Source organism: Xiphophorus hellerii, chromosome 18, assembly GCF_003331165.1.
Source record: "Xiphophorus hellerii strain 12219 chromosome 18, Xiphophorus_hellerii-4.1, whole genome shotgun sequence".
NCBI lineage: Eukaryota > Metazoa > Chordata > Actinopteri > Cyprinodontiformes > Poeciliidae > Xiphophorus > Xiphophorus hellerii.
This window is the reverse complement of record NC_045689.1, coordinates 20,792,685-21,081,042: the sequence shown is the minus strand read 5'-3', so window position 1 is coordinate 21,081,042 and position 288,358 is coordinate 20,792,685. Positions and strand designations below refer to the sequence as shown.

At 38.0% G+C, this 288,358-nt stretch overlaps 7 protein-coding genes and 2 long non-coding RNA genes across 10 annotated transcripts; 2 read left to right on the top strand and 7 right to left on the bottom strand.

Annotated features, from left to right (window-relative positions):
• Positions 1 to 38,663: 38,663 nt before the first annotated feature.
• On the bottom strand, positions 38,664 to 56,885 carry abhd15a (abhydrolase domain containing 15a). Its single transcript, XM_032545757.1, has 3 exons — positions 55,973 to 56,885; positions 43,884 to 44,236; positions 38,664 to 40,191 (listed from the first exon to the last, which is right to left on the bottom strand). The coding sequence occupies exons 1-3, from the start codon at positions 56,480 to 56,482 to the stop codon at positions 39,555 to 39,557; spliced, it is 1,500 nt and encodes a 499-aa protein (XP_032401648.1). The 5' UTR covers positions 56,483 to 56,885; the 3' UTR covers positions 38,664 to 39,554.
• Positions 56,886 to 101,692: 44,807 nt separating this feature from the next.
• LOC116707949 (cGMP-inhibited 3',5'-cyclic phosphodiesterase A-like) lies at positions 101,693 to 169,635 on the top strand. Its single transcript, XM_032545657.1, has 15 exons — positions 101,693 to 105,643; positions 143,694 to 143,939; positions 149,797 to 149,942; positions 150,016 to 150,134; positions 150,217 to 150,460; positions 150,538 to 150,614; positions 150,713 to 150,909; positions 151,010 to 151,147; positions 152,362 to 152,473; positions 154,710 to 154,817; positions 155,254 to 155,453; positions 156,297 to 156,500; positions 156,604 to 156,765; positions 159,759 to 160,020; positions 160,974 to 169,635. The coding sequence occupies exons 1-15, from the start codon at positions 104,738 to 104,740 to the stop codon at positions 161,294 to 161,296; spliced, it is 3,444 nt and encodes a 1,147-aa protein (XP_032401548.1). The 5' UTR covers positions 101,693 to 104,737; the 3' UTR covers positions 161,297 to 169,635.
• LOC116707956 (uncharacterized) lies at positions 160,118 to 175,889 on the bottom strand. Its single transcript, XR_004336584.1, has 3 exons — positions 175,722 to 175,889; positions 161,124 to 161,265; positions 160,118 to 161,035 (listed from the first exon to the last, which is right to left on the bottom strand). It is a non-coding gene; the product is annotated as an uncharacterized LOC116707956 (long non-coding RNA).
• On the top strand, positions 175,588 to 209,495 carry slco1c1 (solute carrier organic anion transporter family, member 1C1). Its single transcript, XM_032545660.1, has 15 exons — positions 175,588 to 175,999; positions 180,549 to 180,721; positions 187,817 to 187,958; positions 193,414 to 193,546; positions 194,845 to 194,960; positions 195,031 to 195,177; positions 195,648 to 195,746; positions 199,099 to 199,347; positions 199,486 to 199,650; positions 201,803 to 201,998; positions 203,099 to 203,264; positions 203,480 to 203,652; positions 207,381 to 207,445; positions 207,648 to 207,765; positions 208,043 to 209,495. The coding sequence occupies exons 2-15, from the start codon at positions 180,626 to 180,628 to the stop codon at positions 208,281 to 208,283; spliced, it is 2,106 nt and encodes a 701-aa protein (XP_032401551.1). The 5' UTR covers positions 175,588 to 175,999; positions 180,549 to 180,625; the 3' UTR covers positions 208,284 to 209,495.
• Positions 209,496 to 211,274: 1,779 nt separating this feature from the next.
• On the bottom strand, positions 211,275 to 215,470 carry bcap29 (B cell receptor associated protein 29). Its single transcript, XM_032545663.1, has 8 exons — positions 215,341 to 215,470; positions 214,806 to 214,906; positions 214,286 to 214,386; positions 213,769 to 213,916; positions 213,380 to 213,515; positions 213,096 to 213,198; positions 212,575 to 212,675; positions 211,275 to 212,264 (listed from the first exon to the last, which is right to left on the bottom strand). The coding sequence occupies exons 2-8, from the start codon at positions 214,895 to 214,897 to the stop codon at positions 212,229 to 212,231; spliced, it is 717 nt and encodes a 238-aa protein (XP_032401554.1). The 5' UTR covers positions 214,898 to 214,906; positions 215,341 to 215,470; the 3' UTR covers positions 211,275 to 212,228.
• A 900-nt stretch (positions 215,471 to 216,370) lies between these two features.
• dus4l (dihydrouridine synthase 4-like (S. cerevisiae)) lies at positions 216,371 to 219,736 on the bottom strand. Its single transcript, XM_032545661.1, has 6 exons — positions 219,404 to 219,736; positions 219,181 to 219,302; positions 218,935 to 219,052; positions 218,594 to 218,716; positions 216,795 to 217,021; positions 216,371 to 216,703 (listed from the first exon to the last, which is right to left on the bottom strand). The coding sequence occupies exons 1-6, from the start codon at positions 219,493 to 219,495 to the stop codon at positions 216,438 to 216,440; spliced, it is 948 nt and encodes a 315-aa protein (XP_032401552.1). The 5' UTR covers positions 219,496 to 219,736; the 3' UTR covers positions 216,371 to 216,437.
• Positions 219,737 to 220,829: 1,093 nt separating this feature from the next.
• Positions 220,830 to 225,194, bottom strand: rflnb (refilin B). The gene is made up of 3 exons (XM_032545664.1): positions 223,620 to 225,194; positions 222,791 to 222,885; positions 220,830 to 222,406 (listed from the first exon to the last, which is right to left on the bottom strand). Exons 1-3 carry the CDS (start codon positions 223,818 to 223,820, stop codon positions 222,088 to 222,090), a joined length of 615 nt encoding a protein of 204 aa, XP_032401555.1. The 5' UTR covers positions 223,821 to 225,194; the 3' UTR covers positions 220,830 to 222,087.
• Positions 225,195 to 225,310: 116 nt separating this feature from the next.
• vps53 (VPS53 subunit of GARP complex) lies at positions 225,311 to 258,126 on the bottom strand. Of its 2 annotated transcripts, none has more exons than XM_032545658.1 (22): positions 257,996 to 258,126; positions 257,659 to 257,739; positions 256,105 to 256,154; positions 255,002 to 255,068; positions 248,309 to 248,395; positions 247,607 to 247,722; positions 247,074 to 247,193; positions 244,651 to 244,729; positions 244,405 to 244,548; positions 244,175 to 244,317; positions 242,300 to 242,441; positions 240,799 to 240,900; positions 240,630 to 240,724; positions 239,381 to 239,623; positions 234,687 to 234,834; positions 234,449 to 234,531; positions 234,286 to 234,364; positions 233,823 to 233,971; positions 233,663 to 233,732; positions 233,426 to 233,563; positions 226,824 to 226,928; positions 225,311 to 225,859 (listed from the first exon to the last, which is right to left on the bottom strand). In XM_032545658.1, the coding sequence occupies exons 1-22, from the start codon at positions 258,080 to 258,082 to the stop codon at positions 225,689 to 225,691; spliced, it is 2,499 nt and encodes an 832-aa protein (XP_032401549.1). In that variant the 5' UTR covers positions 258,083 to 258,126; the 3' UTR covers positions 225,311 to 225,688. The 2 variants fall into 2 exon arrangements, with proteins under 2 accessions (XP_032401549.1, XP_032401550.1); XM_032545659.1 differs by having other exon boundaries at positions 240,799 to 240,897.
• LOC116707957 (uncharacterized) lies at positions 227,261 to 233,419 on the bottom strand. Its single transcript, XR_004336585.1, has 2 exons — positions 232,341 to 233,419; positions 227,261 to 232,296 (listed from the first exon to the last, which is right to left on the bottom strand). It is a non-coding gene; the product is annotated as an uncharacterized LOC116707957 (long non-coding RNA).
• Positions 258,127 to 288,358: the final 30,232 nt, after the last annotated feature.

The window sequence follows — 288,358 nt, the reverse complement described above, 5'->3', positions numbered from 1 at the left end:
TTACTGTTACTGAGCAAACTGGAACAGACTTGCACCTCTTGGATCAATATTTTACTAAAAAGAATTAAATTCCTCTCCTCACCCAAGCAAAAAGTGGATAAAATGATGAAAAAATACTTTTAAATAAAAGTTTGAGTATTTGATGAAGGCGCAAATGCTTAGAGTTAGTCATAGTTTAATAGTCGTTTACTGCTTTGTTAATCTAATATGAAATGCAGTTTGCATTTGAATAAAAAAATATTTAGAATTTCAGTTTAGCCAAATTGTATGAATAAAACCTTAAAGAAACCACATTATAGATTGGAATAAGCTTTTAAAACATTTTAGGTTGATTTGCAAGTGGACTCAGATTAGAGTACCCTAAGCAGCTAAAGTGTGTAAAGTCCAGAGGATTTGTTGGAACCAAAAAAGTTGTTACATGTTTCAACACACATGAACAAAAAAAAAAAAGTTAAACAAGGTGAAACAGAAAGCAGAGTAGAATACTGTAAAGGGAAAAAAAGGAGCAAAAAGCGTCACAGTGAAAAGAGAGCAGCAAATTCTCCAGGTTCAGAGGTCAGTGCTGCTAAAAGCAAACACACTGGTGACCACAGAGTGACCCTAATATGACACAGAACGAGACAAGTCTCCCTCTGGCAACAAGCTAAAACCTAACAGCTTGTCAGATCAGATTAAAACAGAAATAAGGCGAAAGAAAGCGACTCTCGTTCTGAGTTCTAGCATTAACTTGCAATGCGAGTCTGGAGAGGAAGAAAGAGCCATCTCATATTTACAAACAAGCAAAAGTTGAAGAAAGAGGATCAATGTCACCAGTTCTATGCATGAGTAATTTCCTTTTCTTTACATCTTCAAAGAAAGTGCTTTGCTTCTGGCAAATGAAAAGCTTGATGTCACAGAGAGCTGTCGTTTCCTTCCCTCCAAACATAATTTCCAACCCCTATTATTTCTTAGCTATGTTCCCTCTCAGCTCACATTATGTTAAGCATGCACACAACACGTACACTGAGGCCATCCCACAGTGGAGAACAGAGTGTACCAGAGGGCTGATTTACTACACAGTGCTGAAGATTCCCAGGACAATTACAGCCAGCCTGAGCAACAGGCTGAAAATGGCTTCTTGCAACGTCTACAGACAAACACTCAAACAGCATGCTTGTATTTGCAAGTGATTCAGGCACAGCAAATTTAAATCCAGCAGGATGTGGCCTACCGTCTTTAAATCAAGCCATTACGGTCAGGTTTTCTGTCAGATGATCTCAAAGGAACTCATTCTTAACACTCAACTTGTTCCAAGAAAGATGAGGACTTGGTTTGGGCCTTAATCTTCTTTTCTGGCAGCTCTGACACATCCGAGTGTTTCACATGTTTAAGCCCGACTCAAGCAGCACACAGAAGACTGAGGAGACAGGAACTACATTTACAAAAGCTTTCCAGTAACAGCATAGCACAGAGGCTTGTGCAGGGAATGACTTGCCACATCAGCAGCATGGGAAGCCCCATGAGTCACTGCAAGAAAGCAGTTATCAAGAAATGGTGCTTAGAAAAAAAGGTAAACACAATAAGTGAGTTATTGTAGAGTTTAAAACAAATTGAGTTCTTAGTTAAGCTTTGATTTAGATTCAGTGTAGTAGGTTGGATGCCCTTTTGTTGTATGGCATGCCTTAATTTCTAAAAAAAAAGATTCAACAAGGTGTAACAAACAATTGCCAAAGAGTTGTTGGCGCACATCCATAATGCAAATCTTCCAGTCCATAACATCCCAAGGGTTCTTCTGTTGGATTGAGATCTGGTAACTATGGATGCCATCAAAGTGAGATGAACTTACTACCATGTTAAAGAAAAAGCTGCTTCTTATTAAGTAGCCATCAAAAGGCTGATAATTGATAGTTCAACTTGCAAATCCTGAGTTGCTTAAACAATGGTCCATTGTTATCGGGTGCCAGCAGTGTGCACTGTTGTTCCCTCAAAAACAGGGAGGGAACAACAGAGTGAAGTGTGTGGGATGTATAAAAAATATCCCACACACTATTACACCTCCACCAGCAGCCTGAACCAGCTGCCACCGCGTACTTGCTTTGTGTTTTGAGGTGTTGTGTTTCGAGATGCCAATTCCTCATAACTTGGTTTTAACAAGTGGTTATTTGAGCTCCTGTTTCCTTCCATCATCTTGAATGAGATGGTTGAATCTCCTCAGACAAGTTTTTTTATTCGCCACATCTGGACGCCTAAATCATTGAGCTGCTTGTTATTTCTGGTAAAAAGCCATTGAATCAAACAGTTGAACCTGATCAAGTGGCTAGTGCATGTACATCAATTTAAGTTGCATGAAGCCCTAAATGTCCAAGTACTTGCAAAGCTTGGCATGAGTCAAACTGGTCAAGACACAAAAATACAGATACTGGATCTTTGTGAGGTTTTATATATTGAACTTAAGTTCGTTAAATAAGTCAGGCCATCTGCTACAGCAAACTTCATCACCTTTGCAATAGGTAACTATTGCAAAGTTACCTATTGCAATAGTAATAGGTAATAGCCTCCTCTATTCATGGCGGGTTTCTTTCTTTACCCAAATCAAGCTCTACTTCATGTTTCATGACATTTCAGTCGTGTATCTCTACCTTAATCAGGTTAGATGACGAACGAAACTAAAATGCACAAAAAGATGTTTTTAAATCCTCCAACATGCACACTAATATACACTCATGTAGACATTACTGGCATAAGTGATGTCCAGAAGTGTCATTGTGAGCCAGCTTGTTGGCAAGTAATCACATATTAGAACACAACTTCCCAATCCCCCGTGCCCCTGAACAGGCTGCTTTTCAGGGGGAAAAAAATTACAAAAATCAATAAATATCAGTTCTGCTAAAACCTTTCAGGTTCCAAGAACTTAACCTGCAGGAATGCATGCAAACATTAACACCTTGTCTTAGAAGATTTATCATTTACATTCTTTGCTCTCCAAGTTGAATAAGCTGATTGTCACCTGGACCCTTATTCATAAGACACACCCACTGACCAAATTTACGCATTGTTTTACTGCACAGTTATTTATATGGATGGGTGACCAGCTTGTTCCCTACAGGATCCACATGCAGACATGTTAACATACAACTCAACACAGTAAAAAGTGAACAAAAGAGCAGATTGTCCTTGTGCTCGAACAGGATGCATGAGTCTGCCTCCATATCGCACACTGTACCCGGCGGCTGTCGTTTATTCACATTTGAATTAATGATTTAAGCTGAAATTAGAGGCAGCTTAAATATTCATCCAACTGCAAAAAACAAGAACATTGCTATTTTTTTCGTTTAGTATTTAATAAGAATCAACTGCTAATGTTTCAGTCAGTTTCAAATGACAATATGAATGACATTAGACACATTTAGATCAACGTAAATAATAATTGAAAACATTTCAAACAGGATTTTTCAACCAAGTTTGCAAAACCACAGTACTGCAATACGTAAATTAGATGAATGGTTCACTACCAAGTCTCTGCACATTGCACTAAGCAGGCGATTCAGTAATTTCATTCAGGTGTGTTGGAGCAAGAAAACATCGGGGGCAGGACTGCAATACCTACTTAAAAAAAAAAAAAATCACAGTTTGTCATTAGCGACACAGCAAAGCTACAAAATTATTCTTAAAACAGATATTTAGTGCTATCGCATCTAAACCCAAGATCTCAGTTCAACAACCTTCAGTTCAATTTAAGACCTCTGGGAAAGTGGATCAAGGCTTCTTTTTGATTTTTTTATCTGTGCATTAATCTGTTGGTAATTAAAAAAAAGAAATAATAAAAATCAAAATGATCAACAGATTTGGCAAAAAGTAAAATTGTGGTGAACAAATCCAATATGAAGGCCATCATATGAACACACATATCAAAGCAAAAAGCAATATACTTTTTTCTGAAATTCATACATATTTTTTTATCTTTTAAATAAGAGAATAGAAAATAACTAGAAGATGCAACATTTTCAAGCTGTGTGGAAATCATGAAAAGAGTAGAAAACAGGCCTTCCTTAGAGCAGACCCCATAAAATACCAAGATTATATAGCAGTTTTCTCTGGTTCACATTCAGCAAACATTGAGGCAAGTTCCAAACAGCAATAATAAGAGGTCTCTCTCTTTAGGAGGGTAAGCTTGGAGATCAAGAAGGTACAAACTGCACACTCAAAGCCACAGAATAAACTGGGCATTTTTGCTCCAAATATGCAACCTGACAACAATTATGCCACAGACATGACTCACACTAGAATAAAACTTTCATCCGGAGTGCACAGCTTGACTTTCTTCAAAAGAACAGTGTTGTTTGCTAAAGGAAGACAATGACGTCAGGTGGCAGGAAACCGACAGGTGGGAACGAGGAAGAGGAAGCTGTTCTTTCAGTAAAGTCTTGTGCAGCATGTATGGGGATTCAATCCAAAGCATCTGCAGCTAGAAATAAATGGGAACGGCTTGGCATGTGTGCTGGGAGGGAATGCACATGTAGGGCATCTACCTTAGTGATGTCATCTCATAGAACCCTTCTTCAGGTGTTTAAAACAAGATGACATGAAACACACAGATTAAATAAAAAAAATTCTCCCACTGAAGACAATATAGAGGCCAAAGAAGCGAGACCCTGACACAAATGAGTGGAAGCTGGAGTGTGAACACTGGATAAAGAAGAGCTACATAAAGAAAAGATTTGTGTGCTTCCTCCGGCCGTCATCTTCCTTCCCACCACTGGGAAGAAGTGTGTCAAAGAGTACATTGTTCCTCCCCATGTATCTGTTTATGCCCATCCCATGCTCAGCTTTAATGCTCCTCTGGTCCCCATGAATACATCCTTCCTCTCTCCCTCTCCCTCAGTATATACGTACACCCTCCCCCTCAAACTAGCAGTTTAGCTAGAACGCAGAAAGACAGGAAATGCCTGTCGGGAGAATGAATAAGAAGTGGCAGCTGCCCATGCATGGTACGAATCCAGAGTATCCCCACAGTATAGCCCCTTCACCGCCAACTGCACTGCCTCTGAAGGACCAGGGAGTGTGACACAAACAGATAAGACATATCTCCAATAATCACTCTAATTTGGCTTTGGTGGATAAATACTTAAAATACAAATAAATATACTGTAAAAAAAAATAATTTGAAATGTAAATACGGCCATACAGCGCTCACAACTTCTGCCTGTTCTCTGGACCAGCTGATCTTGCACTCTTGACGAAGAGACCTATATTTACGATCTTTAGATGAGAAGCATGAAGCGGCTTCCTCTCTCAAATGAAGAGTAGGCAGGGCTACATTTCAATTCCTTCTACTTTAATTCACATGAAAATATCAAGTTGTAATTCATGTTAATAAGATTTTTTTTTTTAAAGTAGAGAAATTTAAATATGAGGAATATATTGGTTATTTCTAAAAAAAAAAAAAAAAAAAAAAAGTCAAAGTCATTATGTTCTGCTGGATCTTTCTGTTGGATACCAGGAGTAAATATGTTCAGCAGATGGACCATCGGCCTTTTCTGCTCGTCATCCCTCCAACTTGGGGGTGGTGGGATAAAGTGACCTATATTAACTTCTGTTCTGGAACATGTCCTGCTGGCCTGGACCAATTTATCTCAACACTTTTCTTCATCAAAATTAAATTCATAACGTGTAGTCACTGTTTCAGGGCAATTTTCACAGTCAACCACAAAAAGCAGGGCTTAATGCTAGAATTTTTTATTTTTTTAAAAAAGCTTGCTTTGCTGTTGGGAACAGTTGTTAAATTAGAGATTCCTACTTTTAATTTAGCACATACAGAGATAAATAAAGGCAATTATGCCAATTTGTGAAATCAGACATAATTCAGACCAATAAACAATGTCATATTGCCTCCAATATGGTTCTTCATATTGCATAAAATATGTCATAATGTTTCATTTTAGCTGTGTGGTTGTTTGAGGCAAATTTGCAACAACAGTTAATAATCAACAACACTGTACTACACGGGGTCAAATTACACATCTAGGTATTAGGTTTACGACATTTTTCAGGATTTTGGGGGGATATAATATTTTGCTTACATGAAGAGGAAAAAATATTTTTAAGAGTCTGTAGCATATAATATAGTCTGTGTATAGGCAGTCCTTATAATGATATTTTTATACTTGTTTGAGACTATGGTGATCCTTATACCAAATAAAATGCTTCCATTTAGATTTTGCCAATAGAATAATGATTTCATTCATCTAACATACATTCTCCATTTTTTTTCTTTTGAGTAGGATTATTCTTTTCAGGTTTTTGCAATCCAATCGTTTTAAATTTTAATCCTTAGTCCAGCCTTAGTTAACCAATGATAAAAGGCTACAAAGCAAACACCAACTCTGAGGGTAAACAATTAGCCAGTGGCTGTGCTCATGCACTGCTTATAAATCATTTGCTCTGACATCATCACAGTTTCTTAATTTTTAAAAATGTACTTTTGGTTAGCAATAGTCTTATTCAGCAGAATGTTGACAGCCCAATGAGATGGGGTCGTTTAACTACTTCCTTTCTTACTTACAAAAATCTGTCAACCACATGGACAACAGGGTATAACACTTAAAGCTCTAACTTTTATATCTGGAGCCCTTACACATATCTAGGACTACCTTGAACAGATGAAGTCACTTGCTGAAAACAACTGGCAAGGAATTACTTTTTGTAAAAGCTACTTTACTTTAAGAAGAAATATTGTGACATTTGGTACATGTTTTTACAAGATCAAGATGTTTTTACATCCAATAATTATTATGAAAATGTAGGTAGGTCTATACACCGGATATTAGTTTGAATTATTGTATTTTTTTCAATTAGGGAAATGAATTTAAAATATTGTTATTTGGCCTTAGTTACACCAAAGGATGACGGAACGAAATCTATGACTCACTCAAAAGTAACTTCTGATGCAAAGCTGTGATGCAGTTCATGTTTCATTACCTACAGACACTGCAGGTGTGTACTGAATAGATGAGACATGACATGGTGTTGGTCTCCAACCTCTTTCCGTCTGGAATTAAGCCTCTGCTGAAGGCGTAGGAAGCCTCATGACTAGACTGTAATTACCGACACATTTACTCAGACAAAAGCCAGTAAGCTCGAGTCTAAAGTATTTCTTTTTCTTCCCAAAATATCCATTTCCTGCAACAAACTCAAAACTTTAGCAGGTTCCTAGCTGATCCTTCAGTTTCTATTCAATTATTTACGTTAAAGAATACAAACCACACCCCATACAAACACTAGTTCTGGACGACACAAAACAAAAATTATTTCAACAGCACAAAGTAAATTGATTTTTCCCTCTCTATATTCTTCTCATTTCCTCTTTTTGAGACTAGTGCTTCCTTGGACTACAGTTTACCGTCTACTTTCTTTATGCCTTCGTTTTACCTGCAATGATTCACTTTGTCCATTTACATCATCTCTCCTACACTGCCTTCATTTTCTCCCCCTTATCCATCTTTGTGTCTTCAGGTTGGTCAGTTCAGCGAGGCCGAGTTACATTCCTAGGATGCTTCTTACATATGGTGCACATTCCTGCCGGGCTGATGAGAGGCCCAGCGCTCCTAGCCGCCAGCCCAACCCTTCAGAGACCAGCCCAGAGCTGAGCATGCTAGTGACTTCTTCAGTCTCCAAAAGAGCTTAAGGAAGTCAAGCTCTTTTGACTTCCAATATACTCCAGGCAGCGGCTGCATGATAAGGTTGGCGTTATTAAAGCCTGCAAATCTAAAATAACCGGGCTGAGTAGCTCTCTTTCTTTGCATTCAGGCTGATTGAGCATGTTCCCAGTGTCTAAAAATAACCTTATGTGTATGTGTGCAAAATAATAATAAAGAAAAACTTTTGTCATGTTTAGTAAAAAGTGTAAAAAATAAACCATTCCAGTTCTGAGGAGAATTATTCACAACATGAGTGAAGAATTCAACCTGTCTAGTCTAGCCTACTGTGTACTAATCCCACTCAATCAGCATTTACCAATTATCCATTTTCTTTTCTAAAGCTATAATATCTCTTGGAGCAGGTGAGTATAACTGCAACACCTGCTCTGAAAGTATTTTAAGTTTGCTCGGTAAACCCAACATTGAATACTAATCATAATCTCATACCATACAGGAAATAAAACATAATCTGGGACAAAAGGGGGAAGGCTATTTGTAGGGCTGCCACAATAAGGGAATCTTCCCTGTTATGATATTGGATAGTTAAATACAGCAGCCATTGAGCAGAGGGATAATTTATTGTTTCTTTCAGGAACAAAATGTCGACTCCTGATGCCTAAAACTGGTTAGTATTAAAAACTGAAGTTCTGAAGTGACAGGAATGGATGCAACCCAAATTTAACTCCACTGCTGCAAATTCAGTCATCTGGTGGACAGAGCCTACACAAAGCCCAGACGGTAGCTGAGAGCCTCACACCACATATGATCTGACAATGTAAATCTGCAGAGAAATTGGGTACAACAAGCAAGAGACAGATTAGTTGAAATGATGAAATTTTGCCAGTTGATTATGTTTACTAGTTCTAGATGCTCTCTCGTTATAAAATCATTTATTTTACCCTGCAATAGCCCATACTGTTAGTTCTGCATCAACAGCACCTTTTGTGCAAATTTCTATATTTTTGTGCTATGCCTCTCCAACATGCACAGCATCATAATTCCAGTTCAGTGGCAGACATTATTTTGAGTAGTAAATTATAAACTAAAGCAAAAATGCAGAGATTAGATGCAAAAATTAGTTTGTAAGGTTGAAAAAAAAAAAACCAAACAAACAAAAAACAAAGCTAGATCTGCTCAAAAGTTTGCTCCATGAAGCTGGCTGGGTGTGGCCTTAGGATTGTGCAACCTCACTGCAGCTACTGCATTTCCACCGCAGATCATCCCCTCATCAATGGGCTGTAGGTGATGGTCACTGTTCAAGCCTGCACAGTTTACCCCAAGTTCATTAATGCACAGATGATTCAGGAGTGCAAGTTGATAAAATACATCTGTATTTTATAATTCGGCAACACAGATGAGGCAGGACATCTACAGAACTAGCGCGTTATAATTTTGAAAAGCTGATTAATCAGCTGATTGCCTGACATTCAGTTTCTCATCATTTTTGAATAAAATGTGCCAAAACTCCCCCCGTGCACAAAGAAAATTAAATATATGTTTAGAGTATTAAATCAAAATTATGACATTTCGGTTGACATTTCACTGCATATTACAGATCGGAACATCAAACGCAATGTTTCCCTCACATGTCCTCTCCGTGTGTGTCTGTGTCAGGGGAGTGGTGCTACGGACGTCACTGCTGGACGGCTGCATTAATCAAATCCAGCGTTACAGCGATAATGTCCCTGCCAAATAATTGCTAACACACACACACAGACAGGTTGGTAATTCAGAACAAGGAGCGTCTAAACCAAGCAAATATTAATGCATAATGTCAAATGTACTTACGGACAAAAGGCAAAAAGAAGATTTATAAAACACGCCTACAAGACAGAGCCATATGGAAAATCCATAGCACACGAGGAAAAAAAAACGAATCTATTTCACGTAAGAGTTTAATCTGTTACTTAAGTCAACCAGACTTTATATTCTTACACCCATATAACTGGAACTACCTCTTAACGCCGCACTTCCTGAATGATGTGTGGGTGGGAATTGAACCGGCTCTATTAACAGCACGGCTAAATCTTTTAAAAATATCACCCTGGGCATGGATGGCATGTCCAGCCCATCAAAATAATGCATATTTCATGCTTCGCAGGTCAGTGAAAGTCGACTGCAGCAGGCTGAAAATCAGACATGAGTCTTACACAGCTGAGGAGTGAATCTACTCTCCCTAAAAGTGAATCGTTGTCAATAAGACATTTCATAAAAGCACTGTGTGACGTTGACAGTGAAATGAATAGGAGTTTTCCGTCATGCCTCTCCTACAGTTCAAACATTTTTACAGAGTTGCCAGAGAAAGTGATGCCCCTCCCTCATTTCTTACTTTACACACGAGTCAGCTGGCTGAAAGATGGATGTGACACTTTATCTCGCTTACACATTCAGCTCATTCAATATATTTCTTATCACAAAAACATAGACACTCACAGTCAAACAAAAGGAGTCACAATACAGTAAAGTATCATAAAGTAAAGTTTTAAAAACTGCTTAAATGTTCAGATAAAGAACTCATATAATGAGATGCCAGAGAAAACACTGGAAGGAAGAATATACACAGCATAGAGCAGATTGTTGCCACTCCCTCCCCCGGCCTGCACTTGTTGCTGCAGACTGCTTGTCAACTGGCTGGAAGAAGACTCTCCTCCAACGTTTTCTCACTAAGTAGTAACGCAGATTAAGGCGTTTGGGAGCATTTTCACAGACAGACAAAATGTGGAAAAAGAATAAATAAAAGAGCGCTACCGGTCACAATTTTTACAATACAACTGCTTTAAAAATCACACTTGGTAAGTTTTGAGCAGCATATCTGACTATATGAGCAGATAGTTTGACTAATTTATCACTTGTATTAAGACCTAAAAAAGTGCGACATTCTGTAAAATCAGCATGATAAATACATTTTATAGATAACATTCTAATGACACTAATCATCATGAATAAATATTAATAATTGTGGCTTTTCTATTTCAAATAAAAGCAACTAAACAACTTCGGTTTTCTTTTCTTTGTCTTTTTTTTTTTTGCACCGTGGTATTTTTACTCAAAATTATTAGAGGATGCGAGTGGGTCCCTAAAATTTGCCTCTAAGCAACAATCTGTCCGGAACAAGTTCTGAGCTGCACAGATGGTATACAGGTGGGAGGAAATATATCCACACTGGCTGAGGAATTTGAGTTGTAAAATGTGAAATAGGCAAGTGGTCATATTTCACCCTGTCTTAATGTGTAAACTTTCAAATCAAGGTTGCATAAGGCAGAGTAGGAGGGCTAAGAAGAAGGCCTTTAAAAATTACATAATCCCTGGCTCAAGAATTCATAGAAAATGGGTCACAGTACAGTGAGTTTAAAAAACTTGCAACAGGTTTGACAAAGTGATTATCATCAGGCATGTATAGATACATGTAAGCAACAAGATAGAAAGGGAAAGGCAAATTATAAAAGTTTCCATATTCACAAAACATTCTCAAAAGAACAGATTTAAATACAATAAATACAATACCATTCTTACCTTTACCAGTCAAATATAACTGTAGATTTCTGGAAGAGGGTCCTGATTGTGCCTGGTTGAGGTCTGCAGCAGGCACCTGGAGATACTGAGAGGGGAAAAACAGCAGAAGACAAGCTTGAAAAGAGGAAATGAATGGCGCGGAGGGGAGTGAGAGAGAAACCAGGAGGAGGAAGAAGAGAGGGAGGCGGTGGGGGCAACTCTTCACATCCATGTTGCGCTGCAAAGGGTGGGGCCTTGAGGAATGCACTCTATGTGCTTTCCTCACGACTAACGCGGGGTCAGCCGGACCTGTGCACTGCTGAGACTCTCACAGGACAACTGTCAAATAGAGCAACTTCTATTTCCTCTGTGTAGATGTAATCAACAGCGAGTCTTATTCGGGATACACCCGATTCATGTCTCTTGACAGCAGGAAAAATAGACACGCACAAACAAGATTTTTTCTTTTTTTTACTTATTTTTAGCAATTCTTTGGATTTCAACTACAGAAAATACACAAATTAAATGTTCTTTAATTAGCCTTTTAAGTATCCATTCCACAAATTAATTAAAAAGTATCTCAAATCTTCTTGACAGACGCACTTACTTTTAACAGGTCAGACCAATAGTTCGTCAGCGGCGCATACAAGTCCTACTATTGCAATAAAATGCGAAATTTGTGCGGCCAAGTTAGTCATGTTGAGCGGGGTTGACAGCAGGAAAGTTGCCACGTCTGTTACACATCTCACTTGCAAAAGCAGTCCAAAGCAAATGAGAGGACACACTTCTTAACTACGCAACAGTCCCGGTTAATCACAGCCGCCGTGCGGGACTTGAGCAATAAAAAGGTGCGCATATCAACATGTATCGCAGTCCCTGAAATCTGTTATGCGTGTGGTTTAAAAAAAATATATATATATATATTATTACACAATGAATGGATTTTTAGAAGCCAGCTGGGTTTGGTAACATTTTCAGTCCTGTAACCTTTAGAAGAAAAAAAAATCCTCAGCCACACCTTAACTCTCAATCATTTTCTCTGTCAGTTACAGAGGTTTCGACGGCACACAGCTTTAACCCCAACGATACAGCCGCGTTGACCCCCTTACACTCTTCGATGTTAAGGTTTAAAACCTGTAAAAACGTCAGGTAAAAAGCGCTCCGGTGTGTGCGTGTGTATCCGGTTGTACGGTCCCACCCCGGGCTCCTCTCCACCGATCGACGTTCCTCCTGGGTCTCTCTCCTCGATCCAACTCCTCTCTTCAAACCGGCTTCTCACTCCGATCAGCTGGCAGCGGCCTGACGTCTGCACACCCTGCCGACCAATCAGAGACGAAGTGAAAACAGCGTCACTGAGCTTCGCTCTACACGCACGATGACGATCAGCTAAACCGACCAATTGAATTTACGATCTCTTTGAGCACTAAGGCGGGTCTAAGAAGTGTAAACCAATGATTGTACCCCCGCCCATAGCAGGCGTTTGTTCCGTGGGCCAATTAGGTGTTGGTAAGTACTCGGAAATAACTTTTTTTGTAAAACAGATAAAACTAAAATTATACATAAATGAAGAATTAAAAGCTAATGATATTATATGTATATATATTTATATATTTATAAGTGCAATGAAACCTTTGTGGAATATATAGATATATGATATTCCACGAAGGCTCCTATCTTTTAATCCAGTGTGTTACACAAATGTCAGAGGCAAGCCTCTCTGTTAGATTAGATCTTATAAACTGATATCAAACCATCTAGTTTTCTGATTTCAGGTATCAGATTTCATAATTAACCTGGAAACCATTTGTCTCCTGTTCCAGTAGGAACAAATGAGAAACTCAATGTACAAGTACAGTGCTGCTAAAGAGTTCCTTATCTCCCACGAATAACTGGTTGAACCACCATGGGTGGGAGCAGCTCCCCCTCCAGCATTTGCAATAACTCGCAGTGAGTTATGCCCGGTCTGGCCCGATCTTCTTTGGAAGATTGTTTTAATTCAGCAACATTCAAACATTTTTGAGCACAAACTGCTCATATAAAGTCACATCCCAGCAGTTCAGCTGGATTCAAGTCCAGATTTTTACTAAGCACTCCCATAACTTTAAATTATTGAATGGCTTTAACAATGGCCCCTCAACAAGTCAAAAATGTCTGACTTGTTGGACATATTCCTTGAGGATTCTCTACTTTAACCAAGCTGTCTTTAGCCTGGTCATTACCTTAAACGCAATTCAGCTTTATTCTCATCTCCCTTTATGCTGTGTCTGGGATTTCTCCTATTGATCTTGATTTCTCCATTGAAATTTCAACAGGGCCAATCAATAAACTGCAATCGATGGTCCGCCTGCCCTCATTGTTGTGTCCTTGGACAAGACACTTCACCTGCCTTGCCTGCTGGTGTTGGTCAGATGATTTTCTGCTCTGTTCTAGAATTGTAGTCTGCCTATAGTTTTAGTAATTGACTTCTAGCCTAGTGATCTGAACTGAATTTGGAATTCATTTAAATGGATTTCATTGGTTTTAATAAAATATAGTGTATTTTTCTGCCATTGAACTTACTTTAAAATTGTTTTATGTTAAAGTTGTTAGGTAGTCTATCTTTCCAACTTCACAGAACACAAATGGACTAATGTCTACTAACAAATTCACACACACATCACTTTCTGATATGAATTGATTGTGATTCCACAGGTAAGGTATACCACACTGGTTTCCCTGATCTTTTATTTTTACTTTTACATCTGGGAAATTGTGGGTTCCTTTGCAAAATAAACCCCAAATATGTAACTCTGGTATGTGAATAACTAAAACCCCTTAAGCATTTCGGTTGTTTTTCAGGGTTCAACTTTCCATTCTTTTTAAACAAACACAGCATTTCTGTGGTCTATAGTAGAGTTAGAGTTGGACGTTACCACCACAAAGTGACTGCTCCTTCTTATGGGTGGAAACCTCAATTGGAGGCTTGCTTGTTGAAGTCACCATTCTACATTTGGAAAAGGGACTGGAATGTGCAGCATTTTTCTTTTAAATCCCAGCAAAAATGAAACATTTGTTCACCAGCTGTGAATGTAGCTCTCTCTTGGGAACTGAAGTTGATATAAAGATTTATATGATGTGTTGCACTGCACATTCACCATACAGTAGCAACAGAGCCAGAAAGCAGGGTTTCACTGATACTTAAGTTTAGAAGTACACAATCTTTAATGCTGACAAACCGTCTTTTTTATAACATTAGATTTAAACAATTTAAACTTCTGCAGCTAAAACACTGAGTACTTAAAATTCAGTAACTTGTCAAAACTTGTGTTTCAAAGAACAGCAGAATCACAGCCTAGTCATAGTGACACAGTTTCATTATTGCGTAAATGTATAGATTGTTGCTTCTATGGAATTGGACAGGAATGTGTGCGCAAGCACACAGCATTCAGGAAACCAAACCTTCCTGTTCTCAACTGGCTTGTACAGACCAGGTTCATACTGTGAGCTGACTGTTCCCTCCAGAAATACACTGTGTCTGTGCCCTCTGTCTTTGACTGTATAGATTTGAACTCACTTTGAACACATAGGAACACATAGGTCAACTAACTTAGAGAAAAATCAAACAATAAATTAATCGATCATCTTTATTATCAGTAAAGGGATGTTATTGTGTAGCCCTGGAAAAGTAAAATTGTCCCAAAGCTCAAGCTTGCAAATATATACAAATTTTTTCAAGTGATCCTGTAGTGGTGATTATGCGTGCCCAAGTTTGACTTCAGCATTTTACATTTTACATGTAAAATGCTGAAAAATACATTTTGTCTCTTTGACCAAAATATTTTGTTGCTGGGATGGTAAGTGACTATTACGCTTCCTTGGATAATATGGGCTAGGTCTATCAACTGTAAAAAAAAAAATGTTCATTATATTTTTTGCACAAAATAATTCTCAAATAATGAACTTTAACCTGCTCAGGTTAGCCTATTTCCACTTCCTTTCAGAATGAGCTATCTTAGGGCCTCTTGTTACTACGTATAAATCCAAATAAATTACTGCTGGCCACACCCCCGAGTCAATGTTTACACTCGCATTTTGCATATGTGAAAATACGTCATATCTCACTAAAGAATAAATGCATTTAGTTTCAAAGAAAAATGCCAGGAATAGGTTAACACATTTTTGAATAACTCAAATTATACTTACTTTCATTTTCAAGAACTGGATGTGCCTCTGCAATGTTGCTGCTTTAACAGTAAGAGAATAAGATGTCAGAAGTAAGATAAGTTTATTTTGAATTGAGCTGAACTAATTTCTTACAGCTTCTTTCCTGAAACATTTGAGTTATATTATTAGACTGTTACAGAAAAGATTAAACAGGATGTTTTGAACCACAAAGTCCATGAACTTTAGGTAATAAATCAAGCACATTCTTTAAAGGGTAATTAAATCCCTCTCTGTTAGAGCTGTTTTCTACGACTTACTGAGTGTAGAGTTTAAAAAAAAAAAGAAAAGTTGGAAACAACTTTTTACATCATTTGATGACGTTACACTGGAGCTACATCACTGTAATGTTACGATGAAAACATGAAACCATATACTGAATATATCAAACTGATAAAATCCAACTGACAGTCAGTCACACTTAAGATTTTATCTTGTCTTTTTCTGTGTAATAAACAGTTTTCAAAGTTCTTCTTCACAGTAGTTTTACACCGGCCTCAGACAACCCCACTTAAAGGATACCGCTCAATCCCTTTAAGCCTGTGCTGTCTTTGGTTAAGGTGCTTTAATTCCTGGAAGTGGACTGGAGATGCAAGACAAACACACAGTCCAAACTTTAGGATGTTAGTATGTTTTGAAGCTTGACGTTCAGTGTTTTCTCACGATCAAACTGCACACAGGATACCTTACACTTCCTAGCCTAAAACAGGCCACACCATGCTCTAAAAATAAATCAGTGAAGTCTTGGCCTGCATTTCTCATGACATGGTGGTTCCTGTGAGTTAATGTCTAGAATTACTACAATATTATCTTGCAGTTAAAAGCTGGAGAATAATGGGTTCCTAGTAACTTCATGCCAGATTCTTCTCAAATCCTTTTCAACATTTTCTTGCAATCCCGTTAACTACTTGCAACAAAACCTTTGATGGTTCTGTGATCAAGCCTCGATGTCTTAGCATACTCAAGAGTGTGTGAGGCATCCTTCTGAGAGGGTTTTGGTCATTTCTTGTTTGGTGTGCATAATTTTGCCCAAATTATGCACACCTTTATATGGTATGTTAACCTACTTGGGCCACACATCCCCTGCTATGCTTAAATTCATTTAAGCTTATCAAGATTGGAGCTGGAAAATATCCCCAAAAATGATCACATGGTCAAAATACGCACTTGCCTAATAATTGTGCACACAGTGTACAATTATCATCTTTTTACTGCAATTATAGCCTGATTGAAACAAATCATTCTCCTGGACCACATTGTACAGGTAGTTCTTGCTCTTTTAATGGGAGGATGAATGGAAAGATAGTGGTGCTACTTCCTATGCATCTCATACCCACACAACATTTGCTGAATATTGATGCCATGATTTGACATCTCCTTAAAATGACTCATGCAGCTGTTCTTTTCTGACTCCTCTTTTTGTCAAACCTTTCTTTGCTTTCCGTCAACCTGAGATGTGATTTTGCCCTTGAGTTCCTAAATACAGCTCTTAAATAGATTTCAGGAAGCAATTGGCACCTCTGCCGGGCAAAGAGCAATCTGGAGTCTGTTCAAGCAAGGTAATAGCTCTGTAAAGCAGAACACATTGCATTGTCACACGCTTCAACAGGTGGGGGAACTTTTTTTCCTCTATCAGAGATGAAACTGGGAGCCTGAGGCTGAGTCAGAGGGTTCATTCACTGACAGACTGCGGAGGATATTACTGAGACCATCTTGGTCATGCAGGATTAAAGTGTTATGGTTCATGGAAGAGTGTCTCTGCCAGAAAAAGGTTTTAGTTAAGTTCTCAGTTATCCAGGCTGCTTCCACGACATCTGATAACAATATTGTGGTTGTAAGCCTTTTCCATAAATTGTGTTTGAGTTTTTGTACAAGAATTTATGGACATCCTGGGAAAATCTTTCATGCTTGAGCTATTTTAAAATGATTTTGGTGACAGCAAGAAATGAAATGGCAGTGCAAACAACCCGATAGTTTACTCAATCTTAATCACTCCTCGTCCTCCTTCTCCAAGTGGACATGTACGCGGACATCTGTAGACACCAAAATTGCATAGTAGTCCAAAGGAATGTGGAGCAAATAGACAGAACATTTGTCTGCAAGCACTAACTTCTGAACAGTTTTCCTCCATCTTTTTTACACAGTAGATTGTCTTAATGTCTTTAGAGTGGTAGCACTGATACAAATAGCAATAATATATGTTTTTAAAATTATGGTTCAAAGCCATTTCCCAGTGCATACAGTTTTGTGTTCTTCCAAATGATTTCATTCACAAAACTATGCACTGTACAAGGAAGACAATGCACCTTTAGAGATGTAAAACATGAGAACTAAAAAAAAAAAAAAAAATACCAGACTTTCCATGCAAATGTAAAGTGCATTGATTATAACGGGATGTGTGTGTGTTTTAGGGATGTGTTGCTTCCCTGTTTTAAGGTACACCATTGTTTTACAACGCTGCTGTTTATATCACAGTAGGGTTTTTTGTTTCATACAGTGTCATGACCTTGCTCATTGGTTGTGATAAAAAAAAACACACAGAGACATACATTTCAAGGGACTTTGTTTACTGATTTAAACTGCCATTGTGAGGTGTGTCTTTAGTTGTCTCAGTATGAGAGGAGGAATCAGGGTAGACAAGCCTCCCTCTGTCTCTGTGTGAGAGAGGTCTGGGGCATGCAGTCTAGTGTCAAGTATAAGATCCTTGGCAGACTGGCCAGGTGCTCCCAATCAGGCTGATTGTCAGAGCTGCTGGACCAAACAACAAGCTCTAGAAAAGACCTTGTCAACAAAAGCTTGTCACAACAGTTCTTATTATGTTTAAAGTGCATCTAATGAAATGTCAGAGGCAGTCAGAGGTTTTCTATAGTTCAGTAGAATGCAAAGTTTTCTCCCCTTTCTCAGTTGATGATGTGCGCTACCCCTAGGTGAGATCACATGTTTGCTTCCTTTGTCTCTGTATGGCTCTTTGGTCGACAAGTGACCAGCTTAGGGTGTTTCTCGCCTCACCTAGCAATGACTGGAATAGGATCCCTGAACAAAATGAATCTGACATTGAAATGGATAAGTGTACTCTGATATTACAGTCTGAATCTGTTACTCAAATGCATGAACTCACAACCCTACAAGTAAGGTGAAGAAACAAGGGCATTGTAAAAGATCCCCTAGAAAAGCTGGTTATCTTATTATGCAACCCAAGGAATGTTCTGAAGGAGAGAGGAGTGGGATTAGGGAATCTCTGGAGAACTGATCAGAGCTGAATTATGAAGACCTCTATTTACTATTTTAATGCACTGTTACCAACACAGGAGTAGGTCGGTTGATTCCAGGGTGTCTGAATCACACAGCGAGGTGAGGCTGAAAGAATATATGTTGCGTTTGTAAACCTGACTGATCTCTAGTTGGCATTGAGTAATAGCCGGTTCAGCTGGTGTGTAGGAGCGGTGGTGAGTTTTTGAAGACAGTGGTGAGTTTTCAGAAAAAGTATTACAGCTTGACCATTAAATGATTCTCGGACACAAGAGAAAAGAAAAAATGAGTAGTCTGTAACTGAAAGCTTCACAAGAAGAAGGATTACTGCAACCAAGATGGACAATCTGGCAACACATGGGATTTGTGCTGGTCTTTATATATTATAGCCATGTAAGGTAGTAGATTGCAGATGTGGGATAGACAGGAAGAAGAGGGAGAGACAACACAGACTGCAACAACCAAACTGGGATCACAACATGGATGGACAGAGTGATTGCGGGGTACGCCCTAGACAGGTTGCAATTATACTGCAGGGCCAACACAGGCAAGCAAGACTACTCCACACACATACACAGTCACAAATAAGAGCAATTTAGAGTCACCAATTTACATAACATTCATGGTTTCAGTCTGAAGGATTAGGTCTGAGAGAGAACTCGGATATCCATGGAGAACATGCAAACTTCACACTGAAAGATCCCAACAGAGATTTGTTCTGGCAGCAGTCTAGTTTTGAGACAAAGGAGCCAATATCTGAAAAATGTTGATTATTTAATGATTCCAGTGATTTTACTGAAATTGTACGTGATCTAAATAAAAATGGGAAAAATGTAAAACAAAAGCAATCTTGGGTGAGGAATAGATGAGGACTCCGACACAGTCATTCACACTTCTGATGACGAAAATTACACACAGGCATTTCACTTAAGGTACACATGATTCAAATGTTGTTGTAATCACATTTACATCAGCAATGTAAAAAAAATAAAAGTTTTCAAAGTTTAATAGACATTGAGTTTAGCGTGCTCCTGACTGGGGAACAAATACCACAGTAATTCTTTAAGGAGCTGCCTGGACCCATATTGAGTCTGCTATGGAAATTAAGGACATCTCAACCAGGTTCACCCGACAGTAGACTGTAAGATGCTAAATAAGCCATAAAAACCCTAAAATGTCATAACAGAACCTAAAATGGCCTCTTGTTTTGTGATTTCAGCACTTTCCTGATCAACATGCGGAATCAAAGACAGAAGCATTTTAAGAAGGTAAGAAGGTTTAGTTACAACATGGAAATATGAAGAAGGAGTTTGGGTTTGTGACAGTGTCTGGAAAAAGATTTTGAATAGAACAGGGATTTGTCTTATAATTCAAAAGATAATTTCCAACGAGGAGGTTGGAGCAGATTCACTGGACGTAAAAGCTGGATGGATTATTTGTGAGACCCAATATTTTCCTGAACGTGGTGTTTTGGAGAGCAGGCAGGCTGATGGAACACAGAGAATCTGGAGGAGATCCAGAGGGAGGTGAGACTTGGAGGAGTGAAACTAGGGTGGTATGGAAAACACTAGAAATCCACCCTGTGAAGCTCAGAGAGCACTGAGGTCTAGGAATGAGGAAGGTATATACTCTACAAACACTCAAGAGTTTGTTGGGCTTGACTCTACCAGGAACTGTTGATCCTCAGGCAGTGAATGGTTGTCCAATGGCTACACCATGCTAAGAACTGATTGCCACTGTTGATGTGAAACTCACACAGGAACTGAAGCTAATGCCAGTTGTGTGGTTCACTGAACCGAAAGAGTCAGGGTTTAGGGCACAAGTGTGAAACCCCAGTCCTCAAAGGCAAGTGTACTGGAATGTGCAGATGTTTCTCGGCTTCAACTACCCCACAATTAAAAAAAAATAATTAATTATTAGCAGGACCCTGTAGAAGTGGACTGCACATTGATGAAAAAATTTAGTCATTTCATTCATGTGTGTTAGACCAGGGATAAATCTAACATTTGCAGGACTCTGGCCGTTGGGGATTGGAGTTTGACACCTCTGGTTTAGAGGATGCTTTGTTGCAGCAGGACTGGACCAGCTCAACATCATGGAATCCACCATGAATGCTACAAAGTATTAGAGAAAGATGCCAAAAGAAGGTGAAAATTCCTCAGCTGAGTCAAAGGCCATATCTCGATCTCTTTGATGTGCTTTGGAAAGGCTTGAAACAGGCTGAACATGCAAAAAATTCCCCAAACATTTCTCAGCTTAAGGTGGGGAATGGGAAAAACAAAAAAAACCCTCAACAAACTAAATATTTAAATTAAGTTATTTCAGCTAAACGAGGAAACTCTAGCTGTTTGGTGTAGGGTGTTTTCACAACCAGAAACCTAATTTTTGTGTTTAAAACATTATTTGCAGTTAAACCACCTCCTATAAATGACACCAAGATGTGAATATTTCATAATAAAATATTAAATGAATCATCATAATTTCACAAAATATTAGACAATCTTTGCTAACATTCCTTAAACAAATTAACTGAATATTCACTGGAGTATGCTATTTTTTTTTTTTACATGTCTCTATATGAAAAACAAAACTCTTAGAGTTTTTATAAAAATTAGATTATTTTTAAAATCATTTGTTTTTTTTTTGTTTTTTTCTCAGTGACATGACAGTCACTCATAACAGTTTTACAGAGATTTCCAGTTTTGTGAAATATGAGTCTAGGCTTTCCTTAAAGAGTATATGGATGAATATGATGGTACAGCAAATCCTTCACTTTAGAACAGCTTATTTTTTTTCCTGCATATGAAATCTCTCACCGATTAGCCGATGTAGCTCACACACAGCCACTGATTTTGTTCGTCTTCTCCACCCATCCACTTTCTAATTTCTTTTTGCCCCTTGCACAACACACATTACTATTCTCTTCCACAGCTAAACCCTTAACATCGTGGATCCCGACCGCTTGAAAAGACCTTCTTTCCTGCCATCAGTCATAGGGGAAAGCCTCTGCTACTTTAAGAAACACTCGTGGCAAAAAGAAACCGATTTGCAAAGCTAACCATTCAGAGTGCAGTGTGGAAACCGAGGCCAATGAGAGGCACTGCTGGATTGAGGTTACAAAAGCACTCTGAACCCAATGACTCAGCAAAAGCTGGATGCATGCAAGATGACACTGCAGTATTTTAAAGGAGCAGAGTACAAACTTGCAACACTCAAAGGGAAGGTGGAAAATGCAGTGTCAGAATAAGACCAACTGGTCATGACCTCCTCTATTGGAGAGATAAAAAATGTAAGGCTTGCGTTGCTCCACAGAGTCGCAGATAGAGGAGTGATATATATATATATATATATATATAAAAAATTTTATTTTTCACCCAAAAGGCACTGTCTGACTAAATGCCAGTCATTGAGGCAAATGTCACTTTGTTGCACTGCTACTACACAGACATTTAAATAATGTTTAGACAGACACCTTTAGACAAGCAGTGATGTTATGGCTGAATGCTGAAGTTGCCCAGTCATACCTCATCAATCAACAAGCTTCAACATTGGGGTTTGTTCACCCCGAAATAAAATATTCTTTTGTTTCAAGGGAACACTGTTGTACAGAAAATGTAGAATCATACCAATATGAAATACTAATAAAATACTTCAAAAGGAAAACAATGTATCCACATTTTTTTAGTTTTTCAGATGGGAAGAAAAACTGTGTCTTGGGAAGAAATATTGTCTCATCATTTTCCCAATGGATGTAAACTACATTAATCTCAAAAAGAGACTAATGTCTCATGGGTCTTGTAGCTAAAAGAAAAACAGTCACCATTAAAGCAACTAAGATTATAATACTACCATATCATCCTTTTTGTTTTGTTTAAATTTTTAAATTCTTAACCAATCCTTGGTGAATGTAGTTGTATGATTTTGATCATTATAATGTTTCGGGGTCCAGTTCTGTTTCAGTGTTAGTTAGTTTTAAAGATGGTCTGACATTGTCTCGGCCACCTCTAATACACAGCAGGATTGGTAGATTCAGTAGGTAAGATAGCCAAAGTTCTCAAACTGAAATGCTGTATTTAATGGACTTTGTGTCATTGAACCAGACAGTTTCAGTATGACTAATCAAGTCATTAACAAGGGGTAGCGGTTTTCTCTGCAGAACCTCCTGGGAAAAACCTTCTGTTTTTATTCTAGAAAATGAATCAATTATTGTTGAGTGTGGCACAGCATTTCCTGCGTATGGAGAAATGTTAATCAGATGTTGATGCCACTTATAGCCGGAGCAGTGGTTGGATTTAGTAACTTACAGAAACAAAAACAGCTGCCTTGCCACCACTTTTCATAAAACTACACATAAAACCAGAATCCTCTGCTTTCACAAAATACCACTGTGACCTTAGAAAACTTTGCTGATGCTCCAAAGTCTTCATGGTCTGTTCACTTTATGACTTGTTGTTTGTTCTTAGTGTTCTGGTGGATTTTTTTTTACATCACAGTGGGATCTTCATCCAGTTACAAAGGCATATTACTGAAAAATCTCTAAGAAAGAGCTTGCCATGTTGAAACTATGTGTCAATCAAATTATTACCTTTAGTCATATTTCAATTTTCTCTTCAGTCACGACCTAATTTCTGACAGTAAGAATCCATTTCCTTCTGTGCCTCTTATCTATCCTCTCAATTCATGACCGTCTGTATCGTTCTTGCATAGATCTACAGCTAATAACGAGTCGGCTCATTCAGATCTCTATTATAGATTGAATGACCTACATTACGGTGCAGTCAGGCCCCATAACAAATAACCTCCGCGCCTGGACAGTAGCACAGATCTTCTCTCTGCAGAAGTCAGCTCTGTGAACAGCAATGGAAAGGTCCACCGCGGTTCCAAAGAGGTTTACTCCTGTGTGTTGTTCTGGTCAGACTTGAAACAGTCAGTCAATGATGTGTAAAAGTCTTCAGATAAATTTGCCCTTTACTTATGTACCATGACCTCACACTAAAGCAGCAGTTTTATTTATGGGGGAAAAAATCTCACACTAAGAATAAGAAAACCCCTTTTTTTGCCAGCAGGACAACACTTTTTCTCCTATGACATTTTACAAGGTTGGATCATACCAAGAGAAGAATCTTTGTCTAGTCGTCTCTTGTGGTTTCTTCAGCTCATTCTGCAGGTTTTCTGTGGGATTTAGGCCTGGTGACTGAAATGCTCAATGAATAAAGATTATTCCTTTTGATTTGGCTGCATGTTTTTAATCATTATCTGGTTGAAAAACATAATCTCAAGTCTGATTTCACTTCCTTGAAAATCTCTAACTTAATATTTGAATTTATTGGTTTTTTTTCAAAGAGTTAAAGATGTGGTGCAATCTAAAAAGATTATCTGAGCATTTGTAAGAACAGGTTCAAAAACTTATGCTTATGAATCAGCAGAAGCTATTTTCCACTTCTGCTAATTCAGACATATAATCCTTACTTAAAATGCATGTTTTCTCATCTTTTCTGTTCTGAAGAGTTACTTAGAAAATTGACCTTTGTGTCATGACAGAGAAACAGGAAGTATAAATGATTAAACATTCCTAGACATTGAACTGAATGTGATCAGCTGAATATGAGCTAAGGGTGGCGATAAGTGATTTTGTGAAAAATAAAAATATTTTTGCTAATAACTCATAATTTCTTCTTTCTTAGGTGTGTAAATGTACTTGAATCAAAGGTTACATTTTTCTACAAATTATTATTATTACAATAAGACATGTTCTTTTTTTGTCTTTTTTTGTGCTTTTAGGTCAAAACTAATTACTAAAGTTTTAAATGAACACATGTTAAAGAGCTTTGGGAACTTTGAAGACCTGAATAATAAAAATGGCAGTGCATAAGAACTTAATGTAGATATTAGTTGATTGTTGAATGTAATTACATGAAGTGAAACTCATTCTGCACATGCTTGACTCATGAGTGTGCATACTTTTTTATACCAACATTTTCAAGTGCAATTTCCAAATTTTCCATTTTGAAATGGATGATCTGTTTTGCAATGACTCCGTGAGGTTAAATTTCTTTAACTCAAACATATGACTTCTTCAAAGATATTCCTGTGTTCTGAGATCTGTCTGTGTAATTATTGTTAAAGGCTGAATGTACAGTAGCTCCCAGTTGATTGGCCTTTATCCAGCCTTCACTGCTCCCTTCTGCAGTCAGTGGACTTTAGCCACTGCCCTCTGTCTCTGTCATCTCATCGCACCGAGCTTGCTTGTTCCAGGAAGTGTTCTGAACTCTTTGTGTCATCCCTTCCTGGTCTCCCCGGCCAAAGCCAAAGAAAGGAATCAGCTGTTTCCGCATTGATTCATGTGATTGGCATCCAGCTGTTTCATAAGTTTGATGCAGCTCTGATGTCAGCCTCATTCATTCGACTGTAACCAGGAAACAACACAGGGACAGGGCTGTTCATCTCTTTTAAAAGATGACTGCGCTCACTTCTGAACTGCAGTCGTATTTTTTTCTGTTTGAGTGTCAAAGATGACTTTGCATGTTTTAACTGTGATATCATTCTTTTATTCATTTTCGGGGGAATTTCTCTCTGGGACACAGCAGATTTCAAACAAGTGCACAGTTGCGCCGTAAGGTGAACAGCTTTTTCACAATGTTTTATCTCGGTTGCCACACTGAGGGCCAAGGCCTACTTACTGATATGATTAACCTTGCTGCTGGAAAAGGAACACATTATCCTCAGACAGTCTGATCCAGCCTCTCACCAGCCTTTATTCTCTCCCAAACATCCTTACTTGTCTCATCCTTGGAACAGCTAATAATGACAGTCTGGGGAACCCCACCCTCCTTTCTTACTTGAAACAGAAAGAGAAAACAAGGACAGAAGTGCTGAAGCTGATAGATGCAGACAGCTTGGTGAAAGGGTGGCTGCTGAAAGCGATGACATCACTCCGACTGGGTAACCAAGAGAAGACGTGTTTGGGACAAGTGGTAGCTATCAAAGCTGACAAGCTACTCTCAGGCACTTTCTGTTTTCTAGTATCATAGTGCCAGTGCCTGCAGTTTTGCACTTGAGAAGGTTAAATATTAATATCATAAAAGTCTCTTCTGTCGTTTTAACTTAGTCTTGGACTCATTGAATTGGTTTGTGCTGATTATTTCACCTCCAGTAAGACACTGAGAGGTCACTGCTGTGACACCATGTGACAGTATTGCAGCAGAGAGCAGCCTCGGCCCCCCTTCTGGCGCTTCGTTTTCCGGTGTGCACTGTCATGGATCAATAACCTCTTACGTAACGCTCTGGTTTGGACTGGAGGCGAGATTCCAGCTGACTGGAACATGTGAAAGGACTTTAACTGGGCTGATCCACATTCTCCCTCCTCGCCCTACCCAGTCCCTCCTCCTTCACACCCTCGGGGAAAGGACTCATGAAGGCAGTCAAACTAAGACTTTGGGTGGATCGGGCATTTCTGTGGCATGCTCAGACATGCACGCACACTCGTAAAGAGAGACATGTGGGGAATTGCTGGTGGCTAAGCGGTAGATTTTATTAACAGAAAAATAAATAGAAAACATAACTCCGGAAAAATGCTTTGTTCATTCCAGTATTTAGAGCAGTTTGTTTTTTAGTTTAAGACCTGCAATCCGGGTTATGGTTTGGATTTGGTTAATTACATAGACTTCTTTGTTTTCCCCTGACCGGTTCTCATCAATATTTTTGTGCTGTAGAATTTGGTACTGTGAGAATATTGTTCATCCAATGTCAACAGAAGAAACTCTCAATACTGTCTTCAAAATGCTCAAGCATTTAACAGAGCTGTACCAGTGTTAACCACCCAACCACCCAATGTTAATTTTGTAGTTCCCTTACATTTGGTAGACAGAAATCTTATTACAATGAGTTTGTAAAGAGGTGAATATGCCTTGGCAGTGGTGTCAAACTCCAGTCCTCAAGGGCTGGTGTCCTACAACTTTTAGATGTGCCTCTGCTGCACCACACCTGAATAGAATAATTAGGTCATTAGCGAGGCTCTGGAGAACTGAGCTACACAAGGAGGAGGTAATTAAGCCATTTCATTCCAGTGTTTTGTACCTGTGGCACATCTAAAAACTGCAGGACAGCGACGCTTGAGGACTGGAGTTTGACTTAGAGAGTCCGAAAGGTTAACACCTAGTCTAGCTGGTGCCCTGTTTAAGCTGGGTTTTTTTTGCTTTTGTAATTGCTCTACTTCTGCTACATTTTCAGCTGAACAACAAATGATAGCACCGATGATAATTGTAGAACCGCAGATGCTATGTGGTTGAGATAATGCAAAACTGTAGACAACTAATTTTGATATAGGTCTGGACACCTGACTATAAAATAAAATGTAACTGATCACAACTAGCATTAGGATATACACAACATAGCATTTATTTTTCCCCTGGAGATAGTGTCAAACCAAAACAGTGCCCCTTTACTTTATAAACATTTAAAAAAGGGCCAGAGGGTAAAGTGAAAGAAGATTAAGAGTTTTCATATGAACTAAATACAATGTAAAATCTGTAGAACCCATACTAATATTGACATTAAGAGCTGTTGCTTGGAGTTGCTTTCAAAATATTTTGCCTGTGCAGGGCACCATTCATCTCCACATCAACTTCGACCATATTATCCTGTCCCTGCTGAAGAGCAGCCTTCCCGTTGTGTGAATCTGCCACCACCAAGTTTCACTGTTGGTAGTGTATTTAGTGACGTGCTGTAAGTCGCAGAGCTTTTTTGCATCAAAACGTCACCGTTGCAACAGCATCAAAATAGATTAGTTCTGTGTTTGGGAATTTTATCAGGCAGAGGCATTATCAGCTGAATGGTCTCCTGCGAAATTGTGGATGGTTAACTGCTAAAACCATCAAGAACAGGAACCCCAGAGCAATTAGCTGTTAGTCTTTCACCCCTCTGAAGATTTCTTCGCTTTTATACAAATTCTCTGAGAAATGTTTACCGTCGTCTACAGCTTAGGGAATTATTTCTATTAATAACTTTACAGAACCTCACTTTAGAAAGTTTAAATTATTCTTTTAAGCTGCGTTTGATTTCAAGCATCTAACTTCAAAGAGCTAAATTTTGAAATGCAAAAGCTCAATATGAGAGCTTGTTTACATTGCCCATTTGCAGCTACTATAATATACGTGTTTATTCACAAACCTTCAGTAATACGTTATGTAGCCAGAGCAACTGGTAACACCTGAAGGTTGCTATATTTTCTGGAACTGTTCTAAAGGTGTTGAGCTAGGATCACCAACTAGTATTTTACAAAACAACATAATCTATTTCTAACTTCAGGAAAGAAAAGAACTTAGAATATCTGTTTGTGTGTTTGAAACATATGCAACAGCACGTCTTGTAAATATATCGTGTTTGAGCTTTATGTTGCACAAGCAGACTGTTACTGTAAATGTCTATAGTCACAATCATACCAAAGGGTTAGAGAGACATAAGCCTCATCCTGGTTTCCTGTAACAATAAGCAGCCCAAGTTAACATGACAATAAGCTAATTGAATCACCACAGGTGTTCTGTTTGAGCTTTGGTTTGAACACAACATCTTGCATATCTGAAGCTTGTCAGTCATCCTGGCTAATGGGCCTCCACTAATCAGTTCAAAGTTTTGCTGGAGCTCAGAAAGCATCTTCAGTAAAACTCCTGTCGTTCTGAGCAACAAAAGAGCAAGTCAGTTGTGGCTTTGCGCTTTGTTACATTACTCATCTTGGAAAAGAATAACGAGTAGTTGTTCCCATAACTTGACATATACAACAGTTTACTGCTCATTTAGTCTCTCGGCCATCTGCTTATGTTCAGCGTGAGAAGAACAGGAACAGTGAGACATGGATGGCATGCTTTCAGTTATTTCGGTAACAGTGACTCAGCAGAAGTTTTCTTCCTGTTTCTATTTATACTGAGTTATTAACAAGTCTAAACTGAAGTGGGCTTGTTTTGTGTAAATAAATGCTGGCCTGCATCTGTTAGCGTCCTTAAGCTGTAAGCATAGTTATTACTCTTCACTTTATGTTCACAGCAAATAAAATTATTTTAAAAACATTCTGACTTTTACAAAGTTGTTTGGACTTTTGTTTTGCTAAGATAAATTCTCAAAAAATACCAAGATAACAGTGATTTGTAGCATTGGTTTGTCCAAAAATGTTTGACCCTCTGGAAGAAATTCATTAGTATATTATGGGGGTTTTTTTGTTGGTTTTTTTTCATCAGATAAGCAAAATCTCACAATAAATTATTGAAACATGCTAACATATCATTGCCTTTTTCACCTTCCTGCCTTGTTTTACCACCATGTTAATTTGTGCATACATATTTATCCGAATGCTTGTTATTGAAGGGGTTTCAGTGGGGAATTTAGGCGTAGAAAATGAAATATTTAAGATTTTGGAGGGAAGCGAATTGTAATAAAATCTGAACAGCGATTTCAGGGAATATTTCATATACATGAAGCAGTTATGACACTTTGTTCGTGAACACCAAATCTGATCTTTAGCAAACATTTGATTGATTTCTTCAAGGCCCTTTCTAAAACCCTTGTTGAGCTCTTAGATCCAGCCAGAAGTATCTATTTTCTCACTGTGCAGTGAATCTTTAAAATGTTGTTTTTGTCCCTCTGTGAAGTGTTATGCTCAAAATAAGTGTTGTCTGAATGCATGTGAATGACTCATGCAATATGGCCATATGCTTTCCAATTCTCTTTCTGATTGGCTAATCAGGTCCTCATGATAACTCCTTTTCCTGAAAGCTGTTGGCCTCTGTGACAGTTCTAAGTTATGGGATGCAAATAGGCAGAAACAGAAAACAGAGTCAACAAGAAACAGGGCCTCATCACCCCCATTGCTTAATTCTTTTGGGAAAATGGTCAAAAATTTCTATAAATTTTCCAGAAGAGTCGGAGTCATAGTGTGTTGATTGTACTTTCAATTTTATTGAAGTCTCAGCAAATGTTTAACCCTAAATTATTTTTGATTGGTTACAAAAATCCTGATCAAATGATCACTACTTAAAACACAAAAAGTATTAAAGTTAATTTCCAAACTTATATGCTGTAAGCAAAAGCAGGACGTTTTCCTGGTACTTTTCCAGTGAGATCTTTGCTACACAAGCAGTGCTACCACTTTCTTCTGGTGCATTTCTACATCTTTTGGATCAGTTAAATTTCTGTTCCCAATCTTTACTTTCGTTTCCTGCTTCCTCTTCACTACTTCTTTACGACTAACTCCTTCTCACTCTTTATCTTCTGCTGTTTCACTTTGATGTTTCACTTTTGCCTCACGCACCCATACTCCCTACCCTCTATTCCAGATACTCCCTTCAGTCTGGGGCTCTTGTCAGACACATCCAGCCCAGACAAAGCACCAAGGGCAACGAAACGTCCTCTGAAGCCATGCTGTCACGTACACACACCGTACACACACCGTACACACACCGTACACCCCAACATGACAGATTTAGACAGCAGAAATGTCAGAAGAGGAAACTGTTCCACAGATAATGTGTTGAGAATCTTGAGAGAAATGTGTCGGGGTGTTTATGTTTAAACACATTGCGTGTGTGCGTGTTTGCACAAGCTGTATGTTGACGCAAGTATATTTTGAAAGCTCCTGCTTAGTCTATTTGCTTATGTAAGGTAATACAGTAAAACACAGCAGAACAGGAGCAAACTGGCTGACCAAGGCCTTCTCCTTGCACACACACTGTCTGGCATGTCTGTTTATATGTCTTCATTAGGTGGGCACCAGGAGGAAAGAGGTATAAAAATTGAAATAAAGTCCACTGGAGCTACAGTGAGGCCATAATGTATTGCTCTGGTATAGAACAGATGAAGGAAAAGAAGACCCCTACTGAGATCTGCTGGTCCACCTGCTGCTCTCAGGATCTCATCAGCTGCTGCTCTGTCATACAGAACATTTTATTACACAACAATACATGGATCAAGCACCAAGAAGAAAAATATACAAGTAGAAGTAGAAAACATTGCAGTTTTAGACTTTTATACAAAGAAAGTCAGAGATATGTTAGATTCAGCTTGTCACTTGAACACCAAAACCAACAGCAGTAGCTGTAGCTAAATGCTCAAGTCCCGCTGCTCACTTCCATTTTGATTTAGATCTGCACTTTGAATGAGACATCCTAGAGTGTGAATATTATTTGATCTGAACAACTCCATTTTGGGTTCTGCTGAATCTTTTGAGTCATTATCCTCTTGAGAGCTTAATCCCTGCCCCAATCTTAAGGGATTGCAGCAACTCATTGTTCCTACATGTTTACCCTGCATTTAGCTTCATCCCTTTTTCCATCAACCAGCCCCTGCTGAAATAACCCCCCACCATTATGCTGCCACCACCATGTCTCACAGCAGGTGTGGTGTGCATTGCTAGTGACTGCAAGACTGCAACTTTGTAGGTGGGTCAAAAGTTACATTAAGATCCTCCAAATGTTTGCTGTGTCACCTATGCATACAGTTAAACCGTATTTTTATGATGTTTTAGAAAAGATAGAGTAGTGGTGCTCTGGTGGCGCAGTGGTAAAGCATAATCCAAGTATGGAGGACTTAGACCTTGGAACGGATGTCACAGGTTCGAGTCCTGGCCCTTGCTGCCTGTCCTCCCACACTTTCATTACCCACTTTCCTGTCTGGCCATTCTCCACAGGTTTTACTGGTCAACAAAAGCGTTTAAAAAGAAAAGAGTAGATGTTTTTTGCTGCTTCTTCACAAATGCTACATTTGTGGAGTGCAAAAACTATAATTTTCCTAACGGCAGATTCTCATGCCTGAGTTGTCGATGTCTGCACCACATCCAGTTACCTTGTATGAAAATCTAGTCTTGCTACTGACTTATTGTGCAGTAAAATTTACTTTTGAACTTAAAAGCAAGCCATTGTTTTGTGATTATAATAGATAAATGGCTGGTTTCACATTTTTACATTTAAATGTTTAGAAACAGCAGATGATAATGAGTTCCTTATGATTGTGTGTGTGTGTTTTTTAAAATTAAATTAACATAAAATAAATTAACAACTGACAGCCTAGAGCTCCCACTCCTATCCAACCATGTGCAGAAAAAGTTCAGGAGAACGCCAAACTGTCACATTGTTTCAGGTGTTCTGAACATTGGCCGACTCTAATTTAGCCTAAAGGTGAGGTGGATACCTATACAAACCTCTTATCATGCAGAGAAAAAGACATGCACGCACATGCAACATGCACTGACTCTAAACATCAGTTTGAGCTAACACGCAAATGGTCTTTTCCCTCTTTGCTGTCCATGCAGTCTGTTTTTGTCTGTAATTGTCCTGTTTGACTTCTCTATGGCTCAGTAAGAAAAACATCATGTAACAGCAGGTGTGTGCGTTACACGGATCAGTTTCTAACCGGCCGAGAGAGGCCACACCCAGTGTGACCCATGTATCATGACAGTTCAGGAATTTGTTCTCCAGGCAAGCTTCCCATACCTGCTGGTTGAGTCTCAGGTAAACACACGTCATAGTACAGAGTGTTTGACAGGTAAAATGTGGTGTGGTATCCTGAGAACATCTTTGAGCATGTTAGCTTCCTTTTTAAGAGGCTTAGAAAGACTTTTTGAAATTCTTTAAATACCTGTGTATGAGGAGGAAACTACAAGATGAACACAGTGAAAAGACTTCACACCATTTAAAACTTTTATTTTCTTGAAATGAAGATTAAATGTTTTAAACGTCTAAATCAGAATACTTTCTTTAAATTAAAGAGATTTGATACCAAATTGCTTGAATAAAAATACTTAACATTCAGCTTTGCTGGGCATGAAGAATAAAATGTCTGCACAGTCCAGATGAAAATAATTAGCCAAAAACTTTGCAAAGTACCAATTTTCTCTGCAAAACACAAAGTCAGAGACCCATTTTCCAAAAATTGTGACATAGAAAAATGACTACTTCCTTTCAAATGTCCTTTTATTACAGTCAGCATAAAATGGTCATGTGCGTTGTCCAGTTTAATCGGGATAAATCTGTGCTTCATGTTACCGAGATGACAAGGACAACTTTTAAACATGTACGACATCATTGCATCCAACATGCTTTTTGACAACTGTCATGCATGAAGGGGTTTAAACAAACATTTATGTCGTCAAATCTATCAAAACTAAAATTTTACCAGTCTCTGTACGCTGAAAGACAAAACATAAACGGTGAATAAATAAAGAATATTTATAATCTCACCTTTATTTATATTTAATATGTGTCAGATTTTCTAGTTGAAATTTCCTCCTGTGTTTTTCTGCTAACAGTGTTCTGGTTGTTATTGATCTAGACTTTATTATATATTTCAGGTTTATGAAAAATGTTGTTTCTGGACTGACTGACACGTTGATGAAGCTTCTTGTCATCACCACATCAATTATCTATTGATTTGTAGACCAAAAGTAAGCACCGTGATTAATGACCTCCAGACGGTTAACACTGAATATATTTGTATAAAAATGGCACCCGTTTGATTAGAAGCCTTTAAATATGCATTAGCTACTATAAACCGTTGCAGCTTCAGACAACAGCCTCAAGAAGCTAAGTTTAAATCCTACTCATTTCTGTTTGTATAAAATATTCATATTTCCATGTACTGCAGTTTTGTTCTTATTTCCCTCATCACTTTTCACAGTGAATTTAAAAGCAGTCATGTACCTGCAAGGTGTTTGTGGTTGCAATCATCTAATTAGAGCAGGGTGTGGCACTGAAAATGTGCTGAGAGATTCCTGCTCACTGCCTTTAACTCACTGTCACTGTAGAAGTATGTGGCATAAAGTACCCATAAATTCTCACCATACTTGTTTATATTTTTACAGAAGGTGGATTCTCCTTTTACATCTGCCTCAGATATACTATAGTTGCTGTGTCCAGTCCGTGTGACTCAGCAGGTATCTATTTAAACTATCAGCTAAATATATTCCCCATGTGCAGGACTCTAATTTTAAACAAGGTGCTAAATATATAGGCAGTTTCCAAGCCAAAAGCAGAGATAGCTGCGTCATTGTCTGTGTGAGCGGAGAGGCAACCCCTGAGGAAGCCGGAGCATGGAACATTCCAGGTTGAAGCCCCGAGATGCTGCCCTCTGCTGGTGACTTTAGTCACAGAGGAGGAGGAGTGGCCCGTTCCTGATATAGATAGTTCATGGCTCAGATGGCATGGTTCATCACCGTGAAATCAGGTCACAGGGACACAGACAAGCCTATTTAAAGCATGAAGGATGTGAAGCTTCAGCGAATGCTGTGGTAATGAATCTGATCTTCGCTAACAGAATCCAGGTAGTTGGTGTCAGTGTTTTGCGCCTCAGAAGATTTGATCAGTGTCATAAGCTGAATATTTTTTTTATTCCATTGAAACCTTTTTATAGCTTTACTTTTTTAATATTTACTATTTTATTTTAAAGGTACGATTATAAGAGTTGCTGCCTTTAAAGTCTCAGTTAATATAAGGTTAAAAAAATATTTTATTGCAGCAGCACTGAAACACTTCTGCCTGTCCGCTTACCTACCTAGCTACCTGCCGGGAAGTTTTAAATAAAAAACCCTACTAGCAAATTAACATGGATAGTCGTTGGTTTTTTCCAAAAACATACAGGCACAGGAATAAAAGGCTTCAACAAGCACCTAAAATATAAACCACATTACTTGAACATATCCCAGTTCCCTGCGTGGTGAGTTGAAGATAAGAGAACATTAGAGAGAATGTGCAGACATTGTGAAGATTGATAAAAGATTCCTCTCTTTCTCTCTGTCTGCTTCAACAATGTCAAATGTTTTAGGAAAAGACAAACTGCTGTCTTGGAGGCAAGAGGCAATGGAGAAGGTGGAGGAGGGCAGGGGTACAGAATAATGACAGTGGGAGGGGCAGTAATTGTGCCACTTGGGTTTCTGTTAGAAGCAATTAAAAGTAAAGAAACTGGCATGTGACTGAACAAACCAGTTAGAAATAACAGAATAGTATCAGGTCTAACGTCGACCCAATGTCAACATTTTCAGACAGTAAGAGCAGGAAATGTTTGTTGTTAGTGAATAGCAGTGGGGGCGTGAGTGACTGAACACTATAAATGTGGTGAGAAGCTTTATTTTCAACACCACGCCCACAAGATGGCGCCACTGCTCCAAATAAATTCTCTTCCTGAAGTGCTGTTCTCAATGTTTTCTTTGACACTGCAAAACAAAAACAGCCTGACAGTTTAAATATATGATTTTTCTACATGAATGTAATGTATATTTATTTATTTGGTAATACATACCATTGTATTTATTTGCTAATCTACATTTTTCAGCATGAAATTATGTTTGAGCAATTATGCTTTATAGCAAGTTGGTTGTATTTTGTGATTTCTCTCTTCTGTTTTCATAAACTTGACATTTCAATGAGTTCAGGAACATTTTCTGCCTCAGCCTTTTTAATCTTGTAGGATTATTAGGAGTTAAATAACTGTGAGAGGTGTAGAGAAACTAAATATTAGATATTTGCTATATTTATCAACAGTTTGAAGTCTGTGTCATGACAGCATGATATTTCATGTGGTAAAACCCAGACATTAAGGTATTGGATTTAGCATTTCTCCTGTACTCTTTGTGATTGAGACTTTTATTTTAACGTAAGGAAGGTTGACAGCTAATAAGGACAACTCATCATGCTTTGACTGACAATGCATAGTTGCAAAAGCTTTAAAGAAGATCCACAACTTTTAAATCAAATAAGTAATTTTAATAAGAGCCCAAATCCATTAAACATTTTGTTTACAAAGAGAATTTTATTTATTTATTCATTTTTTTTAAGTTTGCCATGGGCTGTAGCATCATACCTTGAGCACCTATGCTAAACGATGCAAACCTTTCCAAATATCAAAAATAATTAAATGTACATATATTGAGTCTATTTTGGATGGTACTAATTGAAATTATCATGGCTGCCACATACATCAAAATTTCCTGCAACAGAAGTCCAACTCAAGGCTTTAGCTCTATTTTGATCTCACAATTTAAAGTATGAATTCTTGCACGTATGAATCTTGGAGGCTTCTTGCACACACGGGAATGACTCTTCACCGGAACGTCACAATCCCAGTCAAACCTCACTTTTGATAGTATGAGAGTTTGGGCCTTTATTAATTTCATTGATTCAGTTGTTAATCTGTCAGCATTGTAGATTTTAGGTTCCTGAAAAATAACAAAAACAAATGGTGACCAGAACACAAACAAGACACAGAAGATTTTTCCAAACACTGTTACCCATTTTTATAACCTTTTTCTGTGGGAAACAAAAAAAAAAGTTTTTCCCAAAATATTGCTCAAGATGAATCTTCCTCCATTCTTGTGTACCTAATCTTGTGAGCTGTCAGTATCATGTTACATCTGTAACAATGACATGCTGTTCGCTGTACAGTCAAAAGAGTCTTTACCAAATATATTATGTAGATTACGTTAATCTTCCCAGGACTTCTTGTCACTGATTGTTGCAATACAGAAATGGGAATTTCTTTGTTGTCATGTCTGCCTGGCTGATTTCTCATTCTCAGCCCGTAAATCTTTCTACTTCAGTCACTCTAATGTGCTAACACTCTTTGACATGTGTTTAACTTTTCGTTCAATCTCCAGACCTTGCAAGGTTTTGGGATAAAAGTTTAACTTTTTATTTTTTATTTTATTTATTTTATGTTGAGGAAACCAAAGCAGTTTTGCTTTTTTTAAAATGAAAAATGCCATCACTTTTCAGACTCAAACTACCTATCCACTCCTGTACCTAAGAGTTTATCATGTATAACTCCTGCTGCTCTTGTATTTTTCTGCCTTCCAGCAGTGATTCAAGAGATCAAAAACAACAACAACAAAAAAAGCTGGCCAAGTGTTTTTGTGCTGTAAAAAAAGACACCTGATGGAAACAAGCAATAGAAGCCACATTATTGTTTCTTTCTTTTTCTGTCTTTCAGATACAGATTGTGTGACTTTTTTATGCATTTCTCTCAGTTTAGAAATGTTGTTATTACTATTGAAGCGATGGTTCTTTGTTAACTAAGTATCAGTCATTTTAATTAAATCAGGGTCTGCTCACTGAGGCAGACTGTTTGGAATTGGCTCAGAATTGAATAAATGACATGAGAAAGGGCAATTCTGCCTCAATAGGTTAATTTTCTGGAGTCTAATGAAAGCAATTGTTTATTGAAAGGAGACCGTGTATAATTTCGGCCATCAATTATGAGGCTTAATGTCAGTAAGTATAAAGCATTCCTAGCTTTCAGAGCATTATCCTTCTCCTTTGTTTTTGTTGTCTTTTCTGTAGCCTATAAGCCTGATTTGCTCCTGCATGCTAACTTTACTATCTAGTCTGACAGCTTAAACACCAGGTCTTGATAGTCATAAAGAAGATTTCGCGTTCAAATATTTGGTCTTTGACATGAATGAATGTGATTCTTGAGACTTATTGTGCAACAGCCAAATATCACATTTTAAATGTGCGCAGTACAAAGGCAGCCACAATCAGAAGAAGAGAAAAAACCCAGTGAATCCTGATGTTTATGGATTAGAACAAAACCTCAATATACGTACCATTTTATTTAGGTTTGGGGTGCAAACCTAAAAGTGCTGCTGTAACTCACCCTGTAGCTGCTTTTTACTCACCCTGACGGAAATCACCAGATGTTATAAAAGGTTCTTTATGTAGTATCTTCAGAGCAATCATTCAGACCGTACTGACTAACATAAGGTGTTAATGATACCCTTTTTAAATACTCTGTCAAAAACATTTAAGCTTGTCAAGTTCTATAGTGCATTTGAAACCTGATCTATTTGAACACGTTCTGCATTTCAACACCTTGTATCAGAAACAACAACACTATTGGCATTCTTTATTAGAATTTAAGGAGGATTAACGGAGGTGAAAACCAATAAAATATTATTACCCCAAGGCTGAGTAACCTCATCAGGACAGACTCTTCCGTTTCAAGACTGCAATTCTCCTTTATCCACTCCTGCTACGCTGATTAACAACGCCATTTGAGGATATTGTCTTTATCATCGCTTAGTGGGTTCTTCCAAATTTAATAAGCAATTTCACCTAACCCTTTTATTAATGTAGATTTTAAGTTTAATAAAAACTTGATAAAAAGTTTTCACTTACGTATTAATAATCTTATATAATATTACTTACTACATTTCTAAGGAATTACTTTTGTAGTATTAGCTTTATTCATAATAATATGCTTTAAAAGTCAACTGGGGTAAGAGGTAGTTTCTGCTTTGCATTAGGTTGTAAATTCTCCTTTAGACAAATAAAACATGCAAAATCCTGTGATTGCTTGTTTTTTTTATGTCAGTTTCTGTGTTTTTGTGTGTACGTGTGCTGGCTTTCATCACGTCACGGGGACACTGATCTGTTTACGTTCACGTCATGGGGACCAAAAACCAGGTCCCCATAAGGAAATTAGGCATAAACAGCTATACAAGTAAATTACAGGGTGCTGGTGAAGTTTCAGGCATGGGCCCATGTCGCACATTATTTCTACTAAAGCTGCCATATGTAACTATTATTTTTTTTAAAATGCAGTGTTAATGGCTTAACATATTTGTTAAAATATCCTTGAGTAGTAACAGTAAAGTATTAGAGATAATTTGTGAAAATAAATAGTTTCTCCACCTTTTCCCAGCTCCCAATCAGAAACAACCAGAGCAAGGAGAAATGTATTTCTGTTGCACCAGGGCATGTTAAGCTTTCAGTTGTTTTAAGAAATGTTCACATAATTTATTTATTTATGTTAATATCTGTAAAATAAAGTGATTTAATTTATAGCAAACTTTCCGAATTAACTCTTTTGTTCATCAACAACAATTTGAATTGTAACTAATCAAGTCAGGACACCCTACGTCCTAACCTTTAAAATGTTTGACTTCACTGTGATGCTCTTTAAGACTGCTTCTGTTCCTCCTGTTTCAGATAAATATCTGGTTTTGGCGATTCTGAAAAACTTAGTGTTTCACTGCTCACCTGAATCATGTCTTCACCTCTCCAGGGATTTGACTTTCTCAGCACCATATCTGTTGTCTTTCAGAATGTATGTAGTTGGTGCACAAGAAATTACACAAATAAAGTTTAAGGATAAAAAACAATATTTATATTAGCTGGCTTTGAAGAATTTGAATAACGGATGATTAAGTGATGAGAATGGAAATAAACAGAAACAGTTTCTCTGTTGACATGACATTTCCCTGAACATGACACACAAATAATATATCTTCCATGTATATAGTATTAGAAATAGGATTCATTATTAATTCTTTTGAAATTCTACTTAGTTTTCTTTCTTTCCTAGGCATGACTCAATTAATATATTTTACATGAAATAAAAAATTGCAACATCTGCACTCAAAACAGGAAAACCTGACAAAAATAAGCCATGCTACATGAACGTATGAATATGAATAATCACTTTAGTGAAAAATATTAATATGACATTAAATAGGAATTTTTAATAATACATACAAAAAATGCAAAAGTTTAAGAATTTCAGCTGTTGAATATGACAAAAGCATCCAGTTATGAGAATTCTGTTTTGAACTCTGGTTCTGATTTCCCCAACCTTCCCAGATAAGCATCGTTCAGGTCTGAGTGCATGTACCTGACATCCTGAGGAGCTTTTGACTTCCTCTGAATTGTTTAAGGTTTTGTGCATAATATGCACTGACCAAAAACTATAAAATAATGATGATGCGATACTTTTCAAATTATATACAAGCCATTGCGATGACTCAAGCAATAGGGGACTTGATTTTTTTTTTAACAAAAAACATAAAGAAATGCTGATTTAGAGAAAAATTTAACTCAGCCTTGGAGACATTTTGCAGCTTTCATCAACATTTATACAAGTCTGAGCACAAACACAAAGAATGAAACTCAAAAAATTCCCTCTACTTCATCGAGTATATGATCTTTGCCAGTTATAAATTGCATGAATATTATGGGAACATGCTGGCACTCGTTTACAAGTACTGACGCTGCGGTAACGAAAGGCCCACCCTCCTGCAGCCCCTCCCAGCCCTCTCCTCCTCGCAGCGAACTGCTTCGCTCGCTCCTCTGCATTGAAGAAGTCCGTGGTCGCTCGGAAGAATTCCAGCATGACTTTGTGACTCCAGTTGGGGCCATGGTTGTCCACTGTACTTGTTGCGACCACAGAGCCTGCTGCGCTTCCGGCACTTCTATCCGACTGGGTGGAGAAGCCACAGTGACCTCCACGGTCTGTCAGAAGGAGGAAAAAGTGTGGGTTTGCCTCAAAGAGCTCCAGGGGCAGGGAGGACTGGGCGTCTCCTCGCACAGGGTCGTCTTTAGCGCACACACTCAGAACAGGAATAGCCACTTCATCCACGTCTCTTAAGGGTTCGTTGCGTTCCCAGTAAGCATCCCAGGCTCCTGAAGCGCTACAACCACTGCTGGTCCCAGATGTGGAGCCAACGTAGCCAGACTGACAGAAGAGGGCTTCCTCCACCCCACGCAGGGAACAGCTAGAAAAAAGAGTGTCTGTGTGCATGATGTCCCCCAGCGCCGTCCTGTACCTGCAATATGAGGACAGATGCAAATGAACAAAGCAGGACATGAAAAGAGAGACACTAGGTGGAAAACAGTAAATCAATGCTCAAGAGCCGCACAGGTCTCAGATTCTCTAATAGCTTTGATTTGAGGAACTTCACCTGGGTCACGATGTCTCTCAGAATCACTAAGTTGACATCAAGCAGGCCATCTGTTGCTGTGGTAACTTAATTGCTCCCTCCAATAGCCCATGCCTCTCCGATAAATGGTTTCTGAGTACCTGCAGATGCACCATCTAAAATTTCTGTTTTCATTTCATTTTAAATAATCTATTTTTTTAAATGCTCCTTTTTGCTAATCGGAAGAAAAAACAAATTAATATCTCTATGAAGACATAGAATATCTTGGGGTATGAGAGAAATCAAATAAAAGTTGTTTTTATTTTACTCCAACAAACCTGGAAAACATTGTTAAAAGAATGCATTGGGTATGTTTCATTGCAGAGTAAGGTGGTTTAAAACTAAATTTACACAAAGTCCTTTAAAAATATGATTTTATTACAGATTCCAGTGATACAATAATATTTAGAGGTGTCGAACCTAAAGTAGCTCGAGTTTCCTCTTTATTTTTAAAAGGCGCACATTTGCACAGTTGGTCTATTTGCAGATCATTTCAGCCAGTCGTTATCTGGCAGCTTTGGAGTTCTCAAAAACCAAACAGGGCAGGTGTTTGTCTCCCTTGGACTGTTTATTGTTTCTATTTCCACAATTATAGACAGTCAGTTTTTATCCATCCATCCATCCATCCATTTTCTGTTCACCCTTTGTCCCTAATGGGGTCGGGAGGGTTGCTGGTGCCCATCTCCAGCTACGTTCCAGGCGGGAGGCGGGGTACACCCTGGACAGGTCGCCAGTCTGTCGCAGGGCAACACAAAGACATACAGGACAAACAACCATTCACACACACACACACCCCTAGGGAGAATTTAGATAGACCAATTAACCTAACAGTCATGTTTTTGGACTGTGGGAGGAAGCCGGAGTACCCGGAGAGAACCCACGCATGCACAGGGAGAACATGCAAACTCCATGCAGAAAGACCCCGGCCGGGAATCGAACCCAGGACCTTCTTGCTGCAAGGCAACAGTGCTACCAACTGCGCCACTGTGCAGCCCCAGTGAACCCGGCCCCTCGTCGCTTTCCGGAGCCGCCACCTCCACGGTCGGCCCGGAGACAGCGACGTGAGCCGCCGGTGGACCCGGCCCCTCGTCGCCTTCCGGAGCTGTCACCTCCGCTGCCGGTTCCCAGGCTCCGCTCCGGCTCGCCCCCGCAGCCGTTTCCAAGGCTTCGCTGCGGCTCGCCCCCGCAGCCATTTCCAAGGCTTCGCTGCGGCTCGCCCCCGCAGCCGGTTCCCAGGCTTCGCTCCGGCTCACCTCCAGCCGGCGCACCCGAGGCCGAATCAGCCGGCGTTCCAGCCGGCGCACCCGAGGCCGAACCAGCCGGCGTTCCAGCCGGCGCACCCGAGGCCGAATCAGCCGGCGTTCCAGCCGGCGCACCTTCCGAGACTCCCAGTGTTCCTTCCGAGACTCCCAGTGTTCCTACCGAGACCCTGACCTTCTGCGTTCCTCCTGAGACCCTGACCTCCAGCGTTCCTCCTGAGACCCTGACCTCCAGCGTTCCTCCTGAGACCCTGACCTCCTGCGTTCCACCCGAGACCGAGACTCCCTGCGTTCCACCCGAGACCGAGACTCCCTGCGTTCCACCCGAGACCGAGACTCCCTGCGTTCCACCCGAGACCGAGACTCCCTGCGTTCCACCCGAGACCGAGACTCCCTGCGTTCCACCCGAGACCGAGACTCCCTGCGTTCCACCCGAGACCGAGACCCCCCGCGTTCCAACTGAGACCCCCTGTTCTCCACCAGAGACCCTGCCTCGGGGGGCTCGTCGTCGCCGTCTGTGGGCGGCCCCCGGAACTCCTCGTCGCCACCTCCAGCACCGCGGGCGACCGCCGGACCGCCTCCGGGGTTCCCGCCTCCAGCACCGCGGGCGACCGCCGGACCGCCTCCGGGGTTCCCGCCTCCAGCGCCGCGGACGGCCGCCGGACCGCCTCCGTGGTTCCCGCCTCCGGGGTTCCCGCCTCCAGCGCCGCGGACGGCCGCCGGACCGCCTCCGTGGTTCCCGCCTCCAGCGCCGCGGACGGCCGCCGGACCGCCTCCGTGGTTCCCGCCTCCGGGGTTCCCGCCTCCAGCGCCGCGGACGGCCGCCGGACCGCCTCCGTGGTCCCCGCCTCCGGGGTTCCCGCCTCCAGCGCCGCGGACGGCCGCCGGACCGCCTCCGTGGTTCCCGCCTCCGGGGTTCCCGCCTCCAGCGCCGCGGACGGCCGTCGGACCGCCTCCGTGGTCCCCGCCTCTGGGGTTCCCGCCTCCAGCGCCGCGGACGGCCGCCGGACCGCCTCCGTGGTTCCCGCCTCCAGCGCCGCGGTCGACCGCCGGACCACCTCCGTGGTTCCCGCCGCCGCGGACGACCGCCAGACCACCTCCGTGGTTCCCGCCTCCTTTGCCTCCGCCCACCCTGTGGGTAGTTTTTTGTTGTTTTTGGACTCTTGGCCCTTCCTGTGTTTCCGCCCACAATGGTGGGTTGTTTTTTGTTTTTTCTGGACTCTGGCCCCCCGTCCAGCGCCCCTCCGCCCACCCTTGTTGTGTTTTTGTTTTGTGGGCGTCTGGTAGCCGCCCTTGAGGGGGGGGTACTGTCAGGATCTGTGTTTTTCTGTGTTCATTTAGAGTGTTCTGTGTCCTTGAGTCTCTTCGTTGTCCTGTCCTCCCCTTGATTGTTCCCAGGTGTGTCTCGTTCTGTGATTACCCTCCCATGTATTTAACTCCACCTGTGTTCCTTGTTCGTCGTCGGGTCCTCGTCAATGTTAGTCTTATTCATCGTCAGTATTTCCATGTGCCTGCTGTTCGTTGTTTGGGACTGTGCGTCTTCATTAAATTCATCATTCATCTAACCTGGGTCCGCTGCCTCTGCCTCACCACCTCTCACCACCCGCACTTCATGACAATTTGAAGGTTTGGGGACCAGAAGAGGCATTTAAAAAACTGTAGTTCATTAATAGATTAAAGGTTTCATTATTTTTAAACTCTGTTAAAAGGTCTCTTTTAACCCCTTAATTATCCCCGGTGTTCTCATGGATACATTGACTTACATGTTAACAATTTGAGGGTGACAGTTAAGGGGTTAATGTACAATTATCTAGTTCAGATTTGAGTAAAATAAGTATTTTAGATATCTAACCAGAGATGATGAAAGGGAGACTTTTGTCACTGTAATACATGAAATAGTTTGCTGATTGTATGAGTATTTATTATTTTACTCTGAACCCAAATGCTCCCTAACAAGAGACTTCAACAGAGGCTTGTTTTGTGCTTATGCACGCAAGTTCAGCAGTAACATGCTGGTAGCAACTGATTAGTTCTTTGAGACAGAGACATCTTGTGCCATCAGATTTTGTCACACACCTACCGATTTCAAATTCTTTAAAAGCCAAATTGCGATTTTGTTTTCCAAAGTTTGTTTCAAAATCTAAAAGTTTTCCCCAAGATATTGCTCAAACTTTGTCTTGTCTGGTAAACCTCATTTTGGCGTATCACCTTGAGTCGTGAACTTGACGTATCATTAAACCACTAATTATAATTTCTTCTCGTTCATCTCCCCCTCCTTACCTGCTGAGACATATCTTCTGATACAGTGCCATCACCCACTGCAGGGGCCAACATAGCCCACTCTCAAACCAGCTCTGGCAGCGAAACACAGGTGACAGGCAGACCGCTGCCGTCACATAACTGGAGGATCCACACTCCCCCAGGTAGGACAGGAGGAGGCCCGACCCCGAGCTCTCGCTCACTGCGTACAGTCTTCCGGCGGGCTGTCGGTAGCGAATGTAGCGCACAGCCTCTCGCAGATCCGAAGGGTCGCCAAACTGCTGCAGTTTGAGGGTGGTCAGCGGAGTGCTATTGTGGCTGCGGCGGTTGAAGACTGCAGGGAGGTAGCCGTGGGACAGAGCCGATTCACACAACTGTAGAGACACAGAGCAGAAACAGGATAATAAATGATTCAATGTCTCAAAAATACTAGGCCACAGTGGTTGATAAGGAAACGCTTACAGGCTGGAGTGATGTGAAGCAATTGACTTTTGTTGTTTTTATGAGTAAACCAATGATTGAATTAGTGTGACCTAGCCTCTTTGAAATGTCAGAGAATTAAGCAATCTCTCTTTTGGGCCCACTAACTCAAAACACTGCTGTGACATGGTCAGATTACACTGAAAGCTCTTTGTAAAAACAAGATAAAAGATACCTATAAATATATTTGACTAAAATAATTTTGTACATTAATTTTTTTTTTAATTATTACATTAACTTGTAACTGATCAAAAGTATTGTTTTACTCTCTTTTGCTCACTTCTGGGGAAAAAAAGAAATTTAGTTTTTCTTACAGTTTCAGAAAACAATGCATGCTCTAATTAAATCCAAATAAGGCTGCAGACTCTTTTCATATCAGAGGAAGGAAAAATTATAACCTGTGTTTATATCTTGTAATAAATACTGCATGACATAAGCAACCATTTTTTTCCTTCTAATGCTTATGTTTCATTCAAACCCACAACATAACTAATCAATTAAACTGACCAGAGCAAATGCCCAAAATTTTATTTTCAAACCACTTTGCACGAAAAAGGGGTCGATTTTTTTATACAATCATAAAGAATTAGCTCTAAATTAATTCAAATAAGTTTAATTCATTCCGATAAAATTCCACAGTCAGATTCAGATCAACCTGCAAACAATTCAATTACTAAAAGTTTGTCATAAACTTGATGCAGTTTGTTATTTGCATATCAGATAATAAACTGGGCAAAAAAAAGTTACTTTTTGCTCAGTTTCTACATAAAGTAGACCTGAATGAAGGAGCAGGAACAACATTCCTGGATCTAACATTTACAGCAGCAACAAATTATGCAAGATAAGAAGATTTACTCTAAAAGCTGCAAGACAGTCAGAAAAGTGCAGTGACAAACTGTTACACCAGAACATCACTCATTTACCCATCAGAATGAATCATTGTTAACCAAATTCAATCTGGAGAGACTCAGACGGAGATGAGAAGACAATTAGAAGAGTTTATTGACAAACAGAATTTAAAGTCTTTGGCGCTCGGGCCCCGGCTGGGGATAACGGTTATCGCAGCGTTAGCGATAGGCTTCAGATGAGCATCCCCGATGCTGTTAGGAACGTCATCCCCCGGGGCCCGGCACTGGTGGTGGAGGTTGAAGAAGGGTGCGGGCCTCAGGACCGGGCGAATGGAGGAGAAGGGGTGGTGGTGGGTTGAGCTCGGCTGGAGAGCGAAGGACACCATGGATGAAGGTCCTTATCAGCTGGGACTTGGTCGGTGATTGGACGTGACGTGGCTTGGTCCGGCGTTGATAGGTCGACGATTGTGGGCAGGTCGCTTCAATTAACGGGTCCCGGTGGGGATAAAAGAGTCTTCCAGTTTGAATTTGCGCCTAGGCTTCATTTCAATCTGGAGAGACTCAGACGGAGATGAGAAGACAATTAGAAGAGTTTATTGACAAACAGAATTTAAAGTCTTTGGCGCTCGGGCCCCGGCTGGGGATAACGGTTATCGCAGCGTTAGCGATAGGCTTCAGATGAGCATCCCCGATGCTGTTAGGAACGTCATCCCCCAAAAAGAGGCCGAGGCCGGGGCCGAGGCCGTGAATATAAGGCAGAAAGTAAAAGGGGGAAAGAAGTTGCGCTGACTTTGGCTACCGAGTTAATAACGTAAAGGAAGTGACATGACAGTTAAAGGAGAGGGAGAGTAGGACGGGAAGTGAAGACCAGCTGGGAATGCTGCAGGGCAAGAGGCGGTAGAATACACAAAACACAGGGCATAGGGACGTGGTGTGAGAGCCGGCTGGGGATACGGCAGGACAAGGGAGGAAGGGATGTTGGGAGGTGACGGCCGGCTGAGGGCACAACGGGGCATGGGGTAGCAGAACGCAGGGCATAGGGATGCTGGAGGATGAGCCGGCTGGAAATGCTGCGGGACTAGTGGGATGGACGTGGGCTGGCGATAGTTGGCAGAGGACACGGCAGGGCATGATGATAGGAAAGCCGGCGGGGAATGCGTGGGGTGAGAATGAAGGGATAGAAGCAGGGCTTAGAAGAGGGGATGCTGGTTTAAAAAACGCCAGCATTAACTAAAGAGGGTTGTAGGATGAGGGGAGCAGGGCATAAGACAGGGGATGCTGGTTGAAAAACGCCAGCATTAACTAAAGAGGGGTGTAGGATGAGGGGAGCAGGGCATAAGACAGGGGATGCTGGTTGAAAAATGCCAGCATTAACTAAAGGAGGGTGTAGGATGAGGGGAGCAGGGCATAAGACAGGGGATGCTGGTTGAAAAACGCCAGCATTAACTAAAGAGGGGTGTAGGATGAGGGGAGCAGGGCATAAGACAGGGGATGCTGGTTGAAAAACGCCAGCATTAACTAAAGAGGGGTGTAGGATGAGGGGAGCAGGGCATAAGACAGGGGATGCTGGTTGAAAAACGCCAGCATTAACTAAAGAGGGGTGTAGGATAGAGGGAGCAGGGCATATGATGGGGGGATGCTGGTTAAAAAACGCCAGCATTAACTAAAGCAGGGTATAGGATAGAGGGAGCAGGGCTTAAGATAAAGGGACGCATTGAATAGAGGAGATGGAGCGGGGAAAAGGATACGGGGCAGCTGGCTAGAAAAAGAAGCCAGCTGGTAGCGGCAGGGCTTAGGAGGTAACGAAGACATGGAAGGGACCAGCAGAGGAAGGAACAGGACAAGGGATGAGGGGCAGCTGGTTAGAAAAAGAAGCAAGCTGGAAGCGCAGCGAGGCATTAGAGGAGAGAGGCAGATGGCTGAAGGACAGCTGGGAATGGTTCGAGGCATAGGGAGAAGTGCCGCTGGGAGAAGAGTGATCACTATGGGTGAGCGGGGACACAGCGGGGCAAGAGAAGGTGGAATGCTGATGGGTGAAGGCCAGTAGAGGTGAAATAATGATACTATGGAGTGATATTACTGATAGAGAATGAGATCCCCCCAAAAAGAGCTGAGGCCGGGGCCGAAGCTCAGAATTAGAGGCAGGAGGAGCTAGGCTAACTAGGGGCTTACGGGCTATGTCTCGAGGAGTAATTAGAAGATGATTGCAGAGATAGAGGTAAGAGACGAGAAGATGGCAGATGAAGGTGAACAAAGGTAAAGTGGATGCTATGAAAAGATATGTTAGCTGGTGGAAGGAAGCTAGCTGTGAGATAGCAAAAGAGGATGGGAGAATGAATAGACTAGAGTGAGAAAATAACTGCCTGCTACTGAAGGTGGGATGCTGATGCTAGGATCAGACTCAGAGGGTGACGTTAGAGGAAACGGGCGAAAGACAAGATCATTCTAGAATGAACCTGAAAATAAAAGTGTGAAGGACGATGAGGGGAAGGACATGCATCACGTTTGCTGCATAAGAGTGTGCACTTTTGCCTGAGGTTGACCAACCACCACCAGTGGATCGTGCAGTGCTCGTCTGGCACTGAGGGAAGCTGCGAACACGGAAGAGAGATACTCATTACGTGAAAAGAATACTGAAGATGAACTGGGGATTTTTATATATATATGCCCATATATAAATTATGTAAAATTTTTTGCACTTATTGGAATAAAGAACAACGACTCGCCAGATCTAGATCATCATCCATGTGTTTATCTTCAGTTACATTGGTTACTGCCACGCGACTTCGCGGGTCTTTCCGACAAATCAATCGAACGCTGCAGCTGATCAGAAATGCTACTGATCGCGTTCTCACTAAAAACCAGGAAGATGGAGCACGAAACGCCAGTTTTAAGATCCCGACACTGGCTCCCTGTTGCCCAAAGAATTGACTTTGAAATACCATTGATAGTTTGCAAATCACTGAACGACTTGGCACCACGAAACAATGAGGATCTGCCGTAAAGCATCAACCTCCCAGGCTCATGAGGTCTTTCGGTTTGAGCCGCTCTACGACCCCGGGACCAGGCCAGAAAGAGAAGGAGCATTCAGCATCTAAACCCCGCGGATTGGAGCAACTCCCGGGAGACCTTAAAACAGCTGAAACACGACTTTGATTAATCTCGACTAAAACCCGCCTGTTTAGAATGTATTGGAAACATGCTCAATTACAAAGTTAATGATGGAACTTGACTTGATATAATATTTTGTTTGTTGCTTCCCTATGCATGACTTTGGTTCTTGAGCTGTTATGATATAAAAGCACTTGCGCTGAAGACACCTTGCTGCTAAAAAGCTTTGTTGAGTGAGATCTTTAAATACTACAGCAGCCACAAGCATCCGGTAAGGGATGAGAGGAGAGATTTCTGGTTCGAAATTTATTAAATAGAGCTGAGAGCGGTCTACGAGAAATACGGAAGATGAGACAAATGAAGCTATTATTTTCACTCGCTATGGAGTTAATTTTTTTTTTTTTTTTTTTTTTGTACCAGCAGATGGCAGCGAGACGACAAATAAACCGCAAAAAACGTTATCGTGATGATAACTCTTTAGATTGACATACCTGAATTTAAGTTGCTCGGATATACGAATCCTGCTTGAACGCGGAGAAAACTTACTTTTATTCGTTGACCCGCTCCCGGTCTCTTGAACAAACAGCTCTGAACGGCCTCTAACGATAACTTCATAACGCTGAACGTGAGCTCTTACGACAACGGCTGATGCAGCTTGAGAGTACAAGGAACCAATCAAGGTAAATGTGAATCGGACGGTTTCCTGAGCTCTTAAAGCGCAGTTATGTTAATCCATTTACGACATGCTATACGATAGGAATTTGATTGATTGATTTGGCTGGCTAGTTGAAAAGTGCCGTGCGACTACTTGACTTGGACCCAGGCGATGATGAGGGGGTTTGGTTCCTTTATAAAAAGCCGTGGCTTCAGGGCGGCTTGTAAGTGCTGATGGCCGTGTTAACGAATCCGTAAGGGAAACCGGAGGGTGCTTTATGATGATTAGTTCAGAAGCGAGATGGAACGAACGCATCTGAGCCTGGAACCTGAGTGAGCTAGAGAACAAGCTGAGTGAACCAGGAAGTGGCAGGATAATCTGAGAAAAAATGGTATGCAGATTTCAGATGAGAGATGAAGCGTAAAAGCACTGGACGGGACATGAGCTTGAAATATGAGAAAATGGGACAGCTTGCTTATTAGCGGAGAACCGCCCTGGCTCAGGATAAAATTTAACGGGTAGGGCGAAATGAATCTACGAGGCTGAACATGTACCACAACATCGGTAGCCTGCAGGCTACTTGTCAACGAGCTTAAGGTATTACTAGAGTCGACTTTCAGCTATCTGTATTACTAGAGTCGACTTTCAGCTATCTGTATTACTAGAGTCGACTTTCAGCTATCTGTATTACTAGAGTCGACTTTCAGCTATCTGTATTACTTGGGTCGACTTTCAGCTATCTGTATTACTAGAGTCACCTTTTAGCTAACTGAATTACTAGAGTCACCTTTTAGCTAACTGAATTACTAGAGTCACCTTTTAGCTAACTGAATTACTAGAGTCACTTTTTAGCTAACTGAATTACTAGAGTCACCTTTTAGCTAACTGAATTACTAGAGTCACTTTTTAGCTAACTGAATTACTAGAGTCACTTTTTAGCTAACTGAATTGCTAGTCACGTTTTGGCCATCTGTAGTACTAGAGTCGCCTTTTAGCTAACTGAAGTGCTAGAGTCGCCTTTTAGCTATCTGTATTTATGAGAGTGAACTTTTAGCTATGATTGCCTGTATCAAACGGCCCTATTCGCCTCAGTCGGTTGGTTTGGGGAAACATTTGCACGGTTCTTTGCGTTTGCTGATTGTTGCCGAGGTTCTAACGCGCCTGCGCTCTCCTTCGCTGCCCTCTGGGTAACCCAGCGCGAGCGTCTCAGCACTCATGATGCGTTTAAAGGCGGCTTGGAGAAAAAGGCCACGACATGAAAACATCAGATAAGCAGTTTTAACTGCGAAAAAGAGCGAGAACACATGCATGGGAAGTACGGAAGCCCCCAAAGTAACTAATTGATGTAAGAATGATGAAGTTTGGAACGCAACCTGAAAGGCGCATGCGAGTAGGGCCTGCGAGTTCAGGAAGGGGATAAACTAATAAAGTTCCTACGTTTTGTCGCGTTGTAAAGAGTGAATGAGGCACGTGAAGGCTACATCTTACCCCCGAAGCCCGAGGCGGGCGTGGCGTGGGAAGTCCGATGGGAGGTGCTGACGGGCGGGCTGACAGCGGCCATGCGGATTTGAGCCAAAGCGGGGAACCAGTGGGAAGGCGGTGCGATGAACGCTGGCGGTGGAAAGGAAGATGGTGGACGATGAGCTGGGAGGAAACGGCAGCGTAGATCGAAGCAGCGAGACGTTGAGGCCCGGCCGGGGCGGAGAAAGGCTGCCAGGGGATGTATGCAACGTAGACGGTGGGATTATGTGTCCACTTGCCAGAGACAGATCGTGAAGCGGGTGGCATAGGAGCGAGGGCCGGTAGATCCCAGATCGGCGAGAGAGCGGCGGGAGAAGCTGTCTGGAATGAATGAGGCCTGGACCGTAAGGAACTCTTCTTCCATCTGAGGAGCGTCTGAAGGAAAAGAAGGCGCCGAGCCCGCGGCTAAGCGGCTTTTGTGACTGACATTAGAGGTGGAAGGACGAGCAATGACGACGAAAAGGATCTGGTGAGATGGCTGACTGAGAGCTGAGGCGTGCAGCTGAACAAGTTGAGCTCGGCTGGAGAGCGAAGGACACCATGGATGAAGGTCCTTATCAGCTGGGACTTGGTCGGTGATTGGACGTGACGTGGCTTGGTCCGGCGTTGATAGGTCGACGATTGTGGGCAGGTCGCTTCAATTAACGGGTCCCGGTGGGGATAAAAGAGTCTTCCAGTTTGAATTTGCGCCTAGGCTTCATTAGATAGCATAAGCAAAAGACATATGAATTAAATCTGCACACTTCAGCTTGAATTTCCAAAGATCTTTAGCAAAACTGACAACCTAAGGCATGATTTAGATTTCCCTGGCACAATTGTTCCTGTTCTGCATACACAGACACAGAGACCATGAAGCATCATTGCACTTTTAATGATTTCTATGAATCTTAAATTGGAAATGAACAGATTTAATACATATATTTTGCACAGTAGGTTTATTTTTTGACAAAAATATTGAAAATAACACTGGATTATGAAAGAAATGTTCCTTTGCAGAAAAAGTCAAAAGGAACAAGTTGCTTCAGCAGTTTTCTAACAAGGCTGATTAAATGTCAGCTCAGTGATAATTTCCTGAAGCAGAGACTGCACACTGGACAAAACGCCCCGCTCTGACCTTACAGTATTACTGTAGTAGAGGGTTTCTATACTGAAGAGTGATACTTCCTTCAGTTTTTATTGATTAGTTCAAGTTATTTCACATTTAGAACTAAAATCAAATCCCATCAACAAACCTTTAAATGCAACAAACCATCAGATAGCAAAACAATAAAACAGAATTCACCTCTACAGGTACTATACAGCCTGCAGGGTACTGAGAAAAGATTGCTTGCTGGAGGCGTGACTACGCAATCGCTAATGTCTGCCCATGACGTATGCAATGCAGCAGCTCAATGAAGCTTACCGGAAAGCCTGCACTATAAACAACTGGATGGGCAGTAGGGCCTTGACATTTTTGCCAGAAACAAAATGTCTTATTACATTTCCTTCCACTTGACACACATGCGCTAATTTGTGTTGACCTGTCCCGTAAAATCCCAGTAAGACACATTGAAGGTTTTAGTTGCTATGCGACAAAATGTGCCTTGAATGTTCGGTGGATGGCCATACTTTTTGCAAGACTAAGCATTTGATACACATAATTTGTGGTAACTATAATGATACAGGTGATTCATACAGCTTGTTTTATTGATGATAAATCAGGTTTGGAAAAGCTGAGTTTTTCCTCTATGATTATATCCAGAGGTGATACAGTCATGACCATTACCAATAAATTGTTCCTACATTACCTGCACCGGAGCCCGGTTAAAATTGCATCCCACTAAAAATGTAATCAGTCAAAGCAGCTTGCTCTCCTCTTAGACTGAGAAAGGACAAAGTCGAGGGGTACATTGCAAAGAAATTCCCCACATAATACAACTATTATTTTCTGTGTCTTTACAAAAAGAACTACACCTAAAAATAAATTCCACAAACAATGTGTAAAGCACATCAAATTCACCTTTACTAGGTCATGATGTGCTCGATGAAGCCGCTCTGTCAGCAGGGGAGTTAATGTTGTAAGGCGAGATGGGTACAACCGCTGGATGTCTGCCTGCAGAAATATTTATGGATATTGAAAATACTTCTCTTTAATAATAAAAACTGGGCTCCTTCCTACACATCTTTCCACACCTTCGATATATTGCAGTTCCTTCGGTGTGATGTCTTTCAAAATGAGGATAAAAAATTATAAACTGTTAAAGTGAATCTCTTTTATAGTCTTTTTTTTATAGTCATAGGTTATGAGGATAATATTCTGTTGTCTCAAAATAAATATAAAAAGCAAAGCAAATAGACCCTCCAGTAGTTGATTTTGTCAGAGAAAATTGAACACCACAATTTATTTTGGAATAAGCTTTGAAAGGTATGATGGTGCTGCAGAGACACAGCAACATTGTGGTTTTGCTGTTGTGTGGGTTACCTCTGCCGTTTTATTCTCACTTGAGATGCAAGCTGCTAAGCAAGCTGCTTTAGCAGTACAGAAAATTTTGAAAAACTGCTGGACTAATTCTCTAGCTTCGAAAGATACTGTAGATGAAACGGACAGAAAAAGAGATATAGAAAGGAAGAGAGAGACATAAATGGAGTATGTCATTACATTGATTACACTGATTGGTAGAGTGATTGCTGTTATTAAAAGAAAGTAGAGATGCACCTATTGCAGTTCTTTGGCCAATCAAAGAACAATCGTTAAAAAGATGCAGATACCGATTTAGTGAAAAAGTTGGTAAGTTAGCAAGAGTGGGTTAGCATTTGTAAAACTTGCAATTGCAGATGTGACTTGGTGGGCCCCCCACCCTAAGACTAAGTCCCTAGGGGAAACACTGCAAAGCCACACGTTAGATGAAATATAAAACTTCGACAAAGTTTATGCCTCCAGCAAGCAATCGTTTCTCATTAGCCGAGGATGCAGACCCTCTGTAAGAAGAAAACATTAGAACAAGGGGCTGGTTTATACCAGGATATATTTAGATATACAGTATCTAATAGGTAATTGGAGCATACAAACAAGACTAGCTCTGTATTTTAGTGCAGACCTGGGCTACTTGCATTACAAAGGTAGATCAAATGTATATATTGTCTCAAATGTATGTATTTTCCTTGAGTTTTAATTCTGCTTCAGACTAACCTCTGATCTCTACATCAAGGATATAATGACTACATGATGTATGCCAAACTGAATTAACAAAGCTCTTGTCTCTTTATTTACTCCCACTTGGCTCTGTGGCATATCTCTCCAATATTATGCTGACGACACTCAGATTTATGTCCCACTATCAAAGAAAACTGTATTCTCTGCTACATCACAGTATCTCGATGATGTAAAGGCCTGGATCTCTTTCAACTTTCTAAAATTTAATAAAAGTAAACCAGAAGTTATGGTTTGTTGGCACAGATGAAACCGTCCCCGTAGATGTAGGATCCTTGGCCAAGACAACCATCACTATCTGTGGGGTAAATGATGGTTAAAGTTAAGCAAGGCCTTTCTCAGAAGCATTTAGAGATTCTAAGTCATGCCTTTTTCAACACTTGTCTTGATTAACACAATGCACTTTTGCAAGTAGTTATATTATTTTCTAGTCCAAGATGGTAGAAAGCACACTTGGCTTGTACAAGTTAATATGAGCACATAACCCAAATTTTAGCTCCTCTCCACTGGCTGCCTGTACATTTAAAATATATATATTTTTGTTTTAATGCATTCCTTTGTCTTCTCCATTTAACCTTTTAGACTTAACTATTTTCTCTCTTTTTTACTTATTAAAACTCATCTCTTCAGCCTCTGACGTCCCTTGAGAAGCTAAGAAGCTAAGCTAATGTTCTTTCCCCTGTTTTATGGGGTTTTTTTATATTGATTCTGGCATCTTTTTTCAATATGTATGGCACTTTGGTCCTAAAGATGGAAGTAGAAGAAGACAACATGTTTGCAAAAATATAAAATCACAGAAGTTCAGACAAGTCATCCATTTAAAAATGTTTGTGTTCTGTGATAAAAGGGAGCTGAAGATCACAGGCTCCATAACCCACATATCTCTCTCTGATTCTTCTCTGTGTCACAGATACAGACACGAGTGTGTATGTTCACACAGCACAAGCGCTTTCATCTCTTTGCCGCACTTACTCACTTTCTCGCACTGTGATCTCTTTCTGCATAGTGAATTTCACCAGTGACAGAGGCAGTCTTAAGTCTTACTTTAGTGTGCAGTTCTTTCAAATGTGAACGGATGACCACATCACTAAGAGAGCATGAAAAAAGGAAGATGAGCTCATCTGTCTGAACGAGGCGCTTCATTACACACCCATAAATTTCCTTGGATTTACAGGTTAATATTGAGCATATTTACTTTTTAACACCGTGCTCGTAGAGCTGGCTTTTTTAATGATATAGAGCTGACAGGGAGCCTGTGACAGATTTGCACACAGAGGTTAAGAGAGTGCAATGAAGCGTGATGCCAGGTGCCCTGAACAATGAAAGAGCCCAGCCGGTGTGCTCCCGGCTTCACAAGTCAAGTGATGCTTTGTAATCCCTCACTCAATTACCTCTGTCAGTCTATTGGAAGGAGATGTAGAAAGACTGCCGTGCATCAGCTCTCTGTTTTTTAACCAATCTGCTCTTTTCCTCCAAAGGAGTATGACTTTGCCCCAGGAAGCTGCTGTTTTCCCCAAATGGCAGATTGGGATGTTTGCATCTTTCAGTGTCACTTTACTAAAGCACTTCTGCTTTGAGAAGATGGAATTGCTTTAACAAACTGCATGAGCCTGTATTCAATTTATTTTTCCATCATTCGAGTAAAACAAAAAAAAAATCCCTTATGTTCATGTTCAAATTTATAGAGTGATGTATTTTAACAGCAATGCATCTAACTATATAAGAATGTACTTGATGGAAAAGACAAACAAAAACTACACTAAAATCAAATGCAGCTAAATGCAGTTTCCAATTATAATAGCTTGTCATTTTCAGGACCTTGCAAAAGATAACAAAAAAAAAAAAATCAGAAGTGTTGGTGTGCATTCTCTAAACAACACTGAGATGAACCAAGTATTCAGCAGTCGCCTAGTCTTGTGATTTGATCTCAATATTCATCCAGCTGTTATAACAGTGAAGCCCTGAGGGGTTTGTTAGAGAACATCACTGAACAAACAGCATCGTGAAGGTCAAGGAGCACAGCAGACAGGTTAGGGAGAAACATGTGGAGAAGTTTAAAACAGGCTAATGTCATCAAATAATATCCCAATAGCTGACAGACCTCTGATCAACTGCTGCATCACTAAAACATTAGAGCATTAATCAGTGAAGTATAGCCAAGAGGTCTATGGCAACTTTGGAGGAGCTGCCCATCCACAGCTCTGGTGGAAAAATCTGTTACTGCTTACAGTTTGTTGCAAATTTTTATTTTATGTCTATATTCTGCAGGAAATTGTGAAACAGAACTCAGGCCTTAATTAGTTACCTTCACCACATTCCTTGTGATCTTTCCGAAGGAGTTGGGGATGATGAGCAAAACTGGGCTGGTGGAGTGACTGGAAGTCCTGCGTCTCCTGTGGTGGGACGGCACAGCCCAGTCCAACGACACCAGCCCGTCGTCGCTGAGCTGTAGGTTGTCCCGCACGAATTGGACCGAGCTGTCGCACGGCCAGCACGCCTCGTACGCGCTCTGCAGAAAAGCGCTGGCTCTCCACGTCCATCCACCGCACGGAGAGTAGCAGCTGAAAGTCCTGCAGTGCTTCTGGAGGTACTTGGCCAGCGCGGAGGGCTTGCAGATGAGCGACACAGTGCGTGTTTTTTTCCCTGTGCCGTCAGCTCCCTCCGCGCACACCAAGCGGGCACCGTCGCTGCCGGCTGCCAGCTGTGAAACGCCCAGCCTCTGAGGGAAGGCGTTGGGACCAAACAGATATTTGGTGCCCGGCCATATGAAAAGCACCAGGATTACAACACAGAAAGCCACAAGCCATTCCAGCATTGGCGCGGTCTGCAAAGTGGAATCAGGAGAACGCGATCACTTTGACGGCTGTATCTGAAACTGAAGTTTACATTCACGACTAATATCCAAGGCAGCTGTCATTCTTACAGTTTTTCCCCCCAAAATTGTTTCAAAACTGCTTAGCCCTTTAAAGGAGGTGTTTACTTCCCTCCTGTGCCAGCGCGCACCGACCGGTCCATCGGAAACACACGGCGGTCTTTGCGTAGCGGGTTCTGCTTTAATTCCAGCACGTTTTCCTCCCCGGACGCAGCTTGGGATCAACGAGGCGGATCCGCTCACAGTTTCAAGCACGCAGCTCCAAGAGAGTGATGCTTAAACCTGTGGTGCCCAAACACAACTAATGCCTGAGATCAGCGCGCAGCTCGTGTTGGAAACGCCTCGCACACTCCCTCCCCTCCTTCTGACCGAACATGTCATCCTGATGATGTTTTAAAGCTGACTCATTAAAACAGGCAACTTCCAGGAATCAGGAGTTTTATTAACATTTCAACATTTCTAAGAAAAAAAAAAAAACAATAAGTACAGCCAGTTTCTGATCGGTATCAGTGAGATCCAAATTCCTGCTAAATTAATTTGGGAACTTGCGACCTTGTGCATTTAAGCCACCAAGGGTACAGTCATAACCAGAGCCATAGGCTATGGTCACTTCTTTTCATGCGCTCTATGCAAAGTGACCTGTTGAGCAGGTGAACAGTTTCTGTTTTCTAAATGAGATGCGTGTGGGAAAGGACAAAATATATAAGCCGTACTGCATAATTGGATGCAAAATGCAGTTTTATAACATACCTCCTATTTGGATAAGAGGTACAGTATTTCTTGGTACTGATGCTGACGTAAGCCCCTTGTCAATTTGCATTTCATCCAGCTACATTTACATACCTAAAACAGCAGTTAGATAACATATACAGTTTAGATCTGTCCCTCCTGTTTGAAGTATCATTCAGTACCAACAGGTCATTTCAAAGTTATCAAAATGATCGGGTCATACTTCTCACAACCCTGGTCTTCAGCAAAAAGCCCAGAATCTCGCAAAATCCTATTTCAAATTGGGGGTCTTTTTATCCTAAAAAAGTAATTCAAACTTTCAACATCTCACTTTGCTCTGTTCATTTCAGAAAAAGTGATGACTCTCATCAAATAATCTTTTGCAGTCACATACATGAGATTATTTGATGCTAACTGAGAAGGACAGTGCTTTTGAGTCAAGTCAAATTTATTTATAAAGCACATCACACATATAGACCTGGTGTGGCAATAGCAGAATAAAATTAGGTAATATCCTAACCATGTTTTCTTCAGCAGGAACAAAGATGCAGGTCAGAGGTGACAAGAAGACTTGTTGGACAAGTCTTGATGCTTGGGTGGAGGTTCATGTTTCAGCAGGACGATGCTTACTAGCAGCCAGAGCTGCAGTGGAAAGGCTCTTTGATCCATATCGGTGGAGTGGTCGTTTGAAGGTTTACAAAGAAGTGATATATAAATATTTTTGCTGAAGTAAGCAAAAGGTTGTTTCTGAAATTGTTGACCTCAGGAGGTTCTGAGTATAAAGGCAGAGCAGATGTTTAAAATTTTATTCATGAAAACCATTTAATAGTAACATTTATCACTTTTCTTTCATTTTACAAACGTGTAGCACTTTGTTTTATTCTACAAAAGATCTCAATAAAGTACTGGTTTGGCAGTAACAGGCAGAAGCATTCAGGGAATATGAAGTACTTTTGTAATGGTTGAGTTGAGTATGAGTTACATCATGCTGGTTTATTTCTTGGAAATTAGAAGTTTTGTCAATAGTTAAGGACTATTGTGACCACATAATAGAATCTCCTACCTAAAATAATGGCCTAAGTCATTTTTCATCTATCTATCTATCTATCTATCTATCTATCTATCTATCTATCTATCTATCTATCTATCTATCTATCTATCTATCTATCTATCTATCTATCTATCTATCTATCTATCTATCTATCTATCTATCTATCTATCTATCTATCTATCTATCTATCTATCTATCCTGCATAAAGTGTGAATTAAATATTGATGTTGGCATCTCGTTACTCACTACCTTCATCATTCAAAGCTCACACAGATATTAATTGGTTGAGTTTACATTGTGTTTCTCTTCAAATCTGTTTTATTTATGGAAATGTCAACCTTTTTCTACATGCTTGGAAACAACTGTGAAACAGAGCAACAATATAAAATATCTGATGATATTCAGAGCCAGTGACTCTGTAAAGGTCACACGAGGAAAAGAAAAATCTTTTTTGACAGGCACAAGGGACAAAAAGAGCCATCTGGGCAGCAATAACCTATTTTGCATTGATAAAAGCAGGAAAGGAGGTCATCAAATCACATTTTATTTTAGGTAAAAATGACAAAAAAGAAGACTTTATTAGATAAGGTTTGGATTTTACATGTAACAATATTTGTTTGATGAAAGACCTATGTCAGAGAGAAAGCTCTGGTAAATGCAGCCTGTGTGTAGCAAGTCTAAGGAAACTAACAATGTCACTGGTAGCTATGAAAAGATGTTTGAAGTAAGCTAAACCTTTTCCCATTTTGTCATGGTAGAGCCACAATGTATATTTTATTTAAGTTTTATGTGACCAATCAGCTCAAAATAGCAAAATGTTGGAAGGAAGGAAGAGGAAATTGTATCTTTTTTTTTAAACAAATCAAAACCTGAAGCATGTGATGTGCTTGTATCTACTCTAATATCAGGGTAATAAATCCAGAGCAACACTGCCATCGAGAGTCAGCAAATTAGAAAACAGAGTGCACTAATGTCAAACTTGATATCAATATAAATCTGGCTGCTCTGTGATTGCAGCAAATGCAGTCATAACTGTTTGGCATCTGGGAACTCTCTATGTACACATCATTGAGTGATTAGAGAAATACAACAATCCATGGTCCTTCAGAGCAGACTAGTAACCGTTTCTTCTGTTTCATTCAGTGTTGCAAAAAAAATACATGAAAACTGGAATGTATGTATTGGCGCACATGGTGATCCCTCTAAACTGCTATCAGGTCCTATGCTTTTCAGGCTGTGCAGTGTTTTCCCCAGCACTGCTGACGCGTTAGAAAAAAAGTAGGTTACTAGGCCAAAATGAAGACGCAGCCTAGAGGTTGCATTTGGCACAGTAAATGAATTAAGTCTTCTAGCTGAGATTTTGCTAACATTTACCTCCACATCAAGCTGCACATTTAAGAAAAAACCCTTCACACTACACTCAAAGAAAACATTTAAAAGGCTGAAAGGAAATCAACATGAGGTCGAGGCAAATTGTCTTATGTTGCAGTATGAGCTAACATCACATACAGCCACAGATTAGTTAGCTCAGTTTCGTGGTACGAAGGATTAAGGAGCAGGGTTCCTCCATGACAGTAGCTTCTATATATTTTACTCTTTGCTCCAGATAGAGCACTTCACTATTGCTTACTCTTCCCTAAGTGTTAATATTTTTATGGAACTGTTGGTTTTGTCAGTCTAAATTTGTTAACCATATATAATCAGAATCAGCTTCATTGGCCATGATTCTGTGCACAAACAAGGAATCTGAGTTTGGTTTGACTTAAAACATCCAGTTTCCAAAACATTAAACATCAATAAAATGCAGTATAAAAAATATGCAGGCGAAGCAAAACACATTAAATCTGAATGAGCTGACCCTGTTTAGTTCCTTCAAATTAGAGACAGGAACAGAGAGGAAAAACCTTTCATGTGCAGCACATTTGTTGCCAGGAAACCTACAGAAGTCACAAGTGGAGCACAGGTGTTGTCATTTATTTATTCTGTGATGGATCTCGTAAGAGTGTAACATTTTTGCCCTGGAAGAGCACACTTCATGATCTCCAAACTTTGAATATCACTGGTAGGTTTCAATGCATTAAAATTGTTTTATGTTGTGGAATGCCATAAGGAATAAATATTGAACAAAATTACTAAGATGTTTTTAACACTTAAAAGAAAATCAATTGTTTGGCAATGATAACTCTGTAAAAATCTTAGTTCCAACTAAACACAGTAAAACAGCTATAGCAGCATATTTAAACACCTAAATGCTGCTAGTGTGTGTTAGGTTAGGCTAGGTTAGATTAGGTTCTTTTATTTATAACCTTGATAGATTTGCTTTCCAGTTGTTCACTTTTCCATTTTCTAAATAATGGTACCAATAAATGAATGAGAATCACACTATAATACAAGGAAGCAAGATGATTTATGGTTCATATTTTATATTTCATGTCAAAAAGTAAATATTTTCTTGGAAAACAATGACATTTCCTATTTTTTGTTTTTGTGTTGGAGCGATGCCGTTTTGTGCCATTGTACATATTTTTTTCTTCCTCTTCCTTTGCACAAAGTCACCATGGCTCAGCTGCAACTCTAAACATCAAACTAAACAGTCACCGTGCTGCTGCTTCCGTCAGATTACCAGATTTAAGCAAACCCGTGTGGCTAACCGTGGTTACGACAAGGTTTTTTCATCACTTATCATAAAGGCTCTATAAAGAGAAACATCCCAGCCACCTCCTACTCAAACTCTTTAAGTGTAGTCATTTGAAGAACTCATGTTTGGGTTATCCCTTTCAAACAGAGGCATTTCTTCACATAGCCATGCAGTATTTAGCCTCTCCTTGAACCTCAACTGTGACGTAAAACACTTTGTGCTGACTGGCTCACATCCACCGTCAAACAAAACTTGCCACTTCACCAGATGAAAATGTAATGTGTGGCACTCTGTTGTGGGGGAGCGTTGGCCGGGCTAATCCAAACAAGTGTCTTTACATTTATACAATCCTTGCGATAACATAAATAAGTTACACAAATTTATAGCATCAGGGATCCTCGCAAAAATAGAAATGAAAATTGAGCTCTGAGCATTTTCAGAAGCCACAAGCAGCCCATCGAGGTGCGAAGCTGCTGTTTTACCGACTTTCACAGCCCGTGACCACATCCTCAGCAGCAACCTTCCTGTCCCACTTTGACTTCCCGTGTCGTGAAAATGAACAATTTAGGTCTTAAGCCATTGAGATGGCTTAAGATCTCAAGCCAACACTGAAATGATAAACTAAAGAAAATATATTGGAATTATTATATATATTATCTATTTGCCTTTCATTATGATATGCATGCTGCTTTTCTAAGAAGTAGTTTGTGCCATTTTAGTTTAACACCTGGTTCAACGTGCTAAGCCAGCCCCCAAGGCTTTGTTCTAATTTTAAAAGCCCATCAACGAGAAAGCTAATGTGAGACCTTCCCCCCTCAGAAATAATAACTCTCTCAAAAGAGAGAGACTTCAAATAAAAGAAAAAAATAATTGAGGAACAAAGTGACATGGTGCTGGAGAGTCAAATGAGTAAAGGAAGAGCAATTTGACACAAAAAGAGGAAACACGACAGAGAAGTAAATGCTGCACGATCGACGGTAACAGGAAAAACATGCCGAGTTATGCAGATATGCATGACTGCTCTTTTTTTTCCTTTCCTTTTTCTTTGTGACCTTTCTCGGAGTAATGGTGCATGAGTTGCTTCATGGAAAATAGATTAAATGGTGATTAGTAACAGTTTCACGTGCTCTAGTCTTCTTAAGCAGGGGAGCATATAATCGTCGCTGGTCTTAGTGACCGTGCCACAAGCCATAACTACATGTGCTTAGTGAGAGGATTTAAACTCTAGATCTGAGTTTTTTCTGCTGTTTAACCATTTGGAACAATAAAGACCTCAGTCAAGGCATGATGTTTCCAAGAAAAGTTATTGAATTATGAAGCCAAGGTCGTAAAATCTAGAGAAACCAATGTACAGTAGCTTCAGGACCCTTTCCAGGACACAGACCAGCTTTCTCTTGTCATTATTTAGCACCATTCAATCCCCACTGAATCTTGCCGAGTTAAAAACCTATCGACAGGAGTAGCTATTTAACTCTAAAAACAATCCTGATATGGACTTTTAAAATTTACCCTGAACCTTCATGTCAAAACTCTTTGGTTCTTCATGCATACCAGTTTAAACATTTAAAAGTCAGCCTGGTTTGAAGAGTTAAAAATCCTAGATTTCTGCTTCGCAGTATTTATGAAGTGCTTCCATCCTCCAGTCAAAGTGAAATGTCAGGATTTAAACTGTCCATGCTGGAATATTCTGCAGCACTTTTGATTCAAGGTACAGATGAAAACAGCTACAAGCTTCTGCAGTGTGTATGTTTCACAAGTTTAAAATAAACAAAGCACATCAGACTTATTTCATTTTACCCTTTTTAAAGATTTAATTTTCCTTCAGAGTAACTATTGAGAGAAAATGTAAAAGTTATGGCTCTAGATAACAGGGTTTGAATGCTAATCAGAGCATCTCTTCTGCCACTAACACAGTGAAATACAATAAAAATGTGATACAGTCACATCTGTCTCAATCCTGAGGCAGTTGCCTGCTGTAGTCGTTGCCTGTTACCTGAATTCAACTTCCCCCTCCTCCTTTCTGAGTTGCAACGTTCCTCTGTGGTTGGAAGTGACTTCTGCATGATTTGTTTGTTTTGGTCCAGGTAATGAAGTCTTCCATCTTTTTCTAAACCTGAAAGTCTTTGTGTTCCTATAGAAAATCCTGGAACTGCCTGTAAATGAGTATTACATGTTCGCTCAGGTTGATCGAACCTTCATGAGATTTCTGAACTAACTTACCTGTCAACTTGCCAACATCTGTGGCTTCTGAAGGAGCGGCTAAATTACAACTGAGAAAGATTACACACTATATTTTCCAGCTATGCTTGCAGTGATATGTAAAAAATTAAGGCACACCATTAAATATTTAGTTGTTTATGAAGAATTTCTCACAACTTGATGTCTAATGTTTGGTGTTACTGAAACAACAAAAACTGAGATTGTGTTAATTATCAAACAAGAGACATCAACAAAATGTGCATTACTGTTGAAGAAAAGCTGTTACCTTACCTTGTAATAGCTAGTCTTAAATACTTCAGTGAGACTGTTAGGTAAATTGTATTTTTAGTAATTATCAAATATTTGTTGTATCATGTAGCCTTGTAGTTACATTTAGATAATGTTTCTGTGTGTTAAATAACTTTGATTCTATCCTGAGACTGCCCTGGGAAATAGGGGTGACAGCTACTCTCAGCAGCTGTTGCCCTGCAGGACTTCCTACAAGACAGAGGTGTTAATTGCTCTGTGCTGCTTTGTGATACAAAGCCGTTGCTTTGAAGCTATGCAATGTGTCTTGTTTCACACCGGGCCTGGAGCAAGAAAGATTTAGAGTATAGATAACATGTGTCTAGAAGTGAATATTATTTAGCGCTGCAACCATGTGATGAATGCTTTGACTCCACCCTTTTAGAGTTGCAGCGCCCCGTGTGGCAGGGTTTCCTAAAGATCAATAAAAGAGAGGAACAGACAGATGTGTTTCCAGAGTAGTCGGAGATTTGTAACTGGAAACATCTCTCTGTCTGCTCTCCTCGCGAGTATAAAAGAATCTAACTCTCTTGTCTTTCTTGTGTTTGTTAAATTGTCTCTAATAGGTATTTTAGACCTGACATTATTTGGTCCTTCGCAGCCGGATGCCAATATACCGGAAGGATTCCAGCGGGCATGGTGGACCCCAGTAAAGACCGTGCGCACGGCAAGTTTCCTAGTGGAAGCTTATCAGAACCTGTTAAAGGGCTGGCGCTCTGCCTGCCTGCTGGGATCTTACGGTTGACGGCTCTGAGGGGAAGACAGGAGAGGGTGAGTAGATTCTTGTTTAAATGTGTGGCGAATGACTGAGGGTCATTGCGCGAATAAGAAAACCCTGGACATTCTAGACTCTAACAGGTAAAAATAAAACATAATATCCGTGAAGGGCGTCCGAAGCCCTTGGCCAAAAGTTCGTGGAAAAACAACAGGCGCACGGAGCCTAGTATAAACCTGCAGTAAAATTTAATAAATTGGAAGTAAAATTGTAATTGGAACGGATGGCGGAGTCCGGCGGAGCAGGCGCTTAAGTTCCGCAACAAACGTATGATTGTGAGTGTGATTGGAGATTTAAATACCATTTGGTGTTTTATCTCATATAAAAACAGTAGGGTTGTAACCAGCAAACCTGTCCTGGATGCAGAGGTAAGAACCCCCCACTCGAAAGAGTTGAAGCGGGGGTTACCACTACAGGTATTTTTAATTGCTGGCCTGCTGAAAAGATCTCCAGTTTATAGGATTCCCTATGAGTCGGACAAACTGGGCTAAATTGTATAAATAAATAAAAAAAATGGGCAAAGTATAAGCAAGAATAAGCCAACACACAGTTTGAAATCAAATGACTGGAAATATGTTGAAAATCAGGATCCGCATAAAATAAAATATTTAGATAAATGGTTAACAAACTACAACTTTGACGGCCGTCTAAATTCACAGAAACTAACAGTATTGCAGGATAAAATAAAATAAAAACAAAGTCAAACCCACAGAAATCAAAGAATTTGATGTTTTATAGAAGGGAGGATGATGAGACAAGTTTCAGAAGTGTGAAAAGGCAGGCAGACGAGCAGGGAGCAGCAGGAGGGGGAGGGGACGTAGCTGAAGTTACCAAATACCAAAATAACAAAACAGAAGGTGAGAAACAAATAATACAAAATGCAAAACTATACCCCGACTTGCCCTCACCCCCACAATATGAAAAAGGTAGTGAGGGATCTATTACTAGATCACAAAAAGCAAACTTTAAGTGGTCTAAGAACTGGGGAGAAATTTTGGTGCAGGGAGCTGTAGCTCCCACTGGGCTTTTACTCCCTCCCCCATGTTGCCCTTCAGAAGAGGCAAATAGTCAGCCACACACACACTGATCTTTATCCTATGATACAAGTAGCAAATCCTACTGTAAGGGACGATGGAGCAGCGCCCACGATTCTGGTATATAGAACGTGGACCCTGGAGGATATAAAAAAGGCGCTTTTGGAGACAGCTGATGTTTAAAAGCAAAAACAGGACAGTTGTCTGCATTTTTATTATTGAGCATTCCCTTTTCTAGTGAAGGCGTTTCTCTTGATTCCGATATTGTTATAGTTAGTACATTTTCAAATACATTCCATATACTAGATTAGTACTTGGAGCTTTGGTAATATACTTTAATCTAACACACTATTGCTATTAATATTAACAAAGTATATCAGAAATTAAACCTAAGTGTTTCCAAGATTCCTAAGTTTGTGAACAACTCCAGATGCAACTCTACGCTCCTGGGAAACCCCCGACCTCTGACCTGTGAGCCGGGGAAGATATTCTTTATGGCCTCCTAATTTAAAGCCTTTCAGGAGCATGTTTGTTTTATGGCAGCTTTAAGTTACAGCCTTGCCAGGCTCTGAAGTCCTACCTTGCATCAGCTTGTCCAGATAGGAATGTTGATCTATTTAAACGCACATGGCATTAGCTTAACTATATTAAACCATAAAAATAGCCATATTTCCTTAACAATACCCAAAACAGAGTTTAGACCAAAAGTTAAGCATTATCCTTTAAAAACAGATGCACAGGAGGGAGCCAAGTCTTGTTATATGTAGATGATGTTTTATTAGCATCTCCAAACATGAAAATCTGTAAACAAGACACTTTAGCGCTTCTAAAACATTTAGCTGAGGAAGGTCATAAGGTCAATAAGAATAAACTCCAACTGTGTAAAGAACGAGTAAAATATTTGGGTCATAATTTAAGTGCAGGAGGGCGGACCATAATGGAGGATAGAAAAATAACGATTCTCCAGGCACCAAAACCGCAAAAAAAAACAAAAAAAAAAAAACAAAAAAAAAAACGGATGATGTCTTTTCTGGGGTTAACTAACTATTGTCGAAACTGGGTGCCTAACTATGCAGAAATTGTGGCCCCTTTAAGCAAATTAATGTATGAAAAGGATCTGAAAATGTCTTCCTCTTTGGAATGGACAGAGGCAGCAGAGACAGCACTAAGTGAAATAAAACAGGCCCTAGTGTCAAGTGCTGCGCTCGCCTTACCAGACTATAAAAAAAAACATTTTTTCCAGATGGTGGATTGCAAAGGTCAGTATATGACCTCGGTGCTAGTTCAGCAACATGGTGATAAAATGAGACCAATAGCATATTTTTCTTCCAAACTTGATAGTGTGGCGTGTACCCAGCCTCCCTGTGTGAGAGCAGTGATTGCTGCTTCTATGGCAGTAGAAGTTAGTGCTCCTATTGTACTGTTTCATCCATTAACATTAAAAGTACCACATGCAGTTTCAGCACTATTATTACAAACAAATATGGCTTTCTTATCGCCTGCGAGGCATCTCTCCTGTATGAGTACATTATTATCACAACCTCATCTAACTATTGAAAGATGCACGATTTTAAGATCCTGCAACTTTGTTACCTCTTCCAGATGATGGTACAAAGCATGATTGTCAGGAAATGGCAGAACAAAATGCAAAGAGTAGAAATGATTTAAAAGATCTACCATTAGATCACGGTGAAATACTTTTTGTTGATGGTTCCTCAAAGAAAAATGTACAAGGGGAAACTCAAACCGGTTATACAGTAGTGACTGAAAAAAAAAAAAAAAAAAAAAAAAAAAAAAAAAAAAAAAAAAAAAAAAAAAAAAAAATAGTGTTAAAAGCTGAAAAACTTCCCTCACACTACTCGGCTCAGGCTGCAGCATTGATAGCGCTAACCACCGCTTGTAAACTAATGAAAGATAAAGCAGTGACGATTACACCGATAGTCAATATGCGTTTGCAACAGTACACACGTTTGCACAGTACTGGCAAAATAGGGGTATGATAACTTCTACAGGAAAACCAGTAACTCGTGCAGACCTATTAAAATATTCTATTTATGGATTTATTTCTTTTTTAAGAACTTTTAATGCATTACAAAAGGTCATTTCATTTCAAAAAATGCTTACAGAAAGAAGAGAGGGCTGCAAATGAAATAAGGAAATAAAGTTAATAAATAAATAGAAACAGGCTCTAACTGTAAGAGGCATTGCTCCGATAACAACAAACTGCAGTATGCAACCGATTCTAGATAGTTTCAAAATCAGTCTTTTTAAACTGATCAAAACTTTAGGATAGATAAAATATTATTAAATCTACAGGAATTATGGATGAAGAAGACAGAATAAAATAGAAGTAACTCACTTGTTGACTAGAAATTGATTGAATATAGAAAAAGTTTGCTACACTGTACAAATTTGTTGTTGAAGGATAATATTAAGTTAGAAATAACTTATGGGTTAATCAAAGTGGATCTGGTGGAACTTTTGTAGAGAATAATGTAGATCAGGAGACTTGCAGCCCCCCCCTTGTAGCAGCTCCGCAGGGGGGCCACAGAGTTGAGCTGTAACTTCTACCCCCACTAGATTCAACTAATTAACATGTGAAGCCTTTAGCATACCACTATTTTTAAGTGCGAAGCAACCCCCACTTGTAGTAACTCAGCAAGACAGAACGGGAAGGTGTGATGTAAATCACTTTCACTCCCAACATCTAAAAGTACCTCTTGACAAAATATCAGTAGAGGAACAACAAAAGGTTTTTAAGTTCAAATTTTAAAACTAGAAGAAACTAAAACATATCTGATGATTCGAGTGCCAAAAGCCTAATAAAGAATTAGGAGTTCCTCTTGAGATCCTTATCGGCTCTCTTTCCTGCCATAAAGTCGGCCCCTCCGAGAAGTGGGGGAGGGATTTTATGGTGGGGTTATAGATTTGCTTTGTGATCTTTTTATTTTTGAATTTGTTTTCGTTGGTCTGACTTTTTGGTTGGCTATTTGTTTGTGCACTCATTTAGTTAACTGTAAGTGTCCGTTCTTTATATTTGTTAAATATAACAAATTAATTTCTTTCTTTTGAGTTACCAGTTCTTCTGGACCTGTTGCTCATCATACAGATGAGCTCCAGCTGATTGGTGTCCATATATGGGTGTCAAACTTCCTTAGCGGGCCATTCCATTTGTTCACCCAGGGAGGGGAAATTTGGTTTTTATTTTAATTTCTTTCATTTGTAGATTTAGTGATATTTTGACCAGTATTTTTTAGGTTTTTGGGTGTTAATTACCCCTATTATGTGTTAATGGTCTGATCAGCCACTATTTAAGTTCCCCTCATGTCTTGTTTGTTAAGTCAGTTTGTGCTTGAGTTTGTTCTGCTACCGACTGAATTGTACTTTGTTATGTTGATTTTAGTTTGGGCCCAATTTATCATTTTTGGATTTTCTTTGTAGACTATAGTTTTTGAATTTTCTTCAACGTCTCTCTGGCTGGTTAATGCGAAACCTTCACAGAGTCTAAATTGGTACACACGCCTTGTCAAACACTAGTGAAAATTTTTGAGGAGTTTGTAAAATAAATTATCTGACAATCATAAGAGTTAAATGAGATAAGGAGTTTTAAAACTGTAACATGAAGTGTTTTGGGAAAATAGTAATCTTGAAGATTTAAAGCATGCTAAAATGAATTGTTTTGTTTGTTTTGACGAGTTTCACCTTTTGGGAAAAAGGCAGCATTGAATTTGGTAGAATTTCTCAGGGAACATCATAAACCTGTTTTATCAACATCGTTATTTAAAAGTCGTAGAAATGTGATGCATTAGCAGATAATGCATCAACAGGGGGGAGAATATTGTTATAGGTTTATCTTTTATATTACTTAAATAAAATTTTTTATTTTTGAAGAACATGTTTGATCTGTGTTACACATAAAAAGTGAAAGGAAAGATATGGTCGGGTGAAAGATGTTTCTTTTGAATGGTTTTGAGTCGTTCTCCATTAAAAGATGTTCTGACAAGGGGGCTAAAATATTTTGTAACCAATAGATAACAAATTTATAGCAATTACTGAAGCATATTTTGATAAATTAACTTAGGAAAACAATTATAGAAATTAAAAATATTATTGTGTTAGCCATTTTCAGAGCATTAATTTAATGGAGCAAAAATGTTTAAAGAAATGTTTTGAAGAATCTGTTATTGATTAAAGTTATCACTAATCAGTAAAAGTACTCAGGTGGGATTATAATAATTTTTCTAAACTTGATTTTTGTTTTGATTTACATCCATTTAAAACGATTTTGAATGAAACGTTAAATTCAACGACAAGTAAAAGACCTAGGTAAAATTGATATATTCTGAAAATGTCTAGATTTGTTAAATTATACAATGACATTATAATTTCTCTAAGTTTAACTCTTTTGAATTTTTGTTTAAGGAAAACATGTTGAATGTTTTAGACAAATAACCAGTAAGATCTAGTTTGTACTATAAAAGTAATTTAAACTGGACTGTCTAATTCACATTGATATTCATTGTTTTGATGATAAATGTAAACTGTACAACTGCAGCAAATTTTAAGCTTTTGTTTATTGTTTTGTTTTGTTTGTTTAGTTTTATTTTATAAGATTGGTTTAAGAGAAAGATCTGCATATGTTTAACATTTTGGCAAAACATTACTTTGGAAACATGTCTTTTGAAGCTGGTGGTAACAGGGTTTTGTGCATTAGTTTCTCTGTTAGTACCTGTATCTGTATATCCTACATCTGCTGAAGATCTAATACTCTCTTTGTCTAGTGTTTTATTTCAGAAGAGGCAACACTTACAGAAACGTGAAGTGACATGGAAAATACAGATACTGATCCGACATACATCGATGCCATCGGAGTCCCTAGTGGAGTGCCTGATGAATATAAATTAGTTGATCAGGTCGGGGCTGGTTTTGAATCTACAATTTGTTGGTGGTGCACGATTGACAAAAACGTAGACAGAATAAATTACATCCATTACAATGTGCAAAAACTGGGAAATTGGACACAGGCTGGTTTCGAGGCAGTGCATGAACAGCTGGCTGCTACTTCACTGATGGCTTTCCAGAACCGTATAGCTCTTGACATGTTGCTGGCTGAGAAAGGAGGGGTGTGCATGATTTTTGGAGAAAAATGTTGCACATTTTTGCCAAACAATACAGCAGCTGATGGAAGCTTAACGAAGGCCATTACAGGGCTTTGCACCCTTAATGGCAAAATGAAGGAACACTCTGGAGTGGATACTTCCATGTGGGATGCATGGATGGATGCCTTTGGGAAGTATAGAAACCTTGTGTCCTCTGTCTTAGTATCAATTGCAGTTTTGCTGCAATTTTGACTTTGTGTGGATGTTGTTTTGTTCTGTGCCTGCGTTCTTTGTTTAACCGTCTCATTACCACAGCGATTTCACCCATGGAGGACCAGATGGCACGGATGTATCCTTTATTAGAGAAAAAATCTGATGTTGACAAAGCCTACTCTGATGATGACTCTTCTTCTGACAGGTATCCAGATCCTAATTTTTGGACTGGGTATAACCCCTGAGTGTAAAAATGTTTGCTTTCCAAAAAATGAACTCCCAGCGGAAATCATTTGAAGTGACTGTTTTTGGAGGGATATTAGACGACACCAAATATTTGTTAAACAGGAGGGAAATGTTAGGTAAATTGTATTTTTAGTAATTATCAAATATTTGTTGTATCATGTAGCCTTGTAGTTACATTTAGATAATGTTTCTGTGTGTTAAATAACTTTGATTCTATCCTGAGACTGCCCTGGGAAATAGGGGTGACAGCTACTCTCAGCAGCTGTTGCCCTGCAGGACTTCCTACAAGACAGAGGTGTTAATTGCTCTGTGCTGCTTTGTGATACAAAGCCGTTGCTTTGAAGCTATGCAATGTGTCTTGTTTCACACCGGGCCTGGAGCAAGAAAGATTTAGAGTATAGATAACATGTGTCTAGAAGTGAATATTATTTAGCGCTGCAACCATGTGATGAATGCTTTGACTCCACCCTTTTAGAGTTGCAGCGCCCCGTGTGGCAGGGTTTCCTAAAGATCAATAAAAGAGAGGAACAGACAGATGTGTTTCCAGAGTAGTCGGAGATTTGTAACTGGAAACATCTCTCTGTCTGCTCTCCTCGCGAGTATAAAAGAATCTAACTCTCTTGTCTTTCTTGTGTTTGTTAAATTGTCTCTAATAGGTATTTTAGACCTGACAGAGACACTTGTTATGGCCTTCCTTGAGTCTCTGACATCAGTCCGAGGAAACTTTGCCCCAGATCTCACATTCAGCTGTGAGATGTTTGAGGGGGTTCTTCCATATTCAGACTGTTTCAAGTCTCCACGAGATTACGTAGTCTAAATGAGATTACGATCTGGGCTATGACTCCCACTTTGATTTACCATTTCTTAATTAGTTCTTGATGGAATTGCTGGTATGTTTTGGGTCATTGTCAAATTGCCTGGAACAATTTTACTACAGCTTGAATGTTTGTGAAGACGGTCTGTGACACATGGTAAAATTCCTGGTAGATTTTATGATATTGCCAGGACCGGTGGCAGCAAATCATCATAAAACCAGACTTCACCTCAACCAAATGGTATGAGCTTATTTACCTGAAATGTAAATATTGGACTACATGCAAGTATGTCCTCTGTTACTGTGTCCAAATATATCAAATTTATTGCTCAAAGGACATTATTCCAAATATTTGGTCTTTGTCAACTAAAGTGGCAAACTGAAGTTTGACCACAGTTTTATTAGAGAACGAATGTCTCCTCCTTGCACCCCTCCCATGAAAGTTAAATTTGTTCAGTCTCCTTCTGTTTGTACAGGCAGGAACCTTCATATCTACAGTAGCAGTATCCTGCTGTAGGTCCCATGATAACATTAAGGGGTTTTGTAGACTTTTTTTTAACATCTTCTTGTCCACTTTCAGGCTGAACTTGCTTAAACAATAATATCTGGCATGCTGGCAGCTCTTTTAAATGTCCTTCATTTGTAGACTGTTTTCCACACAATGAAATACTGAATTTTTAAATTATTTTCAGACCTGTTTAAATCCTTTACTAGATGCATAAGCTGCTAAAATATTCCTTTTGAAAGCATCAAATGTCTAACAAGAAGAGTAAGCATCTTTTTCTTTTCAACATTCAAGAGCACACAAGGGGCATTTGTCTGAAGTTCAAAGCAAATCTTAGCTTTTTTTTTACATGACCTGAGGTGATGTGCAGGAAAAATGTTTAAATACTCGACCTTTCAGTCAGGGAGATTGTGACGCAGAGAGACATGCAGCCACATGATTGTTTGCAGTGATCTATGAATAATTGAACCAGAAAGCTGTTTATGTGGAAAAAGACTGTTTGCAACATTCAGAAACTTCTGAAAAATATGTATTGCCATCTAAGAACTTATTCACTGATATAGTCTAAGTTGAAAGGTTTAAATAATAGGATAAAAAGTTGATCAGCTGCAGCATTTATGCTCCATTGGCAGCACAGAGGGCCAAAAACCAAACTAAAGTCAGACTTGGAGTCAGCGTGTCTTATTTGCATGACCTAGTTTATAAGAAAGGTAAAAGAATTTTGGAGGGTTCAGTTTCTTCTGAGTTAGGAGTTCAAGGCTATCAGTCTCTATATAAGGACAGCCTCAGGCTGTGTGAAAAGAAGAGGATTGGTCAGGTCAACTAATATTAAGTAAAGTAGTTAAATTTTAAATAATTACTGTTCCTAAATCATCCTCCTTCCTGATGATTTGTATGAATGATTTTGATCAGTTTGACGTAAATGATTCCCGAATAATGACTAAATGAATACATAAAGTTTTTAAAATGTATGGCTGCTTTCACAATATCAGTGCAGAATAGAGCTTTGACATTAAATAAGCCTTCCTTTATGTTGTTTCTATAAGAATTTGTTTTTGCCAGTTTTTATCAGCTTAGTGCCCATTGTTCTGTGTTGTGTTTCATTTTTGTTCAAGTATTTTCCAAACTGCATCTCCAAGCACTCCTTCTGCTGGAGACATCACTGCCAAAACTCCCTCAACCCCTGCAATAAAGCTCAAAGGTGATCAGATAAGAACTGATTCCCAAAAGCAAGACCTGAATCCCAAATATTTGTCTTAGGAGTCAACCTCCAACTGAGACACAAGAGCTCTGAACGTTTTTCTCCTAACCTGCTGGCCAGGAAGAAGATTTATTTCAAAACCTTCAGAGTGTTCACTAGTGAATGTCTGGAAAGCAGTTTACAAACCCTACGTTTCTGCGTTCCTACAGAAACAAGAAAGTCTCTTGATGCGTCTATCTGCAGAGGCCTGCGGTGGTGACCTCTCCATTCCTTGATAAGAAGGACACTTGCCTTGGTTTTTCCAACCCAAAGTACCGGAGGTTCTGTTGAGAACCTAGCTGGGACGACAGCTTCCCTGTTTTTTTTTTGTCTTGATTTCTCAATCCATATCTACTTTGCAGTCAACACAAGGCATCAGACCACATTTTCTTTGTCTAGCCTAAATGTTAGCCCTCTGCAGGTGGAGTTTTATGACCTATTGTTAAAAGGTGGTGGTCTGAGTCTGGACATTGGCCTGACCTCTCCGTTTGCTTAGGTCTTGGTCCTCCCTCGTCTTTTTTAGGTAGTTTGGAAATAAATGTTTAATATTCCACTTTCATTTTGTCATAGTTCGTTCATTAATCTGATTTGATTCCCATTGTATTATTCAATATGTTCCCTTTGTCTTATTAGTAGCTATATTGCATGCTATTAGTTAAAGAAAGAGATTATTCACAAAATAATTCAGCTGTAAAGTTTGCCTATTGATGCCTGGCAATGGATGCCTGATTGGTAGGAGTCAGACCTTAAATTTGTTTTTCCACTAAACAATGTGGAGAATAAAGCATAACCTTTTCCAATAATACTGTTACAGTTGAGTTTTAAAAATGTTTTAAGAAGAATAAAATCATAGATATCAAAAACAAATTACAGCCAGAGTGTGAAATGCTAATTTAGATTATGAAGTTGTGCAACCTCTGACAAGGATGTCGTACTGTATGTCTTATGTCAACCCAGTGTGGACATTTGAAGATAGACCTTCCAAAAAAAAATCAAAAATCTTTCCAACCAGCCCCTGAAAGTGTATTACGGAGTTATCAATTCAACAGTGAGCTTAAATGAGTCTAATGAACTCATTAAAATGAGCTTAAAAGGTTTTTTTTGTTTTTTTTCACATGTTGTGGCCAATAAATGTCATTTGTAATAGTAAACATAAGGTTAGTGTTCATTATATCTCCCACATCCTTTTCCACAGCAGCACATACAGTAGTTAAAAAGATTAAAGTCCATATGTTTATGCTGGAGCTATGCGTATGTCGGCTGCTGTGCTTTGCTAAGGCTTCTTTATTTATCTCTTTGACAGGTGATCGCTTTCTTTAAGCCCCATAGTTTACTGGGTTCACTTTGAAGGTGCTGCACACTGTTTACACATGTTTCAATATGTGGTGCCTGTGTGTGTTTATTTTCCCAGTACAAAATGTATAGTAAACAGTGCATGAGCAGTGAGCTGGATAAAGACTGTGTGAGATCAGCAACTTTGTCAGAGGTTTTCCTTAATCTCCTGGAGATCACAGGGAGTCCCTTGCAAAATCTACATAGCACATTGCTCAGTTTAAGTTCTCAAAACACATGTTGAGAACTTAAAATCACAAATATTCAATGTATTACATTCTAATTCTAAGACCCACACTTGGCAGATCATAGTTTAGACAAAATGTTTACAAGAAAAATCCCCAAATTTTTTATGTGGATTGGAGAAACACTAGCATAAAGTCCAAAGAACAGAGCAACCAGGTGCATGTTGAAGTTTTGGTAAACTTTGAAAAATAGTTGGTCTATCCTTGCTACCCTTGGTAGCTTTATTTCAGCTACTTTTGTCCAGGATCTGGTTCTTTTGGTTATGATCCATATCTTGTGTCGATAGGTGAGTGGTCACCAGTGAACAAACCAATAAATTGAAAGCTTCGCTTCTTCTCACAGCGCTTTCCTCACCACAACAGGAAGAAGCGGAACCTCAATTACCGTAGACAAAGTCCTAAGGCATCAGAGACTGACCTCCGACCCGCAGGGAATAGTTCACCGTGACCTGAGACACGGAGGATCTGATCTTCATCCCAGTTTGGATACATGTAAACCTCTGCACATCACCAAGAACAGAACAAGCCGTCAGGAAAAGACAGTTTTGCCAGCTTCATGCATTGCGGATGCTTTTCTGCAGCAGGGACTGCTTAGAGTTAATGGGAAGATGGATGAATCAATAAGATACATTCAAGGGCCATAAATAATGTCTGTGAAGCACATACCTGAAAAATCTCAGGAAAAAAACTCGATAAAATAAAGAAGGAAAAATAAGATTAGATATGCCACAATTGGTTTACCAAAGTGCCACCAGCTGCACAGTAAGTCACATGGTAGCACTGTAGCCTTGCAGCACAGTCCTGGGTTTGACTCCTGGTCTGGGAGAAGTTTTCTGCAAGAAGTTGGTGTGGGTCCTCTCTGTCTTCCCCCCATAATTTGAAAACATGTCTTTTAAGTTAGCTGATCTGGACACACACACTGGAGTGTGTAGTTGTTTCACTGTGTGGACTGGGAACCTGTCCAGAGTGCAACCTGCCATTTACTCAATCTCCACTGCAGACAGGCACCAGCCTCTCTGCATAGACAATGGGTTTCGAGGTACAAATGAATGCTTTAAAAGGATAAGCTCTTTTTTTTGTCCAATGGCTGATGTGCTTTGACACTGCTCAGCAGCTGAAAAGACCTAGCCAGAAATTGCCCCACTCCTTTGTCATCCTTAATGTTCTGTAATGTTTTCTAAATAGGAAAAATAGCTTAAATCTGTACTTGACCACTAGCTTTTAGTCTTGAACTTAATAGATGCTTAGGACAGAAAAGTAAATCTAATTTATTGCAGAGCAGCTCTAGCAGGAGGCTAGTTTCCTCTAAGGTTACTGCATAAAGCTCAGCTCAATGGCCTCACCAAGAGAAAAACAGACAGAGAGACAGACTCCCACAGATATTCTGTCACCTTATTTTCCTGTTAATTAAAGAGAGTTCACAAAGATGCTTTTGTGGTGACATCTTCCTCCTCCAGCTTCAGTCAGCACACATTAACGTTAATTGTAGTCAGCTGCAACTAAACTGTTTTCTGGATGAAGAAGCACAAGCAAGCAGGCAGCATTTCATAACATGACAATTTTTCAGAGAAATTTAGTAGGCTGTTCAAATTTAAACCAAGAAGACAAATTTGCTTATTAAGTCATACTAAATCTATGCATCTTAGGTAACCTTAGATAATTTTGACTAATAAAACCAAGGATATCACATTTGTTGTTTAAACTTGTGAATACGTCACAGTGGGGCGACCACCCACTCCTGAAGACTGACACTAAACTTTTTTTATGATTTAATTTGTTTGCTTCTGCTCACACGCTGCCCAGATCGCTGCTTGTTGGCAGACAAAGCAAATCATAAAAGCATGTTTAGCTTTCCATCAGCACAGCAGCACATAACCCAGCCTTTACCTATGAGACTCAGCAGTAAACTCTGAATAAAGTCGTGCAACAGATGTTGTTTTTTACTAAGTCATTAAGTTATTTTATTTAATTTGGTGTTTCATTGCTTTCTGGTACACTTTGTGTGATACACTAGGTCATTCTGAACTTTTTTTTTTTCAGTTTGAATATTCTTCATATTGTTTTCTTGATATAGATGAATGAATGCAACTGTTTCCGGGTTTTATCCACTTCAGAGTCCCTAAGCAGTTCGATAAATAAAAAAACAAAAAAAACCCCACAGTTCTGGCGGGCTGTGATGTGCGCTTGAAATAGCACTGCTGAGATCAGCACTGAATGACAGGAAGGAAGTTCCAACACGAAAGGATGAATGCACTTAGAAAATGGCCTTTGACAGAATTAAACACAATGTAGTGTCCCACAGCCCATCACAGTGATGATGTGATGAACTAAAATAACAATTAAAACTTCAAACCACAGCTGATTGTAGACCAAACAATCGGCTGGTCTACAGCACTGTGCTGATTCAGACACAGAAGATTTGAACAATAAAGAAGTGAAAATTCAACTGAGGAGAATAAATGGAATTGCTTAAAGGTTTACTTGAAAATCTTTTTTCTTTTTTTTATGTTGAAACATTGCTATTTCAAACACAGGACATTCCTTCCAGATATAATTAAACTAATTACTTCAAGGGAAAGCTTGAAGTAATTTTAAGCTCTATTTCTGTTGAGTAGTACTTAGTATACAGTAATTTAGACAGTAGACAGCAGTCTGTGCAGCACTGAGTAATTGTTTAGACAATTACAACAGCACCACAGTATACAACAAATCTTAATAATTTCTACACTATTTTACAAAATGTTTGTATAAGATTGTTAGGTATGCAGACAGATTATCTAAAAATATCATGTATGTAGTATTCCAGTGAGCAGTTACCATAAAATGACCATTTAGACTTTTTAAACTGTTTTGAACAAGTGTTCAATCAGCTGATCTCCCATTATCACCATCAGTGCTGGAAAGCACAATGTTTATATCAAGATTAGATGGTGAGATGGTGCATTGTCATTAATGAAGATGATTTTGCTACTGAAGGTGCAGCTCTTCTTTTTGAACCATGAAAGAAAGTGATCAGTCAGAAAGTCCATATACTTTGCTGAGGTCATTTTCACACCTTCAGGGACTCTGAAGGGGCCGACCAATGATTCTCTCCCCATGATTTCGGCCCAAAAAATGACTCCACCACCTCCTTGCTGACGTTACAGTCATGTTGGGATGTGGTGACCATCCACCACCAATCCACTACTGCGTCCATCTGGACCATCCAGGTTTGCATAGCAGTCATTAGTGAACAAGTCTGTTTGAAAATTAATATTCATGTACTGCTGGGCCCACTGCGACCGTTTCTGCTTGTGAGCTCTGGTTAGGGGTGGCCCAATAGCAGGTTCATGCACCGCAAGCCTCTGGAGGATCCTCCACCTTGAGGCTCCAGCAGCTTCAAATAACTGTTTGCTGCTTTGTAAGGGCATTTTATCAGCTGTTCTCTTAATCCGATGAATTTGTCTAACAGAAACCTTCCTCATTATTCCTTTATCTGTACAAACCCATCTTTGTTCTGAATCAGCTACAAATCTCTTCACAGTACGATAACGCTTCAGTTTTCGTTAAATATCTGATGTTTTCATACCTTCTCATACGGCACTACACTATCTGATGATTTCCGTCAGCAGAGATCCTTTCTCTTTTCCATATTTCTTGAAACCTGTGGCCTGCTTAATAATGTGGAACATCCTTCTTAAGTAGATTTCCTTTAATTGAGCTCACCAGACAAACTAATCAACCCAGCTCTTAAATTAATTATAGTGATTCAAAGAGCCCTGACACACAATACCATCTATAAATTTAATAGCACAACAAAAAATTTAATCTTTATGACACTTTAATCCAATTTGCATAATAATTTGGAACACGGTGTAGAACACAGAAGAAATGATTCAAGAGAATAGATAATAAACATGTTGTGGTTTTTGCTCATGTTTATATTGTGCCATTTAGATTAAAAATGGTAAGTGGCCTTTATCTGGTCCTTAGGACTTCAACGTGCCTTAGACTACATTCAGTAAAACACCCAGTCACGTACACCCCCACATGTTGATGGTGATGAGCTACATTGTATCTTTTAAATGGACACGATGCGCTATTGCAGAACACTGATCCAGAAAATGGCACTGTAGAAAATTGATACATCCTTGCATTGTCAAAACTAGGTCAGCTGTTGTGAGTGCCAGAAAAGAACAGAAGGAAAAACACATGTCCGTGTCTGTGATAGAGACTTGTTGGCCAGAAATGAACAAAAGAGAACAGTACGTGAGCACAGTTACCAACAGGGTGTTCAAGAGTCGTGTTGTTTGCAAGCTTCAGATATTTCATAAGAATGTGGTCGTATTTATTTATGAGGAAGCCATTCAGGGCTAAAGATATGAATAATGAAAGGAAAGTGATAAATGTCACCCAATGTTTTATTGAACTGTTCTGGGTCATGCTCTGAACAAACGTGGCATTTATCTGATGCAAAATGAATTTATTCAACTGAAACAGGTATTCAGGAACATCACACAAATGTTAGTTTTGTATTTCCATACAACAGGTCAAATTATAATGTAAAGATATTACAGAATACGGTTTTGATCAATGTATGTCTCTTGGAATGAAAAGGTTGTAGTTCATCTGTGGTTTAATGTAATATAAAGCATTTTGCTACCAATTTGCAAAATTTGTCACACATGATGACAAGCTAAAAACCTTAATGAGACCAAGTATGCAGGGTACAACACACACATACACACATTTCCTGGAGGAACAAAACTGCAGCAGAACAGATAAGGTTGCAGGCTGCTCTTTTTCTAATTTCAAAGCAAGCATACCACAACTCACCGTTTATAACTGCTGCCTCTGTTACATGCCAGTTTCTGCAATATACAGGAAAGCATATTTCCATTGATAAGAGCAGCAAGTGACCTCAGCTTCTCAAAGCTGACCATGACTGTTGATCTAAAACTGTGAGAGGATGTAGATGAGGAAAGTTGAATGAATTTGATCTGTGTGAGGATACTTGCTTTGGTGCAGCACAAAGAAACACATATTCTTACTTGACTGAATACGATCTTGAATTTTAATTAACTTCACCATAGTTTGTTTTTCCAGTATATCCAGTAAAATTGGTTGAAGTCAGGCACTGAATTAGTTTATTGAGAGCGCTTTTAAAAAATTTGAAACTCCTGGGAAAAGAACAGGAGTGGATTTCTAGAGGTAATCTGAACCATACTACTACACAGCTGGAAGGCTGTCTTTGAAAACTTCAGTGTACTCCAGGAAACCTGTGTCACTATGGTGACGACTTTGTTCAGACAGACAGACAGACAGACAGAGATCTGTTGTGATAAGCAATTTATTGCTGTAAAACTTTTTCTTGCTCTTTTGCATCCTATAGCTAAACTAATAGTTTTTAGACAGATTAAAGGAGGGAAAAGTTACAAGAAATCCACATTATTATGTATACAGTTTTCTGAAAAAGTATTTGCCCCATTAATAATTTCTTCAATGCTAAAATGTTTGTGATCATCAAACAAATTTTGCTATCAAAGATAACTTGAGCAAACCAAAAGGCTCTACTTCATCATGGTGGAAAATAATGCGCTGGTTTGCTGTATTTTAAGACATGAAGAAGTGATTATTCACCAGTGCAGTTTTTCAATTCATGTCTCTATCTGACAAATTATTCAAATGGGGAATATAACAAATCTCCCCGTCTAATATATCTTAATAAACAGCTTTAATTAGTCAGTTAATGGTTGTAATTTTTTTTCTGCCTGCGTTGCAATTTCCAGTTTTCTACAAACTTAGTGCCACAGAAGTGCACAGCCCCGAAACTCAGTAGTGTCACAGAAATCTAGGGTTCACTAAAATATCTGCTTGAGTCTGAGTGGACATCAATGAAGGTGGAGATGAACATACTGAAAAGTGTGAGTTGGGTTTTACTTGTGTTTAAGATAGTAAGAACTAGTTTTTCAACATATATGCATAATGTATTACTTTATAAAAAATATACTGTAATTCATTAATTGAACTGTTTATACTTGGTTGCAAAAGTTTATCTGCAGAATTATTCTACAAGATGAATATAGTGTATATAGCCTGCTACACATAAAGCAGATTTTAATATTTTTTTAAAATGTGACATCAGTAATTCTTTAACACAAAGTGGCATTAGTAGATCTTAAAACCTGATTATTGCTCTTTTTTAAATTTTTTGGGTTAAACAATTACAAACTTAAAACTACAGAAAAAGAAATATCTGCCTTATGGTATTTCAGAAAGCTGAACTCTCAAAAATAAAACATGCAGTGAATGTTAGGTTTATATAATCTGAATTAGCAATTATACTCTTAGATTGTAGCTTTGGATAAAATACTTTGGATTCTACAATTCAGTCGTCACTAAGACCCACTTGCACCAAATTACGGCAAAAGCTTTCAGTTGTAGCTTTGTTACTGCAGAGCTCTGTTATCCATTTAGTCTGGCAGCCACAGATCAGATGGAAAAAGAAATGGTCTGGGTGTGAGCTTGGTGCAAAGATTAGACGGCTGGTTCTGCCAGTGCTGAGTGAACAACCCTGAAAAATTACAGCACCTTGCAACAATTTACATACTGAACTTTTTCACATTTTGTCACGTTACAATCACAAACTTGGTATTTTACATAACAGGCCAAACCAAAGTAGTGTTTAATTGAGAATTGGAAACAATTTTCTAGCAAAAATCAGAAAAATTTGGTGTCTAGATACTATAAATGGTGTTTGTGAAAAGATTCTATCTAGAAAACAGAGACAAAAACAAAACCAGCAAGATGTTGCAGTCTAAGTATAATATTATTACACTTGGTTAAATTAGCAGACTCTGCAGCCATAGATAATTTCTGTCACTAAGGCAAACCTTCCTCCCTCGGCTGAAACAACTCTATCAACTCAGTGGTTAATCAATTCTGCAAAGGTCAACTTAATGAACTGGAAATGGGGCCATAGTTCACTTAGAGCTCTATGTGCCATCGGCAAATGGCCCGGACATCCTTTCTCCTACATCTCCAAACAACACGATAAGGCACCATAATTTGGAAGATAGATAGGCATAGCATGAGCCAATACATTGTAAAAACTAATGGACTCACTAAACTGACAGCCATTTCACGGCCATTTGGAGCGACGGAGCATTATGTCGGAGTACAGTAAAAGCAGGTCAGTTTGTGCAACGAGCAGTCCGTTTTGAAAACAGGTCAAACAGGAAGCGAAGAAGTTGTGGATTTTCTTTTTCTACATTTCTACAATGGTAGTAATGGATGTGTTTTTGTGTAGATGAATTTACTATAACAGAATAGTAAAATACAATATTCAAAAAGTTCATGCACGCAAAGTGGCTTATCTAAGGCAACGTTATTTCATTAAATGCCAGTGTATTCAAATGCCATAGAAACATAAGGACAACATAACGTACAAGTACACCGTAAACACATTGGTTTATAACACTGAGTTCATATTTGTTGACATAAAAACTGATTTGTAAAGCAGTAGAAGCACAGCTTTAAAATGTGGAACTACCAAAAATTGACTAAGGTTTGAAAAAATACTGTCGAATTTAGTTTATTTCTCTCAAGCCTCTTTACAAGAAAAAACCAGGTTAAAACCTGTTGCAATTCTACCAAAGCATACAATAAACCAGTGTCCATCCTGACTATAATCACTGACAAACAACAATCTGATTTCAAATGTAATACAAGGAAGTCTTGTTCAGTTCATGACAACCTGTAACAAGGTTAATTACAGTAATCCATCCTCCTGAGCAAGCATGCTCTGTCGGTAGAGAGGAGCAACTCCTTTTTAACAGGAAGAGACCTTCAGCAGAACCAGGCTCAGTGTTCAGGTACATGGAGTAAATGGATGCAGTGGTAGTCCTGTCTTAGAAAGAAAGAAAAAAACAATTTAGCAAAGAATTTAATTGAACAGTCTTTTCATGGTAAATTAAATTTATGAAAATTAGGACAGTGCCAAAAAAAACTGGCAAATACAACAATTACTAAAAAATAGACAGCAAACCTCATAAAGAATGATATAGGAGGAGGCAGAAGTGGCTTTGCTAATGGCTGTCACTTACTTCACAGTGAGAGCTCAGTGCATTGCACAAAGAACTTCTCTCAACAAAAAGTTTCAGTCCTTATTCAGATGATCCAGCAGTAATAGGGTAGGACAGCAGATGGAAAGTAAAACTGTCCCAGAGAGGCCAAGGACTCAATGTCATAAACAGAAACAGAAACATGTCAGAAAAAGACTGAGACTAAAAGGATGGTGGTATTAAGGCACAAACAAATGACCAGAAAGAGGTATTTGTCCATGAGCAGCAGTCACAGTTGGGCCACAGTGCAGCGAGACTGGCTGATATGAGATGACAAGACCGTTTACAGAAGCACAGGGAGGGCAAAGAGACAGAGAGCTCTTTGCCATCAGGGTGGCCGCTGGAGCTTTTAAGAGAATGAATGAGGTTTGGCGTAACTTCATTAATGTCCCCGGGCAGCAGTGAGAGCAGGTGGGCTGTGCTGAGCAACTCTAGGGGGAGAAGGAAACGAGCAAAACGAGCAATTAGGATCTGCAATTCTGCCACCTGCCTCAGCTTTGTTAAACACATTCAGGGTGAAGATTGCCGTGTAATTACAGTTGGTGTTAAAGCCATCAAGCCAAACTACCTGCTGGTTTACAGTGATTGTGTTAGAACACACTGGGGTCTTTTAACAGAGTTGGACATCAAGCAGCAGCCTGCTGAACAACCGGAGTGAGGGGCAATGAGGCTGTTCATTGATCTGTGCACTAATACAGAGAAGAGAAGTTAACAGTGTGAAGTCACAAGGTTTGCTTCTTGTTACCATAGAAACAGTTTAATTCAGGTCATACATTTCAGTGGGAGTGGGGGAAAGCTTTTTTTTTTTTCTTTTACAGATTAAAGTATTTGTTTTACTCTCTGTATCATAGCGGCAAGTTTAGTTTGTCTGGTGTACATTATAGCCACCCTCACAAATATTAACTTAGCATTGCCAGATAGCCCAACATGAATTAGTTTTTTTTTTTTTTAATTGAGGGATTATTAGGCAGCAGACATTACGCATTTATCTGCGTTCACAAGACAGGAAAGCATGTTGCTCTTTATATGATTTTATTATTTGATTTCAGGTCTTCAGAAAAGAGCAAATTATTTCCATTTTTTAATTAAGAACTCATGCTTTGGTGTGTGATGTTGGGGCACAGATCATGTTAGTTGTTTTGTCCTGTAGCATCAACTAGTGGTAAGAAGAAGTACTGCCACAGATGTCAAAGGTTTAGTAAGCGCTCACAGTAATTCAAGTAAAGTAATATTAGCAAAAGTATTCATACTCCTCAAACTATTAGTAATTTAGGGATTTTATGTGAATGAACAACACAAAGTAGTGGAAATTTGTAAACTCCATGGGAAATGTAAATGGCTTTCAAAATGTATACAATAATCAAAAAAGTGTAGAATTTTTTCCTTCTTTTGATACTCCTAAAAACAAATAAACTTTCATTGGACAGAGCCAAGAATAAAGACAAAATAACTCCTGTTTGACACAAGCTATGTTGTTGATAAACATGCAGGCAACACATGTGTTTGCATAAAAAATTGTTTTTAAAGAGAAATTTTCACCAATAAGAATATGTAGTCATCCCTCAGATCCTGAATGTGTATCCTTGTGATTATCTTTTGTGTTTATCAGGAAGATGTTTTTGGGCTTAAGGATTTAATTCTTCTCTTGACTGATGAGTAAGAAGAGTTGCTGATCTTCAGGGTAAATATTTGCTTGTTCCTCCATTTGCCATTGGGGGGAAGCATAATCATGTTCTTCTTTTAAAGTTGATACCAGCCCATTACTTTTACTGTAGCGGAAACATGAGTTAAATACCCAATGAACCCCTTCATCTGTATGAAGAACAACTATATTCAACACTGTAATTTTTGTTGCTTGGTGCTCTTTAAGTGTAGTATGTCACTCTCTACCCGATCTACATATCTGCAGGCTGAAATCTTTTCCCATTCTTGCATAATATCTGAAGTATTGATGGGAAGGGTACATATTTGAAGTACAGTTTTTACTGTGGCACAGTGGGAACACTAGTGGTCTTGCTGTATGAAAGTTGTGGGTTCAATTCCAGTTTCCTCTGCCACATGTTTATTGGTTCATGAACATTTGTGCATTCATACCCCACCCTTTGAAGAGCCCAGGTTTGTCAGATAAAACTCAAAATATTTAAAAGTGAAAGAGGTATGAATACATTCTCTTTATTTTTATCTTATAACTCTTATTACAGAGACTCCATATGATTTAACCATGTTCAGATTTAAATATCTTTCACATTTTGATGCATCTTGTATGGGCTGGTTAAAAACATTCAAGTTCCATACCAAAGAACTCAGACAGATTGTTAAATGACCTGTACTTTTTTGAGTTATTAAATATGATACACAGCAGAGCAGTCTCTGCTACATTTGTAATGTTTTTTTGATCCCATTATCTGGGTCTAACTTTGTTACTGTGAAAGCATGCATATTTTTCTTTCTTTATTTTTTTTTTAATAGCTCTGTCTCTGTTGCTTTACCCTTGCTATAAATAACTCAAGTCTGTTCTAAGTTATCTAACCTTTTTTCTGTTGTCTTATAAAAAAATAAGCATTGGCTGAATTCTGCTGGAACTGCAAGATGCAAGATGAAGCTCCTGCAAGAAATTATTAATATTTTTGGAAACTCTTTTTACATCTTTAGCATGGACGCCAAATTAAGTGGAATGAATTACATTTTTAATGAGTACCTTAACTGGATGTTTGTAAAATCAACTTTGACATTTGTAGAAAACAATCAAAGAAATGAAGATCCTGGTCAACAGAAATTTAAATAAATGCATCTGTTCTTCCTCTGTCTTCTACTAAACTCGTTCTTTGCACAAGTTAAAAAGGAACACTCACTTTTTTGAGTCCACTTCTCTCACATAATCACCTCCAGTACCATAACTGTATGTCACTGAACTGAGTTGTTCTCTCACAACGAATACCACATCAATACTACATGAAGTGGACAACATAAATGTTCTTCTCTACAACTACATTTGCAACTTTCTGGTTTTCAGGAATCTTTACATGAACTGTGTGACCAGACCAAAAGAGTATTTATTTTAGATTCAAAAACAGCTACGGTAATAAAAAAACAACAACTTTCTTGTTGTGCCTTTTCTCTCTACATAGTCACTGAGCTGTTAAAGAGTTGAATAAGATTAAGAGTACTAGTGCAGCAAGCAATGCTGCGATCTTATTATAGCAGCTTTATACACACTTCGCAAGCATGTCATAACACTTCAGGACTCAGATATGCAGTTGTATCTCTAAAACAAGGGAGACAAGAAAGACATGTGGGTAATGAGAAGAATAAGAAGAGTGAAAAAAGCCTGATGCTAAACAGAGATGTAGATCATTAGTGAACAAATAGCATGATGAAGATGAAGAGATGGACCAGACGGATCATAGATAAAGTTGCAGAGAAGCAAAGTTAGGATAAAACGACATTCTGAAATTTGTCACATGAGTACTGTTCAGTCTATCTGGAAAACGGAAAGAGTATCACGGAGATGCAAACCCATCAAGAGATGACTGCCCACTTGAGGTAACAGACTGAAAAAGGAGAGCATCGATCCAAGAAGCAGCCAAGAGCCCCTTGGTTACGTTAGATGAGCTGCACAGATCTACAGCTCAGCAGGGAGAATCTATCAGTTGGACAACTATTAGTCATATCCTGAATCTGGCCTTTATGGGACAGAGCCAGGAAGGTAATTTAAAATGAGCCATGCAGATACGTGATGCAGTTTGAATATATATGTAATAACATACTACATTGTTCAAGGGTCTTTTTCACAAAGCAGCTTGTGGTATTTTATCTACATAAAGCTAAGTGGCACACACAGAAACACTGATTAACGTATCTATTACTGACAAAGAGAAACATGAACTGCAGTGCCGGCATAACGGAGTTGTCGATATGTCCCATTTAAAGGCATTCGGCTTCATTGACTTGTCATTATATATCACCCTGAAGATGAAGGTTAATGAAGAAATATGTTCAGTCTGTTTGGAGCAAGCTTGTATTTGTTTTATTTCTGAGGCAGGAGATATTTTTGAAATGACGTAACATGAGTAACGAATTTGTAAATATAACCAATTCTATTCATGAGAGATAGATGGTTCAACCAATATAATTAGAGTAAAAACAAGCCTTGCTTTATGCATATTGCTGTAAAAAAAGTATTCATCTGCATTGATTACTTTTTTAAGCGTATCAAACTTAAATGTTTCAGTTCACTTAACACATTTTAAAGTGAGGCTTTGTGCAAAATTGACTTTTTTTAGCTTTACATCATGTTGTATAAACATTCCCTCTTCAAACACATCCCCAAATAGCTGCTTTGAGTCATTTATGCATGTTGGAGAAATACTTGAAATCGGCCTATTTACCCAAACACTCACAACAAACAGTGAGAAGGATGTTAAGGGAGGAAATGAATACATTTATGTTAAAGCTTTTTGGTGTTTTGTCTTTTGTAGAGGGGTCAAATAAACATACAGATAAATGCTTCTTTTCTTCCTTTTTAATTTGTTGCTTTGTTTAACTACCCCATTCTTAACATTTGACCATATTAGCTTTTAATATTATGACCTGAATAAATAACACTTAAGCTGCATTAAACAAAACCACTTGGCATGTGTCCATTTTAAATCTCCTTGATGGAAGTCATATCTGTGCGATAACATCAATCTAGATTTCCATAATCTTTTCAAACCAGTCCTTTGGTATTTTATGTGGTGTAAAATTATTTTAATAAATTTACCACAGGGGAATGTAAACTAAGCAAGTTTTTATTCTGAGACTCATGCCCCTATATGAGAGACTTAGCACCCATTCCCTCATGTGTAAACACACTCAGAGTGTTAGGAATAATGCATGCACTTATTACCATCTGTTCTCGTGGCAGGCTTCCCTTTGTGATAAGAACTGGGATATAAACAAACGCTGAGCACGGTCACACAGAAACACATGGGTTTGTGACAGCTGAACACACCAATGACATGTTTCGCTTCATCCAATCAGCAACCAGCTCCCTGGTTGTTTCCCTTTTTCACTCCAGTGGGGAGGAAGCAGAGCAACATTCTCAGAGGTGCAGGTGAAAGGGCGAGGGAGAGAGCGAGAGGGGTGGGAGGCTGTGGGGGATCAGACCACTTACTACAGTGACGTGAATTTGTTAATTCAACGTCAAACACAAGAGCGGTCACTGCGGATGAGCCAATGGGAGGCAGGAAAATGGGGCCGCCTATGACATCAATGCTGGCCTGGGGTGGGAGCTAGCTGCATGATGGAGCTTTCCATTGAGTAGACAGACGGAGAGAGCAGAGCAAGACTCAAGACGTCACTGATGCAAAAGCCCAGCCCACAAGCTGTCTGCATCTGCCATTCACTGCAGTGTGAGCGTGAAGTTGGTGGATGCTAAGAGGTGGAAACCCACTAGTGAGACTTTTATTAAATATTCTGCTCAGATATAAAGCGTTGTAAAATGGATGGAAATTTAAAATGCTTCAGGCCTTAAGGAGATCTTTCTGTGTGTTTAGCTCCTTCTTTTATTCATATAATCATGCAAACATTGAGAGGCAGTGCTGCAGCTAATGTTCTTTCATTTCATTCATGTATCATTACTAAAAAAAAAGGACAATTAAAATGAGCCTCAGCTAATTGCATGAAAAACGCAACAAAGACATTGCACAGCCATAGACAACATTTCTGTGCAAACATGGTGAGGGAAATAGCAAGACAGAATAATTAAATTCAGTTTGTTTATATTTGCATTTATCTCTTTTGGTTTTAAATAAAATGCTCTTGAGTGCACTTAATTCTGTTGTATGTTTTACAATGCCAATTAAGGATCTAATGTAATAAGCACAGATTAATAACACATATTATCACACAACACATATTGATTTGTAGACACTTTACAAATCAAATAAATCCAAATTATATACAAAATTATGTAAACAATTGAATCTGTTCAGACAGATTCAAAGTTATTCAATGTTAGCTATATTTGCAAGAAAAGAAAAAGTAAATTATTAAAACCAAAGTATAAAAAACACAATAAATGTGTTATAGCAAATATGCATTCCTGAAATAACATTTTAGAATATGCTGGGAAGATAAATGTAAATAATTAGATATGCAAGTTTTAAAATAAATTTAAAAAAATAAATTTAAAAAAGCATGGACATCTGAACAATGCAATTTTCCTCAATTTTTTCATGATAAAAACAGTTCCGACTGTGTCAGGCTGCGGCAGTTTATTATTATACACTTTGTGCTGCTTTAATTATAAAGTCTTGATAAATCATTCAAAATCTTGTGGTTTTAATGCACAATTTTTGAAAAAATAGAAAGCGAATGAATACTCTGACAAGGCATTTTTTATTTTTTACATATATTGCAACATCCAGTGGTGAAGGAATGCCTCTGAGGACGTGTTGGAGATGCTGCAGAAGGCAGCTGTGACTCAAGCAGTAGATTCTCATCCTTACTTTAGAAAACCCCCTGGGAAATGTGGGAAAATCGTGATGTCACAATGGACTGATGTGAACCAGCCGTTCCTCTCAGGAGGGAATTTAAGTGAGAGGAAGCAGAGTTTGTAGATAATCTGGGGAGCACACTAACTTGATCAGAGACATTCTTAATTTGGTGATTTAATCCAGGGAATTATTGTATTATCTGTACATTTTTGGAATGTAATTATCATGCCATGATGGCAAAAATAGCAAAAAATTGTAAAAGAAAATCTTAGATCTCATATAAGTCAATAAAAATATTCCCCCAAATGACTTTCTTTAGGCATATTTTGTGAACAAATTAAAATGTTTATAATTGTCCCCACCCCTTTGGTAGAGATAGTTTTAAAATTATCTGCTTTAGTTAACGTTTCTAACTCTCCCCTACCTCCAAGCTGCTGTGAGCCCAGAGCTCCTTTGGGAAGGTGTTGGTGCGATAAGAAGCAGACCGTCTGAAAAACTGGGAGAGGCAGGAAGGGGGCGTAGGAGTGGAGTGATGGGGCTTTCACAGCTGTGTCTGGCTGTCCTCTTTCTATTTATGATTCTCAGATGTTCTTAAGACAAATGGTGGAGGTGCACACATGCAGCATTTGGATGAAATGAATAAGCGCCTTCACGGTAAGATTTAAGAGTCAGATCACCAGGTGGTGAATTGCGCTACACTTTCTTTGTCCATTACTTTACATAAGAAAAGAGAAAGAAATAAAGCATCAGCCGTGACTATGCAGTTTCTTTAATTATCCATGCTGTTTACACATGACCTGAAAGCAGCTCAGCAGACACATTCTTTTCCCACTTAGTCATTGTGACGAAAGCAACGCCACAGCAGCGGCCTGCAGTGATGCTCATTTACTGTCTCCTCTGTTGCTTGTTCTCGGTATTCAGAGGATTCAGGAATACAGGCAAAAAAATGCAACACTTGCGTCATCCTAATTGAGGATATGAACAATGGCCTTTGTTGTGTCCACCAGAGCAAGTGAGAACACCCAATATATACATATATATATTTATATATATGATAGTTTATATTTATCTGTGAATGATAAGAAAACATTATGAAAAACAAATAATTAAATAATTAAATTTGGAGCCCATTAATTAAATTGTTGGGCTTAATTAAAATGAAGGCTAACATGTGTGAGGAAACACCAGCTTGTACATACACAAAAACTAAGGAAGTTTGTACTTGGTTCATCTCTTTTTGCCAATTAATGAAAAACTGTTGGAATGTACTTAAATTATTCTGCATTTGTGAGTTTAGCAGCAGAGTTGAGCTTTTACCTGTGGAAAACTTGCAAAATCCTCTCTGCCAATACACAACTTATTCTGCCACGGGCCCTTGTTTGTGGTTTATGAAATTGTTGGATGATTGAAGCTTGAAGAAATGAGACATATCAACAATTGAGCAATCAATTTATTGAACAATCAGTGGCCTCAGTAGTGTGTTAGAGAACCGAACACAACCACAACAACCTGGCACCTCTTTCTCATGCTGGTCACCAGTTTGGCCATGCACTACTATGGGATGCCATCCCATTCTTCAACCAGCAGATGTCGGAAGTGAGTCAGAGCGGTTGTGTCGCAACCTTGCCATGAACAGTACAATAAAACTGATCCCACAAGTGTTCAATTGGGTTGAGGACAAGACTGCTGGTAGACCATCCTCTAAATGTCTTTGGCATTTGGCCCACCCTTTCAGTTGGTGTTACCCATGAAGTAAAGAGCTTCCATCCTAAAATTAGTAAAAATTGAAAAATATAATCAAAAAGAGGTTTGAATCAACAACTAAAACCCTCATCAGAGTGGACAACTATTTTCAGACTAAAACGTAAAGCGATCCACGATTAGTTGTAACAATAGATTTAATTTGAGAAATATTTATTTTAGATGTAAAAACAATTCAGTAAAAATACTGTAGGCTGTTTGGTTTTTATGCATTTAAATAAAATATTGTCACTGCAATGCATTCTTGGTAAATGACATATGCTAGGTCCAATTGTGCTAGCCATCAGGCCAAAACAGCAATGAATAATGACCACATTGAAATTCAGGGGGTAATGTTTTATTTTGCTCATACAAATGACTCAGTCATCTGGAGAGAAATGTTGCGAGCACAAATGTAGGTCCCTCGGAAGTTGTGCTCTTTTTTTTCATGTGGGAAGCAATGAAGCCGTTTTTCTTTTTTTAATCACAGTCAATTGCAACATAGTGTGTTGCAATTGACTGACTTTACACCAGTCAAATGCAATAAACAATTTAGGTAATGTTAGCCTTCCTGTGTTCACTCTGTAGATTCCTGTACAGAACCGACCCAACCATGTAAGTTATATAAATTAGGAGTTTTTTCGTATCACAAATAGCAATTTTTAAGTTAATAAAAACTTAAAAATTTGGCCTAAATACAATTTATTTAGGCCAACATGTTCAACTAATTTTTTACCCCTTTAGGTTCAGAAAAAATATGATTCTTAAGCTGAATGTGTTTCTTTACCTAATAGTTTTTATGGTTTTTCATGTCGGAAGATCTTAGTAACTCTGTTGCTTCTAGATCTGGACTGTGGGGCTCGTGCGCAAAGCCACAAAACAAACCACATGAGTACTTTCGTTAGGCTTTGCCAACAAATACACAAACACAAATAAACACAAAGAGCCGTACTGTTGCAGACTAAACTATTAAAAATAACTGAGCATGACAAAGCACTCAATAACTAGCTGCCCACTTCAGCCCACAGACCGGCTGCTCTATTATAGCAGCAGGTGCAGGAAATTCCTGTTGCTCCTCTGGAGCATGGGAATGACATGCCGGTCAGAGTAACAAGCTGCAGGGAAAGCTTGTTGAGTAACTGTGGTTGAGTAAGACCATTCTTGGACAAGGTTTGGACAGGAGAATAAATGAAAACCTGTCAAGCTAAAAGATAAAGACACAGGATATAAAGTTGCAACACTAAGCACAAAAGATTTGCACATTTCGAAATGAATTTTCAAAGTAAAACAAAAAAAAAAAGTGAAAATATACTACAGTCGTAAAGAGTGGCATTTTATTTGTGCTCAGAGTGCAAAGTCCACTGTGACAGTATTTCCCTTTTTGGATAAAGTTGCTTTAAATCATTTGTGTGTTGGTAAAGTGGTCCAGTAATACATTTTGCCAAAGGCTTGGTTTCTATTTCAGTGTAAGCACACTGTCTGCCACTGGCTATATGAGGTGATTAGAGGAGGTTGTAGTGAGATGAGTATGTTTCATCTCATCACAGAGTTGCTTGTGAAACTTAAATGTCCCATGTGGATCATGTGTTACCTTCATGACAAATGTTTTGGACTCTAGTCATGTATGATTGTATTAGTATGACTAATCTATATATCCACATACTGTCAATGCCCGCTTATCTGTGCAGAGTTTTGCAGAGTGCGGTATCTGCCTCTTTTCCCATATCACTCCAATTTCAAAGTGCAGTTACTTAATTACTCTGTTCATTCAAGAATTTTCTTTGTTTGTAAATTACTATCTAAATGTTAATTTAGAAGAAGAAATTTCAGATCAAATCACAGGTTCGCAGTGCATCCTAAGGTTGTCAAATGTCCTTTTCCCTCAGGCACATTAGAAGAGTCCATGCAACAAAAGCAGAATACTTTAACATGTTGTAGCTGCATGTTGTTGTGCATCCCAGACTAACTGTGTTATGACAAGAAAGCTCAATTCATAAAGGAAGGCCACATAAGGACATGAAAAAATCCTCATGCAAAAAACAAAATGGTTGACTTGCTGATTTGCCCTGTCCAGAGTTCAACCAGCAGGGGCATTAAGTGGGAGTACAAGAAGGGATAAATGTGTCAAACATGCTGAACCTGTCACATACAGTAACCTCAAGATCCTCTCGCTGAAGGGGAGTGTGAAAAATCTTCTAATTGTCAGCTCAGATCAGCAGTTCATATTATTCATGCTACATCTCTATTTCGCCTGACAGTGTGTATTTGCCTCTGTGTCCATATTTGTGTGTCTCTGATGTTGCATTGGTATGTGGCGTTGTTACAGTTTCACGCATGTGCAGTCAAGCATAGGCTGATACAAGTATCTTCCCCTGCCTTCCTCAGAGCGTTGAGTCTCTGTCAGTGCTGCTGCGCTGTGGATGGTTTTACTTTTCAGATGAAAGGGATTTCTGCCTTTTGTTAGTGCTTTTTGTTGTCTTTATTTAGATTAATAACATTCACTAAAGGGTTTCTGTTCTACACATTGAGCAAGATGTTAGTATTAAATCCACTGTAGCATCAATACCTGTTACATAAACAACTAAACCTCATGCTGCCCAACCTATTATTCCCTTTTCAATTCCTGAGCTCATTGTCTTCCTCTGTAGCTCCTTTCTACTATTCACTTCCTCTTTTTATCATTCTGTTTCACAGACATTTTAAAAAAAATTAATTCTTTGTGCTATTCTAGTCTCAATATTTCCAAGTTTCAGTTTATTGGTATTGAAACAGCTCAAAAAAAATTTCTTTCAAGGCAAAACAAGATAATATGAGCAGGTCCAGTTTAGATAAAGAAATATATAATCAATTCTACCCAATCAAACAGACAGACTCAAAGTCAATTACATACATTAAAAGTTGATCCTAGTAATAAATCACTACAGTTAAGTTCAGTATATTATGCCAATTTGTATAAAGTATTCTACCTATAGGGAGACTATCGAGTGATGATGCCGTCCACTTAGAGATGGCATCATGCGGAAAGAACATTATGTGGAAATATTCAAGTAATAGCTCAAGACTTTACCCGGTAAAGTAAAATAAGTCTTACAAAATTTTGGGGTATAGATAAACAGTTTAGGATAATCCATTTAAATATTTTTGTTCTGTATTTTTATGGTGTTCCTGCGATACTGATACTTAGAATTGTTCCAAACGGAGCAGGTCTGAGAGCATATACTGCTGCAAAAGCCAACTTTTCAAATTTCATCCCAATGGGTGTTTTTATCAGTGATAGTCCAGTAAGGTGAGCTTGTCTCTTTTATGGATCATTTCCTTTGCTTTCTGGTCCCTACGTTGCATAAAATTGCCCTGAAATGTTCCATTTGCTTAAAGTTAATGGCGGTCCAGCTAAATGTGTCTCAAGGCTCTAACATTCCCAAAATAACTTTCCCTGTTTGTGCAGTCAGCTGCATAAACAACTAACATTGTACTGCGCTTTGGACTTAAAAGAGACAGCAAAAAGCACTAGATTATTTGTGTTCATTTAACTGATAATTGATATATTAGTATTTGATCATTTGATCATTTGGAATACCTCTTGGCATTCCAAATGATCAATCTATTTGATAATCGATTAAAAAAAATAACAGTCAACTCTTCAAAAAGGATTTGATTTCAAATTCTAATAAAAACTTAAAGTGCTGTCTTTTGCATTGTGTGTTTTGTTAACAAACTCTTGTAAATTGGAGAAAGGTTGTCTGTGTTTATTCCACATCACACACGTATAATCATGCTGGTCAAGGAGTGCCAATGCTGGACCTTCATCTGTTGTTGTTTTAAAGACTAAGCTTTATCAGGCGGGTATTTATCAACAGCTACTGAAAGAGAAATATGTGGCTAATTTCTTGATAATCAAGTTTTGCCCCAACTTAGTAATTTTGATCAAAGTTATTAGTTTTATTAATAATTGCCCTATGAAATTACTTATAGTTATTGATAACCAAAACTAGTCTATTATTATGGCACGACAGGAAAACAGACATACAAGACAGGCAACCAACCAAAGACACCAACTAACAACAATTTAGAAAGACCAATTCAGTCATGTTTTCGTACTGTGGGAGGAATCCAGAGTATCCAGAGAGAGTCTAAGCATGCACAAAGAGAACATGCAAACCCCATGCAGAAATATTTTAGGCTGGGATTTGAACCAAGACCTTCTTGCTGCAAGGCCAATGGACCTTACCAAGCTCCGCCCACAACCGACCCACGTGACCGCAAGTCTCACAAGCAAAGCCTGGCAGCCAGTTGTTTCTATGTAAACATGACTCGATTAGTGCATCATTTCTACCGGATTTTCACAATATATCAGCTACTACAATGGACAGAGGAACTAACAAGTTCATGTCATCATCTGGGAGGAGGTTACTGGTTTCTCAGTCACAAGCTGGTTGCAAACCTGAGGCCAGCAGGTGTCAGTCAGTTATGGTAGATCTGAAATTTGGTTTGATGACCTCAATATGAGAAGCTACAGACTGATAGGAGGAACCAAAGAGCTCTGTAAAGGTAAAGGCAAATCTTCTGAAGCTGGGATATAATTAATTTAATTTCACATAATTACATATTTGTTTGTTAAAATTTTATGAAATATATTTGTTCTATTTGATGTTTGTTGTGAATGACGTAAACTCACAAACGAACGAGGTAATTAGTCCAACGTTTAGAAACTACAGCGGCTGTAATGCGCCACAGCAAAGGTAAACAAAGGTAAAATAACCCGAACAGGTGATCAACTCAAAACCACTCCTACCTTTTTACTCTCTTTGTAGCTTAAGCACACCTGTTATCGTGGCAACCGCCTGCTCCCCGCAAGACGAGCAAAGATTACGTTAAAAACAAAACATTCAGTCCGTTACGATATCAAGTTTCCAGGCTTGATATTTATTTCTCGATTATTAATCAGCGCTTCCCTGAACACAGCGATGGTTGATTGACTAGCTGTACTTGGTGCTAGCGTGGCTAACACGAGTAACAGTTTAGTCCAAAGCCTTTTCTGCTAAAATAAAATCTTTAGTGTATCTCAGATACAGCACACATTGGATATTGATCTGTCTAGCTAACGTAAGACTGTGTAGCAGACAGGCTTCAAGGTGTAGAAGTTGTATCAGTTCTGCCATTATGCTGTACTTAGCTAACGGGAAGCTAGCGGTGTGTTTGTGAGACGGCTAAGCACGTGACCACGTAGAATGGGCATCAGCCAATGAAAAGCGGCTCCTCTGGTAAGGTCCATTGCACCGCTGTAAACACATTAGGATTAAATCGCCTCATGTCTAAAAGTCATGAAGAGGCTGGAATGAAACGGGATGACATGGGCCAACAAATTAGCAAAGACGCCTCAGCAACATCTAGCTCAGAGAGTCTTGAATGACAAAAAAAGTAAGCTCAGTAAAGGAGAAAAAAAAACTTTGTTGTCGACATGGAGTGGCAATTATATTCAGCTGTCTTCATAGACAGGCTGAATTGGGAAAATTAAACAGAAAGGTCATTGTTAAATATGCATGGGTATAAATAAACAATTAGCATGAACTTCAAAAGCAAAGAACAATGGAGGGATACTTCTCTGGTTAACAAAAGGCCTGTGGTGCTGTTCAGAAAGGCACACACAGTTTAGATCATCCCTTTCTAAGCCCACACTGACTGGCTCTGAAATTTGTTTTCTTTTTTGTTTATGACCTCTTAAGTGAACGTCCCACAGAGATCCGAAACTTGCATTTTCATGCTAATGGCAAGGAATGTATTTGTATCATTTTGTTGTTTTGTTGTGTTAATGAATTATTCCAAAGAAGTTCCATCATACCTCACTTTGTTTGGTTGATGACATAACATCATAGCCACACAAGGAGAGGATACAGGTAAAGGAGTGGGGTGGAGATGTTAATAGCATGGTTGTCTCACAGCAACAAAGCAGCTCTTAAGATGGATTCCAAAATCCCTGCACAATGACGAAGCCCTCTTTTGTGGAAAAAATTTAACTTGTATGTTGTTCAACTTCTATCGTATTTTTCTCAGTACAATCACTTTAGCCTGTGTTTATAATGTGTTCCTTGCAATGTGACAAAGTGTGAAAAAGTTCATGAATACTTTTGAAGGATACTGTGATATATTGATGTATTTTGCAGGCTTTTGTAATACAACCAGGTTGCTATCTTAAGACACACTTAGGCAGATACTCCGGCATTCAGATTTCTTTCTGATTGAACAGAAGTTTGTGTTATCTCAAAGATTTATAATACCATGCAGATAGCTGGACAAACAAACATTAAAGCTCACATGAGAACAGAGGCACTATGTGCAAACAAACTGGCCTGAGACTAGATGATGCATAGGTACGAGTCCCAAAGACTTGATATTCCCTTTTCTTTGGCTTTTTACCCAGGTGAAGTCAGACCACAATAAGTTACAACAATCCACCACAAGCCTACAGGCAAATCCTCATTTTAAACATGTATCTAAAGCACATATTTTTTCCTCTCTTGTCTAAAAGGCATTTTAGTTACATGTTCCAACTCATTAGCGGTGAGAAAAGGCCACTAGATAAGATTTATGGATGGCTGGAGAGTAATAAACATGACATGGTCCATTATATGCTGCTCTGGCTCATAAACAACTTCCAGCCCATGATATCTTGACAGTTATTGAAAGACTGAGGAGGCCTGACAGAGGTGGATGTGTGTGTGCTTGTGTAGGTGGGGGTGTGCGTGCATGTGTATGACACCACAGGGGGGGCTGGTTTTACAATTGTGTCCTGACATAGTAGAGCTTTTTCCATTTTCCAGTTGACAAGTTAGTTCCACTCAGTAAATTTTACCAGCACATGGTTTTGCAAGACATCTCACAGATCAGTTTTAACACTATTTGCAGTTTAAAACAACTATGTAATTGCAGGTGGCAGCAGCTGTGGTGGAATGAACCTGTCCTCCTACAGTGTGTACAAGCTCAAAATTGCCGACTTGCTGCAGCTGTGCAAATGGCGAAGAAACAATCGGCTGTTACAGGAAAACAATTTATCTGTCGTTATTGGTGGCCATTCTTACAAGCCTGTGCACTCAGGCTCTGGTGTTGGGGGAGAAGCTATAACGCAGCAGAGAGCAAGGGGGAGGGTGTGAACAGCATGCACACGAGCATGATTGACAGTGCTAAGACATTCCTCGTGTCTCTGGTTGGTTCTTTCTGACTAGGATCGGTCTCCACAGCTCAGTTAGGAGAATCTGTTGGGAGAATGACTGTATGTTGTGGACTCCACAAATCTGGTCTTTCAAATCATGTTGTCCACATATGGTGGAAGAAGAGGATGTGGTCGGATTAAACCAATATTAATCTGTTTGGCCGTCATATAAAACACTATGTGGCAGTTTCTAAAAAGACTTAGACTTAGACTTGTACTTTATTGATCCTTTGGGAAGACTCCCTCAGGAAATTGAAGTTACCAGCAGCTCCCAGGCAAAAAACAAAGATAACACACAGTAAGCAAAAGTGCAAAAGAATACAAAATACAAATTAAATACTAAGGTACACACCAAATGTGAGTAACCAAAACCTTAAATTATGCAAGAAACAAGGAATAAGAATATAGAATATAAGAATATAAGTAAATATAAATACAACACAAAAAAAATATAAGAATTTGGCGGATAGATTGACCAGTGATATTGTATTGCACTATGTGGTTTGACCTGATAAGTATGGAGAAAAATACAAGGGGTCACTACTCCTTCCACCCTCTGTCCTGTGTCACCTCCCCCCCAATGAGGAATTGTACAGTCTGAAGGCATGGGGGACAAAAGAGTTCTTAAATCTATTGGTCTGGCACTTGGGAAGCAGCAGTCTGTCACTGAACAGGCTCCTCTGGCTGCTGATGACGGCGTGTAGAGGGTGGCTGCTATCGTTCATGATGTCCAGCAGTTTGTTCAGTGTCCTCGCCTCTGCCACCGTCACCAGAGAGTCCAGCTTCATGCCGACCACAGAGCCGGCACGCCTGGTCAGTTTGTCCAGTCTGGACGTGTCCTTCTTGGATATGCTGCCTCCCCAGCACACCACGGTGTAGAAGAGGACACTGGCAATCACAGACTGGTAGAAGATCCGGAGCAGTTTGCTGCAGATGTTAAAGGACCGCAGTCTCCTCAGGAAGTACATCCTGCTCTGCACTTTCCCATACAAAAATTACAAAGAACCAACTAATGCTTTTTTAGAAGCTGTAATAACGTAAAAATTTGACTTGTTTTTCTTTTTTAATTAAATGATTGCATTAAATTTCCTCAACAGAATGACGGTACAGTAGTTAGAAACAACCAGTCACAGAAAGGAGGAGCGTCTTAGTGTTGACAATTAAGCTCGTGTGAGTGCTGCTCACAGCCTCCCCCTTGCTCGCTGCTTCCCAACTGTAGAGGCTGCCATGAATGGTCAGGCTAGTTAGCATGGCCACCTCACACAACAACAACATTTCTGGTGGGGCTATGCACAACATATTCTTGTACAAACCATTCTGAATTAGAGGAATTTAAGTTAGTCTCATTTCCAAATTCTTCTTAGATCAATTTGGTTTCTCAACATTCACAATTCATACTGAACTATGACATCATTTTATTCGTTCTAGTTGCATCTTTATATTTTACTGTTTTACAGTTTGTTTCATCTTTATTTCATATTTTGCTTAGTAGTTAAGCTGAGTGTTACTATCTTAGAAAGTTTGTTAATTAAACTATTTATCAGGAAAGTTGATTTTATTTATTTTTAAATAAACCCCTATATATTGGAGATCATTTGTTTGCGTTTATTCCATAGTGTCTTGGTGTTTGAAGAATGCCAGTGCTGGACTTATGCCTTCATTTACTGCTATTTTAAACGTCTTATTAGTCAGGTTTCTATAGACATGAACTGAGAAGCTAGTTTTATTCATAATTTTCCTAAGAAACTACTTATGATTAACAACCAAACCAGACTCACTTTTTTTTTGCAAAACATGACATCCTGAAAAAAAAATCTGACACCTAAAGTCCCAGACATCTTCTGTTAGTGGTAGAATAGTTTATTTGTTTGCATGGAGAATTTATCAAAAATGTCTAGGGTACTTAAAATAGTTTTTGGCCCTTATAAAGATAAGAACACATCATATCTGTGAACAATATTTTTTTTAATCTAAGTTTAGTATCTTAAATACCTCCAATGTTGCCATTTTTGCCATATTGCTGCTGTGACAAGCAGTCCAATAAAGATAACAAATAAGGAACTTTACTGCACAATCTTATAATTTGCATCATATTTACAAGCTGTTATTGACCTTACACCAGATGGCCCTGAGAAACAAAGAATGTTGAAAAGATTTATTAAATAATAATGTGAATTGTTTATCTTTTTCCAGAGCACAGATTCAGATGGACTTCTGTGGAGGAGAGGACAGAAGTTTAAGAAATGGCAAGAAAGGTATGTATGATGGGAGCAGGAGTCTTGATTGAAAGATAGATTAATTCTGGTCTGGATTACAACTTTTCATTACTTATTTATATTCTGTCACTGAAATGTAACGTTTATTTTTTATTGTTTGTAATTTTATTGTGTTTTTATCTTATAAAACACTTTGGAATGCCTTGTTGCTGGAATGTGCTACACAAATAAACTTGACTTGGCTTAATTGATGATGTGGTGGTGAGGTCTCAGCATGCAGTGCTGAGAGCCCAGAAATACCCCTCATTTTCCACAGCCTGATGAGGTTTTTGCTCTTTGTTCTATGTAGTTGATTTCTTCAACACTTGTAAGTGAAAATGAGCAGGTGGACAAAACCAGGATTCCTGAGGAGGTGAGTGAGGTATTTAGGGGAGTATTGCTGATTTTGGAATAGTGGGAGGAGAAGGCGCTGTTCATCGGCGTACCTCTTCATTGTGTACACAAAGGACGATAGAAAGCTCTTCTAGAACATAGAAAGAGACTCAAAGAAAGTTCTTTGTGGGTGAAAAGAGCATAATATTTGGGACATGAGTTTTCGCACTATTCTTGACTATTGGCATTGAAATAGTATCTATTCAGGTCTTAGATCCTATTCTTGTGATGAGGAGATTAGTTCCAGATTAGGTGCCAGCAGGGCCCAGGTGCTCACGCACCCAGGTTGAGCTACAGGAAGGACAGAGCATTGTGTATTCTGGATTATTGAAGCCATAAGTGAAGTGTAAGATATCCAGTGGATTAATCAATCCAAGCCTTCTATTCACAAATCTTGCATTTGTTTTATTTATTTTGAGAAAGTAGAAAGATTTGTGTAAATGTATATGTTTCTGTTTTTCATCCTGGCAGAAGAAGACAAATATCCCAAACAAACTCTTTGTTTCTTTTGGTATTGCACTTAAAACTAAAACTTGATTTCCAGTGTGATTTAAATGGCACTTTGATAAATTTGTGAAACCAAAAGTTCAGGATGAACTTCAGATGAAAAATCAAACCCTTGATCTGAATATGTGAACACAATTTTAATGAAACTAAATCATAACTATTTCATTGTGAAAACTTGGGAACTCCCTTGAATGTATATTTTTTCCCAGGAACTTTCAGTCTTTTGCTCAACAAACAAACAAAAGAAAAAAACAATTTCAGTTAATGAGAACACAAATATACCACATCCAAATGCACGTGTGAGAATGTATAAGAAACTGGACAAATTATACACCACCACTGAGTTCATGCAGAGACTTCGAAATGATTTATGAAACTGTTATACTACTTCCTCTGCATAGCCGGAGGAGCGTGTCTGGACAATTTATCTCAAAAATGTTCTTCTCAGGGCTACCTTTACCAAATGTGACTGACAATAGATTAAAGTTAACACCAGACCTGCTTCATTACATATTTCTATGTACAGCTACGCAACCGTGTTACACCTGACATTTAGTGAAGGCACAATAATAGTCATAAATGAAATGTTGGACGTTTACAAGATTGTAAAACAGGATAAAGTAAATCCAAAAGATTACATTTTGGCCTCCTGCATGTTAAAGTGCCCTAAAAATAGCAATAAATAGTACATAGATTTATGTGCTGATAGCATTTGACTTATTATTCTGACTCGTGTTGCATAAGATTGAATGTAGTACATAAAAACACTGCCCTTATGTTACACTCCCTTTTAAATATATAATGCAACAAATAAGAGGTTTTGAATATTTCTGATGTATTTGTACTCCCCAGTCAAACAGATGTTTTTGACATTTCACCTTCAAAATAAGAGATAATCCAGCAGTTTTTTTTTAGAGACAGGGTATTTATTAGTTTTTTGTGAATTATTAATAGGTCTGAAAGAGATGACAGACTTGAGTGGCTTTACATGACTGCGTGGGCCTCTTTAAAATCCTCTCATAAAATGTAGGCCAAGCGAGGGAAGACTGCTAACTTGCTCTTCAATCTGTCACAAAGAACAAAAAGGATGATGTGATTTAAGGTTTTAGACTAAAATAATTCACTATATACTGTACATATATATATATATATATATATATATATATATATATATATAATTATTATTTTATTTTTTATTATTTATTGCTAGATAAAAAAGCTCATTTCGATGGCTTGTGCTTTTCCTTTTTTGCTGTGTCTATAATTTAAAATCTTTTGTCGTGGATGGAGGGAGGGAGGGAAGTACTGCAGCAGTAGCACATGCAAATAAACCTTTATGTGCTTGTGTTTGAAATCAACATTATGTGTTTGTTAAGGAGTTCATGGGAGGAATGCCATGAAAAAACCTTTCCCTACCTTCACATTCGTAAATGTGTGTGTGTGTTTTTTTAGCAAACTTTTCTTGAACTTCTATTTTGGATGAGACCAAGAGTAGGCTTTTCATAACAAAGGATGTTTATTGTTAAGTACAGCTAAGGATCTGTGATGCTGTGGGATTGTTTCTTCCCCAGAGGCCTTAGGAACCTTGTTAAAGTGTATGGCATCCTGAGCAGCTTTAAAAAATACATTTTAAATGAAGATCTTGTGGCTCTATCAGTCATATGAAATTGGGAGTCATTTTGGTCTTTCAGCAGGATAATGTTTAAAATTATTTGGCCAAACCAGAAATGATTCATTAGACAGAAACCTTTTACCATCCCCATCTCAACCTACAGTCCTAAATCCTAGAAGAGGTAGTCCTCGGCTGCCTGGGCGGCGGGGCTCTGCTTGTCGTCCGGCCGGGACAGGGAGTGTCCATCCTCGTCTTCATTAGCATCATTAAGGTTAAGCTTGAGCAAATATCTCTTCGTGATGATGCTCCATTTATCCTGACGTGGTTGCAATGGACTGTTTCAGCCATCATTTGAAATTGAAAAGGTCTCCAGTAAATCTCAGGGCCACACAGAGACTCACAGGACAGGTCACACAAAGGCAATGCAAAACACTCACACCTACGAGCAATTTCGAAAAACCAATTAATTTAACGGTCATTTTTTTGGACTGAGAGGAAACCTGGAAAGAACCCATGAATGCATGGTGAGAATATTGCCTCATTGCATCAAGACCCCAGGATTCAAGGCAACAGTGCTGCTGCCAATTGTGTCACAGTGCAGTCTTGAGAAATTTTTTAGAAAAATAACCTTTTCTCACTTCAGGAGTTTTTCTTTGCTAACCAACTGCATTTAAATCAATGGTAAGATTTTTCAGAAATCTTTAATTCAGGTTGTTTCAACCATCTTTACCGGTGTGGCGACGTGGAGTATGTTAGTAGGACTCTTAGGATGATCAAGAAAATTTTAAATTAAATTATTTTAATAAGTAAGTTTGTTTTTAAGTTGTTGTTTTTTTGTCGGGGGCTTTGACCTTTCACTGACGCATCCTCCTGTTTAACAGTATGATGGAGAACAGGAACCTTTTGGTATCTTCTCCCTTTTTAACTGCGCTATGCTCCTAAAATATATCACGGGATTACTATAGTTAATTCCCATAATGAGACCGCTCCATCTTCCAGAACAAGCCGGGAAATCTTTATGTAAACATGGCAAGCATCCACTGCGAACTGAGTCACATCCAGGGCAGACTGCAGCCTGCAGACTGAGCAGGGCTGAAACGTGATGGAGTAATCACCAGAGCGGCACAAAATAGGGGATAATGTCTGGTGGGTGGGGAGAGAAAAGAAGGAGAGAGCGAGAGAGAGGCTGCTGTGTGGAGGAGCCGAGGCAGTGGCCTAGATGTGTGAAACGCCAGGGGTTGCTTTTTTTGGTTCACTGCTTGACTTCCAGGGGCAACTATGAGTGTAATATGGAAGCTATAAGCCATAAAACTAAGAAAAGTTGTGCAAACATGACTTTAACCGTTTTAGACGTCGGCCAAGCACGAGAGATCAGTTTGTGCACAGATGAACATGGAGCATGTGAATGAAACACTCACACTGAAAGTAAATATATCATATCCCCGGACAGGCATCCAAACGAGCCTGAGCGACAAAGATGTCCTTGGAGGCAGACAGCGACAGAGATTCATCAGGAGGCGCACATGACAAACATCCCCGGGCGGCGTTGGAGCGCAGCGGCTACGTGAAGACATGTGTCACTCCGCTGCACCGGGACGAGCGGAGCCAGTCGTGGCTGAGACTCTCCGCGATATGGACTTGCAGAAGAGTGTCCTCTGCTGTCTGCGTCGCCTCCGTCTCCGCTCTCCTCGCTCTGCTGCTCAGATTGGTCGAGTGGGATGCAAGCAGCAGCAGCAGCGGAAATAGTAGCTGCGTCGGCTCTCGTTTCCACTCAACGGCGGGCTGCACCGTGGAGCTGCTTCTCACTGCGTGTCACTGCGTCTTGCCTGTTTTTACACTCGTAAGTGCCTTCTTCTGGGTCTGGCTCTGCTTGATTCGCTGCGGGCTGCTGATCCGGAGCGCGCTCTTCCTGTTAGCGGTGTGCCACCTGGGCGAAGCCGCGGCGCAGTCGCTGCTGCGCGGCGCGGAGGAGTTGTCGTCCCTGACCGCAACCCTGGTAGTCCTCGGCTGCCTGGGCGGCGGGGCTCTGCTTGTCGTCCGGCCGGGACAGGGAGTGTCCATCCTCGTCTTCATTAGCGTCATCAGGGCCGTGTCCCTTCTCTCTCTAAGCAGGGTCCGGGCCAGTTGGAGACCCTACCTGGCCTACCTGCTGGGGCTGCTGGGGGTTTTGCTTGCGAGGTATGCTGACCGGCTTTTGCCGGCCTCAGGGACCAGCGGGACGGGGTGCTGTAGCTCTGTGACCGGGGCGAAGGAGGAGGACATCCCTGTCTTCAAAAGGAGACGGAGGTCCAGCTCCATAGCGGCCTCGGAGATGATGGCTCACAGTCAGAGCAACAGCAAGTCCCACCGCAGGACTTCACTGCCCTGCATTCCGCGGGACCAGGTAAGACATGTCCAACTTTAGACATCTGTATTAGATCATGTCGGGATGTCTAGCTGCTGCTTCTGATTTATTTATTTATTTATTTTAATCAGCCACGGAGAAGCCCGTGAGGGCTTTTTGCTTTCTCTGATGGCATGCAGCAGCTTTGCACGGCTTTCTGTCAGTAGCAGCATCGGGACAAGTGGAATAACAGACCGCAAAACAAAGCAATGTCATTATGGTGACGATGACGGCTGTTTGCTCTGTAGGCCGTGTAGGCCTATAGGTTCTCAGACTGACTACATTCAGAAAAAATAGAAATAAAAAAACAGAATGAACTTAACCGATAAAATGTTTGCGAATTTACAAACGTGTTGCAGCCGGATATGTGTTAAAAAATAAGGGATTTTCCACATAACAGAGGGGTTTATTGCCTGTACAGATACATCCCAGTAAATTAGAATTTAAACCAACAGTTTTTTTTTAATTCAGTGACTCCAAAACAATATGTGTATTACTTATTTCAAATATTTATTTATTTATTTTCTTATGATTTGGCTTACAGCCATTGAAAACCCTGAAATTAGTCTCAGAAGATTAGAACATGAGAATATAAAAAAGAAAAAAAAAAGATTAAAACAGAAATGTCAGCTTATGGAAAGTTTCCCCATATTCCTCATAGTTGATGTGGTCAGTACTTACTCAGGGCTCATTGTGCATAAATGCTTGTATGTAGTTTGTGGCGTGGTGGCAGTGGCACCGCTGGGGTAATAAGGAAGTCCAGGTTGCTTTTAAAGTGCACCTTCAGCTTGTTAAGACAGCACACTTTCCGCTTCCACTTAACTTTCTATTGATTGTCTGCTTAAAATTGACTTTGTAGCCCAGAATATAACATTAATGTGTTTAAGAACTATTTTGGTTTGGTCCTATTCAGCATTGTAATTTTCTGAAAAACTAACATTTTATTTCCATGGACTTCAATTCATTAAGGTTAACATAAATGAAAATGTGTACTAGTATATCTTTCTATTTTTAACGAGTTTCTATATTAAACAAGTTAACTTTTCCATCATATTCTATTTTACTGAGCTGCCCCTGATGCAGGATAACTGTATGAAAAAGTGGAGCTCTAATGACATTTGATTTTCTTAATACATGTGTTAGCTTGTGATAGGGGATGTATTTAGTTAACCCAAGTGGCTCCCATCCAAGCAGCCCATTGTGAGGTCACATAACCAGTTTGAGCAAAATCCATATGGGGTTCACATACAAAGTTATATAATTTCTGAAAAGCAATTATGTAAGCTTACCAGACGTACATGCAGAAAGTTTTGTAGTGGCTGCTACATTAGGACCGCTAATAATCTTCAGTATGGCGCAGCAAGAAAAATAACAGAATTTTAGGAGTTTTAAATTGCTAGAGTTAAATTATAGGTGCAATTAAAAATATGTTTTTAAGGAATCTAAAAGTTTGTATGTTCATATTTCAAAGTGCTAGTACACCAAAACCAAGATGATTCTATCCTGTTTAAATTATTATAAATAAACAAAAAAAATGCATATTGCACCTCATGCCTGTTCTTTCCTCTCTTCATGCATAGACATATTATGCATCATTGACTGTCTGACTGTGAGGGCGTGGCAGGAAAAAGGCAAAGCTAGTATAGTTACCTTAATGGGTGGCATTATGATTTTTGTTTTTTAAAGTCACCTTCTTAAAGATTTCTTGCTTTTGCTTTCTTGTCACAATTAAAAGTCTCAGATCAAAACATGTTTTGTTACATCAAGCAGACTGGAGTAAATGCAAAACGCAGATTTTTGAAATCACCCGTGTAATTTATTAAGGGGGAAGGGTGGAAGGAAAAGTTGTCCAAACCAACTTGGCACTATGTGAATAGCGTCTTAAACCTATCATCTGCCATCAAGCTTTTTTGTTAAATGTCAAGGAATTTTGACTGCACTCTTCTGTGCAGATTTGTTTCCATTTATTCCTGCTCGTCATGTGTTTTAGAACATGAATGCCCCCTTTATGGTCACGTCACATTATGTCAATTGATTTTCAGCTCAGACGTGGACTGGGCAAAAGCCTTAATTTCTTCTCCCTTTTAGGGTTGGACTTGGTTGGGTGCTTTGGGACATTGTCCTGCTACATAACCCAAGTGAGGTTGAACTGAAGGTCTTCATGAATTTCTGCTAGAGAGAAGTTTCTGAAGAAGGTTCAATTACTTATGAATAGTCATATGGGATCTAAACTATAAAAGCAACCCAGTACACTACCACCACCATGCTTGACTGTCAACAGAATGTTGTGTTTCTGAAATATTGTTTTTGCTTTATGCCACACACAATGGGGCTGCGTGGAGAGCTGCTGTTTGAAGCTGTTGGAGAGATTAAAATGTCTCAGTTTTAATCTGAGACATTTTGTCAGTTTGAGATTTTATTTTAATGCAAATGAAGATATTTATAGATTTACTATTATCGACTTGTATGTTGACTGAACCAATGAGTTATTGCTCATCTAAACTTGGTATTAAATATTGCCACCAGTATTTAATACTGGTGACAAGTGTTTCATGTAAGAATGCATTTATTATTGAACATTATCTATGAACCTTTTTGCTGTATTCCAATGTAATCATTGTAAGAAATTAAATTTACAACGGTCCAAAATTCCTTTTTATAGTGCACTGTTCTAATATTCTTTTGATTGGTGGGCTCTAAAATGAATCATCCACATACTGGTGTTTATATTTAACTTTGGAGGGTTTTTTTTTTTTACTTCTTGCTGTGCACTCTGTTTGTGCTGTTGATAAACAAATGGAGGGTGCATTCCTTCTACCAAGGTTGCGAGTGCCCATGAATGTGTGTGCACATGCAAAGGTGCTGAGTGAGATGTTAAGTGACACTATTTTGAAAGACTCTGCTTATCCCGGTTGCTCTACTGTGATGTCATACCAGACTTTAGACCTTCGGGGAGCATTAGCTGTGGAAATGCAAACCGTTCAGGACTTAAATTTGGGGCAAATCATGATACATTTATGGTGAATAAAATGGGTTAAATGAAGACGTTTAGAAAGTTTTTATGGGAATTCATTTGACTTAAAAACGTGTTTTGAATTTTAAATAGTAATTTTAGGACTGTTAATCTGTGTTTCCCGTTTTATTAAGTAGTATAATTTTGTGAAACATGTGTAGCACCTATCGCTCATGGTTTTTATTTTATTTTATTACTGATTTATCTTCCTACATTGAATATAATAACATACATATAAACCAGGGTTTCGAGAAGTTCCCCAATAAATTTTGATGCCTGCTATGATGTTATGGGTATCATTTATTGACTTATTTATTTGTATGAGCTGTTTAATGAGCTAATGGTGGAGAAACAACAAAATGTTACAGGACCACAACTTATCCCCTGCCATCGGTGGCCATGCTGACTAGCCTGAGCATTCATAACAGAATCCGTTGTGGGGAACCAGCTGTAGAGTAGCAGAGAGCAGAGAATGTCTATGAGGAAGTTTGTCTTGGTCTTACATATTGTCCTCAAAGACGTATATTTTTGTTTATCCACAGTGAAACACTTATTGTAATTTTGAAAAGATGGTCTCTATTTCCCATAAGTAGCGTAGATTTTAATGTGTTAAAAAATTTAATGCAATTAGTTGCATTTTTTAAACGCACAAAATTTCTGAGCTGGAAATTGTTTCTTGTCTGTTCATAAAACTGATGCACAAGTGACATCCACAAACAACAGCGATGGATGAAAAGTTCCTCGTGGCCCACTGGGGGTTAATTAATGCTTAAAAAAGAAAACATCTGATGAGAAGCTGGAAAAGACTGTCATTTTGTGCATGTTGTGAGAAAAGAAGTTGGGCTATCACTGAAGCTATTCAAGCCTAAAATACCATCTCAATGCAAAACATGTTGAGGCAAGCACAGACATCCCCAACACTAATATCTCTGTCCACAGTCCACCTTTCTAAAGAAGTTAGATCATTCAAAAGTACATGCATGTTCCTGAATCATTTGAAAGAGCACTTTGAATGACTTAAATAACAGATTAAAAACAATAAAAACATTTGTTGTTGAGCTCCTATGTCTATTCAATAATTTAGCAGCAAAAAGGATTTTTCAATTGAAAATGGTTTTCGATTAAAATCCGACTAATTTTGGTTAAAAAAAAATTAATCCAGTGTCACTCATAGTTTTTGATCATAACTGTGTTTGTTCAAAGGTGTTTGGACACCTCCTAGTTAAAGTTAAAGGTGGATGTGATCAGTTCATGCACTGCAGGACTGAGGTCACATCTAATCCTTTGTGTGATATTTGTTTTCAGGATAATCCAGGAATGTGGGATCTGTTTTGAAGTAAAAATGTGTTTGATTAAAACATAATTAGCATATTCAAATTAAGAATGATGATATTCAGATTAGATTTGAGCATTGATGGATTTGGATTGAGGGAAAGGAAGAAATTTGTCACAAGTAATATAGGGTATTGATGGGCTTGACTATGAAATCTCAACCATCTGCAGTTCACAGAATGGGTACTGCAGTACATAAGTACTTTATGTACCCCATAACTGTAGGAGCAGTTTCATGTTTTGCCTCTGTACCCCATAACTGCTTAAAAATAAAGATCTGGGTGACGTGAAAGAAGAAAATGAGTACAACAGTTCAAGGGAAAATTGTGAATAAAAGAGGAGGGATCACGTCACCAGTTTGCCTGCACTTCAGATATTTAAAACAAAATCTAATCAATAATTATCTATATCAACTGATATGGAAAGCATTTATCGTGATACGTTTTTCAGTCATATTGTCCAGCCCTAGCTTTTAGTCATTTTTTAAAAAAAAATCCCAGTGCTTAGAAAATCAACTCATAATCTCACATGAATAATACAAAATATAAATAGTAGGATACATTTATTTTCGTCATTTAAGTACCCTTTTGGTGTCTGGTGCTTTACATTGAAGTGGGTCGTCTAACATTCCTTGTCAATTGCTTGCGAACATTTGAAGAAAATTTAAACTTTACATGAGTCGACCTCGTTTGCACCAATATGTAGCAGCAGCAGCTAAAATGCAATGCTTGTTTATTGATCGCATACATGAACAAAACTCTTGACAGCTCAGAATTGTTAGATCACACCCACAAATTTATCAGTCTCTTTGTATTTCTCTTCTTATGGTAAATTTAATTTTAATTCGGGCTACTTTTTCTACTTTGAAAAAAATCACATCACCATTTTACTTAAATAAACAGCGGCATGATGGATCCCATTCATCCATTGTCTGTGCACCCTTATTTTCACAGTTGGTTCCTGTCTCCAGCAGTGATTGGGTGAGAGACAGGGCAACCTGGAGACAAAGAACACACACATGGGCTCAAGGGTAATTTAGAGTAACCAATTAACAGTGGAAGCAGGGTTTTCCCCAGAAAACTTGCTAAACCCGGTGGTCGGGGCGCCAAGGCGGTCCACCTGTGGTCCAACGTGTTTTTGTATTAAAAGATGTTAAGTTGACAGGAAAAGTAAAAATATTACTGGATAATTGTATGTTGCAGGAAGACATCACCAGTGAAATGATATTTAAATCCACAACTAGTCTTAAAAACAACAAATCAAAAAACACAATTAAAATGAATATTAATTATTTGCACTTTTGTTTAATCCAAATTAAGTCAGCAGCTCCATAAAGTTCCCCAGGGCTTCAGGGACCATAAATGCTAATATTTTAACACAGACCACAGACACATAAATGTAACATTTGTTTATTGAGATGATCAATGCTGCTAAATTTGATTTAATGGCTTCAGCATACATAAATTAAAAGATTGTAAATTGTTAAACATTTATATATAAGATTTTAAGGAGCTGGGAAGTTTACTTTGTAAAAGTTCAAAGAACAATATTCATAGTTAAATTGTTTTGTTACCATAGCAACAATCTGATGCTGTGAGTTTCATCTTTGAGTTTGAGCTCTGTTTGCCCGCAAATACAAACTAGTAAACTGCAATTATAACTTATTGCTTTTTAGGTTGGCCAATTAAACTACTCCCTTTCTCCCAGATTTCACTAAATCTAACAGATAAGCTGTTAGAGGTGCTGATGTTTTCAGCAGCATGAGGGGCCCCTAAGTCAAATTCTCCTCAAGGCCTCATGCATCCTTGGACCGGCCCTGCACGAGTTAAATCCGCTGCACTGCGCAGAGATGCGCAACAAACGGGAGATTTAATGTAATGCTGCTAATGTGGCTTTAGTAATTTTTCTATTTCGTGTCTGTTGAGTTTTTAACAAGGGAACTCAGAAACTATTTTGGTTGGTCCCGTTTATGGGACGAGTTTCTCAAATCTCCGCGCAGCCATGTGCATTAACTCTGTCTGACAGTGGGGTTCGTAAAGCATGGCGGGCTGCCAGGCCTATAATATATTGGGGGAAACGCTAGTGGAAGGAAACCAGGGTAGACAGAATCCATGCATACAAACATGCAACAGATCCATGTTGGAGTAACATCTTTGAGTAACATATTTTATGTATAGTCTCTGTTGTCATTTTTTCACATACCTGGATGGAGTTAAAACCCTACTTGCTTTAAATTAAATATATCTGTCCATAATGGCCAAAATTAGATCTGATTTGATTTCATCTTCCACGGTGTCAATAATCCATCATCCTGTATGAGTTGTTTACTGGTTTTTGTGGGGTTTATTTCTTAGAAAAGTTTTTTTTATACAAACTATGGCAATCTGAGAATAAAGCTGAGTTCTTTATACTTCCCCAAGCAGCCAAATAAATATTTGCTGAATTAATCAAAAAGTAGGGCGGGCTTCCATTAAGTGAGGTCTCTTCGGAAATTCAGCATGTTGAGTAAATCTTCACTAGTGCAGACTAAGTGTCTGCATAGGTTACCATAAAATTAATTATTGTTGTTAGTTCATCTCTGTGACCTTTGATTAGCCCTTGTGTAGACTCTACAGCAGTGGTGCATACTGTATATGCAGCATATGTGTTGTCTAATCATTGAGCAATTTTCATGACAACATCAGTACTCAAATAATATGTGGTACCGTGACTTAGATGGTGATAGAAAGTGTGTGCTGCTCTTGTAAATGGGGAAGACAACGATTCTGGAGGATTTTTTTTTTTTAGTTGCAAATCTTCTGAGGCCATCAAAATGGAAGATAGAATAGTGAAAGAGGATTATTCATGTTTTTGGTCCAATTTTTTGTTGTTTGCATATAAAATATGAATAAAAGAATACACTTATTTGGTTATCGCTGTGAGGCCCCAAATGTCTGAGCAGAGTACACACACCTTAAAACATGTGACCACATACTGTCCCAGCTTTCACTCGCATCTGTAAGCTCCAAACATCCACCCATCAGTTGTTTCACTCTTGATGCTTGGTTGTTCATTGCTAATTGGTATCTAGGGAACACTGAGTTAGTGCACTATCTGTAGTATTAGAACGGCTCCATTACCCATTCTGCCTCATCGTGCCTGCAACAGAAATGATGACAAATTGAACTCAGAAGGTGGAGAGGAAAGCTAACTCTCAGCTGACCAGCTGCAGAGGAGATGATGTCCTTCTGTTTACTGTCCTGGCTGTAAAATTACACGTTTTACCTGTAAACTGGTCAGGGAATTTAAATTGTCTCCCAGAAACATAAGCATATTGAAAGTAATTATGTGAACAGTCCAAACTGTTTAAATTCTTATTCCCTACATACATTTGATTTATACAATAAAGACAATTAATCTACATCATGCAAAGAATAGCACTGAGCAAAGACGTTTTCCTTGTAAGAGCAATGTTTGTCTTGTAACCTTTAAACTAAACCTGAATTAGTTGATCTTGATCTTCCAACTTTCTGAAGGGGTTTCAAGGTTTTCCATGGACATTTTTTTTTTTTTACAAATCTTTTGTTCAGTACCTGCCCATTTTTTGGAGCAATGTTGTCATTAGTGCTCAGCATGGTCAAACTGAAGTCGAACTGTCACATGGTTTTGTGTGTGCAGTTTCGCACACACCCTTCAAGCTCCACAAGACACACCGAGCTGAGCTCCTGTGAAACCCTTCCACTGCAATGTACGTCATGGTCTTTTTGGCATAATTATGTGTGGTTCACAACAGTACAGTAAACACAGCCATCATGGCAGAGAGTAACGACTGTTACGAGTTCACAAGTTTGGAGGAGGAGGAAATAATGATTGACGAGCTGGAACATTTTATGTTCCATGTTACTGTAAGCCAAAAAAAGTGAACACTGGCTGTGCCACTCCTGTACAGACAGAAGTCCTTGGTTTATAATCTTTGTAATTCATAAAGGGATGGGATTCTACTATTATTAAATATAAAAAGTTAATTGCAAGGTCTGCAATAATTTAAAATAAAATTTTAATCGGTAGCCAAAAGTTGACATAGAATATTTTAACTCAAATACCCTTTCTTTCTGCTAAAATGAAAATGGATTAAGTTCAACAACAAAGATTTATTGAATTCAACAAAAAAGAAATGAATTGTTTATAATCTGTTACTTAGTTTATTCAACCGTCAGACTGGTGCAAATTGCTGTCATACCCATTCTGTTCTCAAGTGTTTCAGGAAACCCTGAGCATAAGTACATGATCAGGCACATGAAAAAGAAAAAGTATTTCTAAAAAAATACTTTTTCAGAAATGTGGACTGTGGATGCCGACATTAGCGCAATGATTTGCTTTGAGTTGGTACAACCGTCCTCCACTGCGAAAGCAGACGAGGCGGCTGTTAATGTTACTTCAATATTTGGAAGCATGGCCAACGCTTTGTTCATTTCTTCTGCTGCCATTACCAAAACTACAGGCAGTCTGTACATTGCACAAGGTCATAAAACATGTAGAAATAGACAAACTTACATAAAGGGATTTTTTTTAAAGTAACAATTTCAAATTGTTTTGAGAATCACATGATTTCCTGGTGCTCTCTGGCTGACACAAACACACACGGTTATGGTACAGTTTATTCGTACTGTACATAATGAAGCTCTCCAGAGTCCAGTTGTACCTGAGAGAAGAGGGGTTTTCATCAAGCGTTGGCTGTGCAGTATTTATGAAGCAGACTGGTACAGCCTGCCGAGCCAAAGGCAAGACAAGCACTCTGCTGATCTGAAAGCTGCAAAATAGCGTAGGCTCAGTTTCATTGTTGCATTTTTTGTGTATTTCTTCTCATTTGAATGAAAGATAATATTTCAATCGTCACCGTGGAGGCTTTAATGAGCTTAATAAGAAGTTTTAACCCAAGCTTTAAAACACTTTTTTAGGTTTTAATTTGAAGGATTGTATTCACATTTTTGTTCTTTTTAATGGTCATCAGAAATGAGAAGATACGTTTGTTTGCCTTTGTGTAGGAGCTTCTAACAGATTAGGAGGAGGGGTATATCTTTTAGGTCACTCTTATTTCAGAAAATGTCTCAGCAGAACATATAACAAGCTCAGGTTTTGGAAACGCAGCAGAAATGTAACTTCTAATATGCAAAATTACATACATATGTTTCCATTAAAAGTAACAAATGGTGCTGTGTCTGTTTAAAAATTAACAGCAGAAGAAGGGAGGCAGATTTTAAAAGAGAAACACGTGCTCTGAAATCTATTTAAGGGGAAGGCCCACATTCTCTCACTGACGCACATACTTTTCCAGGGAGACACACAACCTGCTCCAGTCGCCTGATCTGTCTCACTCGGAATAGTGTCTAGGCCTAATATATCTCTTCTAAGACGATGGCGGATTATGGTCTTTGTTTCGAATGGATGGAGCTGGAAATGTTTTTAATGTATGTATGGATGAAGTTTTTTTTAATGGTGTAAGTCAAGCAAAACAAATTCAGTGAGCATATGAAAGTTTTGATAAATTCAATTATTAGGCACAATTAAAAGACAGCCATGTCCAAGTCTTTCAATATCCAATCTGGCTTAATTATTTAACAATAAATGCTCACACTTGGTAATAAATATGTAATTGTATTCATAGTCAATCCAACAGTTTATGCCCATGTTGAGTTATCATACTTCACTGTATCTTATACACATAACCTACTTTCAGAGATAAATGTCTTCATTAAAAATAATGACACAGTTCCTACACAACCTGGAAAAGTATGGAATTTGATTTAAGGAATTTTCCAAGTGTGGGTAATTTTGTAGAAATAAAATACATTTGAAAATATTTCCATCTGTCCGTCCATCTATCCATCCATTCATCCATCCATCTGAACTCAAAGCCACAGCGCAATAAAAATCTCATTAGTGGCTTTCTTATCAACCTTTGCAATTTTTTGTTATCTTTTGCTTTTCAGGGCTCTACTACTCAGACTTCTGGAAAGAAGATAGAGTATGTAGAGACAGTCGTCATTTCAATAACAAAGTGTGCTATATCTTAAATCCAGATGGCTGGTTTAATACATTACTTTGTGTGCCATAATACCACAAATGTCATTTATTCATTCTCCGTATGTAAATAATACATTTGGCAATAATGCCCAAACACTGGATAGATTTTTGGGGGCAAAGTGGTTTCAAGACACATAGGGCAAAAAATTATGTGGAGAGTGAGGAAAATTTGACTTAATAACAAATAATATTGTTATCTTGATATTAAACAATTGTTGCCACTGTGTGTTTTGCTAATGTTGTGCTGCATGGAGTTCTGCACTACAGTCATCTCCAATACATATATCTTATTCTTTCTGCAGAAAGGGAGCCCAAACAAGCTCAATGAAACGATGGAAGCTTTTGGTGGACCATCATTAAATACATAAATTAATTAAACAATGTAGTTAATGTGGTTGAACAATGTGGAAAAGTAGATTAGATGATTTCATTAGCCTTCTGCCATCAATTCAGTGGGTTTTGGGATTGATGACAAGCCTCATTTTACATTGAAGAGCGTAATGTAAAGTATAAAACCGATCCTGACAAGATGTTGGATTGATGACACTAGCGCTGAAAGCAGCTGAGGTGTTTCACTAAGATCAAATCTTCTTTTATGTTTCTGCTTTTTCTATGTTCTATTTATGTGGAGGACAGCAGTAATGAACAATCAAACTGAAAAAAACAACAACTATTTTCATAAACAAAATAAAAGCATCTTAGACCTTACTTTGACATGTTCATCACAGAAAAACACAGATAAAAATAAAATGTGCTTTTGTAATTTTGTTATTCAGTCAGAATTTACAAAAAACTGACCAAATATCCTAAAGTATTTTAGTTTTGATAGCAACATGTTTCCCCCCTGTTTTCTCATCACTACATTCTCATAATGTCATGACATTTTCCATCATGACTGTGGATAAAACTTTCATCTTCACATACATACAGGCATAAATAAGAACAACAAAGCAGAATTGCCAAAGTTTGGACTTTCTCGTTGTGATGCAAGACAGAATAGTTGATTCTAAGAACATGCATATACCCAGTCTGTTTGTTGTTCCAATGATACAGATGTGGCATTTTTACTGTGTGCATGTGGGAGTGTAGGCGTGCGTGTGCGTGAGTGCGGGCGGGGGTGTACCCATGGGTGTGTTACTATAGTGTACCAGTCAAAATTGACTAAAGACAGTTACAAAGTCGGCCTTCTATCACCTGAAGAACATTTCCAGGATTAAAGGACTATTGTCTCAGCCAGATCTAGACAAACTCATCCATGCGTTCATCTTCAGTCGTATTGATAATTGCAACAGCGTCTTCACAGGTCTGTCCAACAAATCAATCAAACAGCTGCAGCTGATCCAGAATGCTGCTGCTCGCGTTCTCACTAAAACCAGGAAGATAGAGCACATAACACCAGTTTTAAAGTTCCTACACTGGCTCCCTGTAGCTCAAAGAATAGACTTTAAAATACTGTTGTTAGTTTATAAATCACTGAACGGCTTAGCACCACAATACATTAAAGATCTGCTGTTGTTGTATGAACCTTCCAGACCTCCCAGGTCTTCTGGTTCTGGTCTGCTCTGCATCCCCAGAACCAGAACCAAACGAGGAGAAGCAGCTTTCAGCATCTATGCACCACAAATTTGGAACAAACTTCCAGAAAACTGTAAAACAGCTGAAACACTGACTTCTTTTAAATCTCAACTGAAAACCCACCTGTTTAGAATTGTATTTGAAATGTAATCAATTCCAAATTTATTGATGGAACTTGACTTAATGCTTTGTTTTGATTATTGATTCTATGTTGCATTGTGTTTCTGTGTTTGTAATGATGTAAAGCACTTTGAAATGCCTTGCTGCTGAAATGTGCTATACAAATAAAATTTGATTGATTGATAGATTGATTGATTGACTAAGCTTCAGGGAAGAATATACAAGTTTCCTCCTACCTTTGGTGTGTGTCTGTTACGCCTGAATTTACCCACTGTGGGACAATGAAGGATAACTACTCGTATCATAATCCGGCTAAGGTGATAAACTTTTAGCATTTCACAAATATTAAATGTTTGTTATTTATTTCTACATTTTTATTTAGGATTATAAAGCAAGTCTTTCCACCAAACCTGATACTGAAGCTTAGCTGCTGCCGGTGCCTGTACTTTGCAATACGTTAAAGAAGAAAGTTTGAAATTAAGAGAATCTTTAAATATTGTATAGTGTTCCTTTATATATTTTAGATATATTTTATTCAAAGAAACTGGGGGTGGGAGGATGATAGGAAAAACCATGATGGAGAAAGAAGAAGCAAAGATAACAGAGGTATTTGGACGGGGCAAATTCAGCTCCAAGCAACACTCAACAGCTTGAGCATGATTAGTTGTGTATTTACTGTATCATGTGAGTGAGAGAGTGGCTGAATGGGGGAGAAACAAGCTGAGAGGGGACCTAAAGCAGGGGGCCATGTGAAAGAGAAGGAGTGAGAGGAGTGCTAAACGAGCGCTGAAAGATTTGTTGGGGGGCATGAGGAAAAAAACGGAGTGAAAGAAAGCTCGGTGCCAAGCGCAGGCAGAGTGTTGATGGTAACAGGACAACAGTTGGCTTCCAAACACAGCAGCGTTCAGAGCTCTTGCATGGCTGTTCCTCTCGACCTCTCCGGGCGCGCTCGGCAGATATTGCACATGCGAATGCTGAATGTCCGTCTTGATGTAAAGTTGAGGAATGAGAGATGCTGCACAGCCTGCAGCTGAAAGGCAGCAGCATATAATTTTCTATCCACTTCTGCATACTGTACATGTCTTCACGCATTCACACACCCCCCCCCCCACATACAGTACATACAGTGGCTTTCCTGCTGGCTGTCCAGATGGGGTTTGGTGGCCTAGGACAAGGATTGCCTTGTTGCTCCATTCAATGGTGTGTTTTAGCTCCAAAATATGCTTGGTGAAAGGTTTGGAGAGGGAGGGGAGTTGGCCTGGACAGGGGGTAATGTTAAGGAGCAAACCTTAGATCTGTCCATATGTCTGTCTGCTTCTCCACTGTAAACAGTCTCTGACAGCCTGTCAGCAGGAGAGAACTATAAACAGCTAAATGTTTTTAGTTTCATTGGGAGCACTTCTCTACAAAATGAAAGGGTTCTGACCCAGTACACGTTGCATAATTAGTTACCCGTCTCTTGCACACAAATCATTGGTTGGTATTCTGAGAATCCTAAAAACCAGTTAAGGGATAAGAGCTAGAAATTTCAAACTATTTATGCAAGAATGATTGGCATTCATCTGGGTTTTTCAGTGTTACGCCTTTAATTTAAAGTCAGTGCTCACACTCTTGCTCCTCACAGTAGCAACGCAGTAATTAGTTGCTACTGAGAAGGCAAACTTGTTGTTTTAGGCTGTAACGGTTTTCGGGAAACCTAATAAATTTACCTTCCTCACAAGCAGCATTGGGTTTGAAACAGGGCTTGGTGCCATTCCACAAACTTTTACAAGTCCAATTAAAATGCCAGCTTTATTTATTTTATTAGGATGCTCACTGAAAATGTGGTTTACCACCTGTGTTATAATGTGTGTTTCACTCCAAGTTGTAGTTTTGATGAGACAGTGGGCCCAGAAATTCTATTAGCGCCAGAGGCAGAGGAGGCATAAAACTCAGATGTTATGAAAGCTAAAATATCATTTCTATTGAACTACAGAATTAAAATTTAAAGAATAGATTACAACCTGAGTTTTCTTCAATATGATTTTTTTTCCTATTACATCTAAAATAACAGCTTGTTGCTATATTATTGAATATTTATTGAATATTTTAACTTATATTTATAGCTGGTCTTACATTTCTGCAGATTCCCATTAAATAAAAACTGGTGGGCTTGTTAGGCTTTGTAACTATTTTTTAGATTGACTTTGTTTTTCATCTGTTCTTGAATTATTTTAGATTGGGTTTGAATTTGTTGCTTTTAGAGAGTTTTAAGCCAACTTGTTGTCAAATAGGTTTTATTCAAAAGCAGATGTGGTGCCATTTGGTCCATTCTAAGTCCCTGTGTACATGACAATGTTTCCAAGCACATTTTCTGTTGGATATCTGCAAAAAATTGCACACAATAGCAGGATGAAAACGCTCTGCTTGTAGAGTCTCTCTTGTTTCTTTCTACTTCTGAATAATCCATCCAGAGGAATTTTATGGCTGCACAATAATGTGGAGATTTCTCTTTTCCTCTCTTATAGCATTTACTCTGACTGGATAAGTTATCTGCACCAGCTCTGGGCCAAATATAGGTGAGCATTTGGCCTTAACCCAAAAATGGGTCTGGTTCTTTTCCAATGACCCATAGTTGTTCAAGATTAGCATTTATTTAACGTTCATCTTATTGGCCGAAACCAATGACAAAAACATGTGAATAGCCAGTAATATCTGATACGTTAATCAGCTTTGAATTTCCCCACTCCCTAAAACAACACAAATGTGCTTTATAAATAAACTGAATTCAAACACAAAGTTTACAATTTAAAAACCTCTAAAACTGCTATTTCAAACACTGGGTGATTTCCTCATGACTTTAACAGTTACATATAGACCCCGCCACACACAAAAATCATTATTTTCTCATAAATTGGTGTTTTTTGTGTTGTTTCTCTGGTTTCCTCATGGCATATCGCATATGATTTTGTGCATGTTATTTTTGTGTGTCTTTGCCGACAGTATAAAAATTACACAATGAACAGAATTTTCTTTAAATAATGTGAAGAGGTGCAGCACCACAGACAAGTCATGGAGGTCTGCCACTGTTTTTGTTGTGAAAACCGAGCTTGTGTGCACAAGATAACGTGACTAACATCATGATTTTCCAATAGCTTCATTTTGCATTCACACTGATATGATTCACATTGCGTTTCTAAAAAGTTTCACCTTTGTGTTTTTTGTGGACAGGAACAGAAACTAAACTGCTAATAATGGCCATGAGTAGTTATCTAAGGTTTTCCCCAGAAAACTTGCTGAGCCTGGTGGTTGGGTGCCGGGGCAGTCAGTCATCCAGCGGCCTACTGTGTTTTTGAGTTAAAAAATGTTTAAAGTTGACAGGAAATTTGAAAATATCATTTGATAATTATGTGTCATTGAAAGATTGGAAGATTAATACTTGAACACCAACTATAAAGCCTTAAAAATGCAAACATTTTAAAAAGACTAAAAAATAAGCAATACTTAGCCTGGTGGCCCACCAGGCTCATAAACACTGAGGGAAACCCTGGTTATCCTTATGTGCCTGTTTTTCAAACTGCCAACTTTTAAGATTCAGTATTTTATATCACCAGTGTAGATTTTTTTTTCAAATGTCTCATTACACAGCACATAGGTATAAGTTTGTTGCACATGTTGCGATAGGGTGAGCTCAGTTCCTCCTCATAAGCTCTTTTCCTCTAGCATGCATGTTCTTCCTGTTCACTGCTGTGCCTGTGCAGGAAACACATATTACTGTATTTTCCGCACTATAAGGCTCACCACATTATAAGGCGCACCTTCAATGAATGGCCTATTTTAAAACTTTTTTTATATATAAGTAGCACCGCATTATAAGGCGCATAGAATAGATGCTACAGTAGAGGCTGGGGTTACGTTATGCATCCATTAGATGGAGCTGCGCTAAAGGGAATGTCAACAAAACAGTCAGATAGGTCAGTCAAACTTTATTAATAGATTACAAACCAGCAATTCTGACAACTCCTTTCACTCCCAAATTAATAAACAGCTGTTTTATTATTTTCCCCGAGGTAAAGTCAGTGACGTGGTATTTTCGTGACACAGTTTATCCTTTAACAACAGCAAGGTATAACATATAGTGGAGGGAAACTTTTCCTCGATTCAATAAACACATAAAAAACAGTCTGCGTGACTGATCGCCTTGAGTTTAAACTGCGTCGTAAGCGTGTCTCTTAATAGGAGCCATTTTGGGATCTTTACACAAACACAAATGGAAATGAAATGGCACGCTTCGTGCAGTCATATATCCCAGCATGCACCGCGCGCTTCTTCCTCTACGGGGGAAAATGAAGTCGGCGGCTGCTTACCGTAGTTGCGAGACCTGTTGTGACTCAATATTGGTCCATATATAAGGTGCACCGGATTATAAGGCGCACTGTCGGCTTTTGAGAAAATTGAAGGTTTTTAGGTGCACCTTATAGTGCGGAAAATATGGTAATATAAAAAAGTGCTTCAACACTACGTCTCCGCTTGGTGTTCACTTTATCTCAGCACTGTTGAGCACACGCTCAGATGCAGGCGTGTGTTTGTGTGTGCACGTCTGTCCTTCCCAGTGGTTTATGCTCGGTCAACAGTCTGCCGACAACCTGTTTGTCTTGGACGTCTGCAGATTACCCAATCAGATAATCAAGGGTATAATTGCATCATGCATCTGGGAGTGTTTTTCCCTTCCATTATTCTTCATAATGTACGCATTGATGCTCCACTCACACACATGCTGCAGACACGCAAAGATGACGTATATGGAACAGCTAATTGCCAGAGGTTGTCAGTGCAGGGAGATAAAAGTTATGTTGTGGTTTCATCTGGACATAAAAATGTGCAGCTGTCTTGTCCTGTCTGTACCTTGTTTTGATAGGAGAGCATCACTGAAAGCTAAAGTGCTCTCCTGAAGAAACTCCGGAATACCTGTTCCTTTGAAACTAGTTCTGAAGTTATCATAATGATGTTGAAGCGGACCATAAAATTACAGATAAGAGATGGCAACTCTGCTTCTGATGTTTACTGTCACTCGGGCAAAAATGTTTCTGTTTTTTCTAAGCACATCCGAACCGCAATCTTTGCTTTAATATATCAAGTTTTTGCATCGCCTTTATTATGTTCTTTTACTTCCATGAATGGTAAGGAATGTTGTTTTATTTATAAACATTTCCTGATATTGTATTAGTTCAGAAGTTATATTACTAAAGACAAACAAATGAGACAAAAGAGATGCATGTCGTTTTCAATGGTTTCAAAGTTTTATGAGAGTGATGATTGAGGAACATTTTCCTAGCAAGCATTTTCTTCTGTTTATCATTAAGTAAGTCTGGTGTGTATGATTCTGTTTTATATATTTGATTCCTGGTAAAAATGTACATGGGCATCTGCTGAAAGAACATCTCTTCTTAAACCGCTCTCTTCTCTCCCACATCCATACTGCTCCTCTCTTTTTCAGTGTTACTAGTTTTTTAGTGGGCTTGTCCTTCTCTGTTATGTCTCCCACTTACCCGATCCTTTCCCTTTCCAACTTTCACAGGACAATTGCCAAAGGCAGTATTATTGTGTCCTCAGCTGCCATCACTCTCTGTGTTATGTAAGACACTACTGATGTGTGTGAGGATGAGCTTGCCTTTGCCCTGGCTTCAGTCCTGATAGGCCTTCTCTAAATTCACACTCAGAGCAACATCGCCAAAATGAGGGCAGTCTTGTTTGAGCTTTGTTGATATCTGGCCTGTTTTTAACTTCACGTCTTATTCTTAATGGCTACATGCAGTGTTTCAGACGTGTATAAAAATGAGAACGAGACTTTTTTTTCTTTTTTGTTTTTACAGATTAACAATTTTCATTTTCTCCTCAGCTTTTGCAATGGTTAAGCTTTCTGATAAAAGTGTTGCTTGAGAAATAATATTGCCTACAGTGAGGAAACAAGATGTTGACATGACTGAGCACTGTAGTGGAAACCTGAGGGATAAGAACATAACTGAATAAACAAATTATTCAAGGCAAAGTCACACTATTCTTTGTATACAGTGTTGTCTTGTTTGCTGACTTGATAGCTGACAATCACTGACATCCTCTAGAAGGAGGGTAGACTTCATAACTTTATTGCTACAAAGTTGGCTGTGCTCACAGAGAATTGATTTCATATTAATAGAAAACATGGAGCACAAAAAGTTGCACAAGTGAAAGGTATAACTGCAGCTGATTGTGAAGTAAAGCCCATTGCTGAGTTTGGGCTGGGATGTATCCAGGACATGTGCTCCAGCCGTGACTCTGCTTGTGGTAGGCCACTACTGAACCAGAGAGAATATCAGAAGTGTCAAACCTCGACTAAAGAGAAACAGGACTGAACTGTTGCTCAATGGCCCACCATCCTCTTTTCATGAGAAATTGAAAATTTTAGGTTTCATTTTTAAATTAAGGTCCCAAAATCTGGAGAAGGGGTGGAGAGGCATATTGCTTAGTTGACATTACAAAAATAGGCAAATGAGTTAACCTTGCACTGTGATGTGTAGAGATGCACTGAGAAATCAGCTACTAATGATAATCAGCATTTTTAATGTTTACATTTACCTTGATCTGTGACCAGATGATCAGAAGCTCTGATCTTTCTCTGTTCAGTGAATGCTGGTCTAATGGCATAAACACTCTTTGGTGTGGAAGCTCTTACTGAGAGAGGATCATCACCAAAGGCAAAGAATGTTGAAGGGAATAACATGAAAGAGAAATTTAGAAAAAGTAGCAGGATTTAAATCTCAGAATTGAGGTAAGAGTTACATGGAGACTAATGCTTACACCTGGTAAAGCTGTAAGCATTAGTAGAGACATTACCCAATGATAATTGGGTAATGTCTCTATTACCCAATGATGAGAACAATTTTAAAATGTTAATTTTTGTCATTAATAGTAAAATAAACCCAGTAAAGCCCTGTTTTACAGTGACTCCTCTCTAACACTGTCTGTGATGTCCTGTATGCTCCTTAAATACATAATTAATATAGCAAGAAGGTTAAATCACTTATAAGCAAGTTCTTGTCTTTTTATAAAGGAGTTATTTTATTTTAGACTATCCGAGATCAAAAATTGCCCATAAGCGTTATCAGTGCATCTAAGGTGATGTGGATGTACATCTCTGCTTTTCATTTTTCCTTCTAGTGTCTCTATGATGCATACAAACATAGTGTGCTCTGTCTAAATATTTTATGGACATATTTTTCTCCATGTGTTTCCGACTTTCTAACCCCTCATCATACTTTTTCCCAATTCTTTATTAAAGCAATTTAGTTAGAAGGTCTTTCTTGAATAAAGGTGCTTTTGTATCATTCTGCTTTTTGGTTGCTTAGACAGGACACATTACATCTCTGCTTTTTGTTTTTAAATTTTTGTTGGTTTTCCCCCAAAAAATGCTGAAATAAATAAGTAACCAAAACAGAAGGTGATATGACTTATGGACTCATTGCAGTAAAAAATACAAATAAAAATAAAATAAAAGACTGAATGGTCATAAGAAGATAAATCTCACCAGTGGAATAAAAGTTTTTTCACCTATTTTTATGCGACACACAGACACAAAATTTGCACCAAAGCTTGTATTCAGAGAGCTTCAGATCAAAACACTCACACGATTCCCACGAGATTTAGCCGGAAATGTTAATGGCCAGTGTTGTGGATGTCAGTCAGCAAGAGCAGAAATCTGACACAAAGAGGCAGGTCATGGCAGCTGTGACGCACCAGCCTTTCACAGTAAAAGGAGTCAAGAAGGACAAATGGGCGTCAGGAGTCTGAAACGGCTGGAATAGAAACACTTTACTGTGGCGCCTTGAAGAAAAGAAGGTGGAGGAGAGGGAGGAGAGAATGAAATGCTGCGCATGTCTGTGGGTCTGGTGTTTCTACTAAATGAAGGTTAATTTGTTTGTGATGCAGTTTATTTGCTATATTAAAACAAACAAAAAAATCTTATCAAAGAATTAAATTTAGATGTAAATATAAGTTTAGATCCATTAATTAGATCATATGAGCAGGAACAGTAAATAGGGACATATACAGTATATATTTAGCATATTCAGTTGAAACCAGATACTGGTTAGATACACTCACTGTCTGTCTATTAATTAAAGTCTTTTAGGATTACCAAATAATTTATTTTGATAATGCCATGATAATGAAAGACAAATTGCTTTAGATTTTTCTATGTTTCTTTCTTAAATCGTTAAGTTTATTTACATTTTTACAAAATTGCAATGCCATTAAACAGTTTGGGAAAGCTCAGAACTTATGAGAATCTTTATTGCAGAACAATGAATGTGAAAATGTTTCCCAAACCTGGTAAAAGTCTGTCATTATCCACAATGCAACAACACGGGCTGAAAGGCCACAACCACTAGAAGAAGCCAATATCAAGATAGCAATATCAAAAATTGAAAATTACAGTTTGCAAATTCACTCAGGGATAAAGTCCTTATTTTTTTAACCTGCCCTGTGTGCTGATGAAACTGTAATTGACATGTCTGGCTAAAATGATCAATGTTATATTTGAGGAAAAAGGGGAAAGTTTGCAAGTAAAAAACAGTTTTCTCTGGAGGAAAATGGAGGAGGAGAGAACCAAAATTTCAGCAACCTATTTTGAGAAACTTGTGGAAGGATACTCAGAACGTTTGATCCAAATCACACAGTTTAAAATTTGATGCTACCAAATTTAAGGTATTTTAATGTTGCTCCCCCTCCCCCTTCCTCCAAATGTCATAATAAAACATCCTCTTAAAATGAAAATGCATTTCCATGTGAAGCTAAAAGCCGGCCTGCTCTATGACTTAAAACCCTAGTCTTGAATGTCAAGACCAGGGTTCAAAACGATGACTGTTTATTCATCGTTTTGAATAAAAGTGTCTCCTGGTGTAATAATTGTGGATAACTTTCAAATGAGTATCAGATCCAGGAGAAGAACTTCCCCTGGTCACATGCTGCATATTAAATAAGAACATGTAGGGGAAAATGAAATGAAATGGCCAGAAATGTCAAAGTATTTTATGGCATGCTGTGATTTTCTTACTATAACTAAAGGTACATTCACAGATATATTTTTGCTCTTTGGCTAATCCAAAGAATAAACAAATGTTTGTCCTTTTTTTATATATCTATATGTTCTCTTTAAATTTAAACTGTATTTCTTAGCAAAAACAGCTAAAAAAACGATGCAAGATCAGCCTGTAAAGTTACACACAGTCTCCACAGCCACATGTGACAGCTCATGCATTAAACATGATAAAGGAAGTACAGATATTAGATGTACACATCTGAACTTGCTGACAGATGCTTCCATGCATTTACTTGACAGAACATGCAAAGGCTTCATCATGCAGCTCAGCTTGGAGCTGGAGGCTATATTAGTGGCTTCTATCTGCACAAAGGATACACTGGGGAAATAAGAGAAGTAGAAATACGAAATAAGTGAACAAGTTCACTGACCATTTTAGCTTTTTTTCCTCCTTAATTAAAATCAAGAAATAGGAGATATACAACAGGCTTTCTGCTTTTGAATATTATGTTTCCTGAGGCTCTCTGACCTACTTTATCCCATCGATACATAAAGAGAAACAATTTGGTTCAATACAGTAATTTAGAGTAACTGTACACATTGATCAATAGTATACAAAAACAAAGTAAAAGCTTTAATGAATAGTGCTAACTACTCACTTTTTATCTGCTCCATATCTCAGTGTTAATCCTGGTGTAATAATAGTTGATAACTTTCAAGCATTTCAAGCAGTATATGCCATTAAAAATTACACAATTAAACAACTGCTAGATATATTTCTGAATTCAAATCATCCAGAGAATGAATGTGTCTGCCCTCAGGCAGCAAAATTCGAAAATGTCCCAGTTTAAATTAAAAATACAGTCAGGCACTACTTCTGAATATCTTTAAAGCTCTGTTGTCTGTAGTGAACAGAAGATAGAAGTTTTTTTATTGGTTTTATCTGACTTTTTGCTGGAACCCTTATGCATCAAACATACCATCCTGCCGGGTTTATTTTGCTGCTTTGAGCATCACAATATTGTGTTAGCTTCTTAAGTTAGTTTATTGTTATTGTTGTTTACATCTGTTTTCTGAATCTGAAGTCTCTTGTCTGAGTCACACCAGAAGTTGCTCTTCCAGCTCTACATCAGCTCAGGTCAGCATGCAGACCATATGCTCGCAGAGAGGTAGCCGAGCGATGTGGCTGCATGTCAGATGTCAGGTGTGAAGTTTTAGGAGGCTCAATATTTCTCAATATATAAGGTTCTGTGAATTTACAAACCATTTTACTCCCAAAACTTTCATATAGTCACTGATGGACCCCAAATATAGGATAAAGATTGTTGCTTTGAAGAACTTAAAGCTGCAGTATGTAACTTTAAAAAAAATGTTTTTTAGATATTTGTTAAAACTCTCACTATGTTGTGAGCCATAATATAAAACAGATAATCTGTGAATTAAAAAAAAAAGAAAGAAAAAAGCTAGCTCGAACTGGGAGGGAGTCGTAGCATGGCAGGGAGTGAGGGGGAGGTTGTCTAGTTAGCACTCTGCTCTGGCCTGTGCGGAGTTTGAATGTTTTCCCCATGCATGCAGCGGTTTCTGTTAGGATCTCCTGCTTCTTCTCACTGTACAAAATTGGGCATGTCAGGTTAATTTGTCTCTCGCTCTTAGCAGCGAGTGCATCTTGTTTGTTCTGTGTACTTCTGTTGCTCTGTGATGGACTGGCGACCTGTCCAGGTTGTATCCGCGTCTCGCTCACTGACTGGTGGCTGGTTGGATGCTTAAAAAAAACAGATTAATTTTGTTGTCAGTAAAAGCGTCCTGTTGTGAGAGATTCCACAAAATGCTGTAAACAAAAATGCATCAGACTAGGTAAACATGCTTTGTACTTTATCTTGTAATGCCTCATGTTGGCTCCATTGCATTGCCATGAATACGTAACAATAGCTGTTACATACCGTATATGTGGAGGCTGAGTCTATATTTAAAAAAAATTATATGTGTATGTCATTTTACCTTCATAGTCTTGTTTAAATGCAGAGATTTTATTCCCCATTCATTTTCTTTCACCCTTTTAAGAGTGTAGCATTTGGCTTCATTACAGAACAGATGTTTTATTCAGTCCATTGAATGCGCAGATAAACATGCACTTGACTGATGGAGTGACGTGAGCCTATAATGAGATCAATAAGCAATTGGTGGTGTGGTCTGGTTTCACAGCGCATTGACAAAGCCCCCGATGTGCTGACTGGGAACAATTAGCATCAGTAAGCGGCACTAACAAGGTTTTGACTGATGACGGTAATGACTGGATGTCTGAATTCACGTGTGCACGTGTGGGTGGGTGAGTCATCATTATCCAGACCGAGGAGTCCCATCGGTCTCTCTCTCTTGCTCACGCCCTTACTTTTACTCACAGTGTCGTAAACACACCCCTGCAAGCCATGCAGGCACAGAAATCTTTCCAAATTCTTCTGGCAAAGCTAGGTACTGAGTGAGTAAATGGCAACTCTCTTGAAAATGGAACCAGCCTGTTCAGCAGATACCTTCTGTTTTTCTTGAATAGTGTATGATGTAATGAATTGAGGATGTTGCACACACACGCACACCCACACCCACACACACACACACACACCCACAAGAACAGATTGTATTAAGTCTTGAACTATTAAAACATTTAGTTGCAACGACAAGAAACAGCTCAAAAGATTTATGATAAACATATAATTTAATTAATAAAATAGATTTGATTGTCTTAGAATATTTGCTCACTTTAAACATAATAAATTTTTAAAAGGTTGCAATTCTGAATGCAAGAAGGATAATTGTCAACTGGACATTACCATTGATCTACCAATAGTAAAGCTGTTAAGGGGTTGGCCACTTTTAAAAAGACTTTTCACAAATTTTCAAGCAAAGTAAATAAATGTAAATTTTTTAACAAAATTCAATATATTTACGATTCAGGTACTTCAACCACTATAAGCAACAATACTGTTTTGTGTGACCCCTTTTAACCTATTGTCACCATGGAAGCATTTGTCTGGAGCTTTATGTTCTCCAGCATTTGAGGACATACAGTATGTTACAGCTTTCTGACTTTCCTATAGAAGTACTACAATCAGTTTGAAGTTTGCACTTTGAATGAGCAATTGAAAAACTCGGGCCAATTCATTTAGACTTCTTGATAAAAATGTCCTAGTTTTATATAATTGTCTTGTTGCGTAGCAAAACTTAAACCAAGCTAACGCTGCTTCTTAAATACTTTGTGATTTTGAGGTTCCCAGTTCCTGTGGCTGAATTGTGATCCCTCTACCACATTAGGTTGGTGCTAAAAACATTAAAAAACATACTAAAACAGCAGTTGGTCTGCTAAAAACGGTGGTCTTCACTGAGACCTGAAATCTTTATTTGCATTAGTTTGATAGACATGACTTCAGTATATCGATCAGAGAATTAAACAAGCAGTCCAGAACAATATTCTTAAACGTTTATTTTTTTTGTGTGTGTCCTCCTGGATGGATTATATATGCACTCTTGAAGTAATCTTGGTAATTTCCTAGGAAGTTTCAACACTATTCCATATTTTCTCCATTTGTGGATAATAGCTTTTAATGTTTTGCTTAAGTCTGAAAGCCTTAAAAAGTGCTTTGTCACCCTTTCAAGACAAATAGTTTCTCAGTTCTTAGTTGTTCACCTGTTCTTAAATTTCAGACTGGTTGGAGATTTAATGATTTTAAAGGTCTGGCAGTAAACAGATTTAATAAAACTAAATGAAATATATGTGGTAAATCACAGTTATTTCACTATGCAACAAAGGAGGCAATTGTATTTTCAGAAGAGGGTAAATTGATATGGATAACTTATTTTTTGTTTTTGTGTTAACTCGGGTTCTCTTAGTGTGATTTTAAAATTTGCTTGATGAAATAAAACAAAAAATGCAAAAACATTGCTTTTTCACACAACTGTACATAAGGACAGAAGAAATTTAATAGCTTTTTAATTTTTTTTATTGTTTCCATTGCATCACATATTTAAGCCAAGTTTGTGTGATCATGTCTAATAATATTTTTGTTTTTATGTTCTACATTTACATAAATATTATTAGTCTGTACTTAATCTTTTATCTGCAAGAACAGTTGCTGAGCAGGAGGGATTTTGGGTCCGGCTTTTTTTTTGTTTTGTTTTTTTTTTTTTCGGACTCCATACTCTTGAGTCGTGACACAGAGCATGTGTCTCAGTGCACCCCTATGTGTCAGTGCCGCTGTGGGAGTTTGTGTGGAAGGGAGCACATTAGTAGACACGTAAACATTCATTTGTAAATGTCCAGCAGTCTCTATTTGTCACACAGCAGCGTGTCACAGAAAGCACACAATGGCTGAAAGGGCTCAGGATAATTACAGAATTATAGCTCTGAGTAAATTTTACAAAACATTTTAAAAAGTTGGAATGCATTTTAATCACTGACGTCAGTATTATCTAGTTTTATAGTTCTTCAGTATAATCCGCTTTAGCCTGGGTTGGACAAGACAGTAAATTTTTTGGATGTCTTTTGAGGTTTTTCAAAAGCTGCCTGATTGTTTTCAAATGGCAAATGAACATGAAAACTATGAAGGACAAATATAATGCACTACATTCTGGACAATGTTTGTCCTTAATTATTTTTTAAAATAATTCATATCTTTGTTAATTTGTTATTTTTAAAGTTTAAAATGATTAAGTTTCTTCATCTGTGCAGAGCATCTTCATCAAATCCTTGCTACATACTGAGGTATTTTACAAGGAATGAGGAAAAAATATTCCCTGGATATTCAAAGCTTGAAGCTAGAAGACTTTAAGCTACACCTGCAATGAAAGTTAATTCTACAAAGTATTGACTTTAGGTTCTCAATAGAAGTGCTCACAAACTCTTCAGATTTTCTTTTGTAAAAAATCTGGAAAAGCAGGTGTTACTATTTATTCTTTTTATGTTATTTTATTGCAGTTTTATTCTTTCCCTATACATTATTTAAAGCATTATTTTATGTTTTGGTCAATTGTACACTTTGCTGAACAACAGACTTGTTTAAAAGCACTATATAAGAAGGATTGATGTTGATAAAACTGGGTTAACATCTCCTTCACTGTTTGTATTCCCAGCTTTGATCAATTGCAATAAATTACCTTCTTTTGTCTGTTTATTATAAACTACAGTTACACAAATATGTTTCTTAACAAAGTTACAAAATGCTTTACACATGAACATGATCGGAACTGGTCAAAGGTTTTTGACAAAAGGTTTTAAGCTTGTTTATCATAATATGTAATTTACATTTTTGTTTGAAAATGTGTGAGCCTTACATTTAATAAATACATTACCGTACAAGTTCATAAAATCTAATGCTATGATGAGAAATACAGATGACAGATAAACCGAGACCTCACTATGAACACATCTAAACAGTATCTGGATGACAACTGACACAGCTCCCCCTGCAGAGCGTTCTGTGAATTCTGGTTGTCACTGCAACAGAAAAAAAACAACTCTGTGCATCTATTCTTGATTTTGAAGATAATCTTTTTTGCGAAAACTGGTCAAATAAAACTAGTATTGGTATAATTGCAAACACTGAAGCCGTGAAAGGTTATGGGACTCAGAGGTGAATTTACAGATTTTTCAAGCCTATTCTAAACTCTGCAACAGATCACCCAGAAAAGGATTTAACAGACCGTCGGGGAGATGAAAGCCTAGGGTAAAAGGAGGCAGAGATGGTGAACTGAAACTGCATTGTTAGTTTAATATTATGTGTTTCAAACAGAAAATAGCTGAAAAGCATCAGAGATTGAGTATAAATTATGATGGAGCAATCTGTGATTCAGCGCGGCTCTGTTTTTTGTTCTTCCAAACAACCTTGCTCCAGTCCTTGGGCGTTAACATTAAACACAGATCCACTGAATTAGAAAGATTATCTCATCTGCCATTCAAGATGCAAAGTCATCTTCACTGGATGACGATGCCACTGCCGGGTCGTTCCCTTTGTTTTAACTTAGACTACCAACTTTGACTAACACAAAAGCAATGACATACCGCTGGACTGAACAGTCACTTCCTGGTTCTTCAAAATAAAACTGCTCACACATTCTGCTTGTCAATATCTCCCTAATTACTACATAACTGATTCCTCTGCAACCACCAGCTCAGTGGTGGAGGGTCTCTTGTTTAAACTTTTCTGCCTTGATGATTAATTTTAAAAACTTGAGGAACTAATTGTGGAGATTATTTTCCGCTTTTAGATGTGGTTTCAAACCCTTTCTCAGTACTCTAACATGGTATGTACAAGGGTGAACTGTAAGATCCCTGAAATAATCAGGCAATAACCTAAGTAGCCATCCCCCAGTCACTGAAGCTCACTATGTAACAAACTGCAGCTGAAATCTTGTTAGTAAGTGTTATTTTAGAAACTGAACCAGATAAATGTGAGCTCTTAACTTACTGTCGTTAAATAACAAGGCAAACACTCAGGCAACCACATTCTTATCCAATTTACAGATATGAAATCGTAAGAAATTTGAGTAACTTCCTCAATTTTTTATCTGCAGCATTTTTCCAGGGACAAATGAGACTGTGAAATTTCCTGTAGAATGTAGGAGCATGGATAGATCAGTGAATAAAACACTGAGCTACGTTTTGGAAACTTGAGGAACAAATTTCCACTCTGAAGTAATTCTCTTCTGATTTAGAACAAAACCATATCACCAATTAATCCTCAATTTAAGCTCTTCTCATGAAAACCAGCCCAACTTATGTCTCGTTTCCACTGGGAGGTACGGTGCGGGTCGGCATGTTCCGGTATGCTATTTTGACTGTTTCCATTGTAAAAGCGGTACATGCAACCGACCTGCATTGTAGGTCTACAGGACAATGGTACAGTTTGTGTGGAACTAAATGCGTCACACAACAGTCCGCTGATTCGGGGATAGCAAAACTTCATCGCTTGCGACAAGCCCAAGACTTACTGGTGCGTCACGTTGTCACCGCACTAGTATGGCGCCACATTAGGCATTTAACCCTGGCTGCCTAGTGAGAGTCCAATCAAATGGTGATGGAAAAGCTCCTTTCACTAAGGAGAGTCTAAAGTCGGTCCGCGAGGGCCTGCATCCTGCGTGTTTTAGTTCTCTCCCTGGTTTAACACACATGGATCAAATGATGGCTCATTAGAGACCTTAGGAGAACATTGACAAGCTGAGAAAGTTGTTACTACAACCAGGGAGAGAACAAAAACATGCAGGATGCCGGCCCTCAAGGACCGACTTTGGACACCCCTACTACTACAGCAAACCATAAAATACCGAACCGAATATAGACAGCTCTGTTTCCTTGCTTGTTCAGCTCTCATTTGACAATTTGATTGCAGATATGCGATTCGCTGAGTTTTCTTTGCTCCATCGGTTGTTATCAACCTCACTCGTCACCCTCCAGTTTGTGCTCTCAGATCTGCACAACATCTGTTGCAACTAGACCCCAGGGCGGGAGACATAAGGGCTTCACAACTGTGGAATAACCTGAGAATCAAAAAGGATTTGTCAGCATAATCACCCAGAAAACCACTTGAATCTGAACTTTTCCTTCTGATCTGGATTTTATTATCCTTCGTATTTGTATCTTCTAATATGGATTAAAAACAATTGATTTTGCTTTTTATCTCATTTTGTTTGATTTGCGGAAAATGTTTGTCTCTACAGTAGCTGTAAGCAACATGAAATGTAGGTCAGGAGTGTGCACTTTACAGTACTACTGTCACATTGCATGACGTTCTGTATGTAGGTGTCAATTTGACTTATGCATTCAGTCTTGAGGAAACGGCAGCTGTCTCTGTCTATATGTTTAAATTACCTCTCTTGTATTTTTTGAGAAATATTTCTGCAGCTCAAAGTATTTGTCTAACACAGACAAAGTTAAATTGTCTGTTCTCAAAGTTAAATTGAGCTTGTCAAATTAAATTGCACTTTTTCCTTTGAAAACAATAATATTTGTAAAGAAAGCTTACAGATCAGGGTTTTAGTGGGTAAGGAGTTAGCAGAAATGTATGTAGATCAGCCTTCAAGCACTATGGGTGATGTGTCCTTTTCTGTGTTTTCGTCAGTAGTGGCTGCTCTTGTTTTATAAATAGATGGGTTGATGGAGGAGGAGTGTAGTGAACGAGGGACAGCGAAAATGACGAAACTGATTTTACACTCAGTGTGGTTCAGAATCTGGAGGAAGACGAAGATCTGGTTTTCAATGTATCCATATCCTTCAGCAGATCATGCGCCAAACATAAATGTTGGAAAACTACGAGCCCATCCCAACTCAGTTGAGCAAAAAAGGAAAATCAGGAACACCATGACTTGAAACTGTAACATAAAATCCACTCAGGCCCTTAAGTATAATTAAATTTGATCAAGATCAATAATCAAATTCCTCCTGATGAAAATGACATTCATACTGGTCAGGAGTATGAATGAGTATCTTTTCAAAAAGATGTTGGCTACATTTTCTTATATGGGATGATGATAGTTTCCAGCCTAGTAAAGCTTAAAACAAAATCTAAATAAAAATGACTGGTACTTTAGTGTCATTTGGTTGTGGAAATTAATTATTATTCCATAAAAAACAAACAAACAAAAAATAGCTATTATGATTTGTTATTTTAGTTATTTTTAAAAGTTGATTTTTAAATTTTTGGTTTAAGTTTTTAAGAGTCGTCATGGAAGGACCAAAGAACCAGTTGTGGCTCCGGAGTCACAGGTTGCAGATCCCTGGGCTAGACGTTATTTTTTAAGATTAATCATTTGGCATTTTAAATCAAGCTTTTCAGATTATAGAACAAAAACAACAAAATTAATCAAACTTGTTAATATAAACCAAGTTTTTCCAATGCTTATCACGCAGCTGAAGCTTTAATGAACGGAATAAAAAAATCAGATGGACTGTTTGTGAATCAATGACTTTTTCAATTTCCTGATGCAGAAAGGACTTTTCCAATAGCACATCTCGGTCTCTGCTTGGTTGTCATGCATCAGCCGGCGATGCAGGAAACACTCGACAAGTAGCAGGCGTAGTGTAACAGTGGTCAACTGAGCCCCAAACAACTATTTTATGGTCCATGAACATTTTGATCTTTGTCCTTATCCCGTTGTATCCTGGCAACCAGGTAGTTTTCAGAGCAAGAGACTTCCAAGTGCTGCAGGTCTCCTCGTTGTTGATCCCTTGCAATTGGCAGATGGGCGCGGTAGGGGCGGGTGAGAGGATGGAGGGAGGTTCGTGAAGCGTCAGAGCGGAGAAAAGAGGAGAAAGTCAGAGGAGAGCTGGAGAAAGCAAGGAAGTGCTTGGCTAAATGCTTGCAGCTTTGGTTTTAGTTTTTTTTATGCATTTCCTAATGAGTCAGCCAGCAGCCTAGTCCTGTATAAATCTAAAGGAATCGGTTTCAGCTTCACCACTGGGCAGCTCAAACACAAATGATGCAGCGGAGGCACTCAGCCAGTATGTTGGGGCGACATCAGGACAATGCCCACCTCTTCAAACAGGTTCAGTATGGGGGTTTTTCAACCTCACTGTTAGCTGTTTTCGGGATCAGTTTCACTTAGTGTGTGTGTGTATAAGCAGTGTGTGTAGAAAGCCATTTAATTAGTGAGGATGAGATGGTTTAAATGGGACGACTTGAAGCTGAGTCTAAATTAAGCTTCTAGTTTTTAGGTCAATTACGCCTGTGACTAGTGATGACAGTGCTGAGGGAATCAGTGTCACTATTGTTCTTGGGTGTGTGGTCTTCTATTTGTTAAGAAGTTTGTCTAATGAGGGTGTGTGTGCGTGAACTGTGCCTCAAAATACGCATCCTATCTCTTTCCAACACATTGGTTAGCATACCGTCTTAATCTTTACTCAGACTTAAATAAATAATGTGTATTGACGTGACAACAGATTTACTCATTGTGAGTTAGATTTATTTATAATGTAATATAAAAATTATTTCATAATGTAGGATATAAATTATTTCAGTCTGTCACCCAGAAGAATCTCAAGAGAGCTGTGTCTCTATATACTGTGGGATTCTTAATAATAAATCAATAGATGTATTTATTGAGGAGGTGTCTCAAGGACCTGAGTTGCTCCAGTTCCAAAGCTTTCTACAAATGAACAATGCTATCCACTGCAATTTTACATTTACAGCTACTAGACTGCAATATTCGACTGTGGAGGAGCTCAGCTGGTGAGCTGGAGAGAGTTGCTCTTCATTTTCACTTGACTGGCCATGGCTGTCACTACTTTTCTCTTTATCTCTCTTTCTCTGCTTCCCCCCTTCTGCCTTTCTGCCTGATCTGCCTACATACTTCCTAACTGCCTCTCTGGAGAGAGCCGGGGTCGAGAGGGAAATCTGGGATGGAGGAAGTAGAAAATGCAAGAAAAAAAAAGCTGTAGAAAGAAATAAGAGATTGTCTTTGTCATTATTATTTAGAACTGTTTTATAACGGAGAACGGTTACGTTTCTTCCACCTATTATTTCCTAATTTGGAATCTGGATTAATTTTATCTGAAATATTGCCTTAATACTTACATTTTCCCTAAAATTGAACTGCGAGTTTCACCTTGAAATAGGGAAATTTCTCTAAAGAAGTTCTTTGCATCTATTTGCATGTTTTTATTTTATATTCTGGCACAAGTTCACTTAAAATTGTCAAACATCAAGCATATGCAATGTTTCTGCAATTTGCACCCTTAGTGAAATGCTGAAAAACATCTTAAATATATCAATCTTTAAACTCACTAGCATAGGAGCATACTACCATTTGCTGCAGTTCTCTACCAATACGTTTTGTTGTTTTTTTCCACATTTCTGACCGTCTTAGTCTGTTTGAACTCAAGATGAACCTGGACTCTCTTCCACTACTTGTTAAAGTTTCAGTTTTAAGCTTTTTGTTACTCTCTATATAAATATATAGTAACAAAATATTGAGACATTCTTCTAGTGGAGATCTTAGCACTCGTTCCAAGAATAGATTTACTTACAACCTTCAGCTGCAATGTGCATTGAATAAGAAAAGTGTACCACTCCAAAGGCAGCACCACGTTAAAAGTTAACAGGCACACAGATAACTCGTTAGCATCTTAGCATCGCAGTAATACATTGGTTTTGCCTTAGAAGGAAAGAATGCAGTTTTTGGCTGAAAAAGCGATAAAGTATTCAAAAATACAGTCAGCATACTCATAGCGTATTTCTCTAAAAGTAGCATTGCACTCACTGCACATAGTCAGGTGCACAGAAACATCTGCAGAAAGTCCTAGCCCAGCCTAGAGGGCAGGTGCAGATCGTAAAATTTATATTTATGTCACCCCCAATTTTCAGCTGAAGACATAGTGGTGTGAGAAGAAGCGCAGGACCAATACACTTGAATTTGCAATTGCAATTGCTTTTGATAGTCATGTTTTTATTTTCTGAGTTTATTATTTTGTGCTTTCATACTTTTAAAACTAAATGAATAGATGTCACTGCATTAATGTAAATGCTGACACTTGTAAGCAGTGCTGTTATCTTGCCAGGTCACTCTTGAAAAAAGAGAACATCTAAATGTGGTTTTTGTATAGTTAACTAAAGTTGATTATCAATATTGTGATTATTATTACACTCAATAAATAGGGCTTCATATCACAGTGAGAGGCGATTGTTTTATCTCCACCATTGAATGGCTTTTAAAGATTGTTGGATATTGTACTATACTAATCCTGAACAAAAGTTGGGATTTTTTTTAAGAGTCTCAGCCAGGATTCACTGCAGTTAATAGTTCAGTTCAGTGGCGGCGGATAATACAGAAACACCCAATACAAGGCGTTTTGTCAGTCTAAGAAACATTTTAGATGCTTAATATCTTGGGCTAAAGCAACACATTTTTGTCAAAGTGACACCAAGAACTAAGTATTTGATGTTTTATTTTGAAGTAGGATGTGAATTAGTTCTCGACTAACAATAAAACAATAATCTCTGCCACTTTAAAATTATTGATCTAATTTAGAAAATTTAATCAGTGATAGAGTGACAGACGAGACAGAGTTTGTAAGTGGCAGCAATGGCTAACTAAATGTTTTCTGTTAGCAATACTAAAGTTAGCATCTGCTTACACTTGGTGCTAAACTAAGGGGATTTTTTCCTGTTTCTATTAGCTCTGGACTGAAGTTGTGCACATCTGGTTCAAAATCAAACACTTTCATTGTGGTCAAAACTAGTCCTTGGCCATGTCAGAGGCGTCTTAACATGAGCTAAGGAGAAAAAGAACTGGACTGTTGTGCAGTGGTCCAGAGTCCTGGTCTCAGAATAAAGTAAATTCTTCACTTCATTTGGAAATCAAGGTCCCAGGGTATGGAAGAAGAGTAGGGAGGCACAGAATCCACATGGCTTTTCAGTCCGGTGTGAAGTTTCCACAGTCAGTGATGGTTTGGGGTGCCATGTCATCTGCTGGTGTTGGTCCACTGTCAACAATCAATGCACCCAACTACCAGAAAATCTTAACGTATTTCATGCGTCCCTCTGTTGATAAACTGTATGGAGAAGCTGATTGTATTTTTCAGCAGGACTTGCTACCTGCTCACACAGCCATTGGTACTAAAAGCTGCTTCAATGACTGTGGCGTTCCTGTCCTTGATTGGCCAGCCATCTTCCCTGACTTGAACCTCAGAAACTTTATGGGCTGTTGTCAAGAGAACAATGAGATGTTTAGGTTTAAAGTAATATTTAAATTTTACTGACATATTTCTTTTAACTAGAAGTCATTTTAACCTTTTGGAGTGGCCCAGTCAGAGACCTTTCTCGAACCAGATAGAGAATCCGTGGATAGACCTAAATATAAGGATGACTGCAAGGAGGTTTTCCAAACTTAAATACTTGGAGCTCATCTTCAAAAATAATCTATCAAAATACCAGTGGAAACGTGTAAAATGCAGCAATTATAAGAGGGGTTTGAGCGAAGGATTTGACAGATTTTTTCAGTGATTATTGAGAAGATTGATAATAACCTTTAATGTTCCATTTTTTAAAAATTAAATATAATCTAAAACAGATGGTACATTGTAGATTTTTATTCAAAATAGATGCTTCTTTTTTCATTACCTTTTGAGATTCTCAGTCTATACTAGTTTGACAAGAAAACACTGACTCTACTGTAAATCATCTCTGTTGTACCTCTTGATGTTGTTGCTGTAGCTTGGCAAAAGATCCAAATCAGCTGTTCTATTCTTAGTAGCCTGATATACACAAATCTTATTTCCTTTATCTATGAACATCAGAGGCCAGGGTTTGATATTGTCTTCTGTTACAGTGCACCGCCTCTGTTGTGGGATTATGACCCATCTTTCTGTGTGCAGCATGCACTGTATTACCCTGAAAGCCTGACAGACTGATCCCAAGAGGCACCCCTGGTACATTCATGCCTGTGCGTGCACGCCAACACACAAACACACACAGCTCCCACTGTTGATTCACTCATTGACCATCACTCCCCCTGCTGTATCCTGTGGGTCTTTATGCTGGGAGGAATCAATAACCTTCTCCCTTGCCTTGTCTCTCCACTGTGACTACAAGAGCAGCGCTCGGCGGCTCTCAGTCAGCTGCATGTTGTTCTGAAAGCACCGACAAAAAGGGACACACCCCTACTACAGGCTGATTTAGATGTTAAAAATGGGGTAGCGTAACATCCGAAAACCAGAAAAGTGTTGTAAAACAGCGGCAACACCCAAATCTTTGAGCATGAGTGGGCGGGTGTCTATAGACACACATAAACTCATCCTAGTATGCCACTTCCTCTATGACATTAGCTGCACAGAGTCCATTACTGCCAGGTAATAGGTGAATGTCACAATAGCAGGATGTCATAAAGCTCTGGAGTGGTCTAATGGATTTTGTTCGGGTTGAGGTGACACATGCACTGTCTTTTCCAAGAAACAACATAGTTCCAGCATCAGATTATACTTTTGAAAAGCTAGTGCAGCCTACATGTGGAAGGTAACTTGGAGAATTATGTCTCGTCTTGTCTGGAGAAACTTTGGACGGTTCTGGTTCTTTAATCCTTTTTGTGTCTCCCTTTTGATCCTCTTCACACAATTTTTATGCTTTACGGGGACGTGAGAGGAGGTACCCAACTTGCACTTTGAGAGGGAAAAAAAAATTACAACTGACATTACAAAGGCGGTGTAAAAGTTTGGAGCTCATACAAAGCAAGTGACAAGAGCAGATACTGTTGCCAGTTGCTGAGCCTCGTAGCCTCGGGGGGGGCAGACAGATGGGAGATCGGAGGCTTATGGATGTACTGATCATGTGAGCGCATTCGCTTCAAAAGCCGGCGTAGAGCGGCGGAGAGCTACAGGAAGAGAGCAGAAGTGGAGAGGGAAAAACAGGCTTTGATTTCTGAGTTTCATAAGCTTGGCGCGATGCCCCTTTTAGCTTAGATAAATAAGTGAACATTTTCATTAATTAATTAAAGCGTTTGTTTTTATTGTTTTTTTAAAAATAAATATAAACAATTCCTGTCGAGGTGTACCGATCAAAGTTTTGAAATTGATTTCTAATCTCCAGTTTAGTGAGACTCTGAACTGACTTCAGCTGATTCTGATCTATTTTTACTTTATTTTCCTTGCATGTAATGGTTGGCAGAAAATAAATTTAATGTGAATCAATGTAGAAAGCATTGCATCATGCAAAAAAATTGTAAAAGTGAGTAATAACTGAAAGTGCTTATTAAGCTAGTTATACGTATAGCTACCAGTTTTATCAGTCACTGTTTCGGACGATGGAAACCTTGAACATTTTCCAATTTAAAGAGAATCTTAATGGACATTTCATATCCCATTTCATCAATCAAAAACAAAACTTTTTATGTCCGCAACACAATCCACATAGTCCAATTAGAAGACATCCTCATCTTGCATTTGAGATTGATGGACAAGATTAGCAATTGCTAATTATTGATTGTACACAATTAGTAATTACAGCTATAGTGTAGCACTTACTCAAAGACACAACTATAAGTAAACACCATTATTATACAAATAAAATATGCCTTCAGAAAAAAACAGCTGATGCTTATGACTATGAACCTCAGATTTATTCATCACTCATGAATCTAAGGCAGTCTTTCTCACTTTCTTTCTCATTTCTGGTCCTCAGGCATCACTGCTCTGAATGTTTCCGGTGTTTCCTTTCTGCCACATGCCTGACTTGAATAAGTGGGTGACTAAAAGGATTCTTTAGCATTTAAAGGAGGTCATTCAGTCATTTGAAGCAGGTATTCAGGAACAGAGATGCATGTAAAATATCCAGGGCAGCGGACCAGAATTGAGAAACACTGATTTAAAACTTTTGTTATCTTGATAACTTCTATTTTCTGATGTGCCCAACTTTTTGGCATTTTCTACATTCACTTTTGAGATCCTCTTTGATTTCCACACTCTGTTTTAACACCAGAGGGAGACAGAGGATTGGAATTTATGCTCATGATGCTACAATGAGTCTTTGGGGAGCAGAGGCGACATCACACTGTGTGTGTTCTGCAAAACACTAGTTTGTCCTTTTCCTTTAAGCAAATACAAATTTATTAGTTGACAGTTAAAGAGTTGGACACCACACCTTGAGTCTTTGGACACCACTGGCCAAGACATGAAGCCTAAAATATGCCTCACGTCCCGTTTTAGATGTTTCCCTGGTTCAACACATCTGAGTCAAACTCCTGCAGGAACTTCATGACATGCTAAGCCGTTTGAATCAACTGTGGGACACACCTAAAACATGCAGGACACAGTTAAAGCTGGGGTATATAACTTTTATTTAAAAAATATATGTTTATTTGTTAAAACTCTCACTATGTCGTGACAACCTAGCATGAGACAAAGAAGTCGAGCTCCTCTGCCTTCTGCACAGTTATAAATGAGTTCTTCTCTAATCTCTAATTTATGGTAAAATACCAGCAACTATGGTTACCAGATTTTACTGTATTATACGGTAAAATACGATATTTTATCTTTTTTTATGAGGCAGTAAATGTCATGTAGCTGATTATGAGTCTGATGCGTGATACAAAGCAGTCTCAAAGGAATTACCATCTTACTGTACAAGAAAGAGTCTAAAAGCCCACAGAAGAGCAAGAAACTGAGAGATGTCTCTGAAAAGCTCAAATGTCATCACAGGATTTTGCTACTGTTGATGTGAAAGTGCAGACGTGGAATCAAAATAAGACGGGGAAAATTTACCTTTCATGCGAAGTGAAAATTTTATTGGCAAACATTACTTAGAATTGTTGTAGCACTTTTTATGTCCGTCCTCCCACGTTTCTACAAATGAATCAAAGATAAGCATATTTGCAAGTGAAAAGAATTAAAATAATTATATTTATATATAACTGTTTGGTTTTTTTTGATGACCAACTACATGAGGAGGAACAATCCCCTACCATTACCATGTGCAGAAACAATGTACTGTGACCAGTGTATTTCTGCTGAAACTTATCTTCATTATTATAAGATATTATATGATGTGAGGATGTAAAAACTAAAAAAAAATAGCTGATTAGCACAGACTAAAGCGGGAATAGTCTACAAAGACAACAAATGGCTGACCTTAGATAGAATCTCAGTCTATAACAGCGATTGCAGGCTGGGGGCGCTGTTGAAGGGTTTGGACATGTAGTTATTTTCATGGAGGTACTGGAGATCTGTTGATGCTGTCTTTATTTGTTCTTCACTAACCCACCGCTACTGTATAATGACACAACAAGCAAGATACAACTGTGCCTGTTGGACTGGTTGAAGACAAACACACACAGACACTCTGATTCAGAGTTTGCAGATAAACTCATTGCCTTTTATTACCTAAACAAGCATCAAACAACTTGTTTTTCTCTCTTCCTTCTAGTCCTTGGGCACCAGCGTGGTGGTGGACATCGCGGTGATGGGAGAAGCCCATGGTATGATCTCAGACCTGCTGGCCGACCCCTCCCTGCCTCCGAACACCTGCAGCTCTCTGAAAGCTGTCAGCAACCTCCTCAGCACCCAGATCAACATCCAGCCTCTCCATCGGCCCCGCATCCCCACAGAACCCCACGCCTGTTCCGACTCAGAGGATGGGCCGGAAAGACCCGAGAGATTGGCCATTCCAAAGGTTAATATTTGACTACGTAAGATTTCAGAGTTGCAAATTAGTGATTTTCCTGAAACAAACAAACAAAAAAAACTGAAACTGTTTGATTTTGGAACCAATATGAGATTTGTGTAAAACATTGTTTGTGTATTGTCAGTAGTCTAAGTTAAAGTACCGATATCCAATTAATATTCTTTGGCATGTACTTAAGCAGTCACTTCATGATCAAAGATATTATTGTGAAAGCTTGGTAGAAGTAGTTGCCCAGAGGGTGGCAAAGGGCTTAGGGGCCATCATAATTTGAAAACTAATTTTTTGTTATTTTCAGTAAAAATAGCTGATTTTCCTCTCTTAATTTTCAATCTGTTATAGCAGTATGTGCCCCATGTTGTTTTATGGTGAGCTGCCAAACTATATATCTATAAAAAGATTTTTGTAGCTGGTTGGAAATCAGAATTGCCAGCATGCAGTTCTGATTTGCAATCAGATGAGAATTATCCTGTTGTGGTAATAAAGAAAAGGATAAACAAGAATGAATGCAACCATGGTGAGAAACCTTCAAATAAATCCTCACTGCACATATCTGTTGAATAAGCTGCGTTTCAGGTGGTTTTATTTTGTTACTATAGAGAGCAGTAAGTTAACTGTCACACATCATTTTCATCCATTTGTTTATTTATCTGTCATCCCCTCGCCTGCTTCTGTCCATTTTCTTATTTGAACTTTGAGAACATCATTTGTTGTTCCAGCTAATTTATTTTTTTTCTAGACTTTTCTACTTTGTTGACTTTCTACTAGTTGTTAAGTAATAAATCACCAGCCACAGCTGACTTTGTTTATATCATAACAAACTGTATCAGATAAGCACAGTGAGAGATGTTATCTGCAAGACCACATGCTTGCCTTGAGTTTATGTGATTTGATTAGCATGTTTACCTTAGTGATGAGACTAAATTTGTGAAGTTGCAACTAAACAATTCAATTCAATTAAATTTAACACTGCCAATCCACCTCATTTGCTTTCATTGCTCCCCCTTAAATCTCTGGCAAGCCAGGCAAAGAGATGTTGTTGTCAGGGAGATGATCTTTGCCCATTATGATTGGTGGAAGAGATTATTTGAATTTCCTCTGTCTCTTTCTGCATCTGTGAAGCCTCCTTTTCAACTCTTCTGGGATTTGGGGTCATAGTTCAGGTATTATTTGACCTTTTGAGTTTCTAATCAGCTTCTCCCATTTGTAAAAACAATATGTTACTGCCAGTTACCGGTCATAACAACTCTCCAAAAGTATAAAATTAAAAGCAAAAACCCTTCCATTTGCACAGCATTCAAAACCAGAGTAATTTTCCGAACATGAGATGCCTCAACAAAAAAACAACAACAAAACAATGTCTGTGTTCTGTCATGTTCAGGTGCTGGCATCTAGACATAAAACCCGAGGATAGAATCTTTGGCACTTTGGGTTTGAATTAGGTGTACCCCATCCCTGCATAAATTACACTCAAACTTCACTTCATTGCACGGTTGATGTGGTTCTAATGACCCAAAATCCTCTGGATGGCTTAATAATGTTTGACAAGGCCAGTGCTTCAAACTGTAAGCAGGCAGAAAGAAAACTAAATAAAGCGTGTGATGTAATACAGGATACCTGGAAAGTGAGTAGCTGCTTTAAAACTGCTTGAGTGCACTGAAATGTTTAGTACATGTACTGAATCTCAATGATCAGAGAGGGGGATTTGAGAATCTGGTCATATTTCTCACAAAAACAAAGTAACATGAGGCTAACGAATGATTTTGAGGAGCTTTTCTCATATATAAATGTACAGAGGTTTGCCAAAACCATTCACACCACTTTGAGTTTTTATTTTATTTTCTGACATTCTATCACAATACTAGGGAGCCCCCCAGGGGACATGGAGATGTTTTTTTCTTTTGCATTCCCTCACAATAAATATTGCGTTCCATCACAATAAATTAGCAAATACACCCTGGTCTGTTTTGTATACAGTCATAGTGACAACAAAGGTCAATTTAAAACAGCTAATATACACATTTAAAGAGCTTCGGTGAAAATGTGTTTTTACATCCTTCACTCTTTGGCAGAGAAACTGGTTGAAAATCGATCAACACTGAACTGCTTGTTCATTTATGTTTGTTTATGCAAGATGGAGATGGGACTGCATATGATAACGACCCTTAATTAACCATGCAGACTGCCAAGATGAAAAAGACACAATCATAATTGTCAGACGACTTTATTACCCCGTGAAAATAACTCAAAAATAGTCCCAACAGTTTGGATATATGTTTTCCTTCTTTTCTTCATATGGAAAGTTTCTGTTTATATCTTAGAAGGAATGGAAAGAAAAAACCCATGATTGACCTGTTTTGCGTTCACAAATACCTAAATCTTCAGATATTTCATAAACTAAACCTTACAAAACATTATATTGTATACTATAATGCACTATAATCAGAGAAGCAACCAATAGGTCTCTGGTAATTTTTGGAAGAAATTGAGCCAAATATCAAGCAATTCTGGAGGAAAACCTGTTAGAAGCTGTCAAAAAAGTTAAAAGACTGTTGTTGATGTTCACCTTCCAGCAGGATAACAACCCAAAACATACACCCAGGCCTCCAAAGGAACAGATTGGTTTAAAACATAATTATATGTTAAAATGGCCCAGTCAAAGTCGAGACCTAAATCTAATGTAGAATATGTGGCAAGACTTCAAAATGGATATTCACAGGGACTCTCTATCCAGTCTGACTGAAATTGACGTACACTGCCTGGCCAAAAAAAAAGTCGCCACCTGGATTTAACTAAGCAAATAGGTACAAGCCTCCTATTGGATAAGTACTGCATAGGCGATTATCTTTCAGCTGGCAACAAGTTATTTAACCCCAGCTGATGCAATGAGTTACTCCTCATTTCTTAAACAACCATGGCAAAAGACACATCCTGTGGTCGTGGAAAAGATGTTAGTCTGTTTAAGAAGGGTCAAATCATTGGCATGCATCAAGCAGAGAAAACATCTAAGGAGATTGCAGAAACTACTAGAATTGGGTTAAGAACTGTCCAACGCATCATTAAAAACTGGAAGGATGGTGGGGAACCATCGTCTTCCAGGAAGAAATGTGGTCGGAAAAAAATCCTGAATGATCGTGATCGGCGATTACTTAAACGTTTGGTCAAATCAAATCGAAGAAAAACAACAGCAGAACTCAGGAGTATGTTTAATTGTGAACGCAAAAGCATTTCCACACGCACAATGCGAAGGGAACTCCAGGGGTTGGGATTGAACAGCTGTGTAGCCGTAAGAAAACCTCTAATCAGTAAGGCTAACCAGAAAAAAAGGCTTCAGTTTGCTAGGGAGCATAAAGATTGGACTCTGGAGGAATGGAAGAGGGTCATGTGGTCTGATGAGTCCAGATTTACCCTGTTCCAGAGTGATGGGCGCATCAGGGTAAGAAGAGAGGCAGGTGAAGTGATGCACCCATCATGCCTAGTGCCTACTGTACAAGCCTGTGGGGGCAGTGCTATGATCTGGGGTTGCTGCAGTTGGTCAGGTCTAGGTTCAGCAACATTGTGTGCCCAAAGAATGAGGTCAGCTGACTACCTGAATATACTGAATGACCAGGTTATTCCATCAATGGATTTTGTCTTCCCAAATGGAACGGGCATATTCCAAGATGACAATGCCAGGATTCATCGGGCTCACATTGTGAAAGAGTGGTTCAGGGAGCATGAGACATCTTTTTCACACATGGATTGGCCACCACAGAGTCCAGACCTTAACCCCATTGAGAATCTTTGGGATGTGCTGGAGAAGGCTTTGCGCAGTGGTCAGACTCTCCCATCATCAATACAAGATCTTGGTGAAAGATTAATGCAACACTGGATGGAAATAAATCTTGTGACACTGCAGAAGCTTATTGAAACAATGCCACAGCGAATGCGGGCTGTAATCAAAGCTAAAGGCGGTCCAACAAAATATTAGAGAGTGTGACCATTTTTTGGTGGCGACTTTTTTTTTGGCCAGGCAGTGTATTTTGCAGCAGAGAATTTGCAAAATAAAAAAAGACACCCAGTTGGTGGTTGAGTAGTAGAGACTTAAATCATGGTTCAGGTTACTAGTATAGTGACAACAATTCACAACAATAGTTTTCATGGGCAAATTTTGAGAGGTAGAATTCAGTTTAAGTAATAAAAAGGTGATAAAAAGGAAGTAGATGTAGCATGAAACACATCTTCACCCTCTGTATGTTGTTTGACAAATCAGATCAAAGAGACAAACAAAAGAACAACTCTAGACCCATGATATTTGCGATGGGAAATTGATAAAACAGACTAACACAGTGAATGCATCATGGGACATCCTCCATGAGTTCAGGCCCAAAGCTGTGTTACCATAGGAATAGCTCAGGGTCACCTCCCTTAAGCCTTGCTTCCTGTTCCACTTTTAGAAATAAGAACCATAATGAAACCTGCTGCATGAAGACAGAGAGAAGTGTTTTGTGTTACATTGGAGCTTTGCAAATAAGACTTACACACGTGAAGAAATATGCATTTAACAAAAAGACACTAAATCTGAACCTCTTCTGCTGTCTACATCAAAATCTTTGGTCTGACGAAAATCACAAAATCCACAAAATGACAGCGCTGCATTCTGCATTGGTGAATGCTGAATATAATGTTTATTGCAGGGTTTAACACCATAACCAAAATCTACTGCTATGGAAAAGTTTTTTTTTGTTTTTTTTTTCCGTCTACAATTCTGCCCCAGGGCATTTAAAATACCAGAGACATGTCTGATAGTCCAAAATCTTCATTTGTTCTATTTGAACAATTTTTAGAAGATTCGGCTTAGCTTATTTGTTCATTATTTAAGTCTAAGCTTGATTCTTTTGGTTTTGCTGACACAAGGGAGCAACTAGGATTCTAATGTTTGTCAGTCACGTAACCATCTAGGAAAAATCATGTTTCACTTCTTGCGTAGTCTTGTATTAACTTTTCATAACAGCACTTTGCACTGCAGGGGTTCCTTCATATTTCTGCCACTGCTTGGATTGTGTTTGCGTACCTGAGACAAAAGTATGCTTAAACAGGAACATTGTGGTCTGTCTCTTTGTTTGTGTTACATTTAGATAGGGCTTTGACCTGGTTTATACCATTTCTAAACATTTCACAAGGCGGGAGCATACAGAGCGAGGGGTGGTTGAACATTCCTCTTTGCACAATCTATCTAGGTTATAGAGAGTCCTGGGTAGTCACTAATACTCTCTTCTCTTTAACATAGTCAGAGGATTTCTTTAGGACTAAGTCTGGGGGCTAGCATAGTTATGGAACAAAGTTTGGTTTCTGTTTGTGTTTATGTTGCCATATGTTTTGAGTTATTATTCTGTTGACAATCCTGAAATCCATTTTTAGTTTTCTGCCAGGGGCCACCAGAATTTAATTAAAAATGTGCTGCTATCTCAAAGAGTTTATGATGCCATGCACTATAACAAGGTTCCCTGAACTTTGGAAGAAACCAACAGCATTACAAACCTTCCACAATATTTAACAGAGTTGTTGTTCGACAGCTGGAGTGTTTGTCACTGTTAGTTTTATCTGACCAAAGCAGGTTCCAGATAAGGTCCTAAGCGTATGCCTGGTGAAGGACTAACACTGCACTTCACCGCATACATTCCCTAACAAGGTGGAGGGACAGGGGAACTCGTCAGAGTGAATGTTTATTAAAAAATATATTAACTCTGTATGCTTTTAATTCTACTTTAAAATCCCAATAGAATAAACAGAAGTTTGTACTCCTGTGAAATAGTTGCAGGAGTGTGATGCAGATGTGTTAACTTGCACCTGTTTATTTGCCCTGCAGCGTCTCAGAAGGAGTCTGCCCCCAGGATTGCTGAGAAGAATTTCATCCACCTGGACCACGACCACATCAGCCACGGGGCTGCCCACCATCGAGCCGGGCCCCGTACGGCGAGATCGCTCAGCCAGCATCAAACACACTGTGGACAGGTAATCGCCTCACCACTTTGAACAAGACAGGATTACTTTGACTTCCAGATCTGATTAAATTGTCTTATCAAAGCGGTGATTCCTGGAACAACCCATTGATGATAACTATCTCAAAGAGCCGCTCCATGTCAGCCTCCTACACTGCCTCTGGCACTTCCAACCACCTCTACAGCAAACCACTGGGAAGACCAGGTGTGTGGACAATTCTGGTCCTTGGAGCTCTTCTTTTCAATGATTCCATTTGACCTGGGAAACAATCTTTTTTTTCTTTCAGGTTTCCCTCTCTCCAACGTATCACCTCTGGGCTCGCCATGTCCGTCTCCTCCTGTCCAGGGAACGCCCATCTCCAGTCCGACGATAAAAACGTGTTCAGTTCAGCTTCCTGAGCTGGCTAGGCCACTGACAGAGCAGGTTCCTGTGTCTGTTGCCCCCAAGAGCCATCACACAGTCTTAACTCACAGCCAGAGTTTTCCAAGCTCCACCACCATTCACTGGCGACCTCCATCACTCTGCGGCAGGTAAAGTCCAGGCAGTTATGCTCTCCTAAGCTAAATACAAAATGTAAGCAGATATATCTCTGTGTTTTCATATTTAGCTGCGGCAGGCCGTTCAGCAATCGACTTATCAATGGAGTAGAATCAGGCAGTAAACAGGACAGAATACCGCATCCAGGTACTGCCCAAGAAACATCTCATGGAAACAGTCAAAACACAAATGGTAGCTAAGATTTAGAGCAGGACATTTCTGATTCTGTGTGATCCCCTCTCTAGATGAGCGCATTGTAGCTTCCTCAGATTACGACAGCACCTATGACAGCACTTATGAGACCAACCACAGTGACAGCAGCGACTTTGCACAAAACGACGACGAAGGAGAAGGAAGCAAGAAGCCTCCTGAAGTAAGGGGCGGCTGTAGGGAGTGTCCGCCGGAGTGCATCGTTCTTCACACACTCCTACCATCCCCAGAGGTAAACGATTTTACTGACTTTAACAATATAACAAGGCGGTGTAGGCCTCTCGAAGATGAACAGAGTAAGAGCTGTGTCTGGCTTTACATTCACCTGTCAGGACAAGTCAGCATCTGCCCCGGAGAGTCCAGTCATGCCGGGTCTGGAACCCCTGATGAGTCAGCTCAACAATTGGAACTTCCCCATTTTCAGCCTTGTGGAGAAGACTCATGGCAAAACAGGCTGCATCCTCAGCCAGGTAAAAACAATATGTGTGGCAATATTTAGGATGAATAAATGTAACCAAATGAAAGGCTGCAAAGTAATAGAAATGTCCACATTCACTTCAGCTGCAATATTCACGGACTATTGGGATCTTATGGTGTGTGAGGACTAATATAAGTCGGAATTGCTAACTAGAGGGAAAATGATAGAAACTTTTAAAAGTTTTAGAAATAAAAATGTAAAAAGTATGGCTCACATTTGTGTTCAACGCTCCAATTATAGCCAAGCATCTTTTAAGATATTCCTCCCCCAGCTTTGGGCAAGTAGTGAAGGCTTTCCCAATTTGTCTTTTTAACACGTCACAATGTCAGTAGGAGATCTACACAAGTAAGAGAGTGCAATGTGTGACTTAAAAACATTCATTTTTAAGTCTTGCCACAGATTCTCAGATGTATTTCTTCCAGTATCACTCTGTATTTAGCTTCACCTATCTTCCCATCAACTTTGACCTTGCCTCTGCTGAGGAGAAGCATTACATACGTCACAGTTAAAATGTTCTAAATTGCCAATACATTAAATAACATGATTTGAATTTACTTTGAACAAAATTTTCTGTCTGGTGAGATGTTTATATTTAGCTGCCATTGTGGGTAACAGCAGCTGTTTGCACTTGAAAATTTTAAGAAAACAGCTTTTTAAAAGGAAAGGGAAAAAAAAAAAAAAATCTCTTACACTTAAATAAAGTCTTCTCGAACCAATATACTTTATTCCTGCTGTTTGCTCATTAACAGGCCCTCCCAGAACAGCTGTTTATATAATGAGACTGAATTAAATACAGGTAGACAATTATTAAGGTAATTAGTTGTACTGTACTGTACTGGTATCAGTTACAGAAGAGAGCTGAATACTAGTGCGTGCATTGATTTTTACATTTTTATTTGTAGATATGTATTTGACAGAGATGATTTCTATGTGGAATAATCTCTGTTTTTTATTCAGACCTGTCTGAGAACTCAAGCTGCTTTCCAGCTCTTTTGCAGATCAATAAAACAACAGAAGTGCCATGAATTGTTGAATAAACTAGATCATCAAGGCACATGAATTTATTATATCTTTACTAACACTTCAGTGAATAGTGTTAAAAGATTTACAGGTCGACATTCTGTGTTAGAGAGGTTAAATTATTTGAGGGTAGTATTGTAAACACTTATTCAGATTTTCAATGGTGATTGTGTTCTTGTTTCTCAGGTGACCTATCGGCTTTTTGAGGACACTGGCCTGTTTGAGACCTTCAAGATTCCCATTAAAGAGTTTATGAACTACTTCCATGCCTTGGAGAACGGCTACCGGGATATACCTTGTGAGTAGAATATCCAAATACAGCTTTAAAAAAAAACAAGTGCAGCAATTCCTTTAGCAGCCACAAGGTGGATGCATTGCGCATGTAATAACACTCCCTCACCTGATCTATTCAGTCTGTGTGTTTAATGCAACTCTGCAAATAGTTTGCAGACATGAAGTTAAGCACAGATGGATCTTTATAATTTATTTAAAGTTCAGCAGTTAATATATACTCTCACAACCATCAAAATATTTAAAACAAAACCAACAGCAGGGGTTAACAGAGCAGGTATTAATTGGAGTTTAGATATTTAGATGTTGAATGCACTGACTTTAGTTTGGTAGAAGATAAAATACCATAAATGACTGCAATAATGTGCAAGCTACAGTGTCTGTGAAAACGTACGCAACCCCTTAGATGGTTTACCCATTTCTGCTTTTGGAAATCAATGAACAAAATGTGGCTTTTTCCACAAAAAATGCTTGTAAGTGTTTTTTTCAGAAAGAACATTCACAAGCTAAAACCTGAAATCTGATTCAGTGTTTAGTAGATGCACCATTGGCTGCAATTCCAGTATGGTGTCTGTAGGGATAGGTCTCAATCAGGCTTGCACATCTGGACTCTGCAGTTTTACTCAATTTCCGTAATTTCCGTGTAACTTTAGTTGGATTCGTCAAATTATTTTGTTTTTTTTTGCTGGAAAATAAATGTTCTCTGAAAAGAACATCTTGCAGATGGAAACAGTTTGTCCTCAGCTGCGTTTTGGTCTCATAAAACTGAAGAACTTTCTTCTACCTGACCGTGGAGTCTATTTGAGCCTTGTTATGAGTTTTCGTCAGCAGTGCTTTTCTAATTTCCACTCTCCCATAAAGCTTTAAATTGTGACAAGCTGGGCTGCAGTTGTTGTCTGTAGTCTCCTCCATCTCAGCTGCTGAAGCTTGTAACTCCTACGGTGTAGTCAGAGCTGTCATGGTGGCCTCTTTCACTAGTCTCCTTCTTGCATGATCATTCAGTTTGTGAGGACAAGGCAATATTCCTTCCATTTCTTGTTGAGGGATTTAATTTAAACCCAAGGAATGTTCAGTGCATTGGAGATTGTTTGTATCCACCCCCTGACTTATACTTTTCTGTAACTTTTTCTTTGATTTCCTCTTAGTGTTCTTTCGTTTTCATGCTGTATTGGCAGCCAGCATGAAAATAATAATATATTATTATTCAGTAAACGGAAACTTCCAGACACACAGGTATCTTTAAACAATAATACAATAATCGCTGCCTTATTGCTCTCACTGCGCTCATAATGAGACTACTACCACCAATTGGTTGGACCTCTGTTGAATAAGGTCAGTCGGGGTGAATAATAATGCAATTGCACATGTACAGTATTAAAATTGTACATGGGCTTTGGTTTTACTCAATATAGTCAAGGTTTTTTAACCTATGATGGAAATCCATGAAGTTATTTTTGCTACGCCACAATCACATTAGTTCTGAATATGTCTTCTTCCTCAAAGCTTTCTGTAAGTACATCTGGAGGGTCTGAGAACTCATTTTGAAGCAGGGCATCAACATGTATCCCATTAAACATGGGGCATAAATAGAAGTTTACTGGAATAAAGTGATTGTGTTATCCATGCAAAATCAAAAGTCCTCGCTTAGGGACAAGTTTTATTTACAGTATGTCACTAAAATCTCAAATAGCACCGATGCCTCTCTTGGGCTATTTAAATAAAACATCTATGAAACTTAATGCAATTTAATAAAGTCTCTTAAATCAGTTAATCAATCAATCAACTCATTTTGTGAATTCTGGTGGTTAATTTTCTTCACACGCTGCATTCACGTTTGTCCTGATTGTCTTATTGTTCTCATGTTGATTATACATTAAAAATAGCTCAATCAATCAATCATTTTGTTTCAGTCCAGATTATTCTAAATGTGCTGACAACTGTCTTTAAATCTCTGCTCCTACTCTTTCTGTTTGTGTTATATTTTTTATTTTTTGAGCAAATTTAAACATTAAGTTCTTGAATCCTCTAGGCCTTATTTTAGTTACTTTCTACTGTCATTTATAAACAATCCAACTAAATAAGCATTGGATTATTTTTTTATTATATAACCTCTTCATTAATTTCATGCAGTCACATAAGTCATTGTGTTACCTTGAAGTTATGTGATTGTAAATGGCTGCTTTACTGCAGGAATTTGTTCCCTCCTATCTCTGTGTGAATTAGCGGTTTGGTTTTCGTTTCAGATCACAACCGGATCCATGCGACTGATGTGCTGCACGCCGTGTGGTACCTCACCACCCAGCCTGTGCCGGGCCTGCCCATCCTGCCCACTGAGAACGGGATTCACACTGGTGCGCTGTGTCTAAACGTAGTAATTTCCTATGGAAAAACTTTTAGAGTTTTCCCTCTTGTTTACATTTAGTTAAAACATCGACATAAATTATAATCAATAATGTTGATATTGCAAGGAGACAAAGTAGAAATAAGTATAGTTTCCTAACTGTCTATACTTTAGGCTAAATTCTTTAATCGAAATGTAAATGTTGAACACAGCAAACCCATATATTGGGTAGAGTGTAAAAGCAAACTATGCTAGTACTATTTTTCTTTTTTTCTTCTTCTCTTGTTTCAGTATGATTGTCAAGTGCATCTCTTGATTCCATCAGAATTGTTAAAGATGATGATGGCTACAGCTCCCTGTCTGGTCTAGATGATTAATTAAAGTGCTGCAGGTAAAACAAAGCAGAGAGAGGATTTTGTTGATTTTGTGTCTCTTGCTGTGTTCAGACTCGGTGAACAACATTACGTCTAGAGCGCCGGGCTTCCTGGTTTCCAAGATGAGCTGTGTGTTGGAAGACGGCTACAGCTCCCTGTCTGGTCTAATTCCAGCCCTGGAGCTCATGGCCCTCTATGTAGCTGCCGCCATGCATGACTACGACCACCCTGGAAGAACAAACGCCTTTCTGGTTGCCACAAGCGCACCACAGGTACATGAATGTACTGTCCTGGCAGAGAGAGAGGGATCAACACTGGCAAAGGTTTTTGTAGGTTGCAGATTAGTCTAGGATTAACTGCACTAACAAGGACGTAAATAAGAGTATGATAAAACTCAAGCTGCAATATGTGGTAACACTTAATTTGATGGGTTGTGAATAAGACTATCATGACACTGTCATAAACATGACATAACACCTGTCATGAACATGAGTAAGTCTTCATGAATATTTATGACTGTTGTCATAAAGTGTCATTCGGTAAATCATGACACTTTTAACACAAAGTTGACATTATTCAAAATGTCTTCGTTATGACAACTTGACATTAACCAAGAAATCATGATCTGACATAAATTTGTTATAAAAGTAATACTGATTAAACTTTAAAATTATGTTGCTCTATGTTATTAAAGCTAAAGTTTAATCAGTAATACTTTTATAACAAATTTCCAATTGTCTCTTCACTCATGTTTCTATTATCCATTCATCAATTCTTATGTTCATTCATTCATGTGTTCGTTCATCAGTCCATCCATCCGTTTATTAAAAAAAGCTTATGCAATCTGTTCTTCATCTAAAGTTACCATTATTTTAGGTATTTTACACATAATTACATACATAAATACATAATTACTTTATAACAAACAGAATGTAGATACAAACTATCAACTACCAGAACAATTCTGTGATGTCACTTCCCCAATCAAATAAATCTGTACTGTTTTAATAGCTAAGCCCAAGTCATTCTTATTATATTGTAATAATGTAATGGACCCCTGTGAATTATTGAACACTATGTCAAGTTGTGTGTTTTTCTCCCTTCTTTTGCTGTAGGCTCTTCTGTACAACGACAGGTCGGTGCTGGAAAACCATCATGCGGCTGCAGCGTGGAACCTCTTCATGTCTCGACCAGAGTTCAACTTCCTGGTGAATCTTGAACACGTGGAGTTCAAGCGATTCCGCTTTCTTGTCATTGAAGCAATCCTGGCTACTGACCTCAAAAAGCACTTTGACTTCCTCGCTGAATTTAATGCAAAGGTAAATAACCTTTTTTTTTTACTTTACCTTGCTTGATTGGTTAACTCTATGGATTATCTTGCTCAATAAGCAACATGTTTTCTTTTGCCACCTTTCTTCTTAGGTGGGTGATGAAGGAGTATCTGGCATTGACTGGACCAATGAGAATGACCGATTACTGGTGTGCCAGATGTGCATCAAGCTAGCTGATGTCAATGGACCTTTGAAGAATAAGGAGCTACATCTGCAGTGGACAGAAGGGATTGTCAATGAGTTCTATGAACAAGTGAGTTTGTGAAAATATCTGCATCCTAATAGGTAGAAAGAGATTAAATCACAGATATATATTTTTTAAAGGAAATGCAGGGGTTGCATATTTTAAAGCTACAATCCAGTGTTTTCTACAAAATTGAGCAAAGTCTTTGGGATCACCAAAGCACGTTTTGCCTAATGAGAGATGGGCTTGTGTGTTCTTTTAGTTGGCAGTGGGTTTCGTGTTGGAGCTCTCTTATGGATTCCATGTTGCCATGAACTGTTTCTGATATTTATAATAGAGGAAAGGATGGAATGAAAAGCAAGGTTGATGTTTTGAATTCCCTTTCTCTCTCAAGAGGTAATTTCTCTTCCTCCTGAGGGAGATGATGGTTCAAAGAGACACAGAAAACATATGACTGGGATTTACGGTTGCTTTGTGTTTAAGGACACTCCACTAAGGATCTTTTGTGTGCACCTACCCCACGTGGAATCAGATTTTCAGAAGACTTTCTGCTCATGAATTTGTCATTGTAGACTGATGCTTGGCAACAAATCCTTCATCGAACTACCTAGACCTAAGAGATAAAATCTGATGAGCTGGAGTGATAGTCTTGTTGCGAAGCAGCTGTAGCCATTTCTAAGTTTCCGGGATGTTCAGTTTTATAACTCTATGTTATTCGCAGATGTAAAAAAAAAAACATTTCTAAAATATTTTTACTATCAAGATGTAAAAGGCATTTGCTATAACAGGATTCCTTTGACTAACAGTGAAGTGGAATTTTACATGACAAACGTAAAACCGCAGCTCAAATCTTTTGGGAGGCATCAAAAGAGAGATGGAGAGCATTTGTGTTTTGTTTTTTTTTTTTATAAGGGGGATGATGACCTAAATGTGCCATCATTGACAGCTCTCATTCAGTGGCTGAGACAGATCACAGACATTCACACAGCTTGTCAGAGATGTAAACACACATTTGTTTCACACCCTGCATAATGCCACTTCAACATGTTGAACACCACTAATACCTAATAAAATGATGTAGGCTGTGATCCTACATGGATGCGATGTATGCAATATCCACCAGTACTCCACACTGACGCCATACAGGTTTTTGGTTGCCATGGCAATAGGAATCCTTGTCCCCCAGCCCCCGTCCTCTTTTTGTACAGCTTGAAAGCAGTAACATCAGACCGACAAAACAACAAAACAGAATCCTGCACTGTCATAACATTTGATGGAACAAAACAAAACAATCCTTTTTTTTTTTTCTCGGTTTTGTTATCTTGGCTTCCGTTACAAAAACCAAAACAGGAGCAGCAGTTCCAAGAATTCAACCTACAGAGCAACTTCTAGGTAATCCTCCAACTGAGATATGCAGTTGGTTGAATGAAAAATGAGAAAATGCAGAAGTGGGAATCATGCCAAGCATGAAAAACAGAAGAAATTGATGGACTCACGCACTGCAATCATGTTTCCTGATGAGTAAATCTGTTAAATGGGGGCAGATAAATTTCAAGCAGAGTATTAATGCTTACAATTGTTTTGATCGTGTGGGAATAAATATGCAGATTGGAGTCGTCACGGCTACACCAAATCTCCGACAGTGAGACGGTTTTATTTTTTAGTATGGTACCTAAAGATTAGTTATACTTTGAACTCATCTTTTTTTCTATTTGTAGTCTACTTGACCTATTTTCCAGCGACTGTATCCGGGGGCTGTGTATCTGGGACTCTCAGTGCTTGACAGCTGAGTTCATAATATTTCAGAGATAGAGTTTACCCACAGTCGGCTGAGCAGCTGTTTGTGTTATTTATTTGATACAGTTTTAGTCTCATTAACCAAAGCCTCCATTTTTACATGCACCACTCCCAAAAATGTACAAAAAAAATAAAAAAGAAATCAGTTTTTAAGCCAAAAGATTTTTTTTTTTTTACTTAATCACCTGCACCTATTGTTATCCCCACTGTTTATATTTTCTACAATGCCTTTTGCCAGTAAGAAAACACTGAATCTTCTAAAATTGCAAAAGGCTGGAGCATTTAGAGATAAAGGCCATTTTTCCATACAAAGACTCTACCATACATTTCAGGGCTTGGAATTGTGGTGAAAAAAAAGTTTATGCTATTAATTGTCAAGTATTCTGTTTTAATTGGGTCACGTATTCTGAATCATTGTTGTGCTCTAAGACACAATAACAAACCCATTTCCAAGTAACTGGTACAGTCCCGTTAAATAAAATGTTCTGTTACTTTATAAAGTTCATGACACCATATAGTCACCGTCGGAAGAGAAACAGGATCACAGCATCATGGGCCCTCCACCGTACCTAACAGTTGGAGAGAGATACTTCACTTATTGATCCTTTGAGAACCATTTGGAGAGTTTGTTACTAAAATGCACATTTTTAGTCTCATCTGACCAAAGCAAATGGTCACAGTCAAGGTTTCTGTAAGATTAACCAAACTCCACATGTCTCATGGCAGGACACACTTTGTGTTTTCTTCTCAAGCAAACAGTTTATAGCATCTAGATTTTACTGTGTAGATTTGCTGACCCCAATGTCCTGCTCTTTATAGCTTTTCTCTAGGAAGAAATAAATATATTTTTAACTTACGCTGTATGTGGGGTTATAGTCAAATGGGTATTTGTCCAGACTGGTTTTTCCCCCATCCGGTAGTTTTACACTTTTTATTATTCTGACTATGTATGGGAAGGTTTTGGTGATAAGTTATTCTCTTTCTCCCTTTTCTTGATTCACTTGGACATTATGTTGTCTTGTCTCTCTCCTTTTGAAGAGTGGCTAAAAGAAATGTAGTCGTCTTGCAGTTTGGAAGTTGTGGATTATCATGTCTTTGTTGTGCGATATATTTTTGATCACTGTCAAAAGATTTAATTGAGCAAAATAAAATGTTGGCTCAGTCAAAGTACAGTTATTAAATATTATGCACATGTTTATTATTCCAGTCCTTGTATATTTTGTATTTTCTCTCCCTTTTACATTTCTTTCTCTGCATCCTTCCAGGGTGATGAAGAAGCAACTTTAGGCCTTCCTATCAGCCCATTCATGAACCGGTCTGCCCCCCAACTCGCCAAACTACAGCAGTCATTCATCTCCCACATAGTGGGACCACTGTGCTCCTCCTACGACTCTGCTGCTCTCATGCCAGGGCGCTGGGTGGACCTGTCTGAAGATGCGGTTCAGATAGATGTGGAAAAGGAAGAACAAGATACAGAAGAGGAGGACACGGCGGATGAGGAGGCGTCAACAGGTTCCGATGGGTCCCGTATGTCTGCTTTCTAATTAATAGAACTCATTTAGCGGTGATATTTATGATAAAAGGAAAATTGACAAAGTATGTCACAAACAATTATTGTTCCATAAAGATTTTTATGCTTAAATTTTGTATTTTTTAGGGAACAGCGGTCAATACTTAAAATATTGACTCTTCACGCACATTCAATGCATTATATGACAAGGTCCTTTGAAACATCTTTCAAACATAAGAAATATTGTAAAAGGACTTCATTATATCAAACAAATTGTAAAAAACTATAAATCTCTAAACACATCATTTGTGTCTTTGCACCAAGACAATACAATTTCTTCGCTTGGTACCAAATCCTGTACTTTGAAAGAAAGAGCCCTGAAAAGAAATCGATAAAAGGGATGATCAAAAGTATGTAAACATCCATTGCAGGTTTTTTTTTCTTTTTTTTTTGCAATAACTTATATGGCTAGAACTGCATACCTCTTTGTGAGGTTTATACCTCACAAAGATAAATACTACTCAGTTACTCTGAGTTTTTTTCTTTTTCAATTCTTTTTCCAAATGTCTGACTTCACAGTGTCAGACACATCCTAGTTTTAATGTAAAATTGTGTCTTTGATAATGGGGAAGTGTGATTTTTTTTCCTGTAAATGTAAGACTTTTTGGCAGAGAATATTCAAGTTTCTTCATGTAAATATGAATTGAATCTTCAAATCTTTAATTTTTTTGTGAAAATATACTCTTCCAAGGCCAGCTTTCTTTTCTTTTTTCTATTTACTAGCCCTAATACTTCCTCGTAACAGTAACAATCATTACAATACATTATTTTAGCACCGCCATGATAAATCAATATGACGGAAAAAGAAAATTATCAGCAAATGGTTGTCATTCTTTTTACAGCGTAAGTACTGAAAGCCATATTTTTTCTTCAGTCGCTTAGCTGGCAAGTTTTCCTTTTGTTTCCACAGAGCGACAAGAAGCCAAAAAGCTGCGCAGACGGAAGGTCTTTTGTCAGATCACACAGCATCTCCTGGAAAACCATGAAATGTGGAAACGTGTCATTGCAGCCGAAGCATCAGAGGAGACTCAAGAAGAGAAGGCCAACTGCTTAGACAAACCTGTAGATTCAATCACAGCAATCCGCGAGGAGGAGGAAGAGCAGGAGCAGGCGAGCAAAGAGGAGGAGTCAGCCGACGACCTTGATGAAGCAGAAGAGATAGCGGCAGCGGAGGAAGAGGAAGTCCTTCCACAATCAGAGACCTCAGGAGAAAAAGAGGACGTTCCAGAATGAGATTATAAACTTGAACCTCCTCTTAAACCAGGAATCTTGACCATTGTTTGAAAACGTTTGTTTTTTTTTCCTAACCAAACTCTTTGTATGGTAGCCAGCACATCACTTTGACACAACACTGTAGAACATGTTTTGGGTAAAATGTGCCTAACAAAATCAGGGTTGAGGACTGGGATGACGCATAGTCAGTACATCTGATGAGGAGATCAGCAAAAGACAAAGAAATAGTAGAAACAGAGTGGTGATTGCGAAAAACAGACTTAAGTTTGTTTTTTTACTTTTCAAGCTTACTCTTTTTCTGGAGCCCTGCCCTCACCCAGGTTGTCCCTTGTGCACTAATGGGCCACCAAATGCTCTTCCTGCATCTCCAATTTTATCAACACCCTGCGTAGCCAACACAGCTTGCTGAAGGTGTGCAGCAAGCCCTTTCTTCAGGACAATGGGATGAAAGTCAGGGAAAAGGCTGTCTGCAGTCATGTGGAGTAAAGGAGACTGAAGAAAGAGCCAGTGGTATTGTGTAAAAATCAGAGGACCATGCAAGTTTCACACAATCACACTCACATTCCACACTCCAAACAGAGAAGAAGTTTAAAAAAGAACCTTGTTGCTCCAAAAGCTTTAGTCTTTCTCAAGGAAAATCTCATGAAACAAAGTTTTAGCATTCGGTTTCTCCCTGTTGTTTATTTTTTTATTTTTGCAAATTTTTGGTCACTCGGTCCACACAGACACCAACGTGTTTTCAGGCTGAACAACTCAGGAAGGCAGAATTAGAATCACAAAAGGACTTCCAATGTCCTTGTCCTTGTATTTCTCTCTGCTTCTTCTTTCATCTGTTTGCTTCTATCTCCTTTAAATACCCAGGAACGTTGGGCTGGATTTGTACAGCCTAGCAGTAACTAAAATGGAGTAAAAAAAAAATGGTAATGTTGGCAGTTTGGTGAAATCTTTGCAAGTATAAAATATACTGCTGTGGTGGACAAGGCTAGTGCCGAGTCACAGGGCCAGTTCACCCGAGATTTACATAAAGAAGACTTTCTAGACCTGAAAGGTCAGTCGGCAACAATTAGGCGCTGCGCACCAACAAGAAAATGTCTAGATGTCAGATTTTAAACAAGGGCATTATAGCCTTTTTTATGTTTTCAAAAAAAAAAGCTAAAGGGAATTTAAGTAGCATGTATATGTAGCCAGTTTCAATAGTAGCATGGAGAGAAAAAAATAAAACAGAATAAGAGATGTAAGCACTTTAAATAACACAGACACTAACATTTTTGTTCAAAGTTGACACTGGTCCTGTAGAGAAAGGTTCCTCTGATTATACCTTACACTCTAAAAACTGCTGGTTTATGAATAACACTGTGGGGTTGAATCATTGGTTTCACGCAGCATATAGAGTTAGGTTTTGACCCCCAAAATAAGTTAAAGTGGCTAATGTCTAACACTAATGCTGAAGAGATAATAGAGAAAATACAACTAAACAAAGTAATATTTGAATAAGATGTATTATTTGTATCTATATATGTCATAGCCATTTATTATAACCATCCCGTTTACTTTTTCGATGTAGTAAATTTCATAAATATTGAAAACGTTAGGGCACTGATAGCAACATACCAACTAATGAGACATTACGAACAGTTAAATTTCATTCTCAGAATATAACACCATATACAATATTGATTTGATCAAAGCATGAACGTTGAATATATCTAGCATTAGGTTGCTGTACCTGGTAAAAGTAGCTATTGGGTACTGAGCAAAAGGCTAATGTTACTGTTAGATTAAGTGAACAAACTTGTGTTCTCGTGTGAATTAAAGTCATAGCAAACCCCACTGACATTAACATCGTTAATTAATTGTTATTTTGCACAAAAAAGTCCAAAATTACAAACCTATGAGGATTCATTCTTCTTTTTAACTCTAAATTTTTGACCCAGTTTTTGATTAATCTTCTTTCCCTAAAGTATGAACCCAGCAGTTGTTTGAGTGTAACTATATCATAGCATATGGCCTGACAGGTGGTGCTCATGCTCTCCTTTGATGTCCTCAGAAATTCTGACTGGTGATGATGGAGGACAGCGTGAACACGAAGGACAGCCCCAAGTAATGAGGCTTAGTAAGGAAACCGGGGCGATATGAGAGAAGGGAGAGAGACCTCTTAGCATTACATGTAGCTTTCCATGAAGGGTCAGCAGGGTCTTAAATATCTTTAATATTTTAGAAGATTGTTTCAGATGCAGCTCTTTGAAGAGGATCCAGTTTGGTTAGAAGTCAAAACCATGTGATGATCTGTGTTTCCGAGCTATTAACAGAAACAAGCATTACAGCCTATTTAAACTGACATCGGAAAAGTATCGGGGGAGGTTTGAGGCTGCTTAGCGTCTTCACTCACATAGCAGCAATAAGTAGCTTCCATCAGAATCATAATTACAGCTGAAAGACTATTAGCTCCGCGAGAGTTGCAGCTGACTCAACACGAAGGCAAAGCAGATTACACTCAGACACTTTGAGGTGCACTTCATCAATTCCTTGATAACGCTTGTAATGAATCAGCCAATTATATTTAGGCCCTAAACGCTGTGAGAACAACCTATTAAAGTTCAAACTGGAGTTAGAATGGGAAAGGAAAGGGGATTGAAAATGCCGTTGTTGTTAGTTTCAGACTTGATGGTAAGAGTATTTTAGAAACCGCTGATCTACTGCCATTATCACAAACATCTATCAGGTTTACAGAGAATTGTCTAAAGGGGGCTGTAGTTGTGTCAGCAAAAACGCCTTGTTGATGCCAGGCATTGGAGGAGAGTAAGTATTATTATTGAGAAGATTAAAAAAAAGTCACAGTAGTTCAAATAACCCAACATTACAACCAGTGATTGACTGAATACAAGTTCTCCCCTTTATGGCCACAGTGAACCCATCTTCTCATGGCTACTTCTAGCAGGATAATAAACTATGTCACAAAACTCAATTCATTCAAAATTGGTTTCTTGGAATAACGTTGCATTCACTGTACTTCAGAGGCCTCTTCAGTCACCAGATTTCCATCCATTAGAATGCCTTTGGATGAGAACATTCAGGGATGTGGCGCAACTTTGGAAGCTACCATTACATCATATCATGTTTAATCTGTCAGATTTAAAATGCGTGGAGGTCAAACCCTGCACTGACAAAGCGAACTTGATAAAGTTGCTGGTGAGTGTAAGAGTGATTGTACTAGATGTCTAAAGCAATCAAACAGCAGGGAGGTTTTTACTGTATGATAACCTGAGGAGCGAGATGACAGGTAATAAACATAAGAATTGACGGTCGGAGCCCCTGTAGCTCTCATATAGCAGGTGAGTTGCTGGGTAACGATTGATCAGTACTAACTACCTGACATACACCATACATGCCCTTTAAGCAGTCAGGCTGATGTTTTTAAACTCTCTCGATTTAAAAAAAGAGACTTATGCAGTCTACTAAACATGCTTGTTTCATGTGACAAAATTTCTTACTCATTTACTGTTTGCTAATACTATTGTAATGCTGTAGAAATATTTAGCTGTATCAACTGCACTGTTATGAGAATGCCCATTATAGCACAGGAGGGCTAAAATGTGCAACATTATACCCTTGACCGCTCATTGGCTTTACTCAGTAACATGGAGTACTTGAGTTTGTTTGTTACACTATAAATTAGGAAGTCTACAACAATCACGCCATCTGCTTATTGTTTTTGTCTGCATGTAAATCCAAAAGGCTTAAATATAGACTTTTTTTCTTTATCATAACCTACAAGACATTCCAATGACCTGCTATTGAGACAGCATAAAACAGTGAAAAGCAACATGTGATAATGTTAATCTGAGGATGTCAAGGTCAAAAAAATAATAATTGGCAAAGTAAGAAAACTAAAATTCAGCATAAAATGTAAATCTCGTTCATTTGGATCCAAAATACCTCCCTGAACTAATCTCCTCGGACTCTATCTTTGTAATGCCTTGACATGCAGATAAGCATGCCCTTAAACAAAAAAAAAACATGCTTGTAGCTGTAGTTTCATAAAAAGAGGAACCTTTTGAACTTGAAATACTATGAAAGTAACCACAAAACTGTAGAAAAAAATGTCATTTCATCACACAATATACAATACATTACACCTCATTCCCATCCAAAGATCCAAGTCAGTGTTCAGACATTTTTTTCATATTTTTTTCTATTGTTGAGCTTAAATTTGAATAGCCTCGGAGTATAAAACTCTCTGAGACAAAACATGTCTTTCTTCTCCAACTGTACAGTGCAACAATCAAAGAGACTTGAAGCAATCAAAGCTGTGATCAAAATGTGGGTTTCCATTTGCAAGATTTTCCAAATATGTGTTTTTTTTAGTCACACATACAGTATGTATGCATAGATTGAAGTCTGCCTATGTTTGGAGCTCTGCTTGTGCAAGTCCTCAGAAATTCAAACGTGTGGATCAGTGTTTTGAAGAAGCAGTAGGAACGAACAGACCGGATTTGCACTTACTAAGTGCTGTGAAAGATATTCGTCCCCTTGGAGATTTATTATGCTTTTTGTCACACTTAAACTTTTCATGCCACTTTTACTAGCTAGAGATGGCCAGTGCAATTACAAAAACATTTGCAAATACAATGCAAATGTTTTTTTAAGGAGATGTGGGGTTCGTTCTGATATGCTCCCCTCAGTGGAGCCATCTTGGCATTAAGCAGAATAAACGGGCAGAAATTACCTCCAGAATACAACTAGTTGACAATGTAAAAGTTCAGTTAAAGAACAGTTTTAATTCTATATTTAGTGTGCAAAAATCTTTCTAAATTTTTTTAAAAATCCAAGACTTGTGTATGTTTTTAATGAACAATAACAATTAAGTTTGAAGAATAATTTCAATATTTTAGCTTTTTAAATTCAATATTGTATGTAACCATTGACATTTTAAAGAGCAGATTCATGTTTTTCTTTTAGAAAACTAGTTTGAAGCCACTTGATTTTCTGCTCTACTTATATCTACCTCCATAAGTCTGAGAATTGTCTAATCCATGTTGAATCATTTCACAACCATGTAGAGTTAAACACCCATTTGATAAATAACTAAAGGAAATAAATGTTATTTATCTGTAATGTCAAATGAGCCTGGAAAAAATTAAATAGAGCAGACAGATTTGCAAAATGATTAATTCTGTGTACATATATGAAAAAATATCTTTTGAGTTTCATACAGCATTTTTTCCCCCAGAGCATGAGAGCTAAGCATACTGAGTAAGATAATCAGATAATGTATAATTTTAATGTTTAAAGACAATTTCTGAGAAATTGCTAGATGCACATATTTTTTAAAGTAGGAAATTAAAATAGGGAAATTTGTAAGTCATTGTTTAAGACCTCCACCATAAAAAGTTAGCTTACTAGCACTTACATTTACATTTGTTTTATCTCCATCTAAGCAGGTCAGCCATGTGATCAAAATAGGTGAAGTCCACAACACTGCTCGTCATTTTGGTGCAGCTCAATTTTCTGGTAAAATAACTTCATCCAGGCAGTATTTTCTGCATCAAAAGTTGTTTGCTTAATGTAACTATTAAATAGTTATATTATTTTGATGTTCAAAATCAAGAAATATGCAAAAACAAACAACAAAAAACACTTGGAAAAAGAGAACATTTGAACATCACTCTGTGTTACAACTTCTGTGGCAAATTGATGCAGCACAGCATCCTCTGCAAAACTAAGACTGAAGCTAGAAGTTTCTAGCGAGTAATGGCATTACATTAAGAACACCTGACCCAGCCATATGTGCATAACACAATGGCCAGCCAATACCAAAGTAGAAACAGAAAAATTTCCAGGCATAGATTTATTTGGCAATTTGTCCAGTGAAGTAGAGAAAGTCTGGTACAAATGTGGTCTGACAGCAGCAGCTTGGAGACATAGCAAACCGGCACCCCTCAAAGCTCTCATTGCCTGTAATTTTACCACAGTGGTGTAAATATAGCTATAGCTGCTTGTGACAAAATTTGTGTTTTCAAAAATTTAAATTCTATTATGATTTGGCCAGGTGTAATTTTTGCTCTGGTTCTGACCAGCATTGTGGTGGACTGTCTCAGTCCGTACTGACTTTGGATCTGACCAGCAAAAGGAAGAATCGGGATAACAATAGTGTCACCAAAGCACAATAAATACGAAAACTACGTGGCGTTTGTGTAAAACATAGTGCAAGTGAATGGAACCATCTGAAAGTCTCACTTTTCTACACATTACTTTATCACTATGACAGGCTATTATCTGCCAGGCCCCTCTAGGTTTGTCTACAGTTACTTTCCCTAAGCACATTGTTTGGGTCTAAAAGTCAGCCTTCATGTAAAAAGGCTGTAAGTTTAGTGATTAAAAGTCAAACCTGTTATTCTTTTGGCTCAGATACAGAAAAAGATTGTTGCTATGGTGAGTAAAACCCTGCAGGAAAGTTTAGAGAGTTTGACTGATTAAATTTAACTGAATCAGCTGACATCAGTGAATGCTTTGTCCTGCCAAAGGCCAAATGAAAGTGAAAACTGAGTAAAACAACAAAGTACTCCTGCAGAGATTTTTTTTTAAGTTCACAAATAACACAATTATATGGCTGCATACTTCACTATGGCAATTTATAGTACCTGTATAAACTCGGTTGTGTTTGTGTCGGTCAGCGTTTTAATCCTGGGGTGAAAAGTGTTTTGAACAGAGAGGTTGTTTTTGTTTTTGTTGATGAGGAGAAATTCACCTGTGCTTACTTTCACCTGCTTTTCCAATAAATAGGTAAGCAAGCTTGGATTTCGCATACAGCACATAATTGCTCATACCTGGTAGTTGACCTTTTGGTTTACAAAGTCATGTTTCTAAAAGATATTTTGTGTCAAAGGGGTGGATTTTAAAAAGAGTTGTCTTTTTTTGGAAAATAACAGAAATGAAAACGAGGATTCAGTTACACTCAATACTTTCAAAACTATGCTAAATAGGATGATATAGGACCTTTAAATATAACTTTTCAATAATGATTTGTCCTCAATGCATTTTTTTAGCTTATTAGTTCTTTTTGTCTTTTTAAAACTTTAAAATACAAAAAACAACAACATCATTTGGTCCCTTTTCCACCTTATGAAACATGAAAATTGTTATTTAATTTGTTTTGGCATTTATGACTACCCTTCTTAGCAATTTTACCTGTTTTTTACTTGTCTGTCTTTCTTTTTTCAATGTTAGTCATCCTAATTCTCCATGATGGAATTATTGACTTGATTTAAATTGAGGTTTTTTTTAAAGAAAAAGAACAGAGTCTCTAATCAGAGCCACACTTCTTAATTTTGATCAAGGTATGAGTGTTTTCTTTGAAATATTGTTGCAACCGGATTTACTTCTGCAAACCAAAGAAATACTTTTGAGCTTTGCAGTTTTTGGTGATTTGCACAAAATGAGCCCTAAACTAATTTTCTTATTTTTTTTCTTTACATTGTTATGTAGAATCTTGTGATGTTGGGATATGTATACATTATATACACATTTTGTTGTTATATGTAAACGCAGATTAAACTGAATGAAAAACTGTCAGCAGTTATCTAATAGACCACTGCTTATAGTGTTAATATGTTAAATTGATTTATTCTTTCACTCCCATGTTAGTGGACTTTGGTAGCACGACAGTTTAACTCACCAACTCTTCACAGACTGAAGGCAACCAAAAAAAAAATTAATAAAACACTCCATTTTTCTTCAGCTTGTTGCTTCTGCTAAGTTAAACGGGGTCTTCTCTCCTGTGCCATAACATTTTCACATGTACATGTATCTAGAAACTGCTTTAAGGCTTTCCACGTTTGTCTCAAGCAAAACCAAAACAATTTTCTTCCACCATCTTATTTTATCTGTAAAATAAGACAAGGCTGGTATGGTTTTTTCTGCAATTGCAGTCGCTTCACTGACTCAGTTCTTTATCTTTTCTCTCTAGTATCTTGCACTTGACTCATGTAGCAATACCTACAGGATGGGGGAAATTGTGTGATTCACCAGTATTTAAGGAAAATATAACTTTTTATTTCTTGCTATTGTTTGACTTTGTATAAAAATATATACTGTACAGATTTAAAAGTATATTATGACAAAGGAAAAAAAAACTTTTAGAAATAATATTTATTTTTACTGTTTTGTAATTTAGACACAATACTGTAGCTCCTCTATTGCCAGACTTACTGGAAGTGCCTCTCAATAATGTATTACAAAGTAACTATACAATATATTGGGATTATTAGAACCTGTCACTAGCAAGGCATTGTTGATGTTGTATTGTGACTATTGTTCAATAATAAGATTTATAAATGCTGCGTGTGGCTGATTCTTCTGTTTCAACAGGATCCTTTTATAACACATCTTCTGAAGTTAAACGTTAGATTGGATGAAACAGTTAGCAACTGATTTTAAGATATTCAGTCAACATACAGTGTCCGAGGAATTTTTTGAGGCCCCAATAAATTGCAAAGATTTAAATAAATTAACTTTTAACTGCAGTAGCAGAGTCTCACTTTGCATTTTTTAGTCCAAACCTGATATTCAGTACATTTACATAACCATACATACAAAATCACAAAGAGCATGATTACTGACAAATCCCAACAACTGTTATTAATGTAGCAGAAATACTCTTTTATTTACAATTAACTTCTTAAATTGATCCATGTTTTCAGCAAGTCTTAAATCCATGACTTTTGCTTTGCCTGTGGTATAAGTACATTGTGAAACAGTGGCCTATTTCTTTTAGCTGCTGTCTATAAGGCCAAACTGTATCTTGAAAAAGATTGCGATGAAGGATAAAAAAACCAAAGTCTATGAGCTTATTTGGAGAACTGCGAGCAAATTATTGTTTTTAAAACAAGAAAGCCAGATAAGACCTCTTCAAATCTCGTCAGTACAGCTGCAACTGTGCCAAATATGTGTAAATAAAATATATAATACTCTCCCAGTTACTGACAATTTCTTTAAAGACAAAATCAGTCCTCTGACCTGATCTCTTTGTTTCAGTTCCATCAAGAAGTCCTGTTCTATGGCCTTGAGGTCAAGGATTGATTCCTGAGACCAAACCGATTTCTTCTTCTCAGTCATCCATTGTGGGCATGAAATAAAAAACTAATTTACAAGTATTACTGTGTGTAGTGCTGATTGCACATGACATGCTATGCTAGTAAATCTTTGGGATGATAGATAAGCTTTGACCATCCATTCAGAGTTCAGAAAATATCTGATGCCACTGTGGACGTTCTAGCAGGCTCTGAGAAGCAAATTTGGTAAAAAAAACCAAAACAATCCCACTGATGATGTGTCACTTACTTAATGTAGGCCTGATCTACCAATGTGTGCTTGGCAGAACATAGAGATTTACTACTCCATCTTGTCAACTTTTTTGGTGATGTTTGGTGTTTCTATAACTCCTATGGGAGGACTTCGTAGGCAACACCATCCTGGTTATACTGACTGGGAAAGCAAGTCCAGCTCATCTATCCTTATGAAATTCGAGATGTGGTTTTCGTACAGATTCAGAGAAAATTCCTCAAATCTTTGGCCCATCAAAACAATCGCACTTTCAAACATAAACGATGTCACAGCAATAGTTTCATAGCATGGAGATTTACAAATCAACCCAGTCTGGAAAAACAGAATCAAATAGAATATCATCCTTAGCTTCAACTTGTCCAACAAATAATGATAAAACATTCTAGTTCTGTCAGCCAGAAGAAAAAAGACTCTTAGAATAAGTTTCTTAGACTCGCACACACGACTCTGGCAACTCTTTGGGGTCTTCTGAAGCAGTAGATAAAAAAGATTTTGCTGTTCCAACCAACCCAGTATACTGGAGATTACACTGTGCAAGAGCTACAGTGTTCTCTCCCCCATAGAAAAAACACTAACCATTCCTGCAGTGTGTTACTGTTAGACCTTAATTATGTTTCTCAAATCCACGTCCAGCTTTTCCTGAGATGCTGTCTTCTCGTTGCTTAAGTGTGTAGTTCTCACTAAAGTCAAAGGGTTGGCGGCAATGAAGACCAAATGTTGCTTAACTTTCACTCTGACTCTGCATGGAAATGAGAATATTGTAGTTTGCCTTGAGTAACTTAGATATAGAGGAGCTGACATACCGAGAGTATGTGGTGCCAGAAAAGATCAAAAGTAATCCCTTTGGTAATCTTGTTTTCATTGAAGCGGCACTCTCTTTGAAGCCCTCCTTGTCTGATCGATTTTGTGTCAGCTTTTGGAATTACCCAGTGAGAGTGTTAAATATCATGAGACATCCTTTTCTATCCAACCACGCAATGGACTAAAATATAGCACACGTTAGCCCTCGATACATATTTTAACAAATGGTTTTTCTCTGATTTTTCTGACATGTTAACATCGACGTGGTTTGAGGACAAGCCAGAAGTTATCTGAGTGTAAAATGTATTATTCTGGAACGATGTGAATACACCTCAGGCAATTCTTTCTTTTTTGCTTGCATTTTTTTTTCCTGTCTGCTGCCATTTTTTGAATCCTTGTATGATATCTTCCACACTTTCATCATAGACCTGTCTTCTGGATGATTTCCCACTTTCCCTTTTTTCCCCTTCATGGATTCCTTTTTCCCCAATTAACCTTCTTGACCTTAACCCAGTGGATTATGAACACAGCTTGACTTAAATCCAACACCACAAAAACAGCGACCACTCACTGAGCACACACCGTCAGTGATAAAAACTGGAGCAGTTCAGATTGATTACACTCATTCATGCCTAAAATTAAAGACTCAGCCAAAACATAAGCTGACAAATACAATATAGTAATAGTAATATAGTGTACAGATAGGACATTACCTCTAAATGACTTCTTTTTTAAGCATTCATGTTTATTTAAAGTGCTTGGAATGTAACTTAACCAGTTTAAATAACATATCTGCAGGCTGTAATCCTAGCAGGATCCATAGCATGTATTGACCTACAAAGCATCAAAGAATATGCAGCCAGACTCTGATTTATTTTTATTTTTTTTATAAAAATGCACTAGATGGTAAAGAGAAGCCAGTTATACAACCCCTTCTTCCCCCTGAAATATAACTTTTTATAGTTAAATTTCAATTTGCATAGCTGGATTTGAGTAAAGCTCCAAATTACCAAAATGCAGGGGTAGCTACTGAAACATGTCATGAAAACATTTTTTTTACTTGCTCTTTGTTATTTGAAAGAAACAAAAGTGACAACCATTCTTTGGAAGAAAGAAAAAGCCAAGCAAACCAGATGGACAGCTGATAGCACGCACAAAAGGAAATAAGAGAGCCACTGGCCATTAATCATAACTCTCGTCTGTAACGTAACAGAGCATGCATTGACAAGCACAGGCTGCCCTGTTATTTAGAACCAAATTCTAGAAATTAAAGCAATTACATTTTAAGTGCTCTTTACTTTTAACTCTTATTTTAGATGTTGTTAGCTAGTGATGACCTTTTCCTGGGATAAAATATATGGCAAGATCCATTTTGCACACATTGCAGTAAAATAGCCATCCATCCGTCTATCCATAATAGAATCAAAACTAAAATGAGATTTTTTATTAATTAGCTAGAACTGTACATACCCCCTACACCAATATCCAACTGTTCCTCAACAGAGCAGAAATTATGTTGTCTTACGTAATAAATATGGGTCTCTAAAATATTAATTCTTGCACACATATTCAGACATATCACTTTTCCGTGAACAAGACTGTTGAAGATGGTTTCCATCTTGGCTTTAAATTCAACTAAAAAAAATATTACTGTAATGTGCATGAAGCCCAGTTTGTTTTAATGCCACAGACCCATATAATGCATTTTGATCAACAATTGTGCATAATCACTTGCTTGGATGCATCAAAGCATTCGTAACTTACAAATGAAAACGGCTTGTTTGACACGCAGAAGTGACACAATGATTTGAAGGCAGAACAAGTCGTTTTGAGAATTTCTATTCTGATCTGAGAAATGCACCAAAGCAATTAAGAAAACCTTTAACATCTGGCCAGAACTGACCGGCAAATCAAGGACTTGACAGTGTGTCTGTACTCGCCTGTTGTTTCACAGTTGCAGCGTTGATGCAATATGATGCGATGTAAAAGACAGGTGCTTAAAGAACATGTGAGAGTTACTCAGTTGGCTGCCACGCCAGAGCAAAAAATAAAATGACCATCTTGACAGCCCACAGCACCACTTCTTTCAGAGACTGCAGATGGAAGTATAAATAGAGACTAAAACAGTTTACAATAAAAAAAAAGTCCTAGAAAATAAAAAAAAGAAAAGAAAAGATATTTCCATTAGGAAATATCATACAAATCAGTAGTATTAGATTAAAATAATGTCAAAATAAAATTAAGTATAATATTATTTCAATCTGGAGAGACTCAGACGGAAAAACAGCGATTAAAAAGGTTTATTGACATGCATGAATTTAAAGTTCTTTGGCGCTCGGGCCCCGGCTGAGGACATTGAGCTGTGAATTGCGATCAGCTCGGATGAGCATTCCCGATGTAGGTTAGGAATGTCATCCCCCGGGACCCGACACTGGTGGTGGGGGTCGGTGAAGGATGGGAGCCTGAAGAGTGGAGGTGGAGAAGGGGTGGAGGAGGGTTGAGCGCAGCTGGAAAGCGGAAGATGCCATGGATGGAGATCCTTATCAACTGGGCCTTGGTCGGTGATTGGACGTGACGTGGCTTGGTCCAGCGTTGATAGGTCGGTGGTGATGAGCGGGACGCGCCGACTGGATGATGCAGGTGGGGCTAAAGAGTCTTCCAGTTTGAATTTGCGCCTAGGCTTCATTACTACTGATTATGTCAATAAGAATAACATATTTGTTATTTTATGTAAAATAAAAATAACCTGGAGTTAAAGCATATCTTTAAAATATTTAAATATTAAATATTATTGTTTACTAAATTATTAAAAGCTACTAGTTGAAGTCAGTGAAAGTAATAAAAATTAGATTATCTAAAATGTTAATAACCACCTACTAACTTGAAATGGTTTGCCGGACACACAGGTAGGAAATATAAGATTCCTTGTGAGATTTATTCCAACTTTAAACAGCATATTATCAAAAATGCACCTTAACCACAAAATTAGTTACAAGGAAGAAGGATGTAGTCATTATTTAAATTTTAATTTATGGCAAGTGTTTATTACAGTTTTAAAGTAGTTTGAAACTCATCCTACATTATTGTGAGATGGTTAACAAAACAAAGTATTAAATTTATTATCAACCCAATGATTTATTTCAATTATGCTTTCCCGCTTTCCCAAACTGGACTATCCGAAAATGTGAGATGAAGGGTTTGCTCATTTAACTTCATAGTAACTGAGGTTTTCCATTGCTGCCACTATGGCGATGAAGCAGTGTCTTGATGAGAAAATAGAAATCAAGAGGTAGTAAGCACATTTTTATTAACTTGTATTTTTTTCTTATAATATTATGAAGAACATCACAGCAATTTAAATTGAGGATTTGTGACTGCATTGTGACAAAAAGAATAGTTTAGCAAGGCACTTTATGTATGAGAATATAAAGTTAAAGCCAGAAGTTTCCAGACACAGAATAAAAACACATATTCACATTTTGTTTATCTGACTGTCTGAAGTTAAATCAGAACAAACTCCTCCACTAGTTTTGGTGTTAGAATCACCAAAACTGTTTTTATATGCTAAATACCACAATAATGAAAGGAGGAATAGTCAGAACTCAAGTGTATTTCACCTTAAGGTACAAGTGAGGATGGTTTGGGAGGGGCTTATAAAATGTCCACAGCTAATTATTGCAGAACTACAGTAAAAAGTGCCCTCTCAGGGTCTACATGTCTCCATAACAAGAATGTATTTTAAGGATTTTGAACAGATCTTTAACAAGCATGGGAGTTCTGGACGGTGGTGTGATCTCAGTAGCTTGGTGCAACCCCAATAATTACAAAAAAAAATAAAAAATTCTATGACAACACTCACAGACACAAGGCCTACTTACTATTAAATTATTCCAACCATGGGAGGCAGAGCTCGAGCTAACAAACCTTGCCAATTAAGTCTCATGACGCCCTGTTCAATTACAGCGAAAAATATCACGTGGTAAAATAATAAAAAAAAAAAGGACACATTTTTTTTCATTTTTAGAGCAACAATAAATACATTGTTTATCTGACAAGAACTGCTATAAAACTGTGGAGGAGGGAAGGAAAAACATGGGAGGAGGGAAAGCTGCATAAAAACTGGGATAAGAAGTAGAAAAGAAAAAGAAAGAGAGGGAGAGAGGCGCTCTGATGAAGACTCCCGCCTCTCTGTCAAGGAAAGCTTGTTGTACCGAAGGCTGCTGGCTGCCAGCCTGCCCGTCTGCAAAATCAATGTGACTGCAGGGAGGCGGCGGGATCTCACCTGGAAGCGCGCATCTTATTTCTCCTGCCTGCATGTTCTGCGGATGTGTGTCAGAAGGCTGGGGTTCCATTTCTTATTTTTCGGATTAGACGGCTCGGCCAAATACGAAATGTGCGAACACACATTTCGATCCTAATCGGCGCTTGTTGCAGCTGTCCTTCCACATGAGAAGTTTGACTGTAGCGGACTGAGCTGCTGAGGACGAGGAGGACTCTTTGACTGTTCGCTGCTTGGAAAATTCGTGCCGCTCAATCAAGCCGAAAATAAGGACACTGAAGGTGAGTGATTTTGTCTTTCCAGTTTATCGTCACCCTGCTCTTTAAAAGGAAAACGGAGCTGAAAAAATTAGGGAGTCGGAGCGTCTTTAATTAAAGATGGCAACAGGCAGGTTTTTTTTTTTTTTTTTTTTTAGCCTGAAGCTTTTTCACACGTCTGACCTTGTTGCTCTCATTAACAGCTTATTTCTTGCTCTTCAGCAAACAACAACTTCGACAAAAACAGTTAAGAGATCAAGGTGTTCAAGTAAGAGTAAGATTAAGGTTTTCTCCTTACATCTAAACTTAAGCCAAAAAGCATCAGTAATCCTGCTTGATTTTGGTTTTACAGATTTAGATCCGCAATTTTTATTGTACAATAATGTTGGCCTTAGACATTGCTTATGGATTTTCTATCTATCTATCTATCTATCTATCTATCTATCTATCTATCTATCTATCTATCTATCTATCTATCTATCTATCTATCTATCTATCTATCTATCTATGAGTTTGCTGATCAATCAAACACAGTGAGTTAATGGTCATTAAATCAGGTAATGGTACTTTTGGTGATGTGGACAGATGGAAATTAGGCTGGGAATGAAATCAACATCTTCAGAAATGATGACATGTCTTACTGCACGTTTTTCTCCTTCCACTAAACCTTCCTTTACAATGTTTGAACACAGCAGTCAGTGAACAACCTTGAGAATTTCACACACATTTCTTTTTGTTTTTTTTACCTCTTTGGCTGTCCCGGTTATTTCTGCACGTTTTCTATCACATATATATCCTTCACCTAAACTTCCTATTAGTAAGCTTGGATACTTGAATACTCTGAAAATCAAATTTCCTTGTGTCAGTTGAATCAATAGTTCTCCCCATGTTTGTGTAGTTGCGTCATGGGTGAAGTTATGTTCATTTCAGTTTCTGACTTTTAGGTTTTTATTCGGTAATGGGCTATAACCATCAAAACTAAACTAAAATTTAAAAAGTTAAAATTTGTTTAACCATCAAAATAACCAAGATTATATGATGTAAACTGTAGGCTATTTAAGGCAAGATAAGTTAAAACTTTATGAATCCTCCATAGGGAAAATTACAATTATATTTTGTCTCAGTTGCTCATCCCACTCAAGAAAGACTGATATATATCGAGTCCTAAAATTGCTACAAGAAAAATAGCCGCTTCTCCTAAGTCGCACAGAGTAATTCATTAATTAAAAAAGTTTAAAACAACTGCAACCGTGACAAGGACAGTAAGGGTTAGAGTTATCTTTCCACACAAAGTGAGGACATTAGATGAGGTAAAGCAAATCTCCAACGCTCACTGTTAAAAAACTATCAACTCTTAGTTTGTTTTCTTTTTCCAGGACTTGTAAATGTCAAGTTATTCTCTTTTTATGGTATTTTCTTTCAACTAGAGTTCAAAAGATTAGACTTTCACTATAACACAATAATGTTTAAAGCTGACATGAGTGGTGTTGGCATATTAGGCATGCTAACATCACAGATGTATAAAGAATTTTAAACAAGCCGGTTGCACCTAATTTTATATAATATTTTTAAAGGAGGTGTACAATTGACCCCTGGTTTTTGTGGGTTTTAGGGACCACAGCTGCTCTTGAATTGTTAAAATGCAAGAATACTTGAGAGCTGCTCTTAAGAGTTGCCTAGATAATATTTCTGACACTAAATATACCTTGACAGTGCTGGTCTGACCAGCACTGAATTGTTCTGCACTGATACATGATTTCAAGCATAGTTTGAAATTAATTTATTGAACTCGTGGAAGCGCAGAAAGGAGCCTCAGTTTTCTCAAACCTCTTTCAGAAATCAGCCAAAAATCTTAATATTAAGTAGTTGGTGCTTTCCTTGGCACCGGGGCTCAGCGGACTACGGGAAGCTTGTCTGTATTGATTTAGACTCCTCCTGACAATAAAAGCAAGTGCTGGTGTGAGTAAGATCCTCAGTTGCAGAGTGCCTGTCGATTTTGTTCTTAAGAGGGATGGTACCTGGTAAGTATTTGTTCATGGGTTTGTTTCCAGCATTATGTTGTCTAAAATTGCAGTTACTTTATAAATACAGCTGAATCATGAGGATGTTACGTTAGGATGCTACACAAGGCAGAATTCTGAGAAATTACAGCAGAGCGGTTATCAGTTCCAACGAGCAGAGATCTGGAGACACGTTGTTTGGAGATATGGAACATACAGAGAAAGTCATAAGACAGCAAATTGGTACTGAGAACGGAAGACAAGCAGAAAAACAATCAGTGACAAGCTGCAGCAGAAACATGTAGTGTTAATAAAAATGTTGTCAGCGTCTTTAAGGCGGCTCAAATAGCATGTGCAGTTGGGTCTTTGTGTTTCCATTTAAATGTGTGCTCAAAACAAGAATGAGTCATGTAATCATTGACAGAATGCAAGAAAATACATATATAGTATTTTGTGCTATTTTGTATTGCTTTACATAGAACAGCTGAACCTGTTGCAGTTAGTGAGCCTCATTGGTTCGTTCACTACGTGAAGACAGAGAGAAGAAAATCAGTTGAGAGAAACTGTAAATGTGGTGTATCATCCTAGCTCACCAATGTGACAACCTCACTTTTTTGTGTCCAACAACATAATATGACTTTAGTTAATATGTGAAATAATATAAATGAGAGAGGTAAGAGATCATTTGTATACGGCAGGAGACAGAGGTAAAAAAAAAATAGGGGTGAAAGAAAAGACAGGAGTTGTTAGTACAGTAAAATTATAAAGTAAAATTATAATACATGTTGCTGCCATGTCTACGTGGAGTGGACTGGGATGGTGGAGTGGTTTTCCTTATACTGGAATTCCTTCAGCACAAAAATAATTTATTTGTTACACACCAACTTATCTACAAAAAAAACAATATAAAGTTTTTGATTCAAACAGTTGTTAAATCAGAGCATCAACACATAATACAATATAATACAGTTTCAAAAAATTATTTAAATTTAACTTAAAGTGTACAAAGTTACACCACCAATGGTGCAATAGTTTAATTAATTATTACCAACCAACCTATAAAGACCAGCTTAGCTCATGCTGGTCTTAGAATTCCCATTGTGTTAGCAGAATGAGAATAATCTCACCAAAACAATCACTTCTAAAATGAAAAGTTGAAAATGAAAAGAACCACGGTACTACTGACCCACTTAAAGTCCAAACCCTGATTGAAATGCTGTGGCAAGACATTAATAGAGCTGTGCAGAAAAGGGAAGACTGCAATGTTCAAGAAATGCTGTACAGAACAACTTCTGTGCAGAATGCATTTTCTTGAGACTAGAAAAATGAAAATAAATGACAAATCTGCTTCAGTTTTGACACTTGAGGTTAGGATTAACTTTTAACCAGATTATTTGTGTTTAAATGTTATTGTTTCTATCAATACTTATTTAAGCTTTATTTCCTACTTATTTTTTTCAGCTTAACATTGTGCTCAGAATAATGTCTGAAAATCTAGGTCAACTATTAGCTATGAGAAAGTTTCTGGATGATTTCTATTTGTTCTTGCCATCTTTTCTCCTGCTTTCATCCACTTAAATGTTGCTGACATTGACGTTGATGTGAGTGAAGCTTTATTTAGGGTGACACAATGATGCTTTCCTATGACTCTGAAGCACAGCATTGGCATGTCACAATTCCCTGGTGCTTGTGTGTTTTCAGACAGTCTGACAGAAATAACTGGGCCAAACCCACACTTGTAAATATTCTGTTATTATGTTTGTGGACCAAAAGGGCATATAGTACACTTTAACCTAGTATATTTCTTTACTTTGACCATTTCATGTTCAATCTAGTTCAGTTTTTTTTAATAGTGCCAATTCACAACAAATATCATCTCAAGACACAGAGAAAAATCCTTTCAGTTCAATCACACGTACATTACAATTAATCCTAGTTATCACACAGTGCATTAAATTCAGTTTATTATTAAAATTAGCTTAAAACGTTTTCTGTTGCATTGAATCATTGACTTGCAGCATTCACTCCTACTGGATGAAGAAATAGCGACAGTAGACAATTGATTGTGTTGTTTTGTTGACTTTGCAGCTATGTCACAGATATTTACCTTGTCAATCTCAAAAGTAAATGAAATCCCCTCTGACGTTGTTTATATTTGGTTTCAGTGCACTAAGGCTCTTAGGCTGAAGATTATGGTTTTATCAGACTTCATAGTCCTGGTTTAAGATTCATTATATTTGGTCTCATGATCTCAGTTACTGCCATGAACAATACAAGTAGGTACAGAGTTTGATTGGCTGGAATGTTCAGCTTACGGTGTTTGATATTGTAGCTTAAAATAGTTAACCTGAAACAAAAAGCTTTTGTTCTGAAAGCACAAGCACATCCTTCAGCCTGAATACAATGCTGACTTTTTACTTGTGACTGAAGCCTGAAGATATTCAGGACAAAACACTGGCAGTTTTTTTCAATTTGTGTGTCAGTTTTCCTCTGTGCTGCCTCCTTTTATTTATTTATTTATTTTTTCCTTTGCTGTGAGAAGTGGGTCACATGCTTGAATTATCCATTTGCAGGGTTGCATGCCTCAATACCAAGAATCTGCACCGAGCGAGAGACCTCTGCTAAGGAGACACAGAGACATATCTGGAGAATGGAGGACAGAAGCGAGGAAGACTGTGTTCAGGAGAACGGACGAAGTGACGAGACGAACAGCAAACCCAGCGGCTCTCCATGCACCAGTCTGAAGGTACATGTGCTAATTTATCTTTCAGAATGCTAGGGTTAATGCTCTTTAGCCAGCATGTTTGGTGTGCTGATTTAAGTGTTATAGAGTCACATGCTTGTCTAGTAGCTATACATCTACATTTTTAGTAAATAACCTAATTACAGTAACTTTACAATATATTCTTCTGGAAAAAAAATGGTGATCAGTGGGATGCAATTGTAATTTAAAATTTAATTTCTTAACAAAGATACAATCTTTATAAAACATGAATCCTATTTTACTCAGTAATGTTTTGCTTTTTCATCTGACGTTTTTGAGCTCTCACTCTTATGAAAAAAAACTTGCCATCAGAGTTTGCAGTGTGTCATCATCACAGAGGTCAAAATAACATTTGTTGGCCAGTTCACAACGATGCAATTATCCTTTCAAGGTTAAAACCTTAAAAACCACCTAAAATCTGTACAGCAGGCGAGACGTTTCCATGTTGAATACCTTGAAGAAAGAATCCAGAGGAGTGATTGAATTTAAGATCTACTCGTCTATCTAAGTGTACATTTTGATGTAGGAGCACTTAGATATGATTCACACTTTAATAGCTTTTAGAATCTTTTGGAACAATTGTGGTCTTGTTATTACTAGATATTTTTAGGCTATGAACAAAACACAGTTGGAGCCTGAAGGACAACAACAAGCCGAAGAAAACTCTGCTCTGCTGCATGTGGCGCTCAAGTCAAATGCATTCTGGTTCAACTTCAATCTAATCCATTGAAGCATTGACATAACCATCTGATAAAGAATAATTAGTGCTTTTACTTCATGTTGCTATTTGCACTTTATGTCTTTCCTCCACACCAGTAATAGCATGTTTTGCTAAACTGGTGCTTGTATTCACTTAGCCTTGGTAGCTTTGGTTTCTATTTTTTCTGATCACAGCTCGGTATTAACACCCAACTTATGTATCATTTGCAGTTGTAAGGATCATGGGCCATTTGGATTTGTAATAGTTCTCTACAAGAACCATTTCTCAATAGCTCAATTCCTTGGAATTGTTAATCTATCATAGACCTATTAAGCATAAAAAAGCAATAAAATATGGACTAGGCTTACTCTGACCAGTGCTTGTCAACATATCAAAAGTTGTCAATTCACTTCAATAAAGTGAACATGTTGATACTGAATTTACATGAACTGACAAAACAAGTGGGTCAGAGGTCCATTCACCAACTGTATGTTCTTCAGTACTATGCGTGGCTTTGCTTACACGTGGTACAAACTATCAGAAGTGCAAACAAATAAGTTTATTGCTGCAGCTTCAAGCATGATTTGCATAAAGCAGCAAATTGAGTTTGGCATGGTTCAGAGATCTTTGACTTCCCAGATAAGAATTTTGGTGTTGGTGAGCTTTTTATTTAGTTTTTCTGATCTGAATCTCAAAAAAATAAACATAAAAAATAAAAAAAATAAAATAAAAACTCAGAAAACACACTGCATGCACCTTCAGTGTGTACTAGGAGTACTTTATAGAATCCTGCACAGGTTTTATTGAGCGAATGACTGGATTCATTCTGTGGATATCTGAAGTCATAGTGCATTAACATCAACCTCTCTCTTAAAATGACTCATAAGTTTCATGTGCACATTAAAACAGACCATTATCTTTGTCTACGAAGGTAATCTGGTTTGGGGACATTTATTTGACTGTTTTTTTTTCAATGTGGATAAATGAGTGCATTGGACTAATCACCATGAGGATTAGACGTCATCATAGTTTCTTTTATTAGAGAGGCAGTGAAGCCACCTGGTTCAAAACAGCAAAGGGGAAATCCTCTGGCCTCTTACAGTTGTACCCTACTACAGTACGAACATTTCTCAGGGCTGCCTGATCAAATGTGAGCGTAATGAATGCAAAGTTTTGAGTTGGCTTCCAAACCCATTTGACCTTAGTAAGATGAAGCTTATGATGGTTGAAACTATTCTAACTCATGGATGCCCTGTCGCTGCAAAACAAACATCTCCTTAAGGATCTGTCCCTTCGTCTGTTGAAATGCAGATCTCGTCTTTGTGTCCGATAGTAAAAACCATTTTCAGAAATATTATATACTCCAGTCCCACTGTCCTGCAACTTTGGACACAACAACGCTCCAACTCCACTAAATTGAATGACTGGTTAATAATCATGCCTTTGCAAAACATGTTGGCTTGCCAAGGAGAAAATTTCAGTCATTTAGTTCAATATTTACGGTTGGAGGATAGTGGCCCTCTAGGACTGGAGTTTCAGACCTCTGATCTAAGCAGTAATAGCATGTTTTGAATAAAAAGTTACTGTATTAAATGTTAAAAAAATCATTAAATTTGATCATTTTAATATATTTTTTTAACTACAAACATGTTTTAAATGCTAATCATATTCTTGGCTGTATATCTTTTCTGCAAGATTTACTCCATTATTCTCATCTAGCACTCATCAGCCTTTTATTCTCTATAAATTTCTGTAAAGCATAATGGCAATCTCCCAGTCTACCTCAGACTATTCCTCTTTGTCTTTTCTAACCAAGAGCTTCAAACACACTTCTCAAAAGGTAAACAAATAGGGAAAAATGAACCGTTCTAGCAAAAGCCCTCTACAAGATCAATCCTTCTGGAAGATCTTTTTTTCCCCCCCGACATGAAAGTGATGTGAGACAATGGTGTTCAAGCAGCTTATCATAATACAGACTGTTGAGGCAGGACAGAGTTATTTCTTCTCAGAATTGTTTAGTTCCCCGAGTGACTGGGTGGGATATGGCACAACTCGCTACAACTCTAATCCGGTACTCAGTATTATTCTCCGCTTTTGTTAATTCCACCAAATGGGTTAAAAACTATGGTGCCACAATGTCTCAGTGTGACCTCATTTTGCATTCATTTCTTGCAAAAGACAGAAACTGAGAACTCTTTTTTTCCCCTCTTTTAGATAGGGTTGTTTATCATGTATAGTTTGAAAATTTTCTTGCTTCTTTATGATTGTTAGTTAAAACTTTTGTTAATGCCTTGTAGGTTCACAATAAAAGAAACAGAACTGATAAGTTCTACTGGTGCTTGAACTGGAAAGATAATTTGGACTTATGATTTAGGAATAGATGGCTCCTTTAAATTTACAAGACTTATTTAAATTTTACTTTCACAATTTTTTAGTATGCAAAAATTGTGTATAATATAAGGTTGATTTAGAAAGTTTTAACAGTAGTCTTGTCAAGAGCGGTTCTTACTGGGAGTTACGATTCTAACATGGACATAAAGTGTTTTACAATGATAATCTAATCTTCTCTTGATGTTGCTGTGTCACATCTTTAATCCTTGATGATTGGTGTTTTTTACTGTTTGCAAAGAGCTGCCAGATGGTACAGCCACCCAACACAAATGGCTTTGACAAATAAAATGAATTGAATTCCAAACAGTCGTCTTTATCCTTTGAGTTGTTGTTTTTTTAGTTTTGATGTTCTGTGTTGTTCCATTTTCTTTCTTTGGACTGGTTCGGGGTCTGAACTCTAGATGAGGCTGATTGGTTTGGTGGGGTGAGCACTGTCATCTCGGGTTACAGGTCACCAAAGGTTACCAGGTTAAATCCTTGTCTTTCTGGACTTTGCATGTTAACATTTTGGCCGGTCTCCATGCACTCGACTTACCACACGTGGTCCATAAACATGCATGTTAGGATTAGTGGTAATTACGAATTGGCCATGTTCAGCGGAAGTAGCTTGTGCAATTTGATCTATCAACCATTCTTCCTTACATTTCTAGTCATTCTCAAGTCAGACAGAACAATAGTTTTTTGTAATATTTAGTTAGATTAAAAGAAACTGTGTCAAAAACAAAATTACTCAAAGGCACGGCAAATATCAAAGTACTGGCAGTTCTAGGGTTTTAGGTCTTTAAAAACACCCACCATAAGTTTCACATTGTCAAAAGTGCTTCCCTAAAGTGTTAATACAACTTTAACTTTTAACATTTTGTTCTCATTGAGATCAGAGCAAACCTCTACCACATGTTTCATGTGTCCCCTACATAGCTTTTAGCAAACTTCAAATTGGCTTCTTTGGGCCTTTCTTTCAACAACAGCTTTCCTTTTACAACCTTTCACAACTGCCAGATTTATAGGGGCCAAATCTTAACACATTAGGCTAAGAGTTAAGATTACGTACAGATGGACTTTTACATTAGGATTTTAGAGTTAAGTTGCCAAGTTAAATTGCAATTCAGAATTCTCTAATATTTATTTGTAAAACCTTGAAAAACTACATATAATTTTCATTCCACTTCACAACCATTTATTACATTGCATTGATCGTTGTCAAATTCCAATAAAATGTATTAAACTTTGTGGTTGTAACAAAGTTTTATGCTTTAATCGATGCGTTACACTTTTTCAAAGTTTGATACTTTGAAAATGTTCAGGGAGTGAAAAGGTACAGTATTTAAAAAAAGAAAAAAAAAATCAAACAGCATTTACTTGTTTTTTCCATGACCTGGATGTAGAGCATAATTCAACAACAACTTGTCTGCTGAAGCACAAAGACGCACAGTGGTGCAAACCATCAGCTAACTCAAGTAAATAGCATATTCTTAAATACTGACTTAAAAGCCTAACTTATTGTAATGGTAAATGCTTATGCATGGAACGTGGGGTTGTCTTGACGCAAACAAACCACCTACTCTGGCTTGTCCTGTTAATTAGTTTCTTTCGCTTGTTTATTAGTTTGGAAAGACAGTAACAAAGGCCATTTTGATTCATTAGAAAATGCAATGTCTGGCATCAAAAGGGGAAACGAATGTATATGCATGCTTGTTAGGAACTCAGCCTCCCCAGGAAATGCACATGACAATGTAAAATAACTTTAACCCCTGAGCCAATTGTGGTGGCCAGCGTGATCTGTTTACACTGATGCGCTCTGTTCCACTTTAATCATGTAAATGAAAGCTATGTATGAGAATGTGCGCCGCTAAGACCATTTTTTTCTTTCACAGCCTGCTAAGGTTACATGTGAAGAGTGTTGAATATATGAAAACAAGTTCTACTCTGGGTATTTTTTTCCTCTTTGTAATTTGTTTAATTCTAGTTCAGTAGCAGCTGAAAGGGACTGGGCTGTTAGTTTTTATGACTTTGGAAATAACGTTGTGAATTTAACGTGTACTTTACAATGATATGCTGTCTCATAAGAGAAGATCAGCTATCTATATGGTCAGACCGTATCTGTCTGATCATGTGCATGATGTGACTCTCGTGTGCAGGGTTTCTCTTGGGGTGTAAGTTGAGTGGAATACATTGTAAGGAAAACAACCGAAGCCACCAAATGTTCCTTTCTAGCTCACAGGCAGATGGGCTGAGATTAGACACAGATTAAAGGCAACATAAAGGTTGTTCTTTTGTCCAAACTCCATTTTAAGAAGTTAAACACTGTTTTTTTCACAGTGGCTTCTCTTCACTTGAGACGACTAAAGACTGAAAAACACAAATGTAGACAAACTTGAATAATTAACAAAAAGGAAGAATGGATCTCACTATGTTGAACAATACTTTTCTATTAAAACTAGTTGTGTTATTTTGTTGTTGTTGATTTGCTCTGCTAATGACATAAGTGACACACACCAATGGGAATGCTGTAATAGTTCCCTATGAAATCCTTTCATATTTTTTTTATTTCCACTCTGTATGTCTTTATTTTTTTGAATTCCACTTTTTCCATTGTAACTATATTTTTTACTTAAAAAGTCTGTGGAATAATACAAAATAGTTCAAGAAATCAACAGACCTGCTTTTATGTGCAAAACAAAGAATATCACATTTTTCACTCTGCGAAAGGAAATTGTTTTTTTGGTAAAAATATTTAATAGTTGAACTGAATACCATAGGATGCCTCAAAAAGAAACATAAAACCTTCAAATTGTACAACCTGGTGACAAACCTGCATAATCAGGGCCTATGTTCATTTTTAGTGTTGCTTCATCTGTCAAAGACATATTTAATAAAGTCCATGCTAGCTTGTGCTACCCCACCTCTGCTTTTGCAGGGAATTATCAAAACAGTTTTTTCATTAGGGGCTGCATTGTGGAGCAGTTGATTGCAGGCCAAGGAGAAGACCCTTTCCCATTTTTGTCCAAGCTGAAGAAGAGTAAAACAAGGACCAGATTACTCATTTGATCTAAACACATAAACTTACTGCAGCTTTACAGTGTGTGCTGACACAGTTCACTCTTTACCATTTTTTACTTTTCCCAATGGTGTTGTTTTACACTTACCTTTTTTTTTTATTAGCTGGCTGGCTGTGATTGATGACTCATACAGACCACATGTTAGGTAGGAATTAGCACATGACTTGGTCTCATTTTGCACCTGCTTTAACAAAAAACAGATATGTAATGTAATAATCTACTTACTAGATTATCACAGAAATTGTGTAATAATCTACTAATAGTCTACTTTGCAGGTTTATGAGCTACACTTAACAGAAAGAAAATGGGGTTAGGTAGGGATGAAGTGCCAATACCACCGAGTCCTAAGTTTCATCATACCTTGAACCTGCTTGATTGTGACCATCCAGATAAGAGTTCAGACTTCACAGACAAATTAAGCACACCACGCAATATTGGAAAAGGTCCTTAGTTTTCTATTATTACAAAAAAAAACACCAATAACCTAAAGGATCAAGCTTCAAAGCCAAAACAAATCATTGGAAACTTAGTTCAAAATAAACTCACACAACATTGTCAAAAACAAAGCAGTAAACCATAATCTAAAGAATTGCATTACTGTGTGTCTAGTGCACACAATATTTCAGCTATTTGCCCTGAAAATTCAAAGCAAAAGAGGTAATAGACTTTACATTTGGGGGTATTTAAAGCCATATTCTTTTAAAGACCATATTGAAAATAAACTGTAAACACACTTAAGTAGCCTAGACATTTGTGCCTTAAAACGAGACATTTTTTTCCAATTGTTCAAAGATTATGAACTTAGTCAAAGCTGTTGCCATTGGCATTGCGCCCAATCCACAAAACTGCCACTGTTCTAATAGCAAAATCCATTTTTTGTTCTTGTAAATATTTTCTCTTATTTCCTCCTCTCATTCAATTCTCCAGATGTTTCTGGTAGCATTGTCATTCGCCTATTTTGCCAAGGCGCTGTCGGGGAGCTACATGAAGAGCACAATAACCCAGCTGGAAAGACGCTTTGACATCCCCAGCTACCTAATAGGAGTCATTGATGGGAGCTTTGAGATAGGTGAGTGGGCTTGTCTGTCACTGGTGTTATTTTGTTGTTAAGGTTTTGTACGACCATATTCCAAATCTATTTTTCTTGCTGTTATTTCTGCTAAAAATATGAATGGGTTATTCAGATATTTAGACCGCAGATAAAGGATTAATGAGATTTCCAAGAAAAAGACACACTGGTGTGTTTGTGCGTGATGAGTCAGAGTCTCAAACAAGGACATAACAAAGATATCAAAGATGTGCCCAGCCATAGCCTAGAATCTGTAAGATGATTCTTTCAACATAACTCCCTTATGTTATTAATTTAACGTCTTGTCCACACTCCCTCTTTCCCCCCCCCCCCCCCCAGTGATGCTATTTGGCACGGACAGATCAGCTGACATTTACAAGCTTTGATTTTGACATGCAAATCACCTTCTCTCACATTTATCATTTCACTGCAGTGAGAACATCAGCGGGGGGTTTTCAAATAAACATCACATCTATTCAGGGCCAAAATAGAGGTACAAACACTTGGAAATAGATAAGATTGTCTAAATTGTTGGCCTGTTTGAACGTATCACAGATGGATTATGTTTTGGTAAATGTTCAATGACTTTCACAACAAGAAAATGCCACTCAGAGATGTGATTTTGAAACTCTGTTGTAATGCACTGACAATCCAGCTTGAACTGCACTGATCCCCAAGGAACCAGGCTATGAAGGTTTTTGAAGCTTTGAGGGCAAACTCAAGAAAAATCACAGTTTGAAAGCATTGCAAAGATAAAAAAAATTTGGAAATAACAGCGTTTTTAGGGCTCTTTGTTAGTTTATTTTTATAGGCATAAGTGTCAAGTATAAACAAACACCAACCACTTAAAAATGTACAGCTTGTACTGACATGCAATGCCTGTGCCTAGATGGAGTTTTGTTAGACAGTGAAGGTTTGAAATGCAAATCAAAAAAAGAATAAAAACACAACACAGTGTAGAACCAGACCAGACCATTCAATACAAACTTTTCAGTGTGACCATCAAAAGAAAAATTGTGGCTATCATTCATCACTACATATGTGGTCATTCTTAAGAAACTACTTCAGTTTATACCAAATGAAGCCTAGGCGCAAGTTCAAACTGGAAGACTCTTTTATCCCCACTGGGACCTGTTAATTGAAGCGACCTGCCCACAATGGTCGACCTATCAACGCTGGACCAAGCCACGCCACGTCCAATCATCGACCAAGTCCCAGCTGATAAGGACCTTCGTTCATGGTGTCCTTCGCTCTCCAGCCGAGCTCAACCCACCACCACCCCTTCTCCTCCATTCGCCCAGTCCTGAGGCCCGCACCCTTCTTCAACCTCCACCACCAGTGCCGGGCCCTGGGGGATGACGTTCCTAACAGCATCGGGAATGCTCATCTGAAGCCTATCGCTAACGCTGCGATAACCGTTATCCCCAGCCGGGGCCCGAGCGCCAAAGACTAAATTCTGTTTGTCAATAAACTCTTCTAATTGTCTTCTTATCTCCGTCTGAGTCTCTCCAGATTGAAATCTAATTATCATATTAACTTAAGTCCTAAATTTGTAGGTACGTGTCAAATTTTCTAAGAATCCAAGTTGACGCCAACAAATCTTTTTTTAAGGTTTTTTGTGACAGGAGTGAATTTATTTGCATTACTAATCAGGGAATGGACAGAAAAAGAAGGGGGAGACACAAAGCAAAGGCCTCAGGGTCCTGAATCGAACTCCCAATGGCTTGTTGAAGACTTATGGCTTGTTTATGTGAGGCGCTCGCTCTAGCTCTGCACAGCACGCCGCCACCTGTTCATACTTGTTTGACAATTTGCCTTTTAATCTTTGGATTTAAGTCAATGCTGTAACTCAGTTACAGCAGTAAAAGCTAACTTAGTTTTTTTAACCATTCAAAATAAGACAGGAAATTTCAAGCCTTGCTGCAGCAAACTCTAAATGCCGAGACAATTGTGATGAAACCGAAGCAATCTTTCCACCAGACATGTCATTGGCATTCAACGGAAAAATGTACTAGGACACAAATATAATAAAATTGTTTTACATGCAAACTAAAAAAAATGTGGCAGATACTGAGTCTTGAGAAATACAATTATAAAATGTTCTTATGACAAAACATAGTTTAGAAGGTATAAAGTAGACCTCTTAAATTTGTCTTAGAAAATTTATGCTTGATCACTAGAATAACATTGTATTGTGTCTGTCTAATGATTTTTTACTATACAAACATATTGCTCCATATTGCTTCTTTCCCTTTATTAAGTGGAGCAATCTTATGGGAGAAGTTGTCATATTTTGATTTTTGTTGTCACTTTAAAAAGGAAAGAAAAAATGACATGCCTTTATATCCTTTAGAATCTGCATATAATATTTTTGTCATCTGTTCAAAATAAAATGAATTAGAACATGTTATGCACTTTTGTATCAAGTTTTGTGTAAACTGAAACAGCAACGACTTTGTGAACCCAAGGCCCATTTTCTGTTTCCTTACCCGTTCACTGCTAAAGCTAATCCAGTCTATAATATAATCTTGTGCAAACGTATCCTGTTTACACTTTAACATGATTGTGAGAGGTTTTACCATTCTGTTATTTTGTTTCTCAGAAATCATATTCTTATTATGGTGGGGAGTCAAAATCTGGGTCAAGGAAGATTAGTCATCCATCAATGGCTCTAACATAATCTAGAGCTCTAGTAGCACTACAGGCATGGAAAGTGGTACTTTTTCCCTCAATGCTCATCTGCAAAAGAAAAGGTTGATGATAGCACGTCAGATTAACTCGTAGCTGAATGTCTCTATTCCCTTTACCTCCATCGCTCTGTCTCTCGTGAAAACAACTTCTCATGTGGCCTAGGCAACAAGCTTTTTCCATAGGATTATTGCCATGGCAACATGGAGGCAGAGCAGGGCAGTGCAGGCAGAAGAGAAACGGAAAGAAAATCTTAAGAAAGACTAGAGGTGAATCAAGCAGCGAGCAAAAACCAGGAATGCTTTTGGAGACAGAGCGAAGATTCGTAATGAGAAATTACAATCGTGACACTAATTGCATCTGCCACATGAGCTCAAGTAACAAGTTTATTTTTTTGTAGTTAACAAAAATTGTGTGACTTTTTACATGTAATTTTTGACTTAATATTTCCCTAAATCAAATTGTATATTCCCCAGAATTTTAAGGTTCCTAATGCCCTGAACTTCTAAACACATGCATCACTGATAGAAATGTTGTAGGAATATAATGCTGTCTAAATGGGTTAGATTGTGTGATGAAAGTTTATCTTTCTACCATTTACCACAGGGAGCTTACGTGTCAGAAAACCTAGATGGAGTGAATTTTAAAATGATAAAACTTTGATGTCTGCTTTTGATTTTCTAAAACTATTTAGAGATTTAAGACATCACTTGTGAGAACGAGAACGTCTTCCCAAATCATCAACATAAAGTTGCTGTCAGTTTGAAAAATATGCCTAACAGCCAACCTACTACATATATATTAAACAATTTAATGCCTTTGGGATGAGTATGAATGGCTGTTTGGCAAGTAAATCCACTCTTGTTTTGCATTAATCCAGTTCTTATCTCCAGGACAAATATTTAGAGCCACTATGAAACTCCTCAGTTCTGAGCTTTTTGTTTTTAATGCCAACTTGGCTCAGTACTGGCTTCTCTGTCATTTCAGTTTGAAATATTTCCAAACAAAAAAAAATTGTTAACCACACTATTGTGTAAAAATGTGAAGATGGACACAAATTTGATAAAATTTGCCTATTTCAGTTCTCAAAATTGTTTTAATCATTATAACTATTGATAACATACAAACATTCTCTTTTATGTCAAATCCCCTGAGTTTTGGTGATCTGCTCAAATAATCTGCACAACTGATACACAAAGTAAGATACAACCTGCTGCTTACAAGAAAAAGGGAATGGGTGTCAGACAGAGGTGGAGGCAATACTCTCAGAAAAAGTAAGAAAACTCAAAGGTGCTAAAGCAACTGTAGGTTTGAGATGAAAAATCAGACAGAATCCAGAAATTGTGGAGCTCTTTTTTTCTTTATGCAGTTCTTCAAACATTTCATTCCAGTTTACAGCATAACATGCATTCAAACAATAGGAGGGAGAGTCTCTCTCTGATCTAAACCACCTGGCTTTTAAAGCATTGGCTCCTACCAGGACTAATTAAGGGGTGGAGACAACATTTACATTTCCATATAGAAAAAACATTTGTGCTAAACTATATTCCTAGAAAATCTTTACATAATTACAACTATCTAACAACTTCACAACTCACAAAAACAGTCTGGGCCCAAACAAAATCCAAAAACATCTCCCCTCCCTCTCAAACAATGGATTTTCCCAATGAGGCTGATTGAAAACACCAGGTCCTCGTCAGCACTGCTCATGGGCGCGCTTCCATGGCAACACATGACCAGGTGACCTCAAAGAGAAGAGAATGATTAAAACAAAATGTTAAATAAAGCAAGTTACTTCCTCCAAACAAAAGCAATACATTTACCAGATAAATTAGAATATAGACTTAGACTTAGACTGACTTTATTGTCATTTTGCATGCACAGGGTGTATACAGAACGAAATTTCGTTGCATACGGCTCAGGACAGTGTTTTGAGGTTCCAATGTTGTGAGGTTACTCCAGAATAAAATAAAATACAGTATAAAATATGAATATAAATATGAATATAAAATATAAAGTCCAGGACTGACAGTAAAATGGAAGTTACTTAGCTATGTACATGTGCAAGATATGAAGTGGAGACCAGATTTTAAGTGCAGTCCAGTTAAGAGTTCAGCAGTCTGATGGCAAGTGGGAAAAAGCTGTTTCGGAACCTGGTGGACCTGCACCAGATGCTGCGGAACCTCTTTCCAGAGGGCAGCAGGGAGAACAGTCCATGGTGGGGGTGTGAGGGGTCACTGATGATGTTTCGGCCTCGGGACACGCAGCGCTGGGATGAAATGTCCTGAATGGAGGGAAGGGGGGCCCCGATGATCCTCTCTGCTGTCCGCACCACTCTCCTCACGTTCTTCCAGTCGGAGGCGCTGCAGCCTCCACACCACACAGAGAGGCAGCTGGTCAGAATGCTCTCTATGGTGCTTCTGTAGAACGTCTTGAGGATGGGCGGGGGCAGGTAGTACAAAAAAGAGCACCTGTTGGGGGTAAATTCCTCACAGCAACTATGAAAACGTGTGTGTTCTGAGTTCCTGTGGGATTGTCTCAGTGTAGAAACATGGGAACGTCCAAACATCAAAAAGAAGGTTTGAAAATATGTAGCTAAAATATTAATTTACCTGAGGGCAGCCCGATCTATTCTCTGAACATGTTTGTATCTACTGCACTGTATGTATGCATACAGTGACCATTTACTGTTCGCTCTTGCTGTATTTGTGCTATTGCCACCCAGCATGAACATTTTTAAATGGTGATACTGGTTTAATCTCCACAGGTAATCTGCTGGTGATAGCTTTCGTCAGTTACTTTGGGGCGAAGCTTCATAGACCAAAGATAATATCTTTGGGATGCTTATTGATGTCTTTTGGGACCTTCATCATTGCTCTGCCCCACTTCATCATTGGACGGTAAGTAAAGAAACTTTTATTATTCTTTGTCAGATGTGAATGCAGAAATCTACAACCTTCTCACCTTGTTATTCTATTGGTGGGGAAGTTCTTGTTTTTACAGTTGTTTCTGTCATTTCCTCTTTGGCTTGTTAGTTTATAAAAGAGTGATAATCAGCTGGCAGCCAAGTAAATCTAATCAGCTCTTTGCATCTGAGCTGATCAAGTGTAGCATAATATGCAAATGTACAAATATCCAAATCTGACGTGACACAAATACTAAAGTTTGGCAGAAAACTACCAAAGGAGCACTTTCTTGTTGTCATTAATACTTTGTAACTCATAACTTGGATGTTAGTACTTCATTTCCATTAAAAAGCTGCAGTACATAATACGTTTAAGCACTTCTATTATATTATTAATTATTATTAATTATAACTTGTCTAAAGTCACAAAATAGTTGCATTTAAATTTTTTCAATTAAAAATAAAAAAAAAGGTTTTTTTTGTTTTTTTTATGAATGGTAAACAAGAAGGAAAAAGAAAAGATATCCAAACAAAACCAGAAAAAATCAAAAATTCTTAGCCATTTATGTTTAGCAGAAGTTGAAATAAATAACAAGGTCATCTTTTAATTATTGGAAAACATTTGAGTTTCATGCAAATTTTGTGGATTACTTTTATTAAAAAACTTGCAGCAATGTGTGTGAAGTTCATAGTGTGGGAGACATGATGATTGCACAGTTATTCTGTTCTATTTATTTTTATTTTTATTTAACCACTGGATATAGTCCCCCCAGGGACTCAGCTAGAATAAACAAGCTTTGACAAAAATTGTTGAATTAATTTCATTCAACCAAGCAGTTGGTTTCTGAGACATAAAATAAAACAGAAAATTATTCCCAAAAAAGTAATTTATCCGTTTTAATTTATATCATGTTAAAAAACAGGACATTAAAATTTATTAGTGGTCTTCTCAATAATTATTGAACACATGTCTATTGACATTACAGTAATCAAACCCTTAACATAAATGCTTGTTTCTCTGGTATGTTGACAAATTATCTTTGAAGATGAACTCCAGGTTTTTGATGTTAGGAGGTTTTACCATCAGCCTACTCTTTAGTTCCCTCCACAGATTCTCTGTTGGATTAAAAGCTGGAATCCGGCTGGATCTCTCAAAAAAACTGTTAATGTTATTTTCAATGATAAGAAACATGCTGATAAAATAAATAAAAAAATATTTTAAATCTAAATCAGTCTATTAATAATTGCCCTTGACCTGCCCATATCTTGTTATCTTGATATCTTCGTGCCCAGCTATGAGTTTGAAACGTCAGTGAGATGGATGATGAACTCGACGCACAACTCGTCTCCCTGTCAGGGAGATTCAGCGGGAGACCAACCTGGTATTTCACCTCAAGTGCCATCCACAGGTGGGTTTACAAAAAAACACAAGCAAAGCACACAAAGGCTATATTATAATTTAGATATATCTCACTCCAGGCTGCGAAGGCGAGTCCAACTTATCAATGTGGATATACGTGCTCCTGGGGAATGTCTTGCGGGGGATTGGGGAGACACCCGTTCAGCCCCTGGGGATCTCTTACATAGATGATTTTGCTACAGAAGAGAATGCCGCACTTTACGTTGGTAAGAAAAGCTTCATTATATACTTTTTGGGACAAACATTTTTTTCAGTGCTTTAAATACATCAATATTTATTCTGTGGTAAGCAACAACAACAAAAAAAATCCTTAAAGTGTGGCAGCTTTAACAGTGAGCAATGTTCACTTTGAAGCACAGCACCTTTGCTCCAAAAAACACCATGTTTGCAGAAAGCTTTGCCATGTGCAACAGTGTTGTTTTTGTTGTATTTCCAAGAAAATGAGCAAAGCGATAAATCTCTCATTTGTTCTACGGCAGGAGATTATGCGTATTACTGAAAAAGAACATCCTGAGTCAGCAGATGTTTTCCACTCAAATTAGGATTTGACAAAAGGGTTTAACCTTATTGTACATATGCAGTAAGCTTATATGTGTAAAAAACAACATTTCCGTTCAAACATTTTTCTCAGTTCAGTGCAGTTATGAGGAGTTGTTCTATTTTTTTAATGACCTAGGCTGTGTCCAGACCATCTCAGTTGTCGGGCCTGTGTTTGGATACCTGCTAGGCTCCCTGTGTGCCAAGATTTACGTGGACATTGGGTTTGTGAAGATGGGTGAGTATAAGCACTTTTTCAGATCATCCAGAGTGTAGTTATCTTTACCAGGTGATACAGTACCATTCAAAAGTATTTAGATGCCTTGCCTTTTTTCACTTTTCAGCCACAAATAGGACTTTATTTTAGGTAGGCATTATGTGATAGACCAACACAAAGTACATCCTTGTTGAGTGGGAGAAGGGAAGAAACATGCTTTTTTTTTTCTTCATTGTTTTTCAAAAGAATATGAAAAGTGTTGTCTTTATTTGTAATCAGCCCCTTTACTCAATACAGATTCTACCTCTGTATAATTTATTGAGTATAAACAGAGCTGTTCTTTGAAGGTCTCAGAGGTTTTTTTAGAAAACATTTGGTAACAATCAGAAATGTCAGGGTTAAAGTTTAAATCCGAGTTAGGTTATAACAAACAACTCTCAGAGCAACATTCCATCTCAACATGAAAATAGGGACAGGCATTTATTGTATAATTTATTATTATGAAAAATGTCTTATAATGTTCCGAATATTGATTTACTAGACTAAAAGAACAACAGTATTGTCAACATTGTTTTTACTGTTTTCTTCAATGAGGGTTTCATGAAAGCATCAATAAATTTAATAATATGGCTTAATGCAGTAGGGGTGGACAGTTTAATGATAAGAATCACACTTCTTAATTGTTCTTAGTTGTAAGCCATTTTAAATTGACTGTTTGCCCATTTGACTTTAAGCCATCTCACACTTATTGGGAACAAGTTTGTCATGTTGCTATTGTAGCAGCCTGCTAAAGGCTAGGCCTTTTTCTGAAGATATTCTTTGACACGTCTTTTTTAGGAGAGGCAGAAATGTATTTTTTCTTACTAAAAGGTCTGTAGAAGACCTTGTCAAAGATAGAACCTGTGTTTGTATTGAAAAACACTTTGTAGAATGGAATAGAAATGCACATTTACATGTTTACATGTAAATGTAAACATGCCATCCCCTTCTGAATGCTGAGAAATTATTGCCGATGTAGTTAGAATGGGTTGCATGCTAGCACTGTTGCTTTGTAGCAACAAGGTCCTGGATTCGAATCCCAGCCTGGTGTCTTTTGCAACATGGAGTTTGCATGTTCTCCATGTATGATTTTTTCTGGCTTACTTCCACAGTCTAAAAGCATGACTGTTAAAGAAATGTATTTGCCTAAATTGAGTAAAGAGGCGTGGACATTTGTGTGTGTGTGTGTGTGTGTGTGTGTGTGTGCGCGCAGGCGTGGGCGGGTGGGCGTGTGTGTGTATTATCATATGATATATTGGTGACCTGTCCAAAGTGTGCCTTGCATCTTGCTGGAGATAGGGACTGGTACTCCTGTAGCTCTGTAAGGCTTAGAGGGTCTAGACAATGGAGGGCTGGATGGCTGTTTTTAGCATATCTGACCTTGTTGCATCATTATGGTTGGCCATCACTGGTGAAGTGAAAAAGACCCTATCATCCATCAAACCAATGCATATAGATATCAAATCCAGCAGTAAGTGGAGTATGCACAATTCAGAACTGTGAACAGGTGTACAGAATCAATGCCAGTCAACTGATAAAGGAGGCTACCTGGAGGACAAAGCTCTCTGACAGGCAACAATCAAATAGAGTGCAGTGGGAGGGGCAGATTGAAGAGGGTAGAAAGACAGGTGCAACAGAGGTAAGAAGAAAACCCAGCTTTTTCTGAATCCTCCTAATCCTGTAAAGATTCTTGAATGGAATGCAGTCAGCAACAAAGACAACCTGGTCAAGTCAGTGTCAGCACTTCAAACTGTAATAAAATGTTTACAATGTGAACAAAAGACTAAAGCTCTAAAAATTCAAGACTACTTTATTTAACTTTTGAAACTGTTTATGAAACTGTTCTGAAAATCAAAACATAATTTGTTTACTGAGATGTTAGGAAGTCTATTGAATGAAGAAAAGTTTTGCTAAATAAAAAATACAGTGGTTTGAATTGAGGAAAAACAACCCTTACTGAAAACTGAAAATGACATGAAGTTAAGTTTTCAGGGTCAATATGCACTCACATAATGCTTAGATGAAAAGATGAGTATTAAGTGCAAAGGCTTTGAAAAGCTTTTCTGACGACCAGTATCATTTAATTTAATATAACATCCAGAATCATTGCGGGTCTTTGTTGTAGCGAGGCGATCAATGAGACGAGTTTTGTGCTTACAAAGCATTCATTGCAAAGAGTTTAAGCTCTTTAAGTAATTTTTTGGTTACTTAAGCATTGGAGAGAGAAATCTAACATAATTACTACGATACATAATGACTCCAAAGATCTTTACTTTTTCCGTATTAAAATTAAGATATTTTTCAAAACATGTTTCTGTTGCCAGTGTCGATATGTAATGATATGCTGTAGTAATGCAGTGGTATGAAAAAGTGTTTGCCCCTTTCCTGATTTTCTTTTTTTTGCATGTTTATTTAGTATAGCTGTTCATTGTTAGGGGGGGAAAAAAACCACATGACTCTGTGAAATGATGATTTCCTCCTAAACCTAGTAACTGGTTGGGCCATCTTTTGCAGCAACAACTGCAATCAAGCATTTATGAAAACTGACACTAAGTCTTTTCCTGCCCAGTGGAGGAATTTTGAAACTCTCATCTTTGCAGAATTGTTGTAATTCAGCCACACTGGAAAGTTTTCCAGCCTGAACTGCCTTTGTAAAACTATGCCACATGTGATTCAAGTGATTCATTTTGTTTTTCTTCAGCCATTCAGTGGTGAGCTTTTTGTTATGTTTTGGATCATTGTCCTGCTACAAAACCCACGTTAATTTCAGCTTGGAGTCACCAACAGATGGTCCGGCATTCTCCTACGAAAAACAACTTATGAAAAAACATCAAAAGTGACTTTAGATAAGCAACTATTGCTGTCTGTCAATCTGGGAAAGGGTGATAGGTCATTTTCAAAGAATTTCCAATGGATCATTCTGCACTGAGAGAGAATCATTCAAAGAGATTAATCTTGGAATCTTTACTGCAAACCCAAATGAATGTTGTAAATAAGACTGGGCAAATGAAAAAAACTTTATCAAAAACTGATAGTCATATAGAAAAGGAAAACGTCCACTAGTCTTTGCTGAAGTTTTTTTTTTATACAAGTTGTTGGATTATGTTTTTGATTTAAAACTGTTTTAATTTTGTAAAATTGTGTCATATGTGTGTGAAGATGTGCAAAGGGGCTCAGAGTTAAACAGGTTTCAGAAAGTTGTTTAAACCTTTAAACACAGGACACCCTATTGTTTAATATTCATAACCCTGCGCAGTGAGTTTCTTAAAATGTGTTAAGCTAAAATCATTTAATATCTTTGTATGCCTTTTTACGCTGTGTTTCTCCAACATAGACACCATCACCATTACACCAGCAGATGCCCGATGGGTGGGTGCCTGGTGGCTGGGCTACCTCATAGCTGGGGTCATAACTTTGCTCTCTGCCATCCCGTTCTGGTTTCTGCCCCGATCTCTGCCCACAGCTGGTTCTAGGGTCCAAAAGATGGGCACTCAGGAGGAAGCAAGTTTCATCAAGGACACTCCCCATCCTAAGTACAAGTATCAAGCAGAGGAACACAGCAGTTTTGTAGAAATGGCTAAAGGTGATGATGGGTAGATTGTTTTGCTATTATTACCAACACCTGAAAATGTTAAACTTTTCCAATCAGCTGTTTTTCCCATGTTGTTGTTTATCTATCTATTATATACTTTTGTCAATAATTAGATCTGCTTCTTCACAGACTTTCTTCCAACCCTTCGAACTCTTCTTGGACACCCCGTGTATGTGATCTACTTGTGTGTGGTCGTCATCCAGCTGAACTCCCTCATTGGCATGGTCACGTACAAGCCCAAGTACATCGAGCAGCATTTCAGGCAGTCTGCCTCCAAGGCTAACTTTCTCATGGGTATGGTGTATGTACTAAAACGTTGTTAGTTGATTATAATTGGGTAAACATAACTGAGAAGGAAAGATCAAGCTGTGCTTAAAAGCTCCACCCACTCGATGCATTCTGGTCCCTGCTTGTTCCTGCTCTCCCTCCCTGTGTTCTCCTGTAAGTCTTCGTTTTGTCATTACATTCTCGCTATCAACTCACCGCCTCTGTTTGTCTACATTTGAGTCCCATCAACAACCAAACATCTTGACAGAAGAAACCAGCTAACAAGAACCAGCAGATTTAATTTGTGCAGAAATGGATTATTTAGGAACAACTGATAGGCTTTACACTGACACTGTGGCCAAGCACTGTTCAGCTGACAGGCGCTTAAATGTGGCGGTTGATTGCCTTTAAGCCCTTAATGACTGGACTCCTCACTAATCCTCCTTGGGCTTTGTGGAGCTGTTGGGGATGAGAGGTGCAACCTGGTCTGTCAGATGGACTTGGCTGAAATATACTTCAATCCACTTCGGTTACATCACCTGCCAATCTGCCTCGCATCTGTGTCAGCACCAGTTTCTATTCCTGCTGCAGCAAAACCAGCAGTCCCTGCAGAACCCTCCTCTTGGGTACCACACTGCAGAGTTCCATCATGGGTCATTTTCATCTCCAAAACTTCTCCGTGGATGCCCAGAGCTTCTGCGTAGGTCATCTTCTCCAGAACCAGAGCTACTTTGTGGGTCGTCTTGCCCAGCTCCTGAGCCTTGGCTTGGGTCCCAGTAAGCTGTCATCTCCAGGAATCCTCATGGGGACTTTGCTGTCATCTGGTTTACCTCAAAGGTCTTTCAGCTGTTAGTCTCCAGAGATTCAGCTGATCTGCGAGCTCCAAGGTTTTCTGTCGTCTCAAGACTCCTGACTATTGTTGCTGCCGGCCATCGAAATTCCTATTCCTGTAGACCCTCTGCAATACCAGCCACCAGGCTCCAAGTTTCTGTACCGCTGGCCTCCAGAACCTCTACATCATTGATGCTGGCATCCTCAATGACCTCCGGGTTCCTGCACCTTCATAGAAATCCTCCAGGCTCCAGGCTTCTTTGTAGCCTATCCACCTACTTTGTTGAGTTCCTCAGAACCACATCCTTTATGTAATCATAACCTGTCTCTATCAGAACTCTAGGTTTTGCTTATTTTTTACTTTCCCATTCTTCCAAGGCAACGCCCCCTCCACACCAGGATCTTGCATTTTTTGGGGGTTTTTTTTTCCGGATTTTCTAGTGTTGTTCCTTAGTTTTCTGTTGCCATAGTTACTCTACTAGAATTGTACTAGCAGTGTTTCCTCCATGCTCCTTTATGCCATTTCTCTCTCTCTCCCTTCCTCAGCCTTCTTGTCTGGTCTCCTCTCTCACTCGCACCTGGTTGTCAGTCTGCCACCTGTTGCTTGTCAATAATCAAATTCCTCTGTTTAAAAGCTCCACTCAATTACTGTTGGATTCTTTTGGTACCTTCTCACCATCAACTTGCTTCCTCAGTACCCATTCTGACTTGTTTGTAACTTCTGCAGTTGTTATAAGCTCATACAGTTGGCTTAACACCAAGGACAACATGTTAAAAGCTGGTCACTAATTATAAGTGTTTTATTGCTGTAATTTCAATGAAGGATATGAACAAAGTTTTTGGTTGAATGAAACTGATTTCAAGCCTAAATTTGTCAGAGGAATTCATTATTTTGACCTTAGCTGTGTATTATAATTCATCCTACCAGCGGCCCTGACATCTACAGTTCCAGCTTTGTGAATATGAGAACTGCTCTGCACATGAAATGAAATACTTAATGAAGTTCAGAGAATAAAATGAAAATATCTGGGCTCATCTAGTCTCATCAAGGGAGATGACTGCACTGCCCGAACTGGATGCATATGAAAGAGAATCAAAAATCAGTAACCATAGTTAATGACGTGAGCAGATCAAAGAAAGTCTCTTTGCTCTCATGTTAAATGGAGGTATCACAGCATAAAATAAAAAGCAGTTCAAGTTATTTTTCATGGCTGCTTGGGTAGTCATAGTTTTCTACTAAAAGTGCCTCAAAAATAAATTGCGTTCTTGTGCTTACTTCTGTCAAAAATCACTATTTAATCTTATTTTGAAATTTCACATTGAAATAATAATTGATCATTATTTTCAGGTGTGATCAATATCCCTGCTGTGGCACTGGGGATGTTTTCTGGTGGTCTGCTGATGAAGAGGCTGAAACTGAACATCATGGGAGCAGCAAAGTTTGCTTTTTGCACCTCCTTGATTGGATATGTCCTGTCAATGTTCTTTTTCACAATGAGCTGTGAGAACGCCAAAGTAGCCGGAGTGACAGTATCATACAGCAAGTAAGTCTCAATTATGGCAGCACATACTCTACATCCCAAGAGGAGTAACCAATGGTCAGAATTATTAGTAAACCTCCCACCCCCCAAACTTTCCCCTTCTAAACTCACACAAAACACTATATTTCCATGGAAATTACCATTATAAAAATAATAAAAATATTCATAAAGCACTTACAAGGAGTACAGATACTCTCCACAAAGTTTGGTCGGTGGATATTATTGATGTATGGAATTGTAAAAAAATTTTAAAAAAATATTTTAATGATATGGCCAAAATTAAAAGCCCTCCTCTGCTTTCTTTACTTCCAAAGTAAATCTGACAATTCATTTGTCTTTAAAAACACACCTAAGAATGAAATGAACTTTCACACCAGCCTTAAATAATCAATCAGCGTTGGACTTTATATCAAAACAACAAAAATATACAGAGGTGTCATTACAGAGGCTAATAATTCTAGCATTAGTTGTAGGTAAAGCATTCAAATAATACATGAATCTGTGGTTTTAACAAAATCTAGTTTGTGTGGCTTGGATTTATTTAGGCAAAACAACTATGTGCAACCACATTGATAATTAAACTTCTGTTTAAATGTTTCCATTAACACCTACATTTAAAATACAATGGGTCATACTTTATAGAGTTAATTCATCAATTAAAAGGAACAACAATTACAATAGCTTTATCTAACCATTGGCTCAGCAGTGGCCACTGGGTGTTGCCTCTTGAGCTGCTCATCATGCAATGTGTTTGTGCTACAACACAAAATGAAAAGCTAAAAAAGAATCGTCAAAAATGTCAGAATAATTTGGCCTTTGAAAGCTTTTGTAAACTGGGTCTTCTGACAGTGAAACTGATGCTTTATCTGCAGAGTGTGCTTTGAAAGTTTAGCTCAAACAAAAGCAACCACTGACTGGAGCTAAGCCCAACTGATGTATGCAAGATGCACAGAGAAACACACACAATTCTGAAAAACTCTGACATTGATGGATTAGTATCATCGGTGTCATTGATTTGGCAAGTATTAAATCTGTGTTAAATTCTTATTTAATAATTTTTCTGTTTAGTTTGTAACATTGTCTTTCTGTTCTCTGTCTTCCAGTGTGGATAGTGTATCCTATGACAAACACTCACTTTTCATGCCCTGCAACTCGGATTGCTTTTGTTCATCGAGTGAGTGGGACCCAGTCTGTGGACAAAATGGCATCACATATGTCTCTCCTTGTCTGGCTGGCTGCAATACTTCTACAGGCTCGGGGAAAAACACAGTACGTTTGCCCACTACTTACGTGGTATTGTATGTAGAGCACCTTTAGGTGCATTTTACTTATCTCTGTCTGCAAGTATAGGTTCTCAAAGGAAACAAAACAGAAAGCTGTGCTTTGTACTCTATGTTCTTATTTAGCCTGTATTGTTGAGAGTGTGTACAGTATATACGTATGTGTTTGTCCTGCTTTATGTGCGACTGTGTGTGTCTCTCCAGGTCTTCTCTAACTGTAGCTGTGTCGGTGTGACTGGTAACTTTACGGCCGGAACAGGTCAGTGCCTCAACAAGGAGGACTGCGACAGGATGTTTCCGTACTTCCTAGCTCTCTCTGTCATAACTTCCTTCATCATCTCGCTTGGTGGGACTCCAGGATACATGTTTCTCATCAGGTCAGCTTTAAATTTATAGTCCAATGGCAAAAGACATACTATTACTAATGGTGGTGGCTATAGTTGGTTGCACGGTTGACTTGCAATAAGAATGTTCTGGGATTAAATCTGACTCCTTTCTGCATGCGGTTTCGCATGTTCTTCCCATCCAGGTGTGGATTCTGTCTCTGACTTCTTCCTATAGTCCAAATACGCGACTGTTAGATTTTCTGTTTTTGCTAAATTGCCTTTAGGGAAGAGTATGTGTATTCTGCCTGTTGCCCAGTGTCAGCTGAAAATACAAATTATTTATTTATTATTTTTATTACTGTGCCGACACACCACACACAAGTGTACATGTGTGGTTGTGAGCGTAAAATGTTATTAGAGGTTAATAGAATACCCAGTGTTGTGGAAAACAAAAAGAATCACACAATGTTAGTAGATAAATATGCAATCAGAGTAATTTGTATTTTGCAGATAGATATCTGCATGTCAAATTTCTTTCTTATAAAAAGTACTGCTTGCAGTTAAAGTTGCTATTATATTGAGCTGATTGACACGAAAGATGGCCACACTAATAAGAGTGCTATTAGTGAAGAGAAGAAAAAGTTCTCCAAAACGCAGCTTTTGAAGTAGGAAAGTCGGCATGGATTTTGGCAACAAATGTTGGATGTTCCCAAGCTACCATGAAAGCCAGAGGAGGTGCAAAAAAAAGATCTGTTTGTAATTTTGCTGGGTTAATTGTTTGATTCTTTGTTGTACCTTTAAGCACTGAGTAGTTCCGTATTTTTCTCCTGTAGCCTACAGTACTTGATTTGAAAAAGACAAACAAAAAAATTACCACACAGCTTTTTATAACATCGACAGCCTATTTGTGGTTTGTTTTTTCTGTATTAATCAGAGAACTCCTAACTGAGCACCTTTGAGGAGTAGTGATCACATATTTCTTTCCAGGAGTTATACAACATTAATATATGATTAAAGTAAAAACCATCATATACTGATAGTTCTATATTTTTAGTACAGAAAACACTGTACCGTTACATTTTCAGTTATTTTACAGAAAATGTGCCATTCTTCCACTTCAAGGCTCACTGTTTTTTTGCGGTACATGCAACAGTGATTCAGTTATTTGTGTCTTACTCCATTCTATTTATTATACACACCAAGAAACAGAGAAGATCTGGCCTTTGTCATGACATTATGTAATAAGCGGCAAACCGCAGCCACTGAGGTACTGAGCTACTTTCTGCCTGGTGTGGCATAATCTAAATCTAATAGAATATTATTTTAATCGTCCAGTCTGTACAGTGTCCAGTAACTGCTTTATTCATTCAACCTGCATAACGGACTTTCGTAATCGTTCTTTCATTCACTTGCAAAACATCTTCATGTTTGTCTCTTTGCACATTTAATCTACTTTTAAACATGAACATCACTGAAGTATCTGGACTTCAGCATAAATAAAAAAAATAATGATTCAGTCATATTTGAAGTGTTAGTAACTGGGATAGCAATATTTTTCTGTTCCGTTAGGATGAGAGTTTTGATTTAACATAAATGCACCTTATATATTTCTGTTAATTAAATATGACCAAAGCCTAGGTTGCCCTCTGCAGAGAAACAGTGATTCTGTCTAGTGTTGGGGTTTCATTGTCGGGAGAGCTAAGCCTCTACCCAACTAACTCCCTACTTTGAGAGGTTAACATCTAATCATCTCTCCAGCCAGCGGGTTCTGCGATTACTAGTACTGCTGCCAAGTTTTATCCTGATCTGAATCTGTAAAAAATCTATGTTGCTGATTTATCGAGGATGAGGAAGACTCAACTGGCTTTTGGCTGCCAACATCTGCGTGTCTCACCGCTCCACCCATGAATTAGTCAGACTGAGTGTTCCTGCAGTTTACTAGCATTCACAGATTTGACCCATTAATGTTCGTTCTCCCTTTATTTTACTGCTTGGTCTTGACTGTGAGCCAGGTATGATTTAGTGATTCGTGCACAGCCCCAGGGGTGTTATTTTGCACATTAAGTCAACCTTTAAAAAGACACTTTTTCTTTTACCACATACAGATGTGTTTCGATGGTTAACTCTGTTACCAGGCTCACATCTGTTTAGCTGTTCTCTGTGCTAGCTCTCTCTAACGCCACTTCCTTTAGATCTACCTCAGTACTTGTCTCCAAAGTTAAACATAATCTCTATTACACCACTATTGTCTACATTTGTTGCACATCATTCAATCATACATTACAGAGTAATCGTCTTCAAAGTTATTGTCAAAACTCACAAATCCTTCAACTGAAAACTCTTTTCATTTAATACGTAAACATTATTAAGTCTGATTTTCTGTAAAAGAAAACGGGAATCATTATCATCTGAACTATTTGTAATCAAAATCATAGATAATCACTTCTGTAAGAGAAAACAGACAATGTTCAAACATGCCTTTTGTCTTTGGGCTTGTATTGTTATTCAAATTGTTGTATTTAACTACTTAATCATAAAAATAAAGGATAGTCTCACCTATTTTGATGGATGACATAAATTATTAAAATTTAATTCTTTAACTTATGAATTTATGAAAACTGGGGTGAGTTACAACCTAGACACTATCATTAATGTGTCAGATGGTCAGCGCATATATGAGTTAGTTTATCAAGTTAATTTAATTAGCAATATTTTTCATTCTATTAACATCGAAGCAGTAAGATGAAGGTTGTAGGGAAATTATGCATTTTGTTTTTGAAAAATAAAATGACAGTGTTTTTTTTTTCATATGGGTTTTAAAAAGGTTTATTTTTGCCTTATTTAATAACTCAGAAAAGATTCAAATAGGTTTAATGTTTTGTTTTTATACAAAACTATCAAGAACATCAACAAAAGACAAATTCTAGCTGACATGACTACCACAATGATATAAACATATCTATAGAAACATACAGTATTTTCAAGTTTAAAAGCACATTATTATTAAGAGACCTGAATTGTGAAAAACTACGATAGAGTAAATTGACAAAGACTGGGGAAGAAAAGCAGTCAGGTTTGAGAAAAATTCATACAATCTGCAGATAATTCTAAAATATAAATGACTTTTCTTTAGTGCATTGCTACTATTAGTAGCTTTTGGCAATTAAAAATATAGAAAATGGTCATAAAATACGCAAAGCATAATGGGAGAGCTGGTTCTCTTACTGTATTGAAGAAGTTGTGTTGTACCCAAACATTGTTCAGTCCTCAACTCTAAAGAAAAAAAGTAAATATTTTAACTGTATGATTGTCAGGACACTCTTGTTCGAGAGATTTTTGATCTCAGGGAATTTTTTGTTGTTTAAATAAAGGCTGAGGAATGGAAAAGCAGTGTAACTGACTAGGATGACACTGAAACGAACATTGAGCAGGAAATTCAACAGACTTGAGCACCTCCATGTGGCCTAGAACTGGTCTTGGAATCCTTTGCAGAAACTCTCTTTAATTTCTCTACATCTATTCTTGATTTCTTTCCTGCTATGTATTTTGTTAGCACACATCAAGTAAGCAGTTCAATCTTCTGCTTTTATTGCGACGCTAATGCCTGCTGGGGGCAGTCTCCACCTTGGTGGGTTGTTGGTTTGAATCAAATTTGTACAGTCAACATATTAAAGGAGTTAGATTGGAACTCATCAAGATAAAAATATTCTGTGTATTCTGTTTCTTAGAAATGTTTGTTTTCCCTATATCTAAAAGATACTTAATTATTCTTTACACAGGTGCATAAAACCACAATTGAAATCTCTGGCACTTGGTTTTCATGCTTTGGCAACACGTACACTTGGTAAGTTTTCTTTGAAGAAGTGGTAAAGTCACTCACTTTAAGGTGAACTTACCTTCCTAAGGAGGTTTTCACTCTTGTTTCTTACAATGCCATAGAAGGTAAATGTCTGAATTATGGAGTAACGTTAACCATTCTGAACAGTTCTGCCTCAGTTCTCTTGGGCGCCATTCTAGACCCCTTTTATTGCCTTGTGGTTCCACAGCAGGGATCCCAGCACCCATCTACTTTGGAGCAATTATAGACACCACATGCCTAAAATGGGGTCAGAAAAGATGCGGAGGCATCGGAGCTTGCAGAATCTACAATACCTCCGCCTACAGGTAGTGGGTGTGCACATTCACTTTTCATACAAATTAATAATTTCAGTTCATACAGCTTAAAATGAAATAATTTACACCCACAGTTCACGTTCCACAGTAAGATCTTGTTTTAGCCACGTATTTAAAATCATTCATATTTTTTTCATCCTGAAATAGTCTTTTTGTACAACTTCTAAAATGTTGCTGATGCATCGTGTACATGCATGATATCATGACAATCTGGCATCTTTCTCCTTGGTCCATTTTAGTAAAGCACTCATTTCTTTATTCCCCTCAGGATAGCTTACCTGGGCCTGACTCTGAGCCTACGGACTGTCTCCTTCATCATCTGCATCCCGGGCTTCATCCTACTCAGCCGGCAGCTGAAGGAGGAGGAGAAAAAAAGCGTCCTACACGGGGCCCTAACGAACGGCGGGACCGAACTGGAGGTGCTCAGAAAAGAGGAGTTTGTGGTTTTGAATTCTGATCAAGCCATGCACACGGCGGACAACAGCACAGACAGGCACACCCAGCTGTGACTGCTGAGAAACAGAAAAGACTCCAAGTGTCTGTCTTATAAGAAAGTACATCCAAAGTATGTACCCAGTGATGCACACACACGTGAATACACACAACCACATATACCTATACATATAAATACATACATGCGTACAAGATTTGCAGGGAATCACAATTTCTGTTATCTCATGTCGACCATAAAATCTATAATTGTACCGTTGAATGTGTGGTGTTGAGACTCTGGCAGAAATTTAACCCGCCTGACAAATTCATGGAATGTACATTCTGCTGTTCTTCTCAAACAATCCGGATACAAGGCTCAGACTAGGAAGCGATGGCCACCGCTACAACACTCCAGTTTGTTTTATACACCAGCATCTATTAAGCTGCCTCTGTAGATAGTTATTTTAAATGAAAGAGTTCTCCAAGGAGGTAAAGTGGCCTTAGAAATGAGAGGCACGGCAGGCTTTCAAAGAAGTGTTCTTTTTCTTATTTATTGGTTTTGACTGGTTCTTGGGAGGTGTTTTGAGGGTTTGCGGCTGTTGATGTCATGTTAAGTACACAATATGTGCCTCATTCACTCAACAGTTACCTCTGTGTGCCATCTGTCCTCTTGACTCGCATGTGAACAGTTATCCATTGAAATTTTTAAGCTGCTGGTCTTCAAAATTGCATAGAAAAGTGTTTACATTTTTAAATGTAGTGCAAAATAGACTTTGCCTTTAATGCCCCCCTCCTGCAAAGTTTGATTTGATTGTATTTCTGTGTTGTGTCCTTATGGAGTTAAAAAAAAAAAAACAACTTTGAAATTCACAACCTCTACAAATTAAAATGTATGTTTCAACATGATCTGCTCAAAAAAGTTTAAGCGATTATGATTTGAATATGCACAATCCCCTCAGTGTGCTCTGCTATCTAATTCTGCAAAACATTTTTTTTTAAGAAAACACACCACACTCAAACTCTTTCTAGTTTTCAGAAAAAAATGTGTTAATTATTGTGTTTTAATGATTAGTGTTGCACCAGTTGGTTATTGCTATTCTCCGTGTTGAGTGTTTTTGAGGCACGTGGATAAGTAAAAGTATGTGAAGTGGAACTACAGGGAGTATTTCTGTATGATTTATATCTATAGTGATTGTTGAATATGCTCTGTTGGTTAGTAGTTTTTTTTGTACTTTTCTGTGAGATTGAGGTAATTTGTGCCAAAACACTGAATCATTCTGATCTCTCAGGTTTCATTCCCAGATTAAGCTTGTTCTCAATAACCAGAAGCCATTTTTGCAAATTAGAGAGTCTCTCAAAGTAATATTAGAAACTGTATTTTAAATGTTTTAATGATACTCAAAAATGCACCTAGCATTTTATATTAGAAATAATAATAGAAAAACGCCTAAATTTCATGCCTTAAGTTTGTAAATTCAAAGTATGAAACCTATAATACCAGTACAATGGAAAGGTCTGGTTTATTTTTTAGTCCTAAATCTGAGAAATACAAACTTTATGATTGTAACCTTCTATAAGACATGTCAGAAACTAAAAATCAGGGATTAATGTGTAACAGTAACCTAAACTTATTTTATATATGTCTATATATACTATATAGTAATTGAAAAAATTAAGAGGCCACTTAAAATGATCAATTTCTCTGATTTTACTTTTTATAGGTATATATTTGAGTAAAATGAACATTGTTCTTTTATTCTATGAACTTCTGACAACATGTCTCTGAAATTCCAAGCAAAGATTTTGTATTTATTTGCAGAAAATGAGAAATGATCAAAATCAGCGCTTTCAAAGCTCAAATAATGCAAAGAAAACAAGTTCATATTCATTTAGAAACAACAATACTCATGTTTTAACTTAGGAAGAGTTCAGAAGTCCATATTTGGTGGAACAACGATGAAGTTTCCAATGGGGTTCAATACAGTGGTCTCTTAATTTTGTTGCATATATGTACACTTTGTGGGCACCCATGAATCACAACGTAAATGTCAAATGCAGTCCAGATATGTTTACAAAGGTTGGAAACAAATTTGAAGCTCTTTCTTCTACATAATGATTTATTTCTTTTCTAAGTATAGTTGTTAACAAACATGCATTCACTGTAGGCTGCTGTTTTAATACTGGTAGTAAAAAATACTGTCGTATCCCTCTGTATCAAAATATTTTGAGCCACTGCTTCTACTGTTCAGACTTAGACTTAGTATTAGTTAAAACAGAGCAGTGTAATTTCATCAGATTGGCTTTAAGTGCTAATGGGCTCTTGACTCACAGTCTTTCCATCCTTTCTTCAGTCATAGTTGTTTTGGACTAACATTAAAAAGCATAAAAAAATCGTGCAACAGGAGTCTTGTGGAATTAAATTGTGAAAAACGGTGGAAACCGTTTTTTTTTTTTTTTGCCCCACTTGGTGAGAGAGAAAAGCATAACGGCCGTAGGCAGGTTTGATCTGTGTTCAAGTGTTTTATGCACAATGAGGAACTTTGGTGTGATTATCATAACCAAATCAAATGCTACAGTGGTGCTTTGCAAGGTCAATGTTTGGATTTGTTGTTTTTATGGTTGTAATGTAACAGTGTAATTTTTTTTTTTTACTAATTACAAAGCAACCGAGTTCAAGGATTTGGAAGTATGGTTCATAATCCTCCTCATGCAATCTCATTATCATTTAAAGGTTTTTATTGATGTCTCAAAAGATTCATCTCAGAGGTTTTTACCATTGTCTCTATTGAAAGTGTGTTTTTGTCCATATCGCTTGTTTTGTTGTTCAGGTTCAGTAAGGCAGACGCGGAGTGAGCCGCTCACAGGAAGAAAAAAACATTACACCAATAATATATAAAAGGCATTCAGCTGCATTAAAGTAACCAGATTGTAAATAAATTTCCTGGATTATTTTTGTAAAATGTGAAGGAATATCATAAATGTCAATCAAAAATAAACATTTATTATCAAATATCACATCATGGTTTTGGTGGTGTTTATTAATGAAAGAACCCAAACAAAGCACAGGATAACCAAACCTATTTTTTTTTATTAAAGCACAGCTAAAAAGGCACTTCAACTGATGTCTTTGTTCAAAAGAAAACAACCTGGATAGGTTATGCAAACCATGCTGTGAATCACTACTTCAGCTTCTTTAGCATGGAGAACGAGGAATCACAGTGACATATATTAACCAAAATAACAGAAAGATGCTTAATAAAATAATCAAACATTCCTGTTTTGTAAACCATAAGTGTGAAATGCAGTGCAACAACTATAGAAGTCTAGGAACCCATTAGGGCAAGCAACACATTAAAAAACACAAATCTATTTTGACATTTTAATTATATCCATTCATACTCTTTATTTATCAATTATAGGTGAAAGCTAAGAAGGATGGTGTTTTTTTACATTCTACTACATGGCAGAATTATGGCTGTATGAGAGAGAACATCGGAAATGTAAAGACGATTCATTTAAGCCAAAGCCTACATTTAAGCTTTACCTACGAAGACGCATGTGCATGCTTTAAGTTAACATGGAGGTGCAGAAGAGGTAGCTGCATTATACAATCGCAATATAAAAACGTGTTTGAAACAAAAGCATTTTTTTATAACCTTTGAATGCAGCATTGGATGTCTTTAGCTTTCAGCACAGTCAGCATTCTAATTTGTTTAAAGGACTAGAATCAACAGCTTGCACAAGATCCATTTTGATTTTAATTTAACTTGTGACACGCTCTGTGATCAAATAATCACCTTATCCTGCATAAAGTGTTTGCTGATTGATTTCAGAAATTCTTTCAGTTATGCTACAGCGAGTGGAAATACAAAGTGACCATCATTTAACTACAAAAAAAAAATATTCACCAAATTTTAAACCATCACAACTATCAGTCCAAAGTCTGCTCTTCTGCTTTATCAAATGGATGTGACATTTTGCAATGGCTTTCTTGTTGATTTGGGAAAGTTTAAACATCACCGCTAGTCGTCTTTTTTGTTCCCATTATCATGACAATTCTGGAAAAAAAAAAAAGAAAAATAACATTACAATACCACATAAGATTAGATTAAAGCTTCAAAGTTAAACATATGAAGCACTTGAATTAAATGTGTCTTATGTTTTATCTTAATCTATACCAGAAACACCTAAACTATATGACTTATAGCAAACTGGCACCAGGTTAACGATGAAATACAACCTATGATGTGCCTCACAGGATAACATTTTTGCTAGATTAAGTGTGTGTTGCAGAAATGTGTGTATTGTGTGGTGACAACTGTAAACCCTCCTTTTGCATTGTCCTGCTGTTTCTAAGTTTAGGATTACCTGAAGCTCCTGATGTTCCTTCAGCAGTCTCTCATACTCCCGGGCAAGTCCCTCCATCTGCTTCTTAGTCCCATCTGCCTCTGCCCGAGACTTTTTCAAGGCTACAAAAGATGCAATCACACATAAAAACTAGATCTGTGCATTCACCTGCTTCAAAAGGCAATACTGAACCTTACTTGTATCAAGAGTATAAAAACTACGGTAACAACCTTTAGACTTTGTTCTCCTGGTTATTTGTGCTAAGCAGTTACATTTTATTAGCCACAATGAATTCTTAGCTTAGCCAGAACATATTATCTTCCTTTAAAAAAAAAAACAATCTACTCTTCTCCTTTACAAGTTCAATTGTTACAAACTCAATGGAAAGGTGTATTTTACTCCTTAGATTGAATGCATTTTATTAATAGGTCAAGATATCAGATTTTTTTTTACAACCTAACAGACTGGTTGATTCAAGTCATTTAAAAGCAGCTTATAGCTGCTACACATGCAAATAACATGAAAATGATATGAAAACTAACCGTCATCAGAGGACTTCAGCTCATCTTTCAGTTTGCCCACTTCCGTCCTCAACAGCTCCATGCCCTCTGCTGTTGCCTTATCACCAACTCCTTCCATCAGGGTCTGAAATAAAAGGAAAACCTTATTTTAACAAAAACAAAGACATCAAACTCAAACACAACTGAGTGAACAAACTGAACAAAAAAAAAAAGAAAGATCGGCACTACAAAGAAGGAAAAACATTGCAAACAATAAGAAATAAAAATCTTTATTTTAGTAACTGGAAAAAATAAGGGAGGCCTACCCTTTTCAGCTGCTCATTGTCCTTTGTGTACTTCTCCACTGCTGTATTAGCATCAACAGCCTGCATTTGCAGAGCAGCTGTGGTCCCCGACACGTCCGCCAGCTGATTAATTAAAGTGATCACTCGCTTCATAACCCTGAAAACAACAGAGAATGACAGGACAACATGGCAGCACTGTATGATTGACAGAGCTAAGACCCTTCTCCCGGCTCTGATTGGTTATTTCAGACCGGGAGCGTTTGCTTTTTTCATTGATTATTTAGTATCATATTATATGGCCAGAACAAAGTGTTAACAAATAAGTAAAAAATATATATTTTTTATAAAAGTTACATACTGCAGCTTTAAACAAAGGATTGGGTTTACAGTAAATTAATTTGGAAACTCACAGCCAGAGGAAGACAGCGAAACCAGAGATGTAGAGGTTCCTTTGAGCCCGGAAAAGCTTCATGTGAAGGTGGTCAAACATGTTTGGTTGCACTTTAGCGTCTGTGCCAATTTCTTTACTTGAGTATTTTCTGACCTCTCGTACGGCATCTAAAGAATAACAAAAAGAACTGAGAATCTGTACATGATATTTAGAGAGAAACTTAAATATTTTTTCTGGAATCAAAGTCCATGGATTTCTGTTGTATCGGACATCTGTCCCAAGGATAAAAACAATCCAAAACAAATAAGATAAATACATGAAAAACATTGACTTCTTGGTATTGTTAATGCATTTCAAGAAAAATTGTTAAAATAAACAGTAGCTGAAATTTAAAAATTTCACAATTACTTCCATGTTTCATCAAAAATACTTTAATACACGTGAGTATGGGATTGTTTGTTTATGAGCGCAATATGAAGGTAATAAAGGCCAATATTGTTGGTAGCATGGACTGGACAAGAGACATTTACTCTTACCAAGAAAGAGAACAATAAGGACTATGATCATGGTGAGGAAAACTTTGTTCCAGAACCTGGCCATCCAGCTCCAAATTCTTAGCTGGAAAATAATCTGCCATCTGCAAGGGGAAAAAAGAAACATTGTCTAAAAACTTAAGTCTATTCCTGTATGCTGCAACATCTGTCACAAAGTTTTTCAAAGTGATGTTACATTATGCTCAGTTACCAAAAGAAAGTCTAAGAGGGTGGAAAGTACTCAGCTGAAATTCAGCTTATTTTGAGGATGGCCAAGAAAGGAGTATTAAAAGTACATGTCCTTAATATTAATGCACTGCATTTCTCGTCTTACTCTATACTCAAAAAATAGAAGTTTTGCATGGAGATGAATGAAAGCCATGACTTACATCAGCACATAACTATTTTTTTGGCGCTATTCAAAAAACTAAACTGAAATATTAGGTATGTGCTTCAAAATAATATGTCACTACTTGGGCCATAAAAAAAATTAAATACCGCATCCAGGTAGTCCCATTCCTACCTTCTGGCTGAAATGAAAGGTATGCAGAGGATGAGAATGACGGCAATCTCTGCATAGAGAAAGAGCGCCACAGCAGTCCACTGTAAAGTCATCTTTTAATTCTGAAAATAATGAAACACAGGTAAACTTAAGAGGAAATCTTGGCAAACAAGTTTAACCAGCTTCACGTATAAACACATTCTTAACTCACAAGACATAAGCTAGAGCACAAAGAATGCGCTTCTTAGCTAGTTTTGCAGAACATAGAACCTAAATCCCCTGTTTACAATTCACTGAACTTTAACTTGCAGGTGTTGCTTTCGAATACAAATGAGAAAAAAGGTTTCATATGAAATACGAGCAGATTCCAAAGTGTTTAAAATGAGCTAATTTTTGCAGTGAAACCACGTTTTCATATCTCACAAATCTATCCAACCTACTTACTGCTTAGGCTAATGCTACTGTTAACAAGAAAATTACGCCATGAATAGAAGTTAAGATTAGCAGTAAATACAGCATTCAGGTTGTATTTTGCTTTTAAAACTGCGAGACTTACCAGTAATTCGTCAAAATGCCAACTGAGGGGGAGCTTCTTCATAGAGTAAAGTTTGTCTTCCTGTTTTACCTCTTCCTGTTTCAATAACACTGATAAGTACGCTTTGGCTTCCCTGCCTCGCAGAAACGACACGTTAGCGCGTCCGCCATATTTGGAGTGGCATATTTGCTTTGTTTTGATTTTTTTCTTTTTTTTTGGTTTAGAAAAAAAGCATTGTTTGGAAATTGGAGCATTTTTTAAATAAAAAGAGACACCAAACTTTAGAATCAACTAATTTGTATACAATAGCATAGGTTCATTTTACTGTGATAGAGCAAAAATTAACACTGTATCGAATAAAACCAAATCTTACATTAGATCTTAATTTACTTTTTAAAAATATACTATAGCACGTATTTTCGATAATAACATTCTGTTTGCATGGTAATATAAAATTACTAAAAAGCTATCTAAACCCTTCAGTATATAGTCCTTTTTGTTAAATCATGACACCATGGTTCCACAAAACTTTAACAGAAAACATGGAACGAGCAACACACACGACACTGTGGCAAAACTTATTTGCAAGTTTCAGAAAATTGGAAATGTTGCAGATCAACCAGGAAGTGGTCCGCGTATTAATATGTGTATTCAAACCAATGGTAATCATACAGAGAACATTATATAAATAAAAACAGTTGTCCAATATAAAATATTTTTTCTTTGGAGACTTAAGGCCCATCTTGTAGATCTATAATGTAGATATGTACAAATAAATATTTTTATCTATATCACAGTATTTTTTAGACAGTCATTGATTGTACTGTAGGTCCTCTGTGATAATTTGGTCACTTTCTCTTTTCTTGTCAATATTTGCAAACACAAAACGCAACTATTTTACCAGCTTATACTGTGTATAATTACATTGCATAGGCTGCATACTTATATAATGAATAAGCTGTTAATAGCGTTTTTTATTTTGAATATTAATTAATAGAAAACATTTACACAAGCATGACGAAAATGCCTAAATAAAGATGACAATAAAAACAAAACTTTAAAATTTTATTCACCATAAAAATAAAGATACAAAGTAAAGTGATGATATTCATCAATGCTCATGTTTCAATATCTTGAACTCTCCCATATGTGTTCTGGAGGTACTCTATTACAGAAGAGGTACTGGACAGGGAATTGAACACCTTTCTCTCGGGCTGGGAGCTGACCCTTTCCAGCATGTAGATAAGATGGTGATGGAAGCATGTGAATGGAGTGCCCTGCTCAATGGAAAAGTCCACCCAGTCCCATATGCACTGCAGCGGAGTATCCTCATATCCTGCAAACATGGCGGGGTTAGCCAGCAAGCCCCGAGCGGCCATCACACCTGTACAGTGACAAAAACAAGAAAAGCATTAGAAACTATAGAAAACATGCTGGCACTCATGAATGTATGACTGCTGGTCAAGCAAACATACCATCCACACCAGTAAGCTGGTGAGTAGACTCCACATCACGTAGGTACTTTATGTCTCCATTGGCAATGACAGGAACTGATACACTGTCCTTGATTGTCTTTATGGCGTCATAATGAACTGGTTGGTGGCGTTCCTCTGCTGTACGACCATGGACTGTAATCCACGACACACCAGCTGATTCAGCTTTCTGACACAGATCCACCGTCCTCCTCAAGTCCTTGTGGATCCTGTGGATGCAGAAGTTTCTTTAGAACACCACTGTAAAACAAACTGCTACTTAGAATTAAAGTGGCAAAAGTCTTTATGCCCCTTTAAGTTTTCACATTTTGTCACGTCACAACCACAGGTGAAAGGAAAATGAAGCAGTCGACAAATTTCTTAACTAATAGATATTCGAAGAGTTAAGTTTGATTTCTTGAGTCTACATTTTGTAAAACCCTGTTTGCATCAATTACATCTTTTGAGGAACTTCTCTTCAAATTTTACACATGAAACGATTAAGATGGTTGCCTATTCTTCTGGTTCAAGTGCGTCTGCAGGGGTGCTGCCAGGAATCTTGGGACCCATGACAAAAAATTTAATTGGGCCCCCCCCTTCGCAGCTGCTGTTACAATTTCTGGAGTCTATCTGACCCATCAAAAGCATCACAATTTTAAAGGCTTGCAACTGCCTTGCTGTCTTTGGTTCAATTCTGATACGATCACAATATTAACTAGTGAATTTTACATGCAACAGTCCACATACTGCATGCAAATAGGTTGCTTTTTTATCATTAGTTTTAGCTTATTGAAATGTCTCTCCCCCACCAGCAACAGTCACAGGCAATGTGTAAAATGTACATGAAGCAATCCAGACTTCTCAAAAAATGCTATATAGTTGCATTTTGTTCAAGCTGCAGAATATAACTTTAATAAAAAATATGTGGGTTTTTCTTCATATTTGTTAAAACTGTCACCATGTCGTGACAGTTTGCTATGAAACAGATAATCTGTGAAAAGATCAATTTAGGGGCCCCTAAATGTCTGGAGGGCCCCTACCAGCAGCTACTGAGTTTTCCTTGCCTTGATATCCCAGTCTTACAATTCTAGATCTCAGAGGTGCTAACATCAAACATATAGAGTTGGCTGTAGACATCTGCTGCGAGGGCCTCGCTATGCTTCTCTGTGACTAATCAGTTAGGTGGAGATCTGTGTTTCGGCTTTAACAATTTTACAACTTTTGTACAGATAGAGCTTTCTTTTTTAGGACTGTCCATTTAGATGAATGGCCATGTCTGGATAAGATAGATTATACTTTACTCCTCCTTTCCATTTTTGAATAAAGCTTAAAGTTTTTCATTTTGTCTTAGTACATAACTCTGCTATGAATGTGTCCACATTTTTCTCCATGACCTGTTTTGTGTGTGTTTTCATGATGCTATTATAGAACTGAGGCTTTTATAGAACTGTTGGATTCGTCCTGAGATTAAATTAATTACAGATAGATTATTTACTAATTAGGTGGGTGATATAGATAATTTGTTGCACTGGATTTGAATCAGTGGTAACAGGACAAAGGAGACTGACTAGAAATGCATGCCACATGTTTCAGTTGCAATTTGTAAAAATAAATAAATAAAACTTTGAAGACCACATATCATTTCTCTTCTGGTTTAGACTGATGCACTACTTTCTGTTGGTTTATCACATACAATCCCAAGAAAATTAATTAAGGTTTGTGACTGTAGGGGTATGAATACTTTTACAGGACCCTGTCAAGGATACATGACCAATGAATTATCCAAGTGCTACAGGGCTTACCTGATCTTGATGGATGCTGTGTAGTTTGGATTGTCCACCTGGTTTCTGACGTGCCTCACCATGTCTTTAACAAGCTCAGGCTTGTTAATGAGGCATGCACCATAACCAGATGACATAGCCCACCTGAAAACACACCAGATAAACTAATCAAATAATTTGCTAGGTTTAGACATATGCTCAGAGGGCATGGAGGTGAACACATTCGTGCATAATTGTCCCTAGAATATGAATCAGTACAGGCAAACATTTGTGTTCATTAGATATCAATCACCTAAAATGATAGAAATAAAACAGAAGTAAAAGATATACTGGCTTAGGGCGTATGCCCCCATAAGCAGCACCTCTGCGGACAGCCACAGTTGAGGTCAACTCCATCTGAGAAAGGTGCCACCACGCAAGCTGCATCAGCCAGGGTCTGAGCATCATGGGCAGCAAACTGCACTATGAGGGGTCGATCACCTGAGGAAAAAAAGTTAGTATTTCTACTCAACACATCACCAAACACAATCAACTTATCAGTTTCTCTTAATTATTTGCACACTGTTATTACAGAGGTAATGAGTGATATTTGGAGTGACAGCACTCACGTTCATTGGTGGTAAACTCGCTGTCTCTGGCTTTGACAGATCGTAAAAAGTCAGTTGCAACTATCATTGGGGTAAAGCAGATGTCACAGTTGTACTTTCTGACTAGAGACCTGAACGCCAACCTGCGAGAAACATATTAGCAGCAACAGACACATCACAAGTGACAACCTTTGGAGATCAAACTGAGTTATCTATTGCAATGCTAGCTACAGAAAAATCTTACTTTGAATATCGAACCATAGGGGCGCAGATCTTCAGGACTTTCCCCTGTTCAAACATGTCCATGATGCTGCTGTTAACGCTGCCTGTCTTCATTCTTCATGTATAACTTGTTAGCCACACGCTAACTATCCGGGTTTCAAGAACAGTACATTGACTGAAAAACTAGCACGACAACCTGACATCTATCTCATTGTTTTCGTAATAAAGTGAAGGCTGGTATTCAGCACGAAAATCCTCTCTCAGACGTCCATTGGTGGGAAAACAAATCCCCCGGTGTGTGTGGAAAGTGAAAACAACTGAGGAGCCGCGCGCACGCTGGCAGGAAACGTGGGCGTGTGTTTAGACCTCTGAACCGAAACGTCACACAACACAACACAGCGTGAGCTTCTTCATTTTTTAAATTATTTTTTTTTTTACTCTTATCGGTATTAGAATGACTCCCAAAGTAACAAATGATAGTAGAAAAATAAAAAAACATGAACGTTTTTATTCCCGTTTTACTTCGACGTCATGCTGGCTTCAGGGTCCCTAGGGAAAAATCAGAATTCCTGATGTACCCCCCAAAAAGTTGGCTAATGTAGGAAACGTGAAGACTAAACCGTAAGTTGGAATATTTGGAAAATAAAAATAAAAACATAAAAGTAGACTATGTAATGTCAACTTCAATTTTCAAGTCAACTAATCTTTGATTAAAAAAATATAATTTCAGCACTCTATACAAAGACGATCACATTTTTAAATTGCAGGAGGTTATGGATAATGCGAAACCTTTTTTCCCTACTGAAAAGGAAAGTACAGAAAGTGAACAGGCAAAATCAAGATGTGTTTAAAAACGTTTATACAGAGTCCGGTGTAGTTCAGCATGTGCTAAATGATGACAAATGAAATGATCCGAAAACCATGAGGTAATAGTGCCTACAAAAGCAATGATGTACTTCTGGTACATGAATGGTATTAATAGATATACACTTATAAATACACATTATACAAGTGACAAAAACACAACAGACCTGGCTGGAAAATTACCTTACATTGTACCTTCACGCTAAAGCCACAAGAGGGCACTGCAGTAGCACAAGACTAAAAAGATTGAACCCAAAGAAAGCAACGTTATTGTTGCAAATAACTCGTTCTCAAAAAGGAGAAACATAAATTAACTTTTTTTTATTATTATTTTATGCAGGATTTATGGCTGAAAAAATATTTTAATCATGGTGTATGTGCATTTTCGGAACGCATTCACCCTCAACATATCACATCAAGAATCTTTTTTTATTTAGCGAAATAAAAAACGCATAGCAAGCGTAGCATCCAAAGTTTGAACTAGAAAAGTTTAACAAGGTTTATCAGTTAAAACTGATATGCAGACAAAGTCTAATATCTAAGAGTAATCACACGATGTTCAAAATAAAAGACAAAATTTCAAATATTGAATAAGTGTTTATTTTATTCAGACATCAACCAAGTGATGGAAATGAATAAGGCACAGGAGGCATTTCAAAATAAAATGAATAACAGTGGAAAGAGCATGTTAATTAGTTTTTAAAAACTCACTCACAATAAATAAAACATAAAAATAAAAAAGTCACACCACAATTAATAGAGGAATGTAGTAAGCCAGTGATTTATGCCATCATTACTGAATAGCTAAATAGGGTGTCATTTGTGCTACCTGGTTAATCTAAATTTATACACTGGAAACATACATCTTCATAGCATTTACATCATGCGAATTGGGTGAGCAAATTAATGTTTATAAAAAGGGATGGAAGAGCGCTGCACTACGCCATGTACATTGAAAATACTCTGCAAATAAAAAAGATTAAGAACCTCCAAGTCTAGGAAAAGGATTTCACCTACACACAATGTGGATCTAATCTATTACCGATCAAGTCCAAGGCAACCTGTTCCAACAGCCCTCTCATGTCAAAACTAATTAGATTGACGCATAGGCCAATTAAAAGCCCTGTTGCAGCTTTAAAAAGGTAATAAATCTTTAAAGAAATTAAAATACTCTGAGTGCTTGATCAGATGATAGCGGGTGTGCTAATGGAAACAACTCATCTCGGTGCAAGATGAGTTGAGTTTGTCCCCAGATAAAAAATATCTTCTCAAATAAAGGAGCACTTAATAGTACTTTCAATAAACCTACCGGGCCATAAATACATAAAAGGTCAACTTTGTAAAAATCAATTCTCATCTTTGCTGTACCAGAGCAGATTCATCCTATCCACAGTTTTGGATAGCGACTACAAGGAAGATACACAAACACCACAGCAGGTTGGTGGCTAGCATCAACATTAAGCTTCAAAGCAAACACATCCACCTAAACCCAGAAATAAGCTCCATTCTCTGATCAAGCAGGAGCACAAAAACATTTGATGAAAGACTACAAGCGCATTTGGTAGATGTTCAGGTTTCAGTGATGCATTTTAAAAGGCCCAAAGAGGAGGACCTAGCTGGTTTAACTGTGATGACCTCCAGCACAGAAACCACCACTCAGGTGGGCTATAAACAAAACAATAGGCCAGAGAAAAGATTACCAGGTCTATAGATATTTCTGTTCGTGATGAGAAGCAAAAAGAAGAAGAAAAAAAACAAAAAAAAACAAGTGAGCTTGAACTGACTTTCAGTGCAACTTAAGTGGGCACATCAGGACAGGATGCCCCCTCATCTCCTCTTCCTTCACTGAAGCAGCCTCCTGCTCCCAGCCACCTCCAGCTCCACGCTGGACAAGAAGCGCTTGGACAGTCGATGGGAGTCGTAGTTCAGCTCCGTTATGTAGACTGTGCTAGTTTTCTTGGGGTAGATGATTGTGGTGCTCTTGTAGCGGTTGGGTCGATGGCGGGGCTGGAAGTTCAGCTGGGTCTTGTAGTGACGCCACGTACTGTGCGGTAAAGCCACAATTGTCTGCTGGCAGTGTTGGAGACCCTGGGCCCTTGGCTGGAGGGCCACATTTTGGATGAAGTGACGGTCTGAGTCATAGTTCACAAATGACGTGTATCTGGAAATGAGATAAAGTGTTAGTGAACAAGCATCAGATTTCAATCAACTACCGAACCGTAGTGAACTTGTGTTTCACCAAAAGGTCACAAGCATTTATCCAGAGTTTATATAAAGTATGAATGGATTTAGATTTTCCCCAGAGGCTAGCAGCTAATCAGAGCTAAATTAAGAGCAAAGTCCAATTTAAACAGCATGAAACAACTATAGTTTCTAATTTTTTTAAATGAAAATGTTATTTTATGAATCATTTAACCTTTAATATAACCAATACATTTTCTCACCAAACTATCCAGTAAAATTTTAAGTACTTTTCAGAGCACTCCACAGGCCAGCATTAGGCCCTAGACAGCGATCATGTCTTGCTCTGATAAGGTCAACCTACCTCAGTTCTTGTGATGGTAACAAATCAAGGGCTATGCCTTCTCCAAATGATAGAGGCTGTAGTTGTGGGAGATTTCCACTTGTTGAAGCTGAGGTCTGAAAGAAAAAAAAAAATAAGTAAAATTCTTAGAAATCCACCACATGCATAAATATCAACCTGAGGCATGAGCATCAATAAAGTTTTGCATATTTTTTTGTGGAAAGGCAGTTGGAAGCATATTTGAGAAAAATGGCAGCATGCATCTTTTATCATCCAAAATAGAAGTGGGATAGCATTTATCTAGAATGTAAAATAATAAAGTCTCAACTTCACCAGCCCAAGTATTAGACTACATTAGATATAATCAAATGAAGTCTTGACTCCTAAAAGATTTTTTAAAAAGTGCAAAAAACAGCCCTTTTAATTTAGCTCAAAAAATCTTTGGCTACAAACTAAATAGCAACTTTCATTATAACACTAGTCACCTGCCCATAAATTTGGCATGCAAAAAGGAATAGGCAACTCCTAGAGCTACAACTTATATTGGTGGAGTTCTCCTGCCATCCTAAAAATTGTGCCGCTCTGGGGTTGAGCCATAATGCCCATATCAAAAATTACCACCGAGTCAAATATGGTGCTAATATTATCAGTAAACCGGAGTTTACAAGTATGTCCTGATTAAAAGATCTATAAAAAATATATACTTGAACGGGAAAACAAAAAAGAACATGCCCGACTTAAAGGTTAGACTATTAAAAATGAATTAAAAATAAAGTTAAAGAGCATGAAACATCTGAACTCTGAGTTTATAACATCAGGTATATTGTAAAGCACAGAAGATATTACATACCAGAGAGGCCCTTCCTTCTTCTTCAGACACCAGGTTCACACCACCGGCTTTCTCTGCACCCACAGGCTGCAGCCAGGCGCTTGGGCTCGGACTCGGGGGTAAACCAGAGTCCGGGCTATCGAGTCCTCTATCAGTCCTGGTGCAGCTCATATCCAGAGGATCTCCGTCGATTACATTTGGCAAGTCCAAGCTACCAACCATTTCTGGTCTTAAGTTGCAAAAATCCAGCTGACGCCGCCTGTGACAGAGAAACTCTTGCAGATTTCGCGTCCCTCGTGTTACTGCAAAAACTTCTTCCCGTTCTGAACGCAGCACTACAGGCTGGAAATATCATTAACCTGAGGGGGGTTGGACTCAATCTCCGAACAGCTCCATTGCCTTTCAACTTCCTTCACTTTAATAGTAAAGCTCACCAGACTCCCCTAGCCTCACGCCACACTTCCAAGTTACAGTGGGACCGTTCATTTACATCTGTGCAGGAATCAAAGAGACTGCGTTAGACCAACCACCCGCGGCTGCTCTTCAAACTTCAGGCCCCTCGAAGGGGGGCTTTCACAACCACAAAGACAGGAAAGGAAACGCCTTTACAAGCGCTGATTGGTTGAAAGATAATTGGCAAGAAGAGGCCAGGCCAGGATTTGGGAATATTTCCAGACCTACATTGAAATTGGCCCTTATTAAGCTTAGGTTGATATGCTTTCCTGGTATTGTGCACAGCGTGCAAGTAAAACAACACAAACTCACTTAGATTGAGCATAAAGCAGGGGTTGGGAGCAATCAGTGGAAATGTTTTAAAAATCTTGGTGTTTTGGAGTGTACAAAACCAAGATTGGTAAGGAGCATGGTGAACCTGGAAGACTGGAATTAAAATAAATAGGTGCAGTAAATGAATAGTTTTTTGTATTGCAGAGACTCTTACACATGATGCATTATCCGATAACTGATCAGACGTGTGAAACCTAATTTCTAAATACTGAACTGTTACGTAAAGAAATAATTACCTGAACTTAATCACATGTGCGTTGCAATATGCACACTCATGTCAAATGTTGACATTTTTCAGGTTACAAATACTGACTTCTGTGAATATTATTGGGAATCCATAAACCAACACAAAGTAGTGCGTAATTGTGAAGTGGAAGTAATATGTTTTATTCACATATAAAAACCTGAAAATTCTTGCAATCATTTGCGTACCCTTTCCTGTCAATATTCTTTAACAAACCTTCCAGCAATAGCTATTTATATAAATTAAAACGTGCACACCTGGACACCATTAAGAAACTGATTGCAATAGATTTTATCCAGGGGTATCAGAGTAGGCTGCAAACAAACGCACAGCACAATTTTCAGACTTTCAATTATGAAAAGCATTAATATTTTCCTTCCACATCACTGTCATGTACTACTTTATGTTGATCTAAATAACATATATATATGAGTTTGAAACCGGAAGAGTGATAGAATATGAATAAGCTGAAAGGCTACAAATAAATTTGCAAGACATTGCATGTGATCGTCTGCTCACCGAAACAGCAGATCTGTGTCAGACGTATGTGATGATTATAGGCCTCAACAACATCAACACCCGAGAGAAAAGTCCCCTTTAAAGATGACACAAATAATATTTCAATCCACTCTCCTTCATGCTTAAGCAGTTCTTACAAATATACACCATCCTCTTCTTAATATTCAGAAACAGTAAATTTAATTAACATCTTAGAATCATCCATGATTAGGTACATTAAGGAGCAGCAGGAGACACTCCGAGCAGAATTTAATCAGCAATAGTACGTTAGGCCATCTGAGATCATTGACGTTAGTGTCACAGAAACAACGGTGGAAATTTACAGAAATACAGGACGTGTGCAACAGCAACAAACCGTTGAGGAAGTTTCTTCATAACCAAGCATCGGATGGGTTTGTGTGATACCATCACTTAGAAAGTTTAGCCAACTTCTTCCTCTTTCTCTAGCTCTCCACTCTAACTGAATCGAGTCTAATGAAGTCTCTGAGATGCGTAACTGAAGGCGCCAGCAGCGCTTGTTATGATCAAGATCTGAGTCTCTTCACAGTCTCTTTTTGATGAGCTTCTCCAGCTTGCGGATACGAGACGACTCTTGCTCTGGGGTGGGGGCACTGAAGGACAGGGATGGGCCGCTGTCAGATCCAGAGGGTGGAGTGGGTAACCTCTGCCTGAAGAGCTCCAGCATGCTGCTTTGTTCACTGCGCTTCAGACCCTGCACACCCACACAAACCCGCACCAAAAACACAATGAATATAAAAGGAAACAATTACAGAACATGCTTGAGGGTGTGGGTCTAGAATTCAATATCAGTTCCATGGCTTTCTCTTACGTTACCAGATTGGGTTAATTTATAAGAAAAGAAAAAAAAGAAAAGCGTACATAGGTTTAAACAGCAATGGAGGGGAAAATAGGTGAACTTAAAAACTCTTAAGTGAATCAAGGTACAGCAAGATTTTATAACCTCTAAAACTGTCTGTCATGCTATTCGTATAGTTTAAAGTCCCTTTATTGAGACTCCAGAAAGAGTGACCAGATCTGTGTGGAGCAAAGAGTAACCCTTGCACCTGCACACTGCTGGTCAGCAGGCTAAAATGCCAACAATACATGTCAGTGGCTTGTAAAAAAATATATAAGAAATTCACTGCTTCCACTGTTATGCAGCCGACTGCAGGCTGCACCGGAGCAGATGGCCCAACTAATTAACCAATTACTTTCAACTTGTTGTATCTATGTCAAGTGAAATTTCGAGAATTGTACAGGACTTGAGCACATCACACTATGAAAGCTGGATATAGAGCATCTCAAAAGCTCCTGTAAAATGTGTGATGGAAGATGCACTTACACAACTTGTTGCTGCAACAGAACAATGCCAAGAATGTAGTCCAACAATAAATAATAAGATTGGGTTGTTAATGCACTTATTAAAATCCTCACTTATTAAAAGATTTTTATTTCAAATAAAATAAATCCACAATATATATAAAAAAAATTGTGAAAGGAAACGTTACATTGCTCTCACTGTTGATCAAAAACTGAAAGACTGCTTTCAACTAAAGGCTGATTTAAATTACAATTAGTCATTTTAGACCTCCTTTCAGTTCATTGGAACAAATTATCACAAGCTAGGACAACAAACAACAATTTATTTAAAACAGGGGTAGAACCAACCAACTTGCCTTCATATCCAAAATCTTTTGGAAGGTCTCTGGGTTCCCATCAGCCAGAAGTTTGATGTAGTTATCAACGAACACCACTGGTGGTTCGTGTGGGGCCATCACCACCTGTGGAAACATTTAGAGTTTATTGTAGTTTTTAACCTTTCGAATTGTTCATTGCTACTTTCCAATTAACCACCATAAGACCACACAAGAGGTCTTTGAGCAATTCCACGTGGGGCCTCAATGATCCACATACAGGACCACTTGATTTAACGAAGTCAAAGAAGCTGCATGTGAAGTCAGAATTCTGGTTTTATTTATTCTTCATACAGCTTACATTTTCACCGTTTGCAAACCAGTTGCATCATGCATGAGTGGATAGGAAATAGTTTCACAAGAAATCTTTTCAAAATAAAAATTAATATGGGTTATAAAAAGACACAAAAATCTGTTGGTTTTTTTTGCGAAATGAGGACAACAATGTTTTTTTTTTAAGAATGAAGCGTGACTGACAGCATCTACAGATCAACCTGCTCACAAAATCCTTCCCTCAGTATTCCAACTATAACATGCTATTTGTGAATGCAAGCTTTGCATCTTTTACACAAACTAAAATCTATGCGCTGCACATGGAGCATACAGGAATCACAGCAGGACAGAAATGGAGGGAAGAGCAGGCAGGAGAGGCTCAGGATTCCCTGGAATTCTCTGTTTTCTTATGGGACCTGCTAACTGAGTGATTTACTTTGCAACTGTCCTGGAACCGGGCCAAGAGAAAGGCCGACGGGGACCGCGAACATAAAAAAGGGAAAGAAATTGGAAGAGTTAGGAATGAAAAAAAGAGCGTTAAACGTTAGAGCGAGAAATGGAGAAAAATTCAGCCTGGACAGGGGTGGGGATGGGGCTGCCTTTGAAATGCTCCCCAGAAAGAAAACTTCAGAAGAAGAGAAGAAAGCTGGAGCTATGGTGGGCTGGGCTGAGGGAGTGTGGAAAACAGCCACGTCTCACAGGCATTGTGCAGGCCAGGAGAGGCCATCTCAGACAGACAGAGAGAGTCTTATGTTCTTTGAACATAACTGAGCTCTGGCTCACAACACAGCGAGCGCAAACAGATTCATTTTTTAACGCTCAAAGCAAAGAATCTGACAGCTACTATTAGGAGACAGGATCTTTACTCAACTTTCTGTAGTGCTTTTGCTTCTTTAATGACAGGCTACATTTTATGTTGTTGAATGCATATCTTTGCACTCGATTTGTCTTAATCAATAAGTAACAGCTTACTGCTGTTACTCATGTCTGAGGTTTTTAAGTTTTATTTCTTCTATTATTGCGACTCGTATTTGAGGCAAACCTTTATCTTTCTGGGGTCCTCTGTTTCAGTGACATTTTCAGTGACATTTTACAAGTGGGGATTCAAGGCTCCATTGATCCCTAGGGTTGCTGTAAATATGTGTCTGGTAAACCCTTTCGCAAATCTTTCCGTGATCCAACAGTGGCAAACCCACACAGAATCAGAATCCTACTTACACACAGATTCTGTTGTAGCATTTTTCAGGACATTCTTTATCTTTTACAGCTTTGTCTTCTCTTTGTCAGTCATCCTGATTGAGATTTTTTGCTGTGTTTGCGACCCCAGTCCTGTTAGTAACTTAATTCCTGCAAAGCTTTAGATGTTGGACAGATGTTTAACTCTGACATACTTTGGTATACATTGGGGTTTGAAGTGCATTCAATGAATCCCACATGCCAATGCCCAGTAAGTACAACACAAGCCCAAATCATTGCTTCTCCACCACTATGCTTCCACCATGCTTCCTAAGTGGTATGAGGTGTATGTGCCAATATGCTGTGTTTGGTGTTCTTCAAACAAAGCAGTTGTTTTCTGGCTGTACAACTGAACTTTAGTTTCATCTGTCCAAAGGACATTGGTAAGTTTAGTTTTCTCAATAGACCCATATGCCTCAACTGGCCTGAAACATTAGTCTTTTTTCCTATCGTGCCTCTCAAAATCTTGAGACAAAGACATTTCTGGTGACTCACATCCAAGGTTTGCTCCACCTATTCTATGACACTAAAGATCAGGACTCATAAAGTCATGGCCGATTGAAAACTTGCTATTAATCCAGCAGCACCCAGACTAGTGATCTGTGGCTATGCATTGGTGTTTGGTGGAATATTTGGTATTTTAAAAAATACTTATATTTGTTTATTGTGCTGTTCTGAATCTTTTAACATGCAAACAAAAGCCTGCAGAGTCTGAGATGGAGATCTAAGTTTTTTGTTTTGCAATTTCTGAGTGTTGAACAATCTAACCTTGTGATGATTTCGCTGAGATGTTCACTCCAGGAAAAATTGTCTTAAATGTTTTACACAAGTGAATAATCATTCTCACTGTAAAATGAACTTCAAATTATATGGAAATGTCCTTATGACCCTTAATAGGGTGATGGCCACAAACAATTGCTTCTATTCCTTCTTGGCATTGTGCTTATAAAAACCTGTTTACTCCACACTTACAAACTTTAAAAACCGAAGTGAACATTGCTGGATATCAATAAATCAATTGCATTTGATTTGCAGTACCTGACTGCTACTTTTCCTTAATTTTACTTAAATCCAACTAAAGCAGCAAGGATGTATGTAGTTGCTTCTCATGACATTAATGACAAACTTTCTCTTTTCTATAACTTTGCTTTCAACCCATAAAGCTCAAGCAGTCTTGCTGCATCATGCAGGGAGACAAAGCAATAGATTAGAAAGTGTACAGTTCAGAGCATGTAGCAATGGATATTTCCCAAATGAAAACAGATCATACTTATGCAATGGTGAATAAATGCTAATGCTTAGAAAAGCTGATTTGAATATCATACCAAATGGATCAAGACTTTTGTAAATCTAATTTACCTCCCTGGATTATTTACATATGCTCTCAAGGGTATAAAATACAACTTAAAACAATACTGCTTTAGTATAACGCACTGGCTGATCTGAAATTAAATAAACGTGGAGCTGGCAGCTGTGACTAACTCACAACAAGCATTAAACACTTGTGAAGCTCCTGCAACTCTCACGCTAAACTGTAGTTTTACTGTAAGGGTAAACCAGATTTAATTCGAGTCCACAGCATCCTGAAGTGCAATTTGAAACTATCATTGCGTGAAGGCAGAGAAATTCCTGTGTTGACCTTCTTACAATAGGTTTGTCTTTGAGAAGTCTGAGCCCAAGGTGGAAGCAATTACCTGGAAGGAACATCAATGTTACACAAAGTCAATGGCTGAAATGCTGGCCACAGGCCAAAAGTTTCTCTTTCCTTTCCGTCAAAAGCCAAAAATCATCAGAGTAAATCTTTGCTTGAGTGTTTCTGGAGAGTCTGCCACAATACTGAGAAATCATCCTTTAATCTTGGTTTAGCTTTGATAAAATACTCAAGGTACCCACTCATTTTTCATGTGAAAATTCGACTCTTTTGAAGGCTCACAGTTCCTCAGTCCTGTTTAGCAGAATATTAAGAGTAAAAGTCCAACATTTCTCCACAACTTATTAGCAGAAATGTCTAAATAAGAAGGAAAAAAGGAATGGAGGAGGGAGAAATTCTGGAATTATACTTATTACAGTTTTCTTTTTCCAGACCTGGAAACTATTTTAATCCAATATACTGTTGCTCATGAAAAAAATTTTCAACAAATTACATATGCAGTATTGCTGTATTTCTGCTCTTTTCAGTCGCTAGGGTTGTTTTTGGTATCTGCCGTTGCAAAAATTTACTCCTATAGAACGCTTGGCACTAACGATTTTCTGCTTATATCTCTTCTCGTACATAATGTCAAGTCTTCACAATGAGATTTTCTACCCTGCTTTCAGAGTAATGCACTTTAATCAATCTAAGGCCTGTATGCAGCCTTATCTCCGTCTGACGTCTTCAGAAACTGGATAGATCCATTCTAGTTAAATCGGGCCTTCAGGCAATCAAATAAAAAAAAAAGGAGTGGGCCGCTTTGAATGAATTTATGCAACCCTGAAAAGGGAAAATATGTTAAATTTGAATCAGATGAGATGAATGGAAAATAATTTATATATATTTAGGCTATTCCTGCAGAGGACCATGTCAAAGCTTAAAGAGACCACAGAGAACAGACGGCGACACAAAACCAAATATGAAATGGTGACAGAAAGGCTTGTCTGTGTCAGTGTCTGAGACGAAGCGAGTGTGCCACAAGGCCTTCATCTAAGACAGGCTCACTTATCTCCTGCTCTCACAGTGAAAAAGGGCTAAGGCAGCAAAATCACAGCAGATCAGGCTCACTGTAAACACAAAGAAAGACCAACCCGAGGAAGGAAAGAAGCCCTCCTGGGAGTCCAGTAAAAATCAAGGGAGCACGTGCATTTCTCTACACCCCAGAGATGGTTAATTAGGGCGTGGTTTGTGTGTGGCCGCCACATACCGGTGTCCTCTAGAGCCTCATAAGGTAATTCTGAGAAAAGGCAAAATGTCTGTCCTGTGATTGCCCTCTACGCTGGAAACATCATCCAATTTGCAATGCGGTGCACTGCATGTGTGGGAGGAAGGTGTTGTCACGAGCAGACACTCACACACACCTATCCACAGGCACAACCACACGCTGGTTTTAAAGGTATATGCATGGTCTTGGCTTGTTGCTTGTTCATTAAACCAGAGCAGCTCCAGTCCTGTTTTCTTCTCGCCTCATGTGAGATAAGCTATTTTGTGGAAACATGCTCATAAAGTGCTATTGTGAGAGGGGATAAAGACACAATTAAAGGGTTATTCTGCCAAAAATAAACTCGCAGTGGATAATCTGCTCAAGTGACTAACTCGAGGCAAACATTTAAAGGTGGCTCAGTAGCTCGACCACAAACACTGATGGGAGAACTGTTTGTTTGGTCTGTTCTTGCTTCGCATGGTGGAACCTCGATCGATGGAAAAGCAGCCATGATTCCGTTTAGCAGAGTCAACATGGGCATGAATGTCATCCATATTGGGCTTTTACTTATTTGAGATCACTCTTTTGTCAGGGTGAAACGATCAAAACAATAAACAACAAAGAAAATGCAGAGCGAAAAAATAAAGCCGACACCTTTCCATTCAACTGAAATTTGCAACCATCCAGATGTCATCTGAAATAAAGTTTCATGGTTAGACAAGAAAGATTGGATCAGTCTCAGTGACAAGAAGCATGTTTAGAGAAGTGAAGGTCACAGTTACAAGCTTCTGATCACTACGGAAAATGTCAAGTTATGTCGTGGCTGAAAGGATGTTTTGCTGGTGCATTGCATAAAGTAGTCACTGTTCAGCCCAAAGAGGGAAGCACTGAGATGGTTTTAGGCAAAATATTGCAGAACTCAACAAATTTCTGAGAAAATGTCAGCATTTGCAGAGAAACATAGAGATAGAATCTTAAGGACACATTTATGCCCCTTTTCCACTGGCTCTAATGGTCCCAGGTCCACTCTACTACTACTTAATAGTCTACTACTATTTACTGTAGTATTTACTACTACTACTATTTAGTCTACTACTAAATAATGGATTTGGGATTTAGTTACTCTTTAAGTCTGGAATGGCCTTGAACTCAACCTTACTGAAAATTTCTGGACAATGCTCAGAAGTTGGTTTGGTAAAAATACAAAAACAACCAATTTTATTGAGCTTGACCATTTCTGAAGAATATTGCCAGAACTTGAAGTTTGATGATTTCAATAAAAATGTGTTTTTGGTGCGGCCTGCTTAGGAACATTTATCCAATATTAGTGGAGGAGTACGGTATTTATTTAGTACTGGAGCCTGTGCATAACATTGACAGGCTCCCAATGTTATGCAGAGAAAATCCAGAAATAATTTGAAATTCAAACACACTTTTGCTTTAAAATTCATTGGAGTTGTGTGATACATAATCTTTACACTATAAATAAGAACGGTTGAAATAAACCACTAAAACCTAAAATGACATGATGGGTCGATGTGAACTTCTGCCTCAACTCTCTTATACTTAGTTTTGCCAGTCTATTTTTGTCAAAAGTCTAACAGACTTTTTTGTCTACTTATGTTAGACAAAAAAATCTAACATAAGTAGACTTGACAGTGAAGAGCTGACATGTTTAACGAGACATGTCAGCTCTTCACTGTCAACTCTACTAAACGGAAATAAAGAAAATCTTTTTCAGGCCACAAACGTAAGAGGGTTTATCTGAAGAGCCCAGCCTTTAAAGGGCATCAACCCAAAGCTCCAGTTGTAAAAACAACCAACACAGATTGAGCCACCCAAGTTAAATGTCATAAAATGTGAAGTGTGCTATAAGGCCAGCAAATCAGTAATACTGTGTTTAAGTTTGGCAGTCTTGCATATAGAGTCAGACTTAAGATCTCCTAAGAATCAGTCAGTCAAACAGATGCAAAGTAATCCTGAGTTTATCCAAGACAGCTATGCTGTTTAATCCTCAGTGGTTTTAAGAGATGAGGCTGAGTTTTTCCAAAATTCATTAAGTAAAGCTTGCACGCATTTAATTTTCCACACACACAGACTTGAAAAAGAGAATGCGTCTGAATAGAGCTGCTACACGGAAGCCTAGCACATTATCCTCCATACCTTAACACAACTCCTCACCTTAAGTATCATCTCTGCACGCGTCATGCCTTTCACTACAATCTTGGTATAACTGGCAGGCGCCTTTCTGAGCACCTGGGAGCCTATGGATGGAAGATCCAACAAAACTGTCTTCAGGGAGTGTGTATCCAGGAGGAGCTGGTGGAGAAAATGACCAAGGAAACTTTTAATGCCACACTGTAAAATGCTCACCCAGTGGAAATGACCTCAAGAGAACTTGAAGCAAATTAAACTTACCTGCTCGGCTCCCACCATGCTGATAGGCTTACATCTGAACAAGTGGTTAATAAATTTAGGAATGAAAGAGCTAAAAAAGAAAGATAAAAGTGACAAACATTTAGCTCTAACAACTTTAGTACCTTGCTTAGAATAAAAAAAGTGCATCTGTGAGTAATACTTTGTAAATTTGATGCAAAACTGTGTGAAGTATTTTCGAGTAGAGGCAAGGTTGTCTCTGATGATGGGCACGTTTTGCTTAATGTGCATGATGATTGATGTGACGTAAGGACTCTGGTCACCCACATGCTCCACGCTCTGCCACGGCATCTGAGGGTCAGATCGCGAGAGAGAGAGAGAGAGAGGGAGAGAGTGAGCAGAAGATCTGGTCGCAAACACATCTAATCGTGCGGCTTACATGATGTGACAATCCATTTAATCTAATTACATTACAGACAAAGACAGAATTATAATGTGCTTCTGGGTGGGAGCGATAAGTTCACAAAACCACCAGAAATGCAGTGTTGTAACATCTATTGACATTACAGCTACAGGCAAAAATATGTTTATTTGTCTTTTAATGAATGGCAGCTGTTGGATTTAATTTTATTAAATGAGCTGAATGTTTGACTGCTTTTATAAACCTTGCTCATAGCACTCAGAGCGGGATCGCAGGCAGCATCGAGATCCTGAACCAGCAGCTGGATACTGTTTGAGATCACACTGTAAAAAAACACAGAAAACATTAAAATTTGGTTGTTGCACAGAGGATGAGTGTGTTCTGAGTGTGGACTGAAAAATGCTTACGTGCTGAAAGTGTCCATCTCCCCGGTCAGATTTATTCTCTCCACCAGGACCTTATCTACTTTTTCCTTCAGCTTCTCCTCCAGCTGAAACATATATACACAAGAAATGTAATGCACAACACTTTACAACCCTTCGCCTAGAGTGCATACAATAGTGGCTTGAACGTGGTTGCGTATAGCATTAAACGAAACTTTGCATAAACTCTCCTGCAAATGCCAGCCATAATTTATGCACATACCTGTTGTGTGGTAGCCAGACAGTATTCTGCCGTACTAAGGATGCTGCAGATCAGGCAGAGCTCATCTACATTGAACTTCGCTGCCTCATAGCCTTCTTTTTCCTTCAGCAGGCTGGTGATGGTGAGACCCCCGCTGTTACTGCTGGATCTGGACATGTTGAAAAAAAAACAGCAAAAAGAGAAAGAGCATAAAGCAAAGGAATTAGGATTTAGAAAGCATTATTCATTTACTTAAATTTGTTATTTTCCTTACAGTCACTCAAAGCATGTACAGCCTGAGAAGTTGCATGGTAGGCAAAAAATCCCCTTCTACAAATTATGAAGTGGTAGAAAAAGTAAAAACTAAGCATGTCACACAAAACGTCTACACCTAATAGATAATGAATGTTTAGGTTATAATGGATCTCGAGACTGGCATGAAAATAAGTCCAATAGTAAACCAGGGTTTGTATGATTCTTCACAAGTCATCGAAATGCTGAGGTAACAAGAGAAACAAATTGATACACAACTATTAAGAATGTGGGAGCAAAACGATTTGTTTACAGATACAAAGGGGAAAGAAGGTTGGGAGAAAATGGCAGCACATCAGTATAAAACAGGAGTTTGAAATGACCTGAAGCCTTGCTAGCCAACAAAGTCTTTTTGTTTAACTAAAATAAACATTGTATTTGACCTTAATTCTTATTCAGCGTACACTCATAGCATCAGAGATAAACCCACGTAACCTCTGTTAGGAGCATGTGAAGCACTTAGGGTGTCAGACCGGCACAAATGTTCAGTGTGAACCACTTAAAAAGCTTCATAATTAGGCTCTCCATCAAATTGTGCTAACATTTCTAACCTATCATTTTAGGTGGGTCCCACAGTAACTGCTGGTGGAACTGTCATCCATTGTTGACAAAAAGGTAAGTGCAGTGTTTTTTTTTTTTCTGTGCAAACTGAACAGCGGAGTTAATCTGGAGAGGTGGCTAATTTGGAGAACACCGGGAGAGATTATTTGCGGATTCGCTTATATTGGGGCTCAGTAGTAATAATCAACAATAACTGCTTATGTGTGCCGATTCTTTATCAATTTGAGGCCGACGTGGAGAGGAAACAGTTTCCTGAGATGGGGATTGGCTTTACCACAAATTTTGTTTTTTAAAATTCTAATCTTTGCCAAATGTAATTTTTCTTTCAGGTGAAGTACATTTTTTGTAAATGAACTGTACAAACTAATTTCAACGTTCAAGTCCTCTTTACTAATGAAACATGACATATATTTTGTAAAACTACAATTGAATAAGAGTAATACAGTGAAAGCTGCACGTGTTTTAGGGCTGACCTTACTTGTAGTAGCATTTGCATTTAAATAATTGTTATTTTTACTGAGGTAACCAAAGCTATAACTAAGTCCATGTTCTGCTTCTTTAGGTGATTTACTTTAAGCAATTCAGGTTTGTTAATTAAATCTATAATGATAGGTTTCAATATCTTGACCAGTGACAATTTCCTTTGGACAATCACAGATCAGAGGCAATCAAAACAAAAACCGGCAACTCCAATCTCTGGACTACTGACTGTCAAAACTACCTTTAATCAGTTAGAAATGCTAAACGAGAGTACACTCAGAAAACACTTTTTTTTTTTAGAAACATAATAATTTCCCAGATTACACTGATCTTGACAAAATGAAAGAGAATCCTCCAGGAATGCATCAGTGTTTTGTGAAGAAAATCACATAATAAAGATTTTGTTGGTAATTTTGGGGGGATTTTTGCTTAATTTTGGAATAATACAACATCCTATTTAGGAAGTTAATTCAAGATTATTTTGTCTAATGGTACTGTAAAAAATAAATTCTTGTGCTGTTAGTCTTAAAGATGGTTTCCCATTGTGAACATTTCCACAACAAGATTATGCAGTGTTGTAGTTAAGACCACCTAACCCGAGACCGAGTCAAGACCGAGTCAAGACCAAGACCAGCGCCCCATGCTACATGACACAATAAAATGTGAAATATGATCAAAATTGTCTTGGAGCGCCACGTGAAAGGTGGGGAGGTTGTGGAGGGAGTAACAGAAACACGTAATTGGTAAGTCACGTTATTGGTTGGCTTTTAATCGGTGCGTTTTGCATCCAGTGAAAACAAACATGTCAGCAATTAAACTGGACAGTATGCTGTAAGTTTAGTGATATTTCCACAGTTGCGGTCTTGACTGGTTGTGAAATAAAATCCCGAGTCCTCAGCGCCCGAGACCAAGAAAAGACAGAGACCAAATGCGGTCGAGTCTGAGACGAGACCATCAAATAAATGGTCTCAAGACCAAGACCGGCCTCGAGTACTACAACACTGAGACTATGTTTAATAGTTAATGCCAAATCAAAGATTCCCCCCCCCCTATTAGGGCTACATTGGCCTCTCTTTCTTCTAATCTCTCAATGGAATATATATAAATATTTTTCAACTACAGGTAAAAATGACATTTTTTAATAGCTTAGCCACAATGGACATAATTATACACACATGCAAAAACAACAAAAAAAGAAAAAAACGGGGTCCAAAGAGGCCACACTGGCGACACAATATTAATAAACGTCATAACACAGACGTGGGTAAAACCACAACATAGTTCAAGCTCCTCCTGAGGGCCCCTTTCAAAACCTCACAAAACTAATTCACAGCACACCCCACTTGATGGGTGTCTGCAAGTGTGTGGATTTCTAAAGAGTCTGAGTGCATCCATGACAGTATTTGTATATGACTCAGAATATGGGATGCATTAGTTGCAAACACAATGCTGTAATTAGCGTGCAGGAACATCTCAGTCCGTGTGTGTGTTTGTATGCAAGTGTGTGTGCACCACAGCCTAGGATAATTTCTGATGTGGCCAATGAGCCAGAGATGTTTTCGCTGGTAGCATATTAGGCTTTGCCACAACATAACCAACTCCAGATCGCACATGGCATGCCATCCTTATCCCTCAAACTCAGTGAAGACAGAACATGGTGGTTTCACATATAACTGCAAACCAGGCCTGCAATTTACCAAAAAGAATGAACAAACACAGGCGTGGCAGGCTCAGACAAATGAGTTTGTTACCATCTAGAAAATTGTAAATTCCCAAAGCTGGGTTTGTTTACAGTATGGGTGCAAATGCAGTTCTAAACAGCATTTACAAAAACATCCTCACAGTATTTGAAATGTTTTGTTTAACAAGTTGCTTACTGAAGTGTCATAGTTATGATTATGTTAACTGTTAAGGCTAAACAAGAGTTTAAAAAAAAGCTGCAGCCATTGCAGCCATGAGTTATCCTAATTGAATGAAGTGTCATTATAAATGTGCCCATCAAAACCTGCCCAAAACCCATAAAGAGGTAGTTGTTATGTATAACTTAGTCATTTGAGTCAGCTGTGTTGGAGCAGGGATGCAGCTAAAACCTGCAGGACAGAAGATCTCGAGAACCAGGGTTGGAGACCAATGGCCTAGCTTACATAGAAAATATAATCGCTTTGAGAAGTTTTTAGTAATTATTTAATTTATTTATTTTTGTAACTTTTTGGAAGAAAAAAAACACTGAATATCTTTAGTGCACCATACAATTTACCTTTACTTGAATAATAATATTTAAAACTAATACTTTTTTTTTATCGTAATCTTTCCAAATGTCAGAGTTTGTCATTTTTTTAAGTCTCTCTGATTAATTTTTTTTTTTTTTACAAATTAGGTGAGAGGTTAAGATCAGACAGCTATTTACTATTTGAGCAGCCTTGTCAGCAAATACTTTTACTTGAATAATTTTTGAATGACTACGTTTTACTTCTGCTTGAATAAAAATATATTTAGGTAAAGCAGCTATTGAGGACAAGTTTTGACTACTCTACCCACCTCGGACTGCCCCCCTGTAAAATCACAAATTACCTGATTAATCCCATTTTCTGGTTCAATTTGATTAACGCCATAGAATCAAGTTTTCACTTAAATAAAACCTTTCTCACAACGTGAAGTAGGAACTGTGAATGTGTCGCCTCATATCCTGATTTAAATATAGTTTCAGGGCTAATACCACTGCTGACCAGAAGCACACCAAGGACCACCTTATATCTGAAACAAGTTACCTCAATGATCCCCAACACAGTTAAGAAAATATTCTGTGGAATAAGGAAAGAAAAGCTGAACTTTTTGGAAAATGGCTGTCCCGTTGCAACTGGAATAAAACTAACAGAATTTGAGAAAATGAACATCATGCTGACAGTCAAATATGGTGGAGGTATTTGAGTTATGCAGCAGAAAAATGATTGGAAGCCAGACAAAGGTTCTGGCTTTTCCCAGTCAAAGTCTGTACTTCAGTTCCATTGTAAGTAATGTGCCACCACATTACCTCAAGACCATTCATGTTTGAAAACCCTCCAATGTGACTAAATTACAACATTCTGAATTGAAGCAAACCCCCCGCCCCCCAAAAAAAGAAAAAAGAGTGGACCCAAATTCTAATAAAGCGATGTAAAACACTCAGTGCTGGTCAAACCCTAGTTAAACTAATATGTCTTGCACACAGTGATTATATTTCTGAGTTCTTGCCTGAACACTCACCGGTCAGAAAAAGTTGAGCTGAAAATAATTTGATTTGGTTTGTCAGCTGATTTCTTAAAGTTTCTCCAGACATTTTTTAATTTATCGAACAAAAACAAGAAAACATAAACCGCTCTCACTTTGGCAGGTTGCCAGAAAGGATTTTCCAGGCGTATTCTCTGAGGAACTTCTGGAAGATTGTTGTGAGGGCGATCATGGGTTCGCCTGTGCTCAGTTGGGAACACTGGACCATACACTTCTTGTAGTAAACGAAGAGGTCGGCACAGCTGGGCAGCACTGCGCCACCCTCCTCGGTCCCTGCCTTGGGTGGGCCTTGTGCTCGGAAATCAGCCACAAAACGGTCAATCAATTCCCCAAGGTTCCTGCAGATACAGAAACAGTTAGCCAAAGCCACACAGGTTTTAAAGAGGTGCACACACTCACACACACATATCTAAGCAGCAGAATTAGGGCCATTTTAAATTAAATGAATTAATTATATAAAAACATTAAAGACATATGATGAGTCCTTATGAATAAATAACAAGCAGAGAGGCTGAGAGCCAACTGGATAAATATACAAGAAAGTGTTACTTGTGCCAAATTTTCTGTGCTGCCAGTTGTGGCCCAGTTCTCCTGAATCAGGCAAATAAAGCCAAGGACAAAACAAGCAGGCCACTGTTCTCCTCAGCAACGTCCCACTGGGTACAAGCTGATTTGGCCTCTGCTTTTTGGACTGAACTGAAATGAGGTTGTAGCTGTAGCTGCCTTATGGGTCAATCCTGTCCCTTTGGACGGGACAAACAGCATTTTATGCTCCTCAGATTTGCATACGACTCTTTCCAGTTACAGAAAATATTGCCAGAATTAAGGTGGGGGACCGACTGGAAGAGAACTGAAGTTTTGTGGTTAAAATTTGCAGAGGTGGTTGTTCAAAAACTAACGGTGCAGAAATAAGCAACAAAAGAATATAGTTAATTTTTTTTAAATGAGCAAATAAAAAAGACTGAGACATGAATCAGACAAAAGAAGAGCAGAGAAAGGCAATGTAAAAAAAAAAAGGAAAGAAAGGAGAAAGAGGTGGGAAAGAAAATAGGCATATCTGCTGTGACAGCATTTATTCACCCTCCCTCTCTCTTTCTTTCAGTCTCTGTGGTTGTGCAGCTAATGGGAAACATTTCTGCCACAGCGGAGGCAGAATCATGCAGAGGAACAAGAGCTGGAGAGGCAGGAGGAGGTGAAGCAGAATAACAGGAGAAGGGACTGATTGATGAGCAGCAAGTCCAAAAAGCATTCATGGGCCAGCTTCACATACAACCTGCTCTCAAAATTGCAGTTTGCACCCTAACCCACTTCAGTGCTCTCTGCTGTTATGAGTGTGTCACTCACTTGTCTTGGGACTCAATGTAGACGTAGAGATGAGGCTCAAAACACTTGGAGATAATGCCATGAAATGGATTGTCGGGAGCTTTGGGCTTCCTCGGCTGAAAAAAACAAAAAGTGATCAGCGATCTGACTCTTTTGAAGTTGCTATAAATTTTAGGCGACTTCAACTTACCTTAGCAAGATCTTCATCCTTTTCTGATCCCACATCTTCCCCCGGATCGTCCTCTAAAAATGGGTTAGTTTGATCTAGTGGGCTATCTGGTCTCTTCTGCTGCTGTAGAAATATATAATACAACCTCTGTACTAATCTCTAATGCACAGTTTGTAAAAACAAGCTTTTATTGTAGTTGGATTAGTCAAGGTTTCAGCACTTTCCTATAGATCACTTGCTGTGGTGCTTTAATCATAGATTTATATAATTCAACTCCACCAAATTACTGGCGGAAACACACAGCTTACTGGGCATGGGTCTGATGTGAACTGCAGACAAAAAGGCTTCTGTGAAGCTTTTACTCTATAAGGTCAGGATGAGGTTGGCCTACTTGGCTATAACTAATCATGTCCTTATTATCTGTTTTCACTGCAAGCGTCACTTCCCCCTTCACGCGAAAGACATGACCTGGATTAAAATGTGTCTTCAGGCATCAAAAATGTTGAGGATGAGAACAGAATTAAAACGTGAAAACAGCTATTTAATTTCAACACTTTTCCAGTGCAAAAAAATGAATTGGGAAAAAAAAAAAACATACGGGATTTTACAGGACATAGCAACACAAACATTGCCCTAAAGATTCATTCAATCTGAAAAGTGTGGTGTGCATGCGTTTTTAAAATGTTGATTCTAAATGAAAACTAATGCAAGCAAATGCCTTCACAAGTCACCTCAGTATACAATACCTTTTCAATGAAGGCCTCAGGGTTTGGTAAGGAACATCAGTGAACAAAAGGCATCATAAATATCAAGAAAGCAGACAGATTAGCCGGAAAGTTAAAGCAGAGTTAGGTTTAAAAAAAATTATCTCAAGCTTTGAACTTGCTACAGAGCAATGTTTAATCTACCATCTGAAAGTGGACCCTAACAAGACTTCTCTAATCTGCTTGGCTAGGCAAAAGGGGATTAATCAGAGAGATAACTCTGGAGGAGCTGAAAAGATCCTCAGCACAGATAGCAAAATCTGTGGACAGTAGAGCCATTAACATCTGGCTTTATGGGAGGAAGAAAGTCATAGTACAGATACAAAGCAAACATGTGACCAACTATTTGGCCGACACGTATTGCATAAAATGCTATATCAACGCCACACAACACCTGAACACACGTTTCCTACTTTGTAAAAATGATGGCAGCAGCATCAGGCGTTCAGACAATAGTTGATACCCAGGGGGATGAAACTAACTCCAGGGCAAACTTGGAAATGGGGAGCTGCAGTGGAATGGTTAAGATCAAAGCATGTTCATGTGTTGGTATGGACAAGTCCCAGGCCTTAACTGGCGGGCATACAATGAAATTTAATAAATAAAAAAAAGAGGTGTTTGTTGTGTTTGCATTACTTTCTGATGTAACATTACTGTGAGTGAATAGTGCATTTGACTTTTGATTTAATTTGGACACTCCTTTTCTGAGGAGATAATAATGTTTGGATTAAGCTTGTAACTTTGGAAACTTTTCTTACCCCAGGTATATCCGTTAAGGTGCATCCTGTGAAGCGCTTGGCCAGCAAACCCTCAAAGTTTGTCGTCCTCTGGATAGCGAACAGAAGCAGTTTCACTTCAATTTCCTTTGCCCGTGTTCGCATCACCTTGGCTAGTTCCACCCTTTTCAAACACACACAACAGGAACTTGTAGATGGCTTCAAAAAGGGTGTCTCTTTGCAACTTGCCCAGGCACATTCATTCAAATACTCCACCAGTTCCACCAGGTGTTTGCAAATTGCTGCTGGCTAATCTGAAGGAACTAGATGGGGGAATGGCAGAGGAGGGCAGCCACTCCCCCATCCAGTGGCAGCCCTCCTGCCACTGGAGGAGGGCTGCCTCCAGTGGTGAGGCAGAAGCTCAGAAGTTTGGAAACTGCAGATCTGAGGAGAAGCTGCGCCTGGAAAGCGGCGCTGGCTCCATCCAGGCGTTCTGAACAGACAAAATGGCTGCCGCGGAAAATCCAGGTATGTTTTTGATGAGGGAATAAGATTATAACATGATGTAAAGTTCAAAATAGACGATTTTACATAATACTGCGGTTTTAATAATTTCCTTAAGAGAACTCTCTTATCTCAGTGTTGCTTGGTAAAAGTATGACACCAAGGAAAAGGATAAAACCGACTCAAAAAACGCATGGTATAGCACGGTCATTATGTTTTGGTCAATAATAAAATGTCAGAGTCTTCTTAGAAACAATACTGATGGGCCTTTTTGCACACTGAGTCAAAATTGTTTTCAAGGTTTGGTTTAAAATCTTTAACTGTCCCAAGATATTTGTAAGACTGCACTCTCTCAATGTCTTGAACTTTGATTAAAGTGACTTTCTGGGTGTGTACTGTGTATATATACTGTATTTGTGTATATATATTTGACAGGCGTCAAATTGTTTTAATTCAAAGGCACTCACAGTGGTTGTGTAATACTTTTTAGAAATATAAAAACGTAACTAAACTAAAATGACAGCTGTTTACAAAGTCATGGTTTCCTTTGCAGTTTGTTTTCTCATTTCATGTTACAAACATTGATGCCACTTTGTTCTAAATTCAACTTTTTCCTCCAGCTATCCATGTTGATGCCTATGAGTATTCTTCTATTACTAGTTAGTCCTTCTGCAGATGATACTTGCAATTTTCCTTCATTCAAGCCACTTTTGCACAACCTGTTAAAGGCAGAACTGTTGCCTTCATCCCACTTTGATGGTCTGTGTGAGAGGCACCGACATGAAATTGGAGAAAAACTGTTTTTGAGCCTTGACGTTAATAGAGGAAGAATTCACAGAACTGAACAGAAAGGGCACAGAAGCTGTTGTGTTGCAATGTCAGACTTCTGGTTTCAAAACGTCAGCACGCTTTCAAAAAGCACAAGAGGGGGTAGCATTACAACAATTTAGCTTGACTTAGTGAGAGCAGGAATGGTGGCAAAATGACAGACTCATCCGAGTAGTTTTATGGTGAAAGGAGTAAGTAAAGCGGGCTTCGGTTACAGCCAGAAGCAACACACAGAGGCCAAAGCCGCTGCTTTTCAAGCACGCAGAGGCTTGAAAAGTTGAGGGAAAAGATGGAGAAGTATCAACACTGGGTCAGTGCTTATGTGGGCCATTGACTTCAACTGCTGAAAAAAGATTGTACTCTTTCCAGGAGTAGAAACTCATCAGCAATTCAGATCAATTCATAATGCTAAGGATTTGAAATGACACATTTCTTCAATGTCTGTGAATTATTTGTTTTACTGTTTCCCTTCACTTTCTTCCCTCTTTGTCTGTATAAATGATTAGCACTTGGAGCAGTCATAAACTATGTGATTAATTCCCCAAGCTTTGTTCGAACACCCGTGATTTTTGTGTGTTTTTTTACTTGGTGATGTGGCAGAACTCCACAGCGATTCGCTCCGTCATGCACCACTCTTCAGGAAACATGCGACCATATTTTTCCTCGTAGTCTACCAGCTGTCGCTTGATCCAAGCATAGCGGCGATCAATCTTATCCAGCCAGGCGACCTAAAAAACAGAGGACAATAACTAAGCTTTTTATTCAGGCACCAATTGTGTATAGCAAGATTAAACAAATATTTATTTTAGTCTTACATCTTGATTTTCCTGGAAGAGAACCAGATACTCCGAGAGGTGCTGCCTGATAAACTTTTTGATGATCTCCTGTTTGATGCGCGGGTCGAGTACATTTGCCACCAGGCAGGCATCTCTGAGGACATTACTGGGTCCACCGGGTCTCTGTGTGGACGCATTTAGACATCAAAGTTAGTCTCCTTATTTGAGGATAAGGAGAAAAAAGGAACATGAAAATATTTTTTTTTCTTTATATAACATGTTTACCTTGGAGCCTTGAGCAGGAAAGGCTTCTTCAAAATCTGCCAGAATCTGAGTCCCCAGCTCACTCTGTGCTGCCTTCACTCTTTCAGAAACAAAACAATTAGATTGAGCTGTTAATTGTTCTCCAAAGCAGCTCAGCTCAGCATTTCAGAAGAGTAATAGCATTTTTCTGCTGCATGTGACTGTCAATTAATTCCACTTCCTAATTACTGTGGCAGAGACTTTTTATGGCTAACAACCAAATGAAAGATCATTTGGCTTAATTAATGTACAAACATTAAATACAAGGACACTGAGCAGAAATGTAAAAGTAAAATAATGCAACCCTAAAGCTCTGTTCAGTTAATGATGAATCTGTAGCAGCCTTTCATCTAGGCCCACCACTGGAATTAGCAATGCAAAATTTGGCATAAACTGGAAAGAGAGAAGAGCATCTATTGCATTTAGACACCTAATGGGCTGCAAGTTATTTGTTACGTTTGTCTACAAACAAACAACCACGCATTAGATCATATTTGATAAGTTGCTGAAAACAAAGTAAATATGTAAATTAATTAGCTGCTTAATAAAACAAGACAAACAAAGTAATAAATATCACATACGACACTTTGAGAAAATACGTAAAAAGATGGATTTCAAATCCTGAAACAAACACCAACACGACAACACAGAAAATATAAGAATGTCTAATTTACTGTAATAACATTGATGTACAATGTAATTATAAGAAAACAGCAATTTGCCTTGAGATTGATTTTGGAAAAAAAAATCAACACTCTGCCTCTCAGGTTTTCAGGTCTCCTGTTTCACAAGAAAGAGCTATAATAAGAAAATATCACCTCAGTTTTAATTTAGGTATTATGAAAAGACACCTTCTAGAAATCCTGATAGATCTCGAATCTGGTAAATATGTCTGGTGAATGCAATTAAAAATCATTAAACTAACCTCATTATTTTACAACACAAACATGGAGCCAAAAATGAAAGAAAAAACCTTATCACTAATAAAAATTGATCTTCCGTGGTCACAAATTCTATATACATTTAAGAATACATTTGATTAAAAAGTATAAATAACTTATTAAACGGAACTGTTTTATTCCTGAGCAACACCTTTAAACTTTATAATGGATTCTAAAAGCTATACATTATCACAGCCAGGGTTACTTTGGGCGAAATGTCAATGTTCCTGAGTAATCTGCTCCAATGCAACACTTGCTGATAAAGTTTAGCTGCAGGAGCTCAAATTGGCAAGAGCTTAACTCAGAACTCGAGGCTTAAAAGTATCCCAAAAAAACCCATGTCATTTATGTCCCATTCATTAAATCAATCCTTTACATTCATTTTAAGATAGATGCCAATCACTGCCTGAAAAAGCCTTTTTTGCATTGGATAGGTAACCCCATTAGTTTTAGATTTTGACATATACAGTATTTCTTTATTAGTCACACAGGGAATTAAACTTTTACATTTATTTTACCTTTGTATTTATATTTTCAGTTCCTTCACTGAGAGCAGAGTGAAACAAAAGCCTAATTCCCTGTGTGCACAAACTTTGCGTACAAAGCTGATTCTGATTCAAGTCCTTCCAGATCAGCCCATGTTTGTCAGACTGAGCCAGCCCTGCCTTGATGTTTGTCCCTTACTTATGTTTCCTGTTGTCCACAGCAGAGCTGCAGCTGTTATTTGGTATGAAGATTACCTACCACACCTCAGTCAAAACAGAACAGAAAGTCTTTCTTATAAATTTATACAAATCAGAAGTGGGGTTTTTTAAAAACATGATTATGAAACTGGTTAATGTGACCAAAACAGATTCCGTCTTAGGAAAATATTGGTATGGATGGAAAGAGGATAACAAAGACCTTTTATGTTTTATGCATGTTTATAGAACTGTTTGTTCAAACCAGACAGCAACATATTGTTGCAAGTGACTTCAGAGTAAACAAACATCCCCAAGTGGGTAAAAGCCTTACAGAAAAGCACCAGGCATGACATTTGATCTTAAGCACATACAATTTACACTCACATAAATAATCCTATTTATTCAGAGACAGAAACACACCCTGTGAAATGGGTGTCTGTGCTATCTTAAAATTTAAAAAAAATGTTGGAATAATGAGGGCCCATTCAGACAGTTTCCTTCCTGTGTTTTCCTACATGTGAAGCACAATGTTTCTATGTGCGTATATCTGCATAAACAGGATGTAATACACAGAGCCCCTCCCCAAACATAGGAACCACTTTTCAACAGTTCAGAAGAAGAGATGAGGAACATTTTCAGCAGAGAGAAGAAGGGAGGTCACCCTCTGGCTGCTGGAAATGAGCTCCAGAGTTATGCTGATCACCAAATACCCAAGTGTATATGTATACGTGCAGGGGTGTGTGTGCGTGTGTGTGAAGGGGGAGGAATATTGCTGTGTTACCTCTCTGAAAGCTGCCTGATCTGAGGTATGCCCATGTATTTTTGGAAGTGTTCAAGCACATTAACCACTCCCTGCAGCAAGTTGGCCACCTCTCCATACTGCCGCTTTCTGGTCATGGCTCTAAAATGAACAAAAAAATATTTTTGTTAATAAACATTTGCTTATATAGTCCATCGCTACATCTTTATTATTTATGAATCAAAAATACTGCAGTGAAAGATCTTTAAATTTAAGAAATAAGGATGTTCCAGGCACTTGTAAGAATAGTGTTTACAGTTTAGTACCAGTTTTCTTGAAACAAGAGGAAAATCTGCAGGATATTCCTATTTTTAAATTAAATGACATATTCTATCACGTAATGGAATGTCTTTCCACTACTTTTGTCTCTATTAAAAAATTAAACTATGAGACTGAGTATTTGTGATAGACTGCTGGATGCAGAAACTCGCATCACACTAATAGCTGGCATTTCCAGATCCATACATGGATAAGAGAGGACTTAGTTTAGGATAAATAAGATAGGGTGGACCCACTCTAAAGAGTCGACACCCCCCGCCAACATGTGCAGGTGGTTGAGGGTGGTTATGGAAGTAGTGAGGTGACGCTTGGCATGATCCAACTGCTTGATGTCCCTCGTTATCTCCTTGACCTGCGCAGTGCAAGACAGAGAATCAAATTTTAAAAAGAAAAGAAGGTCCAATAAGCAAATGTAAACCCCTCCAACACTTTTTGCTAATAACCATGGAAAACCCCTATAATTAATAAGTCACACTCCAACTAAGCACATACACATAAAGGCTGTTTTGTTGTGGCAAAAATAGCTTACTGCAAAACAAGAATAACAATAAATGAATTCATTTTAAGGCTTTTTACCCATCTGTGCAAGGCGTGCCAATGTTGAAATAGTGCAAAACAAAGCACTTTTGCTTCTTTTCGAATGAAAAGGCATACTATGTACAAAGATCTGCATGCCCATTCCACCTACAGCACCTCCAACGCTATTATTCCAGTACTTACCCAACCCACTGACCTTCCTATGAATCTTACTGAGATGAAAGCACACACACCAAGTGATGCTTGTAACGGCAACACAGATGGAAGGTGCATTACTTTAACTTATAAATAACATTATCAACACTGTTCTCCACTCTCAAAGAAATAAAAGCTGCATTTCCCATGTGCCACAGAAAAAAACATCCTGAGTGATTCATGTTTTTGTGTTTTGCTGTGCGTACCATTTGTTCCGACTTCTCTGCCTTGTCCTTAATGTCTTTGATTTTGCCAAAGAGTTGCTGGATGGCTATCTGGGCCTCCTCCAAAGCCTGCAGAACACAAACACAGCAACACTAAACACACATTCAGAAGAGCCTGCATTGATTAGTTACTGCACAGCAATTATTATAGGCACTTGATGTCGCAAAGTCTTTGAAAATATATATTATGCCACCCACAATCGAGTTTTACGCCTGAAGGCACATTAAACAGTATGGCATAAGAACAATAAAAAAAACTTGGAAAGCCTTGAGGTCTAATGCTTGTGGCCACTTTAAAAGATTTATGGAAGTCCAACTCTTTTGAAGCAACGTGTTTTTTGTCCTGTACTTTACCTAAACTGAGTGTATAAACTGTGTAGCAGTTAAGTGCAAATAAATTGCAGGATCTACAAAAAAACAAAAGAGAAACACAACAAAGAAAAAACAGGTTGCATGCTGAATTTGCTGACATGAGACATCTGTGTTTCCTCTTAGTTGTTTATCAAAGATGCAGATATAGTCAAATGGATTATCATTAACATTAATGATAATGCAAAAAAGTTGCAGAATTAGGAAACCGACAAATTGCCTACACACTTTTTAGTAGTATAATCTGCCTGTTGTGTCTTTAATTTAAAGTATTTTCATTGACTGAAGCTCTGCTGGTTAAAAGTATCCAGGTGTACAAACGTTAAAAATACTCAGCTTAGTATCTTCTAAAAACAGTGAAAACATTAAATCCATTTCTGTTTCAAATAGAAGCAATTACCTAATGTTGTACAGTTTTTGTTTATAACCCTTGTGTTTTAATTATGGTATAATAATCCAGGTCAATTTGTACACCGATTACATGCCTACATGCTGGCATTTTGTCCCATCTGACTTCCATATAGGATAAATTCAATTGTATAATAACATCTGAACTCTTTTCATTTCTTTTGGGTTTTGATTCCAATTTGGGCCTGTTAACTTTTTGGAAAATATTACAGATTCTGATTAAAATCAAAATAAACTGATGTTGAGGTGGAAAACATTGTCTGCTGGAGTCAGGTAACCACATCTCCTTACAATAAGCTATGAGCAGAACATAGAACTGGTTCATTGTACCAAAAATTGTGTTCATTGTGAAATTACAGTTTTGTTTTGTTTTTTTGTTAAGATTATTTTACTAGTCTAATACCAACCTAGATTAAATACGTTTTACTGATCAGAATTGTATTAATGGACAAGAAATGCCAGGGTGGGAATCGCAATTTTCAAAATTGTTGGTAAACTAGAAAATTAAATTATATGCATCAAACACAACTCACTCTTGATGTGTGTTACTGCTTGTAGATGTTAAGAAGAAATATGGGACACACTTAAAACTGTAAACTTTAAGAAGGATTTGTAAATTATTCATTGTGGTTGTTTGAGTCAAATCATTAGAAGAATTTGTTTCTTAGTTGATGTCTAAAATTATGCTGCTAATGTCCTTACCAAGTTGCAAAATGAGGGCACCATTCGACATACAATTTGCACACATAATTAACAAGCTGACTAAATATCAAACATTAATAGGTCTTAAGTTGACACAAAGCGCAAAGGCTAAGCTGAGTATAAAGGCTGCCACTATAAAGGCTAAAGAGATCATTAGTGCTTTTTACACTTCATATACCATTAAACAGCTACAGCTGTAAGATGTTCTCAAGTTTCGCCCATTATCTGATGCGACCAGCTGCTCTTTGATGGTCTGAAACAGAGACTCAGCACTGACATGTAATACCAAGGTAATAAGCTTAATTTGGCCCCGTTGCTGTGGCAGCACCACAGAGGCAACTTTCTCTCTTCAGATCCTCTCGACATACACGCACAGAAGGACTGGAAACAGCCAACACCAGCTGTCCGAGGAATTTACCTCTGACAAACAAATGGACAGCAAGCAGGCTTAAACAAACGTAAATATGTCGTGTGGTGACAGGAATTGATTAATTTTCCTTTTTCGGGTGTCCATAGAGACTTGTGGTCAAAATCTGAATTTTCTGCTCTTAAGTCTTACAAAGCATGGTTTGACCTCTCACACTAAGCTGAAAATCTGTATTCTGTTCAGAATGACTATCAAAATAATCAGTCTTTTAAGGCAGCGCAGCAAGTCTGGTTGTAATTAGGCTTTTGGGAAAAGAGAAGCAAAATCTACCTCTGACTTAATACAATTTTCTCTCTTTTTACATTTCACGCCACACTATGGCTGCTGCTGATTAGGGCTGTTATTGTAAAAAATAAAATAAAAATCATTAAAGGTTAAGTGATTGCTGTTTGATCTGAGTACTGGGAGTGTAGAAGTGCCACTGAATCTTTTAAGAGGCTTCCTGGAGGGGCTCTTGAGCAAACAAATGGCATACAGAAGAGACCAAAAATGTCCAGCGGTGCAAACTCAGCTGAGTGAATCTGGCCCGCTTCCTAGCACACCTTTCCTCCATTTAGCCCTGAGGAAAGCTCAGAAAATCTCTGCCCAGTAGGCGCCTTTCATGCCAGAGATGATATCTGTGTTCACACAGACCAGTGCATCCCTGACATGCAACAAGCTGCACATGTTCCACGGCTCATACAGGCAGTATTGTAAAGTTTAGATAAGATGTAGCACGGCCTCTTTTTTTAAAAACATTTGAACATGCTTAAGATAAACCATGCTCATCTTGCTGGAAGACCTCAGTGGCGTTGTCTCAGGGAGAGGGCACATTAAAAGGTACTTCTGCATTTTAAGCTAAACACAGCAGTAAATCAGATCAGCCAAACAGAGCCATTTTAGCAGCTGGAACTTTGCCTGAGCAACACCCTCCACCCTACATGTGTAAACATTACAATGGACAAGAGGATAACTCTGAAAATAACTGAGTTAAAATGGTCTATGCAGGCCAAGTCAGAATAACAAAACAACTGTGTGATTTTTCTTTGCTTTTTTTTTTTCTTGACCATCTGTTTTCCTGACAAAATGAATAAAAAAATTATTTTATTACAGTTTGATTTTGTGAAGGATGTTAGATAACGCAAGGCTACACTGGGAGAAATAATAAATTGAACAAATTTTACCCAACGGATCAACCATATATAGCATTAATTTGTTTCTCAAAATAAAAAAAGAAATAGAAATTCATAAAATTTGCAGTACTGAGCAATAAAACGATAAAATAATAATAGTACCCTTGAAATTCAATGAGACAAACGAGACATGTGACCAAATAGATGGCACGTGGGCTCGCCTTTACTCAAGCATTTTTACAAGATGGTAAGAAGATTGCAAACTGTACTGTGAACTTGATTTGCATTGTTTTCAGGTTGGACTTTTAATCAGTTCTGGGAAACGGTTTTGTAAATCAATATATTGACAGATAGGAAGTGTTAATCCATTAAAGTTACCAAATACTTATGGGAATTTAGTATTTAGAACTTTGCTACTTAAAAACAAAATCTCATTACTAATTGTTAATGCTTTATTACTTATTTTAATTAGCTTTGCAAACTGAAACAGATATTAAACTGCTCAATACAGAAAAAAAAATGTGTTAGATTTTTTTTTTTGTCCATATTGCCCAGCTTGAGGTTTTTTATGTAGCTGGACAGAACGTAACTGCCCTAAATGCTCACACCTGATGCGTGTCTTTAGCGGTTGACGGAGACAGTGAAGCTCATGAAGCGTTGCGGAGATGTTATGCACCGGTAAAACAAAGGTTTGAGGAAATGGGGTTCATCATAAATGGTATCGTCATTGCAACTTTTCGTAATGACAAAAGTCATTGCGAAAATTAAACTGCCATTTGATTGACATCAGTTTCATCCAACAGTTTCAGTTCACTTGAAAAGAAATGTACTTACATTGAATCTGTCCCACTGATAATACCGTATAAATTATGTGAAATCACTACAAAGTCCAGTAAAAGGTTTTACTGGAACACATTTTAAAAGGATTTCTTCAAAACAGAATTCCTGTTTTTTTTATATACAGTACAGACCAAAAGTTTGGACACACTTTCTCATTGAATTCAATGAGAAGGTGTGTCCAAACTTTTGGTCTGTATTCAGTACAGACCAAAAGTTTGGACACACAGTTGTGTCCAAACTTTTGATCTGTACTGTATATACTGTATTTGCAGGTTTTAATATTTAAAGCCTTTTCAACTGAGGGGTAAACACCCATGCAGTCAGAGCAGCACCGCTTCGTCTGTTAAAAATATATTTTGGATCCAGAGGGGTTGTAGTTGTTTTAATTTATGCCTCACAACATAAATGGCTCAAAATTCTAAATTATTACTTTGACTGGAGGATAAATGTCTGTAAGTAAACCTCAATTATTTAAGGTCTCTAATAGTTTAACATTAAAATATAAGCTGTAGAAGAGTTCAAATTGATATGACTGAATTATGATGTTGAAAAATAAGTTAAAAAAACAAACTTGAAATGCTGAGTTCTCTTCATCCACAAAACTCTATTCTGATAAATTAAAAAGTTCAATATCTTTACTGGAGCCTTATTGCTTATAGCCACACTAATGCAGAGGAAACCAAATGGGGTATAATGAAGCACAAAACTACCTTCTTACCTGGAAAACATCCCTGCTGTTAAAACATGCCTTAAGTTATTCATCGTTATTTAATTTTCCATTCCTAATGATTGCCTAACCATCCTGGGTTGAAACTTCAGTGCTTTATACATATTATTATTTAACCCTCAGATGGTTAAATAATTGTACCCTAAAATCAGTGGTGGGCAAACCGCTAATACGCTAATTGCATAGCTAATTTTTCATTTAGTGTGGTAACCTTTTAGCCAACCTAGCTTCCCCTAAATTCATTTTTTAATAAGTTCTTAATTGTTATGTTACTCGGCTGTTTTGCAAACTTTCAGTTGAATGAAGTTTAACATCTGTGTTAAAACTTTGGTTAACTATAAATAATTCTTCCAAGTTTTTATTCATGTTGTTGTTTTGAAGTGGGTAAAGACTATTTACACAGCTGGTCTGTTTCCTCTCCACATGTTTGTGTTCTCTTTTCCTCAATGACTTTATTTTAAACAAAAAAACAAAGGGGAACAAAATAAAACACTGACAGCAACAAAAAAAAGATAAATATAATTCAATATGTAAGGGTATTATGGAACATGTAAATTATAATGACAATTAAATTGGTGCTTGACTCCTGCGTCTCGCCATGAGAAATGTGTGTTTCTTGTTTTGTGTGTCAGCAAAATGCAATGAATGCAAGTAAAATAATCAGTTAATGACTTATATGACTTAGCAAGTAATGTTAATGTTAGCACCTTGATATATATTTTTTTGTTGATCGCTATTTATTTACAAATATTACAGTTAAAACAGTGGGGGAGCATTATGCATTTGTAAAGAGCAATACAAATAAACACACTGTAATTAAGAGAAACAAATGTAAACATTACATTACGCAGCAGGGATAACATAAATGCGAACTAGAACAGCAACTGAAGTCTGATCACTGTGACATTTCCATGCTTTTTCACTCAGTGAGCTTATTAATGTCTGCCTCCCTAAAGGCAAAAAAAACCAAACCTAAAGGGAAAACACTCTCCAGATTTCATTCACTTTCTCTCGCCAACCAACTTGCTCCTTCCTTTCTTCTAAATAAATGTTACCATCTTAGATTTCAACCTTAATATTTTACTCAGCAAAGTAATGGAGCTCAGTCAACAGCAGAAATGACTAAAATTGCTGATGCTGTTGGTTCTATGCTGCTGCTGTCTCCCCTGCTTGAAATGAGCCTGTTTCCATCTGCTGAAAGAATTTTTCCTCCTGGAAATGTTGAAATGGCTCTGTGGGGTTGGAAAAACAAACTAAAATTATTGTATGTGACTGGCTAATGTTATTGGTCTGGATGGAGACTTTAGAGGGTTTCCGCTGCTAAACGGTAGCTGACTGTGAAAAACGGGCCACCGTGCTGGGCTCCCCAAAGACAATGTACACCTAACATTAACCAGTCAGAACATGAGATAATAATGAGGCTGGTGTTAGTTTCCCTCTAAGTCTTGATTAAATCAGCTTGAGCTCCTCTTTAACACCATGCCCTGGCAATCAGATAGATAAACACAAACATGTGAAGAATTCAGGATCTACACATGAGAATCTATTTCCCAGACATGTTTTCCATGAAGAGGCAGACTGAGCTGTGGGAATTATGGATCTGAGTCATGTTGTCCTTTTCCATGGAAGCAATATGGGAGAGAAGAAAGTAACAAAGGAGTGACTTTTTTTTTCTTCTTCTTTCGGTTACATCACAGCCACCATTCTAACAGTAATGAAACAATATTAGTTGAAACATGCCAATTAATGCCTGGATCTGATATATGTTTATGTTATTAATCTCTAGTCTTTGCCAAGAGTGTAAAATGAAATCCAAATGGTATTTTTTTTCATATAAATCTAAAATAATTGCTCTATAATCATAGATTCCTGATTTTATGTGTGTAACAATTTTCATGTGTGTTGCAGATGTTCTGTCCATGTATATGTTATCTGTAGCCCAATGGGGTTTACCTGGTTACCTGGACACCAGTGTCTTCATGGAACCATTTTCTGACAATTCAATGTTTATTGTGGTGACAAACAAAAATAAAACATGAGCTATGGATCTTTTTTTTTAATGTCAATGCAGGACCTGCAGTTCAGCTTACCTGTCTGCCGTCCTGTCCCACGTTGGTCTGACCTCTCACTACTGTCCTGATATCATCGTCAAGACGCCTGTTAAATGTAGAGCAAAAAATTAGGTAAATGACACTGAGTAATCAATCTGCAAGTATGAACTACATATGCATTTTAGTATAAACTAAATTGGAGATTGCCTGATCTACATTAAAACAATCAACTCTTCAAGATCAGTGAACACACCATACATGAAAGCTATAGGGTAGCACTGACAATAATTCTTCTCAGAGCAGAAGTTGTTCCTGGGGAGAAATAACTTAATTTTTTCCCCAGTATCAGCGAAGTGGGTAAAAATAAAATCAAAAAAGTGTGTAAGAAGCTTCTAGAAAGGAAGCATGGAGGAATGTCAACTATGACAACAGTAGAAAACAAGAGGCTTTAAGTATTGCAGAATTAGACTTAAGAGTCAAATTCTGTTGCCTATGGAACATAATGGATGAGGAAATGTTGGCAGCCGTTTGAAAATATCACAGTCAAGGTAAAGGCCAACTTACTCGAAAGGAAATAGACACACCAGTTAGTGTAAGTAATGCCAACACTGCTAATTTGAGGATACAAAAGAAAGTGTAAAATATGACTTGTGTAATCATTTTGTCAATGTTCTTAATAAACAGTGAAATCCTGTTCAATTCCAGGGCTGTGTAACACTTTCTATCTGATGCACACAAAGAGTGATGTCACTAAATATAAATATTTACTATTCAATCACAGTGATGCTCCTGTATACATATCCATAAATGAATTCAAGAAGAAACAATTTAAGCAATAACAAGAATCAGAGATTATTTTTCTCAAACATTGGATGGGACTCCACTGTTCTGAAATGATCTTGTAGAAACATGTGAACAAAATTAAAAAGAAGGCCAGTGAGGTACAATACTTTCTTATAAATGAGTAAATGATCATTTTTACTTTATCCAATACCTGAAGGACTTTACTGCATTTGAAGACTTTAATTGTTGCTTTATTGTACTATGAACATTTTATGGTCAAGAAAGTACCATTTTACACAGAAAGTAGATTAAAATAATATTGCTATTTATAGTTCTTAAAGAGTTAACATAAAACTTACCTTATCTTCAGTCGAATTTTATTTACAACATCATCGATATTCGCCAAAGACTAATGGGGATAAACAAAGACAGGATGTCATAAAAACATGAAATAATCACCCACTCACTGTAAGAGCATCATGTTTCACTTCATTATTTATTATTGGCAGAAAAGTTTTTCTTCAGTATTTCCACTATCAATTTTCAATTATTACTTCATCTTGAAAGAAATGCTATCTTTAATCTCTTACAATAACATTAAAATGAACAAATTACTTTGCATTACATTTTAGAAATTATTGTAATCTGCACTTAATATGTACAGTAAGTGGACAGTTAATATGCACACACTAAATGTAGACACACTAAATGTATATTTAAGCTACAGTATATAAACATGAAACATAAGATGACTAAGATGAAAGGTAAATTCAACAATTTGGAAAAGCAATCATTTGAACACTTTTTCAGATATATGTAAATGTATATTTTTCACTTATATAGAACTACACACACATCAACTTAATGTAGTTGCTGTAGTGCCATCAATTAATATACCTTATTTAAAAGTAAATACAAATAAAGTAATAATAAAAAGAGAAATATAGGATTACACTGACCCCTGATGGAGGCGGAATATACATGCGCATTAATTATGTTATAAAAACATAATTAGGCCAATTATCTAATAATTCTTCAAATCTGGCAAAAAAAAAAAAGAAGCTATATTGCTTAATCAACAACAGAAAGGCTGATTGATAAATTTGTGTTATACCAAGATAATACAAATAAGTAAACACTTTGATCATTTATTCGATTCCTTTCTGAGTACTTGTAAGTTCTGAGGAGAGATTCAGTCCCAGTGGGTATGGACAATTTGTGCTTTATGAATCACTATAATTCCATATGTATGTTAACTTTACATTAGCGGCGGTACTCTGTTTATTTATTTAGTTCCTAATATCTGTGCAATAGTGGGGTTACTATAGTTTTAAGGACATATTTGCCACACCTGACAATGTCTTTTTCTAAAGTTTCATCAAGCTCCTCCAAACATTATTCAATCTATGTCAATAACATATAAACAAAATCATTATAAAAATACTAAAGAAACAGACTGTTTTGTCTATTTTAAACTAAATTAATCAACATTACATGTGTATAACTTAACTTACAAATACAATTTTGCAGTTTTTTTTTTGCTAACTTTTGGCTTTATGTTCTCTCACTGTGTTTTCTCTTTAAAGAAGCAATAACTGTTCAATTTGGCAAAGCTGTTGCTGCCAATAACTCCATATTGTCATTTTATAGATGATACACTTGTGTGATCTGATAAACCAATTCATGCTTCAGTCTTACTTATATGTTACATTTGCATATGTGACCTCTAAACTTTTACTGCGCCGACAATTTTTGCTTTCATTTCTATATTTCGAGCCATATAAAATAAAAAATATATATATATATTATAAATTTCAAGATGTTTATTTATCAAAACAATGACTAAATTTCTTAAGGATTATTATTCATGTACCATTTCGTTTCAGTGTCGACTTGGAACAAAATGACAGTACCTGTTCGGTGGGGAAGAGTGTGTTGATGTACTCCACAGCATTGAAGTCTGCTCTGTCCAGAGGGTCCTGGCTGGGGAAAACCTTGCAAAGACAAACGGTATTTAGTTAACTAACTAAACTAAAAGTCTACATGTGCGCATTGCCTTTCATTTTCAGATTTAAATTCTAAATAGTTAATTCTAACCAGCTATATTTCGATATAATTTTATTTTTGGCAGCAAAACCCTACTATACAGTAAACCCGAAGGGTGCGTTAGCCTGCTAACAGATGAATCTACATTATATCAACAGCGGGAATAAAGTGTTTTCTGTTAAATTAACGGGACCAAATGGCTACCTGTTCAATGGCTAGTTGCACCTCCGGAGTTAGATGCAAAATTGCCTCTAAATCTTCGGTAAATTCAAATTCTTCTTCCTCCATCATTGTCAAAACAAAACTAAGCTATCCGGCTTAGCACTTCCTGGGTTGCGTGATGACGAAGCACCTTGCCACGGTGACGTAAGTGTGGCGTTTCGAGACTGTCGAAAAACAGAACAGTAATGCCATTATTCAATAAACTAATTATATAATAATTTTTTATATTTGTCCTTAGTTATAAAAAAAACTGAAAACAAACACGGAGATAATTTATTAAATGTCGAATAATCTAATTATGCTGCTAATAAAATATATTTATTAAAAACATAAATATATTACTATTTCATGGTTGCATGCTGAGTTTATTACAGCCTTTTATCTGTCAGCCTTACTCATTAAAATCAGTCAGCTGCAGAGTGGTAGATATAATTAATGTGAAGTTGATTTGCTGTGCAGATTAACTAAGATGGCAAGCAGATCATTTAGCAATGATGAAATAACTAAACAAAGGGGAAAATATTTATTCAAACATAAAGAAAAATTTAAGTTATGAATGAATGTATTAATGTATTCAAATACAATGAAATAATGGTGAATACAGTTCTTTATTAAATGCATTTATTGAACATTTTTTATTCTTCTTTTTGATGGTAGAAGTCTGTTAAGTGTGTTGTTGTCAGGATTATAGATTGTCGGATTACAACTGATACAGATTACAACTAAAAACCGAACATTAGAATGCATTTTTTATAACCCAGTTATAGTTATTATAATAGAAAATATTATTCCTTTTCCAAAATTAAAACATCCAAATATTAGCTGAATTGTTTTTGGAACTACAAGGACTTCCCTCGTATATTGTCATAAACAACTCAACTGTCAGCAAATTCAGATCATCCAGTTTGCATTATTTACAGGCTGGTCAGGAATTCTTGTAAAAAAAAAAAATTATCTTGTTTAAGTTAACTAAACCTATGATTACACAATTTTTCTTTACAATGAACATATTGCAGCAAGATTTATTGAGCTAAAAAGGAACATTTATGGATTCTTTTAGAGTAGCTAGGTGCAATTCTGTTACAACATGATGATGTGCGAAAAGATAAAAATTCAAGCTTATTTGATCATTTATCAAATAGTAGACAGATTACGTTACTTTCACAATAATATTTAAAACATATTTAGTTACTATTAGTGACACATGCTTGTGATTATTTTTCAATGAACATAAAACCAGACTCAAAACTTTCTCAAGGATTGACACTGAATACATGTTGAAATATAATCAAGAAATAATAAATTCTCTTTGAATATCCTAAAAATAGCAGTAATATTAAATGTGTACAATTTCATTGTTGTTACCTTCAGAAATACAAAGTTTGGTTCAAACTGGAAGGCAAAACCTAAATTGATATTATATTAACAGTAACCATTTAATGAGTAGCGTATGGCTATTTCTTTGTTTAAGCAAGAAACTCTTCTGGGACAAAAGCTCACTCAACCAAAGAAGCAATTTCATGCATTGTAGTAATGATGGTTGCCTTTTTTTATACATGTGTCCTTCAGACTCAAAAAGCCCTTTGCAACTCCCAGCAAAGTTGATATTCCCTTTCCTCACCAGTTATCATTAACAAAAAATGTTTGCTGCTCAGGACTTTGGAAGAAATTTAAAACTTCAAACAGGTGCCGTCTTTTTGAGAGAAGAGGCATAAAGACATTCAAACTAAACTTTAAAAGAAAATGTGACTCACCCAGAGGGATGCATGGCAACGCATAGTTATTATCAGTGAGAGGCATACATTGAGCCTTAAATGAGAATTTTCTGTGTCATTACAGCAGGTCTCAAATCACTTTATGGGTAACTTGATGGGTAATTAAGTTATAGCTTAGCATATGCTGCTACAGCTGGAAATTAAAAAAGATGATGGTGCTGATATAGCTTTTATAATTTCCACTGCAGTCTAAATGGATTGAAACCCCTTTGTCCTTCCCAAGGCTTTCAAGCTTCTGTTTAAGACTTTCATAAAAAGAACAATTTCAAACTCCTGGGTTGATCTGAAAAGATCTTTTTGTCTGTGATGACAATAGTGCAACAGAACCACTGGCTGCTCAGCAGGGCTGGACTGGGACCAAAAAATAGCTCAGGCATTTTTGGCCCTCCGTGACTATTTATACAATATCCGAAGGTACAAGAAACACCATAGTCTGTATATGCACGTTGCATTGTTTCAAAAGTTAAAATAAAGCGTGTTTGATAAAATAGATTTGCTCTCCACAGCTCAATGAATCACTCTTACACTAGGGCTCCTTGGTAGGAATGTTTAGACTAAGAGAATCTTTTAGGATGTGGCCCCAGTTGATTAAGTTTGTATCCCAATGTCACAAACTGTTCTTCCTATGACAGGTGGCCTAATATGTTTAAACATTTTAAATGGGCTCTATTGATATCTTTGCAATATCAATAGATTAAAGTACAGAAAAGTTTATTCATTTCAGCAATTCAAAAAATGGAAATGCTTCAACATTGTCAGGGTATTTATGTGAAGAATTTTGATCAAAGAGTTCATATAATACAATTTGGAATAAGGTTGCTGCTCTGCAACCCCAGAACCAGAAGACCAGAGTGGTCTGGAGGGTTGATACAGCAATAGCACATCTTTAATATAATCTGGTGTTAAGCCATTCAGCAATTTGTTGTGGTGTATTGTGTAATATTGTGTCTTGTCATGGTGTCATTTATAAAAAATGATACCATCTTAAAAAATAGAATATGTCCAGGAATTTTTTACTTCTTGAGTCTTCCTGAACTAGATCAAATTTGATCTGGTAAAGCAACCAAGATAAAATGAAGAAGAAAAGGACAAAAATCCAAACAGAATCGAGGAGAAACACTTACTGTTTTCACAGCTCTGTCCTTTTTATGCAGGATATCTCTCCTCTCTACCAGTCTTTCTGGTATCTTCCATTCTTAAGACACTGTTAGACTCACTAAAAGTCCTCCTTTTTTTGTTTGGTATGCTTCTCACAAGGCCTGCTTCTGTGACCTTGATGGTAACACAAGGTCAAAGGGAAAATAATTCCAAATACATGATGTTCCAATATATTTTCATAATTTAAAACTACAAAACAACCCTCTGCCAGTGTTTAAATTTGATACGACAGTCTGCTCTGGCCTCCAGTTCCATTTAATTTCAATCACAGTTTTGTGGTCTAGCCACTGTGACATGTAGTCAATCTCAAAATGCCCAAGAGTCATATACCACCTTTTAAACAGCAGCAATGCCTCCTGCTGTCACAAGAACAAGCCACAATAAACTTATGATCCATAAGTTTCCCTGCTGTTCTGTTTCTGTAATAATGCTTCAAAGGGGAAGGAAAAAAGCTGTTGACTGAACCTGTTACTAAAATAAAATTTAAAAAAAGAAGTAGAAAACAGAGAGACAGTATTAAAATGTATGAGGTCTTATCCATCACTATCCAAACGGATAGTGTGTGAATATGTGTGTAAATCTCTGAATGACTGAATGTAGTGTGAAGTGCTTTGGGGTCCTCTGGTCTTGATAAAGCGCTATACAAGTACAGACCATTTACCATACAACAGTGCCTGAATTAGCTTTACAGGTTGTCAGGGACCACAGAAGTGTATACTTTCACCAGTTTGTAATGCATGGAACTGAGAAAGCCAGACCTTCATGTCTGTCTACCATTCATCTCTTCCTTTATGGTGGTGAGTCTACCCAGATGTGGCTTCTTGTACTTTCTTCTGGCTGGATCCATCACTGGAAGGCTGCATTAAGATCCAACAGCCTTCATGCAAGCTGTCTTGTTATAGTTTTAGTTAAAGTATAAATATCTATGGATATGTAAATATTGCTTATGATAAGCAATTTGACTTATTGCTTTGCCCTTCCAATAACCTGCCTTTTCTAATTTCAATACATCTTTGAACCACTCTTGGCCTGAGGTCAGTTTATTATGGGAGAGCCGCCTACTGAGCAGTGGATAGTGCTGCTGCTTCACAATAAAAAGGTCATGGACTCTAATTCCATCAAGAGTCTGTTATGTGATATTTTTTCTCCTCTCGTGTATTTTGTAATTTTCTGTTTCTTAAATTGGCTTCAACTGTACTTTTGAATGGCTGCTCCATATGAGGACGTACTTCAGAAAAAAATTCTTGCTTTACATCTTAAGTAACTTGAGGCAAAGCTAATTAGCACATTCAAAAAGTCTGTTAAACATAATAAGCATGTAATACATTACAAAGGAATATTTGTATGTTTTGCTGTAGAAAGGGTTCTTAAGATGAGGTGCCTTACCAGAGAAGATAGAAAAGCCCTGTTTCAGTTTGGGATTTAAGAATCCTCTCTGATGTTCAATTCATTCAGTTATTAATTAGTAATGTTTTGCCTGATGATAAACATTTAGCAATTTGCACATTCTTTGTTTTAAGTAGAAGGAAACACAATCTGCCTGGTTGTGTTCATCCGGTCAAGAATTCAGTAGCACTTTACTAGCCAGACATTGTTGATAGTTTTAGGAAAGCCATTGGCTGTTGATGCCAGATTTGAAAATGTTGGATTACTGTCACAAAGAGCTTTTTCTGCCCTTCTGGCTTAACAGCTTTCATGTCAAATGTGAGATTTTAGGTCAAGTAGTTCAATAAAGCAAACATGAGTCACTTGAGAGCAAATGAAAGGCAGATCAGATCAGCTGCTTACCAGAGAGAAGTCTTCTAAAGGTGTTGGAGATATGGAAACAGCATGTTTTAGGATCGTAAAGAGCTTATTATTAAGAGAGAGAAAACAAGTGACATTCATAGTAAGAAACACAGACCCTAGACTTAGTTTCTATGTATTATAATTTCTGAAACAGAAATCTTTTATGTCCATTTACACCCAAATGAACATCCTTAGCAGACATCTACACTGTGAAACATAAATGACAATAGAAAAGTCTGTCTGTGAGATACATGATGTGTTGTTTATTATTCTGAAACAGATTACAGTCTTAAGTATTTGCTGAAATAAGTTTGATCCAAAATCAGCTACACCCAGAGTAATTACTTACAAATCCTCCAGATTTACAGGGTGGTGGGTTCTGGATTTAGTAGGAGTAAATTATAGGCCTTTGCTTCCTTCTCTGTTTTTCATATTTTGCAATTTATGTTCATGTGCTGAGTTTTGATCATATCTATTGTGTTGTTTGCTCCCTGTTGTCAGTTAATTGATCCTTCATCCTCTATCGACAGAACTGATTTGAGTTCCTCACTATCAGTCCTCCTCCTTAATTGGGTTCTCAGGATGTTATTACATGTATTAGTGGCCACATTTATTGGCACCCTCTAATAAAAATCTCCAAAACCTACCAACATTAATTCATGTTTCTCACAATAGCAAAGTCATAAACTCCAACTTTTAATTTCAGTACATCTATTCAGTGGGTAAAAGTAATGTTAAGAAATTCTTATTTTTTAGGAGTTTTTGGTAAAATCACAGTAATGGCACTACTGGTACCTTTAAAGGGGAAATATGTGGGAAAGCACTAATTCAAATAAAAATGTTATGTACTCAATCACCACTCAATTTTATATCTAAATAAACACAGAGCAATAAAATTAGCATTCTTCCACACCCTAGAACCAAGTCCAAAAGAAAACCTATGGAATGAGATGAAGAGACCAAAAGAGGGGAACAAGGAACCTGAAATAATAGTCAAAATATTCCACACTTTACATGCTCCAATCTTGTTAAATGTTACTAGAGAAAATAATCTGTGTAATCTGGTGGTAGTGGGTCGTGTTAACACCAGGGTGGCATTACTTGTCCCACTGATGATTTATCAACATTTATTTCCTAAAAAGCTCATTTCTTTCTCCACTGCATACATGTGCTTAAAATTGTTGTCACTTTGTCCTTTTCTGCTCATGTCACTTTCCAGTTTAGTTTCACATTCCAAAAATTGGATCTCTCTGTTTCTGCTTTGTTACTTCTATGTTGTCATTTTTGTTAAACAAAAGCTGTTTGTTGCATCAGCTCCTCAACGTCCTACACAACACCCCAGTTTCTGCAGGGGAAAGGAGTTGTATCATGTTAAAAAGAAAACTGAATGATTGAATAAAAAAGTTTATCTGCCAAAGTATTATCAAAACATTTTTCCAACAATATTGACTTGCCAATGGCTGTTTCCTCTGTTAAGCAGATTTTCTTTGTGTTATTGAAATTAAGCTGAATACTGATACAAGCAGTGAGCTGCTCATAAAGAATAAATATTTGATTATACGTTGCTTGGATCTCTTTTCATGTGTCAGTCCTTGCAAACAAGTATTGTGCTTCATTTTCCTCAATCCCCCTGCTTTGATAGCTTGATAAAAACTCCAATCTATACTAAAGGAATAACTCCTGATGCTGGAGACTCAGTTGCAAGCTTGTAATGCAATCATGACAGCCTGTATTTTGCCGGTATTTCATACTGCAATTATTTTACAGCAGCTGCTTGCCTGAATAGGGATTCAATCACCTAAATTGTTTTTTCACACATCAAGTATTCGTAGTTTATAAATCACAGTAGACCTCTAGAGATGTGCTTCAAACCCCCCCCCCCCCCCCCCCTTCCCAACAAAACTGCAATGATTAGAAAATGGATGAATAAGCCACAGTATTTTTTGTGTTTTAGCTCAAATAATACCAAGTCAAAAGCAGAAGCTAAAACTTAAAACAGCTGTGCTGAGAGCACACCGTACAAACTGTTAAACATTTTCATTTTGGCTACAAACTTCAATATATTTTATTGGGATTTTACGTGACAGACCAACGCAAAGTAGAAGACGTTTGTGAAGTGGAAGGAAAAGACTAAATGGTTTTAGAAAAAGCAAGAAATGAAAACTTGATCAGAAAGAGATATATTTGTATTTAACCCTTTTGAATCTGACACCCATGAATAAAATCCACTGCAAACAACAGCTTCAGATGTCACTGTATTATTAAAATCACTCGGGTTGTAATTTAATCTCAGTACAAATACAGCTGTTCTTTGGTTGGCACAATTACAAACCTACCAAGACATGGCCATGAACTCTCAGGCCACGTAAGGAGAGCATTAATTAGAGAGCTATGCTACTTTAGATGAGCTGCCAAGATTCAAGACTCAGGTGGGAAAAAGTGACAACAGAAGAACTATTTGTTCAGTAGTCCACAAAACTGACTTTTACGGAAGAATGACAAGAAAAAACTGCTGTTGAAAATAAACTATTAAAGATTCAAGTTTGCCACAAACCAAAACCATGACCTAAGTCATCAAGGATCCAGAAGAATATACTTTTTATCCTACATGCAGAATACTATGTGTGTAGAAAGACAAACACTGTTATTCACCAACACAACTGCAACGCTAACTTGGTGGTGGCAACATCATACTTTGGGCATGTTTTTCAACAAGGAAGCTCGCTGGGTGACGAGTATGCTAGGGCTGATTGGGAGAAATGTAAAGCTAAATAGTGGGCAAATCTGGAAGAAAACTTGATGAAGTTTGGAAGACACTTGGGACTGGGATGGAGCATCACCTTCTAGCTGGACAACAACATTACAAAGACAACCAGAGCTACCATGGAAGGATTTAGATCAGGAGTGGCCAACTCCAGTTCTCAATGTTTTCCATGTTTTAGATGTTTTACTAGCTCAACACACTTGAATCTGAAAAAATAGGAAAAGGTGCCTTGGATGTAGATTCAAGCATATCTGCTAAGAATGCAGTGGCAACGTTCAGATCTAAATATAACTCTGTAAATACACAGATGCTCCCCATCCAACCTGACAGAGATTGTGCAAGTTCCAAAGAAGAACAGGCAAAATGTTTGTCTCTAGATGTGGAAAGCCCAATCACATACCCAAAGAAATTTTCTGCCAAAATTGAAAAAACTTGAATATAATTATTGACTCGTGGATCTGAAAACATATGCCCACCATATTTTTTTAAATGTAAAAACCTTGGTTAGCTTTTCTATCTACTTCATAATCATACATTCATTTAAAATCCCAGTAAAACATACTGAATGTTGGGATTTTAACCTGACAAATGTCAAAAACTTCGAGGGATATGAATAGCATTGTGAGATACTGTCAATTTAATTGTAATGCCAGAATGTTGACGATTTGATGTTTGCAATTCCTAAATATGCAATGTCTCACCACCAACATTTTATGTCACAGTGGTTACTTCCACTTGTAGCTCCCATAGAATAAGGTCCAAGTCTGAGGATTTTAGGTGTTTGTATGGCCTTGTCATCAAAATCTAATGGAAGGACACAAAGCAAATAGGAAAACCAGCAAAAACAAATAATCCAAATCACATTTCAGAGAACTTGAAAGGCTGAACCAGAAGAGATTAAAGTCTTGAAGGACTGGATGATTAGCACTCCAGCTGGTCAAACAGCAAGTGGCTCTCTGAGAAGGCTTAATATCAGACAAGTCAACATTCAGAAACTAGCACCCAAAGCTCATCTATATCACAGAGAAAAGAAAAAACTGGGACACACTTTGTGACTGGGCACATTGTTTAAATTAAGATGAGGTGAAGGGCCTGGGAACATAATTTCAAAATTTTGGATGGCTTACTAAGATACACTGAAATAGGCAGCAGTGGTTATAAAATTAATTAAGGATGATCTTTTCGTTTACATACTTGTTTTCATAAATATCAAAAAATAAAATAGTCACAGTAGATTTATAGCTTTATTTCTGTTGATGCTGATGGAATTAAGTGAAAAACAGAGATAAGAAAGAAAGAGAAAATCTGAGTGATAAATAATTTAAACCCATAAATTAAGTCAGGCACATGGATTTTGCTGCTGTGATAAACTGATTGGGTTTGTTGGTGTGCAGATGTGTACTTCCGACAGATGAATTTCATGAGAGTCATGTAATCAATCTTGCAGCTTAAACATTTAATAGGATTTTTGGAAAATTAATTTTTGTTTTTTCAGATTGACTTAAAATGTGCTGTATTTGGTTGGCTGTACTCCAAATTGGATTGCAGAAGTATTTACGTATATTTTACATTCTAATAAAATACATTGAAGTGTGTGGATGTCCTTTGAAAAAATAAACACTTTTTCAAGACACTGTATTTTCACATTGTGCTACAAAGGTACCCAGCTTTGTTGTACAGAGATAATATGGTCTGTTTCTAAAAATTATCCTTCAGGGCTTTAAAACCCTCTGAGGGCTGCTATAAAATTGTATTACAGCTGAAGTCAACACAGTCACTTCTGGTGGGTAAAATCCAGGGTATACTTTCCAGCGTTCGCATGTCAACAAAACACTAGACGTAAACTATATTAACACTCAATCAGGAAAAAGGATGACGGAGAAAACAAATTACAAAGAGATCTCTCTGCAGGTTTTTGCAAATTGTTTTTACATATTCTTGTAAAACATAAAATCAATTTCTTATCATAAGCCACAGCGCAGAATGTGGGGCAAAAACAACCCCAAAACAAAACAACAAAAAACTGTTGAATTACCTGCCTGCACCTCATTCAGGTTACACCAAAAATCTTCTTCAGCTAGAATAAAAAATGCTTTTTTTATATAGTCACTACTCCCCAGGGTCTATAAGGCTTTATTCAATTAATAGAACATTTGCTTCTCCGTATTTTCCGGTTTGTTTCATGTTGGCTGACTTAAACTTTAATTGCCTTTCTACACAGTTTATATAACTGAGCTCAAAGCTTTGGTGAAAAATAAAGAAATACTGTGAACTGAAGTGAGGCTGCATACAACTATAAAGAATATGTGCGGTGTGTTTTAGTATTTCTCACCTTCTAAGGCCTGTAGGTGTGTGTGTGTGTGTGTGTGACGGGGGTGTGTACGTGACTTAGGTTTGCATAGCAGAATATTTCTCTGAGCATTTGCATAACAGGGTGTGAGTGTGCTTATCTATGTTTCTTTTGTGCTGAGATGTGTACAATTAATCACAGCACAGACAATATTGTACTTGTGATAATGATGACAAAACACAGATTGACAAGATACAGTGATGTTACTGTCTCCTGAGAACTCTTTATTTTTGTCTGTGACATATATTTGGATTTTAATATCTAACTGATAAATCAGAAATATTGAATTACATAGTTGATTATTCTCTGCTTCGCTCTAAACAACTTGCTTTGTTGAACTTATTTTTTTTCTTAACATAACATAAATTACACAGCAAAAGCTCAGTGTCATTATTGACTTAATGGAGCTTCTCCTGAAACTGGAGGGAAATAGAGGATCATAGAAAGCAGGCTTTTCTCTCAAATCAATCAAAAGTTTAAACGTAATTTATCCTCTACAACATATTCTGAGCAGCCATTACTCGTGCCATTTTGTTGAAATATGTTACTTAAAAACCTAAAAATCTGCTTCATAAAACAAGCTTCACAAGAGCCAAAATCAAACGAGCCAACTGCCAACTTAGAGTACCTCCATTCCTACTGGTTGTATTCTCCACTGAATTTGTTTAACTTAATTTTTTTAAGGTGCAAACATTTGACCCATATATCATATGTTACAGGAACATTTAAGCTAATTGTAAAATGGTCATACGTGAGAACACAGCATGGATTTTTCATCCAGAATGAAACAAATATAATTGGTTTGTAAGGAGGAACATGGGGACTGGAATGAAACTGGAAACTTTAGATAAAAGTACATTCTCAAACTGATAAATCAACAATAATTAACATATCTTGTGCCAAAAAACAACACAGTACAGACCCGCCAAAGAGCTGCCTTAATGAGCGGCGTTCTCACTTATGTGTACTTCTATCAAGCTGACCAGTGGTGTCTTGTGTTCTGCAGTCACATTTACCACCTTCATTTAGTCAGCTTCTGCTCTTTTTGCTGACATCTTCACACTGCAGCTCTTTTATTTTATTTTTTTTACCAAACTGTGTTTGCTTGTAAGCCAACTATGGTTCCATCATTTAGATTTGTATGCCAACAAATTGGTGATTGTCCTAAATAAATAAACCCAACTTTTTAATTACAGTGCATCTGCAGAGACAAGTTTGTAAAATGGTCAGCACAGTGATATTAAGTTTGTTAAGTGGGGTATATTTCACGGATTTACTACATTTATTACTTGCATATTTTTTGTATATTTGGCAGAAAATATTTGGCTGATGCATAATATACCACACAAAGCACTTTTCTAACTGCTATACTCTTTGTTGGCTGGGTGTATATAAAACATCTACTTATAAAAGAAGTAATGAATGGTGCAATGTTTAATTTCAACAAAGAGGGAATTAAAAACCTTATCTATAATGAACTTAGGTACAAAATATTGTGTAGGCTGGAAATTTTTATGAACAGAAAAAAATGATCATGATGTATATTCTACTAAAATAATTAAATGAAAAAAGGGACATTTAGTGTTTTCCAGAGAGTGTGCCTATATAAAATGTGTGTTCATAGGAAGGTTTGTTTACTTTCATATTTACATGTTAACAAAAACTTGTTAGGTCTAAATGTGTGTATAATTGTATAAAAACTCTTCCCCTTTCAGCTGTTTTGAGGCTCATGATAGTTAAATTCACTTCTATGAACAAAGCTGAGAAATATAAAAACAAAACATTAAAGGGAAAAAACCAAAGACAAGATTGAGCTTGGAGCAAAGTTACAACATTATGATTGGAATGTCAAACTCAGGCATCAAAATGTAACACGATGTCCACCCAAGACAAAAGTATTGTCCAGCAAGGAAAAATTGTTATATAAATTTTTCACTTCTGGAAATGATACATGATATCACAATTTCTTCAGTAAGGAGAAAGTATGTTGGAAAGCAGGAGTTTGGAAACTTAACTTACCGGCTGCTGCATAGTTTTACAAACACTCCATGAGCTCATTTTGTCCATAATTCACCTCAGTGAGAAGAGACAGCCCGTGACAATAACTGTAATTTTTATTTCACTTATGAAACGAATAGTGATTGTGCAAAGCAGAGCAGGTCTTAGGGGAAAATGAAAACCCTTTTCTTAAAGGAAATTTTTATACATCAGGAAGCACTGGTGCTCGTACTTAAGCTACAATCCCTCACAGACCTAACACAGATATAAGTGAGACAGACAATCAGACATGCTCAAGCTCACAACCATACAGTTTTATGTACTGTCTCTAGATGACCTTATATAACTGCAACGGAAGATGAGAGCCAGATACCATGATGAATTTTCAAGGGCAGAGGTAGCGCTTATAAAATTCACACATAAATACAACAATATTTCAGCTCTCTTCATAATAAATATGGGGTTTATTTAAACGTATGTAAAACCAGCTCTTCTCTTGCTGTGACCAATAAATTTCAACTTTATGATTACCCTTAAATATGAATGAGTACATAATAGCGTTATATATTATGAAACCTAACTCATCCATTCCAGATATCATATATCTTGCAGCTGAATCTGCTTAACAGCAGCTGCCTGAGCCAGTTACTGTATGTGGTATGCATTACATTACTACTATCAATCTATTGAACTGTCATACAATGTACATAGTCAGGTCAATTGATTAAAAGAAAAAGAACATACATGATTCTACTAGCTTTCAAAAAGAAAAATGTCTCCAGGATTGTGTGCTACCTATATATCATTAGCAACTGATTTACCTCAAACACAGAACTACTAAGCACCATTAAAACACTGAGTGTAACTATAAAGTATTTATTAAAAACATGCTGTTCAGCATTGTCTGATGTAAAGTTACCAACTCTTAACTCTTTGTTTTATCTAAAAACAGCTTTTTTTTAGAGAAACTTTCCTCTGCTAAAGGCTCATATCAGTTAATCCCTAACTTTCTTTTGGATTGTGAGTTTTAGGGGATTGCTCCTCTGGGTGGAATCAGTGGTTCCATGTCTTCTCTGATCTTAAGAAAGCATGTTGAAAGAATCCAAATAAAGAACTTCAGGAACAAGAAGGGTACTGGGTTGCAGAGATGAATATACTTTTATACAAAATGTTTTAATCAATCTCAAGGCAAAGTCTGAAGACCTTTTGAAGACTGAAGATGATCAGAGTTATGTAAGTTGTGTATCTAAATGGGAATGACACTCAGAAAAGAAAAAGCTATTATTCCCAAAGGAACTTAAAAACAGTTCGCAAATAAACACAGGAACTAAAAGTTTAAATTCTTGAAACATGTCCTGTGGTTTTACAAAAATTAATTTTAAGTGCTTGGCCTTAATAACCACTATTATGTTTGAAGAAGAACGAAAAAAAAAAGGAAAAAAGCTTACAATACTGAGAACAGCATCCCAACTGTGAGGTGGGAGGTAATATTATGTTGTGTGGGTGTTTAGCTGCACAAGGGACTTGTGCACTTCACAAAATATCACAAGGAGACACAAATATGTGAAAATACTGAAGCAACATCTAAAGACATCAGTTAGAAATAATGTAAAACCATTGAGAATGTTTAAAAATGTACAAAAACATGCTCTCATTATACTGCCTTTCAGTAAATACACTAAAAATTTAAATTTTACACTCACTATATTCAGATACTCTAAAGATGTAAATAGGAAATTAAAGAACAATTTAAAGAAGCATTGGGTTTGGTTATTATAAATATCACAGTATGTAACAAAAGGGTCTTGTAACATAACCTGACCTTGTAATTTGACATTATTTGATCTTCTAGATATCTCCCTAGGACTCTTTTGCCTAACTTTTTATGGGTAGGAACCAAGACCCTTTTACTTTTTTTGTTTTAACAGAAATCTCACATGTCTGCGGGGAGCAGCCCAAAGCGCAAACACAACCAAGGTCAGAGCTGTTTCTGTTAATAGAGAGAGTCGGCTAAAATATTTATTCCATGTCCCCAGAGGAAGCTATGACAGCTTGAATTGAAAATCCAGAGGCTGAAAACCCATGCAACATAAGAGAAAGCATTGTGGCAGTTCTCAAGCCTACCATACAGTAAGGTGGTAATTCAGCATAAGGTATTACAGACAAAAGACGAAGTGCTTATTCTGAGTTGGGCATTGGTCTCAATCGTAAATGGAGGAGTTTCAGTGTCTTGATGCCTTAATCAATAGTGAGGACAGGAATGAAAGATAAGGATTGACAGTTTTGGGTTTTGCATTAATTGATACGTACATTGCTCTACATCAGGGGTGTCAAACTCCAGTCCTCGAGGGCCGCAGTCCTGCAACTTTTAGATGTGCCTCTGCTGCACCACACCTGAATAGAATAATTAGGTCATTAGCAAGGCTGGGAGAACTGATCTACACAAGGAGGAGGTAATTAAGCCATTTCATTCCAGTGTTTTGTACCTGTGGCACATCTAAAAACTGTAGGTCTGCGGCCCTCGAGGACTGGAGTTTGAGACCTGCTCTGTGATGGTAAAGGAGGAAACAAGCTAACTGGCTCTTCTGAATTTCAAACTTCACCTCATGAAATATAGGTTTTGAATGAGTGAACAAGATTCTGGATATGAGAGAACGTCCAACATTTTATTTGATCTGAATTTAACTAAGATGCTTCAATTTGGACTCCTCCAAAACACTTCTCATGGAGCTGCAGAGTGGATAATGTCTGTGTGTCCTCCTGAATCTGATGGTTCTATAACTTAACATCAAGTAAAGTGAAAAAAAAGGCAACAGATAAATCAATAAGTGTATCATTGGCCAGTATGAGGTTACTATTGTATTATAACCTTGAGTAAAAACATCACAGTTTCCCAGTGCCATAAGATTTACAGAAATGCTTTAAACAATGCGTAATATGTTCTAATTGCTTTTAAATGAATTATTCCTGTTGCTGTGGAAAAAAGTAAGAGTTTAATTTTTACAGTTGTAAAAATGTTATATCTATACCATTATTTGATACACTTAGTAACATTTAAACATTTTTAAATTGACATTCAAACTTAAACAATCTAGAATACCGGTAAACATATGCTAAAAACCCAATGTGTCTTTTTTTGTAAGCAAAGCAAATGTGTTTTAGGCTTTCATTCAGCCAGCTGACTGGCATTGCTCAGCCACATGAGGGGATCGGAGAATGAAGTGTTACTCTAGAAAAAATGCAGCTAGAGAGAAATCAAGTAACTCAGGCCGTTGCAGTGTGAATAAATGATGAGAAAGGTTTACGTTTGTGGTGCTGCAAACATTTTATGTGAGCCTGTGGGGGGTATGTTGCCTTTCAGAAATCTTTTGGTGAGGAGCACACCCTGGACAGGTTGCCGGGGCAACACAGAGACAAACAAGACAAACAACCATGCACACATGTTCACACCAAAGGATAATTTAGAGAGACTAATTAACTTAACTGACATGTTTTGGACTGCAGGAGGAAGCCAGAGTGATTGGAGAGAACATGCAAACTTCATGCAGAAAGACCCAAGGCCAGGATTCAAACCCACGGCTTTCTTGCTGCAAGGCAACAGTGCTACTAATTGCACCACTTTGTTGTCCAGCCCACAATTGAAAAAAAAAAATTAATTAAATGCAACAACTTAAAGAATAGAGAAGGGAAAAAAAGAAGAGACAAAGAAAAAGCAAGTAACAGCATGGAATAAAAAAGCACAGCAGTGAAAGGATCTGACAAAGAAATGACTAAATAGGAGGTGGTGAAAACTGAGATTTCCTTTGTTTCTCTTCAACAGAATGTGTTGCTGTTGCAGGAAGGAATCGATTAAGATACAATGTCTAGTTCAGACCATACCAGCATTGCAAAACACAGTGGATACCAACATAGGAAGGAGTAATAATAACAACATAAAGAAATCATCAGTAAATACAAAACCTTCAAAAATGCAAAATGAAACCCAAAATGAAATGTAGCTAAAAGGCAAATTGACAAAGCAGAACCCAAGTCTAGATGGGTAAAGAATTCAGAAATATTATGGACCATTAATGATGGAGGACAACAACTCAGGAATTATTTTGTTCTTTTGGATTTTGTTTGGCTGGCTCCTGTTGGCATTAATGATTAAAAGAGGAAATTACTTGTAGCTCAAGGCAGTCTGACTTAAATTAAATTTTGTTTGGCAGTCTGAGTAGTCCTAACTGTAAACCCCCTGGTAACCAAAATGCCATACAGTTTTTTTCTTTATCCAGTTGTGACAGAACCTTCTTATTATTGACATGGCATCTCCTTTCTTTTGCCCTTTATTTAATAGCTGTGAGAATACTACAGTGGACGCCTGTCATCTCAATACTCATGATTGTCCAATTTTATTGTAGAGCTCAGTGCTCTTGAAAGTAGGCAGGCATATTGTATTTTAATATATGAATTTAATTTTCTTCCTGATCCATCTGTACATCTGCATTTAGGCTCAGAAAGATGACCTATGGCCACTGATTTAATATGTTTGAGTGCAGTATTTGATTTATTTGGCTCCTTTATCACCACAGTATTTTCTTTTATCCCCTTCTCGACTGCACAAGCAAAATTGTTCCAATTGCACTGTTCCAAATGCACGCATTTACTATAAACTGGAATTAATAGTAAACTAATTCCAGTTTCATGATCTTCATAAAAGATGTTAGTAATTGATTATTTTGAGAGTGTTAGTGCACTCAATCAACAACAGTAACATCTTCTTTTACAGATGAATGCAGAGTTGTTCGATGTGTTCAGAGCCCTGTAACTTTTTCACATTTTATTAAATTATAGTCACAAACTTTATTGTATTTTATTGAGATTTTATGTTGTAGAACAATGTGACCTGTGGTTATTTTTTTTAAATAAACAAAAATCTGAAGAATGTGACAAGCACTTGTATTCAGCCCCCTTTCCTCTTTTGCCCCTAAATAAAATCCAGTGAAACCAGATGCCTTAATAAATAAATAAATTAGTGAAACAGAGCCTACCTGTGGCCAATTTAATCTCAGTATAAACACCACTCTTTTGTGAAGGCCTCAGATGTTTGTTAGAGAACATTAGAGAACAATCATCATCATGAAGACCAAGGACACAGCAGTAGGTCAGGGATAAAGTTGTGGTTTTAGATTACAAATACTAATCTGAATATTTCAGCTGGGTTCAATCCATTATCTGAAAGTGGAAAATTTAGTATAGTGCAGCCTCCAACCTACCTAAACACAGATGTCCTGCATTAATCACAGAAGCAGCCAAAAGGCCTATAGTAACTATAGCAGAGCTTCAGAGATCTACAGCTCAGAAAGTAGATTTTGTTGACAGGACAACTCTGTTGATCAGAAAAGTGGTAAATTGTTGATGAAAAAGCAAACAAATGAATCACCCCTTAGCTACAAAAGGACCAAAACAAAGAGAAAAGGCTTAGGTTAAATTTGACAAAAATGCATCCTTTTGAAAATTATTGTCTTGATACATGGGTCTTTTTGTTTGGTACTTTAATTATTTTAGGTTGCTGTCATGTATTTTGTTTGACACGTCCACTTTGCTGGACTCAGCTCCTTCTTCTTTTGTGTTGAAATTCTTATTTCTTTCTTGTGTTCTGTTCTTTATGTGTTGGTTTAGCCTTTGATTTTATTGGTAGTCACAAGCTTTTGAGTTGGTTAGACCCTTTAAGTGTCCTGTTAGATCATTTAAATGTATCTGTTCATTAGCTACTTTCCCTCAGCTCTGCTTTCCACTGGTCATCATGTCACAGTCATCTCCCCAGCAGTTAAAAGCCAGTCATTTTCATTTTGTCCATGTCAGATTCCTCTGTTGTCTCCTATAGTGACTGCCTGTCCTCCTGTCGTGGTTACTTTGCTATTTTCTGTCAGATGTTTTCTAGTTCCTCAGTTTTACAAGTCTTCATTTAAATACGTTATCGTCAGCATAAACATGAGGCTGTCATTCTCTTTTTTGCACTGGAGTAGACTTCAAAACAATCCATTACAGCTATCACCCTGAATAGCCACTTTAAAAATGGTGGTTCCAGCGTCATACTGTGATGATACTTTTCTTCAGGACAATAGGGAAGAATAAGGAACCTGGTCAGGGTTAAGGGGTAAGAAAAATGGTTGGAGCTAAATCCAAGGCAATTCTTGCCTTAAAAATGAGTAGGCTAGAAATTGTGTCCCCATGTGTCTAAAGCCTCTATAGATTTTGAAAGTGAGTATACAGGTGGTGATTTAAAAAAATCTGTTCTCATTTTTGTGACAATTCCACTGGTTATCGTGTTAGAGTTATATCGCTTGATACAGTCACAGTCAAGTGATTCCCCGTTTGAGGACACAGCCTTCACTAATCAAACAGAGACAGAAATGAATTATGACCAAGACAGAAAAATAAACAGCAAAAAATAAATAAGATGTAGACCTGAAAGAAGATAAAAAAAAGGAATCAGTAAGAAAAGACAAACAGAGGTACATGGAGACAAAGCGCAAGAGTTTTAGAAAGGGCAAACATCCCTGTGGAGTTTGTTGTCGCTTATGACTGCAGGGTGGAAGATGTTGACTGCTTCATAAAAGCCTCATATTCTCCTCAGGTTCCCGACTCTCACAGCAGTCGACAAAATAACTGCCTTGTTTGTTACTTTGTAGACCTGGTCACAAAACCAATGAAAGTAGATAGAATAAGAATCAATGGCATTAAGAACTATCACAAAACAGAAAAAAAAATTCCCCACAACCTTTGATTTTGCTGAGTCCTTTTCTTGTTAGTCACATTTTGTGTGATTTTTATGTGATTTACAAGCATTTTCTCTAGTTCATCTTGTAGTATTGCTTGTATTGAGTTTTTGTTTTTGATACACATTGACAAAATCTATTGCATGTTAGTTATAATAATCATAATTTTCCCCAAATTTAAACTACCAAGATCTGTTTTTTATCTTTATTAAGCATCAGTTTATTCAGAGGCTAATTCCACAACGTGTTATGAGATTTCATTTTAGGATTAAGAAAGAAACAAATGGTTTCTGGAAGACAGCCGGGTTAGTACTCGGAGAGTTTGAGTTTGCCTCAAAGACAAATTCCCTGTGATTAATTGCTTTTTTTTTGTTAACCATGAGGGAGCAAGGGTCTGGTTTTGTGAATAACTGATTACTTTTTAAGTTCAAAGGCACATATGCAAGTCAATCTCTGAACGGCAAAAAAAAAAAAAACAACAACTGAAAAGTGGTATTAAGGGACCGAGTCAAATCCTAAACTTTAAATTGACTGAGAACCTTCAACTTGATGAAGATTTCAACCTAAATAGCTTAACCACTTTGTATTGTGCCCATTCATGTTAGATCATCTTGCCACTAAGGAAATAATCTTTGTAGACTGTGCTATTGTCAGTGTTGCTGAGCAACTAAAAAGGTAATGATATAGCCAGTTTCAATCTAATCTCCAAAGCTAATATTAGATTCTAATGTCATACTTTTGTGTTGAATCCATCTTCATCAACTATTAATTGCTCACCCCGGGCTTTCTGACTATGGCCCCTAAGATTAAGTATTTTAATTTATCAGAATGTGTGCTGCTCATTTTGATAATTTTAATTAGCATTTTTTTCTATTTCATAGAAGCAAACTCTCTAGCACAATTATTGATGAAGAACTGAATCACATCATGAAAGGTAGGAAGCTCCTGATGTCTTTTTCTGCACCCTTATTGTATCTGGCCACTTGATTGTGAAATGTGAATACAACACAAGCTTCTTTACGTCACCATTTTTCAAAGTATAACAAAAGAAATGTTAGAATATGACAGTAAAATATTGATTGTCTTATTTTGATTGGCTGTGACTTTATGATGTGCCAAAGATGTCCAACATTACAAATTCCTTCCACGCTTTTATAAGAATTACCTTGTGATCCAAAGTGACACAAATATCTTACACATTCTATAAATAACATCTCATCAGCCCCAAGACAATTCAATATGCAGTAGTAGTCAACAATTTTTCTGCAAATAAACATTTGAAAATAAAAAACCCACAGGCAGTTCAATGTCATCTGTTTAAAATTCTGGTCAAAGCTGGACAAAAGTGATTGTTTCGCAGGTGCTACTCTGATTGTAGAGAATCTGTGGCGCAACGGAAAAGCCTTGTACACTCCACACAATCACTTAGTTACACCTTACTAGTACTGAGTAGGACCCTTTTGCTTCCATTATGTGAAGTCATGCAGTTGAAAGAAATACAGAGAGGAAATCTGTACCATAGAAAATGATTTAAATCCTTAATGATTCAGCTCTTATCTGTGACCTAAAATCTCCATTCCAAGGCTGACACAACTACTGCAGTCTCTTGGACCCATGCAACATTAGACAGTTTTTTTCACCTCAAATGTGACATTTATCACACTGTATAGAGCTGTGGATTTAAAGATTATTTTAAAATGAGAATATATTTGCAAGGTTAGGAGAAGCATGTCTGCCAACATGACAACATAAGATCAACATAAGATTTTCATCGGACAATTTTAAATTACATCAGTTGCGTCAGGCAGTCCGACGCGTTTTCGCAATCGCTGATTTAAGAAAGAGTTGGAAATCTTCTAACATTTTGGTGGACCTTTGCAATTATTGCATCATGCATTTCCTACAAATTTGTTGATCCACAATGTAAATAGTAAATATCCTGTTCCACCACTTTCTACAGGGTGCTCGATTTGATTGAAATCTTTTGACAGTGGAGGAATTTGAATGACTCAGTTTAAACTGTCTTGAGGTGGTACTCTGAATGCCTGACCTCATCAGTGTATTCTCAGCCACACACCTGCTGTTCACTGGAAGTTTTCTCATTTCGTGGATCTTTCTATTTGCATCGTTGAAGTGTATATGCATCCCAGGAGATCATAAATTACTGAAATCTCAGACCAGCCCATCTGTCACAAACAACCATCCCATATTTAAAGTCACTTAAATTTTCTTTTTCCCATGCTGATACATGTATAAACTTCATCAAGTCATCCTCCCCACATATAGATACCAAATTTAATTGAATAATTACTGCCATGTATTGACTGATTCATCATTTGCGCTAATAAGCAAGAGGCTTATGTGTACCAGAAGAAAAAGTTGTAGGGGAGTGTTTGTTTGTCGTCACTTCTTGATGCAGACAGAGTGAGTGTTCATCAGCTTAGTGCAAATGAGCAGGATGGTGATTAGTTGGAACTTACTTCCTTTTCTTGGCAGGAAACGTTTTATTTGGATGATCTTTGAAGGTGTGTCAATTGACTTGGCTCCATACCCCCACTTGGAGCTGCAGGCTGTAGATCTCCAGACATTGTGGTAAAATGAATCTGGGCAAAGCCTCACTCACCAGTGCTCTGGCAAAATTAGTTTCCTCATAAACAGATCCATGTTATCCCTTTTTGTAACAAATGTAATGATGTACATCTGGAAACCTTGAAGTTTTATGAAGCTTTAACATAACTTTCTGCAATAGGATTTTGTTTCAGCAGCCAATTCTACACTCTCAACTGTGATTTCTGTTCATGCCTCTTCAGCTTCCTATCACAGTTATTTTTTAAACCCGTGAGTGCTCTCAATATTTTTTTTTTTCTTCTGCTGCATCCTCCCTTTTTACGTTTTCCATTTGGTTGGTAAGATACAATCTTCCAGGCCTTAAACTGGGCCTTGCTTTAGTTCAGGCACCTCTTTTGATGCTTCTCATCTTGTGTCCCGTCTTATCTTAACCTCTGTAGTCAGCAATGTATGTGAGCCCTCGAGTTCTTTTCTCATCTTTCTCCTTTAGTTGCTTTTCCTTTATGCTTTCGTAGAAACATTTTTAAGCAATTCTACCAGTTTAAAACTGTCATTGTTTCCAATTTATGAAGAGGCAATTTCTTTGTAATTTAATCTGCCATTCTTTGCTTTCCCCCAGCATGTTGTCTGTGTTTCTCTGTGCTACAAGGGTCTTACTTAGAGAAATCGAGAGTAATTTGCAGCCAAATACTGCAAATACTGATAGCCATGTAGAAGCAATAATTTATATAAGGAAAAACATAGACATTTACATACATCAAATAAAAAGAAATACACACATTTCTTTCCTCTGTGGCTGAAGTTAAATCAAACCAAACAGTTTGAATTACCAAAATAATTTCCAAACATTCATCAATCTATTATCTGAACACACTTATCCTCGCAGGGTCATGAGACGGGCTGGTGCCTATCTTCAGTGGTCTTTGGGCGAGAGGCTGGACACATTGTGGACAGGACAGACAGGACAAACAACCATGCACGCATATACCCAAGGACCATAAGACAGATCAGTTACCGTAACAGTCATATTTTGGGACTGTTCGAGGAAGCCAGAGTACCTGGAGAGCACACATGCACAAGAAAATGCAAACTTAATACAGAAAGACACAGGACTTGAACAGAGGACATTGTTGCTGCAAGGCAACAGTACTACCAGCAGCACCACTGTGCAGCTTACCAAAATTATTTTATAAAAAAATTTAATAAAAATACCAAAAGTATTTCTATTTGCTAAATGCTAGAAAACCTAACAATATATTTTTTTTTAGAGATTTTCTTGGGACTTTTATTGAATCCACATACATTTGGTCAGAACTATTGTAATTGTCTTATAAACAGTACGGCTTTGCTCAAAACCTTTGCTCAAAAAGCAAACTTCCACAAAACTCTGATAGCTTTAATCATTTAAGTCTGCCATATTGTCATTTCTTAATTTTTTCTTACCTCAAAACGTATTTTCATACAGATGTTTTAATCAACAGTCCCTGATTTATTTGTTCCACATATTTTAGGCAGGGAGACAATACTGTTTTTTCTCCTTCTTTTATTACTCAGCACCAATGCCGCATGCATCCTGTGTGGCTTTGTTGAAACATAAAGCTAGACTTTCACAAAGTCAAGCTCTGGTCATATCAAGCCATTCATCTTTATTCCAGGATTCAAAAAGTCCATCAACAATCATCTTGTGAATGTTGAACTTTAAATGTCATGGCTGAATATTTCATTCTGTCTTCCAGGCTGACTGCAGCACATCTGAGTGCAGCATGCTCTGCTTCACCTGCAATCACCACAACAATTCAAATAATTGTGTGGAGTTTTTTCATAGAAAGTCATGTCAAAAGTTGAACTTTTCACTGTAGTTTATGCTCTTGATTTTTTCAGTGACTCAAGTATTTTTTATTTTTTTTGCTGAGGGAAAACATACATTTAACAGTTGAAATAACAGCAAATAATGCAATATGGAGAGTAGTAGAAGAAGAAATGAGAGAGAGGTAAAGTAGTCAGTTTCTCCTCCAGCACCATATGCATAATGCAAGTGAGGCAGTCTCACCTGTCATAGTGGAAAAATATGATAAAATAATTTATATTGCTATTTTCACCCTGTGGTTTGTACTGTGAAGTATTTTTTTTAAAGCTTAACCAATTCTGATTATTTTTTCTTCAAAATCACTGAATTTTCGCATTTTTCCTTTCAAATGCTTGGAAGCGGATTGCACAACCTCTCACTAACTGCTATTCAATGAGAGCATGTTCCTCCTGTCTGCACGTCGCCAGTAAAATGGTTAAAAAACATTTAATGTATGAACTGATTTTTCTAATTTAGCTTATGTGTATAATGTACAGTGTTTTTTTGTCATCAACTGTGTGTGTAACGTGTTTCGTGTGCTAAGGAGCGATCAGAGAACAGATTCGAGGTGAGGCAGGCAGTTCTCTTGCCTCATGGCAGGGGGCGCTCATGATCCCAGACATTGTGACTCCACAACTGCAGAGTAAGAGACAGTAACAACGAGCTACAGTGGTTCTGCTCTTTGTGTGAGAAATATTTCAGTGTTTTTTTTAGGGGCATTGTTGTCAGTTGCTATGGCAAATTATGGTCTGTGTGTAGCCTGGCCAATGCAGAGAGCGAGAAAGACGTGGTTTTGAGTTATACTTTAACGGTTTTTCCTTTGCTGTGAAGCACAGCACGAAATTAATAATACCTAAATTTCCAAGTTTTATTGAGTTAACAGAATTATTCTACCGCGGCAGTGCGGCTATGGAGTGTTGTCCGCACGCGCGAAATTTCCTTATGTAAACGATAACATGCACATGGTCTATATTTGTATATCTGATTATGATTAAGTCAGTGCCTCACCAGCATTGCACCTCACCGCACGTCCCTGAATGCAACATAATTACAGAGATAACTCGGGATAATCTAAACCCTAAGAAAGAGGCATTAGAGAGGAAGAACCAGGAAGAACTGACAACAGAGTCATTCTAATTTGCTGACATTCTTTCAGCAAATCCCTAAATGTCCCAATACAGCCTCTTAAAATCAGCGACCCATCCATGAAATCTATTGCCTGATGGCTTCACTAGAAGTCGGTAGCACTGTTGTCTTATGGCAAGAAAGTCCTCAGTTGAAGTCCTTTCCCTGGGTCTTTCTGCATGTTCTCCCTCTGCATGTGAGAATTCTCTCCACACATGCACACAACCACTAATAGTTACTGCTGCTATTAACTAGTTGTACTCAATTTTTCTTCAACCTAAAAAGTTTTGTTTTCTTCTAACAAATGAGCAAACAACCTTTTTAGTATCTCAGTACTCAGAATAATGTACTTCTGCATACCTGCATACTTCTTCTGGGTGTTTTGTGTGATTGATCTGTCCTCCGAAGCAAAGTCAGTCAGCAGGAAGTTGACTATGGTGCAGGAGATTACAGGTAAATACAACCAAAGCAAATATGCGAGTCTAGCGCTAGCTGGAGAAATGGCTTGTGGCCCTTGTTCTTCGTGGCTAAAGACAAAAGAGAAATCCTACAAGCACTAATCTCACTCTATATTTGCTTACATTTTGTGCAGAAGGAAGTCGCGCTCAGTATTTTCTTCAGAGGTTTTAGTGTTTCCTTCAGTGGTTGTTGATGCAGTGCCACCAGGCAAGCGGGGTGGGGACAAGTTCCATCCATATGCAATTCACATTCAGGTGAATCTTTAGAAAACTTAGTGAACAGAGATTCCTGTAAACATTTTATTCTCCATCTGTCCACCTGATAAAACACCAGAGCACTGTTTGACTTGGTGGTGTGGTAATTTCTCTGTCCTCTGTCATCCCTAATGCTCGGTTTTATTCATCAGACATCTACCACTGTGTTCACCTTTCTTTAGTACCTCGATTCTTCAGCAGATTGTTTCAGTAATAACAAAATTTTCTTTGACACATGCAACCGAAACCCTAGTTGAGAAACAAAGAATTCCCTGGTCCTACACTTTTGTACTTTTATTTCTTATGAGAACATATGTAAGCCCGACAAAAAATAGCTCAAGAAAAGCTGAGAGAACCTAAAGCAAGCTCAGACAATTAGCCTTACCCACAGGATCCCTAACCCACAATCCACAGGGCTCATAGTCAGAGTTGGCCAGAGGTGTTTTGTCTGGAAAGGAGCAACAAATCTTATGAAGATGAATAGTTATAGTTCTACAAAACAGAGAGGCAAAAAATACATAGCCCACCAGCATTATTAACACAAGCACATAATGTCCTTGCACTACTTATTCTTGCTGGAAATATTGCTGTGAAATACCAGAAGATACCAGTTTTGAGAAGTAGTCAGATATGGATATCTGCAGATTGTTATATTATCAGAATGCATGCTGATGTATTGTAATTACACACCCACAAGTAATGGTGCAATTTTTTCATTTTTTGCAGCTGGTCTAAAAGAGCACAGTGAACACACTGATTCCACTCTTCTTCTCACTTCTGTTTGTCTTTTAGCCAAAGTCTGGTTGTCTTTAAATGCTCTGCAATAACACCCAGACAGGTTTTAAGCTCAATATAATTTAAAACTTTCATTTCATGACAGCTTTTTATTATGTGAATTGAAACACATGCACAGTTAGAATGTTAAGAAATGTGTTATGAAAATATAATTAGAATCATAACATCATCAGGGTCATATTAGAATATAATTGAATGAGTGGAAAAACCTGAACAGGCTAGATTTTAAAACGTCACGGTTGATTTTGTGGCTTACAATTGGGTTTTCTGCACCTAAAGAAAGTCTTTGGAAGGAATGTCCTGATAAATATATTTAAGTAATTGCTGTTGAAGCCCAGCTTCAATATGAAATATCCAGTGTCTCACTGCATTACTTTTTTTCTTTTCCTTATCTGTATTTTTCCATATCCTTCTTATTCCCAATGGTAATTTATCCTTCTACATTTCCTGTCAGTCATGCCCTTCACCTTTCATTGCCCCCCTTTCTGTCTGTCAGCTGGTCATCTCCTTTGATGCATGGTTGGTTTCTAAAAGCAGCTATTTTAGACAAGAGAAAGTAATGCCATGATGAAGGCAAAGAAGGAGCGAGACAGTTCTTCTCCTGGGAGTGAAGAAAAAAAGAGATAAATAAAGATCAAGACATACTGACAGCGCGTGGGTGTAAATGAGGAGAAATATGACTAGGGAGTAGAAGAAAGATGACATAAAGAGGTGACCATAGGAGCACCAGAGCAAGTCCTAAACTGCTTGGTTCCCAAGACAACTTTTTTGACAGCTGCATTCCAGCTTGTTGTACCACACGTATAAAGTAGTCCCATATCACTTGAAGGTGCTGAAGTAGTTGAAAGAAAAGCTTTTGATGCCACACTGCTGGGCAGTGATGGGCCACAGGGACAGCTAAGCCCGCTAATGTTTGGCAGGTGTTCAGTAAGCAGGGCTCTGGAGGTGATCCAGGATTTTCTGTATTCAGACTAAAATATTTCAAATGTATGGCAAAGAAAAGAGCAATTTTTGCCACTGTAAAATTTCATGAACTAAAAGCTGCTTGTGCTAAAAGTTGTGAGCAAAAATGTATAAATTAATCATCCCTTTCAGACATAGAGTTACAAAATAATTGGAATCTAGGATTTAAGAGGAACAAAACTAGGGTGGCTACACAACACAGCTTATCCTATAGATAGGACAGTCAGAAATGCAGTAGTGTTTTCTTAAGCTTTTGTGGTGGCAAACTGGATGACAACTACAGTGGCTCCCTGGTACACGTGGTGGTTAGGGACCACACTCTGACATTGCTATAAATCATTCTATGGGTTAATCCATGGTTTATTTTTTGCATGTTTCTGATGCTACTGTGTGAGGAATCCACTAAACATCCTAATGCACATTAATATAAATTTCTAAATGTTCAAATTTGTCTTAAATACACTTTATTACTCAACATTTACATTCCATACTGAACTAAGATATCTTAGTGGTTCTATTCTTATTTTTGTATTTTTTTTTTTTGCTGTTTACCTCAGTATCTTAGTTTTCATTATTCTTAATGAGTTTATTGATTAAAGTATTTAACTGTAAGGTTGAATTATATTTGTTTACTCTTGTATATTGGAAAGATGTTGTCTGTATTTATTCCCTACATATGTAGGGTCTTGCTACAGTGCTAGATTTATGATTTCATTTATTGTTAGTTTAAAACCCACACCTTATCAGGCAGGTTTTTATAGCTATGAAGTGAGACTGAACTATTTGGCTATTATTTTTCTGATGATCAGGTGACGCTCCGACCTCTAAATTACTAATTTTATTAATAGTTTCCCTAAGAAATTATTTATAGTTATTAATAGCCAAACTGAACCTATTATTACTCAACATTAGAATCTAAAAGTATGATTTTCTGTAATTTGTTTTTTGTATCTGTGTGATAGTTTTTCAGTATGTGTATGTGAAGAGGGAGAAAGCGAGGGGAAAGAGTGAAGAATATCTGAGTGCCGGCTGTATCGCTCAAGGTCACTCTGAATGAAGCAATATAAATGAACTGGACACACCAACAGGCTTATTACTTTGGGGAGTGTGCCCATCCAGCACATACACACACACACCCCCTCATGCATACAAGTAGACATTGGCTCTCATAGCAGACTTATTACAGCTACTGTAGTAACATGAAATGCTCCATGTCTGGTTCCCTCTCTCTGGCTCTCTGTAAATCTCTCTGAGATAACCTCAACTGCTGATACTTACAACCCACTGATGCAGAGGGGGTAGAGGCAAAAGGGGAAGCTCACACAGATGCAATGCCGCACAATTTAAAGCTTCACTATGTAGCTTTTATTTAAAAAAATGTTTACGTATTTGTTGAAACTGTCACTATGACACAGGTAATCTGTCAAAAAAAAGAAAGAAAAAAGAATGAAGTTCCATTGCCCTCTCTCTGTGCTTCCAGAGGTAACTGCAGAAATATATCACTCAGACAGAAACAACAGAACCAGGAGGAGGTTCTTAGCTCTGTCAAGCTTACAGAGACTGCTCACCCTGTCGCCCTGTCTGCTACATTACAGCTTCTTTCCGAAAGCAGAGTTAGCATAGCCATCTGTGAGGGCAGATAAACAGTTTTCCTGTAATGGTGAGATGTTCCTTGAGCTTAACATGTTGCTTGAGCTTAACTGATTATAACCCTCTGGGATTTTCTGCTACTGAGCAGAATTGATAGTTTCTTCAATTCAGTAATTCATCAAGGAGCTGAGGCAGCAAACCAATCCTGACCATCACATTATCACCACCATGTTTTGCTTATGGTATCATGTTCGTTTTCTGAAATGCAGTTAGTTTTACACACACCTTGAGAGAAAATTTCCACGGAATATTTTCTCAGATGTCTTTTGAACCATCAAAATGCGTGTGGCAAATGTGGGACGGGCTTTTGTGCTGTTGTTTCTTATAGTTTTTCATTATAAATGACTCAAAATTCAGTGTGTCAGAATATTAGGATACAATGAAAAAGATAGGAAACTCATGGTGTAATGCCTTAATCAGCTAATTAACTTAAAACACCTGCAAAGGTTTTGTGAGCCTTTAAACGGTCTTTCACTCTAAGTCAGCAGACTACACAATCATGGGGAAGACTGCTGAGAAGGCAGTAGACATGTGCTATCTTGGTTCATCACAAATCCTTAGAAAATAATGATTTTTTATTGGAAAAGAGACAAAAAGTGAAAAACAAGTTCAAAATGTATAAATGCTTCGGCAAAGCACTGTCAGGTTGTGGTTAAAATTTAAAACCCCTTTTAGAAGACATTTGTGTTTGTCTGAGATGATACATGATTGTTGTTTTTCAAATGTTTAACCAAGCAATAAAAATGCTACTTTTTGTTATCAAACTTGTAAAAACAACTTTTTCCTAAATTCTGAGTAAGTACCACTGCAAGCAATACGACTTGACCAATGCAACTTTGCAGACCTTGTCTGTTCCCAGAAGGAAAACGTGTGGAGTTTTTGCAATCCTTTTTGACAGTTTTGAAGCAGGTGCAATGAAGATGTCTAATGCAGTTTGTGAGTTTTGTGAAGCAGATAAACAGCCAGTGTGACAAGAGAAAAAGTGACTGTCTGGGTTTGGAGTGTGAACCGTCTGGCTCAGGTGAAGTTTTCCCCCTCAGCGCTCACACTTGTAAATGACAGAGTAGACTGAGGTTGCAGAGAAAACACTTAAAAGAAGACAAATGTTAAGAAAGAAGACTTAGAAAAGGATAAAGCCATGTTCATTTTGTGACAATGCTGTGAAATCAGTTGTTTGCAAAATAACTTGGGACAGTCAGAAATTGCTGACATAAATGTAATATTGTTGGACGATAAACTTAAACTCATCGTACACTTTGATCTCCTCCAACCTCCTAAGTATATTGCTGGTAAAATAAAATCTGGGCTGCACAGTGCAACAAAAGACTCTTTTGCAATGAAAGAAAAAAAAAAACAGTGAGCAGAATTTGCTAATATTGCAAATGGCTGACAGTTGTGTGACCAGAGTCTGCAGTAGTTTGTCAGTCTTGGAGCAGAGAAATTGGGTGACATGTGGGACACATTGTGAGTGTGAAAATGCTCTAACTTTTACTATTAAAGTTCTACTCTTGTTTTTGTTCAATTTGATTGCAGCAAATATTTAAGTGATCACAGTGATTTAGGATTGTTTTTATGATCACATTTCTCCATTGAAGACTCTGGTTCTCCAGTCTCCTTCAGGTTTGAGTAATGCGTGGGACAGTTCTTAACCCCAAACCCAACCTCATTACATATTTTTCTTTTATGCTTCATGCCACCTCTTGAACAAACTGGCATCTTTTTCACAACCACAGAAGTTGCCTTTCAAAATGGTTGTTTAAGAAATGAGAAGCTACTCATTGCATCAGTTGAAGCTAAATAACTTGCCACTAGCTGAAAGTGATTTTCCCATGCAATAATTAACCAATAGGAAGCTCATACTTATTTGTTTTGTTAAATCAAGGTGGCAACTTTTTTGTGGCCTGGCAGTGTCTATAAAAGGTTGACCAGGGAGCCTTTATATAAATTGGCCAAGGATTCTTTTTCCCCACCTTTGTCTCTTGTGTGAGAAAGGCAAAGAGAGTCTGCTTTTTCATCACTTAGAAAAGATAAACTTCAAACCTTGTATTACGCAACCCTAAATGTAGTTCAGAGGATCGAAAAGAGGCCACA

Bases quoted from the DNA above. Each gene is read 5' to 3' on its own strand.
- rflnb (XM_032545664.1), bottom strand. From the start codon at position 223,820: ATGGTTGGTAGCTTGGACTTGCCAAATGTAATCGACGGAGATCCTCTG. The intron at 222,886-223,619 runs GTATGTAATATC...TTTTTCTTTCAG, and splicing joins AAGAAGGAAGGGCCTCTCTG to ACCTCAGCTTCAACAAGTGG. The intron at 222,407-222,790 runs GTAGGTTGACCT...TCTCATTTCCAG, and splicing joins TTACCATCACAAGAACTGAG to ATACACGTCATTTGTGAACT.
- bcap29 (XM_032545663.1), bottom strand. From the start codon at position 214,897: ATGACTTTACAGTGGACTGCTGTGGCGCTCTTTCTCTATGCAGAGATT. The intron at 213,917-214,285 runs GTAAGAGTAAAT...GTTATTCTTTAG, and splicing joins CCTTATTGTTCTCTTTCTTG to ATGCCGTACGAGAGGTCAGA. The intron at 212,676-213,095 runs GTTAGTTTTCAT...CATCTTTTGTAG, and splicing joins GCTGAAGTCCTCTGATGACG to CCTTGAAAAAGTCTCGGGCA.
- dus4l (XM_032545661.1), bottom strand. From the start codon at position 219,495: ATGAAGACAGGCAGCGTTAACAGCAGCATCATGGACATGTTTGAACAG. The intron at 219,053-219,180 runs GTGAGTGCTGTC...TTTTTTCCTCAG, and splicing joins CGAGTTTACCACCAATGAAC to GTGATCGACCCCTCATAGTG. The intron at 218,717-218,934 runs GTGCTGCTTATG...GTGTGTTTTCAG, and splicing joins AACTGTGGCTGTCCGCAGAG to GTGGGCTATGTCATCTGGTT.
- LOC116707949 (XM_032545657.1), top strand. From the start codon at position 104,738: ATGTCCTTGGAGGCAGACAGCGACAGAGATTCATCAGGAGGCGCACAT. The intron at 152,474-154,709 runs GTGAGTAGAATA...TTTTCGTTTCAG, and splicing joins CGGCTACCGGGATATACCTT to ATCACAACCGGATCCATGCG. The intron at 155,454-156,296 runs GTACATGAATGT...CTTTTGCTGTAG, and splicing joins TTGCCACAAGCGCACCACAG to GCTCTTCTGTACAACGACAG.
- abhd15a (XM_032545757.1), bottom strand. From the start codon at position 56,482: ATGCTGGAATGGCTTGTGGCTTTCTGTGTTGTAATCCTGGTGCTTTTC. The intron at 44,237-55,972 runs GTAACTAATTAA...GTGTCTCTACAG, and splicing joins TCACAAGGAATGTGGTGAAG to TTGTGTGAATCGGCTCTGTC. The intron at 40,192-43,883 runs GTAAGGAGGGGG...CTCATATTGCAG, and splicing joins CAGAAGATATGTCTCAGCAG to GTACAGGACGGCGCTGGGGG.
- slco1c1 (XM_032545660.1), top strand. From the start codon at position 180,626: ATGGAGGACAGAAGCGAGGAAGACTGTGTTCAGGAGAACGGACGAAGT. The intron at 187,959-193,413 runs GTGAGTGGGCTT...TAATCTCCACAG, and splicing joins TGATGGGAGCTTTGAGATAG to GTAATCTGCTGGTGATAGCT. The intron at 195,178-195,647 runs GTAAGAAAAGCT...TTAATGACCTAG, and splicing joins GAATGCCGCACTTTACGTTG to GCTGTGTCCAGACCATCTCA.
- vps53 (XM_032545658.1), bottom strand. From the start codon at position 258,082: ATGATGGAGGAAGAAGAATTTGAATTTACCGAAGATTTAGAGGCAATT. The intron at 257,740-257,995 runs GTAGCCATTTGG...TGTCTTTGCAAG, and splicing joins TGCAACTAGCCATTGAACAG to GTTTTCCCCAGCCAGGACCC. The intron at 244,549-244,650 runs GTAAACATGTTA...GCGTCCACACAG, and splicing joins TTCCTGCTCAAGGCTCCAAG to AGACCCGGTGGACCCAGTAA.